Raw genomic sequence first — 219,902 nt, 5'->3', positions numbered from 1 at the left:
TTTTTAGTAAATGGAGAAAAAAAGAATCTCTGTTCCAATGGATCCAATTTTTTGTCACAGGCTGTAATGTCTTTTATAAAACCCAAAGACAGACTTAAGCACTTTCACTTTCACTTAAAAGGAAAGATTTTTAGTCAACATGTGCCGTCACAGGTACCCAGTCAAAATTTGGACATTTGGATTTGGTCAAATCCGTGACCGTCTCATCACCCGTTTGCCATCTTGGGAATGACAATGTGTTGCATTTCTAAGTCCCCAGACCTATAGGTGCAGATCCACAATCATCTGGCAATGTGAGACTAGTTTAGGCAGGGCTTATCATCGGTGCTTATGGACCACACACAGTAGTAGTTATAAGCAGGAAGGTTCTTAAACCCCCTGAAGGACTGCAAGCCTCCTCCTATAGCCATGTTACTCTGCTACACATTGATGACAGGGCTTTCCTCAGTTCCTCCATGCTGCTTTCAACGTGAAGACTATTGCACAAGTGCTCACTCACATGTGGGCATAAAGCGCTACGGGGAAACGCTGACCGACAACCACCCACAGAGGTACGTTTTTCACTTTGCAATACAAGCACATTTATTTGCTGAAGTTTAACAAAAGTGGTGTCACGGTCCGTGACATGTGTTATGGTTTGTTATGTTCCTTGTGCTAGGTTTTGGTTTTACTTTACACTTGTGTGCTTTTATTTTGCAGTCTGTTAGTGTTTCCTGTGTTGCTCTTGTTACCTGTGTTGTCTCACCAGTACCCTGATTACCCTAGTGTTTCCACCTTGTCTTGTTAGTCCTTTTAGCCAATCATTGTGCTAATTATCTGTTGAGTTCACCTGTGTCTTTGTGTATTTATGCTCCCCTGGTTTTGTCTTTTCCTTTGTCAGGTCATTGTTGTATGTGGCTAGTGTTTGCTCGTTTAGTGAACTCCCAGAGTATTTCCAAGTTCTTGTTTTCCTCGTGTTCCTGTACCTGGATTTTGGTAATAAACCTTCTGCCTAAAACCTACTTTGCCTCTCTGCCTCTGTCCTGCATTTGGGTCCTACCCCCCCCCTGCCTATCGTGACAGAATGACCTGACCAGTTGGACCCAGCGGACATAGGTTTGTTTTTTGTTTTTTGGATCTTTTGGATTTTTGAGCATTCTGCTGAGGTATGTCCACCATGGCTGAGCTGCCTTTTTCTGCCAAGGACTTTGGTGTTGCTAAGGACACCTTTAATGAAGATCCTCAGTTCCTTCACCAACTGGCTATTTATTGGAGGAGGGATCCAGTGTTTGCCCAGTATATGGGGTTTTTCAAATGGGAGAGTCGGGGAGCCATTTTTCCCCGGCTGCCTCCTCAGGAGGAAGTCCCATCGGCCTCCCCTGTTCTCCAGCCCAGCTCTCTGCCACCCAGCCTGCCCGGCCCTCCGCTGCCCAGCACTCCGCTGCCCGGACCTCCGCTGCCCGGCCCTCCGCTGCCCGGCCCTCCGCTGCCCGGCCCTCCGCTGCCCGGCCCTCCGCTGCCCGGCCCTCCGCTGCCCGGCCCTCCGCTGCCCGGCCCTCCGCTGCCCGGCCCTCCGCTGCCCGGCACTCCGCTGCCCGGCCCTCCGCTGCCCGGCCCTCCGCTGCCCGGCCCTCCGCTGCCCGGCACTCCGCTGCCCGGCACTCCGCTGCCCGGCCCTCCGCTGCCCGGCCCTCCGCTGCCCGGCCCTCCGCTGCCCGGCCCTCTGCTGCCCGGCCCTCTGCTGCCCGGCTCTCTGCTGCCCGGCCCTCAGCCTGCATCCCCGGTTCCTCAGCCTGCAGCCCCAGTTCCTCAGCCTGCAGCCCCAGTTCCTCAGACTGCAGCCCCAGTTCCTCAGACTGCAGCCCCAGTTCCTCAGACTGCAGCCCCAGTTCCTCAGACTGCAGCCCCAGTTCCTCAGACTGCAGCCCCGCCTCCCATGACTGCAGCCCCGCCTCCCATGTCTGCAGCCCTGCCTCCCATGTCTGCAGCCCCGCCTCCCATGACTGCAGCCCTGCCTCCCATGACTGCAGCCCTGTCTACTGTACCTGCAGCCCCGCCTGAAGCCCCGGCTCCACCTGCGGCTTCCCTGTCATTTCCTCCAGTGTCCTCTGCCTCGTCTGGTCCTCCTGGCCTACCACCAGACAACACCTCTGCCTCGCCTCGGCCTCCAGGCCTACCTCCAGGTGGCACCCCCTTCTCGTCTCGGCCTCCAAGCCGACCTCCAGACGGTGCCCCCCTCTCGTCCCGGCCTCCAGGCCGACCTCCGGACGTCACCTTTTCAGCCCTGGTCTATCCTCCAGGCCGTCCCCCTGAGGTTACCCCCGCCTCTGTCCATTATCCAGGCTGGCCCCCTGACGTCGCCTGGTCTGCCCCTCTTGCCCTCCTCCAGACCCCCACCACCCACCCTGCTCGATGCTCTGGACTATTTTGAGGCATGTCTGGAATCCATGCCTTAAGGGGGAGGTACTGTCACGGTCCGTGACATGTGTTATGGTTTGTTATGTTCCTTGTGCTAGGTTTTGGTTTTACTTTACACTTGTGTGCTTTTATTTTGCAGTCTGTTAGTGTTTCCTGTGTTGCTCTTGTTACCTGTGTTGTCTCACCAGTACCCTGATTACCCTAGTGTTTCCACCTTGTCTTGTTAGTCCTTTTAGCCAATCATTGTGCTAATTATCTGTTGAGTTCACCTGTGTCTTTGTGTATTTATGCTCCCCTGGTTTTGTCTTTTCCTTTGTCAGGTCATTGTTGTATGTGGCTAGTGTTTGCTCGTTTAGTGAACTCCCAGAGTATTTCCAAGTTCTTGTTTTCCTCGTGTTCCTGTACCTGGATTTTGGTAATAAACCTTCTGCCTAAAACCTACTTTGCCTCTCTGCCTCTGTCCTGCATTTGGGTCCTACCCCCCCCCCTGCCTATCGTGACAAGTGGGGAGGGAAAAGCAACCAACCAACAACATTTTTTCCCGGAGTCGGTTTTTCCCCAACAGGTAAGCTAATTTGAGTTCAAAGCACACACTGAGGAGAGACTATACAGTATTAGTAGCCCTGCAGGGCTGATCAGACCACGGCTGTCAGTGCTTTGCTAATTAGACCCCAATTTCCAAGCTGATAAAATAATAGATAACAGGCACATTATCTTCCTTAAATCAGCTGAACCAGGGGGCTCAGCGCTGTCCTTGGTGCTGAAATCTCTCCTCAACCTTCTGCTCACCTCAGTGGCTATGCTTGTACCAGGCCCAAATTGACCCTCCCCACGCACGCACGCACGCACTCACGCACGCACGCACGCACGCACGCACGCACGCACGCACGCACGCACGCACGCACGCACGCACGCACGCACGCACACACACACACACACACACACACACACACACACACACACACACACACACGACACTTCATTCGACCTTTTCATTACTATTCATTTACTGCACAGCTTGCTGTCACTACCCTACCCTATCATTGTGCCTACCAGTACCGTATGATTGATACATCTCATACTGTTCATATAAGCTCCTGCGATGAAGAGAGGTCATCCCATTCCATCTCAGGTAATATGAACAGGGAACATCCAATGAATATTGGACAGTTACATTCAGTAACATTATTCCCTTCAACAACATGAGGTTGAATTGTACATGCCGAAGCCCTGCCTGAATCTGCCATGAATCTCTAATACGGTTTTGTGGGATCTGCCGAGAGCAGTGTGCAGATATTTTCGGTTCCTTCTGAACAGTTTTTTTTATCCTGCAGCCGTCAAATCTCCAGATGTGTGTGCATTACCTTGAACTGACTTCAATAACACAAACATCCCTCAGGCGCTGGCAAAACAAATCAACGTGCACACTGAACACACCCACACATACACAGACGGGTGGACGGGTGTGGACAAAAAAGCCAAAAAGATAAAATTCTGCTAAACTTCCTTCTCTTGCCTTCCTTTGTCTTTGTTAGATTATTTTTGTTCTTTCTTTTTTCAGGATTATTTAAGGAACATACATATAGGCTTTTATTCTCTACCACAGTGGAAGTGGGACCATACATTCTTTTTCAGAGTAAGAATTGTAAGATGAGAGAAAGAGTAATGTGTGACGTGGCCAATGTTCCTTAAAGTAGTAGCCGGGGATGGGGATCGAATGTTTCCTCGCAGTCAGAGCCAAGTTTCCAAGGAGGCTGATTTAGTATGTATTGGCAGCTGTGAATCAATGCTTTATGCTTGCTTATAAATTAGCCCTGTGGTACCGTGCATGGCTCCTTACCCCTGCGTCGTAACAGGCAGGTGAAGGATGGAGCTAATTGCAATCACTCAGCAGGCCCTGAGTCAGAGGCAGCAAGCACTGATAGAACTCTTCCTTTTCCTATACTACATTTCACTACACTGTTAACATTCACTCATTGGCATGAATGTTATTATAACTACATGTATATATATGGAGAACGAATTTAATCAACACCATTTTGGTTATGACTGTGGCCGGTTCAGAATGATTACTTTGAGTTGTGTGGTGTGTAATTGCTGACATCTTAATTGCGTGGCAGGCTGGCAGCAGAGAGCATCTTGGGAAACTAGACAGACTAGAACTAGACAAGTTGGATGTAGTCAAGAGGCCGGATGATGGCGGATCTTGCTCTTGCCACATCAGCAAACTCAGCAGACACCACAAATTTCTGCAGAACACAAAATCAAAAATCTTCAAAATCTTCTTTTCTGACGTGGGGATGGGTTGGGGGAAGGCCTCTGAGCCTAGGTGAGTCTTTGGTGAATCTTTGGTAAAAACAAATGATGTATCCCCCCCCTATACCACTGCATAAAAGAGCTGATATTCTGCCGGATCAGCTGTCTCCTTAGTGTTGATATCAAAGGGTTAATGTATCAGTTCTAACTTCCCAGAGGATTGAAGCTAATCTCAAATGGTGGATTATGTAATGGGACCCTTAGCCCAGGCTAATCCTTCTTTCCTGCCATACTGTTCTTTGATGACAGCCTTAGCATAATTTATATTTATTTTCATCGTATGACTGGGAAAAGCCAGTTATTTTCAGTATATAAATTAGGTGGGATAAATATGGTGTCAAGGTGAATGTTGCTACCAGATTTCTCCTGTGAGAAACTGGAATAATTGTGGACAATTTCATTATCAGAAGATGTGACAAATCGCTGGCCAAAAGGACAGATGCAGCAGAGTGCTTGTATAATTAGACAGTCTTTATCCATTATCCGCTATGGATCTGAAATTGCATGTCTGACCATGAAATCATTCATGCTTACCCACTCATGCATGCTGACCCATGTCACACACACGTCCGCTATTCATTTCAGTGGAAGTTGCTCATGGCGTTTTGAAGCACCCGGAAGAACCGTCTACTTCCGCAAAGTGCAAACGAGCGCTCAATGTTAAGCCCATATACATATATAAAGGCTAGATGGCTCAAGGCGGGACTACAGTACAATATGTTCGATGGCAGCTCAAACAAAAACAGTCATAACTCGCTCAAATCTTGCCGGATTTACAAACGGGTTGGTTTATTACAAACGTTGTCAACGTGGCTATGATTCAGGACGCTTATCTGCTTAATTTTGTTTTTTATATGAACGTCGTATGAAAGCATATAAGTGTGCGGACGTCTCTGAAGTTTATAACAAACCAAACTGTTTGAAAATCGGTTGAAATTTAGCAAGTTATGGTTATTTAAAAGTACATGCCCCATAGACACAATGTTATGCTGCCCCGAGGTAAGATGGCCGCCACGTAGCAACGTCGCTCTCCATTGGCCAGAGCACGGGTGAGCCATCTAGCTTTCTTATATATCTATATATATATCTGTTAAAGCCCAGTTGCACAGGATTTTCCGGTCATGAATTCATGGGTCCGCCCGCAGTTCAGGCTCTAACCACTAACTCTGGAGAGCCTCACTGGGGGCTTGGGGGGGGGGGGGGGGGGGGGGGTCTAATGCCAGGAAGAGAGGAGAAAGGAATGGGAGGGAGCGGACTCCGATTATCTCATTATCAGACTCAGCCAGGCGATTAAACTGGAAATCCCACCACAATAAACTCAACAGACGCACAGCCACACGCACACACGCACGCACGCACGCACGCACGCACGCACGCACGCACGCACGCACGCACACACACACACACACACACACACACACACACACACACACGTGTATTCAATAAACAGTACTATCCTTGGAATAGCTTCACTATCTTTTCCTCTTCATTCTCTTTAATCTCACTCTCACACTCTCATACACATCTATCTACACTAGTATGCACCAAGTCTCTGTCTGTCTGTGTGTGTAACTGTAATCCACGTAACTCGAGAACCGTTCGCCCCACCGACTTCAAATTCGACACACGCGTTCCACGCCTCCGCAGTGGCCGGTGTCAAGTAGGTCGGACCCATGGTTGTCCAGAACTGGATCTGGACAGGGCCCCTGCCCATGGTCCATATATGGATCTGGCCTGTTCTGACATTATTCTGACGTCTGCATAGACTCCATATTTGGGCATGCCTGACAAAGAACTCCATATATGGGTATAAAAGGGACACAGACATAATATCTGGGCCGGGCATGAATTTCCAACTTGCATCGTTCCAAGTAGGCCAGTGGCCATGCGGGCACCGCTGTAGAGACCCCACTGGCACCGCTCTAGTAATCCTAAATGCACATATGTTGAACAATGATAACATGTACTGCCCATTTTAGTAAATCATGAACATTCAGACAGACATAACCAACACACACACACACACACACACGTGACACACGTGACACACACACACACACACACACACACACACACACACACACACACACACACACACACACACACACACACACACACACACACATGCTGAGAACAAGCCTTATGAGAGAAAAACCCTCTCTGATTCTCCCCCTCACATTTATATGTGTGTGTGTGTGTGTGTGTGTGTGTGTGTGTGTGTGTGTGTGTGTGTGTGTGTGTGTGTGTGTGTGTGTGTGTGTGTGTGTGTGTGCGTGCGTGTAACCCTTCCCTGCTGCTGGTGAGTTGTTGGCTTTTCCCCTCATCTCCAGTTAACTGATGTCTGTGGGCGGAATACACTGCTTCACTGATCCACAACTCATGGAATACTATACTCATCTCTCTGAATCACTCTCTGTGTCTGTGTCTGTTTCTGTCTCTCTCTCTCTCTATTTCTTTCTATTTTCTCTTTCTGTTGACTTCTTTGTTCCTCTTTCCATTTATTTTCTCTATGCATGTATGTGCATTTATCTCATTCATTCACTCTCTCTATCTCCAAGAGGTTTGGAGATCTGTTTCCCTGTGAGTGTGAGTGTGTGTGTGTGTGTGTGTGTGTGTGTGTGTGTACTGTAGGGCGGCTACATCTGTCACTCCCCCAAAGAACATGTGTCTAGAGGAACCACTGCAGCACTGCGTATACTATGCACAATAGATGTCCTGCACACTGATGGGTCTCTTTCCCACAGTTTACCTCTCTCCTGCTTTGGATGGTTTCACCCAGCAACACTCAGAACTGAAGACGTCGTTCACACCGCCTTCCGTAACACTTTTTTTCTAAACTAATTTTCATTTACGAGCTGTGGCCCCGTGCCAGGATTTCTTGGATTTATATGCCTCTCTTTATAGCTCCATTTGTCACTTACGGAAACTTACCTAGCAACTCTAGTGTGCGACTGTGCATGCCTGAATGACTATGCATGTGTGTGCCTATATAACTGTGTGTGTGCACAAATGGTAAATGGTAAATGGTGCATTTATATAGCGCCTTTATCCAAGGCACACTATTGATAATTTGATATCGACATGCAAACTACTGCTGGTATACTGCGTGAACAGACAGCAAGAGTGCGGACAATGTGACATGATGCATTAGACTAGCTAAGTTAACTGGTCTGGTTTCCCCAGAGCAGAAGACCACAGGGTACATCCCGCTGTGCAGATTCATGCCAAGGATTTCCTCGGCAGGCAGCAACACTGGTAACTAAGTACATGTACTCAAGTACTGTACTTAAATTGAGTTTTTTTTACTGTGTTCAGAATTTACCAATTTCAAACGAAAATATTCTACTTTTATTCCACTACAATTATATGAAAAACTTTAGTTATAGTTATTAGTTACTTAGATTAGACTGTAGACTTTTGATTACCGTATTATTACAAAACACACTAACCACTTAAGCCGTATATATTTTGAAGCTTTTTGAAATTAGCAGAGCTACAAGGTCAGTGTCGCATTTTGATGCAGATACTTTTACTCAAGTACATTTTGAATATGGGACTTCTACTTGTAAAAGTGTATATCTACATTGCAGTATTGATACTTAAGTAAAACATGTGAGTAAAACATGTGAGTACTTCTTCCATCACTGCTCAGCTGTCCTGCAAACTCACAAGAAAAGCAGAGAGCTATACTCTAGCAGACGGCAAACTGCAGCCAGGAGATCATTTGTTTGATACTGAAAGAGAGGAGATGGGGGGAAATGGAGGAGGAGAGGGCAGGGAGAAGACAGAAAGCTTGACAGAAGGAGAGAGAAGGGGCCAAATTATGATGACCTCGATATAGCTGAAGCCCCTGTCCTTCTCATCACTCCTGACAGACCGCTCAAAACGTTTACGCATCTGTCAGATCAGTAGCCGGGGTTCAAAAGGTCTGCTGTATACCCACTGCCATACAAGGATGAGACGACTTCTGAGAGACGGAGGGGGCTGTCAGTCTTCTGAGAGACGGAGGGGGCTGTCAGTCTTCTGAGAGACGGAGGGGGCTGTCAGTCTTCTGAGAGACGCAGGGGGCTGTCAGTCTTCTGAGAGACGGAGGGGGCTGTCAGTCTTCTGAGAGACGGAGGGGGCTGTCAGTCTTCTGAGAGACGGAGGGGGCTGTCAGTCTTCTGAGAGACGGAGGGGGCTGTCAGTCTATGGACTTTGAATGTTTATTTAGAGCCTAATTATAAATTCCCCATCACCTGGCAAGTCTAGGAACTTTAATGTTTGTTCAGGGCAGTAAAAGACGCCGCAAGACGTCATCTTGCCGATATACTGTAAATACATCTTGTACATTTATTTCATTTTTCATTGACATGAGAACATCAACCTGCCCCAAACAATCTGGGCGCCACTCACTTCACATGAGTGTGATTTTTTGTATTTGTCCAAGTGTAACCAAATGTACCCTACATACAGACCCAATTGGTTACATTTGTTCAGTATGCTTTCAGAGTTAAATTAACACTCAGTATTTCACAGTGTAGATAGGCTAAGGGCGGGACTGCATTGAGAGATGCAGTTAATCCAGCCATTGAGAGAGAGAGAGCGAGATAGAGAGGAGAGAGAGAGAAGAGAGGAGAGAGAGAGAGAGAGAGAGAGTGAGAGAGAGAGCGAGAGAGAGGGAGTAGGGTAGATAGAGCAACAGAGAGAGAGAGAGAGAGAGAGAGAGAGAGAGAGAGAGAGAGAGGGGGGGAGTAGGGTAGATAGAGCAACAGAGAGAGGGGGTATAGACATACAGAGTATCTGTAGGAGTATAATTAACTCTGTGGTCTGCCTCTCTGCAGGCCTGCGGCACAATGCTTGGAACTGCTGAATCAGTACACAGAGAGAAGGGGATAGGAGGAGTGAGGAGAGGGATGCAGTGAGTGTGTGTGTGTGTGTGTGTGTGTGTGTGTGTGTGTGTGTGTGTGTGTGTGTGTGCACGCTTGAGTGAGAGTTAGGAATGGGGGGAGAGAGAGAGAGAGACAGATGGATCTAAAATGAAAAGTAAAGGGGTGCAGCCATTCAGTATATCCCATTCGGCCACAATGGGATAATCCTGCAGTTAAAACCTTATGAGAGAGGTTTCCACCGAGTGGAAATGAGGGAATGTTGCTAGAAATAGGATTTGAAAGTCATTTTAATACAAGGTAATGGGAGCTCAAACTGATATTTAAACAGCTGCAGCACTTAGTGCCAGCGAGAATAAATAGTATGCACTTTCTAGTTTCTAGTGTATATGTCTTGTGTATTACATACAGTATGTACTATAGGCTACTAGATTCAGATTCACTATACAACTGATAAGGAAGCTAAGAGGTAGACGTCTGGCTGCATAATAGCTGACTTATGTCTTCCATGAGTGTTGAACATTTGCAGACCTTTGAAGGACAGCAGTGCAAGTCACTAACATCAGGAGAACAGTGACATCTAGAGGCAATGCAATGAATGTGAACGCTATTGAAGTTTTAATGCAGAACTACTGGTGAGGCAGTGAGAACCCCCATCAGCCCGGCCCCAACCTCTGGAATAGAGCGTCACAGTCCCGCTAGGACCAGAAGTGAATTCATTCATTTTTCCCATAGACATTTCCAAAAGTATTTATTTAAAGACGATTACATTACACCATGGAAAAAGCCAACTCAAGTTGTGACAAATCATGACAACAAACACAACATTTTGGGCCGAACAAATAATTACAAAGAAGAAAACCAACAAAAAAAGTGTTGTATCCTGCCGTTTTCTGCGTCTTTCTAATTATTTTCTTCTTCTTTCTAATCACAACTCGAGTTGGCTTTGTACGAGGCTTAAAAGGTCTTTAAATATATACTTTTTGAAATGAGGAAAATGAACGTGGAATCAGTGGACGCTCTATAGCAGCAAAATGTAAGGGGAATTCTTACTGAACCAAGCTCTGAATATGGTAAATAGACACATTTTAATGTATGTATGAATGATACCCTGTAGGTCAATATCTAGCTTGTTTTTAAATAATGAATTGCGTTTAATAGGGGTTTACCCACCTAACTCGGGTAGCCATACAGTAAAAGTATCAGTTACTTACAGCATAGCCAGAAGAGGGTCATATATGATGGGTCAGAAGGTTGAACTGTGGGTCGCTGACCCAGTGTAAAAAGACCTTAGTCACAGTTGAGGCCTGCATGGCCTCTCTTATGCTGGGAGGCAGAGACAGTGTCACATGTATAATGCATCACTGTGGGTGTCGGGTAGGCAGCAGACAGATGGAGAACAATGGGACTGTGTCTATAGTGAGGTATGTTGAACTAAAGGCTACTGGGGATACACAAGAGGCAAACAGACATGATGTGTCTAGTGAGGTATATTGAAGTATGTATGGAGTCACATCTGACATCTGTAGACTGTCATTGTTGTATTTGTTGGTGTAAGCCTAGTTTAGTTTTATTCCTTTGTTTTGGAGGTTTGACCTTGGCCACCCTGGTAGTTATACCCTTTCCCCATTTATAAATTTTTATTCAGTTTCTGTAACTTCAATTTGTCAGTAAATGTACTTTTTCCATTACCTGTGTTTTGTTGTGTGGTATGTTGTGTTTTTTACTAGGAATCATTGCTTTATTTTATTTTCCATCGTGTCCAAACTTTTTCCAAGTTGTGTCTGTAGTCTGTACATGCACTGATATATGTATGATAACCTATCGATACACATGGGCCTATATTAATTTATAACAGTAGGAAAGTTTTCACTTTTCAATTACCAAAGAGCTAGCAAAGGGGATAGTAGCTTCCAGGGTTTGTGGCTCTGTCTAACTGTAGCTTTTAGCAAGAATGTAATGATTATTTAATACTTTTTAGAGAAGATGACTGCTGCCATGCGGGAAGAGACATGAGGTTCACACTGCATGTTTTCATTTTGATCAAAATCAACATATTAAGGACTGGAGTAATCTCCAAGTCAAAAACTTCAAATTAATGTATCGATTTTATTCAGTGCTTAACACAGGATAAAATACAAATCTTACCTATACCAACATAAATATTATTTATCTTACAAACAGAGACTTAACTTTTAAATAAATAAAATGATGCATTTTAAAGAAGCACATCCACAATTGTAATAGCCTGGCATGGCCAGACTAATATCACTGCGTAGATGTGGCAGATTTGTCTAGTTTCAAGGCTACAATGCAGTCCCTACACCACAGAACACTCACTGAAGGCTTTACAATGTAAAGCCATGATTTATGTAGAGTCTACATCAATATTGGATTTTCAAATGCGCAGTTAAGCTATTTGATGACATCAATCTCCAACATTAAGCGTAGCTAGTCAGTCAGGTCATTATTTATGTATAAGAGAGATACACAGCCCAGAGGACCTATACTCCCTTGGGAGATTCATTCTCCATGGACATCCAGGTAGCAAACTATTCACAAACGCAAAGAACAGACTTGTGTTCTAGGAAGCCAACTAGTTACCTTGGGAGTACTGTATGTATTATTCTTATGTACCATTATGAAATTAAAAGATATTAGTTAGAAATGCACCGACTTGGGGCGCCCGCTGGCCTAGCGGTCCGGTCACATACCACATAGGCGCATGCCTGTGACAGCATGTCACAGGCATTGAGTCTCGATCCCGACGACCTTTGCTGCGTGTCATTCCCAGTCTCGGTCTCCCTGTTTCCTGTCTCTCTCCACTGTGTCCTCTCAATAAAAGCAAAAAATATGAAAAGAAGAAATGCACAGATTTGTCTGATCGCGAGGAGGCCATCGATTTCATCCCATGTGTCCATAGAGTCTCCTATAACTTCCATTGTGAGTTTCCATCACCCATGTCCGTTCACCAAGAGCTGTGGCTCACAGAGGGTGTCTAGTACTAGTTGACTGTCTTTCCCTTGTAGGAAGCCCCAGGACCTGAGGAGAGCGGATCGCTGTGGAGGAGGAGTGCCAAAGTAGTCCATCTGTTTCTGGGAGTATGTCCTGGTTGGGGGAACGATGTTTCTGTAGGTCCAGTCCTTAAGAAACAAATGAAGCAGTAGTTTAGGTTACATGTTGATTCTGACCAATTCATTACAGTCAGGTACCTCAAATAATCTGGGGTTGTATGCTGCTTACAGTATGTGTAGTAGTAGCCAATGGAACAATAACAATCCCAGTTTTCACCATTGAAACATTTTCAAACATCAGTCTCATAATTTGAGGCATAATTTATAACAACACCTTGTTTCATATTCGTATACTTAGTATGTGACAACATAATCTATAAACCATGTCAGGTGTCAGCCCTTGGAATCTTCCAAATCTTTCACCCCAGTATCTGTACCTGCCAGCGGAGATTAAAGTCCTCTAGTAGCTGTATCCTGGCTTTTCTGGAAGGCACACAGTCAGGAGGACCAGGCTGTACCAGTTCAGAGCCCATCGCCACACCTCCAAACACCAGCAGAGATCTGATGGCAAACCAGCCACCAAATTGAGGATGAACACACACTCCAAACATCTTCTGTGGAAGGGAGACAAAGACAGTGTGTGAAGATACGGTTTAATACAAATACAAGCAGAATAGAAAACAAAACATGAACCCACAAATGTCATAGTAAACACTAAGTCTATAGAATATTGAATACTTTATTAGACAGAAATGCAAACAGCAACAGAGTAGTCAAACACTTGGTCTAAATTAAGGATAGCACCAAAAATGGTCCTTGCGGTTTTATATGAAGTGATGTAATTCCCAAATTGATGTGTATGTGTATGTGTATGTGTATGTGTGTGTGTGTGTGTGTGTGTGTGTGTGTGTGTGTGTGTGTGTGTGTGTGTGTGTGTGTGTGTACACTTGCATGCAATTATCAATTTGGGTGTGTGTAAAGAAAATATAATAAGCAACTGTAGAATTCTAACAGTTGGAATGAACAGAAATCTCCCTTTTTGTTTTGTGTTCGTTAATTCTTTCATGACATACATTTATTTAGATTTTTGAAGTCACTGATACAAATCTTTATAAGGTATTCTCTGAATGGCAACATATAACCTCAATTCACAGTTCACACATAGAAATATCATAAGAACAACAAAGATACAATAATGTTGACAACAATCAGTTAAAACGGTTGCATTTGCACAGCAAAACAGTTGCATAACCGTTAATAAACGTAGTCACTAATAATAAATAGTTAAACTTAACTGTTGCATAAACTTTAGATTTAGAAGGCATTTGTAGACTAGTCGGCGTCAGTCCTAGGACAGTACACTACAAGAGAAATGCCGCATGGGGCATCTCACTGAGTAGCTCTTCTTACCTTTTTCCCCCATGGGTGGTCAGTAACATCAGTCTGTTGGTAGTAGAAGGCACCTCCAGATACATGGGCAGCGGTCTGGGCTAAGAACTTAGGTTTTCTACTGGGCAGCATCTCATAGTCATAACTCACATCCACCTTCTGATCTGGAAAACACTACAAATGAGGAAAAGGTTAAACACATTACTCACTAGGTCAAAGCGTGCACGCGCACACACACGCACACACACACACACACACACGCACGCACGCACCTGCAAGACAGCCGAGTTGATGTAGTGTTTGACACATTGGTCTATGGGGTCAGACACGCCATGGCAACCGACGCTTTCCATGAAGGGCAGAAAGGCTTGTTCAAACATGTCCGGGGAGCTGAGCACCACCACAGCCAAAGTGTCATCTGAGTAGGGAAGTTGGAGAGATGGGGGCAGGACTGTGTTGTACCAGCCTATCTGTGGAAAACACGCGGAAAAAAAAGTGAGACATAGGAATGATTATTTTTCTAAGTGTTGGAGTTTGGAAGTGCTCGTCGGAAATCACTCAACGGGCCTGCGTAGTGTGTACCACCTGTTTGGGCATAATGCAGGAGGCGACAGGAGGTTACGTTATTGAAAACGAGCGCTTCTAATCTCCATCACATATTATTTTATAAATAATCACCTGCACATAATTTCTTGACAGAAAGTAGCTCATAACATGTCTACAGTGGATTTTTATGAAACAAACACTTTGCTGATAGAAAGAGGATAATTCAAGCTTTTCTTACAGGTGCAATGTTGTTGAGTTAGGTTTAATGTTGTTTAATACAGTTAGAGCCAGGATTTTTCTGTTTGTATGTATGGGCTGTCAAGTGTTTCAACTCTAGGTTCAATATAGCCCAAAACCTCTACGAGAATCTAAAATGTTGGGCTAGGTTCAATATATTAAAACAAATCTAGTGTTGCAAATTGTAGCTAGGGACCCGGTCCCACAGGTTGAGAAGCACTGCACTAGTCCAACACTGGTATTGTCATCAATTGAGTCTGACATTTGTGTATCTCTGTCAGTCTTGAACAACACCTCCAAATGCAAAGGTTCGAGTTTACCCCAAAGCAATGGAAGTTGCCCTTGACACTGGGCCCTTGTGTTGTATGTTCCATCAATAAAAGGTGTTTAAATTTGAATCCCATCTGCGCCAATACCACTGTATTCCTCAACGTGGCACTGTTGTGTGAATGAAACGAGGAAATAGTTATATTTAGGCACAAGTAGGATGAACAATACAGAATATTACAGAATATATTTTAACATCTCATCTGTGGCTTTAGGGTAATTACCTAATATTTTGAATGTGTACACATGCATGGACTAATATTTGGGGGAGTGGTCCACGGCTACACACGTGTTACACACGTGTCTGAATCGATCAAAACAAAACAGTCTCATCACGGTCAATTAAGAAGAGTTAAAGACTAGTGCATGCGTTCATTGTGCATCTTCTCACTATCGATAAAAAAAACACATCAGATGTAGTTAAAAGTGCACAACCATACCTTAAGAGGATACATTTCAAATCCAAGCTTTGCTAGAAAGTCTTTTAACAACCTCGTCGTACTTTCCACATTGCCACTGGACGACGCCATTGTTGAACGTCAACACAACACAGTGTTGGATTGTGGGAAATTGAGTCTTGTACGGCATCGGTGCATACATTTTCTTCAGTAATAATAATTTTAACCCAATGCGTTAACTTATTATACCTGAGAATACAATATAGTATATTAGACGTATTGTGTAAATAGTAGACAGGCTGAGGCAATTGCATCTACAGTTTCACTGAGAACCAGAGATAACGGACCACCATTAATTAACTACATTTCCCAAACTACCATGCATGAGCAGTGCACGCCGGCCGGGTAATCTTACGCGTCTCGCGTAATGCCGTTGTTGGATTTAAAAGCAGTACGGCGAGTATGTTATTATTATATCCATTATTATCCCTGCATTTATGAAATACAAACATTTACTACATTAGCAGTAGCAACCTAGTGACTCACCATTCCACGTATTGTACAACTTTTGCCTCTGCTAGCCGTGCAGAGCAGTTTGCAGATTATTAAAGAAACAGAAGCTGTTCATGTCACGTTAGCTCATTAGCTATTTTAAAATCAGTGTGTTTGTAGTTGTACAGATGATTGATTGATTGATTGATTGATTGATTGATTGATTACTATTAACTATAATAGTAAAAAAGAAATCATCATAGGAGGTAAAAAGGGAAAAGAAACATATACAGTGAGTGAGGGGAAACGGGTGGGGGATTCAGATTTTACGGGGGAAGTTTTGAAGGAGTCAAGGGATTTGCATGTCTTAATGACTGTTGGTAGGGCGTTCCACATTTTGGTGGCATATAGAGCGAAATGAATTGAATCCCTTGTTTGTGCCGAATCTGGGTTGCTGAACTCCCTCTGGTGTTGTGGGTGTGGACTTCGTTGACATTAAGGAAGTATTTAGACAGGTACATCATGGGTATCTTGGTGGTGTAGTGTAGCGGATCTTGTGGACCAGACCCATTGCAAGGTGCTGTACTCTGTCGTCAACCCTAAGCCATTCCAGCCTGTCAAAGTGGGCAGGGGTGAGGTGGGTTCGGGGAGTGAGGCCAAGTAGTAGCCTGACCAGTTTGTTTTGGGAAGTCTGGAGCCTTCTTTTAAGGGCCTTAGAGGTGCTGTGGTACCAAGAGGTGCATGCATAGTCGAAGAAACCTTGTACGAGGGCTGTCTGACTAGTGAAAGCTCATGAAAATAAATGTAGACGACCTAGTCATAGTCACCACCTAGTCATACTGAATGCCTAGTCCTGATTGGCTGCCACACACGCTGCCTAAGCCAATGGGAGTGTAGTATGATTGCCTGCCTCCTAGACTTGGTGAATTTATAGTTGGATTGCTACATGGACATTGAACATTCCCTCGTTTAAAACCTTTGACTTTGAAATGTTAACAAAATGAAACAAGAATGTTGACTCTGGCTTTATCCAATATTCTGAGTTTGATTCTGGAAAGTTAGGCAAAATCAGGCATATTTTCCTATATAATGCCTAATTTGCACATTTAAATATAGAATTTCAGAAAACTTGTAATACAATAAATCATTGTTTTCATGTAATTAATCAACTAGGAAAGTTTCATGGTGATCACTACTTCTTATGTTTTTTCATCCAATTCACCCATACAGTACAGTACAGTACAGTATATAGGTGAAAATAACAAAATGTGTGATAAATATGAAAAAGCTGCTCTTGTGGAAGTTTTATCATATATTAATTTACTTATTACCTTATTATTATTTACTTACTTACCTTATAAACAATTTAATATACGTATGGTTTTGCCCACTCATTTCGTAATGAAAACTTGTCTGGCTCATGGACTAATGCCACACGCACCGACCGTGAAAGGGCTGATGACAGTATCAGACAGTATGTCTTGTATCATGGCTGATATGATAACATAAAACATGTGACGTAGCTTTATAATGATGCCATATTCACATTCGGGTCAATAGATAGATGTCCCCTGGTGTAACTGCAATTGGTTCTCTCTCTGGCACAGCTCAAGTGTCCCTGACTTCCTGAGACAAGAAAAACACTTTAGAACAGCTGTTCAGTGCCAAGCCCACTACTGCTGCTCCTCATAGGATGGGTTAGAAATAATCTTGGCATCGATCTAACTGGACGAATTTCTACTTCGCCACTTCCCTTCCACTGTTTTCATTCTGCTGATAAGTATTAAAGTGATAATATAGCAGCAGCTTTGTTAAAATTTAATCTGTCACTCAAGTAGTGTCAAAGATCTCAACTGGTTTGTTTCTTCACCTGACGCGCGCAAACACCTCTCAAGTTACTGTATCGGTTTTCCAATGATTCCTAGTGCAAGGTCGATGCTAGAGGCAGCGCAGGTGATCCTGTTTTAAAGTACAGAGCAAGGTCAAACTCAAACATTGGGCTATACTTTGGGCTAACAAATAACTCTGCTCTACATGTTCTGTCTGTCTTTTTGTTATTCAGCTCTAGAATGAACTGGGACACTCAGCTGAGCTCTTTTCTGTCATCAACAGATGGCAGTGTGGCCAAAATGAAGGTGAGTTTGGAATCCTTGTGTCTGATCATGTGCTACAGTATAGGGAGCGCCAACAGCATGCTATGAACTAAGGCTTTCTTTGCAACCAGACATACCTTGGAGGAACACCGTACATAGAAAGGACTCCAGTAGGTCCTGCCTGGAATCATGTTTTATGTTTTGTGCATCAGCAGATGCTAATTAAATCTTAATTGTCTTTACTCTTTGACTTGTTTTTAGACTATACATTCCCATCCCCACAAGACATCACTTGACCAAGCGACAATTGCCAGTGGCACCTTGGGGGGAGTGATGCTTCAGACACTGTGGACATGTTAACATTAAAAACACCATTAGATTACAAATATATTGAAAACAGGTTAAAAACAATTTTCACAAGGCATGTGTCCTGTCAGAAGCAGGCTAGAGACAGAATGCTGACTGACTGTAAGCAGTCATCACACTTTCTCTCAGTAGATGGCACTATAACACCACTAAACCTCAACAAGGAAAAGTTTGTGTCTCAGAATATAGAAACTCTTTCATTGAAATGTCCTTTTGACAAGAAGCTAAAGTTCAGAAATCCCCAGACCAGGGTTTTTTATTTTATTTTCATCTTCCCACAGGAGAGACTGACCTCACCAGGGAAATTCTCCAGAGGAAGAGAAGGTGGGCTAATCAGAATATTTCAGTTTTTCTGAGATTATGTGAAATGAGAAAAATGACCTATTTGTGACATATCTTTGTGTCTGACTACCCTTCCGGACATTGCCTAGAGATCACAGTAGGCCGGGACCATGTTTGGGTCGCGGACCAATTTGTATGGGTTCCTTCCTACATTTAAAAACAATGTCATTTCAATATATAAAATAAAAAAATTGAATAATTTCCATAAATAAATAATGAGGTAGTGAAAACACACGTCGCAAAGTGACGTGTTGAGAGAGTAGATCTGCTATTTTCACTAGTTTGGGTCGCCGGGCAAACATCTAATTATCTTTCTTTTGGGTCTTGAGCTAGAACGTTTTGGAACCACTGGGCCCTAGACCCTAGATAAGCATGGCAGTGAAGCCCTTTGTCTTTCCTTTTATGCTCATCACCTCCTCTTGCTGATAGATCTGTTCCATGTGAGGGAGGTGGTTGCTGCTTCCAGCCTGGACCCTCCTCATCCTCTCCCCCCACGTGCCCAGCAGCCTTCCTCATCTCTCGGCCTTGCTGTGCAGTGGGAAGACCTAACTGCTATCCAGTCACAGGTCCAGATACAGAGTCAGGTGTGTGTGTGTGTGTGTGTGTCTCAATAGTCTACTGTTAAGATGTCAAAGACAACATTTCAAACCTCTCCCGATGTCCTTATCTAAGGTGATTGAGTCCCTTACCCAGAAACTCCATGACGTTGACATTGAAAGACAGTCACAGCAACGTCTCATCCAGATACTACAAGGTAACTAGGGCTGTGGCGATTATGACATTTTACATGACGATTAATTGTCTCACAAATAATTGCGATTAACATTTTAATTGTATTTTTGTCATGGAACATTGCAACATTATTATGAATACAAATTACATTTCTGTTTGGCTTTTAGGCGTTGCAGTTGCACAGGGCAGATATGACAAATAACGAAAATGTTTAAAAAATGTTCAATGATTATAACAAGTATGCAAAATAATTGCGATTAGGAGATTATGTAATAATCATGACAGGCGTAAAGGTAACTTGTCTTGCCCTACGGTGGTGGTTAGATTTCTTATCCCAGTCATTACTGGGTGTGCTCGATGAAAGGAATTTCATCAATCTTCAATCTGATCACTGAGTCATCAGATTCCACCTGGTTCCAAGTACAACCCATTTAATATCATGAATCACACTGATTGCAGTATTTGTAGTGTTGTCTTTATTTTTAAATTCAAGACATGTAAATCGAAGGCTAAAGTTAAAAAAAAAAAGTCTTAACCAGCAACAATGTATACTTTGTAAAACAAACCTGAGTTGCACTGTGCTAGGTGCGCTCTTTCCCCTTCTACACCAAATCTCTTCACAGAAAAAATGGCTGGTGTACAAACTAACAATGCATGAACCCAGAATACGGATGCTATAGGGATCAAGTTGTTTAAATGAATAATGCAAAATGATATCATCGATGTCAGATGGAAACCTTATATGTCCAAACTCCAAAGTAGTTACTTTTCAGAATTCAAATTAAAAAACGGCAAAAGTAGCAGATCGACGAGCTCAAAACCTTTGTAACTTTTGTGTGTCGCTGTAGTATGATCGAGTAGGGCTATTAATTTACGAAAAAAACACAAAAAGTTAGAATATGAAGGGCTGTCACAATTATGAAATTTTATTTGACAATTCAATGTCGCTTGAGTTGCGATTAATGATTGTCATAATTGTGACAGGCTTAAGAATATGGAGATAAGAGGTTTCTGCCCGACAGCGACGATATCAAACTCAGCCACAAAGTTAGTAATAGAACAATTTCCTGCCCCCTTCCCAGAGGAGGTTCACAGACTACGCGAGGAGTCAAAGGAGAGGCAGAGGGAAGAGGAGAGGAGCCGACAGGGTCCGGAAGCAGAGAGACAGATGGAGCGATGGAGGCAAGAGGTTGGACGCGAGCTGAGCAGCCTCCGGGGACACATCAGCAGGGCCACATCGCTAGGCAACCCGGAGGAGAGGTGAGTGGGCAGGGCGGAGCTGTGTGATGTGTTGATGATGAACATTTCCACATAATCCAAATAAGGTTGTCAAACCCATTTCTCAGAAGATAAGTAATCTACACGCGGTGCCATGTTTCATACTAAAATTTGGATGGGGCACCATGTTGATCAGGCCATATTAGAATTTTAGCAGCCACCTTCTAGGTGCAGGTTTTGTTTTGCACGTGCAGTAAAGTACATCACAATGAAATGTAGTCTGACACATGTGCCCACACACACACACACACACACACACACACACACACACACACACACAGTCGCTGTTATATGCAGCTTGTGACTTTACCTTCTTCATTACATGGATGCAAAAAAGGATGAGACGAAGGCACTCTTGTAGAAAAGTTAAAAAGCCTTCAATATAGTGGGTAATGCATTGCAAGAATATAAACGGCACCTACGCGTTCATCAGGGTGACTCATAGATGCAGTTTGAACTTTGGGGAATCTGAAAAAAATAAAAAAAATGAGGATATGGAATAGGTGCAACATTAATATAGATATTAATTATATGTATGCCAGGCCAGCCAATATTGCGGTTAATATTTTGAAGACGTTTTAATTAAATACGCTCTAAGCCAACAATGTAGTAACATTATGACAAGAGTCTATAATCAAGCTGCCAATGTTAATTAACTTTCTACTATAGTGAAGTTGGCAAGATACTTGAGTGAGCTGGAATTTGTTACAGGGAATGGCTTCTATCTTGTTGAGACAGTTACCTTATGCTACACATGACACTGTGGGTGATGCCAGGCATGAGGCAGACGGGTTCGGGCCCTACGGGCTAACATAGAAAATATGTATGACTTGGTAGGGTTTCTCCTCTACTGTCCCATGGCTAACTCCACCGCCACCAGTACATCTTGTTGAATCTATATTTCAACAATCTTCTTACTGTATTACTGTAAGCACCACCTTCATCTGGTAGGGCTGTGCTGTGCCCATCTGACATCAGTCACATCACCCCTGTTTTACACCAACTCCACTGGCTTCCCATAAAATCCCGCATTGACTATAAGATCCTTCTCCATACTTTCAAGGCCATCCATAACCTCGCCCCCCCATACCTGTCTGACCTTGTCCACGTCAACGTCCCCACCCGGTCTCTCAGGTCTGCCTCCTCCCTTACCCTGAAAGTCCTCCCAGCCCGTCTGTCCACCATGGGCTCAAGAGCCTTCAGCCGCTCTGCCCCTCACCTCTGGAACTCCCTCCCCCCTGACATCAGAAACATGGACTCTATCACCATATTTCAAACTCACCTCAAAACCCACCTGTTTAGGCATGACTCTGCGTGACCTCTAGTGTCTTCTGCTGCAAGCTGTGTTTTGTTCTGCTTTTAACTGTGTTTTTGTACTGTTTTAAACCTGTACGGCGACCTTGAGTGCCCTGAAAGGCGCCTTATAAATAAAATGTATTATTATTATTATTATTATATTATCTGAAAAGACACCTCTGGTCCAGAACAAGATCTCTCAAAATTGAATGGGTGGGTTGCTATGAAACATGCTGCCTTATTCACACACCCCAGATGATAATTTTGGTGATCCCGTGGCTCTCCTTCTGCTATGTTTGCCTATTATGACATGCCCACAATAGGGACGCTAGGGTTCATGTGGTTATATGGAGCAGCACAGCTTCTAGGGTCTGCTGGCGGGGCTTTTAGACTCTTGTTTCATAATGTATTTGCTTTTGCTCCCAGTTTCAGTTCAAAGCTCCGCAGAGAGGAGTTGGAGCAGCTACGACGTGAGGTGGACCAGCTTAAAACTCGGCTAAGTGCGTCACCAACACACACAGATATTGATTCTACAGGACTGTACATGTCCTAATGCCAACACTGTAGCAAGGACAAGCACAGTCCTGCTCATGACGTTGGTATTGAACATGTACAGCAACTATAAATCACCTGCTCCTACTTGGTTAAGAATGTTCCTCTTTTACAACATAACCACCATTGTTTTTTTCTTAGTTTTTAACTTTTTTTGTGCGTCAAATCGATATTTATTGTCACATCAAATTTCAAGTACTGAAATTCTTTATTGTGCAGGCTCATCAATGCAGTTAAACAATAAATAGAGAATTAGAGCATAGAAGAGGGAGTGCATACAAATGTGGCTAAGTGTGGTGTATACAAATTAGGTTCTTAACTTATTTATTGTCTCCACCAGGCTGAAGGAATGGGGAGAAAGTATGTTTTGCACTCCGTCCATGTGTGTGTGTGTGTGTGTGTGTGTGTGTGTGTGTGTGTGTGTGTGTGTGTGTGTGTGTGAGTCCGACGTGTCCATCCGTCCGTCTGTGTACAGCTAATCTCCGGCAAACCCGGTTGATGCCAAATTTTGCACACACACTCCCTGGATGTCAACTTGAACCTCTGCCCCACAATTTCCAGAACGGCCTGTTATAGTGCCACCATGAGGCCGACTCTTGAAAAACACACTTTTTGATATTACTTCTCCAGATTCTGTCCAAAAATCCCGCAAATGGTTACACACTATCTCCAAAGTCATGTGTTCAAGACAGATCTGTCCGATATTTCATATTCCATCCTAATTGGCTAACATTGGCTTTCAAAGTATGCAGGATTGGCCCGTTTTGAACCAAAAGCCTCAAATCATGAACACAGCGTGCAATTTACTGCTAGGCTGAGGAATATATCCCACCCTTTTCACATTGGCCTGTTATAGCACCACCAATAGGTGGATTTTTGCAAAACACATTTTTGGAACAAAATGCCTCAAATCATCCAATGGCCATCCAAGGCGTAAGAAGAAATGGCACCCTTTTCCCATTGGTCTATTATAGCGCCACCAGGACGTCACAACCTGACCTGTCCTGTTGGAGACCTGTGCCCTGAGGGGAACTTTATGTAGTTATTATTATAATCATTATTATTATTTTTTTTGTAAACTTTATTTTTACATTTCTTTATCGTTCATACATTTTGTCATTACATTACATTACATGTAAGCAAGTAAATACACAAAACACACAAACATATACGACCCCCCCCCCCCCTCCCCCTAGGCTAAAACAAAAATAAAATAAAATAAAAAGTGGTGGGACAAAGCAGTGGACAATCATAGATCAAAAAATAAATAAAAAATAGTCAAGACAGGGACATAGTCGGGCACAGTCGGACACAGTACGGATTACAGTTCACTGAAATGAAAAGTCTTCAACAAACTCCACAAAGGCACTCCAAGCTAGGACAAAGTTTTTTTGGGCTCTGTCTACTTTATATCTGAGTTTTTCCAGAGGCAGGAATGATAGAACTTCTTTCAGCCATTGTTGAAAGGAAGGCGCCTTATCGGACTTCCAATTAAGGAGGATTAGTCTACGGGCTAATAGGGATGCAAATATTATAATCATTATTATTATGTTAGACAAACTGTATGCCCAGGCAAATATCTTGATGCGGAAATTCCATAAGTGCTCTAAAGAAGTCAAGGTCTAACTTTGTAAAGCTTTCTGTACCCCGTACAGAAAGATTGAACATGGAATAAAGATTGAACATTAACCTCCCCTTTCCCTTTTCCCATGTGACAGGGCGACAGGAGGAGGATGTGTTTGTGCAGCAGTCGGAGGGGAGGGAGTCCAGGAGACAGTACGAACGCAGCTGTAAGGTAAACTGAACACATTGTTAGTTTACAGTCCTAATGTGGTATAATCCAGTGCTTTGTTGGCATCTGTCTGTCTGTATTCTACTTCTGGAAATACCCCACCATGCATAATGTCACTGTAAATGGCTTCTTAATTTACATATTTGTTCCTCTAGTCTACAGTAAATATTACTGTTTTTGAGCGGTGCCTCCACTCCATTACGGAGCTATGTGTGTCCGTATCAGGGGGGCAGTCAGACAGATATTTTGTGAAGCCACTAAGGAAATCGTAGTTCATATAATGGCCTGTTGTGGCGCTGTCATTGGACCCAGAAAAACCCATAGCCCCATAGAAGTCCATGTATTTGGGCCCAACTTCACCTAGACTGTATTACCTTAATAAACATGGTCATGAATACTTTCTGCTTCCAGTCACTAGTTTAAAGTCTCATTTCTAATGTCATAATATTCTTTTTGGAAAATTATGGTCCCATTAATTAAAAAAATGACCATAAAGTCGCGTATGTTCTGAGGGATGTGGCTACCGTTACAGTCTATGATCGGGATTCCCCTCCCACTCGAGTCAAAATAAAAACCAACGGAGAAGAAGGGGGGAAGTCCCGCCTCGTTGTCTGGGCCAGCCAATGGCCAGCTGGGCCAAAACGGAGCCAGCCAATGGCCAGCTGGGCCAAAACGGATCTAGAAATATGGCGATTTACATCAGGAATTACCATAGAATTACAGGCTTCATTTTACGTCCATGTTAGACCCGGGGAACGCTTTGTCCATATCTTTTACAGTCTATGGTCCGTATGTATGTCTGAGCACCGAAAGCTGCAACACCTAAAGTGGCCAGTAGAGTACAGCACAGATTAAAGTGGCACAGAGTACACAACAGCAGGGGTTCCCAAACCTTTTTGGCCCAGGTATCCCTTGGGAAGAAGATTTTTTTCCAGGAACCCCCTCATCCTCTTAACACAGATAAACATATTTGCAACCTTACATTTAGATGCCATTGGAACTATTTGTATTACAACTTTTCAATCAAAGTCACAACACATTTTCACAACATTTATTAACAGTCTTTGACACTCTTTGTGTACATACATGTGTCTAAGACTCGAAGCTAAACTTGCAAACTGCTGGACTAATTCACGTCAAATGTTTTGTGCACACTGCCTTCACTCCCTTTCTCTCATTGATGGAGCTCTGGTCTGGAGACAGAGGGAGCTCTGTCTCTCTCTTGCTAAACAAGCTCTGGTCTAACGTTGTACATATCACAATTGAAATCTTTGCCTAACAACGCTGTTTTGTACTGTTTTATGGCATGCCCATATTTGGGCACACAGACAAACACACAGTCAGCCAACTTCAATATGTATTACAGCGTGGCTTTTTACAGACTATCTAGAGTACAATTGTGTGCCTGTCTTTTTTTCCCAGTCTGAACTAACATGAGCAACTTGTGAAAAGATACACTCCAATAAATTGAATCTCTTTCTGATTTAACTTTTTCACGTCGGCCCAGATGCTAGAGGAGCTCACAGACGGTTACAGAACACATTGCTTGGACGTGGCCAAGACTGTATCACAGTACACTCACACACAACAAGAGGTCCACCAGATCAGGTATGTTACTGTGTATACTCAATTACTCATGGGTTTATTGAAAAATGGTGTCCTAATGCGCAATTTGTGACCAAATTATAGGATTTTATGGCAATCGCTTCTGCACATATTGCTAGTTTGACCACTTTCAAATGCTACTGAAAGTAGCCTAGCTACAAGTTCTCAATGTGTTGCAGACGCATTGAGAGCTTGTAGATAGTCTACTTTAGGTGTGCAATATGCTTCCATATAATAGGAGACATGCTGGCTTCTTGTGTGTGTTTGAACCTGTGTCTGTTCTTGGGTGTGTTTGTGTGTCAATGTCTGCCTAATAATGGTTATTGCCTCTGTCAACAGAGCGACTGTGGCACAACTCAAAGCTGAGGTCAGGGATCTGGTTCTCAGAGACCAACACCAGCCCACACCTTTAATTTCCCAACGCACATCAGGTTAGAACAAGCGGCTGCTCTCCTGCTCTTTAGGATTCTTCCTTCCCAACCTGTTGGCCCGGGGACCACTAGTGGGTATTGCAAGTCGGCCACCAAATAATTAAATGATAATACAACATGAAAAAGAAATATGTAAAAAAATAAAATATATAAAAATCTTCCAAAAATCATTATGATAAATAGGAATACTTTGTTATTATTCCCAAACAAGAACACATTCGTTTGATTGATGGTTAAAATGAACATGCTCTGAAAATGCACATCGAACCACCTTCGGCTGCCGCCTTAAGTGGGGGTGGTATTGGTTTAGAACCACTGGTAATGGACTACAATGACCCCCACACGCTGATGCTCTGACTCTCTCCCGCTCTTTATTAACACCCTGAGCGGCAAGGACGGAGTTCTCCGTTCAATCAATTAATAACGACCAGCGATCAGGACGGAGATTGATAAAAAAGTATGGAGATTATTGATATCAAAACCGATCGCATCGCTCCACAGGCTGGGAGCGTCTCTTGCTCCCAGCTTATTATTTTCCGGTGGGACGTCATCGAAAATGTTCCACCCCATTTTAGCCGACGAGATCGAAAATCTTAATACGTGAATAACTCTTGTTATTCTCTTGTTAAATGATTCCGTCTAATTCTAAGAAAAGATTATGTGTTAAACGGCACATTGCGGACCCGTCGAGTCGCGTTAGAATTAATCATACCTCCCATTGTTGTCGATCGCCTCGGGAGTGTTTTGGCTACATCAAACTCCTTCAGCTACATCCGGGATAGCATCCGGTCCGTTGCTAAATGTGCTCCGCTGCTATAAATCGCTGGGCGCTCTGATTAATTCGATTAAATAACCCCGGGCGTTTGGTGTATTAACATATCCTTGTTGTCGGTCAGAAAGAAACCTCTTATCTCCATATTCTAGTTTTTCCGTGCCCGACTTAATGCCTTAATGCCCACAAAAACATAGAAAATTGCAGATCTACAAGCTCAAAATAACAGTAGTGGGTCACACACCAAAACTTAATTCAGTTCAACATATTTATTGCATTTTTGAACAGGGACAAACGTTTCGGCTATCCAGCCTTCATCAGTGTGGAGAGTGACTTCCTTTTAAAGGAGTGGTGACACAGTGCAGGTGCACAAAATCACCGCTAATCACCTCACATCACACCCGGTGGGTAATCACAGATTGGGACTGTGTAATAAAGTCTCTTGTTAGCAATAAACAATGTGACTAGCAAAATTAGTACGGGATTGTTTAAACACAGCTAATGTAGGTCGCTGGGGGATTTTTTTGCCGTTCATAGATCAGTTACATACATTAGAATAGAGCATTGTTTAAACACAGCTAATGTAGGTCGCAGGGGAATGTTTTTGCCGTTCGTAGATCAGTTACATACATTAGAATAGAGCATTATTCTTTAATAGCATCCACCCAATACATCATGTGCGCGGCATGTGGGAAGCGGCTATGCCCAGATATCCCTATTGTCTTGGTGTGTGCGACCCACTACCGTTATTTTGATATGTTTTGAACGGGTAGCACACCTACAGTCGGTACGCCGTACGTGGTCACATGAAGAGATCTACAAGCTCAAAATGCTGAAAAATAACAGTTTTGGACAAATTATGTTTCCTGACAGACAATATACATTACATGATAAAGTACTTAACCCAGTGTTTTCTTTACCCTACTGTAGCAATGTTTCCAGCGGCCGATCCGGTCCAAATTCCCAGCAGCCACAATAAAGAGGTCAGAGTTCAAGAGGAGGAGCCAGACTCTGACTCAGAGGACTTTAGCCCCACCCCTAGCTTGGCGGAGGTCAGTTCAGATGACCTGTCATGGCTGGAGGATGTCCTAGACACTGGTGAGCACTGAAGTAAATCGTGGTAAAGCATGTTATGTAGTTTACGGTAGTCATTTACATAAGACTTGCTTAGTCACGTTGTCTAGTGGCGAGCCAATGGGAGACTAGCCCTATACGGCCAATGGGACACTAAGCGCCACGGCCAATGGGACAGCCCGCTCTCCTCTCCCCCACCGCACCATGACTAGACTGCAAACGCGACTACAGAAAGCCCTACAATATGCAAGAGAATGGAATGCAAGCTGATATACCTGTAATATACTGACTTGAGTAATTTCTTGTTTTTGGGGAGCGCTAGCCCCTCTCTCTTGAGAACAGCATTGTTTTATCCGATGGGTTCCCAGATTGAACTAGAAAAAGTGCCCTTCTGGGCACAGGTCTCCACCAGGATAAGTGGCATTTCTTCCTCAGCCTAGTGGGAATATGCGTGCACAGTTTCATCGCAATCGGACGCTGCGTTGAGTTGTGGCGATTTGTACAAAGCGGGCTACTCCTGAAAACTGTAGGAGCCAATCGTGGCCAATCAGGATGGAATATGATAAATCAAACAAACCTGTCTTGATCACATGACTATGGAGATGATGTGTACCGATTTGCGTGAATTTTGGATAAAATCTGAAGGAGTAATAATAGAAAATGTGTTTTACATATGTCGGCCTCCTGGTGGCGCTATAAAAAGCAGATGTGAAAAATTCCAGGCAAAGGTTTTTCCTTGGCCTCTAGGGAGTTGGCATACAAAGTTATCCACAGATCCGTGCAGTTAGAGGTAAAAACACTTTTCGGCCAGTTATAGCGCCACCTTGAGGCTGAGTTGAAATTGTTCATGTGGCATTTCGTCCTCGGCCTAGTGGGAATGTGGGTGCACAATTTCACGGAAATCACGCAATGTGTTCATGATTTGCAGCATTTTGTTTGAAACTGAGCACTCCTGTGAACTTTGGAAGCCAATCTTAACCAATCAGGATGGAGTCTGAGAAATCTGAAAGACCTGTTTCGTTGAATGGCTCTAGAGAGACTGTGTACCAATTTGCGTGATGTTTGGACAGAATCTGTAGGTGTACTGTGCAAAAACTTGTTTTGCACAAAGCGGCCTCCTGGTGGCGCTATAACAGGCCGTTCTGGAAAGTTTGGGGCAGAGGTTCATCGTTGGCATCCAGGGAGTGTGTGTGCAAAATTTGGCATCGACCGGGTTAACGGTGGCCGAGATTAGCTGCTCACGGACGGACGGACACACACACACACACGGACGGACGGACGGACGGACGGACGGAGTGCAAAACATACTCTCCCCCCATGCCTTCGGCCTGGTGGAGACAATAATGAGTCGGTTACCTTTTTTTTTTTACTACCCCTCTGTATGGTCCCTACCCCCACTTTTACATGACAATCATAGCGCACATAAAACACACACATTAAACACCAGACCAGGCACTCGGTTCTTTAGATGGGCAGGTCACCAGATGGGCTCAGAATGAGGGAGGATTTATTCCTTTTTTTAAAGCGGGATTGAACATGTTACTTTGGTGCCCCTCCCTCCCTCCCCCTCACACATCTGTGCCCAACGTTCTCTGTGTGACTCATCCCAACAACGTATGAGTCACTGGGGACTGGAGCAGCACCAGGCTGGGTGTTTAACCGACATGAGTGTAGAGGTTGATGTGGCCTTATCGGAACGATACAAGAAGACGAGCGTACACGTTGGCGGCAGAGAGGAAGAGCTAAATGGATTAAGGATGAAAAGAAGGACAACGATTGGAGCAGTGGTTCCCAACCTTTTCTGGATCAGGGCCCACTTGAATATCTGTTCAAGTCCACCCATCTGACCACTTAACGGCAGCCGGTACTGGGTATTCACAAAAGCCCAAGTAGATGTTAAAATGACCTAAAAACTGTTTGAAAGTGAAATATCCCTTTAAGTTAATATTTATCGGTATATATGGATTTATATTAGCATAAACCAGTGGTCCCTGCCCCACAGGTTGAAAAACGGATGAAGGTGAGGAGTCTGACTTGGCAGATGCACGGTTAGACATATAGAAGCTGCGGTTTATAGTCTTGATGTGTTTCCCCGCCCGGGGACAGAACACAGAAGCTCTCATTTCCTCTGCACCAATCTCTGCAAAGCCAACCTCTTCCTTCCAGACTTCGCACGTAGTACATACTTGCAAATGTGTGTGTGCGCAATGAATGCATGTGTGTGCACCGAGTAAAATCCTTTGTGTTCGTTTAACTCCAAAGAGAGTACAAATGGAACCGAGACCTATGGGTCCCTGTGGTTCCATTTGTACACTACCGTTTAGGTCAACATTCACATTAGAGATTGAGATCTGTGTTCTAAATGTTTCCTCGAGCCATCTGTACAGCCTGCCTAATTTGATGATCTTATCGCGCGTGCACACACACAAACACATACACATACACACACACACACACACAGTCACAGTCACAGTCACACACTAACTGCTTCTTCTCTGTTCTTCGTCGCTGCCAGCTCCTCATCAAAAAGATGTCCTGCATGTACGCCTGAGCACGAAGTCTAGGCAAAGTGGTATTGCAGGTCCAAGCAGTGACCTGGATGACGATGATCATGACGACGACGATGATGATGATGACGACGATGACCTTCTGGATGAGGGAAACCAACAATTGGGACCTGACCTTAGCTTTAATGACCTATGACCTTTTTAAAAGAAGGTTTTCTGAATCTGATTGGACTGAGGTTAACCACTTACACATACCTATCTGATCCTGCTCGGCAGGCACGGTATTTCCTTTCCCCTGCTTAACGGTCAATCACAAGACGCTGAAAGAGATCAGGCCACAGAAACCGCTGAGAACTACTCTGATATCAGCGAGTTCTCTTTGAATAAACTCCTGTAACTGTCTCCACATGTTCAGACTGCATGGCATTCTGGGAATTATCTGTCAGAGGATGCAGGCAACCACTAAACTTACACATTCGGACGTGTTGTGAGCATGTAGATCTGCTATTTGTGAAAAGGTTTGAAGGTTTTTGAAACAAAATATTTTCTTATGGGGGTCCGTGGCCAAATACATATTAATTTGGAGGTCCATGACATGAAAACATTTGAGAACCACTGGTTTATGTACATAATCTTGTTCGGGTCTAATGGGTTGAAATTATTTTATTAGGATGGGAATGATCGCTTCAGATGTACCATCTCACTTTCAAGGGGGTCCAAAGACTGTTTTGTCAGCACCATATTATATACAGTATATGCTTCAACAAAATTGGAAACAGATGGATCTATTTTAATTTGTTGCAATTCACACATGATGTTCGGTGTCCTCTGAGATCAGAGTGACCACAGGTTCTCCTTAGCTCAGCGAAAGAGAATGACTAATTGACAATATACAAAATCTTTAGTGTTCATTGAACTATGAGAAAGTAAAAACGGTTGGGTTTCCCAAATGGCCACACTCTACCTCCTGAACGGCAGTTGTATTCTGACAAACTTTGTGCTAAGTCTGCTAACACAATTTCCTTTACAGAAATAGAACAACAGTATTGTGGTTGAAAACAGTCATTTATTTGCGTTTGTGCCCAGATAGTGAGTAGTGACTAATGACTGTTGGGGAGATGAATTGAGCCTTTCTACGGCAGTAGTATGATATTTGCCAACTGTTGCACTAAGCTGCTGCTCGCAAAGTAGTACATTGATTCACTGTACAGTCTGTAAAAGAAATGCGCTGTATTTAGGCTCTGACAATAAAGGTCTGTAAAAGTTTAAATAAAAGAGCTTGGTTTTCTAAGTTCTGTTTGTGTGATTGTATCTTTGTTCTTCTGTCTGGTGTCAAAGAGCAATTCACAAGAATTTAACAACAAACTATGAAAGGAAAGGCTTGTAATGTGAATCAGAAAGCCCAGAGGACATTTTTAAAAATATCTTTAATCATAAAACATCATGAGATCACTCCATGATCCACAACAGAGAGCAAAACCTCTCGGGACAAATATGGCACTTCATAAAAGAGAATATCAAATGCAGGGCAGCTTTGGGACCTTTCTGTAATGACACAAATCTAAAACTATAGTTTATAGCCAGATAGTTAGTTATTGTATAAAGAGCAAATAACCACAGGTATTAGTTCCACTCCCTACGCTTGATTCAAATAAACAGTAGCCAATGTATCTGTGTTTATATACAGTCAACAACAGCACTAAAGGCGTAATCTTTCCTGTTCAAAGTGAATAGATGAGGGTTATTGTATTGCCCTAAAAAAGGGACACATGGCTTGCAAATAGTGATAATATTACAAGGCTTTCAAGACAATACAGAGATACAAATTGTTTTGTAAGAGCCAACCCATATACCACTATTATTTTCTACCTATGTGCACAGCAAATATGTACAACTGATGACTGATTTAATCACTGTGGTTTTTTTTGTGGCTTTACTACAGTGCTTTCTGTAAAGTAAAGTGATGCTGTAGTACCGTAGAACATAACGATGAGCATTTGTTGCAATTACAATACATTGGACAATGCTTGCATTGTGTGGAAAGGAGTCTGGGCAATTCTGGTCTACGGCTGTCATCTCATGACTGACAGCCTCTGCTTAGAAGTGCAAACTGAGGCAAGTCCAAACAGCACTCCTGCCCTGGGCATTTGTTTGTATATGGGAATCAAACCACTAGTGGAAACGACTGGTAAAAAAGGGTTTGTGTATGAATGTAATGAAGATTGAAGATGAATATAGAGTATATACAGTAAAGAGAGCCGTTCCTACCCTGCGCAAGGCACTCTCCTGGGCTTAAGACCTCAGGAAAGAAAAAACATGTCCACACTAAAGTGTCCGACATCCAAACTTTTCTTCGGAAAGGGAGGGGATGCAACTACAAATTTACGTCATTCTGAGTTTCGGAAGGGTGGTCCCAGAACCTTTCCTCTGAACGCATGCAACAACACATGTCTTCCTGACTCTCCAAACTATTATAGCTCGGAAAGCCTTTTCGAACCGGAAGAATTTCCGATGTCAGAAGGATTATTTATTGGCGTTTATATTCTGCTGCACGGCAGTGTTGCTCGTCATAAATAACATATTTATTTTCTCTGACACCACTGTGCGACTGAGTATAAATGAGGCTTAAGGCCCAAAGACAGCAGGACCTTAATTATAGCAATAAAAACAATTAAATAACCCCCTTGAATGCACATTTAGAAATATGCAAATCCTTATACTGTACAGTACATACACGCAAACACACAGACAAACAAAACACATACTCTCATGCACAGACGTGCACACACACACGCACCCACACACACACACACACACACACACACACACATACCTGTATATTCTTTTACTCAAACACACAATTAAGTTTTCCTTTTTCTTCCACACTTTTAAACATAAAGTGCAAACTTAATAACACTCGAATCAGGCCTTTTGCCGTACTACCTCGTCTCAACACGTTACTCTGGCCCCTCGAATTCACCAGCATGTATAGGGCTTTGTGTACAAATACGCTGCGGTCTCTGGTGCATTTCAGCCCAATCCCTTCCATCCATCAGTATATGGAAAATACAACACTGCTCTCAGACCAGTGCCTTGCAGGGCTAGTTTTGTCCCAGTGGTGCCGTAAGCATCTTTTGATTCTGCTAATTCAGTGATGTCACTGCTAATGAGAGCATCCTCCAATGGATGACGATGCATGCATTATAAGCAATAAGCATGGATCTGGGTCAACTTGTCAAGGCAAACATGTTATAGAATCTTCCTGTGTAGAATATGGTCGATTGTTGGCCTAATTATCATACAGAGACCAAATTGGGTGCAGCTTTTGGCAGCTGTTGACCTTAAAAGTCTCCATCATTCCCTTTCCTACATCTCTATTCTAGAAACACTGGATAAATGGAAGCAAGCAGAGGGATCCTTCTAGGAAATTGCTTACACCTACCCAGTGCTTTTTATTCTGTTGTAGAGAAGAAGGAAAGGAGACTTGGTTAGAATACTGAGGCATGCCCCGGTGGCATTTGGGTTCTTCAGTTGGTTGAGTCTTGCCTCCTCCGTTAGTAGCTGTACATGGACAATGGTGTGTCTTCCATCATGTCATCCTACACAAGAAACACATACATAGGTTGAGGTTTATCGTAAAGCCAAAGAACAATGCATTTTCCTCTAGGCCTCATCAGGTTCGCCATACAAACATACATATCATCGCTGTCAGGCCGAAACCAGCTAACTCAAATTTTTTTGTTATATATATTTTTTCACAAATCACTGCTATTGATCACCCTTTACGTCTGTGTGTTCAGTGTTGGTTAAAAATAAATATTGCACAAATGAAAAGTATTAAAAGGCGCTTCTGACAAAACCAGCTAACTCCATTGGTCTGCGAAACGGTGAGAACCGGTGATGAAAGTGCTTTATGGCATCATAGAAGGGATGTATGTATGTATGTATTCACCATAGGTAAGTCCTGGAGCCTGCGGAACTCAGGGCGGTTGTCTCTTCGGCGTAGTTTGAGGAAGAGGAGCAGGGTGACGATGACAGCAGTGATGATAAAGGCTGACACCAGACCTGCTAGGAGGGGGTCCGGCGTGGCAGACTCATGGACTACTGTGGTTGGAGAAAACACAGGAGGTACAGTCAGCAGAGCTTAGCCAATCAGGATGTGGGGCAGAGGTTCAGCTAGGGAACCTCTGCCCCACATCAAAACATACTCTCGCCATGCCTTCGGCCTGGTGGAGACAAAAAGTAAATTTCCCAGGGATCGGGTAGTTAAAGTAGTGACTAGTGAGTAAGGTTAGTCTGATTTAAAGAGGTGTGAAACCTAATAGGCGCATCATGTATATCTGTATTGAATCTTGGAACAGCATGTGTATCTGGAATCGTCTTGATGTAGCTCAGGACCAAGTTTATTTTTTCTAGCATGAAACGTCTGTATCTTGAACCTGCCTCTACTTGCATTCATTGTGCTGGGGGAGATCAATGAAGCAGCTTTTCACTGGGAGTGCTGTTGATATAATCACAGTGAAACTTTTTACCAAATATGTGTGTTTGGCATGCACATGAGTGAGCAGGCACAAGTATATGTGTATTTATCTGCAGATTTGTGTATGTACAGTATGTCTGGACAGACGTTGCTATGAGACACTGTTTTGTATACACTCAGTTAGTTTTGTGCCAGAATAACGAAGAAGCACCACAAAATTGTAAAACTGTAAATACTGCAGAGGCAAATCACCAAGCCTAAACTAGAACTAATACAACCTCAGAGGGAGAGAAGCAAAGAGAGATTATGTATGTGTTTATTTAAACTTTATTCAACTAGACAAAATGAACTCTAATTAGGAATGATGGCCTGGTGAAAAGGCAGAACAAAAGCTTAAGCCAAAATAAACAATTCCCAAGACAGACAAAGTGTGTGAAGAAGATGAGAGGAAGAGAGAAAGAAAAGAGGGGGAAAAGAGGAGTGACGAGAACAGATAATGCTCGCGGCTCTAGTCCCATGACTGTCTCTGTCCCTTGACCCAAACAGAGCACTGATTGTGGAGTGGTTGGTGGTGATGGCACTTCTATAAGTTGTGGATGGGAAGTGCACATGTTCGCTTGTGAATGTTGTGTGCTGTGTATAGATAGTAGTAGTAGTAGTAGTTGTTGTTGTGTGTAGTAGTTGTTGTGTGTGTTTGTGTTTGTGCGTGCACGTGCGTGCGTGTGTTAAGGGCAAGAACTGGCTTGTGTTGGAAAACAAAGAACAGCATTTTCTTTGTTGTTCAATTCAATTCTGTTTGTGTCATAATATAGTGGTAAATAGACTGTATACACAGACTAAAAGAAAGACATAAGCACCAAGATACAAAACTAGATCCACTTACCATCACCCCCCATGTTGAGTTGGGATGGGGAATCAACGTGAGGTTTCGCCTGGCCAGAGGTGCTGCTTGGTGGACTGAAGGTAGACTTGGGGTGCGTTGGACTGGAGGTCTCAGGGTGTGAGTCAGACTGGGGAGTGGGGAGCGAGGTGACAGGGGGAATGGGGATCTCTTGGTGGGTGCTACTGGTTGAACTGGACTGGATGCTGATAGCAGTGGTGATGTCGGCCTCTATACTAGGGTGCAGTTTGCCCGGTGATTCAGTGGTGGGTGCAGAAGTGGGTATGGTTGTTTTTGGGTGATGGGCGATGGGATGAGGGGGCGGGCTAGAGGCAGAGGTCTGGTGGGTGGGCGTGTGTGAGCTTGCGAGGTGTGGTGAAGTGGTTGGAGGGGGCGGCGTGCTGTATGTTTGTTTTGAGGCAGGAAGGACTGTGTGTGTGATGGTGGTGCTGCTATGGGAAATGTGTGTGGTGGTGGCAGTTGGGTTCTCAGAGGGGGCAAGTGTGGGATGTGGTTGTGACTGCTCCGTAAGGCTTGTATCATTTCCTGGAAATGACGGAATTTCAGACAGGTCCATAGAGGCTAGAAAGAGAGGGAGAGAGAGAGAGAGAGAAGGGGAGGGGCATAATTATGATGATACCTACTTATTGTACAAATTGAAAGAGACCATTTACATTGCATAATCACCTAAAAGAAAGTGACTGACATGGTCTACTTTATAACAAAACTCTCACCCACACATAAAGAGATACCGCCTCAGCCAGCTGGTTCTGGGACAAAGCCACCAGGCAGAAACCCCATTGGACTAAATCAAATGATAAGACAACAATAAGAAAACTAGAAAGGGGCATGCAGTCATGGTGGACATTCCAATTCAAATTTCCAATTCACATTATTGGACTTTTAAGTGTAATTTAAGTTAATTGTACCAACACAGCTCTGTTCATATGTGGCAGTTCAGCCTGCCACTGAGACTGAATGCCTAAAGTTTGAATTATTATTTGTGTATGTTGCAGAGAATTATATTATTTCGGGCTGTGTGTGTATATTGGATGACTCTTGGTTGTTAATTGCTTGTTGTCTCCATGGTAGGGAGCAACTATCAGCTGTGGGGTGTGGGGAACCTACCAACAGTATGAGGGTTTGTTTAGAGTACCCTGCTTTCTCATTGTTTGGATGATATGGTTAATTGATTGAATAATAAGTGATGTATAATAATAATGTGATGAATAATATGTGTTGTCACTGGACATTATGAAGTACTGGTTTAATTGTGGAATCAATGCAGGGTGGTATGTTCCAGTGGGAGGGGCTTAGCCTTTATATGTAGGGAGGCCTCCCACTGTCTGGCAGTCTAAGTAGGACTGTGGAGGTGGAAGGAGCTAACCTGCCACCTGTCCAGTATCAATGTAAATACTTTTGTTTTGGGTGAATAAAGACCCTCTGCATCAAGGACTGCCTGGAGGTTATTTATATATATTTTCATGGTTTTTCACACTACCCACACCAGGCAAGTGTGACATCATACATTCCTTTATTCTATAGGCCTAGATCTTTAACTAGATTATCAGATCACTGTTGTATGCAACCTGAAGATTTAGTCCTATTTTCAAGCTGAATCTGATCATCAAAATTGTCACTGAAGCAGCTGCGTCGAGTCCGGGGGTGCTTGAGGGCTGAAGCACCAACTGACACAATGGGCGCGTTCGGAAATAGCGCGCTGAGCGTACTGTGCAATGCAAACTAATAGGCGAGTGCGCTCCCGCACTGGGGCACCCACTGCCGTTATAAGAACTTTCCGCGCCTGCACTGAAGTATGGCCATTTGAAATGTTAAACCCTGCTGTAACACTGCTCTAGCATCATCATGGCATATGACCATGCTAGACCCCTGAACAATGTTTGTGCAAAGTTTGGTGATCGGAGCAACAGTGCGTCTTGACAACCTGTGGCCCCTGGTAGCAATACGCTAGGTTGTACAACATGGACCCTGTCAGCTGTAAACTGGGCTGTACAATGAGTGATGTCCACCGTCAGTCGACCGTAAGTCCACTGTCAGTCCTCACACCATAAGCAATTTTAATATTCTTTCCCCAATTGTTTTAGCATGTTTCCCTTGCCTAAAGAGATAGAAAGCTAAAATGAAGCACCATTGAATTTCAATTTAATTTAATTGAGAAACGGAGGGAGAGGCGAGAGTTAATGGCTTTATTTGTTGATTTTGTGTAAGTTTATATCCCAAGTCCTTACAACATTACTGAACTTGAATAACTGACTCGATGTTGGCTAAACGTCACTATGTGGTTATTTTTTATACCGTACTGAAATGAATGTAATCCAGTGGCTTCCTGGAAATCATACAACCATCGCTTTGGAAATGGGTGGCAGTAACGTCAAGCAAACGTGCGTCTAGGTCAATGGACTGAGCATGCCAGACCAATAGTATGGTCCTTTAAGCCAGTGGTTTTCAACCTTTTTCACATCAAGGTCCATTATTTATTCGCCATCTGAGCCACGGACCACCATTTGATGACATTTAACGAAAGAATATATTATGGTTAACATTGATCAAAATAACAATTCTTCTACATTCTCTAATTGTTGTACTTTACTGTAAATAAAGTAATGCAGATGTTTAACAATAATGTAACTCTTGAGAGCGTAAAATGAAACCAAATGGACCCAGTTTCATTTTACGCTCTCAAGAGTTAAAGATCTATAAGGGTCCATTTGGTCACCAACTCTCCATCATTTAGCTGGGGACCACTGGTTGAAAACCACTGCTTTAAGCCATGCTCAATGGTTGAATAATACTGTGTTTTTTCAAATAAAGTTGCTCGAATACCTACTATAGGCCTATGTGTGAGCGTTAGCTGTCTAACTAACGCATTAACTGGAGTTTTGTGAGCCTGTGTGTGCGCATGTACATGAGAGTAAGAATAGGGTGAGATAGCAGTGAGTGTGTGTTTGTGCTTCCTAACTTTCTCACCTCCTCGTGACAAGTCACACTGCATTTAATCATGCAGCTTCACTTGTCAACATTCAACTCCATTCTCCTGGTTCTTGCTGCAGTACATTTCCCTCTACAGAACACACCATCCATGTCTTTTCATGTACTGTCTTCAAACTGAACACACACCATCATATGTATTTTATTTCACTGTCCTCTATGAAAAAAACACAACGTCTTTTTATTTAACTGACTGCTGGATGTCCGGTCCTGTACTTGACTGTGTGTGTGTGTGTGTGTGTGTGTGTGTGTGTGTGTGTGTGTGTGTGTGTGTGTGTGTGTGTGTGTGTGTGTGTGTGTGTGTGTGTGTGTGTGTGTGTGTGTGTGTGTGTGTGTGTGTGTGTGTGTGTGTGTGTGTGTGTGTGTGTGTGTGTGTGTGTGTGTGTGTGTGTGTGTGTGTGTGTGTGTGTGTGTGTGTGTGTGTGTGTCACTCAACACCTGACCCCTGCCACAGCACTTCAGTCAGACTGGTTTCTCTCTCTGGACCAGGAGAACACAGTAGAGATAACGAAACCTGTTAAAAATAGCTTCCGACCTCTGAACCTCCCTCTACGGGGTTTCCTTCTAAATTCCTCTGAACTACCACAATGCTCCACTAATGACAATGCTCACAAGCACACAAGAACAATGACAAGAAAACTCTGTTGTACACGTGTACTGTGTACACGCATGTACACAGCAACACCCTCAGTTATTTGAACTCTTGAGTGTTTTTTTTACACTTTGGACCACAAAAGTGACAATAGGTGGTCTGCTAAAGATATCGTATATTGCAGGGGTTCTCAAACCTGTGGGTTGCGACCCCTCGGGGGGTCACCAAATTACTGTACAATATACTACATTGCACAGTGCCCATGAATCATCACTGTGCGTATAATGTATCTTGCAAAGAAGACGCAAAGTTGAGTCTTTAGGGTGTTAAGGGAAATGTGTGTAGTGGCAGTTTGTTTCTTGAGGGACGGATATGTGGGTGATATTTCAGGTCAGGTTTGCATCCTGTTGTGTTGGGTAGCACAAGGGTAAAGTTCCTGCCCGCCTCTGCAGAGATTATGTACATCCAGACAGAGACTATACACGTGTGTTTGAAACAACAAAATAGGCTTAAAGGGGAAAAAACGTTTCCATCCTGCTCGGCAGAAACCCACTGAAATGCATCTAAGCGGCTGCATAGTTACTTACCACTGGTATCGTTCCCGTTCAGTGTGTTCGGTGGGGATGACGTACTGGGGTAATGGTCAGCGTGGTTGGGAATGGTCGGTGGAACTGGTTCTGCCTCTGTATTTGAGTGGTTGCTAGAGCTGCTTGCATTGTTGCTTTCACTGGAACTGATGCCTGTGTTGGTGGCTTGAGGTTTGAGTGAGACTCCTAGGCTAATACCAGGCATGGATCCCGCAGCCTCAAATTCAGAAGATGATGGAGGTCGCCCAGGATCGGGGTCCGATTTTTCGGAATCCGTGCTTTCTGATGGCAACGGGGGAGTCATGGAATCCTGGCCTGGTGAAAACAGAAATATGCAGAGTTTAGTTAAATGAAACTTAACAATCACATGACAGGTAATGGTCAAAGTTGGACAATGTTGATGTCCATGGAATCATTAGATTAATTTAGATAGATACATATATCATTTATATATAAGGAGTAAACTCTTTTCCACAGTAGGTGCACACAACACGAACCAGTAAAACAGTATATTATACAGTATTGAGAATGATGAGAGGCAACATAAGTACTGGTGAAGGAAACATATTGTACTAGGACCTCACATTTTAACAATGATTAGGTAAACAACAGAAAAAGACTGAGCCAAATGAAGACAAAGTTAAATCAACAGATATTAAAACAAAACAAACTAATTTTAATCCTATCTATCCTCACAATTTAACCCACTACTTTTCCTAATTTTCCACAAGACAATTAACACAAGATAAAGACACAAAACTTAAACCACTCAAGCTCACTAAAAACAGAAATGCAGTGTATTGATCAAAGAAGTTCTATAGAAAACAATTTATTTGACACAATCAATTAAAGGCACTCAATGAGCCTAATCTCAGTCTTTACCATCCCCACCCTCCTTACACACACACACACACACACACACACACACACACACACACACACACACACACACACACACACACAGACGCAGACGCGGACACACACATGTGCGAGCGCACACGCACAACATAATATGGATAGCTATGGCTGTGGCAAAAGCTAGATGGGAGGGCAGCTATAGCTGAATGGGTAGAAAGGACTTCTGGGGAAATCCCTGGTCCTAATCTGATCTGTCAAAGTGTCCCTTGAGCAAGCCACTTAACCCCTAACTGCTCCGGTAGCAGTTTAATGCAGTTCAACACCAAAAAATACCCAAAGGGAGTGGGAACCATATTAAATTAAATATGCACATAGTACTAACACACAGGACGTGACGCAACCCTTAGTGATTGTGGTCTGTTGGAGAGGAAGTGGAGGAGGAGAGGAAATTACCAGCTGCATTGCACCTTACACAGAGCTTTAGTAAGCTTACATAACAGAGAGCATCAAATGAGCTTTAGTTATACATTTAATTTACACATACTGAGATGAATGGCAGTTCATCTCAGTACAGTATGTACAACCCAATTGAATTACAGTACATTATTTTGCTGAATTAACACTTTATTCGTGCTTTTTGTCAGTAAATATTTTCATTTCCAATATTAAATCAAGACATCATCTAAGAAACACTCAAAAGACAAGTTCAAGAGGACGTAGTGTTAGTACAGAGATAGATAGTCAAATATTCAGATTTATTTTTGCATGTTATCGACCACAGCACACTCATCAACATTATATATTGGCAAGGTAATTCAATGGGCTTTAGAGGCAATGTCACTTTTAATTAAGGCCTTCATAATCTTCCCTGATGGAGACCAGAGCACCACTGACATAATGCATAATGTAATTACTGTTTGGTAATACAGTGACGTGGTGCCTTTCATTTGCTTCACAATCACTCACCCAGGGTGCGTGCGTGCGCATGTGGTGATGAGCAGGAGGGTGCTTATCACCCCCCCCCACACACACACACACACACACACACACACACACACACACACACACACACACACACAAAGGCTGATTTGAACCCTAAAAGACACAAAAACAGCCAACACTTAATAGACAAAGGTGTTCTCTTCACAATACTGGCATTGTTTCCTGGCTGCAGCTCTATTAAAGTTTCTTAGATTAAGTGCTGTGGTTGTGAGTTTATTTTGTATGTGTAAGCAAGTTTAAGTGTGTGAGTGAATTACAGAAGCACCCACAGGGAGAGGGGATTGGGGGTGTGGGGGGTTAGTAGATGTACAAAGGTAACCACTGTTCCAAGTTTGCACACCTACAAAATCTTCAGTCTTAGTTGAACTCTAAGAGCATACAAATGGACCCAAATGGAACCATACATACATGCACACACCATCATCTCTTCACACACATTACACATCAGTTTTCTTTTGTTTTTCCTGGCCAATACAACATATACCTGGGGAAATAGCTGTGGTTGACCTCTTGACCCTGAGGTCTGAGGGAACAGCCAGCCACTTCTCTGCAAGCAGCTGCACAGGAGCCTACTTAAAGCCGGATCATCTTTGCCAGACGAAGACTATGTTTTCACCCCTGTGCGTGTATCACTGTCCGTAATCTCATCTGGAGTCATGTGATAAACATGTATAAGTCAGGTTTTTCACTCTGTTTACACCAGGCTAAAAGTAGTTGTCAGCATGAATTCCATTTGTTCCTAAAGCTGCCTAAAAATCTTTAGCAAATGTCCCTGTTAGCATTATTATTCATACTGTACAGAACTTTTGTTCCCCATAAGGCTGCAGTATTCTTTGTAGAGAAATCAGCCTTAGATATTACCAAAAATATACAGTATAGGCCCGTATTAAAGCTGTAATCCATAACTTCATGTCCCCTGCGAAAGTGCTGAGATGTTTACCGTCCACTGGGAAGTGAAGTTATTTATTTTAGAATTTAATGCATTATGCAGTGGTTCTCAAAGTGGGTGCTGTGGAACCCTAGGGTGATGTGCTGTAAGTCCGGGGCCAGGGTGCCGTAGAATACTTTGATATTATCACTTCAGTTTAACCACTTAAATCCTCTATAGTTAATCAAAACGGTCCACCAAAACTACTCGCATGTTCCCCCAAGAATAGGGATGCTGGGGTTAGAGTTAGGGTTCAAGTGGTTGAATGTCAAGTAATTATTTTCAATATGTCGCTATGGAAGTTTTCATTGTGACTCATACTGTATCTTAGGGTGATTTACATATTAATGTAAGGTTCTATAAAGTAACAATGTAATTGGATGAAAAAGTTATTTACAGGGGTGACCTGGGACAAAAACATTTGAGAACCACTGCATTCTGGTAGACTACAGGATGTAAATGTCTCAACAGAAGAGAAGGGAGACCATCTCCAACCAGTACATTTATGCTAGTTGTGTTGTATTAACATACTACTCTACCATATTGATACAGTAGGTTAAAATAAGGTTATGGATTTCAGATTTAAACTAACAGTTTTCTCTAAGGTAAAGGTCAACGTTCAAACAGCAGACAAGGAGTGTTGTGCTGCCCTTTCATCTCCACTCAGTCCATATGTCTGTATGGAGTGAGTGGAGATGACCAGTGATCTTTCTAGCCACACACACACACACACACACACGGTCGTGCATGCAGTCAGACAATCAATTGATTGATTTTGTGTGCATGAGTATGAAATCTTTCTTTAAACTCAGATCTTGTGGGATTGATTCCCTGCACCACAGAGGAGGAAAGCGGCCTGCATTTTACCTTCTATTAAAAATGTTACACATTGTCATTCTATACCATAAATACCTACAAATAGGCAGACACACAAGGGTGCAAACACATGCACTACCAAATGGCTATATAATCAAATCAACCTGTCAAATCTGTCATCAACCAAAGTGCTGTATAGGTCCAAAAGAATAAAACAATACAATCAAATATAATACAATCAGATACAATCAAATACAGTCAGAGAAGCAAACAATAAGACAGGAGGTGATCAAATCAAAAGTTAAAATTTAAGCTCGGCAGTGATTAAAAGCCAAGTCGAAAAAATGGCTCTTAAGCAAGGACTTAAACATCTTGATGGCCTGGGCAGATCTAATGTGAAGAGGAAGGCCATTCCAATGCCTATAGGGGAAGCCACAGCACAGTCGCCCCTGGTTTACTTTTGAGTTGGGCAGTTTGCTCGCACCACAAATGTCAAATCTACAAGATCACACTTATTATTATGCGTGGCAATGTGACTGTAGTTATTAATAGCCTTGGGCTTAACTAGTATATGTTACCATATTGTCAAATGATGGAAACAGGCTAATTAAAATGAAACCATCAAATGACAGTGTGCTCTGCTAATTTACAACCTGCGCAATAGTCTACTGGACTATTTTCGCTGCTCATTTAAATTTCAGCTGGAAAGCCTGGAAGTGTGACATTGCAGCATGATATGATACTTTCAAACGCCAGCAGTCAGTCACAGTGTTCATTCCTTAAATCTGAGCTATAGTGATGGAAAGCAAGGAAGGGGCTTGGTGAAAGAGGGTGCGAGAAAGTGCAAAGAGATGTGGTTAGGGAGGAACTGAGGAAAGGGATTAGAGGTGAGAATGAAAACAGTGGGATGCAGAAAGTGAGAGGAAGAAGGTGGGGGTGAGAGAAGCGATGCAAAAGGAGTCTGTTCAAATGACAAGCTCGAAGGAATAAATTAAAATACACACAGAGGTGTGATTTGACTCATTTGAGATAGTGTGAGCTGACCAATTTATAGGTTGGAGGCTTTGTTTATATGATGTTTTTGCATAGTAGGCTATTGTAACCTAATACCTAACAGCTCTAGGATGTATTAAAAAACATACAAGACCATTGCAGATAATAATCAATAATTCTGGTAGACTTGATTCATCTCTATCAGTTCAAACAAGTCATCATGGAAATGTGTGTGTGTGTGTGTGTGTGTGTGTGTGTGTGTGTGTGTGTGTGTGTGTGTGTGTGCGCGCGCGCGCGTGCTCTGTGTGTGAAAGAAAATGTAGAAACCAAAACATCCGAGCGAGTTGTTAACACATTAATTAAGTCAAATAAAAAACTATAACGCATTATGAAATAGTATATGTGGAGACAGATATCCAGTTTACAAACAAACTGTCCGATGAAAAAGAAGACAAAACCAAAAAGGATCACCTACCCTGTACAATCGAGCCCAAGTTAGTGAACAGGAGCGCACACAGCGCAATCTGGATCTTCTTTTCCATCTCACTCTGTCGTTTGGTGGTTTGGTCACACACTCACACAGTTAAAGAGATAGCCTACAAATCTATCAATCTAGGCCCTTTTCTTTTCTTCAGATGGGTCCTCACTTAATCGCCAAGTTTAAACTCCCCACACAGTCCTGCTGTCCTGTCCCCCTGTTCCAGAAGAGTGCAAAACAATCGTATCCTATGACATGCGTGGCTCGGGCACTAGTATGAAGGCGAGCTCAAATCGTACAGCGCAGTGTCCTAAGTGCGCTCCCTCTGGTCTCTCAGATATAGTGCCACGTGTTCCCGACGCTCTACGGGTTGCCAAGAAGTATAGGCTACTGTACTGCTGTCCCTCCCTCTAGTCTAGTCTGTATAGGCTGGCTAAAAGTGGCTATCCCAGCGACTGCGAACAACGAACATCGGACTGACTGGCACCACAGACTTCACAGAGTGGCACATTTTAAAAACCTTAAATAAATACAAAATAATCATACAAATCATAGTAAATCATAGCTGGCTACATTGTCTGAAGAGGATGATAACGGGAACCAAATAGACATTATATAGGCTATACTATGGCTACAAATTAATGGAAACAACTCCAGGCTACCCTTTTTTATCCTTTTAGCCTAAATGTCTTACTGTGTAGGCCAACTCGTGCTGTTTACATTTCTAATTAAGTTTCCAAGTTCTAACTAATAAAATGATTCAATCAATCAATCAATCAATCAATCAATCAATCAATCAATCAATCAATCAACCAATCAATCAATCAAAGAGTGTCAAATTAAATGAAGTCATGCGGTGCCTATTAGTCAGCAAATATTTTATTATAGACTAAAGTTATGCGTATAGGCTAAGTAAGGTATATAATTAACGCACCAGGAAGATATATTTGTCTCATCAATCGAATGACGTAACAGGGCGTTTTACCAGACCAAGTGTAATATTTCCATTGAAACACATGGAGACGCTGTTGCTTTATATAGGTCTATCCTGCGCGGTATATGGAGATGGATGCATGGATGGATGCATGGATGGATGGGACAGTCGTCACAACAATAACATGACATTGACTCGTGTAGGCTAGTCTGTTTGTTTGTGTATCGTACTTTTTTTTTTTTTTTTAGGTCTTTGAAGATGTACCTATTGACTAATAATACTATTATTATTATTATTATTATTATTACATTGCAGAGCAGTGGTGGAAAGTACTGCACTTAAGCCAATAAATACACTTTTGAGTAAAGCCTATTTCCAATTTTCAGTACTTAATTAATTTACTTCTACTCCACTACATCTCAGAGGCAAATATTGTACTTTTTACTCCACTTTATAGGTTTTGATTAATGGTTATTATTACAAAAATACTTTAATAAATCCAGCCCTATTTAAACTTTGGCTATTTAAAAAAAAATGCAGCTCTACAAGCTCACAACATGCGACTCATTGTGAGCGCGTAGATCAACTATTTTTTAATAGGCCTACAATTTATACATGATGATTGATGAATGATAACTTGTAAAACGGGACATTTACAATTTACAATGTAGGCATTTAAATAAAACTTCTGGGAACTCAGATTAGCATTTAGCAGACACTCTTAGTCTTAATCCAGAGCGATTTACAATAAGCAAGAACAAAAAACATAGTAATACATCAAAACATAAAAAATCATCATGAATCCTACATAAGCTTAAGAACCTAACAAGTGGAATATCTATATCTAAGGAAACTATGTGTACACTATAGAGTGCTATGTCTACATAAAGTGCTATTTAAGTTACATAAATTGAGCCTGTGTAGGAGGTCGAGGCCATGAGGCAAGTGCTATGGGCTGAAGAGGTGCGTTTTCAGACTGCGGCGGAAGATTGGGAGTGAATCTGCAGTTCTGATTGTAATGCATAGTGCATGCCGGTAGGCCAGAAAGGAGGGAGTTACAATAGTCAATTTTTGACATGACTGATGTCTGGATAAGGATTAAGGAGCTGGGCTGACTCCTGGGTGAGGAAGGGTCTGATTTGTCGAATGTTGTAGACAGAGTGTAAACCTACAGGATCGAGTGACAGCAGGATTTAGTGTACAGGGAGAAAAGGAGGGACCAAGTACAGATCCCTGTGGGACGTCCCCAGTAAGGAGGGTTCGGGGGGATGATAGCAAACCTTTCCAAGAAACCTGGTAGGGGTCTGGTCGGTTAGGTAGGAGGAAAACCACTTTAGTGCCGTCCCGCTGATGCCTATCGATCAGCTAGGGTGTCTAGGAGCAGCTGGTGGTTCACTGTGTCAAATGCTGCTGATATGTCTAGAAGAATCAGAAGGGGAGTGGGCCTTTTTGAATCCTGACTGGTTGGGATCCAGCAGGTTGTTCTGTGAGAGATGGAGAGAGAGCTGGTTAGAGACAACACGTTCAATGGTTTTGGAAAGAAAGGGAAGGAGTGATACCGGTCTGTAGTTCTTGACATCAAGAGTGGGTTTCTTGAGGAGTGGCATTACTCTGGCTGACTTGAAGGCAGATGGGACCCAGCCTGAGGTTACTGAGGTGTTGATGATGGAGGTGATGAAGGGGAGCAGATCAGGTGTGATGGTCTGGAAGATAGGAGACGGGACAGGGTCGAGAGGACAGGTGGTAGGTCTAGTGAAGGTGACTAGTTTTAGGACCTCGTCTGGGGAAAGAGGAGAGAAAATTACAGGAAAATTACCCAGCAAGGCTTTAAGTATGGATGCCAATAATACGTAGTATTTTCTGAATACCAGACGGAGTATTTCTACATTGTGGTGGTATTGTATTGGTACTTTTACTTAGGTAAGTACAAAATAAATGCAATTACTTCTGTCTTCTTCTTTCATCACCGGCTATGAGGCTTGTGATTGGAGGAGAGCCTTGTAGGTCCCAGAGCCATAGAGTAAGACAGAGTTACGACAACTCCGTTCATTTCATGGGCCAGGCTCTAAGGCTCTTCTACATAGACTTCTATTGAATGAACCGGAAGTTTACGAAATGCATTGGAGTCTATGGGCTCGTTCTCGAAGTACATGAACCACGTGACCGTGCTGTTGTCTGCCCCCTCAATGTCGTAACTCTGTCTTTCGCTATGGCTCTGGGTCCTGGTGGTGGTGACGCCGTGTCACAGAGAGAGCAGAGGCTGGATTCTGAGAGCGGCAGGGAGCTCGAGCTGACAGCATCCTCACTACCGTCGCAGAAGAACTGAGGTGACAAATTATTATTGGACGTTTATAGAGAACCAAAACATGTAGGCAAAAAAAACAAACAAAAAAAACAAACATATATGAAACATTTTAAGAAAAACGAACACGTTCTGACACCCATGTTAAAACAGATAGCTAGGTTAAATCACTGGGATGTACTTGGACGCTAGAATAACGTTATTAACACCGTCTGCTAGCTAGCTGACGCTAGCATGTTTAGTGCTAGCAGTTGCCACAGAATGTGAGTTATAGCTAGGCTAGGTTGTTAGCTTGCCGGGGGGTTAGCTCGCTCTGCTACTATGATCATCAGACGTTGAAGACAAAACTACAACACTGCCAAGCTCAGAACGTTATATAATGCTTAATAACACTGTATATTAGTAGAGGGTGCATACTGGAAGCAGTTGAACGTCATCGAGCGAGGTGCTGAATGCGTTGTTTCATTTGTGATGGTTTGACAGCTCCGTGTCAGTCAGCGCTATAGCGGAGACATGGAGACACCGGGACGGATAGCATCATCACAGGACGCCCTGGACTTCACCGTGGAAAACGTAGAGAAGGTTAGTCCTTTTTCACCAGTCAGAGTCGGCTATTAAAAGTTAACTTCAAAACAGTATAAAGTAGGCTACTGTCAGGGCTTTGTGGTATAAAGCCAACAAGAAAATGAACTTTTCCATTTAATATTATGCAAAAGCAACATCATGCTATGTTTTATCTAAACGTCATACTTGGGCAGGGCTCTCTCTTGTGAACGTTGAACGTTGTGCAAATGGTTATTCAAGTTGTCTTCCCCCATAGTAGCATGTTTCTACCTTTTGTTGCCTTCAAATCATTACTGGCCATTGGATATCAAGGATGGTTGATATGATTAAATGAGAAAGAGGGGGGTGGGTGGGGGGGGTACCAAAACAAACTACAAAGTCTATAGGCTACTATTTAGATGCTGTAGTAGGTCATATATAGCCCACATGTTGTGGACGTGCTCCATCTTTCTCACTGAGAACGCTTTCCTGGGTCTTGTTCGTTTGGGTGGTTCGACTGTGTGACTGTGCACTGTGCACGCATGATGTGCTGGTTGTCTGTCTGCGTCTGCCAGGTCGCTGTGTGATGAATCTTCCTGTGGCTTGGTGGCCCGTGGTTTGGGACAGAGGAGAGAGAAGACAATAGGGGGATGGGTAGACTAGACAGACTGTGTGTGTGTGTGAGTGAGAGAGATTGTGTTTGAGGGGTGGCTAGGTGTTTCTGCAGAAGAGCAGAGCTGAAATGTGATGAGATTGATGGAGGGGGAGAGAGAGAGAGAGAGGAGAGGGGTGATGTCTGTGACAGTGGAAGAGGAGGAGGAGGAGGGGGGGGGGGTGGTGTTGATGCGACATTCATGATTAGAAGCTGAGCTGGAAAGGGGAGGAAGCACATTCTTGCACAGGGAAAATGGCATGCCTGGCTGGTAGGTTCTAGTGTGAGAGAGGTCAACTCATTCAGTTTTGGATCTAATTTCTTCAGTACAGTGTGATATTTGTGTCTATCCAGGATTCCAGACTCATCGTCAGTCTACAAGCAAACAGTTCTGTCTCATTTTGCGTGCACTAGCCTGAGAAAGAAAACATCAGACCGTACACTGTTTGAGAAAATCAATAACTCGTTTCTAAATGGGGGCCTCTCCTCTTGGTCAGTTTTTGAGAAAATAAATGACAGCCAACCAGTAGCGCTGAGCATTGCATCTTCCTCAAATAAAGTGATTTTCTTTGGTTTTGGGGTGATAAAGGAGATTATCTACACTGTAATCTGAGTAGCCCATTGGCATTGTGAACAAACATGAAACAAAGACATACTGATGATCCTAAAACACATTGACATGTTTAGGATATTGATACATTTGACGCTTTTCCAAATGAATCATGTAGGCTTACTAGGCTAGTCTGTTTCATCAGGATGGCCGGGGGACTCATATTTTAGAGCTTAGTACACTGTAGTGATGGTACCTTTCAACACCATGGATGGTGGTTAGCATAATTAGTGGAAAACTAATTATGAGTTGTTATGAACTAATTAACTTAAGTTTGACCAGATGAAGAGCCTTGGCTCGAAACGCTGTCAATAAAGTAATATTTGGAGCAGATGAGTGTGTGGGTTCTTTCTTCTTTTTCTGATAGCATAATTTGTGGGACACAATGTAGATCAAGGTGGAATTGGTGTTTCGGATCTATCTGGGATCTGCTTTGGATCAGCTATTCTAGGTTTATAACAGTATTACATATTCGTCCCGAAACATTTTGGTACAGGGCATTCGGTATGGTGCAGATGTGTACCGATCCGAAGGCAAAGGAGACTTGACGTTAGATTAACGATGATACCACTAACCACTTTCAGATTTAGCTACTAGCATTGTTGAGGGGCGCTAGCCCCTCCTATGCCCAGCTTTCCGGGTTTGTGTAAACACAATCGCATTGGCTTGTGATTGGCTGATCACCCCATACTCCCATAGCAATGATTTGATTGGCTGAGCAAAGTACATAATGACGATATAAGTGAGGGCAGAAACTTGAAGACTGAAAAGTGAGGATGCAAATTGTGATTGGCCGGAATGAGATGATGATAAGAGCGCCCCTCACTTCCCATGGGTGTCATTTTTTTTCTTATCGTATTGTTTTACCCAGCGTATACAACAGCTTCTCTCCTGAAATTTTAGTAAGGGTAGCAAGCTTGTGCTTCATTAGTTTTCGCGAATCTGTGAAAAATCTACTGAAGCAGACGATAAATTACCCTGGAAGCTGGGTGTGTGAACTGGGCACATTAGCATCAGCACCAGACCACTGGCTTTAGAAGAAGAAGTCTGGGAGTCTGCCACTAATATTATTATCTTCACTACCTGACAACCTCAGCAGCTGCTAACTGGAAGCACGCCACACACACACACACACACACACACACACACACACACACACACACACACACACACACACACACACACACACACACACACACACACACACACACACACACACACACACACACACACACACACACACACACACAAACAATCAGACATCTCTGGAGCATCAATCTGGAAATCAATAGTGCTTCCTGTAAGTGGATCAGCAGCAGCAGTTGAATTAAAACTTGAGACCAGCAGTGAGCTTATTATTTTAAATAAAACTTATGATAACATGCTTTCAGACCATGTCTACACAAATGTCTATAGCATGGAGATGTTTGAGTATGTGCTCTATATTGATGCTCATTGATGGGAGATGATGGTTCCTGGTTGTGTGTGCGTGCGTGCGTGCACGCGTAGTTTTTATACAAAGTCTTTTGTTCAGTGTTTGGGTCTGTGGAAGACAGTAGCACATTGTCTTTATCTTTGCGTGTATAAAGAATGCATGCATACATATACTGCCTTATATTTCCACTACACTACACAATCATTTGCCTGGTCCAGAATCAGAAATGCCTCTACCAAGCAACAGGACATTTGGGGAAATTCAGAACAGTACGTTGTTAATTCTTTGTAGTATCATACGCTCAGGAGACGCATGGATAGAGAAGAGTCGATGCACAAAGTCGCCTAGGTTCACCGAATTGCTCAAGGGCACCGCAATGTATTGTACGGTCACTGTTGCTTGCATTGAATCGGTGTCTTCAGGCAAAGCAATGGTCCGTATTAAAGCAAGCATCCAGCCATATCAGGACACTAAGCACAGCGGTACCTTCTCTAAGGCCATTCTGAACTAGAGGTGGACGAACAGCTCACTGACTCCTCTATTCTTTTATACATCTCTCTTTTCTTAACCCATTAAGACCTTCAAATGTCTTCTAAATCTTCTAAATTAAGTTTTCTGAAAAGTGAAAACCTTATGTTGCTATATCAGTGGTAAGGCCTAAAAAAAACAACTTTGGTTTCCGGTTGCCGACCGACTCTATTAAATATGCGCGACCCGTATTATTTTATTGGCATTTGGTGGGGGAAAAAAAAGAAGAAGCTCAGAATACGACCGAGTCAAGACCAAAAAGGTCTTTGATCATTAAAATTCTCTTTGATGAGACCATCGGGACAAGCAACCTCATCCTACGTTATAAAAAATAAAATCCACGTAGGAACCACTATCGTTTGTAACAACACTGTCAACACAGCGCTCTGTGCGCCGCCATGTTGCTCAGCTCTGACCGCGGAGCGGAGCGCAGCCTCTAGACTAGAGCTGTTTAAAGACAGAGAGTGACGACAATGGACTGATCAATGACGCATGCAGCCCCACGAATAAGCAGTGAACGGAGATGTCGCAACTCTCTCAACTAAACCGCGCTGCCTCCGACAGAAATATTTAGGGGAACATGTTTTAACGTGACATGCAGACCCGGTTCAATGGGAAACACAAACACACATTGAATAACACACGCCGATATTGTTGTGTTTCTGTTGCGTGTGTGTTGTGGTGCCAGTGCCACCGCACATTAAAATGCCACCAAAAAAATTGCCAAAGCCAACCGCAGGGCAGCAGAAAATATCAGCAACCCTATTTTCTAAACCTGCTGCCTCTAGGCTACTCCAGGTATGTCACTGTGTAATGAAAACAATGTAAAATTGTATTAACCATTAAAACTGCCACAGTTATTTCACATAGCCAAAATATGAAATATGTAGAAGCCTATCCATCATTGCCGTAGATTTTTTTTTTTTATCCTTGCTACCCATCCTTCCCACGAAAAAATAAATAAATAAAATAAAATAAATTCCTTGCTACCCATCCTTCCCACGAAAAAATAAAATAAAATAAATTCCCTACCTACTCAGCCCAAAAATGACAGCCAATCGGAAACCAAAGTTGTTTTTTTTTAGGCCTAATCAAACTTTCTCATGTCAAGGAGTGGACCCCCCAAAATGTATTTGGCCACAGGAGCGGGCCTATATCCAAAATATTTTGTCCCATGCACCCCCCCAGAAGCAAAGATTTGAGTAAGGTGATATAGAAAGATAACTCATGTCATGGCAGTTATAATGTAAGGGTCATACAATAGAGCAGAACAGAGAAATAGAAGTGGACTCTAAAATATGATCCATGCCGTATCGAGTGGAGCTGTGAAGGAGGAGATGCTCTTTCATTCGGAGATGAGGGAATGATTAATCGACTGCGTTGCAATCCCACTTATTGACAGATTTAAACATGATGCTGGAGGTGGAGTGCCAGAGTCTTATAGGTTATACGATACACAGCCAGGCTAATTTGAGCATGTTCTCCAGCTTCCTGCCTATTGATTCAGTATTATTTATTTTAGTCAAAGAGGTACAGCAAGATGTATTATGTACATTGATTCGGTGGCTTTATCAGTCTATGTGCTGGAATGTCAAATTAGGCTGTATCCCCGCCACAGACAGACACGTTTTTGCTGTTCACTTCGCTTTCCTTGTTCTGTTCAACTTTCAGCTTCCAGTGCCCTTAACCCAGTACAGGTATTCAACCTCTTTTCAGCGCCCAGCAATTTGGGCGCTGGCCTGCTTTCCGAGTTGAAGGAATGTGCACATTGGCTCGAAGTGTGCAGCACGTCAATGGGACTTTTAGTACTATCACCCAATTAGGTTCATATGTGTCCAAATGACAGCGGCTAAACGATGCAACAGCGTTGCAACCAACAAAGCACACTGAAGAAAAATGGAACGGCCAACTTTGTATCATGGATTTGCATATCATGAAAGGGCAGCGTGCTGTGAAGTAATAATAATTTAGTTAGTGTTTTATGTTAACAAACACACTGCTTTGTGGTCATCATAGCAACAGGCAAAAGCACGGCTCCTCCCAAGGCTCAGCACCTGTGCGCAGCAGGCAGGCAGCACCAGGCAGGCATTTCACAAGCCCTCACCTCCAGCTCTCCTGCCAGAACAACAAGTCTGGCAGCCAGAGACACAGCCAAACCCAAAGCTGTGGCTTGTTAGGAAAGTGAGGTTAAGATACTTTGAGTTTTGTGTGGGTGTCTCAGACTTGTATCTACCATCCATGAGTTGCTGGGTAAGGTTATTATCACCATTGGCAACATGTTGTTCTGTTTATTTCCCTCTGCCGCTGTCTGCATGAACGATCAACCATCTGTACATGCAAACTTGTGCATTTCACACAACACGTGACAACAAGTGAGTCACGACGCACGCATGCACTTGCACGTTTTTTCCTTTGTTCCACCCATTAAGCTTCCCTTCTGATGTTCTTTCTTTTGTTATTGTAAAGGAGATAAGATGCTGGTTTTTCTTAGCAACATGTACTCCCCCCCCCCCCCCCCCCCCACACACACACACACACACACACACAGATCAGGTAGGTAGTGTCACAGAAGAATATAATGGGACAGGTAGTACTGATATTAGCCGAACATTGGTATCGGTCTATCGGACAATACAATACTACCTTGTTGCTTGTCATCGGTGCATCAGCAAATAAGATTACATTCACTGATGCCAGCGGCTGATGTTTCATAAAGACTGGAACACTTTAAAACTGTTCTTTTGTATATTGAGTATTTATTTCCCTGGCACTAAATGGGGATTGAAGAATAGCAACAAAACAAACTAACAACAAACGAGTATCGGACATGTTATTTTTAGACATCTTGTCAGTATTTTCCAATCGGTGCATCCCAATTTAATAGGCATTTGTTTCCAATCCTTCTATCCTGACATCCTACACCCCTCAAATATTAGTTAGCTGTAAAAAGAAAATCAACCAGGACTCGATGGAGATGCAAAAAAATATAATGTAAAGTAGGCTGGTGCTTCAAGGATCAGTGGGACTGGAATACTAAAGAAAAGGCGGCGATCCGAGAACTCAAAAGGTTAAAAAATAAGGAGAGGGTGGATAAAAATAAATGTACTTTATTTAGAAAAGTTAAAATAAGCCAACATGTTTCGACTCAGAGTCTTCAAACTTGCCCTGATGAAGACTCTGTTTGAGTCAAAACATGTTGGTTTATTTAAACTTTTCTAAATAAAGTACATTTATTTTTATCCACCCTCTCCTCATTTTTTAACCTTTTTAGTGCTCGGATTGCCGCCTTTTCTTTAGAATTAGGTTGAGGCAGTGTCCCGACCACCAGCATCCCCTCCTATATACAGCTTTAATGTTTGTTTTTGGTTAAGAAAACGCTATAGACAATAAAGATATATATTTTTTCACTTAATTTGTATTGATGAAAAGACAAAGACAAAACAAAACAAAAAGACAATACGAAAAAAGAAAAGGAAGAAATACAACAAGGCTGCATTTTTCACATTACAAGATACATTCATTGAAATCCTCATACATTATTGCTAGGCTGAAAGAAGAGATCCCACTTTTCCCACTTTTTATTGAACTTATCCTCTTGTAGTCTAAGTATGAATGTTTTTTTCCATATCGTACAGTTCCTCAGTAATGTCCATCCAATGTTCTTTCGTTGGTGGGTCCTGTTGGTACCAGCGTCGTGTGATCGCTTTCTTACTTCTTGCTAAGAGGATTTTGGTTAAATATTTATCATGTATTAGAAACTCTTCAGGGATATTTCCCAGCAATAAAAAGGAACAAGTCTGAGGTATCTTAAAACACAGAATGGTCTCCAAGGTGGAGTGGATATCCTGCCAGTATTTCTGAATTCAGAATATACTGTGGCCTCCTTGTGGCCACACTGTCTCCAGCATGGCTGTTCTGTTTTCAATTGTCTTGACTTAATTTTAGGTGTTATAAAAAATCTCATTAGGTTCTTTCAACAGAATTCTCTCTACATTCTTGAGTTGGTAGACGTAATTTGTGTTTTGCATATTTACCCATTCCTCTGTAGTGATGGTAATCTCCAACTATTTCACCAACTAATCATTTTTAATGTACTCGGTGGAGTTAGTCCTAGCTGAAACCAAGGCATTGTATACACTAGACACTGCTCTTTTGGACTCATGCTTATATATATGCCTGTATAAAAACCTGTATGAATAAAGAGAAATGTAATGTTTGTGTTGAGGACTAAAACAAACATTAGCACCCGTTGCTTAACCCATTCTGAACGGGCACCCATTTTGGTGTCAGCATCATGTTATGCTTTAGCTATTGAAAAATAGCAGATCTACAAGCTCATATCGCGCCACCGAGTGGCGCGATACGAGCTTGTAGGTCTGCTATTTTTGAAAAATCGAAGAGCGACTGACATTTCTAGAATCTGATCTCAGGTCAGAATGGGTTAATCAGACCAGTGTGTGTCCAGTGGAAACCTCGTATGAATCTGATCTCAGGTCAGAATGGGTTAAACAAACATTATGTTGTAATTGAGAGCGCCCCTCACTTCACACGGGTGTGATTTTTGGAGTAGAGAAGTATCTGATTTATTAAGAGTAAACATCAAGCAGGCTGTCGTCTAAAGGTTGTTTTTACTGAAGGGATGCAGTGCCTGTCTTATGTGCATGTTTCTGTATGAGTATCCGGCGACAGTATTGCAACTAAAGGAGACTGCCTCGCCCGAGGAGTTGTTTATTGTAATCGATCGCACAAAATAAACACCACCGGTGTGTATGGACATTAATGATGTAATGACATGTCTCTTGTATTCTATTGCTTTTTTCTATTACAAATATACTTTTAGGGCAACCAAATGGTCAGCGACGTCCCTGTTCCCCAGACAGACGGAAAGGTAGCAGCATAGATTTGTACTCCACCGAGCGGCGAGCGCCCCTTACTAGTTAATGTACTGTAACTGGGCAGGGCCACAGTATAGATGAAATGTGAACTGTGTTCTCTCCTGATACTGGAATGACTTTGTGCTGTAGTGGACAGATGGCTCAGGGAAAATGTCACGCCTAGCGTGCGCCCACTGCAGAGACTAAGTCACCTGCTGTCCAGAGATGCCCATGTATGTACAGTGTGCAGATGGTAAGAGTTTCTGTGCAGCCTTTCTTATTCTCGTTGAATTTCATTCCTCTTTAAAGCCCATCTGCATCTGGTAGTTCTTTCAGTTTTTTCAGATATTAAATGTGTTCCTGGCCAACCTGTAGTGGTTATTATCTATTGATTACATTCCAGAGGCACCATGGACCATTTTAGTTTTTAAGTACACCATTTCCTCTTAACCACTTTCAACCTGGCATCCCCAGTTTGGGCATGTCATTATAGGCAAAAACTTACAAAAACAATTACTATTTTTCCCTAAAACATATCGTGGAATGGGGGATGACGACTAAAAGTAACGGTTGCTGGAAAACTTCTACCTGAATAATAAATAAATAAAATCAAATGCTTGAATCAGTTTAGACTAGAGTGATGACTATCTCAATTTGTTTCCTGCAATATTTTCTGCTGAAAATAGTAATATTCATCACAATCACGAAATCTACCAAAAACAAATCTGGCATGCTCATTACACAACACTGATTTGTGCTAGTTTTGATGTTAGTCTACTGGCAAATACTTACTATATACTTATTTACTTATTTGATCCACAGAATGTATTTACAAGCTATTGTGACTTTTGGATATTTGTTTTGTAATGTTTGGAATGTCACAAGTTAGTCCTCCATCTTTATTGCACTGTTGAGTAAACACATGATCTACTGCCATGAAACAGCCTTTTCACAGCGTCTGGAGTACCACCGGTATTTCCCTTGGGAATCTGTGCAAAACAGCACATATGCACAGCACACATATGCACACATATGCACACACACACACACACACACACACACACACACACACACACGCACACACACACACGCACACACACATTGTGTGTTAGTTGGAACAGATGGTGTCTCTGCCTTGCGGAGTGATGCTTTTTCCACCAGCAGCTCTCCTCCCTTTTAAAAGAGGAGTTTAAATGATTGTTGACAGGACCTTCCCAGAGCAACTTTTCCTCGGGTCAGGTTGTGTGTCCATCTATAGACATGATAGTACGGTAGCTTAGCAAAATAATGTGGACACGGCTTACAAAAGCGCCACATTTTTTCCACATGTTCTCCATAACCATACATTTCATTTTGGAAGGGGGGCCACGTCATCAAGATGTCAGAAGGCGGCCATCTTGGCGTTCAAAGATGGCCGCCACCTTTTGTGGTGGTTCTGGACAACCGTGGGTCCGACCGACTCGACACCGGCACTGCACTCCCTGTGGGGGTGTGGAATGTGTGTGTCGAATTTGAAGTCGGTGGGGCAAACGGTTCTCGAGTTACGTGGATTACAGATGTACAGACACACACAGACTTGAATATATGTCAATGGGCAATGCCCATTGGGTTTTCTTTAGATGATGGGTAAGAAGAGAGAGATGTGATGTCAGGTGGTGTGGGCTAAGAAGTGGTCAGGGCTAAGATAAAGTATATGAGATGTACAGTAAGTGCAAAGAGAGATGGTGAGGGAGGGAGAAAATGATTTGTACCAATTGACCAGACAGTAGACAGTAGTGTAACAGGTTACGGTGAGTATAGAGATGGAAATGTTCTAGCAAGCGAAGCCAGTGTATTGAGAATATGGGACATATGTGTCAGGAGTTATTTGTGAGAGGGAAGATGTATACGATGGTAGTGAGACCAGCCATGCCGTACGGTTGGAAACGGTGGCACTAATGAAAAGGAGGCACAGCTGGAGGTGGCAGAATTAAGGATGCTATGGTTGTGAAAAGGAGTGAAAAGGAAGGACATTATCAGAAATGACTAAATTAGAGGATCAGCCCAGGTTAGAAGGTTTGGGGATAAAGCAAGAGAGGTGAGGTTGAGATGGTTTAGACATGTGAAAAGGAGGGATGAGGGTACATTGGGAGAAGGATGCTGAAGATGTAGCTGCCAGGTAAGAGGATGGCCAAAGACGAGGTTTAAGGATGCTGTGAGAGATGACATGAAGGTGGCAGGTCACAGAGGAAGATGCAGAAAACAAAACCAAATGGAGTCCATGTGTGGTCCAGCCCTATGGAATGTAAAATTCAAGCATGTGCTAATGAAAAGTATTTAAAATATATAGTTTTGATGCTCATCCTAGATCCTACTACTATAGGGGATGCAAAGCAATATGTCTGTTTATCCGTCCGACTTCTCCTACCAAATCACTCCGTTAGCACACATCTCTCTATGCACAAAAAATGATGCATGCCACAGAAAACCATCTGCACTACATTGCATCCATGTCATATTTACTGTACAAATATTGCTTTTGTATGACATACTGTTATTGCGCAACATTTCACTGTGACGCAAATTACATTACAATTTCCACATTAACCGACCCCTCCCTTTTCCCTGCGTGTGCACACACACACACACACACACGCGGTACTGTACAGTACACTACAGTATGGTAAAGTACAGCACAGTATGGTACAGTAACGTGCGGTACGGCACTGTACAGTACAGTAGAGTATGGTACAGTATGATACCATAAAGTATGGTACAGTACGATGCAGTACAGTACGGTACAGTGCAGTACAGTGTGGTACAGTACGGTACAGTATGGTACTGTGCAGTACGGTACGGTACGGTACAGTACGGTACAGTATGGTACAGTATGGTACAGTATGATACCGTACAGTACAGTACAGTACAGTACAGTACAGTACAGTACAGTACAGTACAGTACAGTATGGTACAGTATGATACCGTACAGTACAGTACAGTACAGTACAGTACAGTATGATACCATACAGTAAGGTACAGTACAGTACAGTACAGTATGGTACAGTATGATACAGTACAGTACAGTATAGTACAGTATGATACAGTACAGTACAGTACAGTACGATACCGTACAGTACAGTACAGTACGATACCGTACAGTAAGGTACAGTACAGTACAGTACAGTACAGTACAGTATGATACCATACAGTAAGGTACAGTATGGTACAGTATGATGCCCTGCAGTGCTGTACAGTATTATACAGTATGGTACAGTACATCACAAAGGTATAGCCAAATATATGCTGAAATGCAAAATCAGTCTAATATTGGTGGCCATCTTGAAATTAATGGCCGCCATCTTCTCTCACAATATGGCTGTTAGCCACTGTAGTAATATGAGTATTGTGAGACAGAAGGAAGCTTCTTAGAAATTACAAAGTTCCTAATTCAAATTCTGCACAAGAATACTGTATAATTCTGAAAAATGGCGGCCATTTTGAATTTTCATTGAAAATGTTATATTATCCAAAAGAAACATTTACCAAGTACTATGCATGGAAATATGTCCAAATATGTCTCGAATATCATATTATATCCATCACTCATAAGAAAACGGTTGTTGCTGGTGGCCATTTTGAAAAATGGCTGCTATGGGCGCCATGTTGAAAATTCAAGTTGGGTCCACATCCAAATCTTTTTAGAATGCCTTTGGCTATAAGTGTACCAAATTTCATGCTTTTATCACAAACTGAACGATTCATTGATATAGTGGAGCTAAGCTGCTGTACTAATAGTGTTATACCGATGAAGTCTAGACTGTGTCGGAGTTAACATGCTCTTCTCCTGGTTGATTTGAGACCCGAGAGAGGTTGGTGGCAGACGCAGGTCCCTCTTTAATCTGTCCACCATCACTTACATGAGCACCAAAACCAAACAGAATAGGAATACATCAAAGTAAAGTCCAAAAACGAACCATAATTGTGTACATATATTGCCAGAATGAACGAAATTATCTATTATTGGCAGATTTAGTCACTTATTGATATTCCCTATAGTTATATTGCATTCCTTGACAAGGAAAATGTATATATTGACACCAAGTTTGACCTTTTAGGTGGCTTAGAAGCTGAGATAGCTGCACTTATAGATATTACATGGCGGCCATCTTTGAACGCCAAGATGGCCGCCTTCTGACATCTTGATGACGTGGCCCCCCTTCCAAAATGAAACGTATGGTTATGGAGAACATGTGGAAAAAATTTGGCGCTTTTGTAAGCCGTGTCCACATTTCTCTAAAATATGGCCCTAAGCTACCGTACTATGAGGGATGCTACAGTTCACTGCATGCATGTCAAAACCACTCATTCACTTTTTGCTAAACTGTTTCCACAAGTCACTAGCCAACAACTGATCATTAATGGCCTATTGCAGACAGTTTGTCTAGGAATCAGATTATCTAAATTAAAATACTTGCATATTTGCATTATTAAGTGCTTAGTGTTCATAATTAAAACACAATCAGTGCCTGGGATTCTTTCAAAATAGAAGCTTGGGGTGCCGGGAAGATATGGCCGCTTTTACTCTAAAACATTTATTCCGCTCTTTTGACTGCATTAATTGCATACACTATTCTGTGATATATTATCTGCCTATTTGGGCCGAAACCGAATAGACCGAAAATGCGTTTTTAGCCATTTTCTGCCGAATATTTTCTGCGGCCGAATATTCGGTGCATCACTATGCTGTACCTATATAACATTGAGCTACACTATGAATCTGACGTGGAGGAGGAGAGAAGCACGTGTTGTGCTTTCAGAGATGCTCTTCTAAATCCCTCTGTTGTAGCGAGTAGTTATTTTAAATCCTTTCTTCCCCTTTCTGATGCTGGGCTTTAACTGCAGCAGATCGTCTTTCTTGGCCATGTGAGAGTTTCTGCCATGTATTTGACTCAGTAGGAATTAGGAAATGTACAATTATGTACAGTTGGGACAGGTGTACCTAATAAAGTGGTGTGCGCATGTGTGTGCCTATATGGCTTGTTGAAAGCTGAAGAGAGTGCCAGTGGTTCTTTGCAGATCCTGAGATGAAAGTGACAAAGTGCCCAGACAGATCTTTTTGTCATTTGTTTTGATATAAGCCTGTGTGTCTTTTGTCACTGAGTTGTGAAATGGATTACACGTTGCTCCATTCAATTGGCATTTATATAACCTTGCAACTCCAAAACCGTTCCATTTTGCGTGTTGTGAGCTTTTACATCTGCTATTTTCACTACTTTTTTGTGACACTCTCGTCGTGTGAGGAAGTAGGCTAGGGCATTCATTTACAAACAAAACATAAAAAGGTTTCTGCCCAACAGCGATGCTATCATGGCCTCGTTTAGAGAGGGGGGGAAAGGTGAATATTTGAAAAAGCCACATGGTATTGATTTGAGGTGTAAAAATGACCCCTTCCCTTACCCAAAAGATGAAATAAGACCACAATAAAATAATTATAATCTGGTTGTTATTGTCTGGCTTAACGTCATGGTTTTTGGTCAAAACAAAAATAACAGCAATAATTGGGACCAAAGGTTGCATTTACTATGAAATCCTGCGTCCTGCGTCCGTCACACCACCATATGGTTTCCAATCCATTGTGACATCACATGACATCATGGAGACCCTTAGATCTCTGTATGGATCTGACCTCATGACATGATCACGTGACATCATAGAGACCCTTAACGCCTCCATATATGGTCACGCCTCGTGACACATGATGCCACCATATATGGCTATCTATGAAGATCTCGATACTGAACATCTAACCCTGGATAACCATACATGGAGAAGACTGGATCATCACCTAGATCTGCATATATGGAGCCGGCCCACAACTCTTTTTGATCTGACTTCATCAAACCCTGTACACTCAAGACACGCTCAGGGCTCGACAGTGCGACTAGGTACTCGCATATGTGACTAAAAATAGCATTGAGTTGTGAAATGAAACTTGTAGCACGTGTGCGACTACAACATTTGACCGTGCAAATACTATGGGCACGTTCGAAAATACCACACCGGAGCACACTTGCCTATTAGTTTGCATTGCAGTGCGCTCATTGCGTTATTTCCGAATGCGCCCATAATGTTGTGTTGCAGTGTTGCTTAATATAATGCTGCCATTGAATGCAGCTCCACTCAGTGGATCACGTGATTTGTTTTCAGCCGATGCCATTGGTTGAACCAATGGCATCAGCTGAAAACAAATCACGTGATTCACCGGTGAGCGGAAGCCGGGTGGAAACACAAACTTTTAGCAGTGCGAGGCATAGAGCCTTAGCATAGAGCGTGTGATAGATTAGCACTCTGTGCTGTGTGTCTGTTGTTCCCTCGCAGACAGCACAGAGCGTCAGAGTGAACGCAGCTGTGTGTCAGATGTTCTGTCTGAAGCAGTCAAAGCTATATACCGTAATTTCCGGACTATAAGCCGCGGCTTTTTACCCATGATTTGAACCCTGCGGCTTATACAACGGTGCGGCTAATCTATGGATTTTTACAGCTAACGCAGAGCCATCTCAGGCTCTGAGCTAACGTAGCTGCGGTTTATAGTCCGGTGCGGCTTATAGTCCGGTGCGGCTTGTATATGGGATTTTCCCTAAATTTGGCTGGTGCGGCTTATATTCAGGTGCGGCTTATAGTCCGGAAATTACGGTAGATAATAATTTTATTAATCTATCTATCTGCATAAAAAACAAATAGTCTATCAGCATAAAAACAAATTGGTTATATAGATTATATAAAAATAAACATAAAAATGATATCCTGATGAATATCAATATTTTGATAATTGCTGAAAAGATATTGTGATATAATATTTTGCCATATTGCCCGTCCCTACATCATATCACTTTTTTTTTTTTTTTAAGATATTTTTTTGCGGCTTACGCCTTTTATTGTTTTTTTTTTTTGAAGGGACAGACAGTAGGCTGACAGGAAACGGGAGAGAGATGGGGGGATGACATGCAGTAAAGGCCGTGTCGAGCTTGGGAGTCGAACCCGCGGCACACTGCGACTGGATTACCAGTCGGGTGCCCAGACGGTTACGCCACCGCCTGGGCCCATATCACTTTATTAAAGAAAAATCACACCTGGGTGAAGTGAGGGACACTCTTATCATCATACATCATCGTACATCAGAATACCTAGCTGTGATTGGTTTAATAGCTGATATTATGGCCAGTACAGAATTCATTCCATATCTTGATCTGATCCCCATGCCAAAGCATCAGCACTCGCCCAGCCGTCTGCCGTCACCCAGGCGGATGCGTGCGTGCGACCTCGCCCTTTAGGGCGTCTTACTGGTAAACACACACAAGTGGTTCATTTCTAGAGATTGGTGTCCGTCAGTCAATTAATCATTGTGTTTAGCTCTGTCCCACCCTGACAATGTGGAGCTACCATGTATAAATGTCTACTCTAGTCTAAACGGCATTAGCAGGAGAGTTTGATGTTAGTGGAGCAGGGACGCATCTGTTAAGATCTAATTGAGATACACACGTCACGCATACATGCACACACACCTGCTGCTGTTTTCGAGCGTGGCTCAGTCTCAATACGCACTACACCGTCACAGACAGACACAGAGTCGGGCTGCACGTCAACAATGGTTTGTCTCATTAACACAAAGCCAGCCGTGTTCACACGTACAAGTGCGAGAGGAGACATAATTGTGCTGTAGGATTGTAGACAGGCAGAGATGGAGGCCACCTGAGACTCCCTGCCTCCAGTGAGTGTATTGACGTTGTATTGATCTACAAACAGCAGTTATATCAATTTCTCTGTATGCCATATGTAGTTTTGCTCAAAGCATTCTTCTCTGCCCCTGGTTAGTCAGCTGAAAACCTGAGGCCTACATGTTGGAGGATAGACAGTACTAGGCGGTGAGAAGAGGGATAAGAAAAGGTAGGTGGGTGGGTGGTGGTGGGGATGGTGTGGAAGAATTGGAGCTAGCGGGCTGCAGTGGTGAAGACAAGGATCAGAGGCTGGATGAGTGAACAGATTCTCTGCGTTTGTCATAGTTGGTGCTTGACAGGCAGCATAGAGTTGGTTCGTCTGAGGGCAAGAGAGATACAGGAGGAAAAGATTGTCATTTGGCAGAGTGGTGTCTAAATCTCTGTGCTGGCAGGATTAGAGGGAGCTAATGAATTAATGTTCCCTGTCTGTCTTTTTCCCCTGTCTGTCCTACACTTGCCTTTTTGTCTGCAGAATGACATTGTGTTATCGACTTTAAACCCGGCGTCCCTATTTTGGGCATGTCTAAATATAGCTACGCTGAACATTTCTAAAAGTGTTCAAAAATAGTTAAAATGGCAGATCTACAAGATCGTAGCTAGTAGATCAGCTGTACCCGCAAACACAGCCAGGGTCCATTATCCTTTTTTGTAGGAGAGGGCATGTTCCCTCGCTTCGACCAGACTTGATGTAAGGTCACTGCACTGCTTGCCCATTACGTTGTTGCCCATCTCAAGCTAGTTTTAACCTCTCTGAGTTGACTTTCATACCATACTGAAATGAATGCAATCCAATACGCTATAGGAATTGTTAAAGGTAACCGTTAAGGAATCGGACAGTTAAGAGAGAATCGTTAAGGAACCGGAATCACTTAAAGGAAGTGGATATAGGCTAGGCTCTTGATTGATTCTTTCCAACCAATCAGCTTTTGCTATATTTTATGAAGCCTTTTTTTTCTTCCAGGTGTACTTGGCTGACCTCGATTAGTCGAATAGTCGACTAATCGATCGGAACGGGTCTCAGTCGACTGACTACCTCTTAGTCAATGTTCATAAAAAAAAAAAAATCCCCAAAAAATTGTATATAAAAATACAATATTTACAAAAATATACAAAAATATTGTATTATTCCACTAGGTCTGTGGGGGACATAAACACATTTGAACATTCTGACTGTTCAAATCTCCAATGTGCATGTGGAGTGTGTCTGCCTGTGTGGCAATGTGCCACTACCTGTGACTTGAATCGCACAGTGCGCTGGCCTGATAGACTCCAGAATCTCAATCTCACCTGCTGTGTTACATCTGGCTAATGACAAGCCTCTCAGTTGTTAAAAAAAAAGATTTGAACAGTCAGAATGTTCAAATGTGTTTATGTCCCCCACAGACCTGGAATAATACAATATTTTTGTATATTTTTGTAAATATTGTATTTTTATATACCCTTTTTTGGGGCAATTTTTTGCTCAGTCGACTATTAGTCGACTAACAGCAATTTTATTCATCTATCAGTCGACTATACAAATCCTTAGTCGGGGACAGCCCTAACTGGAAGAAACCAAAGCCGACAGCTTTGGTTCAAAGCTGTCGGCTTTGAACCAAAGCGGAACTGTTAAATGAATGAGCAATTTGTCACATGGCTAGATAGATCTCTGGACATGTCTGCTAGTATGTTGGGCCTTATCCCCCATCCAACCCTTGATGCTGTTGTGCCAAGCAGGAAAGCATTGGTTACCAATTATTTGAATGGGCTTTGTTATGATTCAGCCGGGGATTGAACCTCGACCTCCCAAATCACAGGGCAGACACTCTTTAACGACAAGGCCACTGAGCTGAGCTGTCAGTAATAATGTGCAGATAGTAGATCTATTTGTACAGATAATCAACAGTAATGTGTCTCAATTATGTGAAGACAATTAGTGTTTCACACTCACAGATATTTGTCAGGAACTCGGTAGGGCTCGAAATTAACATTTTTTACTTTGTAGCTACCAATTTCAAAATGAACCCATTTTGGGGCGAGAACTTCTTTTGGTGTTTTAAGCAAATAAGCGTTATGTTATACTTTAGCTATTGAAAAATAGCAGATCTACAAGCTCGTAGTGTGGCGCCGAGTGCCGCGCTACAAGCTTGTAGGTCTGCTATTTATTTAATTTCTATTAATATTTTGAACAAAAAAAAACAGAAAACAATAGCAACACACATACAGTACAAACATGAAAATAAATAAATAAAATAAAGTCGACATTGCGTATAAAAATCTGCATGTTACATCACATATTCCTAGGTATTTACTGTTCCTCATTCCCCCATACCCTTATTCTTTCTGTTCAGTCTTAAATGTTGTCCATTTGGACCATTTGTCCATTAGTTATTCCTGCAGTCTCAGACGGTGTGTCAGTTTCTCCATGAGATGAGGTCTGCTATTTTTGAAAAATCTTGAAAATGTGGCGCAAATCTTTGAATATCTATTCTTTCACAGTGAACTCAAATCTTTGCCTCTGGGAGGTACCTGGAACTACTGTACATATTTTCAGATGGGGGTCGGCGGCCAATTACATATAATCTTGGGGGTCCTTGACATGAAAGTGTTTGAGAACCACTGATATAGAAACATAGGGTATTTCAGAAAACTGTCAGGATTTAGAAGACTTGCACTGTGTGTGTGTGTGTGTGTGTGTGTGCGCGCGTGCGTGCGTGCATATGTGCTGTTTTGCACAGATTCCCAAGGGAAATACCGGTGGTACTCCAGACGCTGTGAAAAGGCTGTTTCATGGCAGTAGATCATGTGTTTACTCAACAGTGCAATAAGAATCGTTCCCAGGTCAAAATGGGTTAAAGAGGAATCCCAAACTCCTTATTGATAGAAGACCATTCATTTGGAATCTATGGGTAGAAAGAGGTATTCTGGCTCTGAAAGATTTGTATGAGGGAGATACATTTAAAAGTTTCACAGAACTTGCTGATCAATATGGTCTTCCACGTAATCACTTCTGGAAATATCTTCAAATTCGGCATTTACTATTGACAAATGTAAGAGCTCACCCCAATATGCCGACAGAGTTTGACCTTTTGAAAACAGTGTTATCAATATTTGGAACTGGGCATGAGGCGTCAACATATTCAATTATGATAGCACACCAAGGTCAGCCCTCAAGTGTAAAGAGTTTGGGAGGTCGATTTAAATCAATCCTTTACTGACGGTGAATGGAAGATGATTCTACGGAACTCAAAGAATATGTCCCGTGAACTTAGAACCAGATTAGTTCAATTTAAAATAATGAATAGAGTCTACTGGACTCCGAGAAGATTGTTCAAGGCTAAGCTCAGAGATAGCCCGGTTTGCTGGAGGTGTGATGAGGACCGTGGTACACTTATTCATGTATTATGGGAGTGCCCTAGGGTACAGACGCTATGGTGTGCTATTCATGAGAATATAATGCAAATCACAAACCAGGATATTACTTGTACACCGGCTCTCTTTATTCTGGGTGATCCATCGCCACTAAAACACCTCCCTGAACCTCTAGCTGACTGGATTCAAACGGCATTAATGGTGGGCAGGAAGATCATTGTTAAGGAATGGAAGTCTGAGGTTTTACCTCCAGCACATGTACAGTATGGTTCACTCAGCTCGGTACTGTGGCTGCTTTGGAGAGGTTATCCTTTAAGATGAATAATCAGTTGGATAAATATGATCTGAAGTGGGACGTGTTCCTCAGTCATGTTGCAGGTCCCTTGGTGTGATCCATGGTCAGGCAATGCCCTCTTGATTGTTTATTGTATTACTACACATTATGATACGGTTGATGATGCTGCGTTTGGTCGTGTAAATAATGTAAACTATTTTCACATTTTAATTTGATTTTTCCTTTTTTTTTTTCCTTTTTTTTGTTTATCTTATCTATCTTAATTGTCTATCCATGAATACGTACTCTGCTGTTGTTGCTTGTGTTTGTATTGTAGGTCTTATGTTTTATGTGTTTGTAAAAAAATCTAAAATAAAGTACTGATCATAAAAAAATGGGTTAAAGAGCACCAGAAAACATTTAGGAGCACCCACCAAAATCTAAGGAGCACCAATATGTAATCGATTTTTTTACATTAATAAAAACAATAATATAACGGTGCGCTTTACAAATAACGTAAAATTACGAAAGGAGTTAAAAATGCATGCCAGAATTTAAAATGTATTGTCCAGACTTTCTGTCCCTCATTCACTTCTCCATATGAGGACCCTCTATGGACCAGGGGTTCTCAACCTGGGGGTCACGACCCCTCAGGGGGTCCCGAAATTATTTTGGCTGGTCCCCAAATGTTATATATATATATAATAATATATAATAATATATAATAATATATATATATATATATATATATATATATATATATATATATATATGTATAAAATAATTCGTCCAATGGGGTCACCACTTTTCAACCTATCTTCATATAATTCAACACCGTCACCACGTGCACCACGTGCAACAAAAAGCGTGCAAAGGCGTGGCCTAAAACAGAAGCTATTGAGAAACGATATCAGTGCGGACGGGGCCCTGGCAACCGTGCATAGCAACCGGAGTGGTTTCAAAATTGAAATACATCGAGGCAATGTTATAGCGATATCAAATGCCTCAAGACGAGCCTGCTCGTCATCCGTACCCAGCGTCATTCATTTATAGGACCGGTATACTCGTCATACGGATCCAACGTGTTAAAGATATTTCGATTTTTATTATTGTGAGTTGTGAGAACGATGGCTTCCATTATCGCTTTGCAACTTTTCAGGAATAGAAAGCCTGCTGTTTCTATTAGCTTGGATTCCCTACAGCCCTCCTATGAGACACAGACCGAGTAGAACATATTTGTGCTATTTTATCATGATCATTAGTGAGGACCAATTATACGACGATAGGTTGAAAAGTGGTGAAGTGGTCCTTTAATGCTGCTTACTTGCCAAAGTGACTGGTAGCATATATTACCTTACCATCCACAGTAAAATATATATGTACCTAAATTTTACTTGTGTTAATTTCCCACCCATGTCCAAAGACTTGATGCAATTATGGTAAACCACGTTAGATAACTTCTGTTGTTATTTTTCTTCACCTTCTCCGTTTTATTTCGTTGTTCTCCTCTTAGGCCCTCCACCAGCTGTACTATGATCCCAATATAGAGAACAAGAACTTGGCCCAGAAATGGCTGATGCAGGCTCAGGTCTCGCCTCAGGCTTGGCAGTTCTGTTGGGCACTGCTCAGCCCAGATAAGGTACAGTACGACATGTACACACAAACACACATTCTTGAATGCAAAAAGCATCCCCCCCCTTGTCTGTGTCTAATACCTCAATTCCCATAGGTCCCAGAGATCCAGTACTTCGGCGCCAGTGCACTCCACACAAAGATCTCCCGCTACTGGTCGGACATCCCCACAGAGCAGTATGAGTCTCTGAAGACCCAGCTGTTTGCTCAGATTGCCTGCTTCTCCTCGGGCTCCAAGATGGTGCTGACTCGGCTGTGCGTGGCCCTGGCCTCGCTGGCGCTCAACACCATGCCCGAGTCCTGGCCTGGCGCCGTGACGGAGATGGTGCGAGTGTTCCAGGAGGAAGGGGGAGGGGCGGATGGCCGCGCACGCTGCCTGGCACTGCTGGAGCTGCTCACCGTTCTACCGGAGGAGTTCCAGACCAGCCGCCTGCCACAATATCGCAAGGGACAGGTGAGAGGGGTTTCTGGAGGGGGTACGAGGGACAGGTGAGAGGGGTTTCTGGAGGGGGTACGAGGGACAGGTGAGGGGGGTTTCTGGAGGGGGGACGAGGGACAGGTGAGAGGGGTTTATGGAGGGGGTACGAGGGACAGGTGAGAGGGGTTTCTTCCTGGAGGGGGTACGAGGGACAGGTGAGAGGGGTTTCTGGAGGGGGTACGAGGGACAGGTGAGAGGGGTTTCTGGAGGGGGTACGAGGGACAGGTGAGAGGGGTTTATGGAGGGGGTACGAGGGACAGGTGAGAGGGGTTTCTGGAGGGGGTACGAGGGACAGGTGAGAGGGGTTTCTGGAGGGGGTACTAGGGACAGGTGAGAGGGGTTTCTGGAGGGGGTACGAGGGACAGGTGAGAGGGGTTTCTGGAGGTGGTACGAGGGACAGGTGAGAGGGGTTTCTGGAGGGGGTACTAGGGACAGGTGAGAGGGGTTTATGGAGGGGGTACGAGGGACAGGTGAGAAGGGTTTCTGGAGGGGGTACAAGGGACAGGTGAGAGGGGTTTCTGGAGGGGGTACGAGGGACAGGTGAGAGGGGTTTCTGGAGGGGGTACGAGGGACAGGTGAGAGGGGTTTATGGAGGGGGTACGAGGGACAGGTGAGAGGGGTTTCTGGAGGGGGTACGAGGGACAGGTGAGAGGGGTTTCTGGAGGGGGTACTAGGGACAGGTGAGAGGGGTTTCTGGAGGGGGTACGAGGGACAGGTGAGAGGGGTTTCTGGAGGTGGTACGAGGGACAGGTGAGAGGGGTTTCTGGAGGGGGTACTAGGGACAGGTGAGAGGGGTTTATGGAGGGGGTACGAGGGACAGGTGAGAAGGGTTTCTGGAGGGGGTACAAGGGACAGGTGAGAGGGGTTTCTGGAGGGGGTACGAGGGACAGGTGAGAGGGGTTTATGGAGGGGGTACGAGGGACAGGTGAGAAGGGTTTCTGGAGGGGGTACGAGGGACAGGTGAGAGGGGTTTATGGAGGGGGTACGAGGGACAGGTGAGAAGGGTTTCTGGAGGGGGTACGAGGGACAGGTGAGAAGGGTTTCTGGAGGGGGTACGAGGGACAGGTGAGAAGGGTTTCTGGAGGGGGTACGAGGGACAGGTGAGAGGGGTTTCTGGAGGGGGTACGAGGGACAGGTGAGAAGGGTTTCTGGAGGGGGTACGAGGGACAGGTGAGAAGGGTTTCTGGAGGGGGTACGAGGGACAGGTGAGAGGGGTTTCTGGAGGGGGTACGAGGGACAGGTGAGAGGGGTTTATGGAGGGGGTACGAGGGACAGGTGAGGGGTTTCTGGAGGGGGTACGAGGGACAGGTGAGGGGTTTCTGGAGGGGGTACGAGGGGCATGAATCAATTCTACGTACGTCTCTAGACAGTCCTTGGTAATGCCCCGGCTGCCTCTGATTGGTCAGAGCTCGTTGTTGTCAATGTCAAAAACAGTCAAAGATGGCGACGCCCTGTGACTCCGCTGCCGGCAGCTTGTGTTTGTGTGTTGATTATCGTGTGTCCATCTCCATATTTATTTAGGCCCTCGTCGGGTGCTATTACAGTGATGGTCTGCATTTACGCTGGGGCTGTGAGTTTTTACTCTGTTAATAAAATACAGGCTAATTGGCAATTCTAAATTAGAACTATATGTACCAAAGTGTACTGTCTGCTAGTCTATGGATTCATAATATACCATCATCAGTAATACCCTGATGATGGTATATTAAATATATGAAATATATTCCAAACTATACTAATTATGGTAAACTAATACTATTATACTAAAAAGGATGAGGCCTTTTTACAGTACAATAATGTTTCAAGTTTATTTTGATCAAACATGTTGACTTTGTCATCAAGACTCATAACACATACAAATAATAAATTACATTAATCAGTGCTGCAGATCAAACTGTAGTGACAAATTAAGAACTTTGTGCAAAATATATCCGGTCTCTGAGACCTGATGACGACCCGGTTGGTTCAAAACAAGAGATTCTTACCAAGGGCGGGTCTCGGTCTAGAGACGGACATAGTATTGAATCATGCATACTAGGGACCCCCTCCTTCCTGGAGGGGGTACAAGGGACGGGTGAGAGGGGTTTCATTTTGTTGCAAATGAACCCTAGCCGTTTTAACTGAAATAGCACAATATATATATATTCTTTGGTTGTCACATGTTGGCTGTATTTAAAACAACGTTCATGCGTTTCCCTTGTGTTTGTTTCCACCCACCACAGCCGTCCACCATAGGTAATCTAACCCTGGTTTTGATGTCCCTCCCTTCCTGTGTTTAGGTGCGTGGAGCTCTGGGTCGTGAGTGGGGGTCAGTGTGTCCCTTGCTCCAACAGCTGCTGCGAAGGGCGGACAGCCCCGGGGCGGTGAAGGCCCGCGTGCTGCGCTGCCTGTCCTCCTGGGTGCTTCTGGACGTGCCCCTCAGTGAGAGCGAGGGCCTGGTGCAGGACTGTTTCAGTGCTCTGCCCGATCCCGAGCTATTTGACACCGCGGTGGAGGCCATAGTCAACGCCATCTCACAGCCTGACTCACAAAGGTGTGTGTGTGTGCTGGCCTTTGGCCGATACCGTTTGCAGTGATGCTTGTTTGTGTGTGAGAGTGTGTTTGTGTAAAATCTTCTGTGTTCTTGAGTGGGTATTGTTCGGTATTAATGAGTGTGAAAGTGTCTTGATTGCTTTGCATTTGTTTGTGTGCCCACACAACAGATAATAAGACGTCATGAAAGCTAGTACGAAGGATGAGAAGAATATTGGCAACAAAGACATAATTATAATAGAGAGAGAGAGAGAGAGAGAGAGAGAGAGAGAGAAACGAACTGCAAGGCACAGAGAGACAACAGACAGAGCGGGCATTGGAAGGGCATTGGAGGAAGAGAGGACTGAACAAGTGTGAGAGAGGGGGGAGGGAGGGATTGATACGGGGCGAGTTGACAGCCAGGGGGAAAGAGCAGAGCATTTCTCGGCTGACTGGCGTTTCCATGGCTACGTCGGAGGGTGAGGGGGTGGGGCTCCAAGTTGACTCACCCATTAACCCCAGGATGGGGGGGTGTTTAATGGTAATAACAGAAGACCGGGCAGGGCCACAGTGATGGAGAGGTGGAAAGGTGTGAAAGTGAGAGGAAGCTTACACACAATGCGTGAATTCCGTTTGTGTCCGAGCATAGGCATGGCTGAGGCATGGTAACGCCCCGCCTGCCTGTGATTGGTCTACTGACACTGCCCGTCTTGACTGTCCTCCGAGACGCGAGGTTACTCCGTGGTGAGATTGAGAAATAAATAATGGGCTACAAGAGAATGACAGCTTGACACGCGCAACATAATGCAGCCTTGTAACTAACTTGTACGTTTTATTTTTGTAGAAGAGGCAAACTAATATTGTTTATGCCGTTTGCTTTGATTGAATAACGCGTATGTTGTACTATGATTTGATTTGGGTGTGTTAGTGTTGATTATCGTGTATTAATCTAATTATAGTAAACTAATACTATTTCACTGTCTAAAATGGATAAAGATGAAGGGAAAATAGATCTTTTTTTAGTACAATAATGTTTCAAGTTTACACAATCAACACAAACACACCCAAATCATATTATGGCGTGCATGTTCAATCAATTATTCCATCAAAGCAAACGGCATAAACAATATTAGTTTGCCTCTTCTACAAAAATAAAACGCACTAAAACGCACAAGTTAGCGTTCTCTTGTATCATACCATACTACTTGTATCATTTTCCACCACGGAGTAACCTCGCATCAGACTGTCCAGCAGGACAGTCAAGACAGGCAGTGTCGGTAGGCCAATCACAGGCAGGCGGGGTGTCGCCAAAACTGAATTCACGCCACACAATCTTGCCACACTAATTAAAGCTGCGTGCCCCCGTATATACGTGCGCGTCTTCTCCTACCAAACCTCACCGGCACGATACGGTACGGTACAATATAGTACAGTACAGTGCAGTGAGGTACGGAACAAAACGGTACGGTACAGCCTGGTACAGTACAGCCTTCTACAGTACAGCCTGCTACAGTATACTGGCCACCTGGATGGTGTGGCATGGCGCTAGACTAGTGAGACCGGCCGCAGCCCGGCCAAATTCTAGTAGGAGTTAATGGGGCAGCAGGTCATCCACAGCTCCTGTAACTGTTCAGTGCATTCCTGGAGGAGAATGTCTACTAACGAGGGATGACATTTATCGGGAAACGCCTTCTCAATTCAACTGCATTTTTTTCCTGATCTATTGTGTGTGTCTGACTTTGTTTTTTACACATCCCCCATCACCACGTGTGTGTGTGTGTGTGTGTGTGTGTGTGTGTGTGTGTGTGTGTGTGTGTGTGTGTGTGCGTGTGCGTGTGCGTGCTTCCTATAAGCCATGACCCTTTCTTTAGTACAGAAACTGAGACATACAGTGTGTGTGCGTGTGTTTTTGACACAGTAGCCATGTTTGATTTATGAGCATATTATTAATGTGGCTGTAAGCTTTTGCTGTGCCTTTGAACAAGGAGAGAGTCTGAGTGAAGATACAGCAGGGGCGAGGATGTGTTTACCCTCAGGAATTGTTCGTTGGTCCTATTAAGAAAAACCTATACATTTTCTGTAATTTCATACAAATATTTCAACCTTTGTTTCATCTCTCTCTCTCTCTCTCTCTCTCTCTCTCTCTCTCCTGCTTCCCTATGAAAGCCCTCCTCCCCGTCTCTCTCCCCCCTCTGTTTAAACACATTACAGTCAAGTCATTTGGGAGGATGCTATTGGTCCAGCTGCATTCTGTTGCCAGGCAACGGATTTTCCCTGTCTGGGAGCATTGCAGTAATTGCAGAGGGGATCGGAGGAAGGGAGAGGGCAGACAAGGGGTGAAAGGGTTTGAAACAAGTGTGAAAAGGTGAAGGGGTGATTAGGATATAGGGAGAACATGAACAAGAAGGGAAAAATTAGTGGGGAAGCAAAAAATAGTGTAATCGAAATGATAATGTGGCTAGCAGAAGGAGAGGGGAGAAAGGAGGCTGCAGCAGACGGTCTCCATGGAATGTGTAGAATGCCAGCTCTTGTGAGAGGAAAATTAATGCATTACAAACCCAGCATGCCCTTTTAGTTTCACCAGAAACACACACACACGGCCACACAAAATCAAATGCATGACCTGCATCTCCAAAGCGGCACATAAAAAATGTAAAGGCTCTTGAGTGTGGCCTGCCGTATGAGCGCACAAAAACACAGTTGTCACTACATGCAATCATCCCCTCATCACACACACGCACACACACACACACACACACACACACACACCAGGTATGTTTGACGATGGAGGGTGCAGAGCTCTGTAAAGGTGGCTGAATCAGCACTGGCTGCTGAGTAGGGACTTTGTTTTATCACCCAAGACCTCAGACATGGCTGCTTGGCTCATAAAAGAGGGCCCATGGGAAATTAGAATAACAAAACTGCTGTCTGGGGCCACGGCGAGAGATGATTTTCACCTGCAAAACATATGGCACAATTAAATGGCTGAGGTTTTCTATCTTTTTCTTGTTGTTGTTGTCGGGCCTAAAGCCTGCAACACACCAACCCGAAGTCGGCGGCGGTAGGAGTTTGTCTTGTTGTGTAGTCTGTGTACACTGTTGTGACGGGTCGAACATTGTAGTGAGGTGTCGACTGTCGAAAGCCGACCAAGTGTCGTTTCCGATCGTCGAGAGGGGGGTAGAGCTCTCTTGTTGACTGCGGTATGCTATATTCTTTTCCGTGGAAGCGATCAGGATACATTTATATTGTCTGCATACAGCGCACAGACTATGGGCTATATAATATTGCTACAGCGCACCGCATATTTGCTCTCATTCAAACACCAGATAGAATGTATGGTGCCTGACGTGTAATGTGCACAGCCGTCAGATTTTCTCTGAAAAGCAAATAAATAAATTAACACTAAGCCTAAAGGTCCTTTCAAACAGGCAGTGATGTAATGTGCCTATAGTTCATTTTTAATGAGACCTGCATTTCTTTTCCTGTACGCGCGGAGAAGTCGAGGGGCAACAACGCAAGCGTATTTACGTGGGCGAGGTCCCGTAAAATTGTCGCGCGCGTGCTCGTTTCGTGCACACGCCCACGATTCACCTGGATTCTGTTTAGTTCTTTTTATGCTTGCGTTCATCGCAGCCCGTTTGAAAGGACCATTATGCTGTATGCCAGGGGGTGCCCAGTGCCCACGCGTTAGTCCGACATCCCGTTAGTCCAACTACATGGCCGATTTAGACTGGACCGTCACGTGGCTTCCGTGCGCGGTTTGGGGATAGGGTTAGTATGGGGCTTTATGGTTGGAATATTGCGTAGTCAGATTTATGGTTGTCGGATTATTGGGACGTCGGACTAACAATACGCACCGCCCAAAAGGAAGGCGTTGCAGGTAGTCCAAGCCGCTTCTTTTCACCTGACAAGGGGGTGTTTCCCTGGTTGGACGTAGGAACACGTAATTCCAACCAGATCCTTTCACCTCCATCAGGCTGACCAGGGGGAGGCAGTATAGAGACCAGGTACCGTAATTTCCGGACTATAAGCCACACCTGAATATAAGTCGCACCAGCCAAATTTAGGGAAAATCCCATATACAAGCCGCACCGGACTATAAGCCGCACCGGACTATAAGCCGCAGCTACGTTAGCTCAGAGCCTGAGATGGCTCTGCGTTAGCTGTAAAAATCCATAGATTAGCCGCACTGTTGTATAAGCCGCAGGGTTCAAATCATGGGTAAAAAGCTGCGGCTTATAGTCCGGAAATTACGGTACTACCCTAGGCCTAGGGGACATGGAGAGAACATGCAAACTCCAATCAGAACCCTTTTGCCAACCCCACCCAGTTTATGGGCGGGGTTCATGGCTTCTAAAGTATAGACAACCCCTCCCCCCCCCCCCTACCACCTACCACTTCCATACAGAATAGGATGAAGACTTTCCCCCCCACTATTTCCCATTCCACGTGTGTCTTATAATGTATATAACGCCAGTGCCGCTATTACAAAGCCCCCTCAGGTCAAATGTTTGGGTAGATAAAAAAAAGAAAATTGCTTCTAGTCCCTGTACCGATATTCAGACACTTATCCCTTTTATTATGAGGAACACAACCTTGAGGCATCGATGAATATTCATCAGCCAGGTCTGCTATCGACATCAGTATGATGGATGGCCACCTGCATAACGCATGGTCCCCTGGGACGGACACGCCCACACGCATGCATGCACATACAATAGCCCATTCTGACCTGAGATCAGATTCATACGAGGTTTCCGCCGGACACACACTGGTCTGATGAACCCATTCTGACCTGAGATCAGATTCTAAAAATGTCAGTCGTTCTTCGATTTTTCAAAAAATAGCAGACCTACAAGCTCGTATCGCGCCACTCGGTGGCGCGATATGAGCTTGTAGATCTGCTATTTTTAAATAGCTAAAGCATAACATGATGCTGACACCAAAATGGGTGCCTGGTCAGAATGGGATAGTGGTTATATGCAGTGTAAACTTATTTTTCCAATTCAAGAACAAATGTGTACGTATGTCACACAAAGACTCCTAGTGGCATTCAGACATAACTATATGAAAACACTGTAAACTGCTAAATGCCACCCTTTGGTTTAGCCTTTATTAGGAATGACAGGGAAACTTCTCCTGAGTTGAGGTTAGTGCCGGGCAGTGTCAGGCACACGCACACACGCACGCACGCACGCGCGCACGCACACACACACACACACACACACACACACACACACACACACACACTCTCTAACTTTCTCTCTCTCTCTCTCTCTCTCTCTCTCTCTCTCTCTCTCTGTGTGCGCGCGCTGTAGTATTAACAGATGAGACAGTCCTGGAGAGGTGCAGTGGTTTAGGCAGCAGTCCTGGAGAGGTGCAGTGGTTTAGGCAGCAGTCCTGGAGAGGTGCAGTGGTTTAGGCAGCAGTCCTGGAGAGGTGCAGTGGTTTAGGCAGCAGTCCTGGAGAGGTGCAGTGGTTTAGGCAGCAGTCCTGGAGAGGTGCAGTGGTTTAGGCAGCAGTCCTGGAGAGGTGCAGTGGTTTAGGCAGCAGTCCTGGAGAGGTGCAGTGGTTTAGGCAGCAGTCCTGGAGAGGTGCAGTGGTTTAGGCAGCAGTCCTGGAGAGGTGCAGTGGTTTAGGCAGCAGTCCTGGAGAGGTGCAGTGGCACCCCCCCACGCCTCCGCCTCCCAGTTCTTGTGTGTGTGTGTGTGTGTGTGTGTGGAATGAACATAATATAATAATTAGGCATGCATCGCTTTGCCTAAAACACTGAATTATATAAGAACCGCAATTGGAAAAAGCCTACACCGGGCACCGGCTCCCATGCATTTTTTTGAAGAGACATCTATTCATTTTCAAATTATAATGTTATTATGCTGAATCCCGTGGATAAAGTAGGCTACCGTATGTACATAATGTAAGGCTCTGCATATAACTATGGAAAAAGGGGCAGAAGGGGAGGCGGAGGCGCTGCCCGGGACAATGTGTGTGTGTGTGTGTGTGTGTGTGTGTGTGTGTGTGTGTGTGTGTGTGTGTGTGTGCGCAGATTCAATTTGAAGGAGGCGAGAAATAAAGCTGATGGTGTCATAAGAGAATACAATACATGTGCCGCCGCTGTGCTTCACATCGCTCCTCTGCTTTCTTGTAAAACACTGTTTAGGTGGCACGGTCCATTTGAAATGAATGAACCTCTCTGAACAGCCAGTTCTGTGTGTATATTTACATAATTGTGTGTGTGCCTCTTGTGTAGGTACGTGAACACCCTGCTAAAGCTGGTGCCCCAGGTCTTGGCCCTGCAGGAGCAGCTCAGAGAGGCAGTGCAGAGTGGAGACATGGAGACCTGCCATGGAATCTGTCGCATCACTGTCACACTGGGAGAGAACCACTCCAGGTGTGTAGGCCTGTCACAGTTAGTACGCAATCGCCTAATCACAATTACTTTGCATAATCGGTTTAATCGTTTCCATGTTATGTGCATATATTTTCAAATATTTTCATTGTGAGCTTGTAGATCGGCTATTTCCACTATTAATGTTATTTTTTTTTATATATGAAGTTATCTACCTATAATTTTAGAGATGTCTGTATGTCTGAGGCACATGTTACTGCTAATGGCTTTAAATGTACACACAGGCATTGACCATTAGCTCCTTTGTTCAATTTAACACATTTTCGCCAAATCTGTTTAACTCTAGCACCAACGTTTTCGCTGTCACTGCGCATGGGCGCCGTTGACGACACACATCCGGGTATGTCGAGTTACAGCACAGTTGCCTATCGAATTCAGTTACCTCCCGTCGCCTCCATAACGCAGGTCACAAAATCGCACGACTTCACACGCAGAGCTGTGCGCAATAAATCGTAAATTACAATTATTTGTGTGACAATTAATCGTTGTGTAAAATGACATAGTCGTGACAGCCCTACAGGTGTGTTTAAATATACTTCACATCAGATCTGTGTATGGATTGATGTCTGTCTGCAATGCTCCATTTCAAAAGCTGTCTATCTCACCCTGAGGGTCAATACGCCTGCCATAACCCCCTCCCCTCTTGATCTATATTAGTTCTAACTTGCTCTGTCTTTCTCATTCTAGGACTCTGTTGGAGCAGGTAGAACACTGGCAGGGTTTCCTGGCATTGGTCAACATGATCATGTTCTGTACAGGCATCCCTGGACACTACCCGGTCAACGAGACCACCAGCTCCCTCACACTCACCTTCTGGTACACACTACAAGTACGTACTCTACTCACCGACTGTACGCACACAGCTAGTAGTGCTACAGCTGGTTTGATTGTTTTGGACTGTCTGTTAGCATGTGAAGATTGTCACTCATACCATTTTAATTTACAAGATATTTATTGACAGTACAGACCATTTACAATTTCTCAACATTTTCTCAACTATAGTCAACCAATTGTAGGAAGGGCAAGTACAAAACATTCATTTAAATATGTTTAACTAACTAGGATCCCAGATAAACATACAAACTATTATGTCTGTCAAAATAGACACTAAAAAGGGGGAATCATTAACAAATCCTAAGAAGATAAACACCCACTAGTATAACTGATGTAACAAGCGATGATTATGCCACATTTTCGATTCTCTCGATATACAGTACCTAAATTGGATGAAACCTTAGAACATCCCTTGACTCTCCGTATTCCCATAGCGAGCTCTCTGAGACAATTAAAAGCTTCCCTTCGGGCAAAGCAGCTGGCCCGGATGGATTTGGAGGTAAATCCTACAAGGCATTTCATATAATTCTAGTTCCGCTTAGAATCCGCTTGGAATAATAACCCACTCTATTCCAAATAATTAGCTCCCCAAATGCCTCTATGAGGCACGCATACATGTTCTGTAATATGTCCTCATTATCTAATATAATGCAAGGAAGTTGGTTTGACTTAAAGGAGAATTCCATACTAAAAGGCTTTCTTACCTTTCTTTGTAGTTGTTACGTCCCCACCAAAGAGGTCCAGGTGTTATTTTGTACAAAAGCTCCTTATTGGCTATTTCCTCTACCATAAGCCCTAAATGAATTGCATTGAATTGAATTGAATGGGAATTGAATGGGGCTATGGGGTGTTAATTCGCTTATTTCCATCGCTCAAAATTACAATTTCTTTGTATATATCCTCTCTTCATAATGTAAATAATATCCCAAGCGGCACACTTTACTACTTCTTTCGATGGAAATAAGCGAATTAGCATAACACCCCATAGCCCCATTCAATTCCCATTCAATGCAATGCAATTCATTGAGGGCTTATGGTAGGGAAAATAGCCAATAAGGAGTTTTTGCACAAAAAAACACCTGGACCTCTTTGGTGGGGACGTAACAACTACGAAGAAAGGTAAGAAAGATAAGAAAGCATTCTAGCATGGAATTCTCCTTTAATGCATGTCATGAAACCACTTTGTTTTTCTGTCCTGAACGCTCACGTCTTTCTTCTTGTTGTTGTTGTTCAGGATGAAATCATGTCGTTTGAGTCAGAGAGGCAGGCGGTGTACCTGCAGGTCTACAGGCCCGTCTACTTCCAGTTGGTAGATGTACTGCTGCATAAAGCCCAGTTCCCCTCCGACCAGGAATACGCGTCCTGGTCATCGGACGAGAAGGAGCAGTTCAGGATCTACAGGTGTGTGTGTGTGTGTGTGTGTGTGTGTGTCAGTGTTGATTTTGACAGCAAAATTTGATTTTAGTTTTAGTCATAGTCTCTTGAATAGTTTTCATTTAGTTTTAGTCACATTTTAGTCACCTGGAATGTCTTGGTGTTAGTCTAGTTTTAGTCGACGAAATATCATACAATTTTAGTCTACTAAATCGGCAGTTGATTTTGGCGGGCCTCGATGCCGTCGTAATGACTTATCTTACTCTTGCTGAAAATACAGTGAAACAAGCTCACTGTATATCTGTTATTTTCAGCATGCAACAATGTGTAAAATGACTTATACTGGATCTCTTGTCCACTACTAACATTTTAGTCTTAGTCTTAATTTTAGTCATCAGAGCTTAGTTTTCATTTAGTTTTCGTCAGTGAAAAAAAGGTAGTCGACGGAATTCTTGTCATAGTATTAGTCGACTAAATCAACACTGGTGTGTGTCTGTGTTCATATTCTGGGGGTTCTATATGGATACGACGCTACGTACTTGTACAAACGACACCACTGTCGTGATCGCTGATGTTACTGTATATAGCCATATCCATGGTATAACGGCAAGCCCTCCGTCTTCATTCACTTTCTCACATCGCCACTTTTTACGGACGTTTCTACTAGTACTCTGCCACAGTGTTATTCTGCGTTCACATGGGCAGATCGCAAAAGATGCAAAGCTACACTAGTACACAGAGTCACAGACAGTGTATTTGTAGTCGTTAAGCAGCAGGAGGACGTTTAGCAGCAGGAGGTTTGTTAGCAGCTCGCCTCAACCACTCTAACCACAACCACTACAAAACACAGATATACAATGAATTACTCACCTAATGCTGCAAGTTAAAAATGTTTAAGTAATACATGTGTGTTGAATCAAGTGACAGATGCATGCTTTTCATATTTTAAATAATGGTCGCTAACTTGGTTTAGAGGCTAGCACTTTGACAGCTAAATAATGGTAGCTTGTTTACAACTGAAACGGACATCCTGTGCTCTGACTTCCTCTTCAAAGTAAGAGCCACTTGTAATGATTAGTCAACTTTAGTTTTATTTCTAAGTTTACTTACAGGATGTTAACGTCTCTTTTGAGTACCTGGCTGTACACACCAGAATGTTGTGTGTGTCAGGATTCTCTAAATTCCTGTCAGCTGTTGGTACGCATCTCGCATGCCTTTGATCTACCGCGCAGCAAACGTTTTGACGACTCATGCGCATGTGTGTGTGTGTGTGTGTGTGTGTGTGTGTGTGTGTGTGTGTGTGTGTACTCATGCAAATGTCTCAGGATGAGTGCTGACAGGGTGACTGGTCGGCAGAAGAGTGTTTTTCCTCTAATACACTGAATGAACTGGAAGCTGAGAGTGCACATACTGCTGTGCAGTTCTTTGTCCCTGTCATCCCAATTTTGTTTTTGTCTTTGTTTGTTTCAGAGTGGACATCTCAGATACACTTATGTACGTGTACGAGATGCTTGGGGCGGAGCTGCTCAGCAACCTTTATGAAAAACTGGGAAGATTGCTGACCAATACAGAGCAGCCCACATCGTGGCAGGTTAGAGACGCACACATTTTGCACGCACACTCAACTCGATTAAGAGAGAATGATGATGATTAATAGCAACCAGTTGAATGTGTTCTGTCTGCTTCCTGCTACAGCATTTGACCATGTTCTCCCTTTACAGCACACAGAAGCTCTGCTGTACGGATTCCAGTCCATAGCGGAGACGATAGACGTGAATTACTCTGACGTGATCCCTGGCCTGATAGGACTCATTCCCAGAATCACCATTAACAATGTCCAGCTGGCTGACACTGTCATGTTCACTATAGGTCAGTGGTGGAAAAAGTACTCCAATGTTTTACTTCGTTAAAAGTTTTAATACTGCAATGTCTGGAATTTAAAGTTTACTTGAATAAATGTACAAAGGTATGGATATAAAATAGTAGTTAAAGTACTGAAAGTTGTACTCATTATGCAGAAGGTCCCTGTTACAGGTACAGTTTTCAAATGTTGAAAGTGTATAAAAATCTGATCTACAAGCCAACAATGCATCGCATCAGTATGCCAATTAGTTCCTCCCCACACACATTTCTGTGTAGTCACTGCTGTTGTATCCTACTGACTCACCTGCCAGTGAGGAGTCCAAACACTCCCTGCCGCCCCAGCCTGTAGGAGTGTGCAATCACCAATGTCCTCCATTTACATTTTGTTTCCACCAACATGTTGTCCATATCGAGACTGTTAACATGACAACTGACAAAATGTAATCTTGTGTTCCATTTTAGGAGCTAAAACAGATTAATATTGTTGACATTGACAAATGTATTGTAATCTTGAGTCTAGAACCTTTCCACCCAAAAGTGGATTATCTCTTCTGGGCAGCCTACTGGTCATTTCTGACCAGTAGGCCTCTCGGCCTACGGTACCTTGGCCGTTTAACTTTTAAAGACCAAAAATCTTGGGACAGCCTGTTGATCATTCCCACCAACATTCATGACATTTGCCCATCCATTACTCAACTTATTTTGTTCACAAACGGGCACAAGCAGGAGCGATTAACATGCCCTGCCATGCATTTCTGTGGGCAGTCTTGTTATTCTTTATAGCAAGAAGCACTGAAAAGACATTCTGCATTAATTAACCCATCAAAACCACGATAGCATTCTGTGTCATTTTGGATTTTAGCTATATATAGTAACGTAAGTTCACAAAACTGTTTTTAATGCATTTGTAGCATTGGCCTCAGGTCTTAATAAAATTCTTGTGTATTGTCTGAATAGATTCTTTCCACATATTGTATGACTTTTCATGGGGAAAAGTGACAGGGTTGCAGAATGATACTAGTCTGATGACACAGATATGTCTATTATAATGAAGTGTAATATTTGTGTTTTAGCATCATGTCCATGGAGCCAAAGATGAAGAAACTAAAAACCAAACACTGGCGCTAGTCCTAAATGCTTAACAGCAAAAAAAAACCCTAAGACGTTCTCTGTGTAATGTCAACCATGAAAAGATCATCAGCCATTTCACCGCTCATTCTCAACATTTAAGATACTAGATACTCATTCCATCGGCCGGTTAATTTCCGACATTTCGGTCCTTTTCTTCTCGGTCTTGGTCTGCTTTATACTGCGTGACGTGACGTCTCCTCATATTATGTGAACTGTTGTAACCCCCGCTAGGCGCTCTAGCAGAGTGGCTGGCAGATCACCCGGTGATGCTGAGCAGTGTGCTGCCTCTGGTGCTCCAGGCCTTAGGGAACCCAGACCTCTCCGTTTCCTCCGTCTCCACGCTCAAGAAAATCTGCAGGGAGTGTAAATACGACCTGCCGCCCTATGCAAACAACATAGTAGCTGTCTCTCAGGTGCGTGTGTGTGTTGGGATGTTTGCTGCCGGTCACCCAAAAAAAATAACAAAAAACTAAAACTATTGGTTTTCGTCTTTTTTTGTGTCTAAACATCAAAGCTAATGGAAATGTGATCAAGGCAGTTGCTGTATTTTTAAGCCCTAGATCTGAATCCTGTTATTTTTGTGGCTAAATCAAAGTTTATTATTCCAGGTTCTTAAAAATGTACTCACGCATCGCTTGTCTCTCTCCCTCTCTCCAGGAGGTGCTTATAAAACAGATCCACAAGGTCGGTGTTCCCTCTCTCTATCTCTCTGTGTTGGCATTGATTCAGCTCAGTTTGTCATTTAATATTACAAATAAACATTGCTTCTAGGTAAAGGATGCTTATTCAGAGATTAAAATAGGGTGCATTTTGCATCCCAAAACGCAGTTTATAGTTAAGGGACGCAATAAAACAATGACCTCTGCATCCACGGGATGCACTACTGTACTGTTTTTTATTCTAGTTTATTTTGCTAGCTTTAGTTATAATAATCATTTCTTCTTCTGTTTTCTACATGAATATAACCATATATATATATATATATATATATATATATATATATATATATATATATATATATATAATATATATATATATATATATATATATAATATATATAACCATATAAAATGTAATTGGAGTTAAAAGAATGTCCCTGGGACTCATCTAAAAGACCATCCCTGCATCCCGGGACTCATTACATTGAAATCCTATTTACATCACTGCTTATTATTGGTATATATATATATATATATATATATATAGTTAATTTTATATATTATTAAAAAAAATATATATATATTTTTGGCTGAAATGTATGTAAAGCTGCTTGGCAAATTGCATTCACCGTCAGGTCTGCATGAGTGAGTGGAAAACAGCAGTACTCTGCATTCCCAGGACAAGAGTTGAGAACCGCCAGTGAAGAAAGATTTCACGTCAGTGGAAGGTTCCATTTTTTGCCGTCTTATTGTCCCCGCAGACCAGCCAATGTATGTGGCTGATGCAGGCTCTTGGGTTCCTGCTCTCTGCTCTCCCCGTTGAAGAGATCCTGAGAAACCTCCACGCGCTCATCACACCCTACATACAGCAACTGGAGAAGCTAGCCGATGAGACAGTGAGTACACGCTCACACACACCTACGCTGTCACACGTACATGCACGCAGAGTAGGTGCACTTGAACTGTAGCCATGAGAGAGGCCTTAGAGAGACAGTGACACACACGTCACGCACGCACGCACGCACGCACGCACGCACACACGCACACACACGCACACACACACACACACACACACAGTGGTAGCAATACCTGGACTGCGGCCATCAGAGCAGGCTTTGTCTGTGTGGAGTCACCGCAGTGGAAGATTTCTCTGTGGGAACAGATTGTAATTGACCCTGTATGATGGGCCCTCGCAAGCACGCACGCACGCGCGCATGCATATTGCATGCATAATACATGCATGCATGCATGTAAACGACACACATGGGCAAGCAGGTGTGGGAATATACCCAATCGAAGAAAAGTGCACTAATGCTATTAAAATGTCAGGTCTAATGAAGCCTGTGTGAGCTTGTAACAATCGGCCTAATCAGACCCATTACCTCCCACATGAATTGGAAGGACACATATCATCGGGTTTCGCATGTATTCATATCACACGTATACAATCACACATTGGAAAAGCAGATCATATTTATAGTCTTATAGAAGCCATTATATTATTGAGTTGACTTTATCTGAAAATACAGAGGCTGACATTATATCTGTGTGAAACAAAAGAGGGACTCACTTCCCTTATCCATTGTTCTGACATCAGCAAAGACCTCTACTGAGGTGAATAGAAATGTCAGTTTAGATCAAGCTTTTTATCTCTCCGTCTCTTCCTTTCTTTTCTTTTCCGTCTCTTTCAATATATCGCTCCCTTTCTCCCTCTCTCTAGTATACTCCTATCTTCTTTCTCCTCCCTGTCTCATTGTTTTTCTGTCTGGATTCTTGATCTATGGCCATTACATCAGACTATGTAATCAGGTCCTGTGACTGGAGGCTGACAAATGGTGGCACCTAGCGGGGACACTTGTTACAGTAGGTCACCTTCCATCAGGGACGGGCAGCCACAATGGTGGACTTGCATATACTATGAGCATGTACCAAATGTCATATGATGCCAGTATATAGAAAGTGTCTATATACTGGCATGATGTGTCATGCGGAAGAGATGTGCGTTGGTAGTAAATCAGGAACACTGCTCCTAAGATCGGTACTCCCGTGGACAGGCACAGTCGGAGACTAAATGTTTTTATAATCGCCATGGGGGCCCGCCCAAATGCCATGATTGCAGGCTAGTCCTGTCCGCCTCGGCAGGTTCTGTAGAACTGTCGCTGGGACGGTGGAAGGTTCCAACGGCAGGCTGGCATCGCTGTTGCCAGCCAGGGTGTTCTTGCTGGTGGTGGTTTCATATTGTGAACAAGTAGCCTAAGCAGAGTACAGTACTGTATGCAATGCATGCATACCCATACCTGGCAGGTGAAAACAAGCACCCAGATTAGCATGTGTACAAGGGACAGGCAACACGGTCCACCCCCCACCACCCCCCGTCCCGGACAGTGAGGAAAAAAGAGGTGTTAAGGTGCAAGACTTGGATGGTTAGAGCAGCGCGATTACATACAGTACAAAGTCAATGCAAGATGAGAATTGCGCGAACAGGCGTGGCGCGACCTGGTGCGGTACAAACGGGACGAACCGAGGAGAATATATATATATTCAGGTCCAATTCCTCATGGGGGCCAAGATCCCTGGTCCAATTCCTCATGAGGGCCCTGGCCCCTCTGGCCCCCACAGACTCTACGTCACTGGGCACAGTACATTTGTGCTCCTGGATCTATTCTACGATGGGAATCCATTGTCCTTGACCCAAGCCAAGGGCTGCATAACACCCGTGGACACGCGGAAAAATAGAGCAAGCGCAAAAGAAGATTCACGTGCGGAGCGTACGCACAACCTGCGCACCGCAGCCATGTTCCATTGATTATAGTGGCAGCGTACCGCTGCGAAGCCAATTCCGTCCCCAGTCGCACTGTCACCTCATTGAAATGAGATGTGAGACCCTGGAACTCAGCCAGGGAATTGACTCTGACCGCATAGCAGCGACATCCTGCATGTGCGTGCGTAGTGAGAGAGATGCTGTGTGTGATAGTGTAAGGCAGACATGACTTCTCTTTTCAAGGTTGCCATGGAGACCGAGCACTGATTAACTGCTTACCCTGCTAATGAAGCCTTAATTACTGTTGTTACCCAGGGGAGGATTCAATATACGTGTGTGTCTATCCATGTATGCTCGTGCCATGTGTAAGTGTGTGTGTGTGTTTGAAACTTGTGCATGTATGCCTGTGTTCTGTATGTGTAATTATACAACAGGTCGTTTTTCGAGGAAGCAATCTGATTGGTTGAAACGACTATCTGTGCTTAAACGAGAATGATGGAACCAATGGCCTAATCAAAACATATCTGTTCTGTTCACCCAGAGCGGAGCCGACTGCTACGCTAGTGATTCTCTTGGGACATTTGTGGCCGTAGTGGCTACATATGTCATTAAATAATTATGATTTATTTAGTTTGTGTGTGTACACTTGTGAGTGTGTGTATGTTAGAAAGACAGAATGAGTATATAAAGGAGGCATTGGATAATTAAATATGCTCTGCAACTCTGCATTTGATACAGCACCTTTTCCAAAGTACAGTATGTTTCACATTTACCTTCATTCCAAGGTACCACCATTCTTGCAACTAAGGATTAGTTAGTGCACTGGTTCTCAAACGTGGGTGCAGGGACCCCCAGGGGTCCTTGAGGGCGTTCCAAGGGGTCTTCACCAAAACGAGGAACAGTCTAATTACTTCAAACCTATGTTATAACTAGTTAGGCTATTAGAAAATAGCTTCAGTTCACAGTTCACACCGCCTTGTGACACGTGAGCTTATGTAGATCCACTATTTTTTGGATACATTTTGAAACATCTTGCAAAATTGCATCACATTTGGAATAACTTTCTCTTACGGCACAACATATTTTCAGAGATTTACATGCATATTAATATTAATTATTCCTTGACAGGAAAATGTTTGAGAACCACTGAGTTAGGGGAATTCAGTGTCTTATTCATGGCAACCTTTGACATGATGCCAGGAGGTGTGGCCATTGAAATGGGAACCATCCGATTCCCAGTAAACCTCTGTCCTTCTGAGAACTCTGCCGTCTCATTTAACATCATACCTTACTTCTGCCACTTCTTGGATTCCTTCTGTTATATCCACTTAAAGGAAATGGGGCCTAAGTTGTTCATTCTTATTATGTCTAATGAATTATGGTACCCCTTTTCATTACACAATTGTAGGTTTAGTATTATCCTACAGCAGGCTAAACTCATGTTTTGGTATCATTTTATCATTTTTATCACCAGATGGCACATGACACACACTAATGTGGCGAATGCAGGGGTAGCAAATCATGGTTTCAATTCAAGCCATCACTAAATATCCATTCCATCTTGTGTGTTCATTTCCTTCTCCTCTCGTCTCCCTTCAGCCTAATCCGTCCAATAAGCTAGCAATCATCCACATCCTGGGCCTGCTGTCCAATCTGTTCACAACGCTTGACATCAGCAAGCAGGAGGACGAATCTGGGGAGGGCTCCGCACCGCCTGTTAAAACAACACCGCCCCCACCCGGACCAAACCCGGTCAGTCAGACAAACCAGCACCTTGATCACCCTTAACAATCACAATCATCGTCATCATTAGAATTACGAGGCACACCAGTGTTATTGCCAACAACGTGTTTCCTTAAATTGTGTGTGTGTGTGTGTGTGTGTGTGTGTGTGTGTGTGTGTGTGTGTGTGTGTGCGCACACATTCCCTTGTCAGGTGGTGGTGGTGTTGCAGCAGGTGTTTGCTCTCATACAGACCGTGCTCAGCAAATGGCTCAATGACTCGCAGGTGGTAGAGGTATGTTTTACACGCACGAACACACACACACACACATTCTCTCTCATTCATTCATTCAAGGCCTGCCTGTACTTCAGTCAGTGTGTTTCTAATGGAATATTATGACCTTTCACTACTACTATAGTACTGCATACGTATGTCTGCTTGTCCCTCAAGGCGGTGTGTGCCATCTTTGAGAAGTCTGTGAAGACTCTGCTACACGACTTTGCTCCCATGCTGACTCAGCTGAGTGAGATGCTGGGACAGATGTACAGCACTATACCACAGGCCTCGTCTCTGGACCTCACACGACAGGTACACACACACACACACACACACACACACACACAAAACATGTATCCTATAAGCTGTGACAATGTTTTGATTGACAGTCTTGACGTTTCAGATGGTGCATATCTTTGCCAGCGAGACAGCTCACTTCCCACCCATCAAGGCTCTGTTTGAGCTGGTTACCTCGATTACGCTCTCCATCTTCCAGCAAGGTATGGGATCCAGCAGGGGAGAGGGCTGTGAACAGTGTGGGAAAGGTTTGGGGCTACTTGTAGATATGCGACAACTTCAGTTTCCTTTTTTGGTGGTGGTGGTGGTGGTGTATTTTGTTTATATTATATTGCTAGATGTTTCTCTCTCTCTCTCTCTCTTTGGAGGAAGTTACAGTATGTCAAATGTAGCAGCAGGGTGTGGGGAGGAGAAAACACAAGCAAGTTCCTCCTGCTGTCCCCCTAGGACTTCTCACTGTGTGTCTGCTGCGGTCCACATGAGATTGACATTCTGCTTCTACAAAACAAAACCAGGGGATATTAGTTATAGCTCATAGCCGGGGCCACGTTTGACATTGACAAGCAGTCAGGCGACCGGCTGCATTTGTTAACACAGTCAGCCCTTCAATGTCTGCAAGTATTACATTACTCATTATTCTGAGTGAGATGGCAGTGCAGGCTGGTCTTTATGACATTGATTTGCTGAAGTGAGTAAAATGCAAATTGCTTCCATTTTCCATTACTTCTGCACCATTCTAGCGAGTAGTGATTTTCATGCCATAAATGTCTTATTTGAGATTATTAACAAACCACAATGTGTATTTCCATTGATGTTTGACTGATGGCATTATACAAGATGAAGATAAACACTTAGATTTTACAGTGCGTTGCAGACACATTTCTTACAATGTTTCCAAGAGCCAATCAGAAGACTTTCCTTGGCTTTAAGTGCCCACCGGGCCAGTGATATTACATTCAGCATGAACAGAAGTGTAATCGTACCAAATGATTTGGCTCAAGAAGTAGATGTTTGCCTGGGTCCCAAAATAGTGAAAATAGCATATCTAAAAGCGCACAATGCGTTGCAAGCTTGTACATTGGCTATTTTCACCACTACTTAAACATTTGTTTTCTAATTTATGGAATTTCTTCTTCATGAAATTACTGACAATCATTGAATTTGTTTTTAATTCACGAATAAGTTCTAAAAATATTATAATTATTATAATTATTTTTGAAACATTATAATAATTAAAAACATTAAGGGACCCATAAACATGTGTCCACGCCCCACAGATGGGTCCTAGTTTTGGGGAACCAGTGTTCTAGAGAACTCTAGGCCTGCTCCTCTCCCCTTTTGGTCGTCTCCCTCATCTATTCCCCCTCCTTTAAATGTTTTAAATGGTTGAGTAATAGCAGCTCGGCTTTAACCCTTTATTATATTGACTGAGCAGCTACATTTTAACCGGTGCAACCAGTTCAGTATCGCTGTAACCAGTAGCCTTTTTTCAGTTGCCACAGTCCAGTCGGTACTGTGTTGGGACCAGAGTCGGCCACTCCGTTGCAATCCTCTGAATAAGCCCTGTGTCAGAATTGTTTTTAATGCTTTCCTGGTGTTTATGCGTTAAAGGGGAACAATGGAACTTTCTTAACAGTTTCCGTGCCGCGAATGGATTACTCCAGGTTAATGTCGCTGCCGTATCGGACATACCCGCCTTTTGTTTTATGTGTTTAATCCGCCGTAATGTAATGAATCAAAAGAAAATCCGTCTTCGTCGCGGAGTATGAGACTGGATGGCTTCGCTGTGATGACGAAACCGGAAATCGTCACATGCTGTGGGCTGCTAGGGCTTCTGGGAAATTGAGGCCAATGGAAATGCATTGGTTGCAACGCCTCATTGAAACCAATCTTGTGTGCGTCTTCCGGGTGCACCAAGATGGTGGATGCTACACACAGATCATAACAAACCACGGGAGCTTTTTTTGATGGATTTTCGCGGATTAAAAGCCCAAATAATTCAGCGTATGCTCTAAAGGTAATACAACAATCTCGGCAGTGAAGGGGGGTTGATTAAAATGCGGGTTAATCGTAAAAAACAGTCAAACTGTTAATAGACAAACATGCTTTGTGTACAAAAGTGCAGTTAATTGAGCACTGCATGTGCTTGAACCCCAATAAATGTTGAAGTAATGTTTATGGACGGATTTCAGTTCAGGCCCCTTGGCCTTGGCCTGCGGTGCTTCCCCACCCCTTGATTGATTCACTGTATCTCAGGTAAACGGACTCCCAGGCAATCATGCAACCATCTCTGGGCATTCCAGCAAGTACACATTGACAAGCACATGCAGTGCTTTTAGGATTTCTAAGAGACGTACTGTAGGCTGGCTGTTCCTAAATTTGTGTTCTATGTCATCCCTTGTGCGCTGCGTATGCTGGGTAATACAGAATGTGACACACAACTAACTCTGTTGGACCTGACTTTGCTCCGTAGCACACTTTTGTTTAAAAAAGGAAATGCTATCCAAAAGTTTCATTGTTCACCTTTTTTAAATGGAGCCCGTGTGTGGAAGAGTTTCAGAGGGGACAATGTGCAGGTTTTGTTCATTGTTATTCTGAATGCACTGCTCATCTTCCAATGTGGCTTCTTCATTGCAAAGGAAAAGTGCCAGTGGTTTCCACAGGAGGAATCTTTGGTTTAAAGCTGCTATAAGCAATTATAGCAAGCACGCTTTGTCATTGGTCTATTTCCTGATTGGTTAGTCATTTCGACCGGGTTTTTTTCGACCAATGACAAAGCTTCTAGGAACATCTTTGAATGCAGATTGTGGCCCCTAGATGTGTCACAGAGACTAAATTATTTTTGGGAGTGTTTTACTCATTGCTTGCTGTCTGAATACCAAAAATAAACAAAAAAATAAAGTCATTAAAATTTGGACATATTATTGCTTATAGCAGCTTTAAATGTTGTTTACTGTAAGTGTGCATTCCTCATATCTGTTTGATGTTTAATGTGTCTTATAGTCTGTGTCCAGTAAGGGAGGGTTGTGTGTACAAGGTTGGTCTTCCTCACACTGGGACAGAGAGAAGGGGGTTCAGAACTGAGTACTGACCCTTCACTGTAACCATATTTCCCTTGAGGCACTTGATTTTACATCTGAAATAGGAACTGTGTGTATGGAGGGGGGGGGGGATATGTAATTCTGGGGGGAATGGGAATTATTTGGGTATTAATACCCCTACCTTTCTACCAAACTGTCGCAGTAACAGAGGTGCCTCCTGGGTTCCCACTCCAAACCCACTTTTATTTATTTATTTTCTTAGGTTTTTATTTTCTCCTCTCGTTAATTATTTTATTTTAATCAAAATGACCCATGTCTTCGTCCTCTGCCTGTTTTCTGTTTGTTCTCTGTTTTGTTTTTACCGAGACTCTGCCAAGCTTCATATGCCCCCCACCCCACCCACCCCCACCCCTCTTCTCCTATTTGTTCCCTTACTCACGTGTGGAATTATTTCAATGAGATATTTTTTGTTCTCTTTATTTCTACATGACTGTTGAATCTATTCAGTTGCTGTTTGTATCTTATTCTTATATTCTTATGATTTCTTAAGTTTCATCTTTATTATATTTTAGGACCCAGGGATCATCCTGATATTGTTGATTCATTTATGCAACTCCAAGCTCAGGTGTGTTTTTGGTTTCTTATTTCATCCACTTTGGGTTTCTCTTCTCTATTTCATCTCTCCCCCTCTCTCTTTCTCTCTCAATTTCTCTTTTTTTCTACCTCTCTCTACCTCTGTCCTTTTGTTACCGGGTCTGAGGGTGGCCCATCATGTAGGCAAGGCTGTGGAATGAAGCATCAAGGGAAATGTTTGAACTAGAGACCAAGTCTCTCCTCAAACGCTCTTCATTCTAACCAAGTCACCTTAACGTGCATGTTCAAATTGTGGATTTAACTAATATTGGTGGGTCATTGGGATCATACTAGGTTCGTTAAGGATTTTCGTTTACCCACAAATTGGTATCAGCAATCCCCCCCCCCCCCAAAAAAAGAAATCAGCATGCCCTCCCGTGACGTCATGTGGCAGCCACACTGGGCGCCCCTCACTTCACACAAGTGTGATTCTCGTAATTCGTATGCCGTTTCAGTTTATAGGTCAGTGTAGAGAGACAGGAAGAGTGGAGAGACATACTGTAGGAGACAAGAAGCGGGGTCGGATTGAAATCCCCGGGTCCTGTGCTTAATGGTCTCATGGTCTGTGTGCGGTGTAACTGTACCCCAAGGTCAGGGTCAAATGATTGTATCCAAAGCTACATTTAGAGTTTCACTTAAAAAGTGCCTAATGGTGCAGAGAGATGAAGAGCTGTCCACACCAAGCACCATCTACAACACAAGTTGTAGTGCTGCTCAGTATGGAATGAACACAGGAATCACAACAAAAATCTACGGTTCCGTTCTTAAATATCTTCGATAGCACATTTGAGAAATGTTTACTCAGAGCCATGATTAAATTGTTTAACCTTAATCTAAATCCTCCAGTTTTCTGAAATAAATATTTTCACGATTAAAAAGAAATAGCAGACCTTCAAGCTCATAGCGCACACTATGAGCTTGTAGATCTGCTATTTTTCAATAGCTAAATTATGACAATGTTTAAAACACCAAAAGGGGTTCCCGCCCAAACTGGGTTAAATTGATGCTAGCCTGTCAGGAACTTAAAGAAATAGAAGGTAGGGCTGCATAATATAGAAATACTGTTTTCACAATGTTGTTATTGATTGCAATATTAACTCGGATGCTCTGAACACAGAAAAAGTAATATGTACATTGTTTTTTATGAGGACTTTGAACATCACACAGCTATAGTAGGGGGTACATTTTCTGATTGATGAGCAAAATCCTGGTGACTGGTTAGAACCTCAGAGCCCAGGCCTCCTCGGTAATCATTCCAGCCCAGAGCCAATCAAAGCCCAAATTAATTAATATTCAACTAATATTAATCAATTAAGACGAATTGGCCGTTTTATGTTTTATATTTTTGTCTCCCTTCTTCATTGTTCCTCCTTTTGTTTTCTATCTTTGGATAGATCTGACCTTCATCTCTCTCCCTCTCCCTCTCCCTCTTTCCACTCCATGCTGAATGAGTTCATTATTATGAGATGAGTTGTTATTTCTCTTTATCTGCACATGTTAATTACTTACAGACTTATGTTGCATATTCAATCCAGACAACCAAGAGTCAGAAAGAAAGTACAAAATATAGATTTTTCAAAACAAAACCATCATTACCTTTAGTTTGACTTAAGTTTCCAATGATTTTGAATGTTTTCAATTTTTTGCAGTTTGTTTGTTATACCCGCTGAGCTCTGCAATGGAGGATCTCTGTATATGAGTTTGGATATAGTATCTATTGTCTTAAGACAAAGTGGAGAGAGTAGAGCAGCCTGGTACGCAGATCTGCTCTCAGTCTCCTTATTGTCTTCAGATCTGGTTACCAGGCTTATCGGGTTTGGTGGAAAACTGTGTTTTGAAGGAAGATATGAGTTGCATTGTTGTTTGGGGGAGCAAGGAGCACCCCTGGGTTTGGGCAACAACAACATACTTTGTTTCATGTTTTTGTCTGCCCTCTAGGCTCTCAAAAGGAAGCCTGATTTGTACTTGTCTGAGAATCTAGACGTGAAAGCAGTGTTCCACTGCGGTAAGTTTTATACTCGCACTGAATCGATGTGTTGTGTTTCTCCCATGCCTATAAAACCAGCACCTCATCCTAATTACAGCTCAAGTTGAAAAATATTTGGAATAATCTACTGATTGCTGCCCACCATGTCCCGTTTCTAGGAATCCTGTCACTCAAATTTCCTGAGGCGCCGACAGTGAAGTCCACGTGCTTGTTTTTTGTGAGCATACACGCTATCTTTCTATCACATCACACATGGCAAAATGACACCTACTATGCCAATATTATTTGATAGTTGATATAGTATAATTAATAGAGGTGTAATGTGATACATTTTAACAATGATGCAATACGTATCACGATACATAGTTGATATGATACATGGACGATGTTGGTTCATTCATGGCAATTAAATTAGATGTCTTTATTATCCACAAGGGACAATTGTTTAGCTGAGGTCAATACATACATTCTGGACAACACATAAATAATACAAATACAATAAAACACGATACGATTCAATGATTTAAAATCTATACAGTAACTATTTAACAAAGAAGTAAAGACATTATATTTGAACACATACAGTATGGACAAACCAGCACCTTGACATGAACACAGAATACACACATTTATATCCATAGACAAAGTGTAGCGATATTGAATGGAAGGGTAATTAAACCCCCTCTTCTTTTTTTCTTCGTAAAATTGCAAAATTCCATGCTATATTGATGTGCCATATAGGAGAGATAACAGGCAAACATTGATCAAAATAACAATTCTGCATACTCTTACTTGTGATCAAAATAACAATTCTTCTACATTCTCTAACTGTGAGAAGAACCACTGTACTCTATAATCCATAGACTGCTGTATGCTGATTGTACCCTTTGCGTGGTCCCTTAGACGGAGTTGCTGCCCCGCTGCTCAGATGTGCCCCCAGTGGCCAGGGTGGTGCAGGAAGACGGCAAGCTGTTGGTGCAGGCCGTGTTAGAGGTGAAAAGCAGAGGGTTCTAACTCGCATCATGGCACTACTTATCTCTACCCACACTTTTATTTATACCTCCCGTGCACTTGTCCCCATTCTTCCCCTCTAATTATCACGTCCCTGATGCAAAATGTCCGCCTCACTATCTTCCCTCTCCAGGGGATTGGGGGAGGAGCCTCCAGGAGTCTGATGGACCAGTTTGCAGAGGTGCTCTTCAGCCTGAACAAGCACTGCTTTGCTCTGCTCTCCGTGTGGCTAAAGGAGGCACTGCAGCCTCCAGGGTTCCCCTCCGCACGTCTGACCACTGAACAGAAAGACACCTTCTCACAGCAGATACTAAGGTAGTGCACGCGGCACGCTCGTTGTGGGAGGTGCGTGGGTGGTATCTATATAAAGACTGAGTTATACTTGGGTGTTTGCGTGCATCACACACTGAAAATAGCCAGTCCACAAGCTCACAGCGGAGCGCAGAGTGGCGCGTCTTGTACTGTAGATCTGCTACTTTCAGTGCGCGACATCTGTGTGTAACTACTGTAAGTAAACATCAGACCTGTTACTATTTACACTTGATTTATTTAACCCATTCTGACCTGAGATCAGATTCATACGAGGTTTCCGCCGGACACACACTGGTCTGATGAACCCATTCTGACCTGAGATCAGATTCTAAAAATGTCAGTCGTTCTTCGATTTTTTCCAAAAATAGCAGACCTACAAGCTCGTATCGCGCCACTCGGTGGCGCGATATGAGCTTGTAGATCTGCTATTTTTAAATAGCTAAAGCATAACATGATGCTGACACCAAAATGGGTGCCTGGTCAGAATGGGTTAATTTAGTATGATGTTTACTCTTGATGACAGGGTTGGTAGCTAATTAGTTCATTTCAGTTGGCCAACCGCATGTTCATAGCTGCAGGCCTGTCAATCATTTCTATGTGACATATTTCCTCTGTCTCCATCTCTTCTACAGAGAGCGAGTCAATAAACGGAGAGTGAAGGACATAGTGAAGGAGTTTACTCTTGTGTGCAGAGGGCTCCACGGCACGGAGTACGCAGCGGAATACTGAAACCTGACCCTTGAACTTTGACCTAACCGTGACCTCTGCTCTCAGTGCGAAACAGCTGGATGCCCCAACAATACAGTTCCCACAAACCCACAAACGGTGAACATTTCATTTCACGATTGTAACAATAATGTAGCTGCCCCCCCTCGCCACACGACTAGAGATGGAACCATTTCCAGTACAAGCCTGCCATTGGATGAACGGATGAAGAGTGCTATCAACTCCACAGTGGATTTAGGGAGGCTGCTCTCTATGCTCTGGCTCTGCTTACTTTACATTCTTCGTCTTTCTTTCTTTCTTTCTTCCCATTTTCTGTTTCTCCCTCCATCTCTTACTTTTGAGTATTCATTTTGAGTATTCATTTGTGTGTTGAAGAGCGCCGAGCAGAACTCCCAGCATGCTCTCTGTTCATGCCTCGTCATCCCCCCCCCTCTCGTTCTGCCTTTTCTAGATCTTCTGTGGCTCTATGGCTGTTAACTGGTGTTTAGCATTCTTCTGAAATGGGTTTTCGTACCGTACATAGCTAGTTGATCTCTTATTTATTCAGATGAAATATATTATGTACTGTATATGTATGCATATATAGAAACATGGGGTTGTGTCGTTCCTGCAGCTGCTAATGTGAAGAAAGGATGAATGACAGGAGGGTACTCTGCAGAAACACAAACATCTATACATACCATACACCATATCCTGCCCCCCATTGCTCCTTGCATTTGCCAAATTATGCCATGTGAACTTGTTATTTTATTTTATTATTTTTAGATTTGCCTTTTGAGGGGCTAGCTGTCTACAAGTGAACATAAAATGAAGACCACTTCATCACTAGGCAGGCAGTCCGTCTGCTCTCTCCTTCCCAGCCTTTATATCCATGGGCCAGTACCTCATGTACATGCCACACAGTCCTACTGTAGTCCAGTGGTTCTCAAAGTGGGTGTCGTGATGCCAAGTCCAGGGTTGTCATGGAATATATGAATATCACTTCAGTTTAACCACTTAAACTCTCTATACTTAGTAAGCCGGACCACCACACCTCGCAAAAATAGCCGATCTACAAGCTCGCAGCGCAATCCGTTGTGAGCTTGTAGGTCTGCTATTTCTGTGTGTTCCCCACCAGAATGGGGATGCTGGGGTTCAAGTGGTTAAATGTAAAGTATGAAGTTATTTTCAATCTGCCGTAATGGAAACTTGTGACACATACTGTATCTTAGGGGGAAATATTTTACATATTTACATACCGTAATACGACATAAAGGTTCTATAAAGTAAATGAAATTCAGGGGTGCCTTGGATGAAAAAAAAGTTATTTAGAATGGTGACCTGAGCCAAAAACGTTTTGAGAACCACTGCTGTAGTCAACCCCTGGATGTAGAATGTGGACTTCATGTATTGGTCCCTTGGGGAAAACGGTGCTGCTTTGGGAGGTGGTGTTGAAGTGAGAAGGCAGGGAGAGGGTCAACAAAGGGGAGCAAGATGGAAAGAAGGGAATTGAGTGATCAGAGGAATTAAATAGTCATGACTTTGGACTGTATAGTCACTGTAATAGAAGATTATTAATTGAGTTGATGGAGTGCATATTAACAAACACTTCTCGTGTGTGTGTGTGTGTGTGTGTGTGTGTGTGTGTGTGTGTGTGTGTGTGTGTGTGTGCACCTGTACATGTATGAGTGGATTTGTGCGCACAAATGTATTGTTTTCCACTTGTTCAGTCAGTGCACTTATATTGGACCTTAACGTGCATCACTTCCTCCTGTATTTGTAAAAGGAGGGCCGCTCATCCATTTCAATTTCACCACTCTTCATCGTTTTGTTAAAGAGGACTGACCTGGCATGCCCAGTATATCACTAGCATTCACACATACCTTGTCGCCCATAAGGTTTCCTGTCATTTGGAATGACTGACCAGTAACCAATGACCACCAGTGACTAGACTAATTACGATATGTCAAACTGCACACCTCACTGCTCTTAACAGACGCTCGTGAACAAGCTACCTGAATCCCTTTCACTCGTCTTTGTGGCCGCCTTGGCCAGGAAGGATTAGATCGTAATGTGAAAGCAGCAACAACAACAGTATGTAAATAGAAAGAAACGTTGGAACAGGAACCAAAGCAAAACGGTCTGAAACCCTCCGTATTGTAGAAACCTGTCGATACATTGATGTGACTGCAGCAGCTTACAGCTTACAGCTATACTGTGGCGTGTACTTACTGTACTTACTATACCAGCAGAAGTGTGGTGAACATTTTGCCTCAATAATGTGCATTGTGGTCTGGTCTCTGACTGCTATCTCAGTCTAAACCTCCTGGCATCATATCCAAGGTACCTGCAGACATGTAGCATGTATGTGTTTTGTGGGGCTGGGGGTTGCAGGGTGTTAGAGAAATTCACAGAGTGTTGTAACACTGTAGGATGGATTTGTTTTATGTTGAAACTACTCGAGGCAACATACATGCAGCTCTAGAATTGGCTGTCCTCTGTTTTGTCTGGATTTTAATCGATATCATTGTTGGAAAAGGTTCATAAAATTGATCCTATAGGTTTGACTATATGGGCAGTCTTATGAAAACTGGGAAAATGTTATGTCACTCTTGAGAAGAGGATGTTGAGGGGAGGGAGATACAAAATGTATATTGTTTCCTTTTTTGTACCTTGCTTTAATTTATTAAATATATCTAAGACTGCAGCTATTTGTGTGGGAGTTGATTATTCCATTCAGTTGATTAGGTCAACTAAAACGGATGTTTATTCAACATGTTTGCAGGGCCTGAAAGTTTCACTTCTGTGGAATCGTACATTACACCTAGCTACATGTTTAAGCATTTATTTCATATTTACATGACTATTTCAGCACTGACATTTATTTCAGAGTCTGAAATAAATTCATACATGCTCTAGTATGTGAAGAGTCTGCCTGTGCTTTTAACTCATTTTGGAAAAAATTAAAGTGCAGTTTTTCTTGTGAAAATGGTGAAATGCTAGAGTCTGCACGATGGTAGCCCATCAGTCAAGCTGGGTCACCAATATTATACTTGCACTCCACTACAATTATTTGAACACTATTAGTTACTTTGTATATTTAATTAATTTAAAACCTTTACCACTTAAGCCCTATATATTTGGCCATTTGAAAATAGCTGATCTAGAAGCTCTCGATGCGACACATTGTGAGTTTAAAGAGCAGATATTTTCAAAAGATTTATTTTTAATATAGGCCTACATTTCATATTTGAAAACTTGTGAAATGGAACATTCTGCATAATGAGTACTTTCCTACTTTTGATACTTTAAGTACATTTTTATACCAATACTTTGTACTTTCAAGTTGAATTCTGGACTTTTACTTGTAACTAACAGTCATTAGAGTATTTATATATTCCAGTAGGCTATTGATATATTTTTACTTTTCCAAAATCTCCATCACTGACACAGGGAGGGATCGGTGCACACGCATGCGCATCCTCCATCCTTGAGCTCACGCACACACGTGGGTGACTTTGAGGACTAAACAGAGAGAACTTGGAGAAGCCCTGCCTGCGAACCGTAAAGTCCATTCAAAACTTCACTTCTGTAAACTGGGTGAGTTGTTTTCAGCATTTCTACAGGCAACATGTTGCCGCATTTATAATCTGATTATCTGAAGATACTTTTAAAACAGTTACCACGTCAAATACTAGCTCGCTATATTGCTAAAGTTTTACATTGTAGCCAATCATCAGAAACAAAAACAACGTGTGAACTGTGAAAACAACTTGTCAACAAATCGCCACGGTAGCAACAGTCAGCCATATTAGCCGCCACATGTTACTGTATCTATTCTAAAACATAGCTCTGATTCTATAAATCAATGTAAGAACAAAGGGAGTATGTTCGTTGCTCCAGATAGTTAATTTCATGTCGGTCTGTAAGACTGTAGACATTAGGCTGCTATGTCAGATGCTAAACAGTGTTGCCAGATTTTGTGAGTGAATTCAGCGAAATTCACTTTCAGAAAAGCGACCAATTTGACCACTTGAGCCGTAGTACTAGTATAAATATATCATTGATCAACTATTTATAAATAGCCAGTTCTACAAGCTCAGCTGTGAGGAGTGTGAGCTTGTAGATATTCTATTTTCAAAATAAATAAATGTAACACCTTACACCTATTTTGATTGGGATCCCTGGCGGTCCGCACTCTGCAGTCGCAGACATGCATATTAATTTGGGCGTCCTTGACATAAACATATTTGAGAACCAATGGTTTAAAACATCAAAAATAATCAACTACACTTCAGAAACAAGCTAAAAATAAATAAACAAAACGATAATAAAAAATTACTAGCTACTTTACAGAAAAAACAAGCCCAATGGCGCTTATAATAAGCAGACTTGGCAACACTGATGCCAAGCATTGGTCTTCAAAGCCAAGCTAGCCCATTGAGTTGAGTGTCTGCATTATGTGTGTTGTTAACCAATAAAAAAAATCTGCTGATAGCTATAATTGACCATGCGGTATGTGTGCCTTGTGAGGCAACATGCACACAATCAGGATGACCCATGTCCCTCTGGCTATGGAGGCAATAGAATGAACTATGGAGGCAATAGAATGAACTACTATAGTATGAAGTCTTCTACTCCATGCCATAGACAAAATTAATATAGTAAATCGGTAAGAAATAAAGTTGCTACACTTGGGTTGTACATTTTGTACATACCCGCATATCGGCCAATGTAACAAACGCTATTTAGAAAATCGTATGAACAGACAATTATTTTGTGTAATTTAAATACCATATGTGAAACATTAGGGATGTATTTTTTTTTATGTATTTGCATTTTTGCACATTACATCATAAACACCTACTTTATAACACTATACTGGATAAATAAAGGTGCATAATGCATTTTATGTGGTGTAAACCCAAATCCATACCACTATGAAAGTAACTTTACTTTCTTAGATGTCTGGTGTTTCTAGTATGCATCCATCATCCACACATCATGTCTAGTTTACCACTTTGTGGTCTGAAGGTCAACTGCCGAGATCTCTTTGAGGCGAGACACACACACACACACACACACACACACACTGAGTCCACGAGTGTGTCTGTTGCAATTTGTATAGATCTGTCCTAACAAACCTAGATATAACCCCAGGCTTTTACACAATGTGATGAATGCTTGCTAGTTGCTATATGATTGATGCACTCAACCTGGATTGGAAGCTAGCACCATAGGGACCATTTCTGAGATCAATTATTCATTGTTTATCAACACAACAATAGACTACCGATATGTGGCTGCACTGGCCAGTTTGTCCACTGATTTACTTTAGCCTGAATGGGCTGCTGTTTGTTTAGTCAGACAGACGGGTGTTAACCATGAGCCCTAGCATGCATTCGCCAGTAATGGCAAATCTACGTGAGCTTGTAGATCGTCTATTTTTGGCAAATTTATTTAGTGTAGACTAGGGATGCCAGAAAGTGACCATCAGCCCATGCCATGGTCACATAACCATTATATGTTGAGTGCATGCTTTGATGGTTACAGTTTTATAATCAGTTTTGATGAGTAAACCTTTGTGGAGATCTTCTCAGTTCTCATTGTATGCTAGTTACTGCCATTCAGGATGGAAAATGAAATCCATTTGGATTTGGGGAGAAGTAGTTTCATAAGGGGCTGGTATGAAGTATATAAACATAATATAATATTATGATATAATATAGATATAAACAGAAAACGTTCAGTTCACTAGTCTACACTTAACAAGCGATCGTTAACTGTGTCTGTTAGAGAGAGGGGCAGAGAAGAGTGGCTTTGCTCAACATGATTTATACTTATATTCTCCACTCTGCTGAAGGTACATGTTCGATATATCATGCAGCCTTTACTTATTAGCCTATATTTTGGCTATTCAAATCGGAATCAGAATCGGAAAATCGATTAATCGGCGGCATCCCTAGTGTAGACAGGGTAAAAAGAGCGGACCAAGTATAGAGCTGACACCGGTAAACAAAGTATTGGTTTACTAAAGTATAGAGCGTCACTTTAAATCCATCATCATGTTGTTACCAAATCAAGGCCAAATTCAGAAAGTTCTATTATGTTTAGTTGTGTAAGAAATAAGAATTCGTTGCTGTTTTTTGGTGTAAATTAACGCCCTAAGCCTAGTTGCTGCAAGCGTCGCTCAAAAGCTAAAAACGGCGAAACGAGTAAGCGACACGTTTTGAGCTTGTAGATCTGCTACTTTTGATGCTTTTTAATTTGAATCGAATTGAAAAAGTAACAGTTTTCGACATATGAGGTTTCCACCTGACAGAGACATATGAGGTTTCCACCTGACAGAGACACATGAGGTTTCCACCTGACAGAGACATGAGGTTTCCACCTGACAGAGACATATGAGGTTTCCACCTGACAGAGACATGAGGTTTCCACCTGACAGAGACATGAGGTTTCCACCTGACAGAGACATATGAGGTTTCCACCTGACAGAGACATGAGGTTTCCACCTGACAGAGACATATGAGGTTTCCACCTGACAGAGACATATGAGGTTTCCACCTGACAGAGACATATGAGGTTTCCACCTGACAGAGACATATGAGGTTTCCACCTGACAGAGACATATGAGGTTTCCACCTGACAGAGACATATGAGGTTTCCACCTGACAGAGACATGAGGTTTCCACCTGACAGAGACAAATGGAAGTCTACCTGCCTGCTGAACACGACCCCCTTCTCATTCTACTCCCTCTCCAAAGCTTCCTGCCTCAGTTAGCCCATTCTGACCTGAGATCAGATTCATACGAGGTTTCCACTGGACACACGCTGGTCTGACGAACCCATTCTGACCTGAGATCAGATTCTAAAAATGTCAGTCGTTCTTCGATTTTTTTCAAAAATAGCAGACCTACAAGCTCGTATCGCGCCACTCGGTGGCGCGATATGAGCTTGTAGATCTGCTATTTTTCAATAGCTAAAGCATAACATGATGCCAACACCAAAATGGGTGCCCGGTCAGAATGAGTAAATAGGAAAGTAATATCATGGAAGGTCCTCAGATCTTGTTGATATTATATTGATATTGTGATGATGATATGAGTCTAGATATCGCCTGGAATTTGGGGTATTTATTGTAATATTGTTTTATGGCACATCATGTATTGTTTATGTCTGGCTTTAATTGCTTGTGCTATATTTTTATGCTTTTTAAATACATTTTCTATAGACGATCTACAAGCTCACAGCGCATTGCATCGTGATGCACTGTGAGCTGATAGATCTGCTATTAAAAAAAGAAAAAAATATATATATATTGAGGTATTTGGTCAAAAACCTTGTGATTTGATTTCGTCCATATCTCCCATCCTACTTTTTATTCTAATAGTTGTCTGTGTCTCGGCTCTCTGTCAGCCATGCCTGTGGTGAGATTGTACTGTAGGGAGCCTGCGAAGGGGAGGGCATTACAGCGGGCAGCTCAGCTCTACCCCCAGCTGTCCATCACCACGGAACAGTGTTACAATGTCGAGCTGACTGGTGAGTAGCTCACGTACAACGTGGCACATTTCACTTGACATGAAGGAGTGTATATAATAGATTTAAACACTCTTTTGTTCCCCTGTCAACTAAAATGCTCAATCAGGGATTGCCGAATGCACTTTAATGACTATAGTTGCACTTTATCAAGGGAATGTGTGCAATATCTCTGTTTTGTGTATGTGGGTGCTTTATGGTGTTTTTTCTTTTTCGTATGTGAACAAATGTCTGTTATTTGTATGCAGCTGTGACTCTGTCTCCAAGACAAATTTCTCCCAAGGAAGACAAATAAAGATAACCTTGAACCTTGAGCTGGATCAATGCACCATTGTAAATAGAAGTCTTTGACTTCACACATGTTTGTTTATTTATATACATATATATGTGTAAATGAATGCCTTACTTGATCATCTCTCCATCCTACAGTGTCACAAAAAAGCGTTTTTTGCTACTGTACTTTTGCTATTTTTTTTATTTTAATCCTGAAAATTAACAGTTTTGGACATAATGAGGTTTCCTCCCGACTCTCCCACAACTCTTTGCTCTTCACCAAACCCATCTTTTCTTAATCTCCGCATGACCTCTTTTCTGATATAATTTGTATAATGGTGCCACTGCCGTCATGCTTTTGTTTTGGTTTTGGAAGCCATGTTTTTAAAACAGTGCTATTCACCCAGATTATAATCATCGTCTGCCAGCACTAAACAGTAAAATCCTCTGCATTCATTTAATCATAAGAGTGTGAAATGAGATCTCTTTGTGATCCTATTATTATGTACATCCTCTGTTACATTAAAGGAGTAGTTCACCCCAAAAAATACTTATTTTCTATTAATTATTGTCTCCACCAGGCCGAAGGCATGTGGGGAGAGTATGTTTTGCACTCCGTCCGTCCGTGTGTCCGTCCGTGTGTGTGTGTGTGTGTGTGTGTGTGTGTGTGTGTGTGTCCGTCCGTTAGTAGCTAATCTCGGCCACCGTTAACCCGGTCGATGCCAAATTTTGCACACACACTCCCTGGATGCCAACGATGAACCTCTGCCCCAAACTTTCCAGAACGGCCTGTTATAGCGCCACCAGGAGGCCGCTTTGTGCAAAACAACTTTTTGCACAGTACACCTACAGATTTTGTCCAAACATCACGCAAATTGGTACACAGTCTCTCTACAGCCATTCAACGAAACCGGTCTTTCAGATTTCTCAGACTCCATCCTGATTGGTTAAGATTGGCTTCCAAAGTTCACAGGAGTGCTCAGTTTCAAACAAAATGCTGCAAATCATGAACACATCGCGTGATTTCCTTGAAATTGTGCACCCACATTCCCACTAGGCCGAGGACGAAATGCCACATGAACAATTTCAACTCAGCCTCAAGGTGGCGCTATAACTGGCCGAAAAGTGTTTTTACCTCTAACTGCACGAATCTGTGGATCACTTTGTATGCCAACTCCCTAGAGGCCAAGGAAAAACCTTTGTCTGGAATTTTTCACATCTGCTCTTTATAGCGCCACCAGGAGGCCCACATATGTAAAACACATTTTCTATTATTACTCCTTCAGATTTTATCCAAATTTCACGCAAATCGGTACACATGATCTCCATAGTCATGTGATCAACACAGGTTTGTTTGATTTCTCATATTCCATCCTGATTGGCCACGATTGGCTCCTACAGTTTTCAGGAGTAGCAAATGGCCACAACTCGGCAGCGTCCGATTGCGATGAAACTGTGCACGCATATTCCCACTAGGCTGAGGAAGAATCCTGGTGGAGACCTGTGCCGATTGGCACTTTATCTAGTTATTATTATTACACACCCCGTGAAGCCTTGAGTTCATGGAGATGTCTTTCTCGCATTCCTGAGACAATAATTTGATGACCGGTGGAGTCGATTCTTTGAGTCTCCTACTGAGTAAGAGTTATTGGCAAATGATTGGCCTAGAAATGCGACAAAAGGCCCAGGCCGTGGCGTAACGGTCTGGGCACCTGACTGGTAATCCAGTCGCAGTGTGCCGCGGGTTCGACTCCCGAGCCCGACACGGCCTTTACTGCATGTCATCCCCCCCATCTCTCTCCCGTTTCCTGTCAGCCTACTGTCTGTCCCTTCAAAAAATCAATAAAAGGCGTAAGCCGCCAAAAAATATCTTAAAAAAAAAAAAAAAAAAATGCGACAAAACAAAAACATCCATGAATTCAAGGCTCCGTGGGGTGTGTACTGTTAAATGTTTTGGGTGAAATGCAGGATTCTGCTGTGTACTAATGGGTCTGTTGTCTCTCTGCTCCTGTGCAGGATGTGAGAGTCTGACTACAGAGCAGAGGGAGGTCCTCCTCTGGCTCCTCCGTCCTCCCATGCAGACAGAGCCGCTGTCTGACAAACCATCCCTGACAGAGAGCGCTGGGGAGAGGCTGGTGGAGATTGGACCCAGGTACCAAACACACACGCACAGACAAAATAAGTCTAGACGCTTCCTTCCCTAGTGGTTTAAAGGAACACACGCCAGCATTTCTGCAAATATGCCATTTGATATACGTACCAAGAGTCAGACCAGAAGATCGATACAGCTTTCAGACGGGAAAGTGGTATAGATCTTCTCGTCTGACTGGGGGGTAAGTAGTAAGTACATCAGTGGGAATAATTTGTAGAAATGTTGCCGTGTCGCTTAAACGATTTAGCCCTGAAGGTACAAGGTTTTACCTGGCTAAGGCACCATGTCGTCCTTCCTGTTTTGGCTCTCCATCCTGTCTCTGCTGTTTATGGTTTATTTGTGGCTATATACCAGGGGGGCAGTCAGCCAGATATTTCGTGAAGCCTCATTTGAAATCGGTAGTTCATATAATGGCCTGTTGTGGCGCTGGACCGGACCCAAAAAGCCCCATAGCTCCATAGAGGCCCATGTATTTTGGCCCAACTTCACCTAGACTGTATTACCTTAATAAACATGGTCATGAATACTTTCTTCTTCCAGTCACTAGTTTAAAGTCTCATTTCTAATGTCATAATATTCTTTTTGGAAAATTATGGTCCCATTAATTAAAAAAATGACCATAAAGAAAAAAAAACATCGCGTATGTTCTGAGGGGCGTGGCTACCGTTACAGTCTATGATCGGGATTCCCCTCCCACTCGAGTCAAAATAAAAAACAACGGAGAAGAAGGGGGGAAGTGCCGCCTCGTTGTCTGGGCAGCCAATGGCCAGCTGGTCCAAAACGGAGCCAGCCAATGGCCAGCTGGTACCAAACGGATCTAGAAAGATGGCGACTTACAGTGCAGGAATAACAGGCTTCATTTTACGTCCATGTTAGACCCGGCGAACGCTTTGTCCATATTTTTTACAGTCTATGCTATATACACAGTACACTGTAAAAATCTCAGTGTCCATTCAACTTTGAGTGTACAAATGTAACGTCTGGTAAATGCAGAGCTGTAAGGATTGGGAACAGCATATATATTGTAATCTGTATAGTTAAAAGCAAAAACACAAATAGAGTAGTCTGGCTATACTTTGCCTGTACACATTGACTCAATGAAGAGATTATAAATGACAGGGATAGATTAACCCATTTTGGGCGGGAACCCCTTTTGGTGTTAGCATTATGTTATGCTTTAGCTATTGAAAAATAGCAGATCTACAAGCTCATAGTGCGCCACAGAGTGGCGCACTACGAGCTTGTAGGTCCGCTATTTTTGAAAAATCGAAGAACGACTGACACAACAAAGCTTTTTCAGAAAACTGTCAGGATGTAGAAGACATTTTTAGACGGCATATTATGTGTCTGGCCCGCCCTATTGTAGAGGTTAGAGAGCAGTGTTTTTTGCCCCAGGTACTAGAGCTTTAATCAGGCCTAATAATTTGAGCCGACTCGGCCCAGCCCGTGAAATGATTGACAAACTGGGCCCGGCCCAGCCCGAGATCCCGTTGTTGCAACAGCACATTGTTCTGACTCGCCCCATTACTAACCCTCCCTATTCCCTAACCCTAACCAGTGGCGTGCACAGATAGACACTAGGGGGTGCTAAAGCACCCCTGCCCTTTTGGCAATGTGCCCTTTTTTCTTTACAGTGTACACTGTACACTGTACACTGTACGTGTACAGTATGTGGACCATGGTGACATTGATCAATTCTTGATAAAAAAAAAGCTTCTAATATTTTATTTAGGCCCAAAAATCTATAAATCTCACACCAATAAGGCAACTGGACGGTTCCACGCGCTGCACAAGGTGTCCTTTTTTCACTTGAGTACCTGCCCCTCTAAATGTCTGTGCACGCCACAGACCCTAACTGCACACAAAGCCACATAATCGGAATAACAAAGGCTGTTAACTTTATCTACTGTAAATGCTCTGTCTCATCAGAGGCTGTCTGTGTGTGTAATGTGTCTATCTGCTGCTCTTCAGTTGTTCCTTCAGTTAGTTTCCATACATACAGCGTGGTTAATGATTAGGTGTTAAGACGGGTCACTATATTTTCTTTTACACAATCCATATTTAACGTGAAAAAAAATGTTGGGTGTCTGACAGGCACAAAGTACGCAAACAAGCAGTGAGTAACAGTTGATCTTTCATTTCTGTGAAGTACTGTAGCTCTATTGGATGGAAAGCTAGCTACTGACATCCAATAGGACAATCGGTCAGACTCAGGAGATGCAGCTAACAAGAAATATGGAGTTAAAAAGTTAGGTTATCCAACTGATGGCCCGTGTGGGACACCCTGGCCTGGAATAACAAATGTTTTAAGTTGCTGCTACTTCCCATTTTCAAATGGCCTCATAATGTGATTCCTACTATACAGTACGTATGACTTGGGTCTTTGCTGTGTTCTATTGCAGATTGAACTTCTCTACTGCATGGTCCACTAACGCCGTGTCCATCTGCCACAGCACTGGCCTCACTAACGTTACACGAGTTGAGCTCTCCCGAAGGCTTCTCATTAAGGTCTGAGAACACACCACGCACACACTACTGAAGTTATTATTAATTCCATATATTAAGCACTCGCCTCCTGTTCCTTTCTTTCAATCATGTCTGTAGTGTTTCTCTTACATTCTCTGTACTCTTTTCCATCTTCCCTCTGCCCACGCGTCTAATAGTACTGTTTATATGACCTATATCAGCGCTTCTGATGTAAGCTAAAGTAGGTCCGGTTCACCAACTCAGCTGTTGGCTCTTCAAAATAAGGGCTTACGGCTGAAAAGCGTGTCATGTGAGAGCTAAACTTGACATTAAACGGGGCACATTAATACAACATTAATTCGAGCTCCCGCTAACCATATCAATGAATCTATCACCAGAACACGGCCACGACCTTTAGTAGAACTGCTTCACTGGCATTTCACTGGCACTGGCCCCCTATGGTAACCGGCGTTCAAGGAGTTAATAATGCAACACAGGAACTACCGTACAAATAATGCTAGAATGAGTCATCGCTCTCCTTTTATCCTGGTTGCAGTTGGAGTAGTTTCCATGGCTTAAGCTGTATTCAGCATTCATGTGGAAACATTCATAGAGTAGTAGTCATTATTTTGTCATATGCATTTTCCAACAGCCACCAGCTTTACAGTAGGTTGGTAAATCCTTCCCTAATAGTCATTATTCACACCAGTTTGGCAGTGCCCACTACCAGCATGCACTGTACTTGGATGAATTGACCTGAACTCCCCCAATACACACGATTTTTGAAAATGTATGCCTTACAAAAGTCAGCTTGATTAATTGTATTTGAGAAATGAAGTGTGTGTTTCTGATTAAATCCTCTCGTCTCCTTCAGCCACAGGGTGGATTGAATGTGAAGGAGCTCAATGGAGACGTAGAGAAGCTGATCGATTGCCTGTATGACAGTATGACAGAGTGCATCTATCAACGTCCCATAGACTCATTCACCGTGGAATCCAAGCCACAAGAGGTCTTTGAAGTGGACATCCTGGGGAAGGGCCGAGTTGCCTTGGAGACAGCAAATGATGATCTGGGTAACGAAAGGCACTAATATACTGTACAGATCTTCAGTTGTGTCTTCTTCTGCATAACCATTAAGACCTGGAAGTGGAATGCGTCTGTGTCGTCTTAGCTTTTGACCACATTAACCATAATTTAAAACTTTAGCGTTGGAAAGAAAGCAGATATACAAGCTCATATCTTTACAAGCTTGTAGATCTGCTATTCTTTTTTTAAAACATGAAAATGTGTGCATTCTGGGGGGTCCTTGAGATGAAATAGTTTGAGCACCACTGACATAGAATATGTTTTCAGAAAACATATTCTATGTCAGAAAAAATACATTTGTAGAATCGGGTCCTCAGGTCTCAATGGGTCAAAACAAAACACACTATTTCTTGATATCTAATTAAAATGACTGATGAGAGAGAAGCTAATAAACATACAAGTAAGACGCGCAAACGCGGGAAGCGAACGCAGCTCGTGTGTGTGTGGTTGTGTGTGTGTGTGTGCTACAGCTGCGCCCTGTGTGTGTGTGTGTGTGTGTGCTACAGCTGCGCCCTCTGGTGGCGGGCGGGTGGTGTAACAGCGTGACACACACACACACACACAGACATTCAGCCCTTGCTGTCATAGTAAGTGGCTAACTGCGTTCGCAATAAAAGTCAAACCGTATATTAGAATAAATATCCACACCAGCTTTGCTGCTCCCAAATGCAACTCTAAAAAGTAGAGTTAAGACCTAGATATTTTCATTCTTATTTACTGTATTGAAATGCCCACCTATAATTTTGGCCATGTTGACTATGGATCCTGTCTTATGATTGTCTCTTTCTTCATGGTCCTGTCCTGCTGCTGTCAGTGAGTACATTGAGTTGAGGAGGGAAAGGCGAGTAGTGACCAGACCAGTCACATGATGCATAACATTACTATGCTATTGCTGGCTGAAGTCACAGGATTGGGATGGTGTTGCTGATTATCGTGTGTGTGTGTGTGTGTGTGTGTGTGTGTGTGGGGGGGGGGGGGGTGCATGTGTTTCTAAATTGAATGGCATGTGCCCAAGAGTTCTGTCTCCTGATCAAATGTAGTATTCAGATTACTTTTTAGTTCACACCTGATCACCCCTAGATCTCCATATGGAGCTGGCCTGTTCTGACATCTGCATAGACTATATTTGGGCATGCCTTACACAGAACTCCATATATGGGCATAAAAGGGACACAGACATACCGGTAATAACTGGGTGGGGCATACATTTCCAACTTGCATAGTTCCAAGTAGGCCAGTGCCCAACAGGCACCGCTCTAGTTTATTCAGACTAGCCACATACCTATATCAATTTCCATAACATGCATGACCACTGGCAGATTTTGGATATTTAAAACCCACTTTTTTTAAAGAATACAAGGGCACTTGTCTTAATAGACACAGGAATCATCATAGATCTACAGATTATTAGTGGACTATTGGACATACAAGCTGAGTGCACAACATGTACTGTATAACTGTACTCATAATGTCCATGGTCTATCTACTGCCCTACATAATAAATATTCCTCATTAGTTTTTCAAAGTGTGTATTTACATAATTTCAAGAAGTGATTCCATATTCAAGTGTTGAATTGTATCCAAATGGGCCCTGGTGCTTTCTATAGTGCAATGCTTTTTGCGTTTTGGCAGTCTTTGTAAAGTGATTGAGTTTGGCTGAAATTCCCACGTTGTTTTGCTGTTTCTGTTCCAGGCTGTGATAGCAAGCAGAATATGTGCCATGCTTTGTTCTACAACACTGAAATACGTTTTAGTGTATTGGTTTGAATGTGTGTGAATTGCACTACAGTACATTGAATTTAGCAGATTGCCATTGCAATTCTTAATTAAGAACAGTTGTTCTATCTTTTATATTCTAAATCAAAGTGCTGCGGATCCTCCTAACTTTAAATATATTGTGCAATGGGCATGTTGAATGTTGTATCCCTCCACCCTTAATAAAGCCTAATTTATACTTATTAATTAATTATTTATTAATTATTTATACACAGGTGTTGCAAGTTGGTTATCTTTGCCATGCGACACCATCATGCATTAGACTTAACGTTGAAGAAATACAAAGTAATGTTTGTACATGGTGTGTGTCTAATGCAGGCCTGGCGTTCGACTCTTGGGATCTGGACTATTACACATCACTGTTCCAGAGAGTCAATAGGAACCCCACCAGCGTTGAGTGCTTTGACTTGGCTCAGTCCAACAGGTGGGTCCTTTTAGTAGGATCAGCAGGGAAGCTATTGTAAAGTATTCCCTGGCGGTCGCCTGCACTCTACTCGCAGTGGCCTGTAGGTGTTTTATTTTGGTCCCATTCCTTTCCCAGTGAACACAGCCGCCACTGGTTCTTCCGAGGTCGCATGGTGATTGATGGACAGGAGCAGAAGGAGACGCTTTTCAGCCTCATAATGGACACTCAGCACCATAGCAACCCAAACAACGTCATCAAATTCTGTGACAACAGCAGGTACAATGTGCGACAGCCTGAGTTATTTTCTGATGGGCGCTAGCCCCTCCTATATACATCTTTTTGTCCTTGTGTCACATTTGCCAATGGCAAATGTGACAAATGTGTTTGTGTGTGTGTGTGTGTGTGTGTGTGTGTGTGTGTGTGTGTGTGTGTGTGACACTGTATCTATCTATCACATGAATTAAGTTGTCATCTTACATGATCAAGGTGAAAAGATTAGTTTTTTTAAAACATTGTATCATGGTTAAAAGATAATAACATAAGTTGACAAATTAATTCATGAAGTATATACAGTTTTTTATTGGAGCGCCCCTCACTTCACACGGGTGCGATTATTTATTTTTTATACAGATGCTGTTATTCTCTGTTTAATATTTCAATCTTGAATGCTTGTGTATTAAGTGGTATCAAAGGGTTGGAGGTCAAGTGCGTTTACCCACGAGATCCATCCAAGGCCAGCTGTTATGAGACACGACACTCACTGAGACACGTCATCTTCACCGCTGAGACACACAACTTCCCCACTGGTCAGTGTACACACACACACACACACACACACACACACACACACACACACACACGTAGGCCTGTCGCAATTATTACATAATTGCCTAATTGCAATTATTTGAGATAATCGCAAATTATTTTGCATAATTGTCATCATGTTGAGAAAGTTTAATAGATTGTTTTTAAAGGTTCCAAAAATTTATCTACAAGCTTGCCGCGTTATAGGCTTGTAGATTAGCTAATTCTGCTGTACATAACTATTCAATATTTCATTTCAATGTGTACTGTATAAGTTTCCCTTTTGAATCATTTCCTTCCCCTCATCCCATGCCCTCTAGGCGTAGCTCCGTTCAGCGGGGCCACCACAGGCACTGGGGGTCGGATCAGAGACGTGCAGAGCGCTGGACAGGGAGGTCATGTCATCGCTGGCACCGCAGGCTACTGCTTTGGCAACCTACACATACCAGGTTATTATGATGGGACTCCAAAGACACCATGCCTCCCTCTCTTATGTGAACTAACCTTGTTTGAATCTTAATTTAGCCAATGTTCACATAGTTTTCCTGCTTTTTACCCATCTCTTTCTCTGGCCAGGCTACAGTCTGCCATGGGAGTGTGAAGGGGAGGGCTGGGAGTACCCGTCCAGCTTCGCCTCTCCTCTGCAGGTGGCCATCGAGGCCAGCAATGGAGCTTCAGACTACGGCAACAAGTTTGGAGAGCCTGTCCTCTCAGGTAAATGGAATAGTCACCGAAACATTTGATAAATCAGGTTATAGTATGAATTGTTACATTACGGTGTATAAAACCAGAGCAACCTAATGGTGTGCATATAGTTGAGTTGTGTGGCTCATTGGCAGATGACCTCAGTGTGTTTTACCGTTGGCCACAAAATTGTACCAAACTGTATCTCAGATGGTTTTATGGCCTTGTGGTTCCAATAGGAGGATGACACAATGAGTGATTGTGTCCAGACCTGCAGACAGAGTGACATATGTACCGTACAGTACATTCCTGCATGCATGGCATGCATGCATACATGCATATATAATAGTACACAGACAAACAACCTGATGAATCAACTTTCTCTCCTGTCTCCACTCAAGGCTTTGCCCGATCCTTTGGCATGCGATTGGCTAACGGAGAGAGGCGAGAGTGGATTAAACCAATCATGTTCAGCGGTGGGCTGGGTTCCATTGAAGACGCACACGTCAAGAAGGAAGAGGCACAGCCAGGTAAAGTGAAGCATGTCATCAGAAGTTCAATCAATCGTAAAGTGGTGTACTTTAGTTTGTATTGTGTTTATTATTGAATTCAATATATTCCTCTGCTCATCCATTGTGTCTCGTCAGAAATGGAGGTGGTAAAGATCGGAGGGCCAGTGTACAGGATTGGCGTGGGAGGAGGAGCGGCCTCTTCTATACAAGTACGGGCACTATGGCTTTGTCCTCTGATAAATAAACCACGTCTGCTGCTGTGCAGAAGGTTACAGTAACGTGTTGTACGTGTATTTACGTAGGTCTCCAGTGATGGGGACCTGTGTGTACAGAACGTCAGAGTAAATGGGTTGTGTGTGTAGGTCCAGGGGGATAACTCCAGTGACGGGGACCTGTGTGTACAGAACGTCAGAGTAAATGGGTTGTGTGTGTGTAGGTCCAGGGGGATAACTCCAGTGATGGGGACCTGTGTGTACAGAACGTCAGAGTAAATGGGTTGTGTGTGTGTAGGTCCAGGGGGATAACTCCAGTGATGGGGACCTGTGTGTACAGAACGTCAGAGTAAAGGGGTTGTGTGTGTAGGTCCAGGGGGATAACTCCAGTGATGGGGACCTGTGTGTACAGAACGTCAGAGTAAATGGGTTGTGTGTGTAGGTCCAGGGGGATAACTCCAGTGACGGGGACCTGTGTGTACAGAACGTCAGAGTAAATGGGTTGTGTGTGTAGGTCCAGGGGGATAACTCCAGTGATGGGGACCTGTGTGTACAGAACGTCAGAGTAAATGGGTTGTGTGTGTAGGTCCAGGGGGATAACTCCAGTGCCAGGGACCTAGGTGCGGTCCAGAGAGGAGATGCTGAGATGGAGCAGAAGATGAACAGGGCTCTCAGGGCCTGCCTGGAGAGAGCTGGAGGAAACCCCATCTGTAGCATACATGATCAGGGAGCAGGCGGAAACGGTACGCTTTGGTTTTACCCATTAATGGGTTGAGAGATGAGACGGAAGATGTTGTGACTGATAGCATCTATCTAGCCTATCAATATGCCCATCACTCAATCCAGTACACACATGCAAATAAAAACCATTTGGCTCCTACAGTAGACCATTTGATCTTCTAATATTCTACCCTACCCCATTTTGACCTGAGATCAGATTCTAAAAATGTCTTCTACATCCCGACAGTTTTCTGAAAAAGCTATGTTTCTATGTCAGTCCTTCTTCGATTTTTCAAAAATAGCAGACCTACAAGCTCTATTTTTCAATAGCTAAAGCATAACATAATGCTAACCAAAAGGGGTTCCCGCCCCAAAATGGGTTAAGAACCTACTCAGCTGTGCATAAGACTTTGATAGTTTTCTTCCCCCTTTTATTATCATACCAGGCACTGAATAATCACACTAAAGAATCATTCTGCTTTGCACGAGACCTTTTCATGTGAGAGTATATTAATACTCTAACAAGCTAACAAGAACAGACGAGTAGAATTAGTTCACAGCTAAAAATATATATTTAAATGCACACTCGTAGAAATAGTCTGGTCCGTAATTAGTGATGACCTGAGTGACACAAATATGTTACTGTGTTAATGTATGAATCAGGAAAATAGAAGACTTATTTAGTATTTGACCATTATGTAAACTGGACAGGCTGTAGCACCCCCTGGTCACGCGGTTATTTTCTTATCATTGATATTGAATGCTGTGTTTTTTAGAGGATTGTAGGTGAGATGCTGACGGTGTTGTTGTTTTCAGGCAATGTGCTGAAGGAGTTGGTTGAGCCAGCAGGAGCTGTTATCTACTGCAGTAGATTTAAGGTAATTCACACACACACACACACACACACACACACACACACACACACACACACACAAACTTACAGCTTGCACGTATACATACATACATACAGTATTTTCTGCCTTGGTGAGAATCCTCCATAGACCTTTTGAAGATAAATGCAGGCTTATTATTATGCTAATGTACTGATAATTGCTGATAGTTTCAGGTTTATTATTAATATGCTGTCTCACTCTCTCCACAGAAAGGAGACCCCACACTGAGTGTGTTAGAGCTCTGGGGTGCAGAGTACCAGGAGAGCAATGCCCTCCTGCTGCGCCCGGCAGACCGGCCCTACCTGGAGAGGGTGTGTCAGAGGGAGAAGTGCCCCGTCGACTTCGTAGGAAACATCACTGGAGACGGAAAGGCACGTGTTTAACCTGTACCATCACCAGTTCAACATATAACCTGTACCATCACGAGTTCAACATATAACCTGTACCATCACCAGTTCAACATATAACCTGTACCATCACCAGTTCAACATATAACCTGTACCATCACCAGTTCAATATATAACCTGTACCATCACCAGTTCAACATATAACCTGTACCATCACCAGTTCAACATATAACCTGTACCATCACCAGTTCAACATATAACCTGTACCATCACCAGTTTAACATATAACCTGTACCATCACCAGTTCAACATATAACCTGTACCATCACCAGTTCAACATATAACCTGTACCATCACCAGTTCAACATATAACCTGTACCATCACCAGTTCAACATATAACCTGTACCATCACCAGTTCAACATATAACCTGTACCATCACCAGTTCAACATATAACCTGTACCATCACCAGTTCAACATATAACCTGTACCATCACCAGTTCAACATATAACCTGTAGTCCTGTACCATCACCAGTTCAACATATAACCTGTACCATCACCAGTTCAACATATAACCTGTACCATCACCAGTTCAATATATAACCTGTACCATCACCAGTTCAATATATAACCTGTACCCAGTCAGCAGTTCAACTAACCTGTACCCGATCACCAGTTCAACGCCTGTCCTCTAAACAGATGAGCCACGATTATACTTCTGTCTGTCAGATTTGGATTCTATGAGGGGTGATCAAGAAAGATCATCAAAGTTACTATTGTGATATTTAAAACGTGTGTTTATAATACTTTTATAGATTGTGCTGGTGGACGATGAGGGAGGAAGTGGAGATCGGAACAGCAGGGGGCGCTCTCCTGTTGACCTGCAGCTGGAGTGGGTTTTGGGGAAAATGCCCCAGAAGGAGTTTGTTATGGAGCGCTCTGCCCCAGTCCTCCAGCCCCTCTCCCTCCCTGTGGGCCTGAATGTTAGAGACGCCCTGGACAGAGTCCTACGTCTGCCTGCCGTGGCCTCAAAACGCTACCTAACCAACAAGGTGAGAGTGTGGGTTACATACCTTTTCATAGGACATTAGGTACTCTAATAGCAAGTCATGCTGTCTCTGGTTTACTTCCCGTATCGTGTTCTTAGTAGAATAATAACACAATGCTGTGTAGTGTGTGTTTCAATTCACATTCATATATCTGACCTGAGATCAGATTCATACGAGGTTTCCGCTGGACACACACTGGTCTGATGAACCCATTCTGACCTGAGATCAGATTCTAGAAATGTCAGTCGCTCTTCGATTTTTCAAAAATAGCAGACCTACAAGCTCGTATCGCGCCACTCGGTGGCGCGATATGTGCTTGTAGATCTGCTATTTTTAAATAGCTAAAGCATAACATGATGCTGACACCAAAATGGGTGCCCGGTCAGAATGGGTTAAAGCTGTGCTTTAAACATCCAAGAGTTCTTTACTTGTACTTTTTGCCGACTGCTGCTGTGTGACATTCATGCTCCCTCTGTCTCCTCTCTCTCTCACACCCTCAGGTGGACCGCTCTGTGACCGGTCTTGTTGCCCAGCAACAGTGCGTCGGCCCTCTTCACACCCCATTGGCCGATGTGGCTGTTGTTGCCCTGTCTCCGTTCGGCCTGGAGGGAGCGGCGACCGCAGTCGGAGAGCAGCCAATCAAAGGCCTGGTCTCCCCCGAGGCCGGCGCTCGCATGGCTGTGGGAGAAGCTCTGACCAATCTGGTGTTTGCCAAAGTAACAGCCCTGAAGGTAAGGCTAATGGAATCGTATAGGTGAGTTCACAACATCATTCTTTGGGCAAAGTGGAACCAGACTCTCATCATTTTTTTCATTAAAAACTAGATAAGAGTAAAAAGAAAAAAGAGAGAGAGAGGAAAAAAAAGAAAAGAAAAAAGGTTGAATAATTGAAAATTAAGTTTGAGGGCCCCTAGTGGCTCCACCAGTTAGTGCATGTACAAAATAATTGTGGTGCCCCGTGTTTGCGTTGTCTTTCCCTAAGCTATTCCATGTACATCTCAGGTCTGAAATGCGTATTTTTTTAATGATCACTTAGTTATAATATAAGATAGCCCTGCAAATATCTGCATGCTTGTGTGTGACTGTACATGGCTGCGTGCATATCTAATTATGCATTACACTTGTTTACAAGAGGGTCCACCATGTTCAATTCATCAAAACATTTAGAGACGTACAAATAGTACGTATGGGTATGGCAGAGGACCTGCGATACACGCATGCAGACTGCAGAGGACCTGCCAAACATGCGGTTCGTCTGTTGTCTAGAACTGTGTATCCAACCAACTGCCTTCTCGGTGGCAGGCTCTGAATTTGAAGCATGACGCCAATCAAATGGGACACTTTACACTCGATTATTAGAACACACTCCTCATCGACCCAGGCAACTTCCCTGTCCTCCTCGTTTCATTTTTACCAGGCATTTCAGGCTTCCTTGGCCTGAGGCGCTTCTGTTTTGTGATTACATGCACGTAGAGGCATGAGCTGTGAGTCAGAGTGTGATGGGTCTGCTTTTGGTTGGAAATATAGTACAATGCATAGACTTGGAAACGAATCCTGTTCTAGATGGCTTGGCCTACGGCCATCGTGCTGGAGTGACGTTGAAGCAACATCGTAAAAGTTGCGTCTGTGTGTTTCAGGATGTGAAGTGTAGTGGTAACTGGATGTGGGCTGCCAAGCTTCCTGGTGAGGGGGCAACTCTGTGGGATGCCTGCAAGGCCATGTGTGAAGTCATGGGTCGTCTGGGAGTGGCCATCGACGGTGGAAAGGACTCTCTGAGTATGGCTGCAAGAGTGGGGAAGGAGACTGTGAAAGCACCAGGTACTGTCTCGTAATTTACAATACATTTCTGAGGGGCGCTAGCCCTCCTATGCCCAGATTTGTGTGTTTGTGTGAACACAAACATTGGCGTGTGATTGGCTGATCACCCCATAACAATGATTTGATTGGCTGAGCAAACATATTGAAGGTAAAAGTGAGGGCAGGGAAGTAAAGACGCCAAAAGTGATTGGCTGTAATGACTTTTGTGATGATTTGATTGGCTGAGCACGGAATGTGATGTATGATGATAAGAGCGCCCCTCACTTCACACATTTTTTTACAATGTAGACATTAACAGACTCTTGCCTTCGGGGGTATCATTGTCTATTTATGTGAATGTGTGTAAATGGTCTTCATTTTTGTGTGTTTGTACTGTATATCAATGTCAAGTAGACGGTGGGTATGCTGCGCCTGTGGTGAGAGTGTGTGTGAGTCAGTGTGTTGTTCATGAGCATATGCTTTGCGTCTGTGTTACAGGTGCCCTAGTTATCTCTGCATATGCAGTGTGTCCTGACATCACAGCCACTGTCACACCAGATCTCGAGAATCCAGATGGAAAAGGTTTTTCTCTCTCTCTCTCTCTCTCTCTGTCTGTCTGTCTCAAGAGATGTAAAATACATTTGCATTCAATTATAACGTCCAGCTCAATTGCAACCGAAGGCATCATCTCCATATATGGAGCTGACCTGTTCTGACATTCCATATGTTGATCCTTCCCCACCCGTCCTTCCTCTTCGATGTCTCCCTTTTGACTGTTACCGGTCCATTCAAACTATAGACAGGCCGCCCCAAAGTTATTAGTGCAGCCACTCCCAGCAGCCGGCAAAAACTAGAGTTCTCAACAAGCCCAAAACTTAAGGCCCTACCTGGACCCTCATCAAACCCTGTACACTCAAGACACTGCCACTGCTGTCACCCTTAGATCTCCATATATGGAGCTGACTTGTTCTGACATTCCATATGTTGATCTGACCTCATCAAACCCTGTACACTCAAGACACGCTCCATATGCCAGTACAGACTTCATTTCATATGACGATCTGAACCCCCCCCATGCCAAAGTGCCAGCAATCTACCGTCACCCAGGAGGATGCGTGCATGCGACCTCGCCCTTCAGGGCATCTTACCGGTGATTCGTAATTTGTTGTTGTGTTCTCAATTCATCACTGCAGACAATGGATAGCATTCTCGGTAACATGGGATACTGAACATGGCCTGGTTGGAGGCAGTCTGTACCTGTTCCAGCCAGTATTTTAATGAGCTGCTGTAGCAGAATAGCAGAGACATGCAAGAATAAGTGCAGAAGTGTTCCCCCATTATATATTACAGCAGTTTTAGGTGAGGCAATGTACTGGTGCAAAAACAATTTCTGTACTACACAATGTATTGAGCTATAAAATCCTTCCCCGCTATGAATATTGGGCCTCAGGAGGTCTACTGCTTAATAGTTTTCTAGAAGCCTGCTGGGAGAGTGTGACTCATACAGTACACACACTTTATTTTATTTTGTTAACCCATTCTGACCTGAGATCAGATTCATACGAGGTTTCCGCCGGACACACGCTGGTCTGACGAACCCATTCTGACCTGAGATCAGATTCTAAAAATGTCAGTCGCTCTTCGATTTTTCAAAAATAGCAGACCTACAAGCTCGTATCGCGCCACTCGGTGGCGCGATATGAGCTTGTAGATCTGCTATTTTTAAATAGCTAAAGCATAACATGATGCTGACACCAAAATGGGTGCCCGTTCAGAATGGGTTAAACAAGGATGCTAATGAGTCATGTAATGACTCAACATAATTGTAATGTTGAGTAAAATAGGCCAAGTGTGGACATAATATGATTATATGTATGATATATGATGTGAGTATTTTATGATTAATACGATATCTGCTTTTGATCTTATGATAATGGCAACTTCTTGAATATAATTATTCTAGTGAAGATACCTTATGGACACTGTATCTTTTGGTATTGGACGGATAGAAGTGCCGTGGTATAATTTTGAAACTTCACTACACTGCAGTGCATAATTATACTGTAGCACATGCACATTCATCATTTGCTCACCTATATGTCGTATTCCCCAGGTGTGTTGCTGTGGGTTCCTGTGACTCCGGAGCGCCATCGCCTCGGGGGCTCTGCCCTGGCTCAGTGTTACGGTCAGCTGGGAGACCTCTGTGCTGACCTGGACCACCCAGAGGCACTGAGTGGCTGCTTCAATGCCACTCAGACACTCATACATGGTCAGTTTGCACATCCCTGTATACCGCTACACTTCCATCTCCCTACCTACAGCACTGGCTCTCAACCTGTGGGTCTTATTTTAGATAACAGTGAAGTGGCAATTTAAAGGTTTTATGACATTCATTTTAATTTCTTTTTCTTTTTCTTTTTTCTTTTAGGTTTTATGACCTCAATTACACCCAAAAAACCTGAACTTTGAACATTCAGTGGATTTTCTGTGGTCTGAAGTTTTCTTTGGGGTTTTTTGGGCCTTTTGAGCTACAATGAAAACAGGCAACACAGTGAAACAGTGACATCTGCTGGCAAATCCCATTGACATATATGGGATTTGCAGTAAGTGATGTCACTTACTGCTGGCAAATCAGAGCACCTGTTTGAGCCAGAAAACCCCAGATCACAGAAAATCTACTGAATGTTAAAAGTTCATGTTTTTTGGGTGGAATTGAGATTAGAAAACCTAAAAAAAACAAGAACAATTCCAAAACCTTTTTTTTTAATGTCACAATCCCTTTAAGGACTTTTAAGACCTTTTTGAGAGGTGCACACACCTCCAATGCCTGGCGTGGGTGTCCCTATGTGTCTCTGTGTCTGTCTGTTTGGGGTATGAACCTCAAGTGGGGTTACCTCAAGAGGCACTGTTGAGCAGCCTACAGGCACATTCACACTGACCACTATAACTAGAACAATACAAGTATAACTAACAATATAATTGTACAGTAACTATCACAATAAAAGTGTAGTTGCATCGCTGAGTTCACACGGGTGTGAGTTTTAATACAGAGAGAGAAAGAAAGTAATCAACAAACAACATTATAAAAACTAATAATTTAAGAAAGCAGTGTTTTGAACTGACTGACATTGCTACCTTTAAAGCCTGTAGCCCTCACGAGTGCAGCAATCTTGTCTATTACATTGTGAGATATCTTGTGTGCAACTGCAAAGTTTACATTTTGGCCTGAGGATGGTGCTAGAGTAAAAAACATGGGGTCACTCAGATTTGGATTTGACCTCCAGGAAGCATGCATGCATGCACTCTGCAAGTTTCATGGCAATCGGCGCATTTAGAGTTTGTCATATCTGCAATTGGACATTTTAGCTGAAGGGTGAGATATATTGTATGGTGATTTGTTTAATTATGACTATTTTAATTATTTTTTTGTTACATTTTGTTTTCTATTGCCAGACCGCCTGCTGAGTGCAGGGCATGACATCAGTGATGGAGGACTCATCACTTGTGTGCTTGAGATGGCATTTGCAGGAAATCGTGGAATTGAGGTGGAATTGTCATCACAAGGAGTTACAGGTTGGAGCAACAGTTTTCTCCTCTCCTCTTGTAGTCTATCAATTATAGATGTACTTATATATGTGTGTGTGTGTGTGTGTGTGTGTGTGTGTGTGTGTGTGTGTGTGTGTGTGTGTGTGTGTGTGTGTGTATATACACACACAAACACACACACACACACACACACACACACACACACACACACACTATAACTATTGTCCATTCTTCCTCCTTGTCTGTGCAGCCATTGAGCTCCTGTTCAACGAGGAGCTGGGCTTGGTTCTGGAGGTATCGGAGGCTGACGTGGAGACGGTGCACCAGAGGTACACCGATGCAGGGTTACAGTGTCACCGTATCGGCAGAACTTGTGGCTTTGGACCGGAGGCCATGGTGAGGCTCTCAAACTGTTCTACATTGGAGCATACTTTTTTTTTTTATATATTAATTTTATTCTGATTTTTTTAGCACAACTCTTCTCTTCTGGGGGTCCCTTGGCACAAAGCATTTTAAGATGGGAATTTCCATACGTATGTCATTGTGGGGATCCTTGGCACGAACATTTTGAGAACCACTGATTTAGAAGGCATTTGTAGAATCGGCCTCACTATGGGTCCGCTAAAGGACCATTTTCACTGCATCTTTAAAGACCTGCCATTTGCCTCCCGGTCTGCCAGGTCGTCGTTCGCGTGGACGGACAGGAAGTGTTGAGCGAGCGGCTTCCCGGCCTCAGGGCGCTGTGGGAAAGCACCAGCTTCCAGCTGGAGCGCCTCCAGGCCAATGAGGACTGTGTGAAACAGGAAGAGGAGGGGCTAAGCACGCGGACACAGCCCTGCTTCACCGTGTCCTTTGACCCCTCAGAGATGCCCGGCATCAGCCAGCTTGGTAAGACAAAATGGTGGCATGAATGGCGGACAGTAGTTTGATTTGTCTTTTCCCTTTTTGATTCTTTCCACAAAATCCTGGAAGTCAGCTTTTGTTGAGTGTATTTGTGTTATTTATGTGTTTTTAATGTGGTTCTTCTTTTTTGACTTCAGCTGCAGGACAGCCCCGTGTGGCTGTGGTCAGGGAAGAGGGCAGTAACGGAGACAGAGAGATGACTGTATCCCTTTATATGGCCGGATTTGAGGTGCACACACACACACACACACACACACACACACACACACACACACACACACACACACACACACACACTTTCACCAACAAATACTTGGACCTGCACTTCATCCATTCATTCATATTCATTCATTCTAATGTCTGCACCTCCTCTTCATATGTTTATCTCTGTTTTTCAAGGTCTGGGATGTGACCATGCAGGACCTGTGTTCTGGCTCCCTGACCCTGGATCCCTTCAAGGCAGTGGTGTTTGTCGGAGGATTCAGTTACGCAGATGTTCTGGGATCGGCTAAAGGCAAACGCACACACGCGCACACACACACACACACACACACACACAAACACATTAATCTGCAGAAGGACACACGCAGACACTTCTAACACTGTATGTCGTATGTATTCATTAAAGGCTGGGCTGCCACTGTAGCGTACAACCCCCAGGCCAAGGCAGAGTTTGAACGCTTCCGTCGTCGTAGCGACACGCTGAGCCTGGGCGTGTGCAACGGCTGCCAGCTGATGGCCCTGCTGGGCTGGGTTGGAGAGAGGCACGATGGAGGAGGTAGGAGACAGAGATGGAGAGAGGGAAGGAAACGTTCAAAGTGTTTGAGTAAAGGGCGATGTTGCACTGTTTCGCATGATAATACTCCTCATCAGTAAGATGAGATACATTTATAATGATCCCTGAGGGTGGGAATGTCATCTGTAGAACAACTGCTGATTATTTGGGTGGAATCGTAATGTGTGCATTTTCCTTTCCCAGAATCCGACGTGGTTCTAACTCATAACAAGTCTGGCAGGTTTGAATCTCGGTTCGTCTGCGTGGGGATCCAAGCCTCGCCGTCTGTCTGGCTCCAAGGCATGGAGGGCTCAGCCCTGGGAGTGTGGGTCGCACATGGAGAAGGTAGGGGAGTTCTGTCCTGGTGTTGGCACTTCATCTGCCTTGTATACAGTATTATGATTAGACATTATGCACCGATCACATACCATACAGTACAGTGGTTCCCAAACTAGGGGTCGGGACCCCCCTTAATGTGCTTAATGTGCAGTACACAAACCAACATACAGTACAGTATAAGTGTATACATTTCACATTTCTGAAGTTACAATGTAATGACCTTTTAAATTGATAAATATTACTGATGAGTGCCCACGATTTATCTTCGCCTTTACCGGCAATCGTGTGCACCCCCAGACCCCAGACTGCCATGTAAATGGCAGGAGAAATGCACAATGTTAGTCTCAGGTAAAATGCATGGGAGTCAGAGAGAAACTACTCACAAACTGTTTAAGTAGAGGTAACAGTTGTTTTAATATCCAAACGGTTCATTACAGAAAAAATAGTACAGAGGCTGAAGCCTCAAAAGTAAAAAGAGTATACAATACAGAAAATCTGTGTTGAGTTGTCAGCTCGGCCAAAAAAGGAAGAGAGCTCCTCTCCCCTTATCATAAGCATTTATACTGTGATCTGATGCAACTTTCTCCGCCCGCGAGGGCGTGCCGTTGCTATGGTTACATTCCAAAACACTTCTAAGCATAAGTTTTTGCTAAACATTACAGTTCCTATATATCGCCTTACATGGACATTTAGCATTGGTTAACACACAGTTACATTTCACGCTCTCTTTGTCTCAGAGAGGGCCCCTGGCTTCCTGGCAGTTCTAACCACTTTGCCCTTTCGACCCCTCTACCTCGGTTCATACCCTTACATGTCTACGCATCGGTTTCCTGTCTCATACAATACAGAAAGTTGCTATGACATTTCAAGTTAACCAATGTAGATCCACCCGGTCTTCGCAGAAGTGTCAACTGCTGTGTGAGAGGACCCCCGCACTCGGCTCGGCCACTCAGCCTGCAGGAGCGGTGGTCCCATCGACGGCGCCATTGGTGCTGGATGGGGTGGGGGGAGGTGATTTATTGATCCCCTCATCATAGGCCCACCTCGCCCCACCATGTTGACGGTATACTGCTCCGTCCATTGGCCCACGAGTCATCTCGTGAGCTGGGTAGCGAGGGGAAGCCTGTGCCCCTCGTCTCCCCCGATAAGCGCCTCTACGGCGATAGCTCGGTTCCCTGCTCCACTCCTGCTTCCTATAGGAGGGAGGTGTCAGAGGGGGCTCTTCTTGATGTGACACACGGGGCTACTTCTGAAGTCGGGGCCTGGCCCTGACTCTCAACAATTACATAAGAAAGAGGCAAACATTGTGAGAATGCCCAAACTACAAGCTCACTACCCTTCGCAGTACGAGGCGTTGTTGGGGGGGGGGGGGGGCAGTTGATATCAATCTGGTGGAAGTGATTAACTTCAATGGAGCGTGTTCCGTGCCCACCAGTTGCACTGACCTCTTTCCTTTCCTACAGGTCAGATGCAGTTCCGTTCCTCACATGCCCAGGAGCAGATGATCTCTGGAGGGCTGGCTCCTCTCCGCTACCTGGACGACCAGGGTGTTCCCACCGAGGAGTACCCGCTGAACCCCAACGGCTCTCCGTGTGGCCTGGCAGGCCTCTGCTCCCCGGACGGGAGGCACCTGGCCATGATGCCTCACCCGGAGCGCTGCACCCTGGGCTGGCAGTGGCCCTGGGCCCCCCGTGAGCTCCGTGCCTCTCTCAGCCCGTCGCCCTGGCTGCGTATGTTCAAGAATGCAGCCACCTGGTGCAGCAATGCCAAGTGATCTTCATAATGGTATGGACATGGTACGGTCAGTGTTGTGATGTTGTTACTGAGTATTTAGGATTTTTAACCCATTTTGACCTGGGAACTATTCTATAAATGTCTTCTAAATCCTGACAGTTTTCTGAAAAAGCTATGTTTCTATGTCAGTCGTTCTTCGAATTTTTCAAAAATAGCAGACCTACAAGCTCGTAGCGCGCCACTCGGTGGCGCGCTATGAGCTTGTAGATCTGCTATTTTTCAATAGCTAAAGCATAACATAATGCTAACACCAAAAGGGGTTCCCGCCCCAAAATGGGTTAATGATTCCGGTTCCTTAACGGTTCCCTTTAACAATTCCTATATATATATATATATATATATTCCATATGGAAACAAATTAATCCATAAAGTTTGAGAACATCACCATAATTATATATGATTATAATATATATAATTATAATCATAATGGCAGACGTGAAATCCACATACCAGCTCTGACAGTGTGATAACGTTTCCAGAAACGGTTGAATATTCGTTCGGTTATTAACTTGTTACATAATTATCGTACCTCAAAAGTTAGAACTTTGAGAAGATGATGGTTTCTTTGCTGACTTTATACATTCCATGAGTTTCTATTGCTGTTAACTGTATTTTCTAGAATAGTTTTGCCAATCAGGTCAGATGGAAATACACTATGTTTAAGATTAGATAACCTGATTGGTGCTCTGTATAACATTTGATGAATTTGATTGGTTGTCTGACTGCTGAACCCTGCCAAAACTTGAACCTGTGAAAGAATAAAATATTTCTACATATGGGGTTGTGTGTGTAACACATTTTAGGATATGATATGATATAAAAATATATATCATAGAATATTACATTATTATTACATATTACAGTACTGACATCAAATGTAGCATTTGTTTTTAGGACAATGCCCTTTATAGCAGCATTAAAGATTTGTTTTAGATTTTTTTACGAAAAAATTATTTTACAACCTACGGTTCAAGAGTTATGTGCCAAAACGTAAAGTGGGCTGTTATAGCGCCACCATGAGGCCGACCGATAACATTATAAGTTAATTAATTTTAGTAATTATTATGAACCTATCCTCCAAGTTTTCTAACTATAGTGCTTACAGTCTCCGAGGAAAAAATACTACTACAAATTTTTCACATTTTCCCATTCATGTCAATGGGGAAATTTTATTCACAAATAAATTAATATCAATTAAACTATACAACATTTCTCTTAGCAAAATACAAGCACACCATTCGGTCCATTCCCATTGAAGCCGGTCAATTTGACATATGGCTCAAGTGCATACAGTCAAAACTGTGGGAGGAGTAGCGAATCAAAAAAAAAGGTTAAACTTTAAAAACTTTAAAAAATAAAAGTGTTACAAGGGCAACCACACTAATGACTAATTTGTCAGAGGACTATAAATTAAAGCCACAGCATGCCAGGGTATTTCACTTTAGGGAAGAAAGATATAGTACTGTAGCTTCACAGAAATTACACAACATGGGAAGGAACAGGAAAATACTTGTCATTCTAGTGATAATAGAAAAGAGGAATAGAAGATTTACCAGTCTAGTACAGTAGCCGACTAGTTAGCTCAGGGGTTCGCAACATTTGGGGACCCCCGGAAATGCTTTGGCCACGTCTCGCAATTGGTGGTATGGTATCCTTTATGCTATTCTAATCGGGGAGTAGTTGGAACTGGGAAACAAGATGAATGCATTTAGATTCCTGGGTAAATGGAAAACCAGCACTTATGATTGTAGCTGTTCTGTTGGGATACAAAACCAGGAATACAAGGGGTCCTAGTTAGAAAACTAGCAGCACAATGGGTTTTGGTATAATAGAAACTCTACTTGGGGTTCCGGGAGGAACCAGTAGTATCCTTGTTCGATATAAACCCAACTGTACAAAGGCACTTGGTTATATAGAAAACCAGCAGTGCTACTAGGTGTCCTGGAAGAATAGGATAGTAGGATAGAAACCCAGCAGTTCAACTTTCAAGGGGTCCAGATGGAGTAAGAATTATGCTATTATAGCCTACATGTGGTACTGGTCCCCTTTACCAGATAGACCAACCAACCATGTAAGGCTTTGGTACAGTATGTAAATTGTAACTATTATATCAGTATTGTAATGTACGGTAGTTGTAAATACCATTTCTGTTTCTTACAGGATGTTTTGTAAACACTTTACACTTTACTTTGCCTGGACCAGACTTATAATGTGATGCAGATGCCCATGGTTGCATCTCCTAGCTGCATGCATGCTGTGGTACTGGCCATATGCCTTCATGCACTGACCAGTGTGGTGCACACTGCAGGTGCAACCATGTAGGAGAAATCCAATTTCCATATCAAGCAACCAACCAGTAGTAGGACCATTCATTCGACTACAGTGAGTTCCCCAGAACTCCACTGGCTGTAGCTTGCGCTGTCTCTGGCCCCATCTGCTGGGTGATATTGATAACGCAGATAAGGAGCAGAATGACCACCACTAGGTCATCTAGAACTCCCAGCAGCCCACAGAGAGAAGGGTCCGTCTCTTTGGATGTGTGTGCTGATGAGGATACCGGCTCCAGAGCAGAGGACGTCAAGGAGACCATGGTGCCCACACAGCACAGAGCCACCCTGAAGAAAAACAGCCACACCAGTCCTCCCATGGTGCCCAGACCACGGACCAGTAGCTGTAGGAACAAGGGTGTGTCACAGAGGTAGTCTGTTATCTAGGAGAGACACGGGAGAAAGGGCAGGTCAGGATGGGATAACATCCCTGATAAATGATCTGCATTTCTATGGCACCTTTTATTTAAAGCTCTCACCCCTCCATTCCCCCCTCATTTTCTATTGATTGAGTACTTACTAACAATTTGCAAACAGGATTTGCAATCCTCTTTGAGGATGGGAAGTCACAAAGTTTGATGGGTAGGACTTTCTGCTACTAGTGACGGTAGTAGAATGGAAAATACCGGCTGTTCATTATTAACGATGGCAACAGTCCGTATAATTATTTTACATTTTGTATGGATTTGAATGTTTTCTTCCAAACCGTAGAGTGAATAGTTAAGCAAACATTTAGCAAAAGCATATTCAAGGCAAGGAGACGCCACCCCAGTTAGGTGTCAGCTTTAGGTAGTGGGTGTGGCACTTTATGAAGTTTCGTATTGCCGAGGACAATACTGCTTCTGTGTTATTGGTACTACAAAGGCTCTACTCCATGAACAAAACCATTGTCAGGGCCGGGGGATGGTGAGGGAATTCTCACCTACTTTTGGTACTCCAATATGTAACATTCAAGGGCTGGTTAGGGAACCACACCACCTGATACTTTTGCACAAAAAGACATGGTGAGTGGACTGCATGAGCTTGGCTGGGGAGTGAAATATGTACTGTGAACTAAGAGAAGAGAATGGTGTCCCTCCAGCCCAGCGGTTGTGAGCTCTGACCCCATCATTCCACCATGTATTCCTAATCGTAACTGATTAGATGGCTGGGTGTTTAGCTAAAAAGACAACCAGCAGTGCTCTGGGTCCCCAGCACTGGAGTTGAACAGCACTAGTCTAACTGGTGCAAGTAAAGGTTGTCTGTCTCATTAGCCTTAAATAGATGACTATTGCTCACTGAAAGTTTTCAGCAAACAACTTCATGGTGTGACAAAATATACATTTGGCTAGAGATGTATAATTACTGACCCTTCTTGGCGCTCCAGAATAGCGTTTGTTGTAGTCTGTGATTTCACCCAGAACTTCTTTCGACTGTCTGTCTGACCGACTGAAGAGATGGCATATCACACTGACCTAAACGACAGAAACCTTCCATTTTTAATGTTCTCAAACATTTTGGTTGTTGTTGTTGTTAAAGTCTGTATTCTGATAGTACTCATTGCTATAGAGTGTTTGTTCAGTAATAACAGGAGTCTCCATGTCTCTAGTCTACAGTCTAATCTTTTCAGGCCAGGATACCAATTTTATCCAATCAGAAGAGAGAACTCGCACAGGACAGGACAGATTAAACGGGTGATATTGGAAGTGATTACGCAAACAAATGGGCAGACAGAATTGGAAATAGAAAACGATTCTATATATTACAATTGGCTTTAGGGAGGACCGGCCGGTGCACCACGTCATCACGATATCACAGTCATGTCACCATGACTCAGCCAGTGTTGTCTTGTCTTTGCATCAGGTGCAAACAAATCAAGTTATTAAAGAGCTGGAGAGACAGAGACAGACCCCTGTTCCCAAACGCTAATTATATCACTTACCCTGGCTACCTTTAAATGAATCTCATGTTTAAATTACAGTTGGATGTAATGTTATAGTTATATAATGTAGTGAATAGTGATATCTCTGTGCTATAGTTGTGATTATATAAAGTCTGTCATGCATACCTTCTGTCTACAGAGAGGGCAACTGATGGCGTCCAACCAGGACCCATATCTCCAGTAGGCAATCAGACAGGGAGCTGCAAGAATGAAATCATTCACAGACAAATATTCTATTTGTTTTGGGTGTCTTTTGGCTTTATTTTACAGTGATTAGAGAGGAATGGAAGGAGACTGGACAGTTCTAAAAGGTAAAAAAATGCAATGTGTTGAATTTTGAAACCAAACTGTATTTTCTATAAATTATGAATTACTTGACGACGCAAAAACGGTGAGCCCTGGATATTTGAGAGCCGGATTCTGTTTTATTTTTATGGTTCACACTTCACTGTATTTACAGTATGTCCTCAGGGTAAGGCAGGGGTAGGCTAAGTAGGACAGGCCAAAGGGTTCATTGTGTTTGGTTCCCAGCAAGCCAAATGACGCCATGATGACGTTATGAATAACGTCCTCCGGTGACGTTCAGCCCATATGGGGATGATCTTTACGTCATTTCCAGGACGTCTTCACAAGTTGAAATAATATAGCTTATTCCGGGCTAGATCTGACTAGTTATGATATGACTTAAGTTGATCTGGCCTCGATCGGACTCTCTGATTCATCCAGGGACGTCCGTCATAGTGGGTACATTTTGTGTTGGTTGAAATCAGGTGATATTCTGGGCCAGATCTGACTAGTCTTGGTTTGACTTGATCTGCCCCCAATCGAGACGTCACTAATTCGTCCAGGTCCTGGCCGTGCTTGCTGGGTTAGTATGAAAGGTTAAGGTAAGTGGAGCAAGTTAGTAACAGAATCACTGACTGAAGATATCTGGTTGAAAAATGGTTGTGTCTCTCCATATAAATGTGTAATTTCTCCAAAGAGGCTCAACTTTTGAAATACAGTAAGAATATCATGACATAAATAATAATAAGATATTTAAATTCATTATATGAGTATATGAGAACCAATTTAAGCAATTGATATGAGGGTTTGCCCTCCTTAAACTGCACCTTCATACCTGTGTTAAATGTTGATGTGAAGGCTAATGTTTTTCGGGGAGTGGAGGGGAAGCATACTTTGCCTATAAACTCCATCCGGTGAGAGCTTGAGTTGAGAATCCTGTAGCAGTTAATTATTAAAAACCCAAAACACAAGACCTCAGGTCACATTTCACCGGCATGTTTGATGCACCATTCAGTGATGAGTGACCAGTACAACTGACAGTCTGACTAATCTTATAAATGAATGGGTATTAATCAAAAGAAGGAATTATTGTTTACCCCCACAAGAAAGTGTATGACGGGTTGTGTGAACGAAAGTCTAAATAATCTGTTCCTCAGTGTGTGATGCACGTGTGTGTGTGTGCGTGTGTGCGTGCTTGCATGTGGTCTTACCACAGAACAGATGGCCACAGTTTGTCTGGACAGGAAAGCTAGCAGTCTGCAGGCACACCGGACAGTGCCAGTCTCTGTGGCTCATCGTGGCTGGACAGAGCTGTGAGGATTCCTGAACAGACGGAGAGGAAAACACAGAGGTGAAAAGGGCAAAGGATTGTGAAAAAGAGGATAAAACAACAAGTACATGACTTGCAAGTAAAGTTCAATAAATCAATACCTTGTGGTCAGATTAACTATTATTATAGGCCCTTTGTCCTCATAAGTATAAATATGTGATAAATAAGCAGAATGGGACCCCAATAAAAGTAGTGATCGACAATTTTACTCAAGCAAACGGTGCACGGATGCTTGCTTCATCAGATACCATTTCTAGTGCGTTATATCATCTTTTCTGGATGAATGATATTATCATTCATCCAGAAAAGATGATAAAACCCACATCCTCCGGTCTTGGTGCTGAGCCAAACGGTTACTAACATAACATAAAACTTGAGAAAGACCGACGCGGGTCGAAACGCTGTATGCACTGTTGCCGTATTCATGAATACATTTACCTGGAGCATTACAAAGTGAGTTGTGAGCCCTTGCTTTTGTTCAGAATATCATTCATATCATACTGTCAGACACAGGTATTCTCCCTGCAATCAAACAATAGATAATGACATGACGTCAAAATATTTTCAGTTGGTGGGTCCCCAGATGATTAGCCTCGATACCCAGGCTTTCATTTCGCGAAAAACCAGATGATTAGCATAATGTGCGACATTGTTTTCTCACTCAAACAGTAAACAAACCATTAGTGTATACAGGGTATCTGCACATTTCAAAATTTACAAAACTTTTAAGACACTGTGAGACATTATGAGCTTGTAGTTTGGCTATTACACAATATTTATCTGTGGAACAGAGGGAAACTAAATGCCCACCCTAATTTTAAAATGGTACTTGAACTTGTGAGTGGAGTGTGAATTGTGGCTGCTGGTGACGTTGGGTGCTGATTGGTCTGCTGTGCATACCAAGGTTGTTGCTGTATGCATACATGCAGGTTGTGCGTAGGTTGTTGGTAGCCCGAGATAGCCATGATCCATTGGACCCTCAGAGAGCTGGCTTTGTCTGTAGAATGACACACACACACACACACACACACACACACACACACACACACACACACACACACACACACACACACACACACACACACACACACACAGAGTACTACAGGTATGGACCCCTGTAAAAGTTTACCACTAGTTATTTGTCTAGAGATAAGATTGTCTTGATGAGCTGTAATTGGACGATTGTCACACCTTCTGCAGTTTTAACTAAAGCATTTTCTGACACATTTGTCATAACTGATGTAATGATACTGATGAATATGAGATTCCATAATTCTGCAATATTATACTCATCACAATAATGCATGTCTGTTCAACATAGAAAACTGACTTCAATTTGACTATCGATCCATCTTCAACCGCTTATCCAATGATAATTGCGGCACTGGAAATGGAACTGAAAATGTCTCATCATGTAACAATATATTTGCAGATGGTCATACTTGGTTTAGCATTATAAAATGTTAATCTGGTAATGTATACATTCATTATTTTGTGGCATTTCAAGGCGAAGTTATATTTAAAAAAATCACACCCGTGTGAAGTGAGTGGTGCAACTCTATGTGGGGGTCCCCGGGTGGTCCCCGGAACATCCAGATCACCAGGAACGTGCCCAGGGGGCTGGCCCTGTTCCGGCGAGCCGCCCGCGTTCAAAACGGTTGAGTAATGACAGAGTTACCGTGTGGGGGTCCCCGGGGGTCCCTGGAACATCCAGACCCCCAGAAATGCGACCAGGGGACCGGGCCGTTTCCGGCGAGCCGCCCCAAGTCCGAAACGGTCGAGTAATGACAGTTACCATGTCGGGATCCCCGGGGGGTCCCTGGGGGTCCCCAGAACATCCAGACCACCAGGAACGTGCCCAGGAGGCTGGCCCGGTTCTGGTGAGCCGCCCCGCGTCCGAATCGAGAAATGACAGAGTTACTGTGTGGGGGTCCCTGGGGGGTCCCTGTAACATCCAGACCCCCAGGAATGCACCCAGGCCGTTTCCGTCAAGTTTCTCCACGTCCGAACCGGTTGAGGAATGGTGAAAACCAACCAAGCTATTTTCGTGCTCGGACAGACAGACCCAGTGTAATGGAGTGGTTGCACCACTCAAAAGAGAAACAACTAGCACTACCATACATTTTGTTGTAATGTAACATAGTTGAGTTTAAGTAATATACTCGAATAATGAAGTTACAGAAAATGTCAGAAATCATGTAAGGTCATGCTGAGGTTTTTAATGTCTAACGTGCCATCAAACCACATCATTTGATACTGTTTTTCTTTCTAATACTATAAAAGGCCATCATTGGATATTCTTAAAATGTCATGAAAAACGCATGGTATCATTCTCCCAGCATTTCATCAACATCAAACTTCCTAAAGTTCCTATAGTACTAATTAAACAACTATACTCTATCCCCAAGATGCCCCAATGACCCTGATACACTTACATCACCCCATTTGTCCAAATCTCTACCAGTGGTAGAGATGAGATGAGATCAAAGCATTGATATCTCCACTACTTTAAATTGGACTCACCTGGGTAAAGAGCTGTGACAGACTGTGACTGAACTGGAAACCAGGAGAGCTCTGGAGAGAACTGAGAGAATTCCTGGAAGGAAGTGAAATGCTGCCTGCCAGCATCACTGCAAAATAACAACTGGCCGGTTAATGATCAACCAGGACCTCCTATATATAGCCTATCAGCTGGTCTCCGAGTCTCACTGCCTGAAGAGTGCAGTAATGCACCAATAAAACAAATAATCCAGCTGGGCTTTGTGAATACAGACAGTGATCCAAAATGAAATTAACTCTTGCACTTCAACATGAAGTGATACATTTACTGTGTGAATGCTTTCATACTGCACATCTTAAAGGGCATAGAGTTTGGGGGTCATTTCCTGTGTCAGGTGTGATTAAGGTGATTTTCCACACAAGGTCAGAGACACATCAAAGAGGTTAAAGCTGGCTCTGCCAATCATTGACCCAAGGTTTACTCTGTGTTGCATTGTCTAATTTCCCTGGTTTTGCATAAGAATATATTTGTTTGTATGTTGGTTGTGAAATGTTGTGTGGGATGGCTTTGCCTTTTTATTGTATCACTGCTCTCACTGAGGAAGAGCCACTATGTCATGAAACTGTTCGCCCGCGGGAACTCACTTCCTGTTCACATTTCCTGGCCATCTGTCACTGTTCTCTGCTTCCTGATGCTGTGGAAAGTAGTGTTTGAACACTTAATTGATAGGTGAGTTTATTTGGAGTAAAAAAATAATCAGTGATTGATAAGAAGAGTAGCGGGTAGAGTGCCTTTTTCTATAACGATAAATTGAAGGCATGCAATTGAACTGTGATTTGCATCCACGTAGTGATGTGCCATGGCTAGTCTTTATAGCATATATTGCAGTCACACCAATTCTAATTTTAAGTGCTGGCTTGGTCTGGCCAGTGGCCACATACAGTACAGTACAGTACAGTACTGTACACTTGGCCGCAAGGGCATTTGATTTGAGCATATACATTTTAATCATAATCTAGAGTCAGCTCTTGACATAGTGGCTCCTATTTGCCAAAACAAATGGCAACAAAAAAATACGGTGAAGCAGCTTTTTGCTTCTACGGGCCGACGGCGTGGAACAAACTCCCACTGTACCTTCGACAGGCAGCCTCTGTAGACATTTTTAAAGCACAGCTCAAGACCCACTTCTACACTCTTGCTTTTAATTGATCTTAAAAAAGAATTGTTATTCATGTCCTCACTGTATTGCATTACTGCTATTATTTTTAATGTTTTATGCCTTGCTTTTCTTTTCTTTCTTTCTCCATTGCTCTGTAAAGCACTTTGAGCTGCATTTCATGTCATGAAAGGTGCTATACAAATAAAGTTGTATTATTATTATTAACCCCTTTCCCTCACATGTGCAAAACCAAAAGAGTAGTGATTAGGGGGCCTAAAATAGCAGCCATCGATTTGTCAGCTCCAGTCAGTGTGACATAGCTCAGGAGAGCATATCGGGCCAACGGGTGCTGTTTGATCTAATGACTCTGAGAGAAGGCCACTCTTCTTCACCCCTTCAACCCTCCCTCGTGGCCAGCTGTGGCCATGAGGGTGGGGTGAAGTCCAGTCTCATGTGAGTATGCAAGTTCACTTGCATACATATGTATGCTTTGTGTGCACACGCATAAACGTAAACATACTGTGACACACAGGCAATAACCAAAGTTTGACCCACATTTTTACAAAGGTGTCATCACAAACACACACACACACACACACACACACGCACACGCACGCACACACACACACTGCACACACACACACACGTGCGCTTGGCTTGCACACCTTCACGTGAGACAGATTAATGGATAACGTGGATGTTTTATGGCCATGGGAGGATACAATTGCTTTAAAATTGTATCAGGAAGACTGTGAAGACTGTCAGTACTGAGGCTTCAAGAAATAGTAATAGAATTCACAGGTGTTGTCCCTCTTCTGTTGTAGCAACTGATTGTATTAAACTGTATGAATCTTTTAATCCTTATCGAAGTTTTCAAATTTTAAAAGGACAGACAATGGATACATAACAAAACAAACACAGAACAGATGCAAAACAAAACAACAAACACCAGTACATAGTACTCAACATTCATGGTATAACATTTTGAAATAACAAAACCGTTCTAGGTGAAGGCGTGCTCTACTCAGGGAATCAAGTTGATATAGTCGTCTGGTATTCGATAGTCTCGATCTGCTGATGGGTGCAGATTCTTGAAGATCAATGGAAAAAGGGAATATCCGCACTCACTTGCATAAAGTTTGAGTTTCTTTATTTCATGAAAACACAATCAGCAGCAGTCCACCTAGAGAAACGAACGCGTTTCTGCACGCAGGCCTAACACTGAGGAAGGCCTGCGTGCCGAAACGCGTTTGTCTAATCCATGTATGCATATTGAGGATGAATGTACCAGTGAGACTGCCAACTGACAGGTTAAATCTGGTAAGTCCATACCTAGCTCCTCCTCCCATGCCCTTTTCACACGCTCAAGTGATGGAGAAGCCACCCTCTGAATGGTGTCATATAGCCTAGAAACTATGCCCCTGTCAACCGGATCCCAACTCAAACACTCGTCTACCCAAGTACTTGCTATTTCCGTTCAGTCCTATAACACTGATGCTGTGATGCGGCCGACGGCCAGCCCGTAACCTGATGAATTTTCTATTGTTACCCGTGAGTGGGGAGTGTTGGCTGATGAATGAATATCAATAACCTAATACATCCTGACCCCCCAGTCAAAAAACACTTTGTTTGAAATAGACACTCATGCTTTCCAAGGTGTGATTTGGGCTGGGAGGAGGAGTAGGACTAAGGCCCTATACGTCCTCTCTGGGGGGGGGGGGGGGGGTTCAGAGGACACTTCAACACCAACTCTGGGGGCACCCAGGTTTGAACTGGGAACCTGGCGGTTGCCATCCGGTCACTCTGCCCCTGAGACACTGCCGGATGGAAAATAATTGGCCTCCTGGCTTCTGTCCATCTTCCATTTCATATCTACATAGAGCAGTGGTTTTCAACCAGTGGTCCTTGAGGGGGTTCCAGGTGGTTCCCAGAGCATTTCATAAACATCTGCATTACTTAATTTACAAGTCTACACAATTGGAGAATGTGCATGGAAGAATTGTTATTTTGATTGTTTGCCTGTTGTCTGACTCTCTCCTATGGTACCAACAGCATGGAATTGTGGACAACCTTATCCAACGATAACAAATTTGTTTTGGGTCTGAGAGGCTAAACCCCATCAGCTTGTGACCAAGTTCAGCTCTGAACTTGGTAGAATCTGCACCTGGCTCGCTGATAACAAACTATCTTTACACCTGGGAAAAACTAAATCCATTCTATTTGGATCAAATAGTAATCTCAGCAAGGCAGATGGCTTCTTGGTTAGAGTGGGTGACAATATTATCACACAAAAAGATGAAATTACCTAACTAGGTTCCATCCTGGAGGCAAATCTTTCCGGTGATAAAATGGCCACCAACGTAATCAAAAAGGTCAACCAAAGAACAAGATTCCTATACAGGATCTCCTCACTGGTCAACAAAAACACCTTGAAGACCCTAACAGGAGCCCTCGTACAAGGTTTATTCGACTACGCTTGCACCTCCTGGTACCACAGCACCTTTAAGGCCCTTAAAACAAGGATCCAGACTTCCCAAAACAAACTGGTCAGGCTACTACTTGGCCTCACTCCCCGAACCCACCTCACCCCTGCTCACTTTGACAGGCTGGAATGGCTTAGGGTTGACGACAGAGTACAGCACCTTGCAATGGGTCTGGTCCACAAGATTCGCTACACCACCAAGATACCCATGTACCTGTCTAAATACTTCCTTAATGTCAACGAAGTCCACACCCACAACACCAGAGGGAGTTCAACAAACCATGTGCAACCCAGATTCGGCACAAACAAGGGATTAAATTAATTTCGCTCCTATGCCACCAAAATGTGGAACACCCTACCAACAGTCATAAAGACATGCAAATCCCTTGACTCCTTCAAAACTGCTATCAAAGGCCACCTACGGACGGCTGCAATTCGAAACTGGCCCCCGTAAAATCTGAATCCCCCACCCCTGTTTCCCCTCACTGTATGTTTCTTTTCCCTTTTTACCTCCTATGATGATTTCTTTTTTTTACTATATAGTTGTGTATATTCGTACATCTCTAAATGTTTTGATGAATTGAAAATGGTGGGCCCTATTGTAAAAAAGTGTAATGCTTTATGGTGTCGTCCACTCACTGTTAACAGTTTTTGTATTGAGTTGTACTTGAAATGTACTGTAATTCTACAAACTGTTAATAAATCAATCAATCAATCAATCAAGCAATGGTGGTCTGTGGCTCAAATTCCCAATAAATAAATGGGCCTTGATGAAATGGGCTGATAACCACTTATAACATCAAACAACACAAACATAACATCTACATAGCCAAGACCAAATTAAATCTGAAAATAGGGACACCCATAAAATATTTTTGTTTTCAAAATTTGTATAAAAATAAGATTGTTTGATTGTTTGCACTCACCAATGATGCGCTGTGAACTTTTAGATTGGCTGTCAAGGTCATCACATGTGACGTGAGTGAGTGGCAGAAGGCTGTCAGACTCATAACAGGAGGTAGGGCACAAGTTGGGCAAATTGATATGTATTTGGCCATGAACTCCCATCTGAAAATGTTTTGTGACAGGGATCCACAGTCAGAAGAGAAGATTTTTGTGTAAAAAATAATAATAAAAAGATTGAAATAATATAAACTCAATTAAAGTCATGTTATGGGGGGAGGTAGCCATGGTTCATGACTCGTATTCATACGAGAGTCATGAAGAAAGTGCACCCTGTTTTTGGCGCTCGCTACATTTACAACTTTTCCGTATATATAAACATTCGGAATTCAAATATAAAGTACTCACAATTTGTCCCACGGGTGTTAGTTAGTAATACAGCACCAGCGATTATAATTTCTGCATCCCGCGTTGTTTAATAAAAAGCATTTTTATCCGAGCTGTTATTTTGCCATTGGCTTTCAACTACGCGCCCCTATCGGTCGGGAGGAGGGTGGCACTCGGTGTGTTCGATATAGGTACGCTGACCGCCCTGCTAATACATTAATAGGCGAGTGCGCTCCCGGTGTGAAACTGTGTATTTCCCAAACGAACCCCGTTTGAGAAAAGTAACCGGGGCGCTCGGACAAAAATGCTTTTTATTAAACAACGCGGGATGCAGCAGTGCTAATCGCTGGCGCTGCTACTAACTAACACCCGTGGGACAAATTGTGAGTACTTTATATTTGAAATCTGAATGTTTATATATACGGAAATCTTGTAAATGCAGCGAGCGCCAAAAACAGGGTGCAGTTACTGCATGACTGTCATGATAATCATCATGGCAGTCATGTTCCAGGGCTAGGGGGGAGGGAGGGAGGGGGGGCGAAGAAATAAGAAATGTCTACATACTACAAGCAAATCGGATCAGTAGGGCGTGTACGAATCTCTGATTGGCTGCTCAACCTCTTGGAGCGCCATCAATCTCCATGGATCTCAACGTCCATTGGTCCTGCTGGTTCACTCGACGCACGATATCATTGGCTTTTCATCCCTCTGTCCTGCGTCTTTCTCCCGTCGGGTCGGTGCCCTAGCCCGGCGGAGGAAGGTGTAATTCACGTAGTCTTTTTGCGTTGTTTTCCGCGCGGAGCGACCTCGACATATCGTTACATTTACGCATTTGACGTTACGTTAGGGAGCTATACCTCTCGGCAGGTGAACTCACATAAATACTGATTACTGAATTTGTCTGAAATGCAGCGGAGCTTTGTTGACAGCAGGTGGACCAAATAATACTTCATTATTCACTTCACACACGGGTGGGGGGTGAGCAATGGACACAAACAAAACGGCCCTGTGTGACAGTCTTGTAATATGGGTGAGTATTATTATCTCTCAAGTCGTGTGATTAAGGCTACGGATTCACCTGATCGTATTCTGTCAGCAAATACTCCATGGAACTGATCCTATACCAATGAGGACATATGATGACTGACCCATGGTTGTATTATTGTTATACCTTTTCGTTTTCGACCCCTTGTGTGTTTACATTATTCATTAATCATGCATTAGAATTGCGCAACGTAACATATAGTAAAGTACTATAGACTATGCTTCCTGTGCATTGTGCGTATTAGGCTAAATAACGTTATACATTTACCATAAAAACAAAGACGGCACATATCCTTATAATTCAGTTGATCCTCATCCGATTTAGAGCTAATCTAATTAACCCGGGGGAGACATTTGTGGAATGTCACTCCATTGGATCTTGTAATATATCAACTGTGAGTTCACTCATTAGCAACAGTAAGCAATCTGCACTCGGCAAATCATTGATTTAAACCAAACCTTTAGCAGGGTGAAGTCTATCATAGACTTCACGTCTATGGTTCCCCTGCTAGTATTCTGTGCATTTGACAACACCACCACTCATAGGTTGTTGTTGTTTTTGTAGTTTATATGAATGAAGGTGAGGTGTCTGTGACATTATTTTGACGTTTACTTGAACTTTAACCACGCTTTGGAGTTGAGAGGGGAACCTTATATTTAGTAACCCTCACTCACACGCTCTCTCTCTCTCTCTCTCTCTCTCTCTCTCACACACACACACACACACACACACAATAACTGCTAGTTGAATTATTTAGACCTTCTCTTGGATACATCTGTGGCTTTAGTATCATCACATTCATAGCACAGTTCTGGTGACTTATAGTCCATGCACCCACACCCACCTAGGCTATATCCATCCATCCTAACATCCACATAATAATGCATCCATCTGCCTGGTCAGTCCATCCATTCTTTAATTCCACCTATCCATACCTCTACTACCTGCAGTACAGTATCATCTATCCCTCATGCATGATCCATCCATCTATGCATACACATCCATACATTCTTAAATCTGCCTTTCCACCAATTATTAAACCTCCATTGTCTTTACACCCCTGCTTTTCCCCCAAAGGGAATATCTGATTGTTGTGGTGAAAACTCCCCAGGGATGCACTGGCTGCTGTGCGACACTTATCTTTCTGCATGTATAGGCTAATAATTGGCCCTGTGATATTCCCCTATCCAATCTCACATGCTCTGGTACATTTCACCTAATTCTTCTGCATGCACATTCATACAGTAGATGGCCATGCATCGCCATGCAATTTTACACTGGGCCTGTAATTAGTCTTAAGTTGCAGCGTTCTACCCAGTGGTTCAGCACCCATAACTGGACAGTACCCGACCATTTCTTTTTAATGTATGAATATGAATGCAGTGTTAATTTGTTAGTGCTTAATTGAACAGAAAACAGGGTCGGTCGCATACACCCAAAGTCGGAGATTGCAGGCTAGTGGAATGTAGCCTAAACATGTACAAATTGACAAATAGGAATACAAACATAACCATTAGGGGTGGGGGGGGGGGGGGGGGGGTGTGTGTGTGTGTGTGTGTGTGTGTGTGTGTGTGTGTGTGTGTGTTGCCTAAAGTGGCCAGTAGAGCGTACACACAGAGCATGAAGTGGGGGGTCCTTGCATCTCTCTCAGCTAAATGGTCCTTCCTTGTCCTGAACAATGTTGAAGACCCCTGCTTTAGTCTCCAGAAGTGTCCTCTCTCTCTCTCTCTCTGTCTCTGTCTCTCTCTCTGTGTCTCCTTCCTAATCAACTCTGTCCATCCTGCAGCTCCAGACTTTCAACACCCTCGCACCCTGCACAGCAGCAGAGGAACTGACCACTGGAGCAGCAATGTCGGAGGCACTGCATCAGATGTGAGAGAACGCACCCACAAACACTATCTCTCTCTCACTCCATTAATCATAATATACTACTGCTATACTGCAGGTGCATTATAAACATGTTTTACTCTCATCTTGCCTATGATGGAAACCTTGTATGTTCGAAACTGCTACTTTTCAGGAAGTAAAAACAAAACAACCCTGTGTTCCTAATGGATCAAATGTAGTTGTTATTTAGTCACGATCTCTCGTTAATGTTACATTGGTTACATATTTATCAAACGCACAGACAAATTGAATCGCTATCACTTTAAGAAAAACTAAAATGCGCCTTGTAAATAGGCTATTTTGTGTGACTGTAGTATAACAAAGTAATGCATTCATTTTACGAAAAAACAGGAAAACTTGAAATACGGAGAGAAGTTGAATTATGAAGAGTTGCAAGGTTTCTGCCTGACGGCAACTATACACTGCAGCCGGGTATTTTAGTCCAGTCAGGGAAATGTGTCTTGGGGCGGGGGCCAATATGTCTCTCTGCCAACACATAAAGTCACTCTTACTCTCAACACAGGGTCTTCTGCTTCTTAATGACATGCATATGCTGTGATAAATGTTATTTTTATTGATTTGTGTGTGTGCGTGTGTGTGTGTGTTGCAGAGACCCAGCATGGTTCACTGACGCATGGCTGAGCCGTATCAAAACGGATACAGGGGACAATTGGAGACTGAAGGTACAGAACAGTGCTGTCTCATCATATACTGTAGTAGTCCATCTGTCATCACAATCTTTATATGCAGACTCCTTGTGGCATCTGAGCTTTATTTTGCCGCTACAGGCTTTAGTTCCGACATACTATAGACTAGAGGGTATGCGCAAGCTTAAAGTGAATGGCACATCGAGTGGCAAAGCAACAGGCAAAGTGAGTTTAACATTGTCTAATGATGTTTAATGCAATCAGATAGGACTTTTCTGTTTGGATGTATGGGCTGTCAAGGCCAGAAAGTAGTTTTTTGCCACTCGGTAGGCATTCCTGCATAATTTCCGGGTTTGATGATGATGTCACATGCATACCCTCTATAGGTCCGACTGTCATTAGACTGACAACCTTACCCAATCCCCTAGCCATAACCGCAAGCACGGAGCAGCGCATATCGGAGCAACGCATGTTCGAGAGCGACGGGTGATTTCCGCACGTCGGACCTTTGGTGTGTCGGATCTGCGTGTGCATAGCTTATTCCACAGTACAAAGAGACAGAATAATGGTGACGATATTGAGTGCAGGTGACATGGGTCATCAGGCGCATTCTTACCCAGGTTGTCGTGTGGTACACACAACTTGTTGAACCACAACGAAGTTTAACTGAATCTAGACCAGACCTAGACTAGACCAGACTACGATCTACAATCTATTGTGATACTCAAGTCACATGGGCAATACAATTTCCTACATGTATACAATATATGATTTAAAAATAAACACAGTCAAGAAGCATGAGAACGTAAGCACACTAATCAGCTGAAAAAGGTTTAGATTCTTCTGTCGTCACTGATGTTGATACAATGGAGATCATTATATATATTCTCAAGGAAACTACTTCATTCACAAAATTATTATTGCAGCATTAAAGACTATAAAGTACTACATGCTCCAGGGTCACATGCTGGCTACGACCGCAAGGTCAGCTGCCCGGTCCTGTTTTTCTACCACTGGTACTCTTGTTAAGTTCGATGGTGTCTGTGAAAAAATTATATATATATATATATATATATATATATATATATATTAAGGCTGTCAAAAATAACGCGTTAACGGCGTTAATTAATTGCGTTAAAATATTTAACGCAATTAACGCATGTTGGTGTTCCCCCTAACATGCACCCGTGCATGCGGCTCAGGAACGTCCAGACTAGCATAACAAATCTGTCACTGTAGCACACAGTCATGATTGAACAACACCAGAGAGATAGCTTGTGTATTGTAGTTGGGTTGACAACGACAAGTGGTTTGATTCTGTAGCTACACTGCACAGTCACACACACACACGCCTCGTCCAGTTTTCCTCCCTCCTCTGCACGCATGCACACACACACACACACACACACACACTACTAGTGTGTAGCTATCAGCTCGCTGCAAGAATCACGCATGTTCTACCGTCGGGTCCGTCGCAACTTGTGGACAGTTGCGGGTCCTACAGTACGTGCATTAATCCATTAACGTTGGTCCGGCTGGTTTCATTTTGTCCTACGTGATTACGTGAATCAGCATGGCTGCGCCTGCAGTAGGCTATTACCAAAACAAACACATGGTACTTTTGTGTCGCACATGGAAAGCAACTGAAAACGACCATGGATATAAAGACAGTTCTGCTGTGCACAGCGGAGATAATGCACAACTCCAGGTACGAACCAAAACACTGAAGGAGAGACAATCTCGAGAGACAATCTCGCCTCTCACTACAGTCCACTACAATGTCATTCTAGCCTTAAAACCTACATTTAAATGTTATTCAATAATTACTTTAGCGCAAAATATAGGCTTTTCTAAACCAAGCCCTGTTTCAAAAATGCTTATGTGCCATTATTGTATTTTCTGAATTAACTATAGTCTACAGTTTAACCCATTGATTCTCAGCTATTTTAATTTCAAGGACCCCCAAATTAAATTGATAGAAAGTAGCCTAGGCCATTTCATTATGATTTTCATCTCTGGACTGGGAGTCTGGGACCCCAGTCTCCATTCATCCATCCATCTTCAACTGCTTATCCGTAGTTGGGGTCGCAGGGGCAACAGCACCACCAGAGTGTTCCAGACTTCCCACTCCAGTGACTTCCTCCTGGGGGACTGCAGTCTACATGGCCAAAAGCCAGTGTTCGTTTAACTCAAAGTGTAGGCTAGGCCTACAAATGCTCACATCACATCATGGCTATACTAAATGCATTAGAAAACAAAAAACATTCCAAAACTAATATACTAGTATATCCGCTTTCTGTCATTTATATTTCCATTTCCACAACAATAAACAGGAAAACATATATATATGAGAGACAAGGGACTTTTATTTTGCAATTACTGTTCCATTAACTTGAACGTATGAAAACTTGTAATTCCCTGGTTTTGATTCCTACTCGTCTACAAACTTTTATCTCCTCAGATGAACAACCTGAAGAAGATCCTGCAGATGATTTTAAATTATTATAACGAGGTAACTAGTGAACTGTGTTGTATTTATCACCGTCAGATGGAAACCTTGTAGCCTAATATTTAGTCAGACTGTTGCCTCCTGCAATTTTCAAATGCTTCCGTCATACAGTCTGGAGCAACGGAAGCTCTATCATGAGTAAAATATAAAGCGGCAGTGGAGACTCCTCCCCACTTCCGTTTAGTCTTTATAGTCGCGCACATTTATCCTAATGTAAATTTAAATCACCTAAACATATATAGGTTGTTGCTTAGCAGAAAATGAAATAAAAAAATATAATTTAAAGATATTTACAATATATTTTTGTGAACGGAAATGGCAGCTTCCTTACTCAGATTTCGGGAGGTGTAGTTCCAGACTTGTCTGGCTACACTTTTTTTTGTTTTTTTAAGTGAAAAGAGCTAATGTACAAGCTCACAACACGTTGAGCATGTGGATCGGCTATTTTCACTATTTCTGTGTGACCAGGGCTGCCAACTTTCAGAAAAAGCCAAGAGTGAGACTTTAGTGTTTTAATGCGCTCGACGCAAAAAAGTGGCCTTTTTTTAATGTTGATTTGGCCTTTTTTAACATTGATTTAGAGGAATACAGACATCCAACCCTAGAAAAAAAAGTGAGTGATGCAACTCTGTGTGGGGGTCCCCGGGGGTCTCCCCAGAACATCCAGACCCCCATGAACACACGCGCCCGGGGGGCCGGGCCGGTTCCGGTGTGCTGTTTTCATGCTCAGACCCAGCCAGCCAGCCACACACATAGCTCCGAAAGGGAGTGGTTGCACCACTCAAAAAAATCCTAAAATAGGCCTATATGAACATATATTTGTATATGCCACATCAACATATTTGTGGATATATTGTTTTTGTTTAAACTGCAAAAGAAAATGATATCTGCATATGATGCTGAATAATACATACATTTTGAATAATAGCATTTAACAAAATGAGTGAAAGACTTGCACTAGGTGAAGAGATGGTCAGTCTCCTATTGGTCATATGGTGCACCTTCTCCATGTGTGCCTATGTCTTCTATTAAATATCCATATTGGTTTACATAAAAACGTATTCTGATGTGATAAAACAGACTACATCACAAATTAATCACCCACCTCAGTGGAACATTCTCAGTCAGTCAGTCAGTCAGTTGTGGTCTCTCTCTCTCTCTCTGAACAGAACTAACGAGTCGCGATGCGGCCCCTCCCCCTACACACACACACACACACACACACACACACACACACTATAATGTGCGTCTGGCACCGTTCCTCATCTCGCGCAAGAGACGCCACACACCAAATATATATATAGAAGAGAGATAGTCACTTGTTGTGGAGGCTATATTGTCTTCCATGAAAAATATTTCGAAGCGATGTTAAACTCTGCATGGCTCATTTCCATGCGTCACAGTCAGGGACCCTGCTGACGAGTTGGAGGTTACACTACTGCATATAACAGCACTGCATTATCTCATGCAGAACGGCTACTCTGCCGTTTGTGAGGACGCACACATGGGCGCGCGGAGCCGCGGAGAAAACTGTTATTATGAGAGCCGGCTTGGCTTTTTTGGCACATTATATGCCCCCCTCGGGGTGCGTATTGTGCGTGCGTGAGAAATGGTGGGTGTGGCGTGAGTGCGTGTGAAAGACGTCTCATGCGTGAGTCTCACGCTGAATGCGTGAGAGTTGGTAGGCCTGTGTGTGACACATCACTTGTATGATGAAGTAGGAGAGCATTAATTTACAAAAGAAAATATTTTAACAGTTGAACTATGGAGATAAGATGTTTCTGCCCGACGGCAACGATAAATGAACATTTAAAAATAAATTAGTTATCATGATTTCGTATGACTTCAAATAAGAATAATTCTCCTGTTTCCACAAGATCCTTGCCCAGCAGACCTCAGACTTCCGCCTGCCAGACCTGGCCAAGGTGGCCGAGCACTCAGACCCAGTGGAGCTGGGCAGGCTGCTACAGCTCATACTGGGCTGTGCCGTGAGTAGTGAACGCAAACAAGGTTCGTTTGATTGAATACTTTTATTAGTCAGCAATGTAACCAGCATGTGTTACAGTAAGTAAAGCTAAAGGGATAACAAAGTCCTGGGGACCATCAACATGGCATATACAACACTAATGCATGTCATCAACAAAATGCAAACACTAGGCTCTATTTGTGTGCATGCTAAACCCCCTTATCCCTAAACTACTTTGCCTTTTTTACTCATTTGAAAAACATTTTCGAATAGTTAAAATAGCCAATCTACAAGCTTACAACGTGTCGATGTAGATTGGCTCTTAATTACCAATCCAGTGATATTTGCTTAACCCGGCGGTACAAGGCTCACACACACACACACACACACACACACACTTATACGTGTGAGGAGAAAACGTACAGTAGGATGCTGATTTCATTATTGGCATTTTGTACCATTAGTTCCCTTTTTTTATTTGGAGTAGCCAATTATTTTTACCCCCTTTTTTTAAATCCTCCCCACAGCACACATTTCTGTGTTGTCACTGATCTATCCTACTGACTCACCTGCCAGTGAGGAGCCCCATCGGGAGGATGTATGCCTTTGCCCTACTCCTCCCGTCCAACACTCCCTGCTGACAGGTGCCGTCCAGCCAGTAGGAGTATATGCAATAACCATGACAAAATCACCCACCCCGGCCGGTTTCCCTTCCCCGAACGCGGGCCGATTGTGTTCGCATAGATGCCCGACAAAGCCGGATGCACCACGTGGATTCTAAGGTTTCGAACCAACAATCTCTGTGGTGGTGGGCAAGGACTTTACCACTGCGCTACCACCTCCGTTACCATTTTTAAGTAACTCTGAAACACTGAAAATGGCCTATAATCTTTTTCTAAACAACAATTTCTATTCACAACAGACGGACATGCACAATTAACATGCTTGAAGCATGCATACAGAAAATGCATATATGGATATTCACACATCTGTACATGCACTGTACATAATTGAATAAAGGAGACATGTGGTCATCAAAATCCCAGCCAGGCTTCTTGAATTTCTCAGTCCAACAATGCCTCATTATTGCCCTGCCAAGCCAGTGACAAAGACAGACCCAGATTGGTGCCCTCACTGGAGACTACAGAGGACACAGTGTCACATGTTTAGTCATTAGTAGAGCCCGGCGACCAGCGCCACATTTTTGGGCCACTGGTGGTCGGTCGACTCCCCTTATTACTGATGTTTGATTTAGTCAAAAAGTACAAAGTGTTATCAATTTGAAAAACCTAGAATTGATTAAATCGTGTCACAACTGTTATATCGGTCTGGCTCAAGTCATTCAATCTGGGAACCCATCGGCAAAAAAGGAAAAACTGTTTTCAAATTCAATTTCCTTTGAATTTGCCTCTGGGGGCAGCCCTCAATAGAATGTGTATAACAGGATGTTGGCCTGCCCTCAGCTCTCCACTTCCTGTGGTGTGCCTGTGTTTTCATTCCCACTGTCAACAATGTGTACACGTTCTGAATGGCCCTGCGGACAGATTCAGTAGTGTAGCTCAGAATCTGTTCTTGAGAGAATTCATTAGGTCAGTGGAGGTCGAGGATGGACATGATGATGACCAATCATCTGAATTGTTAATGCCTTCTAAATCCTGACAGTTATTTTGTATTATTTATGGTGTGTGTTATATGAAGTGTGAGATTATCAAAACAGTAATCCCTAATCATTCAAAGGCTTTTGGAGAGAAACGAGACAGACACCAGTCACTTTAGATTAGAATACTGCTGGCGTGTGTGTGTGTGTGCGTGCAGCCCCCCACACACAATCATTCTACAGTTGTGGCCCCCGGCCTAATCTAGTTGAATACCCCTGGTATACATTATAGCTAAAGTCTATCGTGTGGACATATAAAGTGTTTGTCTGTCTACTCTGAACCTCTCTTTGACCCCCAGAATACATCCAGATCATTATGACCCTGGAGGAGTCTGTGCAGCATGTTGTCATGACAGCCATTCAAGAGGTCAGTAAAGCTTTGAAGTGGAAATGTGTGTCCCAAACACTAGGTCGCAGGGACATTTTATAGGTCATGAGTAAATATGTTTTTCTCTATCTATTATGATTCTTTGAATTATTATTTCAAATGTTTTTGAGGCAGATTCCACCAATTCCTCCAAATTGATATGAAAAGGTTTTTCAAACACTTTCAAAATTTCAATTTATTTCATAACATAGCAGGTGTACAAGCTCACAGCATATACCAGTACGAGCTGTGAGCTTGTATATCTTCTATTTTTGAGAACCACTGTTCTAAACCAATGTGTTAAATCCATTGCCATGTCTGAAGTGTATCTATGCGTTTGTGAAAAGTAAATGGAGGACTTTTAGTTTGAAATGTGTCCATGTAGTTAATCCAGTGCCATGTTTCCTCCTCAGCTCATGAGTAACGAGAACATGGCCCAGTTTGGGGCGGAGCAGCCTGGGGACGCGGAGCTGCAGGTTGGTGTTATTAACCCATTTACACCTTAGTTCGATTCTACAAATCCTGACAGTTTTCTGAAAAACCTCATGTTTCTATGTCAGTCGTTCTCAAACAATTGCGTAATTGGCCGCCGACCCCCATCTGAAAATATGTTGTTCCAGGGAGCTCGATTTGAAGCAAAGAAGCAAAGATTTGAGTTAAAAACGTTTTTCAATAGCTAAAGTAGAACAGAATTCTTAAAACACCAAAAGGGGTTCCCGCCCATCACACCCTGAAGAAGTCGCAAACTGACACGCATTGGTGTTTTTAAATTTCTGTAGCCAAAATGTAATAAAGGCCTTTTACCTAGAAAATCCACCTCGAGTACCTGGACCTGGAAAAAAATAATTACGCCTTTTCTTTTGCCATATTTTCTTCTCTCGAACATTATCCCTTCCATGAGGTGGTCTGAGGGATACCAGTAGCACTCCTGTAACTTATTTTCTCCACAATGAGTGTGAACTGAATGACTGAACTCGTTGTAATGAATACATGGTCCTTGTTCTGGTTGTAATTCAATTCCTCAAATCCTTTTCATTGCATGTTGTAAACATATAATCAGTGCAATAGGCATGTTCATTAATGGTTAAAGCCCCCTTTGTTTTGGTCTAGTTTATTCTCAACATGTGGGTCATGACCAGGCCTGGGTGTATTTTCATGTTTTTTTGGGGCAAGGCCACTTAGCCTTTGCTCTTATCAATTTGTTTTAGATAAGACGAATGCCAGCGCAGCAAGGCCATCAACTAAATACTAAAACAATTATAGAAAGGATTAATTAAATGTAAATGTTACAGATGATTACATTTTTGATATAAAGTATAACTATTGAAGAAAATTATATATCTTGATATTTACAAATGACCAGTTATTTGTGCAAACTCCGAGTCATAAGTTCATGCACGTTCAGCCCTGGGCTATTCAGTGTAACTAGACTTGTTTGAACATGGGTATGGGGAGTCAGGGGAACCTATAATTCAGAATCTCAACAAAAGTGTCTTAAAAAAAAAACCTTATTGACGGGAAAGAAGGCACGCTGGGAATCAAGGACACTAGCCACACTGGGTTTTGAGCTTATAGATCTGCTAATTCCACTATTAAATATATGAAACATTTTCAACATGGAAATTATTATGGCAATTAGGCAATCAATAATCGAGCTTATGTCAATTGCGATTAGATAATTATGTAATAATTGTGACAGGTCTAGCAGTGGCTATGGCCTTCATGGCCTCCATGAAAGGCCTGGCCTGGTTGTGACTTAAAATTGAGTCGTGAACTAAAAACATGTTGGATTGGAGGACATTGCTTTATATTATCTTGGGTCATGACCTCATACTGTAGCGAAGGTCCCGAGTGAGAGAACCTTTGAACCACTGCTGCTCTATTAGTAATGTGAGATCACGTTTTGCTCTGTCTACAGCTGAAAAAGGCACTAGAGGAACTCTCAGAGGTTTCATCAGAAAAGGAGATGCTGGCACAGCGCTGTCGGGAGCTGGATGTTCAGGTGAATACCAAGATGATACACACACGCTTTCTGTACCTCATGGCTGTTTGTTCTTTTATTTATTGTTTGCACATGCCTAATTCAGAATACAGTAGGTGTTGAACTTGTCCCCATATGTTCCTGTCAAGACAAATTGTTACAGTCTCTCTCTTTCTCTCTCTTTCTCTCTCACACACACACACACACACACACACTCTCTCTCTGTGGTACCGTACAGTATAAACCGGAGCTGTGTAATACACTGATGCTGAGTCCATTGTTTGAAGTTGGTGTGGCAGAAGAGCTGTCATTTTACAGATCAGGCTAAGCTCCGAGCCCTCCACTCTGCCCTGCGCAGTGAGTGAGTGTCCCCACAGCCTTGAGGGGAATTGGAGAGCACGAGCGTTAGCCCTCTGTTCTCATGCCTCTGTGCAGTGCAGACAAACTAAAGGTAAAGACGCAGGCACATTCTGATGCTATCTTGCCCTGGACTCTCGACAGATTAATGTGTTTTGTCTCCGGTCTTGCGCTCCTGTGGTCGCGGTGAGGTAAGTTCAACATGGCCGACCGTCAAGCCAAACTACTTAACTCGGTGCCGGGCTAGTGGTCAGCCCAACTCACTGACCTTCAACTAACTAACCCACCTAACCGAAGGCTCTCTTGGGATCTTGCTCAAACATAACACACTCTGTATGTAATTAAAATGCTCTGCTCTTCTAATATGTACCTACTGGATTTGTGGTGGATCTAATGGTGACAAGTAGTGCTTTTTGGACCCCTGGCACTGTATGGTTCACATTTAAAGAGGCTAGCCGCAAGGAAGGCATTCCTTTTGAATTGAATTTCTTAAGCTTTAATGACTGCATCTATTTTATGCACATGTTTTACATTCATTTGTATTAAAAATCTCCAGACGATGTAAGTGACAATGTAGTGAACAGTGGGCGAGAGGTGGAACTAACCAGCCATGTGTATTAATGTTTGCTTAAGATGCTTGTGTTCGGCTTCCAGGCTGTAATAACTACATTGTTTGTTTAACAGCTATGGAGAGGAGAGTCATCTGTAATTGATGTCTGCAGTCTGCAGTCTTTCAATGCTGACCTGCTGCACATGTGTTGCTTTGCATGAAATAATTGGCCAAGAAAGGAGAAGGAACTTAATAACAATGCATCCTCACTGACTTGAGACAATGGTGTTATTTTTACACTGCAGTGGTTCTCAACCTGTGGGTCGACCCCATATGATTTTGGGGTGGTCCCCAGATGATAGTGAAAAGCCAATAAGGACTTTTAAGACTTTTTTTTTTTTAAACCTCAAAAGAAAAAGACCATTACTGCATCAAATGTAACCAAAAAACTATACTAAAACTTGACAAACATTGGCCAAATTGTCTAATATAAGAAAGAAGCAAAAATTGTGAAAATAGCCGATCTACTAGTTTTCACTATTTATCAGTGGAATCGAGTCAACAAAATATAATGCCTCAACTCCTACAATTCCATGTTCGGGTGGCCCAGTTCAAATTTGAGTGTTTTAGGGAGTCATGGCCTGAAAAGGTTGAGAACCAGTACAATGTAGTTTGAATCCAAAACGTGACTGCAAGTCAAAAAGAAAATGACTCAAACATTTTCGTACCTCGGCAGGTCACCGGCCTCCAAGAGGAACGGAACAGCCTGCTGGCTGAGAACGACGTTCTAACGGACCGCGCCAATCAGCTGGACTCATTGGACGACCCAAGCACACCCTCTGGAAGGAAACACAGCCAGCTCCAGCTACAACTGGAGGCCATGCAGGAAGAGAACTTCAAGTGGGTTCCAGTGACGGGCTTCCTGGGCGTCCCCAGCTAAATAATATAGCATCGGCATCAGTTTTACACATCAAACCCTATGTCAGCTATTTGAAAATAGATGATCATTAAGCTTGCAATCCGTCACGATGCTTGTAGCTTGTAGATCTAAATGCATATTAATTAATTGGTCCTTGACATGAAAACATCATAGTGGCCACATGGCGTAGCCTACAGACAAAGTAACTAGGGATGTCCCGATTTTTCCTGATCCGATAAAATGACGTGATCGGCACTAAAAGTAACTATAGGACTATGGCTCTCAAGGCCCCTGACTAGGTGTGTACACTATATACTGAATCTCTAAAGCCTGATTTATACTTGGTTGTGCTCCAATATGTCTAATATATTATAACACCCCTCAAAGAGACTTAAGTGTGTGCATGCTTGTATGTGTCTCTTAGGCTTGAAGCTTCTAAGGATGACTATCGTATCCATTGTGAACAGTTAGAGAAGGAGTTGGTTGAGGTTCAGCACCGCAACGACGATCTCACCATCCTGGCAGAGGAATCCCGAACACTCAAAGACGAACTGGACATCCTCAGGTGTGTTTGTCCACTGTCTTCTGCATTCTCATGATCGCACATTTTTGGGGTTGAGGGGGTGAAGTGTGTCAGCATAATGACAAAACTAAATGTTTCTGTGTGCCCGTGAAATAGCCTGTAAAATAAATAAAAACTAAGCTATGATGACTAAATATATTGACAATTTCATCAACAAATACAAATTTGACAAATGTTGAGGAGGGACTAGTGGAGAAGAGATGCAGTAGAACAAAAGGAAAAGTCATTTTATGTTACGCTCTGGTGTCTGCGACACATTATTGATTGATAAATAGCCGATCTACAAGCTCACAAAGTGTAAAATCAGCCATTATCGAGGTCCGTCAAAATCAATTTAGTCGACTAAAATCTTACATTAAGACAAACTTTTCAGATGACTAAAATATGACTATAACACTAAATCAAAGATTTCTGTCGAAATTAACACCGACAGGAGCTGTTCGGACCGGGCGGTGAAACTGGAGACGTCGGTGGAAATCTACAGACGAAAGCTGGAGGATCTGGGTGACCTGAGGAGGCAGGTTAAACTCCTGGAGGAGAGGAACATGACCTACATGCACAACACGGTCAGCTTGGAGGAGGAGCTGCGCAAGGCCAATGCTGCCCGCACGCAGCTGGAGACATACAAGAAACAGGTAGAATGTACACACACACACAGACGCACTCTTTTTTTTTTTTTTTTTTAAGATATTTTTTTTGCGGCTTACGCCTTTTATTGATTTTTGAAGGGACAGACAGTAGGCTGACAGGAAACGGGAGAGAGATGGGGGGATGACATGCAGTAAAGGCCGTGTCGGGTCCGGGAGTCGAACCCGCGGCACACTGCGACTGGATTACCAGTCCGGTGCCCAGACCGTTACGCTACGGCCTGGGCCACAGACGCACTCTTAACATCTTTATTTGCGTTCACATTTAACAAGAAATTCTTGAACACAAACGATAGTAGTTTGGAAAACTCGACAACAAAACGAAAATTTTAACCATGCTGTATAATGGCATCCTTAAGATGTTGCTACTTAAGCACCTTGGTAAAGGAATGCCTCTTCTGGACTGTGGACAAATGTACATGTCAAAGTCACATTGCTTTAGCCATGCAGTAACAGAATGTAATCTTATATGCATTCATTGTCCATTGTAGCAGGTTTTCACCATCGATCACACAAAAGTGATGACGTTTCAGAAAAAGAGGCTGTGGGTGATTTTATTTGACCCAGCCAAGAGCTCTGTCATCTGCTGTGTAGCACAGTGGTTTTGAACCGGGGACCACCAGTAGTCCTTGAGTCCTTGAATGGGTTCCAGGTGGTCCCCAGCTACAAGATGGATAGTTGGGGATTCCAAATGGACCCTACAGATCATAACTGATGAGATTGTAAACTTTCGTTAAGAGTCTCAAGAGTTTATTATTGTTAAACATCTGCATTACTTTAGAAGTTTATACAATTGGAGAATATAGAATAATTGTGACTTATCCAACAGTAACAAAATATTCTAAATTTTGGGTCTGAAAGGCTAAATCTCATCAATTGGTGGTCCGTGGCTCAAATGGAACGCTCCCAGGGGGCCAGGCCGAATCCGGTGAGCCGCCCCACGTCCGAAATGGTTGAGAAATGACAGTTACCATGTGGGCGTCCCTTTACTGTACTGTCACTGTACTGTACTGGCACACCCGAAATCATCATATCTATATATACTTCTCACTATACAAGTGAGAAGTTGTCAAGTGGCGCAAAAGATGTGGCACTAGCCAATGAAAAGTTGTCACGTGGCGCAAAAGATGTGGCACTAGCCAATTAAAAGATGTGCCCATAGCCAATGAAAAGATGTGCCCCCCATACCAACATCTGCGCAGCCGTCACTAGCTCTCAGCCCCCCCCTCACTCTTTGGCTGCTGTAATGTGATCTCCCCTATGGATCTCCGCACTCCGCAGAGAAACCTTACCTCGCGGAAGGGGGAATAGTGCCTCTTTCGCTTATTCCTTCTAAATCTCTGTATTTAAAATATAGGTCGCTCAGCGAATGTCTTAGTTACATCAACATTGTTCTTAGAAAGTACTTAATTTGTGCCTAACTACTACGATTAGACAGATCGCGTTTGTTATTTCGCTACTGCCAGTACTTCTGATTGCACACACACACACACACACACAACACTACCCCGTGTCCCCCACACACACAACACTGCCGCGTGGATTTAAGCTGTCAAACCTATTTTGTTAAAGTTACATATGCCACAGACACTTGCCTGAACTGTGCAGCTGATATATATATACAGCATTGTCATATTTAAAAGGCGCTTTATAGCTTCTCTCAGCTCAAAGCGTGTATGAATAAGGAGATAAATGAACAGTTGACGTCGGTGGGAGAGGACGTCAGCTGTGTGTGTGTGTGTGTGCGCGCGTGTGAGAGGGAGGTAAACTGTCAGCAACACGTTACATTTCTACTTCTACTAAAGAAAGAGGCAGCGATGGAGCCATAAGTCCATATCCATAAATTCGGGGACATAAATTGCGCAAAATACTGTTAAACATGACGGCATCAGCCTGCTGCATCCTCCTAGCTGTTGTGTGCTAAGCTAAATCATCATACAGAACCACAACAGTCAACACGGCATTGACCAGGGTTGCCACATTGACTGAGAGGGAAACAAGCAACCAGGTCTATGAAAATGTTAACAGGCCAGATCAAGTCAGAAAATCCGAAAAAGTCAGAAAATAAATCTAGAATAAGCAACAATATTGCTGACTGTCAAACACCATTGTCCAATGTTGTTTTAGAGCAGTGGTTCTCAAACATTTTCATGTCATGGACCACTAATATTCTATATATATATATTTATATATATTCTATATATATAATATATATATTCCATAAATTCCATTTATATCCATAAATTCGGGGACATAAATTGCGCAAAATACTGTTAAACATGACGGCATCAGCCTGCTGCATCCTCCTAGCTGTTGTGTGCTAAGCTAAATCATCATACAGAACCACAACAGTCAACACGGCATTGACCAGGGTTGCCACATTGACTGAGAGGGAAACAAGCAACCAGGTCTATGAAAATGTTAACAGGCCAGATCAAGTCAGAAAATCCGAAAAAGTCAGAAAATAAATCTAGAATAAGCAACAATATTGCTGACTGTCAAACACCATTGTCCAATGTTGTTTTAGAGCAGTGGTTCTCAAACATTTTCATGTCATGGACCACTAATATTCTATATATTTATATATATTCTATATATATAATATATATATTTACTATATATATTTACTATATATACACACCGGTATATATACAGTGTACACAAACCGTATATCTAGGTGTGCCCCGAGATTTTTAGGCTATGAAAAGTGTGCCCTGGGACAAGAAAGGTTGAGTTAAGCGTGGCCAAAAGGTAGATCACGATCTATTTTGGACCATTTTCTTTTGAAACACTTGGACAATAACAAAGCCTATGCACGCCTTCTTCTTGTAGATTTCAGCTCAGCGTTTAACACAATACAGCCACACTTATTAATTAAGCGGTTGAGGGACCTAAGTGTCCATCCGCTTATTATTAGATGGTACCATTCATTCCTAACTAAACGCACACAAAGGGTCAGTGTCAATGGCACTATGTCAGAGAGCAGAACCATGAGTACTGGAGCACCCCAGGGCTGCGTTAGCTCACCTGTCCTTTTTACCCTGTACACTAATGAGTGTAGAAGTGGCAACCCGAACAATTACATCATAAAATTCTCGGATGATACTGCCATCTTAGCCCTTCTGGATAAGGATAGGGATGTAGCTGACTACTTTTCAGAGGTACAGAACTTTGTTAAGTGGTGTGATGACAACCACCTAACTCTTAATGTTAAGAAGACACAGGAGATGGTATTTGACCCCAAGAGTATTGGTGACCACAGGCCTGTGGTCATCCATGACTCGACCATCTCACAGGTCTCCTCATATAAATACCTGGGGATCTGTATTGACAACTCAATGACTTGGAATACACATGTTGACAGTCTCTGTAGTAAACTACAGCAAAGACTGCACTTCCTTCGGCGTCTCAGGGTTCATGGTGTTGACCAAAGATTTATGTTAGTGTTCTATCGAGCAGTCTTGGAAAGCCTGGTCAGGTTTGGCATCACAGTTTGGTTCGGTAATCTCTCAGTGCAACTGAGGTCCAAATTGTTCAGATTGGTGCAGACTGCAGGGAAGATCATAGGGGTAAGACAACTCCCCTCTCTTCAGTCTATTTATGAGCAGGCTACATTAAAACAGGCTCAAAAAATTGTCAGTGATGTTACCCATGTTCTATATGGCGAGTTTGTACTTCTGCCCTCTGGGAGAAGATACAAAGAACCAAAGTGGAAGTACATTAGATTTAAAAAATCGTTTGTATCAGCATCAACTAAGATGCTGAACGAGGCTCTGAAACAGCGGTAACTATGTGAGGCCTGATTATCCACATCATGTGTGCAATTGTGTAATGTTGTGTCTTCCTCTGTAATGTATTTTTGTTGTCATTGATGTTTTATGTGTGGCTGTAGCTGGGGTGAAAGCCCAAGACAAATTTCCCTTGTGGACAATAAAGTTTACCTTGACCTTGACCTTGACCTTACCAGTAACGTCAGATCAGGGGTTTTGTCGGCCAGCGCCAAAAATGCTCCCCGACAGCATAATCGGAGCAAATACCGGGCAGTGTGTATGAGCCATAACGTGTTGACTACACTACACTACACTAATAAGGACACATAATAATAACTAATAACCCATCCGTTACTACATGTGGAGTCAACTCCCGCAATTTCCTTCTTCCCATAGTGCGCGGCAAAGTAACTCTGGGATGAGCGAAATTCTAGTATATATACAGTTAATATATGTGTGTGTTAGGTTGTGGTGAAAAACATAATTTGTGTGTATATTTTAATATCAAAAGTCCATCAAAATCGAATTTTAATCACTTCCGGGAAACGAAAACGTACTGCGTGATGACGTGTCGAGGCCCACATAAAAAAAGCGAATAAAAATGAACCTCATCCGTTTGATTCCCATATCTGTGCGTCCGTCCAAAATAAACACAGCCAATGGTTATCCAACTACAGTGGATCCTCAAAACTGTTGGTCAAACCACCTAACTCAACTTGTGGAGTTGGGTGGTTTGTCCCCCATTCATTAGAATGATGAAGTCTGATGGAAAAAGACCCCCACATTAATGGTCAAAAACCTCCCAACTCCACTTGAGCTGTTTTGGGGTAAAGTGATGATAATATAAGGACACATTCAAGTACAGTATCTGACAATGTATACTAGAGTCACCATACCAACTATCGCTGATGAGGCAGTATTGTGTTCTAAAACCATGTTTCTTTTTCCCTTTTCTTTTTCTCCCCATTTGTTGAAAAGTAACTGTATTGGAATTAGCTGATTTCTTCCCGACAGCAGAGATATACTCTATTTCTTACATAAGGTTAATGGCACAAATAAAATAAAACTAGAAATGCACTCTGTCGAGCTGCCAACTTGCGCTTTACACACAAGTTGGCCATGAATGGCCTACTTGTGCGCGAGCAGAGTGCGCAACTTATGTGCAGTGCTTAACCGTTCAGTTCGCGCCCCGGCTCTCCACCGTCAACTACTGCGCTATAAGCAGAACCCAATCAAGTTATTGAAACATATACTATAAACTTAAATTGATTATGTCATCCACATACGTAAACATGTTTTTACATAAACACACATAGTAGTTTACGTCATCAGCCAATCCCTGATTGGCCGAGCAACGCCACCACCACAAGGAGGCAATACAAAGGTCAAAGGGGCCAACTCACGCTCTGATTGGCCGAGCGACGTACGCACGCAGTGCCCTGATTGGCCGAGGGTGTCACCGATGTTTTAGTTTGGACTTGATTTTTTTCCCCTCCTGATTTATTCATTAATGTGTTTCATTTTAAATGTTATGCATGCACTCCAGATCCAGGAGATACACAAAAAGTTGTCTGAGGAGACTCGGCGGGCGGACAACCTCGCCTTCGAGATGAAGAAGTTTGTGGAGAAACACGAAACTATGATGAAGGAGAAAGAGGTGAGACCAGGTTTTGAATGACAACGGGGAGAATATTCTATCTCTGTCTCTGACTCTTTACTGCACACAGCAGACTACAGTACAGTGTATAAACATTGACCGTGTCGGTCTTCTCTCTCTCCCCCTCCTCCCCTGGTCTCACCTATATATCAATATCAATAGAGGATCATCGTTGAGCGAGATTCCCTGAAGGAGACCAACGAGGAGCTCCGATGCACACAGGCCCAGCAGGACCAGCTCAAACACGCCGGTACCTCAATCATTCAACTTTATTTACAGTGCCACATAGCGTAGAGTAGGGCAGGTCAATGTCATACTTTACACTACAGAGACCAAACAGACAGTACTACTTGCCCAAGCCTCGACGACCTCGCAGGCTTATGCAAAGGCAAAAATGTAACTAGAACCTTGCGCGGCGTACATCTAACGCCACGCGTCTGTCACAGTGAATATTGTGTGTCCGAGTGATACACACACACACACGTGCGCAAAGCGTACGTTTTGAACGAGGGCAGGCAGCGATGTCTTTGGCCACTGACCGTGTTTTCTCCGTGCTGGGCAAGTTGTGTGGGCGCTCTGTAATCGAGGTAAGGAAAGTACAAGGAGAGCGAGCGTCCCATGCTCAGTGCAGTTCTCAGAAAGCTGTGATTGGCCAGTAGTCGAAGACCCACAAAGCTGGGTTGAAAACGCAGAGGTGAAGTCGGTGACTTCAGCCACAAAGCAGGCATGAACGGCACTTGCGCATACGTCTGACTTGGCCACCAGAACTGCGCACAAAGCTGTGATAAAAGTAGCATTGTGCTTATTTGGAATTCGTGGAATTCTCTAAAATGTAATAGCATGTTATGTGGCCAGGTCATTTGTAGACCTGGTCCTGGCATCCTAGAGTGTGTGTGTGTAGTTTCAATGTACAGATTATTGATCTTTTGATGTTGGACAGTTTAGGCTGATGATAGGTTCTTGCTTTACCTATGATCCTAGATTACTATTTCTATGCATTTGATGTATTCCCTCGTGTTTTCCTTGTTTACTGTCAATTGCTCTGGATTAAGAGTGTCTGCTAAATGCCTCCTAAAGTGATAAGAATCTATACTAAACTTGTATCCTTGTTTTTTTTCCCTCTCATAAATCTCTCCTAGGGATGCTTCCTTCCAGCAGTCCCAGCCATGATACCTTGGCAGCTGAGCTCCTCCCCACTGTGTTCAGGTAATGGATGCTTCATGTGACATCACATTTGCACTCTGTACCAGGGCTGAGACAAATGATCCTCTTCACACACACTTTCACATCTTGGCACCACCTATTTGTCATGCTGTGAAGCCCCAAATCACCTTTTCTTTTTTTTTTGTGATTTATTTTATGCATTGCGGCAGTGAGTAGTTCAGTTGTAGAAGTAGACACAAAGTTTGATCTTGAGTGCAATGCACTGCAGGGAACTGCCATTAGGACGTGAATACTAGCACATGTGATGTACATGTACTGTATAACATGTACAGCCCGTGTTGTGTATACTACTTCCATAAAGAAAATCCTCTTCATTTACTTGTATTGGTATTGTAAGCTTGTAAAGTTGGTGGAGCAGCACGGACATTTAGAGCCGACCGTGCTGCTCCAGTCTCTTCTCCTTGTGCAACTCATGATGTCCTTGCACCTGTGAAGCACCGGCTCAGCCGCTTTAGGCTTGAGGCGCGTTGGTAGACTCCCTTTGTTCTTGTAAAGATGGTATGTTTGCCCTAGCTATAATGGGGACGCTTTGGTTCATGTGGTTGAAGGGGTAATACAAAAATCACACTTGTGTGAAGTGAGTGGCGCTCCTATCATCAGCACCCCTCAAAACAACATTTAAATGGAAACATGACGGCCACCTCATGCATTAGAAGGACAATATCAGTCAGCAGACAATCTAACGTGGTTAACAGAGTTTTAAGTTGACTGGGCTTATAGGAGGGGGGTGTGTCTGATCAATGAATGTTGCAACGCTTTGTGAGCTTGGATATCGGCAGTTTTCAGCGAGGATATTATGTTGTGTGAAAACGGGAAAGACTCCAGTATAGAGCCCTGAGGGATTGCACAACTACTACACAGACATAGCACAGATTCTGCTGCTACAGGTGCTGTGCATATAGACATTGCGCTTGGACGGTGCATGAGTGCAAATGGAAAGAACAAGGCGTGTGCTGTGCTTAACAGTCCAATGTTATAATCCAGTATTGGTATGTGGCTCAGCTGTTGAATAGAGCAAATGCACAGGGGGAAACTGTTTGTTCTTAAGGTCCCCAAAGGGGAGAGCTTCAAAGAGATGATGGCCAGGGAGAGTTGTCAGAAGAAATGGATCTCACCTGCTTACTCCCTGCCCCTGGCCCTGCAAATGTACAGTTCATGATCAGCTGTTTTTCTCGGCTGACCAGGTCATGCACTGCAACCTGTTCATGTCCCACTTGGTGATGGCTGGGCAAAACCAGACAATTTAACCTGAATTATACTTTGTTTTACTACGGTGTTGCATACCACTTCTACAAGCTCACAACGTGTCCCAATGGATGAGGTGAGGATAGCCTCTATGATGGCAGTGTATAAATGGAACATTGTGGCCTGAATGCGGCAGATTGTGTTTCTTCAGCTGCCACAATAACTACATCATCTGTTAAGTATGCCTGGTGGGTGGTGATGGGTAGTGATCTACCTGAACTGAAGCCACATCCACACCTGTTGTATGATAAAGGGCCTAGGGGTTAGGGGAGGATGTTGTGGTGTCACTATATCACTGTTTACAACGTTGAAATGTTTTATTGTTGAGTTTTCCTGATTCCTGTCAGAATCTGCTTTTGTTGTGGTCGCTTATGTGCTAAAAGAGTGACTTTGAGAGCTGTTTCCCCGTTACAATGGAAGTCTATGAGAGCCTATTTTTGTTTCTAATATTGACTATTAAACTGCACAACGGAGTGAAATAATTCATGGAATGGACTATAGTTTGCTCATAACGTAAGAAATATGAGGTCCACACATGCTACAGCAAATATATTGATTGACACTGCTTAACCATTTTGACCAACATTGAAAGCTTGACCAGGATCCTTACTTAATAACCGTCGCTAACGTGGTATTGGCCATGAACGGGCTTGGGTGGGACTTAGCGAACGGCTAATTGGCTTGATTATCTACTCACCTGCTGGGGCAGTGCTGGCCTGTCCCAGGCCAGAACTGGACATTGTAACCTAGTGTCTTTGTGTGTGTGTTTCAATTCCAGAGAGAAGTTCATCAGGCTGCAGCATGAGAACAAGATGCTGAGGCTGCAACAGGAGGACTGTGTGAGAGTCAGCGAGCTGCAGGCTCAGCTTGAAGAGGCACACAGAACACGCAGCCAACTGGACACGGACAATAGGTACCAGCTTCTTTACATTTTATATCTTAAAAAAAGGAAAATAAAATGTATTTGCCTTTCCGATTAGACTGTTGTATGCGCTACCCCCGCCTATATTCAGCTATATTGTAGATTTACACCATAATGTGCCTCATTACGTCATATTGTCTCTTTATTGTTAATTTCTCAAAATTGCGACTTTTCTAGTTACATTAGTTGTATTCATGTTCAAAAACACAATTAATTGCAAGTACTTGTGTGGCAATTAAATCATCAACGTGCATTTGTTGTCGTGACAGTCCTAATTTATAACACTAATACCCAAGAATATTTATTCGGGAGGAAGGCCTGTGGCACACAATCTTTCTAGATGAACTCTAAACTGTACATCCTTGCAGGTTGAGCAGAGAGCGGATGACTGCTCTGCAGCAGCAGGTCGAAGACCTCCAGAAGGCTTTACAGAGTCAGGCGGCCAAACCTGATGATGTGAGTTCAATAAAAGGCTCATTACATTACTTGTTCCGTTTGACAAAAAGCCACGTGAAAATGGTTGTGATTGAGTGGATTGAAAATGATGTGCATGCGATTAAGTCGAAATTAGTGTTAACGTTCACATGGATGTAAAAGATAGATTATTGTAGCAGCATGCTGCTGTTGAGGTTGAATGACATTACAGTTTACCAAATAATATGTCCTTTACATTTTGGTTAGATGTGTGCGTGCGTGTGTGCGTGTGTGTGCCTGACACATACTTGCTGTATATATGCTATTGCCTTGATATTGAGCAAATTACTATGTAGAAGGATTTCAAATGTATGACTTTTTGGTTTTCAGTCTAACTTGAAGAGGAAACTTGACGCTCACATGTAAGTAGGAATCTACAGTAAATGGTAGGAATCTACAGTGATGTCGCTGTTGAAGAATAGTCTGAATCTAAAAGTAGTGTCAGTAATGGTTTCCATCTTCTCCAGTAGGGGGTGCTAAAGAGCTTATGGTTTGTATGCGTTTTCCCAGGGTTCAGCTGAATGAGGCTCAGGATGAGATCATGAAGAAGAAAGAGCTTCTGGAGGACCTTCAGCCAGACAACACGCAGACATGTGAGTGAAAATAACACCTTCACTTCATCACTTTAGAAAAATAACCCTTTACAAGTCTGTTTGGCACCATCACCAAATGCTGCTACCACAGTCGTAAACATGAATCAGGACTTGTCTGTTGAGAGAAGCACTGTTATTAGACAATATCCAACACAAAATGTTTTCACAAGCTTTATCATACATAGACCATGACACTGGTCTGCAATTAACAACTTAAAGAAATATTTACGTGATACTTTGGACATAATTTATGTATACTCTACATGCATACTTAAAGTTCTCAGTCGCCATGACTGATATCATAAGGATTCCATTGAAGCCGACTGAAAATGTTTCTATGATCCAATGTGTGATTTATGAATCTGTGTGAAAGGTCACACCGATTCATAAAATCACACATTGGGTCATAGAAACATTTTCAGTCGTGAGATTGCATTTAATTCATTGTATTTTAATGAATGTAAACTGTATGACACCCGTTTGTCTCACAGCCCTGAGAGTGGATGAGCTGATGGCTGCTCTAAAGAAGAAGGATGATGACATGAGAGCTATGGAGGAGAGGTACAAAATGTACCTGGAGAAAGCTCGCAATGTGAGTCAACGTCTCCAATAAGCTTTCGTGGATCTTGTGAATCCAGATACTGTTGCATTCTATTGTGTTAATGTTAGTGAGCTTTTATTGTTTCTTTATTTTTGCACTTGGTTGCATTGTTTGGGGCTAAAAGAGCCTGAGCCATATTTTCCTCTTGCTTAGTAGTTTTGCAATCAGTCGGATGGAGAAGTATTTTAGATGTGGTATTTCTCCTCTAGGTGATCAGGGCCTTGGACCCCAAGTTGAATCCAGCCACGGCTGAGATTCTTTCCCTGAAGACCCAGCTGGTAGACAGGGAAAAGAGGATCATCAGTCTAGAGGTAATTCCATTTCCTTTTGAACTTAGAACAAACTAGAACTGCACTCCGTTGAGTGCATACTTGCTTGTTGCACACTAGTAGGCCATAAATGGCCAACTAGTGCGCAAGCAGAGCGCGCAAGTATTTTCGACCGCTGTAAACTGTGGAATCTCAGTATCTTTGAAATGTCTGATTATTAGGTGTAACTATTTGCTACCGATCTACTTTATGCATGTAAACACCTAGTATTATTAATAGGGCTGTCAAATCGATTAAAATATTTAACTCGATTAATCGCATGATTGTCCATAGTTAACTGTGATTAATCGCAAATTAATCGCATATTTTGTATACGTTCTAAATATACCTTAAATCAGTGGTTTTCAAGATTTTTCATATCAAGGCCCATATATTAAAAACGTGGACTTTTTGAGTGCTCGGATCTTTTCTTTCTCTTCTTTCCCCCTTTTTCTTTCTTTCCCCCCTTTTCAGTCTTGGCTAATTGGTGTGTTCCTCTCCTCTCTGGTCCTAGCGGGAATGTGAACAGGCCAAGCTGAGAGAATACGAGGAGAAGCTGATAGTGACGGCTTGGAACAACAAGGTAAAGATTTATCAAGTTCTATTCTGAGCTTCACAAAACGACACCACAATAACATTTGAAATGTTTGTCAGTGTTCATTTTGACAGCAAACCTATTAATTTAGTTTTAGTCATATTTTAGTTGTCTAGTTGATTTTGTCAACAATTTTTAGCGTGCATATTGATGGCGGATATTCCACTTGGTTTCATGCTGAAAATAGCAGAACTACAAGCTCACGCGTTGTGAGCTTGTAGATCTGCTATTTTCAGAGCGCAACACCCGAGCACAACCAAACATAAAACAGCTTGTCTTTTAGTTCTACTGGATCTCTTCTCCACTACTCCTTCCCTATAACATTTTAGTCTTTAATTTTTTTAAGAAATTGTCAATATATGTAGTCGTTTTGTTTTTGTCAGTGAAAAAAGGTGGTCGACGAATAATTTTCTAGTCGACAAAATGAACTGGTTTGTCAGTAAGCAAATTCCATTCTCGGAAAAAAGAAAAAAACAACACACACTTTCTCTCTTTTTAGAGTCTGAACTTTCAGAAGCTGGCCATCGAGTCTCGGCTGGGAGGGCGTGCCACCTCCCTGGTGCCCCCCGGCCAGTCGTTCTTGTCGCAGCAGCGACAGGTCACTAACGCCACGCGTCGGCTCTCTGTCAACGCGCCAGCCACCAGCACCAAGTAGACTCCACACATTCCTTCAGCACCAAGTAGACTCCACACACTCCTTCAGCACCAAGTAGACTCCACACACTCCTTCAGCACCAAGTAGATCCCACACTCTCTTAGTCCTTGAACCTTGATCTCCATCTAGGGATACACCGATATATCCAAACTGGGTCATCTTTCCCCCCTCCACCCCACAAAAGAACACTCAAGTGACCTTAAGCACTCCTTTTCCTGGGATGAGCTGACCAATGAGCACTTACTGTTACGGTCTGTCTGTACACAATAGGTCGGCGGTTCTCAAACGTTTTGGGCTTCTGTATCCCCTATTACATTTTGCTTTGAGAATCAAACATCAAAAGTCCAGTTTATGGTGGCTTTTAATTGTTTTTGTAAATGTATAGCCCTGTTGAGTGAATAAAGGCTTTTTCATTTAATCCTTGCTCTAGAGTGTGCTTGAAGCCTGTCCCGATGGCACCCTTCTTCTCCAAGTCCACTTTATGTTCAAAAAGTAAAATGGGCCTGGCATAACAGAAAATAAGTATTGCTTTCTCTTCAGTAACAGTTGTGCTAGTCAAGTTTTTTTGTTTTGCATAACATAGATCAGCAGGTTCACATGAAGTTTGTTAAAAACAAATTCCCTCATTAAACAGTAAAATTTATTCTAGCTCATGTACAGTACCCCCTGTAGTACCTCGGCGTAACCCTAGGTGCACACGTACCCCCTCTCAATTTTATAGTGGCTATTATTTTGCAATGCTCTGGATGTAAGTTAACTATGAATATGAGGTTTCTGCCTGAGCTTATCTAAACTGTTTTCGTAAACCAGTGACCTACTTCCTCACCTTACAGCGTCACACAAAAGCATTAAAAGTATCAGATCCACAAGCTGCGTGTTGAGCTTGTAGATCAGCTACTTTTGTTATTTTTTTATCCTGAAAAGTAACCGCTTTCAAGTTTGCACATGAGGTTTCCACCCAACAGATCTTATCTCACTATCTGTTGAACTTATTAACTAAAGCCAGCCCAGACAACATTATCTCGATAATGAGCTAGATAAACAATGCATGTTTCCCGACCCCCACAATAATCTAGCTATCAGCAAGCTTAGATGAATACTTTTTATATGGATAATATTTAGCCTCAATCTTCTTATTTCTTCTTATGCTTCTGTGTACTTGATCAGGAATAACGGAATGGTACATGCCGGTTACTGAATTCTAATGCGAGTTACATGTAACTGCAAATGGTTTTTTTGCTATGTCTTCTACCTCGCACTGTGCATCAAAGTAGGTGGTACAGTAACACTGTCAATCAGAAGACTAAATATGAATGACCTTAGATACCGCTAGACCTTTTTTCTAGAGTTGGATTTGACTTGGTGCTGGACACCAAGGGTCCTTTTTCAGCAAAAAACAGATCATTACTAAATTCTTCCATAGAATGGAGCACGTCCCTACTGCTAAACCTGTGAAACTCCTGAAGAGGTCCTACCCAGAGCCTTCTATTAGGGATTTGGGTCACCTCTGTTCACTTCATCGGGCCAGTCTACATAGACTTCTATTGGCAAATAGTGACAAAGCCCTTAATCGGAAGTTTATGGAATACACTGGAGTCGATGAGCTTTTGTCACTATTTCGAGTAGCATGAACCACATGACTGACGCTGTTTTCTGCCCCCTCATTGACACAACTCTCTAATAAGAAGGTTATGGGTCCTACTAGCTGACTAAACCACTTAGGTGCTGCAACAACACATCTTTAATCAAAACGAGAAACCCAGAACAAGTGTTTAGCTTCCATCTTAATTTTCTACTCTCCTAGACTGTTTCATATACAGGCAGCATGTGTTCTCTGAATGTCTTTCTGAATGTACCTACGTAGATTAGTAGTGAGTAATCGGCAAATACAGCTAGAGTTTACCTAGCTTTCTCAAAGCATCCCGCTATTTTAACACCAGCTTTTTATCTAAATATCACTATAATGCTTACACACTGTACTTGCAAAGACAGCGTAATTTAAAGATGGCACTTATTTGATATCGGACATTTATTGATAGACATGCTTTGTATTATATGGGAGATTCTACTTTTCATGGTGTAGTTTCACATGTGTATTAATGGTGCTGTATAACTGAGTATAACTGGTTAAAATATTTATATTTAGAACCAAGAAAGCAGGATTTGGGTGAGTCTAATGAGGCTGTGGAAATGTTTGAATACTTAACTTCAGAGTCCATTTGGCTTATATGGTATGCATGATCCAGTCAAGAGTATCTTGCAGGCCTTTGGATCTGGTGGATGAATAATGCAATATTATTTTAGTTTTGTAGTCTTGGGTCCAAGTCTGAATGGCTGAAACCCTACTGTCTTCTGCAGCCGTTCCCATGCGGGTGTAACCTGACGCTGCCAGATCCAAGAAGCTTGCTACACAAATTTGTTTCACAGCTTATTGGGATCTGGGATCTCGGAAGCAAATTCGATGACGGGGCTGTTCCTTTTTTTTCAAGATACTTTGTAGATGATTGGATGGGACCGTCTGTCAATCACCGTGTGGGCGTGCAAACAAAACCAATCATATTGACGTGTCTATATAGCTTCACATCCGGTTTCGCACATATCCCGCCCTTAGCTCATGCTGATTGGTTCGGTACGGAACGGATCGGTGTTAGCTGAACTCCCTGAGAGATCCCAGATGGAAGCTGTGTTGGGGAACATGGTTACCCAATACCGCCCCCATCTGGCAGCGTCAGGTTAATGCGGGTGTCCTAAACGGTCAAAACCCTTAGCAGCTTTCATCTTCTAACATTGTGATGTTGTAAAGTTGTTGGTGGCCTGTTCAGCCTTATGGTGCGGCTTAAGTTGGAGTTTAAACTGCTAAACAAGCCTAGTGCTGTTCACCTATTGAGTTCGGAACCCAGCCGTGCATAATTGTCACGCAGGCATTAAATGGCAGTTTAGACTTTTAGAATTTCGTGTTGAAACTGGTTTTCCATTGCAGTGAATAATCGATCATTGTACACTAACTGATTTATTAGCAACACCATTTATGTAAAAAGAGGAAAAAAACAAGAGAGCTTGAAAGATACATAGAACTATGATTAAGTACAGTGCTAATTGTGTATAAATGGATAAAGTTTATTTTACATTTTATGATAATTATGGTGTTTGAAAAATAAATAAATGCATTGCTTTTTCAAACAAGTGTTATGCTGGTTTCAGTTTATTACTCTGAGCCGCCACTAGAGGAAGGTGTTTATATAGGTGCCTCAAAGGGGGCACACACAAAGTCCATAGACTTGGCTGCCTGACTGGACAACTGACTATCCGACGGACTCGACAGTCGACACTGCACTCCCGGCGATGGTGTGGATTGGAACCTGTATCAAAATTGAAGTCGGTGGGGTTCTCGAGTTACGTGGATTACAGACGTACGTAATTTATAGATACTGTATAGATAGAAGATACAAGATGGACTAGATCGGTGCCAGTTGGGCACTGGCCTACTTGGAACGATGAAATTAATTCCAGTTATGTCTGTGTCGCTTTTTTATGCCCATATATGGAGTTCTTTGTCAGGCATGCCCAAGTATGGAGTCTATGTGTGTGTGTGTATGTGTATATATATATATATATATAGTAGTGCGGCATGTCTATGTTCACAGGCTTCTTTCTGTGTGCGGCCTAGAGGGCATCTGAGCATGCGCTTCACCATGTGTCCTTTGGGAAACCGGGCCAATGTTTGTATGTAATCTGAAACCTATCTTAATTACGTCACCATCAATACCTACCAAGCATGCACGTGCATTTGTACCAGCACGACCACAATACTTGCGCGCTCTGCTTGCGCAAGTAACTATATTATTATATAGAATAGATATTAGACTTTTTGTTCATCAGGCTGAGTTTGTGAGCTACTCTGCTACATATACTTTATGCAGTGCAGTGTTGATTGGTCCAGCGGGTCATGTGATTAGCTACAGTCTGGACAAACGGACACACAGACCCATTTCCAGTCAAGAGCCATGTGGACCTCCATATTTGGGCAAGACTGATGATGAAATTTATGAGACGGCTATAAATATATGAGACAGCTATACTTGACACATTCTTGAAGATCTATGTGATCAGAACATTGGATTGGCAATCAGTGAATGAGCAGTCACTATCTCTCCTGCGCTTAGGTTATGCACAACATGGCCACCCTTCCCCGCTGCATTGACACGATGGTTAATGTAGTTAACGGTTCAGAAACGGAATTGGAGACTGTCAAGAACACATTATCCAATGAGCTGAAGATAAAAGCTCACCTTGTAAACCCAGATTTTGAGGAAGGTACAAATGGCCTCATCGATGAGGATGATGTTTTTGATGCAGTTGAACCTCCTCTTGACAGACGAGACAAAACGTGCCAGACTGAGCAGGCAGGGATGGAGAGAACCAGTCCAGTTCCCTCTGATAGCTCGATGTCGACCACATGCACGGCTTGCACGCCCAGTGTCTTTCACAGAACCCATAGTCGGTCCTCCCCTGCCCTGATGGCCTCCACACCTCCTCACCATGTCCACAGATTCAATGCAGAGGTGGAGGACATGGTGCAAAATCACATGACCTACTCCCTGCAGGATGTAGGTGGCGATGCCAACTGGAATTTGCTGTTGGAAGAGGGAGACATGAAGGTGTACAGGAGAAAGGTGGAGGAGAATGGCATTATAAAGGACCCAGTGAAGGCCACCCTCTTGGTGAAGGGAGTTACTGGCCATGAGGTTTGCCACTACTTTTGGAACACTAATTACCGCTTTGATTGGGAGACCACTATTGACAACCTCGATGTCATTGAAGCATTATCAGATGATGCGTTTATTCTCCATCAAATACATAAGCGGGTTTGGCCTGCTGCTCAAAGAGATATACTGTTCCTGTCTGCCATGAGAAAAGTCCTGGCCTGCGATGAAAATGGCCCAGATACGTGGCTAGTCTGCAATCTTTCTGTGGACCACGACAAGGCCCCACCTACCGCCAAGTGTGTCCGTGCCAAAATCAACATCGCTATGATCTGTCAGACCCTGGTTAGTCCACCAGAGGGAGACGATGCTTTAAGCAGAGAGAATGTGCAGTGTAAAATCACCTATGTTGCCAATGTGCATCCTGGAGGCTGGGTTCCTGCCACTATCTGCAGGGCATTGGCTAAGAGGGAGTACCCCAAGTTCCTCAGGCGCTTCACATCCTATGTCCAGGAGAAGACTGCCGGGAAGCCAATCATGTTCTGAGGATTAGAGGGCTGTCCTGATTGGTGGGTTTGGAAAAGCTAACTCAGGGCCCTCAGGTGTTTTCACAGAGAATTTGATGTATCGCTTGCTGCTGGAATGTGAGAGAATGTAAGGAGCTAGCCAGGTAATGGGACAAAGGCTCTAATGACATTTCCAACTTTCCTGTGTCAATTTCCCCTTTTCCATTAATATCATATGCACACCCAAAACAACAGATAATTTTCCAGTCTGTTTGCAGTTTTATTTTGATGTTTTTTGAAGCGGGTTTACAGATAAATGAATGTACCTGTTATTCCAATGCACATTTCTCTGTTGCTTGTCTGGTGAGAGCAGTTTGCTTACCCTTTTACCCGTGTCCATCTCATTACTATCACCTGTGCCTTATACAACCTGTGCATCTAATGGCCACCTCAATTGTTAAAAGATAATTAAAGATGGCCAAAATGTTATGACAAACAAAATCTGCCCCTAATTGTCTTAATATAACGACACAATGATTACAAATAAAACATTAAATGGAGCTATATTCAACCTTTTTTTTTTTCTTTATTACATTTTCAAAGACAAAACTACTGTATTGGCGTTTAATGTTTTGTTATTCTTCCATCTTTTTTGGAGGGGAGCTAGTGTAGCAGAGTGGCTCAGAGCCTCTGCCTGACGGCATCAAAAGTCTATTATCTCCCCCAGTCCAGAGGGATATCCCTTTGGTCTAGTGGTTAAGATGTTGGACTTTCACACTGGAGGCCTGAGCTCGAATAGCGGGCGTTACATTGGTGCCGTGACCCATATCGGGTCGGGTCGGAGGTCAATAGGGAGGTGAGTGTAGCGGAGTGGCTCAGAGCCTCTGCCTGATGGCCTCAAGTCTAATATCTCCCCCGGTCTAGATGGATATCCCTTTGGTCTAGTGGTTAAGATGTTGGACTGTCATGCGGGAGGCCCGAGTTAGAATCCCGGGCGTTACACTAGCCCCTGCAATGCATGGCTTTTTATGATTCCAACATATGACAGCCAATATGTTTTGAGCACTAAAGTAATCGTTTGCCAGCCAAGTCTATGGCCTTTCTTCCTCCATGACTGTTTAAGATGGGTCATGTCATGAGCTCTAAGATGGGTCATGTCATGAGCTCTAATGGTCCATGAGTTGTTTTCTTTGGTCTGACAAGTGACAACCCGTTGCTGGGATGAATGTTCTGCCATCATCACATCTCACTACCCTCTCACTACTGACCTCTATTGGTTGGTCTTGTGATTGTTGCTTATGGAACAAAACACAAAACCATAATGTTAGCGGCAGCCTGGAAACATAGTGTTGCTGTTACGCTGAAATTGGTAGTGCAGATTTGAGACTGACCTTTAAGGCCTAGTAGCTGTTCCAGTCATGCTTCCACTCAACTGGCACTTTCTGACTGGTGATACGAGGCAGCACTAATGTCTATGACAGTGAATAGCTAACAAATAATGCATAATGAGCTTTGGTTGATATTCATTTGTAATTTCTTAAATTGCACAGTAAAACTTGAGCGACCAAAAATTGGAATAATTCCAGACTAAAACCAGTGAATCATATCCGGTTATCAGCATGTATTTGACCATAATTACACAGATATATGCACAACTGAACCAAAGATTCATAATTATACTAGTCTGTGCCTCACATCATGCCTCGCAATTTTAGATAATTAAATGAAGTCTAATATGTCAACATGTGCACTTGAGTAAAGTGGCATAACAAGTCTGGGTCAGATGATGGATTTGGGGTTAGGTAGATGAGGGTTAGCTAGCACTTTTCACAAACTGATGGAGTATATTATAATACATTGTGGGATGTATATTGAGATGGCAGGTATGTGACATTGAAAAGGACAAATCAAACATATGGGACACTTTATTAGAACACAAAAAGAATTGCTACAGCCTCAGTAATGAACCATTTGGGGGGGCGTGAAATTTGTACTCCCTGTGTGTCTATAAAAAAGTGAGGACGCAAATTGTGATTGGCCGGAATGAGATGATGTATGATAAGAGCGCCCCTCACTGATTTTTATCATCATTATCGTTATCATTAATTATAGAACATAAAATGTATATATAACTTTTCTTCCAAATCGATTTACAAAACGGCAACAAAATAAAAAAAATACTTTATTAAACTAGTTAAAGATGGAGTGCCACCATTTTTTTCCACCCTAAAACATGATCATCAGGTATTATTACAATATAAGGGGTAAGAACTTTTTCCAAAAAGTGTACAGTATTTGTTAAAATCATGTTTTTATTTGGACACGCACACCAGTTCATTATGTATGCCTGGTTTGCCTGGTGGGTGGTGATGGGTGGTGATCCACCTGAACTGAAGCCACACCCACAGCTTTAGTTGTATGATAAAGGGGGAGGGGTTAGGGGAGGGGCTGATAGTGTGGTGTCACTATATTACTGTTTACTTCATTGGCCCGTTTGACTGTCAAGGGTTCAGCCTCCAGGAAGAAACCCTAAATACAAAGTGAATACACCATTGCACATAAAAACAACTCCAGGGTGTCTAATGAAGTACTGTCACCTCATAGACACATGAAAATCTGGAAAAATACAAAAATTGTGGCACTTAAAAGGTTAAAAAGCTATAGAACTTGGCAAACACCACCACAACAACGGCAACAACATTTAAAGCATGACCACTACATTATACAGTATAATGACAAACAACTTATGATTTATTCACAATAACTAAAAGTTAATGCACTGGGACTTTAAGGAAGCTCCAGACCTGAAGCAGATTTAAAAAATGCCTTCTAAAACCTAACCTAAGGTTTCTTCAAGTCCTTAAAAATAAATGCCTCAAATTTCTTCATGACATTCCCATCAGAACTGTACTGTCCTGTCCTGTAACATAAATGCCTTTTTAAATCACTGTTTCTCAGTGTCTGATCTTCATGGAGACCACCAGGAGTCCAAATGGACAAATTGGGGACCCGTCAGTGTGGAGGCCCCTTAGTGGAGGTCCTTGAAATGAGGTCAGAGAATCACTGCTTTACATGATTCAGCTGGCATTAGTAGAGTTTGTGCGGCGTGAGATTCAACGAGCTGTGGCATAAATCTTGAAGGGGTATGGCGTGCGTGTGGCTCCAACGATTCCCTCTGTACTGAGCTTAAGTCCGTCCAGAGTTGAGAAGCAGAACCTCTGTAGTAAACTTACAAAAAACAGGAAGAGCTCCATTCTTGCCAGTCCCTCTCCAAGACATGCACGCTTACCTGAGAGAGAACAGAAACAGAATTAAGACATAAAGGAAGTCGAATCATTTCTGTCAATGTCCCTTTTCAATACATTATAATCTGCATTTGCCTAATTTCCCCATCAATGACAGGATCTCTAAAGCCAAATTCCAATACCCAAAATCTTGGCCACTCGCTCACTTCAGCATGGTGGTGCTACGGTGAAATTGGTGAATACTGGACAACTCACCCTGGTGCTTGCCCGTTTTTCCTCCCGGAATTTTCACAAGTGAGGGGGATAACTTTGTAATATGCTATTGGCTGTTTGTATTCTTTTTGGAAAAATATAAAAAGATACTCCTGTGGAAAGGCTATATTATTTTACTCATATTGACCCTATAAACAATTTAGCATTCTGGGAGGAAAACGGAAACGGGGTGAGTTGTCTTGTTACCAAATTGGTGACCTGCTGAAATATGTGACAATCGTGTAGACATCACATAACGTCAGTGTCTGAATGTAAATAGTTGCAGTTTGTTCAACCTAGCTGTATTTAAAGACCTCCATTTAAGTTGTGAAGTCCACAAGATGGTCACATATTTCACCATAATTTGCCATGCTGGAGTGACCCGAGTGTGAGTGAGCGAGTGGCTGAGATTTGGGGTATTGGAATTTGGCCTAAGAGTTTGGCCCAACAATTGGGATCTTGATCAGGGGATTGACTTTCAATTTGATGTCCCTCTTACCTGCAGAGAAGGGCAAGAATGCATCCCTTCTCACAAACTTGCCATCAGCATTTAGGAAGTGTCCTGGGTTGAAGATGTTTGGTGTCTCCCATTCATTCTTGTCAAATAGCACAGAAGTCAGGTTGGGCATCAAGTTGGTTCCCTACAACCGGAAAATAATATGTCAGTTATTGTACTGGCTCTAATGTTTGAATTATTTCTGGCTTGTAGTTAAAGCAACATAAGTGCAGTACTGCAGTTATATGTGACCATATGTTGATTATGTGATTTTAACACAACCAAAATGCATTTGGCTATAATTCAAATATCATGCTTACCAAAGTGTTTATGAAATACTAAAGCAACAGGGAAACCGTTAAGGTTGATGACTGGCCCTAGCTTGAACTGTGAGTCAAGTCAACGCTGTTATTGACACAGATCTCAATTAAGTCACATGGCCAGAAGGATAGAGGCAGTATTGTGCTAACTCAGTATGTGGATTAGCTGTATATGTCTATTATTCTTCCATCTTCCTATACTGTTTTGTAGAGGATTATGTGTACTTCGGAATCTTAACCAACCACCACAACAATGGCAAATATGGATGGACACTTACATATTGCATACCTTTGGTATGAAATAACCGCCCAGTGTTGTGTCTTTGGCGGCCATCCTGAGTCCATTGAGAGGTACAATATTTCCCATCCTCTGGATCTCATGGATGACGGCATCAGTGTAGGGCATGTTGGGCCTGTCGGCCATGTTGGGTTGGCGGGACTGTCCAATCACTCTGTCTATCTCTGCCTGGACCTTCTCTGTGTGATGAAATAGAAGGTTTTTGTTTTAGAAAATAAACAATATTAGCAAAGACATACCTGTACAGATTCTAATGGGTGATTAAATATATATTTATTACAATGTATTATTTAACCTTTATCTATTTTGTACCCAAGATTGTATATATATATACATTAACAACACATTATGGGCTTTTGTGGATGTAGCCCAATCCCTGAAATCCTTTATCGCTGCTTCTGGTCAGACTATAGATTAAATATAGGCCATTCCTTTGGGTTGGTTAATGTCCGTCCTAAATTCCCATTGACAATGAATGGACAATTTTACATCATAGTGTCTGAGCAAATAGTCATGTTACGCCATGATGGTGTATCCATCCACTCTTACTTCTTAGTCATCTGTGTATGGTGTTCTCGGCAACACTCACCTTGGATATCAGGGTGGTTAATGAGATATATTGTTGCCCACTGCAGTGTGGTGGAGGTGGTTTCTGTACCAGCGAGGAACAGATCCAGAGAGCACATGACCAGGTTGACTTCATGGAATCCCTGCTCAGGGCTTCCCTTATTCTGAAGGGAGAGATACATTGATGAGGAGATGAGAGACTTCATTATTCTGAAGGGAGAGATACATTGATGAGGAGATGAGAGACTTAATTATTCTGAAGGGAGAGATACATTGATGAGGAGATGAGAGACTTCATTATTCTGAAGGGAGAGATACATTGATGAGGAGATAAGAGACTTAATTATTCTGAAGGCAGAGATACATTGATGAGGAGATGAGAGACTTCATTATTCTGAAGGGAGAGATACATTGATGAGGAGATGAGAGACTTCATTATTCTGAAGGGAGAGATACATTGATGAGGAGATGAGAGACTTAATTATTCTGAAGGGAGAGATACATTGATGAGGAGATGAGAGACTTCATTATTCTGAAGGGAGAGATACATTGATGAGGAGATAAGAGACTTAATTATTCTGAAGGGAGAGATACATTGATGAGGAGATGAGAGACTTAATTATTCTGAAGGGAGAGATACATTGATGAGGAGATAAGAGACTTAATTATTCTGAAGGGAGAGATACATTGATGAGGAGATAAGAGACTTAATTATTCTGAAGGGAGAGATACATTGATGAGGAGATAAGAGACTTAATTATTCTGAAGGGAGAGATACATTGATGAGGAGATGAGAGACTTCATTATTCTGAAGGGAGAGATACATTGATGAGGAGATGAGAGACTTAATTATTCTGAAGGGAGAGATACATTGATGAGGAGATGAGAGACTTAATTATTCTGAAGGGAGAGATACATTGATGAGGAAATGAGAGACTTAATTATTCTGAAGGGAGAGATACATTGATGAGGAGATGAGAGACTTAATTATTCTGAAGGGAGAGATACATTGATGAGGAGATGAGAGACTTAATTATTCTGAAGGGAGAGATACATTGATGAGGAGATGAGAGACTTAATTATTCTGAAGGGAGAGATACATTGATGAGGAGATAAGAGACTTAATTATTCTGAAGGCAGAGATACATTGATGAGGAAATGAGAGACTTAATTATTCTGAAGGGAGAGATACATTGATGAGGAGATGAGAGACTTAATTATTCTGAAGGGAGAGATACATTGATGAGGAGATGAGAGACTTAATTATTCTGAAGGGAGAGATACATTGATGAGGAGATGAGAGACTTCATTATTCTGAAGGGAGAGATACATTGATGAGGAGATGAGAGACTTAATTATTCTGAAGGCAGAGATACATTGATGAGGAGATGAGAGACTTAATTATTCTGAAGGCAGAGATACATTGATGAGGAGATGAGAGACTTCATTATTCTGAAGGGAGAGATACATTGATGAGGAGATGAGAGACTTAATTATTCTGAAGGGAGAGATACATTGATGAGGAGATGAGAGACTTAATTATTCTGAAGGGAGAGATACATTGATGAGGAGATAAGAGACTTCATTATTCTGAAGGGAGAGATACATTGATGAGGAGATGAGAGACTTAATTATTCTGAAGGCAGAGATACATTGATGAGGAGATGAGAGACTTAATTATTCTGAAGGGAGAGATACATTGATGAGGAGATGAGAGACTTAATTATTCTGAAGGGAGAGATACATTGATGAGGAGATGAGAGACTTCATTATTCTGAAGGGAGAGATACATTGATGAGGAAATGACTAAAGAGATGGAAATAGAGAGGCCAGACTGTAGACACATTTGAGGTATTTTTTTACTTTACTGGATTACTTCCAATAAAATAGCCGATCTACGCAAGCTCACAACTTGTAGATCCACCTTATTGGACCTTATTTTTTTACATTTGAAAACATTATGCCGGGATGGGACCTGCATAATCCATACCATTACTTTTGGTATTTAAAGTACATTTTGTTGTCAAAAGGGAGGTGTACAAATACTTTTGTACTTTTTCTCAAGTACATTTTGATTACCAGACTTTTACTTGTATTACAGTGTAGTACAGTACTACAGAGTGTTTCTACATTTCAGTATTGATATACTTCATCCAAAAAAATATGAGTAGGCTATACTTATTCCACCACTGACTGTAGATGAGGTGAGAAAAGAGGACTTGACCATATCTGAGAAAGTGCTCGTACTTTATCCAGCTCCATGAGGAAGGTGTCCATGTAGTCCCGTGGGTTGCTGGGGTCCAAGTCCAACTTGTGTCTCTCTAGCTCTTCAGCGATAAAGGCCTCCAAGGCTTTATAGTTGGTGAAGATGTTATTGTGAGGGCCTGGCAGGTGCTTCATCAGTCCAGGAAATGCCTCGTAGAACTGTTTGAAGAAAATATCCGAATAATAATTTAGTGAGGTCAGTTCTGTTCCTAAAGACGAACAAAGAAAACAGGCCTCTTCCCCAGCTAGCACTACATTTCTTTGCACCTGCATTTGTTCCCTACTTGGATACTATGTATTATTTAGATATATGTGACCAGATTTGAGAGCCTGCTATTGCGCAACCTCCAGCTTTTCACCAGAGAAAAACTTTATGTCCCCCCCAAAATGAGTCAATAGCACAGGCAGACTCTTCACACATAGCCTACTAGAGCTGCATGTCTGAAATAAGTGTCACTGACACTGTCAGAGCTGAAATCGACATGTAAATATGAAATCAATGCTTAAACATGTAGCTAGGTGTAATGTTAGAGACCACAGAAGTGAACCTTTCAAGCCTGTTTTCTCAACTCGCTGTTTTCTGCAAGACATTACTCTATAGCCATATCTCTTAGTGGGTCAAACTGAACAACCAATATGTCAATTTGAAGCTACAGTATAATTCCCTGCTTTCATATGATATGAAAAAATTAAAATTAAAAAAAAAAATCCAATGGTAGTCCCTCAGTCAAATTTGGACACATGTTTAGGTATGTGTTTGCTTCAAAGTTATTTAGATAGATGTTATGTTTATTATCTACCGGTTTTCTTATTATTGTTGGCTTGGCTTGCTGTCCGGTGTAAAGTAGGCCTACATTGAATTCCCTTGCCTTGTTGCAACTTGACCACTTCTGTTGTAGTGGACTACTGGACTAGGGCTCACTCTTCTTACTCTGGCCACTCTCAGCAGACATACAGTATATATATTGTGAATGGATGCAACCCTGCATGTTAGACCTACATGAGCCCATATGGTGCCCTGCAGATAGACCGTCTCGGACAGATTCTTCAGCATGGTCTGGAAGTTGTTGTCGCCGTAGTCAAACCTCTTCCCAAACACCAGCTGGCAGATGATGTTGGACGCAGCATTGTTGAAGAGGGGCACCGGGTCAAATGGTTCACCTGATCATAAAGACATCAAGAGTGAACATTATTTTATATAAACACCTTAAATAGCACACATTTTCAAGCGATTTAGGAGCGATTTGTTTGCCACTCATACACACATTTTCCTTTGCACTCTTTAGTCTTTTCTATTGTACCAACCTTTCTCCCTCTCCATCTCTTCTTGCAGATAGAGACTCTCCTCATAGATGCTCTCCTCTAAAGAGCTCTTTCCTAATCCAAATCTGCGTAGGGCAGAAAGGGCAAAGCGACGCTGTCTCTTCCATACATGTCCGTTACTGAAGAACAGACCCACTGAAATGGAAAAGGAAATCGCAATACATCGTTCATCATCTCTTTGCATTGTCTGTCTGTGTACAGTATATTTGCCTTTTGCGAGTCTTATAGTGGAATCGGAGGCATCGTAAAGCAGCAAATCAGTTTCATTGATTGACCTGAGTTCCCAGAATACAGTCTGGTCTGGATTGGGCTGTATGGCCGATCCACAAAGTTTTCTGCCTGGGTCACCAGGGCTTCCTTCACCATCTTGTACCCAGTTACAAACACTGTTTTGTCTCTTCCCAGACGCAGACAGAACACATTCCCGTAAAGGTCGCTTAGCTACGGAGGCAGGACAAGAAAATAAGTGCCTGTTGTTGTCCAACATGTGACTCTAATAAAATACACAATCATGCAATGTCAATGGAATATATATATATATATATATATATATATATATATATATACATGCATGCATACATACATACAGTGTATGAAATAGTGTTCGTAGTTGCTGATTAGTTTAGTCTAGTTTTGTGTTTTTTCTAACGGGTATCCTCTGTGTTTTCAAATTGCTGAGGAGTATTGCGGTTATTTCAGAAACATAGGGTGGCATGTCTTTTAACATGAAAATCCACACGGGCATGCGATTGCTTACCTTGGTGAGGTAAATGTGAGGCTGTTTGAGGTCAATGCTGAACACGTTTCCTACGAGAGGAAGCGCCAGGGGTCCCGGGGGGAAGTTGTGTGGATTCCTGTTCTTGAGGAAATCGGCTAGCAGGAGAATGACAAAACTCAATAGCAGCATTGCCCTGAGATCCAGCGCCAGAAACACACCATAGAGCCACCGCATGGTGACGGAAATGCAAGAATAAGCGAGCATGAGCAAGAAAGGAACTGATGGGTTGCAGTGTTTTGCAGCAGCTCGCTTCCTCTGCCACCCAGTTAGTTAGAGATGGGCTGGTCCTGTTCCTCTGCCACCCAGTTAGTTAGAGGGGGGCTGGTCCGGTATATGGCCCTGTGCTGCTGACTCACACCTTGTATATGCAGCTTTGCATGTAGAAAGTGGAGAGAGGAGGGGGTGTATACATCCCTCTGATGACCTGTCATTGACCTCTGACGAGTGAACAAAAAATATATAATATATAACTAAGATTGGTCACATCGTTATACGTCACACAGCCTGTGACATGCATTTAAATGTTTGCTCCACCTCTTTCACCCCACCTTACCCCGATGATGCATTAGAACATTGGAACAATGCAACAGACTGAGGATATAGCCCACTGAGCATTTTTTCAGACTATTTGACGTCAAATGGGTTAGAAATGGTCTAAAATGTAAGGTATTTTTAGCGTCGTTTCAACGTCTATATAGGCGGTCTATATATAGACGTTTAAAAAATAATCAACGTCTTAGACCACTAAAAACGTCTAATAGCCGACTATTGCTCAGTGGGAAGTTCAGGATGATCATGGGGGTTGCTAGTAAAGAGTGTCTATTTACTTATGTATGTAGGCCTAGAGAGAGAGAGTGAGATAGTGAGACAGACAGACCTAGAAAAAGGTTGCTAGTAAAGAGTCTCTATTTACTTATGTATGTAGGCCTAGAGAGAGAGAGATAGTATATACGTAAATGTGTTTAGATATGGAGTAAATCAAATGTAACTAGAAAAAGTGCCCCTCGGGGCACAGGTCTCAACCAGGATAATAGCGTTTGTGATGTTTGGACAAAATGTGTAGGAGTAATGTATGAAAAATCTGATCCGTGTTGAACACATGACTACAGAGATAGTGTATACCGCTTTGCGTGATGTATGTTATGTCACCTGTCCCTTTCACCTCGTCGAGTCTCCCCTGCAGTGTGGCTTCTTACCTCACACTTTGAAAATCCCTGCTGTATATATCATACGTTTCACTCAGGGACCACATGTAATTCCTTCACGGACCACCAGTTGTCCATGACCATGGACAACCAGTTGAAAACCCCAGCGCAGCCTCTAGGGCCAGCTACAGTAGCAATCAAATACGGAATACCAAACACTTTTGTGTAGGTACTGGCCAAAGGTGTTGGCTTTCAGTATTTCTGTGTTTTCAGCAGGGAATTTGCCTTCACTTCATTCTGTTCATCTGCTTTTCTGCACTACAGAAATGGTGTTATATGTAGATGTTATACAGGTAAATGATACACAGACCATGTGATATCCCATGTAAGCATATTAATGTGTTTATTACATAATATGTTTTTGATACAGTTTGTGGAATTGGAATTAGATGGAAAAGATGAATGGCTTCAGCGAGCCTTGGCATGAATATGGAATGGGAGTGGTATATGTGTCACCCCAACGAGTCCTTCTGTACTCAGCTCTACTCCATCCAGGGTGGAGAAACTGAACTTCTGGACTAAACTGACGAAAAACAGGAACAACTCCATTTTTGCGAGGCTTTCTCCCAGACATACACGTTTCCCTGAAAACACACGTAACATATTCATAACCTTAAACCAACCATAAACAAGACACAAGCATACACAAATCACTTACAGCAGTGGTTCCCAAACGGTTGCGTGCACCCCTTGTGGTGCGCGGGAGCCTTCTAGGGGGTGCGCGACATGAAAAGGCTAATGGTGGTGATATGTTTTTATTTTATGTCACTATATAGCTTATGCAATTTATATTTCCATGTGGGGGGTGCGTCAACTAGGTCCAGAGGACACAGGGGTGCATGGCCAAAAAGGTTTGGGAACCGCTGACTTACAGTAGAGTCCACACAGGAAAAATGTCAAGGCCAAACACATTCTAGATCCATACAGTAAGTGTGGTTTAATGGAGTAGTTATTTTCTACACACCCCATTGTATTTTGTCTCAGCAGCTTAACCATGTCATACTACAATTACAAAGATTAACATTTCACATTCAGCAATCTGACAAATACATTGCCCACAATTTGCATGAATTGCCAGTTCCAGCCTATATATATATATATATATATATATATATATATATATATACAGTCTTACCAGAGAATTTGCAAAGTTTTACCTGCAGAAAAAGGCATGAACGCTTCTCTCCTCATGAACTTGCCATCGGCATCTAAGAAGTGTCCAGGATTGAAAGTGTCTGGAGTTTCCCATTCGTTCTTGTCAAACAGTACGGAAGTCAGGCTGGGCATCAATGAGGTTCCCTACGCAACACACGGGAAGAAACAACCTACTGTATGCCTACTGACTCCCATATATTGTGAATAATGACTTGTAGTTACACATCTTCATACATATAATAGATGTGATAGAACATAGTGAGATGTTAATAAAGAAACTTAAAAAGGTCCACATAGGTGGACCTTTGGCAGTGATATAAAGTGACCCAAGTACATGTACTACATACTTCGACATTGGTATTGCTACTTTTAAGTAAAATGAGCTACCACTGCTGACCTTTGGTATGAAATAACCGCCCAGTGTTGTGTCTCTGGTGGCCATCCTGAGTCCATTGAGAGGTACAATATTTCCCATCCTCTGGATCTCATGGATGACGGCATCAGTGTAGGGCATGTTGGGTCTGTCGGCCATGTTGGGTTGGCGGGACTGTCCAATCACTCTGTCTATCTCTGCCTGGACCTTCTCTGGGTGATGAAATGGAAGGTTTTTAAGCATTCAATAATCAAATAAGGTAATACACACCATCTCTACAATGTTATTTTTGTGTGTAAATGAATGCAAGTCTGTCTCCTGAAACATACACCAATCATAGCTCATAATAGGCTGTTACGTAACGTGCTTATCTCTCTCAGGAAATCTCTTTGTTGCACCAGCATTGTTCCTGTGAACCTGAGCTGAGTGTCACTGTAGCGGCTGTAGCCTACTAGTTTTTTTTTCTTCCCCACAATACTGTATTTTGTGTCCAGGGATTACAGTTATCCAGTCCCGCACTGTGCTGAACTACTATATTTGTCTCTGTTTAGCTGTCGCTCAGCGACACCCTATGGGTTTACCTTAAAAAAACGTTTTGTCCCGACCTGACACTTTGGTGTGTTTTTGTAAATAATTCTCAGTTGGGAGCTGTTAGACTGGTAAGTGTCTTGCAGGAACACTTCGACATGTACAGTAGATGTGTAGGAATAAATGTTTTATACTGTATATCAACCAGTTTCCTGACTGAACAAAATTTGACTATGATCTTAGTGTAGGTGTTTGCATTTCACCAGACACCTTGAATATGTGGCCACTTGATGAGATAAACCAGTGCCCACTGCAAAGTGGTGGAGGTGGTCTCAGTTCCAGCCAGGAACAGGTCTAATGCACATAGAGCCAGGTTGCTCTCCTCAAAGCCCAGGTCCGCCTCTCCTTTGTGCTATTGAAACACAGGGAAAAGTATGTGTACTAGCAGTAGTGGAATGTAACATTTAAGTACTGTTCTTAAGTACAATTTTGAGGTATTGTACTTTTAATTTATTTTGCCAATTTCCAATACTCACTAATACACTACATCTCGGCTCCAAATATTGTACTTTTACGGCCCAACATTTATTTGACAACTTTAGTTACTACTTACTACTAGTTACTTTGCAGATTTTTATTATTACAAAATATATTAACCGTAGATATATTTCGTCCATTTGAAAATAGAAGATGTACAAGCTCGTAATTGTGAGCTTTATAGGTCTGCTATTTTCAAAAGTTTTGTATACATTTGGAAACTTGACATATGGGACATTCTACATAATACTTTTGGTACATTTAAGTACATTTTGATGCCAATACTTTTGTACTTTTACTCAAGTAAATGTTGAAATCCAAACTTACTTGTAACAGAGTATTTCTATATTGCAGTATTTTATACTTGAGATATGAGTATTTTTTCCCCCACCACTGTGTACATGGTAAATAAAATGGTAAATGGTGCATTTATATAGCGCCTTTATCCAAGGCGCTTTACAGAGATTGTGCATTACATTCACCCATTCATACACCGATGGCAGCGGAAACCATGCAAGGCACCAACTAGCACATCAGGAGCAATTAGCGGTTCAGTGTCTTGCTCAAGGACACTTCGACAGTAACTCTGGGGGAGCCCGGGTTCAAACTGGCAACCTTACGGTTACCATCCAGGCACTCTACCCCTGAGCCACCGCCGCCCCTACATGCAGCTTGCTCACGCACCTTCTCCATTTCTATGATGAAAACGTCAATGTAGTCTCGGGGATTGCTAGGATCCAATTCAAGCTTGTGTTGCTGCACCTCCTGACGAATGAAGGCCACCAAATCCCCATAGTGGGCAAACATTTTGTTGTGAGGACCTGGCATGTGCTTCATGACTGCGGGCATTGCCTCATACAGCTACAGTGAGAAAACGGTTTTAAGGTGACATTTCATTCATAAGACTTAATCTGAGTATACATGTTCTAGGGCAGGCCCTATATTTGAAGTGCCCACACTGCAACTTTATTTGTTCTTTATTCTATGACGTGACATCATAGACTGTTTACCGCCCACAGTCCAAAGTTTAAATATGTATCAAAAAAGGTCAAAATTCCCATTCCTGGTGTCTGTGTACTTTCTCTATACAGTATGCTACGTGACAAATCATATTACTTACACAGTATGAATCTGAATTTGTGATAGGAGTTATTCATCATTCATATACTCTTAGGCTACCCTGTGCTTACTATTTCAGATCAGCTCCTTCAGATCTTTCTCTACTGTTATGTAGGTCTTCGTTTAGTTATTCTATTGCAAAAAAACCTAAAGAGAGACAGAGGGAGTGGAGTGCCCTATATGCACATTTATGTATACAATGAGATTAATGAGTTGGATGGATATTTCCTCACTTGACCCCAGGCAGAGCCCTCCAGTTGAACGGCTTCGTTTATATTCTTGAGAAGGGTCTGAAAGTCGTGGTCACTATAGTCAAACCGTTTCCCAAACACCATCCGGCAAATGATGTTGGACACAGCGTTGTTCAGTAGGGATGCTGGGTTGAAAGGCTTTCCTGAAGAAAATGTTATTTGCATATCATTATTCGAGGAGTTATTAAGTCATCCTATTTATTCTATTAATCTTGTTGCCTTTTGATAAGATAAGAAAAACCTTTACTTATCCCAAGAGGGAAATGTACATAGCAGGAGTGGAGAACCACACATATAAATAATATAATGAGCTTGTAGTTTCTTTTTAACTGAACTTTCTTTATAACTGCTGCCGCCTACCTTTCTCATTCTCCATCTCTTCCTGGAGGTAGACACACTCCTCGTACATGCTCTCTTCCAATGAACTTTTGCCCATTCCAAACCTCCGCAGGGTGGACAAGGCAAAGCGCCTCTGTGCCTTCCACCGTTGGCCGTTGCTTGCGAAAATACCCTCTATGCCATCACCATGCATGAACAATACAGAGAGACAATACAGTGTTATGTTCATCTTTATACTGGCAGGTAATTAGCAGCACGGAGGATTTTCTTTAATTATCCTCCATGCAGTTTAAAGGTATATTCAGTGATTTCACTAAAAAAACCTTAGGTTTCGTTTTTGGCTGTGGGACCCAGCCTTTCGTCCAATCAGGATAGAGAGTCAAAAACGAAACCTAAGGTTTTTTGACCCCCAGGGGTTAACTGGGGACAGGGAGGAACTCCTTATATGGCCAGCACACTCTATAGTAGGGAGGATTATCACAACAAAACAAAAAAATAAGTGATATTTGAATTAAGTGAAATCACTGAATATACCTTTAAGATCCATATTATTCTCTAACGATGTTGAGTACAGTATGTCTTAAAGGACCACTTCACCACTTTTCAACCTATCTTCATATAATAGGTCCTCACTAATAATCATGATAAAATGGCACAATTTCTTTCTACTGAGTCTGTTGGGTAGATTTTGAAGGTGTGTTTTACCAATGGAAATACATAAATTGGCCTCGCTCTGCGCACATTCGTATTATGAAAGGCATATCGGCCCGTGTTGAACGCACTGGCCCGTGTTGAACGCACACACATTATGGCTTACCGCGTTGCTGAATATTTTAGCATTGTGGGAGTGTCCATATGTTAATTATTTTCGCTTTGCGCAATTTGCTATTAAGCCCCTTGACCTAAAGACACTCAGCGCATAACGATTAGACGTGGGTCTGACCACCTCATAAACGCAAAAAGCACTGTTTGATTTGACACTTGAGCGGCTCTGTGAGGCTGCTAGAGTGTTGCCATGTCTGTTTATTATAAGCGGCTTCTTTTTCTGTAAAGTTGCTTGTAAATATTGGTAGTTGTACTATTTGTGGTTGCTTTTCTTGTTTCTAAAGTGGTTATTTGGGCTTTTCTCCTAATGTTGTTTAAACCAGTGATCCTCACACAGCACATTCCCATGTCAAGGATATTATTTTTTTCCAAGATTACTTTTGAAAATAGCAGATCTATACCAGCTCACAATGTATCACATTCATTCATTAAAACTATGAACTCTGACTGCAGGGGGATATATATAATGATCATTATAACAATGTGCAAGAACATATTTAAAAAGAAGGAAGAACTTGTGGACAATCAATATGTTTTTTTATTTTAATGTGGTGTCATTAAAATTAATCTGGATATGGCAGACTCACTATCTAGAAAATAAAAACATAACCCCTGTTATATGCGCTTATTTTTATAGACCTATTTACTTGTTTCTATGAGACATGGCAACAGCCTCGTTTTGCGTCTTTTCTTTGTTAAAATATTGAGATTAGAAACGGCCATAATTCTTTCATTTCTCAACCTTAAAAATAAATAAAAACATCTCCATAATCCGTGGGAAGTCTGCTTTCATATGCTGTATCACACCCGATTCAAGTCTTTTTCAATAAAATGCTACGAGCGAACTCAGCGAAGACCATATACCATCGGGGCCACAGCATTACGCAGCACGCATTCAACTCATTCCTTCGTCGTGACTTGAATGAAATAAAATATAATAAACGTTATTTTACTGGTGTTTTTCAATAGAAACAAATAAAGAGCGTGTGTAGGCTACTGTGTGCAAGTGCAACAGTGCATATACATGCATGCACTAGGCTATATTTCTTCCGTGTCGGGATGGTGATTGAGCTCTTCAAGTTCACAGCCCGTTTGTCTTTCATAAAAAAACGTTGATATTAGCCTATAAACACTCATGGTTCTCTCATTTCTCAACCGTTTTATTAAATGTAAAAATCTCCATATTCCTTAGGAATCTTGCTTTCATTCGCTGTATGGTACATGGTTCTATATATATAGAGATATATATATATAGATATATATAGATATGCTGCTATCTACTCGCAGTTCCATTCCGATCTGAAAGGTATAGGTGGGTCTGTTCTTTTGAGGCATAAAGGTGATAGCATGCAGTGCAATAGGAATAATTAACCCAAATGTGACAAAGTCATGTCATGTCTTCTATGGTGCCAGCCTGAAGAAATGTAATACCACGATCCCCAAAGTGCGCATTCCGTATGTGACATCAGCTGACTGGTAAATAGAATAGTACGGACATGTTGATTGGGTACGTCTCAAACACGCCTTAAACACACCCATGACTAATTCAAGGCCGTTTTGCGCACTCCGCGGGGTGTCAAAAGCGCTTCTTAACATGCCCAAAATTGCAATATGACATACCACACGCCCCCAGATCATAATACTGTAATTAGATTAGTAATATAGAAGTAAGTAAAATAGAAGTCCTAAATCAACCCCTGTGTCTCATAGGAGGGCTGTGGGAAGTTTAGAAACCGTCTTCCAGTGACATCATCATTAAATTATTTTCATTATCGTGAGAACGATGGCTTCCATTTTCGCATTGCAACTTTTCAGCACTAGAAAGCCTGCCGTTTCTATTAGCTTGTATTCCCCATCGATGACGTCATTGGAAGACGGTTTCTGAACTGCCCACAGCCCTCCTATGAGACACAGACTGAGTAGAAAATTGGGCCATGTTTTCATGATTATTAGTGAGGACCTATTATATGAAGATAGGTTGAAAAGTGGTGAAGTGGTCCTTTAAGTCTACAGACATACTAAACATTGTTTTTGCATTGTGCCTAGCAGCATTTCTAGATGAATTGGGAGACATGCTTTTAGGTTCAAAACACTGTCAGACTGGAACCTCTCATTGTCACTTAATCAATTTCTTATCTAGCTGTTCCCATTTCTGATTGTACTGATCTCTCTCTCTCTATCTCTGATTGTTTTATTTCTTGTATTTAAAATTTTTAATGCATTTCAAGGATATAAGTATGTAGTGGGATTTGAGATGGTGGAAGAGGGAGTCAGAGAGAGATGTTTACCTAGGTCTCCTGAGTAAACTCTGCTTGCAACAGGACTGTATGGCCGATCTGCGAAGGTCTCTGCTTGTGTCACCAGTGCCTCCTTCACCATCTTGTATCCGGACACAACCACCCACTTATCAATGCCGAGACGCACGCTGAACACACTCCCATAGGTCTCGGATAGCTGTGGACATTATACAACATAAGAGCTGATATCATGGATCAAAATCATTGATTTTATTGTGTTAATATGTAGTGGTTGGTGTTCAAATGTAGAATATAGAAAAATATTAGTATATGTAAAAAATTGTATTTAGCCTACTTAATAATTATATAACACAAATTAGGCAATCTTTGTACAACAACTTTAACCATGATAAACAACTCCCCAAGTAGGCCTTCCAGAATTTCAAAATGTTCCAATACACTACAGACTGCACTGTGTGCAAAATGGATTCACAAATAAAATGTAGGCTATAATAAAACCGTGGCTCGTAAACCGTACCCTACCTTGGTAAAAGAAATGTGAGGCTTATCCATGTCGATACTGAACAAGCTCCCTACAAAGGGAAGAGCCAGCAGTGGTCCTGGTGGATAGTTGGCTGGGTTCTTGAACTTGAGGAAATCAAATATCAGGAGAGAAACAAAAATAAACAGCAGGATTCCCTTGAAATCCAGGCCTGTCAAAAAGGCATAAATCCACATTCTGAAGCTGAACCGGATATTGTGAAGCTGAATCGGATCAATTTAGACCATTGTATTCTCCCTCTCTAAGTTTAAAGCATAGAGTGGCGAAATGCTGCGTGTGTTTGTACTGCATGAGATAGGATCAAATGAAAACAAGCTACAGTGCGCTGAAGCTACAGCTCATAGTGACTATAGTGGTCATAAAGCTGTACTGTACCGAAGTAACCTCACCTCACCAGGCTTTCGAGCACTAAGCCACACCTCTTGAAAGACAGATCATGTTTCTTTTAAATATATTTTTCAGTATGAAATCAAACCCCAATGCTCAGTAGGCCTTTTGCATATTTTCATGATCAGTACTGTGCTCAGCACAGACATAGGCCTACTGTTAGGTACGATCATTATATTGATTTGGGTAGCTCCCAACAAACTACTTTGATGACTTGATGAGATAGCGTTTGCCTTTAGTCCACAGAGATTAGAGATGTTAATGAGTGGCCACTCGTGTAAACGGTGTAGGTGGGAAGAGAAAACTGTTTTAACTAATCCAATGGGATTATGTAAGTATATGGCTATCCAAGAAAGAAAAATCACACCCGTATGAAGTGAGTGGTGCAACTCCGTGTGTGTGTACAGTGTGTGTGTGTGTGTGTGTGTGTGTGTGTGTGTGTGTGTGTGTGTGTGTGTGTGTGTGTGGGGGGGAGAGTGAGTTCCAGTTTTGTGATTATGTATTTAGTTGAAAGTACACAGTATTCATGAGATAATGGGGGACTGTCATATGGGTGGAAAATGACAAACATGTCAAGTTCAAAGTCAGATTAAGTACTGTTCATGGTGTTGACCCTAAGGGCACCTATCACCAGGACACTTATCAGAATTCAACATTAATGGAAGCAAAGTATTATTTTCTAAAAAAAAATGTGGTTTAATTAAAGGTAATCTGATCTCATATCAAGTAGAAAAAGAAAATGTGTCAAGTGTGATCACAAAAACATCCTTAGTCTGCTCCAAATCTCCAAGGCAGAACATACAGTATGAGAAAACAGATGGTGTAATAGAAGAAAAGACAGTTTCAAGGTCTCTTAGGAAACCGGTCAGGACAAGAGACTCTTTGCTGTGCAGGACGGCTCTTGGCTGGGTTATAAATGGGACACTCAATTCAACTCATTCATTTCAGAAAAGGATGTATTACTGCTAACCAGATCTCTCGTAGCTGCAGCACGTATGGCTATATAACGGAATGAATTATAGATATAATGTCCCTGAGAGGAACTGCAGTGATTAAATGGACCACCAACAGACCTTTTTCATGGCAGTCATTGACAAAATAGTTTACGTTAAATATATATAGACATTAAAAACCAAAACAATAAATAATTTCATAGCTTGTTATTATCGGCTATTCATTTAGTTTAGTTTAGTTTAAAATACATAATTTTGCTGGTCCTAATGAGATGGGGCATTCCGTCAATCATCTTTAGATCTCAACCTTTTCGATTTGAACAAACTTACAGTATGAGAGTGTTAGAACATGGTAATGATCAACCCTTCAGGACTGTGACTAAGTTTACTCATGTTGGACCACACACCCTAACTAAACTAAATAGTATGGTTCTCTAACTAGCAACCCGTTTATAGAATATATATAAAAAAGAAGGAAATAAGCAATATTAAATACAGAATGAACGCATTAAAATGAACCAGATTAAGTTCCTGTGCTTCCATGTTATAATATTGTTGATAACTAAATAAAGAGAATAATAACTAAATAAAGAGAATACATACACAACCACACACAAAATTTAGGAGCCCAGGGACAGCCTACAGTTCATAATAAACTCAATGTAGTGGACAAATATATAGAAAAACGCAAGCATTAGCGTCATCCAAACCGTGGTCTCTTCATTAATGTTGCTACTGTAAAATACACACTGCAGTTCGCCCAGGTACATTAACACTATGCACTAAAATGTAATTAGAGATTAGATTAGATTAGAAACTAAAGTATAATCTTGATTTATTATGTTTACATACAGATTGGTGGCCATGGAACAAAGCTCAAAGCCATTTGAAAGTAGTGGTGCATGCCAGGAGGGAATTAGGGACGTGTAATATTCAGTTAGATTCAGATTAATATTTTACATGGTGTTATTGGCACTCCTGCATCATTAATGGAGGCAATGTTCACATCATAATATGTCCACGTGTACAGGTCCATCTCAATGAATTAGAATATTGTGTAAAAGTAATTTTTCTTCCGTAATAAAATTCTTTCATATATTCTCAATTCATTGTGCATAAAGTGAAGTATTTAAAACATTTTTTTGTTTTAATCTTGATGATTATGGCATCTCAATGAATTTGAATATTTTACGAGACCACTAAAAAAAATAATTTTTTAAACGAGAAATGTCGACCATCTGAAAAGTATATTAATGTATGCAGTCAATACTTGGTCTGGGCTACTCTTGAACAAATTATTTCATCAATGGGGCGTGGCATGGAGGTGATCAGTCTGTGGCCCTGTTGAGGTGTTATGGAAGCCCAGATTTGCTTTGATAACAGCAGTGAATTAATTTGTATTGTTCAGCCTTATGTCTCACACCTTCCTCTTGACAATACAACCTAGATTCTCTGTGGGGTTCAGGTTCAGGCCAGTTGGCTGGTCAGTTAAACACCGTAATACCATGGTCAGTACACCAGTTACTAGTAGTTTTGGCACTGTGGGCAGGTGCCAAATCGAGCTGGAAAGGAAAATTAGCATCTCCATGTTATGTCCCATTTGTCAAGCAATAGGCGGTTGAGGATGAGGTCATCAGCGAGGTACCGCCAGTATCCTGAACTCGTCGGGGCCATTGGTGAAGCCCTCCACACCCTCCATGCTGGGCATCTCTCCAGGGACTGGGGAGAAGGTGAAGCGCTGGAGCAGGGATGCCAAAAAAATGAATAGTTCCATTTTAGCCAACTGCTCCCCTATGCACACACGTTTACCTGCAGAGAATGAATGATGCCAACAGTAAATTAATTATATTAATATTATGAAAATAATAAATATTAGTGTTTTAGACATCATGTAATGGTATAAAATGCACTGCTGAAAGCTGAATTGTAGAGAAGGATGGACCTGCTGAGAATGGCAGAAAAGCTTCTCTTCTGTGGAACCGGCCCTCTGAATCCAAGAAGTGTTCTGGGTTGAAGGTTTCTGGAGTCGCCCACTCATTCTTATCGAACAGCACAGATGCAAGATTTGTAACAATAGCTGTGCCCTAGAGAGAGTCAGGAGATGTTGATGATATGATTATTGATTTTATGTTTTGCTCATATGTTTTTCTCCTGTTTTACTAAAAAATGGTTTTACCTTGGGTATGAAATATCCTGCAAGCATACTGTCCTTACTGGCCATTTTTGGGAAACCCAGAGGCACAATGTTTCCCATCCTCTGGGTTTCGTGGATGACGGCATCGATGTAGGGCATATTGGGTCTGTCAGCCACAGTGGGATGGCGGGACTGTCCGATTACTCTGTCAATCTCTTCCTGGACCTTGTCTGGGTGATAATGGTCAGAACAATGCAGATTTCATTGAAAGTAGTACACATACAGCAGGGTACTTTACAATTTACAATTTACAATTTAGGCATTTAGCAGACGCTCTTAATCCAGAGCGACTTACATTTAAGCAAGAACAAAAGCATGGGAATACATCACATAAAAGCATTTATCATGAAACATGCGTAAGCTAAGAAAGTAACAGTGGAATATCTATATAATGAAACTATACATACACTATACATATAAACTATACATATTTACTACTATGCTATACATATGTACTATGGCGTGCTATGACTATATACAATACAATTATAGTGCTGTCTACTTTTGTGTGTGCAGTGGTGGTGGTGGTGAGTGTTGTTGTGTGTGCAGTGGTGGTGGTGGTGAGTGTTGTGTGTGCGGTGGTGGTGGTGGTGGTGAGTGTTCCACAGACCTTGTACCTCTGGATGGTGCATCATGTAAACCAGAGCCCAGCGTATGGTGGTGGCAGCGGTCTCTGTCCCAGCCTCAATCAGGTCTAGGGTGCATACGCTCAGTGACTCAATGTTAAAGCCAGCCTGGGGATCCTCCTTCCTCTGGTAGTGTCAAATAAGATCATACATTCATGTGGTAAATAAATGGTAAATGGTGCATTTATATAGTGCCTTTATCCAAGGCGCTTTACATAGATTGTGCATTACATTCACCCATTCACACACACATTCATACACCGATTGCGGCGGAAGCCATGCAAGGTACGAACCAGCACATCGGCAGCAATTTGGGGTTCAGTGTCCTGCCCAAGGACACTTCGACATGTAGACAGGAGGAGCCGGGATTCGAACCGCCGACCCATGGATCATTGGACGACCTGCTCTACCTCCTGAGCCACAGCCGCCCCGTGTGGATGATGTATCTGACTGTATTACTGTTGCAATATACTGTAGCCTTTTATGTTGCTATTTTGAAAAGCAGAAAATACAATCTGTATGCCTGGAGCCAGCAGGAGAATGTGCCCTAGGGTATGTCAAATCCCATGACTCACCTTGGAGGTCACATCAGACCACAAAGGTAAATACATTATTATAAAGCAGGTTTCTCTTACTACATTTCTTCTCATCTCAAATGGTTTCAGAAACATATTTAAATGTTTGTAATGATTGCTTGCAAGTTACAACATCATCATGCCATCATGTTTGTTTACGTTCAACATCCAGCACCGCCCTCCAATGGTATTATTGATTGAAATTGGTTGCTGGCATAATCACACATGAGATCAGAAGTTTGACATAAGAATTCACCGAAATGTAATAATTTTGAATATTCTTTCTGGAGTATATATTGTTATGCTCTAAAAGGGTGAAAAACATGTTTTTTATCAAAATGTAAAGTCCCTCGTCGCCATTAGAGTAGAATGAGTCTTTTAAGCCTATACTTTGTATAACAAGATGCATTGCTAGTTTGAAAATCAGTTCAATCTTTGTGCAAGCAAGTGACAAACTATAAATGAAACTTTAAAATAATCCAAGCTATTAACTAAGAGAGAGCACTGCAAAGCAGAATGCCCGCAAGCACAACAAAAGTGTCAAGGTGCCATGCTTATAACCATGTTCCAGCACACAGTAAATGTCCTTTACACATTTATTTACCTCGGTGTTGACAGCACAAAGGAAGAAGGTTGAAATGTATCCATTGCTTTGTTCGTGGAGAGGTACAGTAAATGTGAAAAGGACCTACATTTTACTGTGTGCTGGCTGTTTTCTCAGTTTCATGCTATTGACTAAGACCAAGATCCACAGATGTGGCTTACAGTATGTTCAAGTGTATTCCTCATGCATGGGCATTTGTCATCTCAAAAACATTGTCCTTTATTTGTTTTGAGATACAATACTTGCCTTCTCTATCTCTGTCAGGTATGTGTCTACATAATCACGGGGGTCCTCGGGGTCCCAGTTCTCCTGGTGCTTCTCTATCTCTCTCTTCAAGAAGACCATAATCTGTGCGTAGTTGCCGTGGATGGTCTGATGAGGTCCTGGCAGGTGCTTCAGTAGACTTGGAAAGGCATTGTACAGCTAAAGGTAATCAAGCAAGAACACATGTCATACTGATATGATTGAACAAGATGCTGAGGAAGACTAGCTCTGTAGTTGGAGGTGAACGGAACAGGACAATCTGGAGGTGGAGGATGGACGGACAGACAGATAAAGTGAAAACATAATCTCCACCTCCCAGCCTTTTGGTCTGGCAGAGTTAATTAGAATTAAGGTGGTACACTATTGTCAACGATCTACACTTTTTATCACTGGCACCTAAATGTTAGGGCTAAATGTCATCGACTATGTTTTGTGACTGTAGTAGTAAATAATATGATGTGTTTGCCCTTGATGTTTACATGGCATTCATTGTAAGTTTGAGTTATTGCTAATAATAAATAAATGAGTCACCTGAGCTCTAGCTGAGCCAGCGAGCAATACAGCTTCATTGTCCAATCGCAGTAGGTTCTGAAATCCTTCATCATTGTAGTCAAAGCGATGTCCAAAGACCATGGAGGCGACCACATTGCCCACAGCATTGTTTAATATGTAGTGTGGGTTGAACGGTTTTCCTGTAAATAGTTCAGCACTATGAAAGTGATAACATAAATGTCCTAAGCAATTACCAATGACAGATTTGTTGAAGTTAGACAAGTCAAATGGTCAGATTATGGGATGAATTCATCAGTGTTATTTCTGGATATGTTATTTCTGGATAATGATCGCTGAGCTCAATAACAAGCCTCTGTCTAATCCCAAGGCTCAGATCACCTGGCTGCGCTGCTGTTATGCTGTACCAACCAAGCAGACATGTAAACAAACTATGTCATTTACAGCTAAACATTACTCTCAATCAGTGCCGTTATAGCAGTGCAAAAATGAAAAAACTTCATGTGGCATATATAATGAAGCTTTTCGAATTTTCCTGAAACTCCCAAGATGGCCCAGTGCAAGTGAAATGTGTTGAGTGAGAATTGTTACATAGGCTATCTCTGTGTTTTTATTGTCTGTCTTGTTTCGTTGTTTTCTATATGGACCCACTGTGTCTGAAACAAAGTTTAATAAAGGTTATCTATCAAGAATGTTTTTGAAGAAACATTTGAAGCGAGAAATTGACAATGCAATAACCATTGCGGTGCCTCCGCTCCAATACGCAGCTCTGTCTGTCTGTCTGTCTGTTAAAGGGTAAGACCACTTTTTTTGAGGTTTGGGTTGTGTAGTTACTTTGCCATGATGCAACTCCAAATGTGGACAAAAAATAAAACATAACTGCTCCAGTGATTAGAAATTGATAATTCAAAATATGCTCCTCATTGACTTACATTGTAGCTAAAACAGCTCTCAAAGTCACTCTTTTAGTATGTAAACAAACACAAACAATGTTGATTCAGACAATATAGAGCAGGGTTCCCCAATAGGCGGCCCGCGGGCCATTTGCGGCCCACAGAGCGCCCCCTTGTGGCCCATGAAAGAATTTCGAAAATAAAAAAGATGTTTATTATTATTATTCTTTTTTTTTAAGGGTCCCAGATATAAATGGCATTAAATGGGGGTCAGTAGCATAGGCATGTCAAACTGGGCATCCTTTTCAAATGGGGTCTTGCCCTGAAAATGAATTTTCAGGGCAAGACCTCGACCTCGCGCGTGCAGACTCGGCCCCCAGCCTGGGCCCCCAGCCTGGTACGCTAGTCAAAATATGGCCCTTGAGGAAAATTAATTGGGGAACCCTGATATAGAGCATCACCAAAACTCATGTGGTTTTATTTTTTCATAAAAATGTTATCTTCCTGTTGATTTGTCCATTTTATTGGGAAGAAAACCCGGACTGGATCCGTGGATCCGGATCCAGATCTTCAAATAGTAAAATCAACAGGAATCTAACATTTTTATGAAACAATAAAACCACATGAGTTTTGGTGATGCTCTATATTGTCTGAATCAACTTTGTTTGTGTTTGTTTACGTACCAAAAGAGTGACTTTGAGAGCTGTTTTAGCTACAATGTAAGTCAATGAGGAGCATATTTTGAATTATCAATTTCTAATCACTGGAGCAGTATTTTTTTTATTTCTTGTCCACATTTGGAGTTGCATCATGGCAAAGTAACTACACAACCCAAACCTCAAAAAAAGTGGTCTTACCCTTTAACTCTGTCACTTCTCGACCGTTTCGGATGCGGGGCGGCTCGCCGGAACCAGGCCACCCCCCCCGGTCTGGATGTTGCGGGGACCCCCACACGGCTCTTTTCACACAGGTGTTATTTTTATTTGTAGATGAAATTGTCAATATATTTAGTCATAGTTTTAGTCATAGCTTAGTTTTTATTTGTTTTTTTGTCATTGAAAAAGGGCAGTTGACAAAATGTTTTTGTCATAGTTTTAGTGGGCGAAATGAACACTGCTGCAGGTCAGCAGTCCTTATGATCAGTACTTACCTTGTTCCTCTAGGAAAGCTTCACACAGGAAGGTGCTTTCCAGTTCAGTTTGCTTCTCCAGTGTCTTCTTTCCTCCTCCAAAGTAGCGAAGGTGGGTGTTGGCAAACTTCCTCTGCATTTTCCATAAGTAACCGTTGCTTAAAGCTATACCTGTTAACGTGAGCAAGCAGAGTAGTATTATGAGTTTTTTGGGTCTACTCACCGCCGTTCACGTCTACTATGTTATTACTGTTACAGGTATAAGTAACACGCCCTGAGAGCGAGAAGCGTGTACACATCGGCCTGGGTGACGGCAGACTGCTGGGTGAGTGCTGGCACTTTGGCATGGGGGGGTCAGATTAACATAATGGAATGAGTTTTCTACTGGCCATATATGGAGCGTGTTGAGTGTACAGAGTTTGATGAGGTCAGATCAACATAATTGGAATGTCAGAACAGAAGGACGGGTGGGGAAGGATCAACATATGGAATGTGAGAACAGGTCAGCTCCATATATGGAGATCTAAGGGTTTGAGGTTTGAGGTCATATATGCCAACGGGTTGTATTAGGGAATCTGGTAATGACCATATATGGACCTTTTTTCCCCTTTTGTATTGACGTTTTCAGGCCTGAAACAACAGAGCTTCTTAATACGGCACAGTTGAGAAGCACAAGTTAAACTATTAATCTGGTGTCAGTGAGGTCAGATGTAGATTTGCTGGGTTTGATGAGATCAGTGTGATCTTCATATTATGGAGATCCAGGTGATGTCAGGGTTTGATGATGTCAGATTGACATATGGAGCGTGTCACGAGGTGTGATGTCACGCGGCGTGATGGACTGACAACCATATTTGGAGATCTAAGGGTCTCCATGATGTCACGTGATGTCACGAGATGTCACAAGGTCAGATCCATATATGGAGATCTAAGTGTGTCCATGATGTCACGAGATGTCACAAGGTCAGATCCATATATGGAGATCTAAGTGTGTCCATGATGTCACGAGATGTCACAAAAAGCGATGCCATATATGGAGACGTGGGTGACTAACTAACGGACGGGAGATGCAGGTATTCATAGTAAACACGACCTTCAGTCGCAATTAATTGTTATATTGTATTACTTGACAAGAATCAAGAGAGAAGATGATGTTTCAAGATGATCAACCTTGACCTCATTTAGCGTTCAAGCATCAAACAGTAAATCTCTCACTCATCTTTCACAACATCTTCTCTGAATGGGTGTATTTGCACAATTCTTCCCATTCACTTGCTCACTTGTACTTTGTCTTTGACCCTTACTTTTTCACTCACTCACTCACTCACTCACTCACTCACTCACTCACTCACTCACCAATGCCTTTAAAGACAACATGAAACAGAGGGACAGCAGGGCGATCAGCAAAGTCGTCCAGCTGGTGGACGAGAGCCTCTTTCACCATCTTGAACCCGTTGATAAATACCGTCCACTCGCTGCCTATCCTCATGCTGAACACTGGGCCATACTCCTCAGAAAGCTGAAATGGAAGGTCATTAATTGCAATGGGATTCACACAGACTTTTCTCACTCTGAACATACTTCATGGCTTATGATAGTGTTTTTTTGTTAGTATCCCTCGTGAGATTCCAACTAGGGATCTTCTGCACATAACAGGTAGTATAGTAAGTATACTATGTAGTAGTGAAAAATGAAAATAGCAGATCATTGCACCGCACAACTATTTTCACTACTTCTTAATTATTACATTTCTTATTTATGGAATTACCGTTTATCCACCTCTGGGTGGCTTTTCAACCTTCTCCACACCTACATACCCCAGCCTTTTATCCACCTCTGGGTGGCTTTTCAACCTTCTCCACACCTACATACCCCAGCCTTTTATCCACCTCTGGGTGGCTTTTCAACCTTCTCCACACCTACATACCCCAGCCTTTTATCCACCTCTGGGTGGCTTTTCAACCTTCTCCACACCTACATACCCCAGCCTTTTATCCACCTCTGGGTGGCTTTTCAACCTTCTCCACACCTACATACCACAGCCTTTTTAAAATGAGCAACAACAGGATTACATTCATCACCAGTTCTTATAGACTGACACCACAGGAACGCCCACAAATGTCACATCCGGGTTTTTGCCCGGGTTAAGAATTTTCTATGGCAACTTGGTCCAATCCTTAATCACATACGGACAAACATCTATGCCGATAATATCTAACTTGCGGAGGTAGCGTGCCTTGTCCACGGGCAACAGATCTTGTCTGTGTATAGCCTACTACTACTATAGTCCAGGATGTCTTGCCCACATACCGGTATGCCAAGTTGCCAACCCACAGGGGCACTAGAATAGATACAGTTCTTGATGTCCAATAACTATGCATGTCTAGAACTATCAACTATCATCTTTAAAAATTATAGTGAGTAAAACTGAGTAAAATTATTTTAGTGTTTATTGAGAGAGAAATAAAACCTTTTCGATTGCTTTGAAGTCTAGTGCGGTAAAAATATTCCCCAGGATTGGTACAGCCCAGGGTCCAGGCGGGAAGTTGACAGGGCTCCTGTTTTTCACAAGATCAGTCACCAGCAGAAACACAAAAATGAACACCAGCCAACATTTAAGGTCCATACACTCAAAAAGAGTGTGCACAATCATGGTGAGAATCTTGCAAAACACTGGAAAGATTCTGGTGTATTTTGAGAGAGGAGTGGAGTGGAGTGGAGTGGAAGTGAGTGAATAACAGCACCAGAGGTTCTTGCAGGTCATGCAGTTATGTAACAATGTCGTATTGCATAACACAGTGGCCTCTAGGAAATACTCTAGGGGAAAGGGGAATTCACACACACCAGAGCAGAGCTTGACTCAAGCATTGACCTCTTCATCATGGGGCCCAGACCAGTTTAGTGACATCCTCCCACCCTTTCAAGAGTAACAGGGCGGTAAGAGGGTAGCTAAACTACACCACCTAGGGGAAATCAAAAACAGCATGGCCGCTCTCTTCATGAGGTCAAGTTTAGATCCCGCCCTTTCAAGTGTAAAAATAGGGCAGTGGTGGAAAAAGTATTCACATGTTTTACTTTAAGTAAAAGTATTCAATAGTGCAATGTATGATCCCCACAAACGGTCAGGGCGCCTGTTCAGATATGTATAAAAAATACATATGTATAACTACTCCGTTACAAGTAAAAGTCCGGAATTCAAAATGTACTTCAGTAAACATACAAAAGTATTGATATTTAAATGTACTAAGTTACAAAAGTAGAAAGTACTCATTGTGCAGAATGTCCTATTTCAAGTTTTCAAATGTATGAACATCTTTTGAAAAAAGCAGATCTACAAGCTCACAATGCATTGTGAGCTTGTAGATTCACTATTTTCAAATCGCCAAAATACTCAAGTAAACCTACAAATAGGCTACCTCAAAATTGTACTCAAGTACTGTACTTAAGTAAACTTACTGTACTTAGTTACTTCACAGTTTACACCACTGGAATAGGGTATAGCCAAACTATGCCACCAAAGGGATTTCTACCCAGGGAATTAGTTTTAGGCCTGACTCACACCTTCGCAACAGATTGAGGTATGCTTGTTGTATGGGATGTATAGCTGATGCAAGCTCGCAATGCATTTCCAAAGGGAGTCACATGGTTTGACACAACATTTGTGTTGTACGGCTTTCGGCTGTGTTTCGACTGCCCCCCACCCCCTCATACAATACAAATGTTGTGTTCAATTATTTTAAAAGTTCTTGACGTCAGAGTAAAGCTTAGTAGCCCAGTAATTATGGTCATAATTCTGTAGGAATGAATATGTTCTTAATTGCGGACAAAGTGGAAGACAAAGTATGTACTCAAGCAAAATTTCGCGCATTTTCAGAAGGTTTCAGAAATATGTAGTTACTGCCTACTCCTTGATAACAGTTCACACGCACTCGGCACATTGCATATTTAGAGTTGATGGAGTGTTTGTGGTGAATAGGTGGTTGCCTATAAGTGGAACACCCAACTGGTTCAAGCAAGTTTGATGATGTTTCTGCACATAGAAATGCCTCCAAAGTAGGTCAGTGCCCTGCTTAAGAGGTTTCAAAGTAAACGAAAAGGTTTGACAGTTCAGACAAAAACACCTTGCGAGGCTGTCTGAATGTTAGTCATGGATGATAAGTTTGATGATGAGTTTGTGATATACAGTACGGTTTGTGATAAAACTTGTTAGCATATCATTTGTTACATAATTTAATTTCATTCAACATGTGTAGGAGACCTCTCACAGTGTGAGCTGATTGACTTGACTTGACCTGTCAAAGATTATACGCTGCACTCTTCTAAACACCAGTACATTTCCATCGAATTGACATGTCTAACAAGTAACAACATAAGCTTGTGCTTCAACTCACACTATACTTCTCCTTTCAAGCAGATGCAGACTTTGATGGCTGAGGTATGAGTTTTTGTTTGTATGTACTTTAAACACTATACTGATTGATCAAGATATTTTTTGCAGATGGTATAGCCTAATTATCTGATTATTTGTCATTAACAGGAACAATATGAATTTCTACCAAACTGTTTGGAGGTGTACAGTTATATTCCTCCTCAATTTCAAATGTGAGTTGTAGTTGCAAAAACATGGCCGTGTTTTGCCTTGTTATTACACGTGTTGTCTTGAATGTTGCTGTTAAATATCCAGCTGTTTTTATTTACGTTTTCCAAGTAAAATGTTGTAGTCGAGTCCTGCTTTTACAGGTCTGAAGCACTTACAATTTGGCAGGTGTTCATATCCAGATTGACTTACAAAATGTGAGATTGGTTTAAAAGGCATAAACACTAGTCAACCAACAGCAGGGTACACAGTCATGTAAATAGCAAGAAAACAAATAAGCACAATGTAACGTTTTCATATATTGAGACAGATATTGAGGTAGCGTGTGACGGTCCTGACCTGAACTATACTGAACCCACTCAACTCCGACAGTCAAACATGGGTTTGTTCTATGGAAAAAGTTGTTTGAGTTGTGCGACGTTTAACTTCAACCTGAGCTGAACCCATGACATATTGAGTATTAATGCACATGTATCTCGGTCCACTGAGCCACGTAAAGTTCCAGACTTACAGTACAGTACAGTATCTCTCTTATAGCAGGCATGCTCTACTTGTGTCAAATACAAATTTATTAAACTGGACCAGATTAATAATGTTATACCGTCTGTAAATCCCTTTAGAAGTTACGGTATAGAATGAATCAATCACTGCTGTGAAAACCTATGGTCATCGTTCTGTCATGTACAGGCTCTCTGCTCCTTCCTGAATTTGAATGCCAGGGGAATCTGACAGTGGAGCCAGCACCACTCTTCCGCATGGGCACAGACCTGACCCTGTACTGCCATACCATATGTACCAGGAGGTGGGTACTGTTACTGTGTAGAATTATACAAATAAATGTACGGTATCTGCTTTCAAGCAAGTAGTTATTATATATATCTCAACTCTCAAGAAAGTAAAACTGTATTCTCTCAGTCACATTCTAGTGTAGCGGCTTCAGAAACACCCTGCCTTATATATTGCACCGCAGTTGTATTGTCGGTTTTATATTACTGGTGGATTTGTCTGCTGTTTCCTTTGATTGTGTTTTATGCTTAACACTATCAACAGATGCAAGTGTAAAATGTGTTAAATAACAACAATTTAAAAAAAATCCCTTTTCTTTCAGTTCTCAATTGTATCTGGAGGTGGAAAATCTGAAGGTGAAGCCAGAGAGGGGAGGTAACTGCACCACGGCAAGATTCAGATTGGTCAACGTCCGCAGGCCGAAGTTTTCCCTGTTGTGCAAACGGGAGAGGAACGGAGAAGTAGACTGGATTTGTGGACTGGATCTCCAAAGTGGATGTATGTACAGTACAGTACACTACAGATTATTTAATAGAGTAGTGGTTTCCAAATAGTGTGGTGCGGCGCACTGGTTTCCCGTGAGATAAATCCATAATGTCAAGGTGTGCCTTGGGACTTTGTGACAACGAACCATGTACACTATCCCATTAAGACCTGAGGCCGATTCTATAAAAAATGCCTTCTAAATCAGTAGTTTTGTAATTCAACTTTATTTATTTTTTTATTTTTTGTAAATACACCCACGTACTGTTCCAGAGATAATTTGCAAAGTTTCTGTCATTACTTGCTTGATAAGCCATGTACTGATTGTGATGATGAATTGGCGGAACACAGTGTTATATCATTTGTCTCTTTGCCTCTTGCCTGTAGTGTTGGAAGATGTACTAAAACGGAATGTCCTTAATTACCGTATTACTTAAATTGTCCTGCAAAATGTATAATCGACAAGTCAAATGATATCCAATTATGTTTTGTTTTGCTGTGCCTCTACAGTCCCTCCTAACAAACCTACAGAGATCAGTTGTCAGACATTACAGAGTTCCAGTTTTATAGACTGCTTCTGGACGAGAGGGCAGGAGACACACCTTCACACTACCTACAACATCTCCATCACCAGGTAGGCCTACTATACTGTTGTACTGCACCCATTGAGACCTGGAAAGCATCTGTGTCATTTTATTTCTTTATTTCTTTATATGAAAAAAAAGAAAATATCGGCCTATATATATATATATGTAGGTAAACATAGGTTTTCAGAAAACTGTTGAGGCGTTTTGTTGCTGTACGTCAGGCAGAATAAACGCTGTTTTTTTGCTCTTCATAAATTAACGCCCCATTTGATCACATTACTGCGTCACACAAAAGTAAAATACAGTAGCCTAAAATACATGTGCTTGTGTGAGTGTATTTATTTTTTCATTTTTGTGTGTGTATATTTTCACGTACGTAAAGTTTTAACAAAGAAAATGGGACCCAGATACACTACAATGGAGTGCAAAGCACAGATAATTTCTCTCTGCCAAAGACACTGCTTGATGAAAATGAGATGTACCAGTTGACTGTCACCGCTGCCAACGCCTTGGGAACATCAAATTCAGAGCCCTTCATCCTCCGTGTGAGGGATGTTGTGGGTAAGCTGTCTTTCACACAACATTCTGTAGGGTTAGCAGTTTATCAGTCAACTCTGAAACAACTTCATCTCAAGAAGTAAGTCATCCTGTGTGCTGTCCCTTTCAAGATGCTTATACTACTCTACATGTTATCACAGTTTGACTAGTCTGACCCAGTTATTAGCGGACATCATCTGTTATGCTGTATTTGTGACACCTCTCTTTTATGCTGAATAGTTTGTGTCACATTATTTCACTAAATTTGTAGATTATGCCATCTGTTGGACTATGAAAGGACTATGCCTTTTAAGTTTAGCAATCAAATGCTGTTTATTTTTGAGAGGCGCTATAGCCCCTCTTATGTCCAGCTTTGAGTGTAAACACAAACATTGAAGACAAAAGTGAGGACGCAAATTATATTGGCCAGAATGAGATGATGTATGACTATGATCTGTATGATGATAAGAGCGCCCCTCAATTTTTGTATCATGATTGCCTTTCAATGTGATAACCTTCCTTAATTACACACCTTCTCACTTACTGTCTGAAGGCCTAAGTTAAGGGACTCATATCTCATGAAGTCCCTGCTTTTCTTTTTCCTTTCCCAGTGTTACCAGATGCACCAGTGATTCAGAATGTGCAGATTGAGATCATGAATAATTCCATCACAGCCGTGTTGCACTGGAAACCCTTAGAACCCTCAGAGCATCCAGAGAATCTCATGTCCCACACCAGGCTCAGGACACTGCCTAAAAATGGATCCTGGGTAAACGTCTACACACACTTTCATTCAACTATGTCTTTTGGCACTTTTCCAATGCATGGTACAGACTGAACTCATCTTCATTATACTCACTTTTTGGGTGCAGTAGCCTACTTAGTTTAGACTAGTCAAACCTTAATCAACCTTAATCTGGTCGTTTTAATGCACCCCTCACCAACCTTAATCCGTCGTTTTAACGCACCCCTCACCAACCTTATGTCTAACCAATGACTAGTCTAAACTAAGTATGCACCCCACTTTTTTGAGTGGTGCAACCACTCCTACAACCAGCAATGTCCGTGACATGTATGTGTGTGAGCACCAGTATGAGTACCAGTAGGGGCAGTAGGGGCGCCAGAAACAGAGAGAGAGACAGTGCTGTTGTTGCTTGCTAATGAAAGAGAGAGAGAGAGAGAGAGAGAGGGGAGAGGGGGGGGGGGAGAGGGAGAGGGGAGTTGCACCACTCGGTTCACACAGGTGTGATTTTTAGTTTTTCCTTCAGTACTTTTTTGGTTGAGGTTCCAAGTGACATATGAGACAATACCTGAAGGTGACGTGAAAAAACTGCAGATTGTCTGATTAGTCAGAGAGAATCGTAGCGTCATTGCGTCATAAGATTTCACATTGCTGTTCTTTTGTGCAGGCACTGAGAGAACAAACTGAGCTCATCCGTACGGGCCTGATCAGACTGAGGGGCTTAGACCCTCTGGCAGAATATGAATTCCAGATAAGAGTGTGTAAAGGAACACTAGAACTCATCCCTCCCATGAGGCCCACCTCCACACCCAAGCCCAGCAAGAGACCTCTCTGCAGCACATGGAGTCTTCCTGTTTGTGCAAAAAGCCCTGCAAAAGGCAAGCCTGTTTATTTTTTTATAATCTCCTGTTCGGGCGAAAAGCCCTGCAAAAGGCAAGCCTGTTTTTTTAATTTTTACAATCTATATATTGGAGCTAATACAGCAACAACAAATAACATTTATTTGACTGTGTGTTTAGGTCCCTTACATGTCTGGAGGATTTTAGGTAACAAGGAGACAAACATGCTTCAGGAAGTGACTATTTTGTGGAAGGTATATGGTGCATGACTATGATTAAAACTCACACATTATTTTAATTTTATACTTTTATTTGGGAGGGACAGCACATAATGAACACCACATACCTGATACCACTGTTCCTTTGATGAATGAGACGGGAGTACTATTTCAGTGGTGGGCTGTAAAGTGAAATGCTTTACCCATACAGACCCTGTCTCCAGAGGATTACAGTGGAGAGGTCCGACACTATGACATCTTCCTGGATAACCGTCAGAGACATCCCATCACATCCTGTCCTGCTAACACGACCCACTGTTCAGTTCAGGTGTCCCACGAGGTCCAGACACTGAGTGTCAGCGCTGTGACCTCATATGGAGAGTCTCCACCTGCTGCTGTGCACCTCAGATGCTCAGGTACAGTACGGTTATTCAGTAGACCAGTGGTTCTCAACCTTTTCAGGCTGTGAGCCCCAAAAACAATCCTCTTTGAACTGGGGACCCCCCACCCTGGCCTGACAAGCACTTGTGACTCTTGTGGAAACAAACTTTTGTTTGCACAGATACATTGTGCCCAAAGCCTTTAGCCTCTTATATTATTTTGCACTGTTTGACCAGGTTTGTAGTTTGTTGATTGCAGTATAATGATATTTCTTATTTTATTTTAAGAAAAATAACATGCAACTCCAGTAGGGTCGGCAGTATGAGGGGACATATAGCAAAAATCTAAATTTGACTATTCAATTTCAATGAATCATGGCTAAAACTTGATTGGACTCTGGTTCCAGCCAGGCATTTACTTAATCTTTATTCTTCCTTCTTACCTGATGTTCTAGTAGTAGGTTTGCTCTTAGCATGGCTCTGACCTTGAACTTAATTTGACTTCTTTAATTACTTGAATTGTTGATTTTCTTTTGGTGTATAATTGTGTATAGGTGTCTCTGGACCTGCTCTGACAGAGCTGGCTCCTGCAGGAAATGGCAGTGCTGTGCTCGTCTCCTGGTCACTGCTTGGGGCTGAACTCCAGTCTGGCTCCGGTGGTGAACTGCTGAGCCACGTGGTGGAATGGAGTAGTGGAGCTGAAGAGCTATGCTGGCAAAGGGTTTCCAAGGATGTCAGCACAACACTCCTCACAAGTAAAGACACCATTCATGCTGATCACTGGATGTTTGTGGCTTAGACTGCTATTGATAGCCATGAAAGAAATCAAATAGTGTCCTCTTGTGGGCATGTGAGGTATAACATCTGAGGAGTCCAGATTAAACATTGTACAACCAAAACCAAAGTTCATAAAACATCAAAACATGAAAATTACAGTTACCATGTTGGAGAGTATTTTTGATTAAACTGTGTGTTTTTCCCCATATACTGTCTCAGGTCTGACTGCAGGTGTGAGATATAATGTATCTTTGTATACTGTGACCACCAGTGGCGTAAGTGATCCATCAACTGGCACAGTCTATTCCAAAGAAGAGAGTAAGGCTCACAAGTCAGCTGTTCACACCAACAGTTTTAATTTCTCCATACCCCCTGATGTTTACTCTTGGCCCTCGATTGAGTTTACACAATTTAAATTAATCTAAAAGCAGTATAAACACCAAGAAACTGTTACACATGCTGTTAAGTACAGAGTATACATGACATGAGCCAATCTAACAACACTGTGTTTCAGGACCACGGTCTGGTCCTGTGGTGTCAGTACTGGTCCATGATGAGACCAGACACCTTCTAATCCAGTGGGAGGAGCTAGCTGTAGACCAGCTGAGAGGCTTCCTAGTCCACTATAGTATCTACCTGAGGAGCCAAGACACCCAGCACCAGAGTGAGCATCTCTACTGCAGTAGTCTCTCTCTCTCTCTCTGCGCATCCGTGCGTGCATGCGAGCACGTGCGTGTGTGTGTGTGTGCGTGCACGTGTGTGTCTGTGGTGGAAAAAGTGCTTACATTTTTTACTTAGGCCTAAGTAAAAGTCCAGAATTCAATATGTACTTCATTACGAAAGTATTGGCATCAAAATGTAAGTACCAAAAGTAAAAAGTACTCATTATGCAGTGTTAAATTGGCCATGCAGAATGGCCAATTCAACACATTGAGTGCCGCCTATTGGACAAAAGTGGTGGTGCTTCATGGGTGCCGGGTGATTTTAGGGTGGCTATTCCACTGTGACGCATGTCCGCTTTTGGCTTACATCTTGAATGCTAAAGCATAGCATCAATGTCACCGAGCTAGAAAAGGGCAATGTTCCCATCGCGCTCACGGATGATCAGATAGACGGTTCCAAAAATGAAATACATTGAGGCAATGTTATAGTGATATTAAATGCCTTAAGACGAGCCTGCTCGTCATCCGTACCCAGCGTCATTAATTTATAGGACTGTATACTCGTATACGGATCCAAGTTTAAAATAATCACACCTGTGTGAACTGAGCGGTGCAACAGTACTACTCTAATATACTGTAGTTCTCGTACTGTACTGTACCTGGCGTCTGTGTGTGTGAGATGCTACGTAACAGTGCCATCCAGTGGTATTGTTGAGGTGTTTCAGCTGTCTGTGCTCGGACAGACACAGGGACACGTATATATAGGGAGGGACACACATATATAGGGAGTGACACATAGATGCGTAATGGAGTGGTAGGAACCACTCAAAAATGTATAATAAGCCTTTTGAAAATAGCCGAGCCCGAGCAACAAGCTCAAAATGCGTCGCAAATGGCCAAAATGTATATAGGGTTGAAGTGGTTAATGTAATAATAATCAAAATCTACAAGATAACTAGTAACTAAAAAGTAGAAGTAAAATACTGAAAACTGGAAATACTCAACATTAAGTACAGTAGTTAGGCTACTTTACACCACTGGTGTGTGTCCTTGATAAAAAGCCTTACGCATGAAATACGTATGAGCGTGGGAACTTACTTTGCGGTGGATTGTATGCATATGTTGTCTATACACTATACAGTACTATAATCCTTTGATACTCGATCCACCCACGAACCCACAGAGCATCAGCAGGGTTTTTCAGATCTTGGTTCCAGTAATCCAGTGAAATGTGAATGGTAGACTATAGTTATTCACTATAGTACTGTTTCTCAAACACTGCATGGGTTGGGACCCATTTGTAGGTCGCTGACACATTTTTATGGGTCTCTTTAGATTTGTTTCCAAAATTTAGTTTTTAATTATTATTTAAAAGAAATTTAAAAAAACATTCCCAAAAACATTTTCATGACTTAAAAACTAAATTCAATGATTTCTTTCAGTACTGTCATGACAAACAGCTCATGGTCACAAACATCATCCAGGCAATACAGGCAAGCTAGTCAGGTATCCGGTTCAGTCAGGGGTACGAGTGTAAGGCGGTCAACATGTGATAGAAATGGCTGCCATACTTTACTGATCTTATGCATCTTGAGATGGTCGGACGGAGTAAGTCTCCTCGAGGAAGGCTATTTTAGTATCTCTAAATTACGTAAGTGGCAAAGCACCTTATTACGCTTTAGCGCCAAATTCAACCCCCTGACATTCCAACTGGTAAAGGTTAAAGTCCTCCTGGGAACCTGTGATGGACCAACACTAGCCATATGTTCATAGTCAGAGCAGATCATCAGTAAAGAGAGATGAGTTTCTATCAACATTGCTATCACATGACTAGACATGACACAACCAATTGAACATTAGTAAATATATAAATGCAAAAAAAAGTAATGGTTCACACACAGAGTAAAAGACAAAAATACAAAGACACTGTAGTATGCTTATATGATACAGGCCTGCTATTTTTATTCTCGGTCTTCAGTTTATCATTGTCTATTCTAGAACTTAAGTTGACCACAAACAGGAAGTTTTGTGCATTTGAAACCATGCATGCACACAATGCACCCCTAAAGCTGTTACAACCAGCATATTTCACTCACCCATTCCAGGAACTTAAGTAGCCGTCCAAACTGCCTGAAAGATTTTCTATTTGTCATGCGTTGTGGTGCAACAACTTTTATATAATTTGGATGCCATCATTCTGTTTAACTGAATGTCCCAAATAATACATCTACACAGCACTTACAAAAGTCATAATGACTTGTGTTGTCCAAAACTGTTACTTTTCAAAATTCTATTTCAGAAAGAAGAATAGCTGATCTAAAAGCTCAAAACGGGTCCCAATGCGACATTTTCTTAGATTGTAGCAATTTTTTCTCCTTTTGTGTGACACTGTAGTATGACTGTACGTAGGGCATTCATTGCATAAAAAGTTAAAATATGTTCTCTTATTTTACCCCCCTTTTAAGTTGTTTATTAATTATTTCTGTGAACATAACCATGTGATCCCTTTCTTTGTATCTTAGTTATGTACTCAACCTATTGCATGGTTTTATACCTGTATATATGTTGTTTGTATGTCTGGCCTCGTGGGGAAAGATGGTGGGTGGGTGGGTGGGTGGGGAGGATTGGGAAAGGAGTTGTGGGAGAAAGTATAAAAACAAAGAATTGTATTTTCTTACTGTGAAACTTGCATAATTATGATGTCATGCTCATACTCTTTGAATAAAGTTTATTTTAAAAGAATATATGGAGATAGGAGGTTTCTATTTGACAGAAACAATATATTGTTTTTGGTATATCTTCAGTACATTAAGAGCATTCTCCAGATGCTCTTTGGAACACTTTAACATGTGTTTGGAAAAGAAAAGCAGTAACAATAAGGATGCTGTAGTCATATTTTGTTTTAGATTTAAATAACAGTAACAACTTGCTTTCTCTCCAGTGACAGTAGCTGGCTCTGAACGCAGGCAGAGATGGCTCGACTGTCCAGAAGGCGCTCTGGATCTCTTTATGTCTGCATCCACCTCAGCAGGCGAGGGTCCTCCAGGGAACGTGATCTCCTTCTCCTTACAACCTGTAGACTCTGAAGGTCAGTCATTCGCTAACATATTAAAAGTATTTCATACTTTGTCGAATGACATGAAGTAAAGATAAGTATTTTGTTCCATCCATCTCACATCTGCATTTTGAAATTTAAGTATTTGGTAGTCTGTTATAAAGTATGTTACTGCCTAGTTCCAGTAGACACAACAGAGAAATATGAAAAATATAACATATCTGTGTTGAACACGTGACTACCGTACTATAGAGAGATAGTGTGCATACAAAGTTGTACACAGATCAGTGCAGTGTTACATCAGCTCACATGCCTGTGCCATCTACATCTTCCTAATCTCCCTGCAGCCCTTTAGCAATCGGGTGGAGTCCTATTTAAGGTCTCCTCCGCTGCACTTTTTTCAGACATCTTTCAACATGCTGTGTACAGTGTTTCTCCTGCTCCAGAAGCTGTGCCTTGTCCTGGACTTTGCCTCGTGGCCTCTACCAGCAGGCCTATGCCTCAAGTTTGGCTATAACCTTGTTTTGCCTTAATTAAATTCTTGCCTGCTTTTGCATTTTTGATTTTTGTTGTGCTCTGGGCACAATAAACCTTGGATTTTTTTTGCCTGCATTTTTGTCTGCATTTGAGTTCACCTAGACTTTCATGCTTAATATGCAGTTATAGGTAAAACAGGAATTAGGCTGTTATAGCGCCACCATGAGGCTGATTTGAAAATAAATGTTTAAGTGGCATTTCTTAATCTGTCTAGTAGTGGGAATGTGCGTGCATAATTGCACGTAAATTGCAAGATTTGAGGCATTTTGTTCAAAATGGTGGCGCTATAACAGGCCGTTGTGGAAAAATTGGGGCAGAGGTTCATCGTTGGCATCCAGGGAGTGTGTGTGTGTGTGTGTACAGTGTGGCATAGGCCGGGCCAACGGTGCCGTGTGCCGGAGATTAGACCATAGGGGATTAGACGAATGGACACAAGGACACACGGACAGAGTGCAAAACATGGTGGAGATGAAATCTGACTAGTGATTGAGTTGTTTCTCCTGGTACCTTCTAGTTGGCTGGTGGCTGGCTGGCTTGGTTGTCACTGGAGCCCTCTTCATGGTGCTTGTTGCCAACTTAATGTGCTGGAGTTGTCTGAGGAACAGGTAATAGTTGATTTCATTTCAAGCTCATTCCCTGTCTTCTTCAATTTTAACTCACTTTTCTTGTGAACATTTTGGTGCAAGGACCTTCATCAGGCCGTACGTCCCACTCTTAAGTCTTAACTGTGATTCTTATAATGATTTTGTGATGTCTGTGGAAAACATAATTGTATTTCGCCCAAAAAACAAAATATGCACATGATAATTAGATAAAATTATTGCACCATTGTCAAATGCAGGTGTAACTTCCTTCTCATACAGGGTCAAGAAGATGTGTATATCCATGGGACCTGCCTGGCTTGTTGAAAACTTACCAAAACTGGGAAACAGTAATGCCATCAAACTACTTGAGGTATCCGTTTATGTTTCCGGGTTTCCCTCATTCTACACAGCACATTCATCCCCAGCACCAATCAAACATACCAAAAGCAACTGCAACATCTTACTGCATCAGATATCTGAAGTAAAATAAGTCATAGTTGCTATTTTTGCTGTTCACTGTTGTATATGGATGAGAACCTGAGTTTAACTGAAAACAGTACTAACTAATCAGTTCTGTACCTGGAAGTTGAATCAGTTGTCTATTCCTTGCTGCTTTCACTCTGACATCTGACAACTACTTGGTTTTACTATCATATTGCATCAAATTTCATGAATATTGCATAGAATTTTGCCTATATTCTTCAATCAATTGTTAAAATGTGAAAGTGAGAGGTTGTCCTTTTAGATTCGATTATTAACGGTCTAGCACTCGCAATGACTCACTCTGGGAAGAAACAAAGTTGTTTGTTAAGAAGTAGGCAGTGGGCCCAGGCCGTAGCGTAACGGTCTGGGCACCGGACTGGTAATCCAGTCGCAGTGTGCCGCGGGTTCGACTCCCGGACCCGACACGGCCTTTACTGCATGTCATCCCCCCATCTCTCTCCCGTTTCCTGTCAGCCTACTGTCTGTCCCTTCAAAAATCAATAAAAGGCGTAAGCCGCAAAAAAATATCTTAAAAAAAAAAAAAAAAAGTAGGCAGTGCAGCCCATTTTTCTCCACTGGGATATACGTAGGTATCAGGAACGCTTTAGGATGACAAGAGAAACTCTCACACAAGCACCTCATCCATAACTTCACACAACAGGCACCACCCAGCTGGCCTTATTTGCTCTGACATGCATGTTCTCTTGATCTCCAGCAGGAGCAACTGAACACAGAACCATTCTGGTCGTCGTTGACGTTCACCTACAGTGACCCTGTCCTGTCGCCCATCGAGGAGGTCTCCCAGGAAGAGCAAGAGGTAGCCCACATGGGCTACAAACTCCAAGTAACCACCTCCGATCTACAGGACTATAAGGGAGACAAAGGATTGAGAGGGGTTACAGCAGCCTATGAGCAGGGAGAGGGGTGCCCAGCACTCCCTGGGGGATTACTGGGAGGCCGTCTCTCCGGTGTTGAGGCAGATTTCTCTAGTTGCTCTCTGGGACTTACTCTTGGCTTTATGAGTGGATGTTTAGGCTCCAACGCTCCCCGGACATCAGGTCTCCTCTTTAGTGACAGAGAGGACAGGCTCGGGAAGAGTGGGTCTGAAAGCGAAGTGAAGATGGACACTGTATGTCTGGATGTACAAGAGAGTGAGACGTCGCTTCATGAGACACAAAGCTGTCTGTCTCAGGGTATGGCGGAGACAACACTGACTAATGGTTATTTCCCTCAGGGGTACTGTCAGCAGCACCAATGCATATAGAGGGGTGATGCACGGTGCTCTAGAAAGAGTGTAAGAATGTAAGGGTTAAGTTGACACTCAATTTTGCTGCAATGATTGGGAACTGGGAAATCATCTGCACTACTAAGAACAGCAAGGACAAGGACTTTCAAAAGCATTATCTGAAAAAACATGGAATGGGCTGACATTGTGTTGTATTTGGCCCTTACAGTGTAAACTCACTCTATAGGTGAACTAAGGATTGTGCAGGTTAAAATTATCCATGATAGATAATTTCTATCTGTTTATATTTTATGCTTGATTGACCATTTCCTTTGACCTTTTGACCCTTTTGGCCCTGTGTAGTGACTTTGCGCTGTTAGTGTGAATCACTGTCTCACTGTCTCCCTACATGAATTTGGCCTTGCTGCATAGCTGTCTTATCAGCCGGGTGCCATAGCAACCGGGCCGGCACCCCCTTCCCTGACAAATTTATCCTTTGAGGCCTAGATAGACTTCTGTGTTTTGTATTTTTCCATTCCAGTACTTTTCCATACTTTGAGTACGATACTCATCGGTCGTGCCACGTCGGCTTTGTACCATTCTCCATTTTGTATTGTAGAGTATAAATACTGTCTGCCATTTTGGAGGCAGTAGAGAGAAACCTGCAACCATTCTACTAGACCCCCCCTACGGGGGTCTAGGCTCTGTATTTGATTATCATGCTGTGTTTTGTGAATCCATGTTCTATTTCTCTCTGAAACGATATAAAACGACTAAAAACCTCCCTCTGCTATGGACGTCTCTCTTTCTGGGGAAATAAGGTAATGTTTTTGCTATATGGAGTAATCCCTCTGTTCATGTTTGCTAATTTACTTAAAGTATTTTGGTAAAAGCTAAAGTTAAGTATAAGTATTGTAATGGGATTGCTCCTAAAGTAAATGTACTCTGTGAGCATCCGGGGCAGTTTGGGCTTTTGCTTCGGAGACTCACAGCTTATAGCTCTTCGGCTAACGAGAGCTGTTATCATAATTCATAGTCTTTGCAGGGTTTTTTTACAGTCCTCCCCTGCCTGTTATTTATCTTATGATGGGATAAAATTCCTATCAACTTGGTCCCGTTCGAGTCTCCTTTGAAGTGCGTAAGTCTAATTTATTTAATTAGCTGTTACCGAAAAGGCACAAAGAATCAGATAAGGAAAAAAATCCTTCTTCCTTTTTTCCCCGAGAGCTCCGCTGTTTTATCTTCAGAGGGGGTTGTTTTAAATCGGCATTATCGATTCAGGAACATTGGATTATCCTTTTGGACACTACCAGCTATGGGGTTCGTGAATGCCTTCACGAACTGGACCTGTGGACCACGCGTGTCCATAAAGTCTGCACCATAAATCTGAATCCTGCTTGCCTCTCCTACACATTCAGTTAAGTAAATCAATGCTTGATTTCTTTCTCTGTCCTACTGTTTTGATTTATCTGTTTTATCTCCAGTTGTTTTTGTCTCCCATTTCACCCCCGTTAGTTAGTTAGTGTGTGTGCGTGCGTGCTTCCTTTGGAATGTATGCGTACGTGTGCCTCTGTGTGTATGTGCGTGCTGGGTTTTCTGCGTGCATGTCTCTGTTTGTGGCGCTTACGAGGTTTCCATTGTGAACGCCTGTCAAATTAGTTCATTTTTTTTAATAGTTATTATCTGGCATTTTCCCTTGCCATACATCGTATCATAATAATCTACTTTTCTGGTGAATCTTCACCAATTTCCAGTGCACATAGCGAGTCATCGTAATGTTTTAACCTGATCAGAATCAGTGTCTTGAAACATAACATGTCAAGCCGGTGTGCACATAGTTCGGTAATGTTCTCTCTGCGTTCAGTGTCTTGCCATGTGGTAACCTGTTCTTCTTATGAAACATAACATGTGTAGTTTAGGATTCAACGGTCTGTCTGTATTCCATGTGCGATGTTGCCCTGTAGTGGCCCACATGTCAATCTATCTGTATCTGTTGAAAATCTGAAATACGCATACTTTTTCTCTCTATCTAGATCTGTCTGTTTGATACGATGTTATTTTTGTTTCATGACATTCACCAGTTCGTTCTTTGTTTGTTTTTTCTGTTATTTACAGATAAAAGGACTGCTGCAGGTGGGAGTCGGTCGGTGGACAGGCCGAGAATTTCAAAGCCCACAAATGCGATGGAGTAGAGTCTCTGAAAAGTTTGTGGTTGATTGTGGACTTCGAAATTCCATTCTTGTATACAAGGTTTGGCCCCAGACCCGACCCCCCAGCAGATCCCTCTAAATTCACTGGTTAGGCCCAACCCCAGAACAGTCTAACTAGTTGCCCATAGATTTCCCATTGGGAACAAATTTATTAAATTTTTTGTTTTCATGTTTAGGTGGTTTATGTTGTTGTTATTTTTTTCCTTTCCTGTTTGCTGATTTACGCTTTCCAAGCTACGTTTAATCACCTCCAATTGTATTACATTATTGTTGATTTCATTTGATTTTATAAAAAAAAAAAGAAGGTTTTAGTCA

At 42.5% G+C, this 219,902-nt stretch overlaps 11 protein-coding genes across 14 annotated transcripts; 6 read left to right on the top strand and 5 right to left on the bottom strand.

Annotated features, from left to right (window-relative positions):
* Positions 1–11,838: 11,838 nt before the first annotated feature.
* mmachc (metabolism of cobalamin associated C) lies at positions 11,839–15,626 on the bottom strand. Its single transcript, XM_083767828.1, has 5 exons — positions 15,535–15,626; positions 14,257–14,454; positions 14,006–14,158; positions 13,033–13,209; positions 11,839–12,724 (listed from the first exon to the last, which is right to left on the bottom strand). The coding sequence occupies exons 1-5, from the start codon at positions 15,622–15,624 to the stop codon at positions 12,536–12,538; spliced, it is 807 nt and encodes a 268-aa protein (XP_083623954.1). The 5' UTR covers positions 15,625–15,626; the 3' UTR covers positions 11,839–12,535.
* Positions 15,627–18,052: 2,426 nt separating this feature from the next.
* Positions 18,053–32,456, top strand: LOC310860375 (uncharacterized protein). 2 transcript variants are annotated; one of them, XM_083767244.1, is made up of 11 exons: positions 18,053–18,119; positions 18,725–18,767; positions 19,215–19,369; positions 19,458–19,539; positions 20,600–20,777; positions 22,518–22,591; positions 24,362–24,438; positions 25,943–26,043; positions 26,380–26,471; positions 28,186–28,341; positions 30,833–32,456. In XM_083767244.1, the coding sequence occupies exons 1-11, from the start codon at positions 18,054–18,056 to the stop codon at positions 31,018–31,020; spliced, it is 1,212 nt and encodes a 403-aa protein (XP_083623370.1). In that variant the 5' UTR covers position 18,053; the 3' UTR covers positions 31,021–32,456. The 2 variants fall into 2 exon arrangements, with proteins under 2 accessions (XP_083623370.1, XP_083623369.1); XM_083767243.1 differs by having other exon boundaries at positions 28,174–28,341.
* Positions 32,457–33,161: 705 nt separating this feature from the next.
* Positions 33,162–45,772, bottom strand: LOC310859634 (uncharacterized protein). 2 transcript variants are annotated; one of them, XM_083766287.1, is made up of 5 exons: positions 45,445–45,772; positions 40,373–40,687; positions 36,188–36,766; positions 34,777–34,934; positions 33,162–34,423 (listed from the first exon to the last, which is right to left on the bottom strand). In XM_083766287.1, exons 1-5 carry the CDS (start codon positions 45,509–45,511, stop codon positions 34,379–34,381), a joined length of 1,164 nt encoding a protein of 387 aa, XP_083622413.1. In that variant the 5' UTR covers positions 45,512–45,772; the 3' UTR covers positions 33,162–34,378. The 2 variants fall into 2 exon arrangements, with proteins under 2 accessions (XP_083622413.1, XP_083622414.1); XM_083766288.1 differs by having other exon boundaries at positions 34,777–34,928.
* Positions 45,773–48,633: 2,861 nt separating this feature from the next.
* LOC310859783 (importin-13-like) lies at positions 48,634–101,041 on the top strand. 2 transcript variants are annotated; one of them, XM_083766520.1, is made up of 23 exons: positions 48,634–48,708; positions 49,167–49,265; positions 70,218–70,343; positions 70,434–70,790; positions 73,094–73,347; positions 79,576–79,716; positions 80,422–80,563; positions 81,803–81,969; positions 83,413–83,533; positions 83,664–83,811; positions 85,168–85,349; positions 85,594–85,620; positions 86,357–86,491; positions 89,956–90,108; positions 90,292–90,372; positions 90,529–90,666; positions 90,758–90,854; positions 94,265–94,317; positions 96,264–96,330; positions 96,471–96,529; positions 97,216–97,305; positions 97,457–97,638; positions 98,268–101,041. In XM_083766520.1, the coding sequence occupies exons 2-23, from the start codon at positions 49,197–49,199 to the stop codon at positions 98,362–98,364; spliced, it is 2,886 nt and encodes a 961-aa protein (XP_083622646.1). In that variant the 5' UTR covers positions 48,634–48,708; positions 49,167–49,196; the 3' UTR covers positions 98,365–101,041. The 2 variants fall into 2 exon arrangements, with proteins under 2 accessions (XP_083622646.1, XP_083622647.1); XM_083766521.1 differs by having other exon boundaries at positions 48,673–48,749.
* Positions 101,042–101,859: 818 nt separating this feature from the next.
* Positions 101,860–128,750, top strand: pfas (phosphoribosylformylglycinamidine synthase). The gene is made up of 28 exons (XM_083768163.1): positions 101,860–101,940; positions 105,734–105,882; positions 108,169–108,304; positions 110,707–110,812; positions 111,645–111,843; positions 113,951–114,056; positions 114,174–114,314; positions 114,720–114,844; positions 115,163–115,291; positions 115,419–115,556; positions 115,928–116,056; positions 116,174–116,247; positions 116,837–116,993; positions 117,787–117,848; positions 118,073–118,234; positions 119,027–119,263; positions 119,761–119,991; positions 120,897–121,077; positions 121,555–121,638; positions 123,170–123,325; positions 124,510–124,629; positions 124,853–124,998; positions 125,283–125,490; positions 125,643–125,734; positions 125,905–126,019; positions 126,134–126,283; positions 126,485–126,625; positions 128,083–128,750. The coding sequence occupies exons 2-28, from the start codon at positions 105,762–105,764 to the stop codon at positions 128,391–128,393; spliced, it is 3,957 nt and encodes a 1,318-aa protein (XP_083624289.1). The 5' UTR covers positions 101,860–101,940; positions 105,734–105,761; the 3' UTR covers positions 128,394–128,750.
* A 2,040-nt stretch (positions 128,751–130,790) lies between these two features.
* On the bottom strand, positions 130,791–135,241 carry LOC310860883 (E3 ubiquitin-protein ligase RNF170; the record flags this gene model as incomplete). Its single annotated transcript, XM_083768072.1, has 5 exons — positions 130,791–131,123; positions 132,090–132,194; positions 132,788–132,861; positions 134,158–134,269; positions 135,200–135,241. 5 exons carry the CDS (start codon positions 135,239–135,241, stop codon positions 130,791–130,793), a joined length of 666 nt encoding a protein of 221 aa, XP_083624198.1.
* Positions 135,242–142,646: 7,405 nt separating this feature from the next.
* On the top strand, positions 142,647–169,284 carry hook1 (hook microtubule-tethering protein 1). The gene is made up of 22 exons (XM_083766588.1): positions 142,647–142,737; positions 144,539–144,624; positions 145,250–145,322; positions 147,748–147,798; positions 149,673–149,805; positions 151,718–151,785; positions 152,199–152,261; positions 153,704–153,787; positions 155,410–155,573; positions 156,017–156,157; positions 156,609–156,810; positions 162,139–162,249; positions 162,412–162,499; positions 163,389–163,455; positions 165,497–165,631; positions 166,009–166,096; positions 166,445–166,476; positions 166,625–166,707; positions 167,199–167,299; positions 167,518–167,619; positions 168,131–168,199; positions 168,711–169,284. The coding sequence occupies exons 1-22, from the start codon at positions 142,693–142,695 to the stop codon at positions 168,864–168,866; spliced, it is 2,142 nt and encodes a 713-aa protein (XP_083622714.1). The 5' UTR covers positions 142,647–142,692; the 3' UTR covers positions 168,867–169,284.
* A 3,787-nt stretch (positions 169,285–173,071) lies between these two features.
* Positions 173,072–174,115, top strand: LOC310860882 (ceramide transfer protein-like; the record flags this gene model as incomplete). Its single annotated transcript, XM_083768071.1, has 1 exon — positions 173,072–174,115. One exon carries the CDS (start codon positions 173,072–173,074, stop codon positions 174,113–174,115), a length of 1,044 nt encoding a protein of 347 aa, XP_083624197.1.
* Positions 174,116–177,188: 3,073 nt separating this feature from the next.
* Positions 177,189–193,027, bottom strand: LOC310860881 (uncharacterized protein; the record flags this gene model as incomplete). The annotated part of the gene is made up of 18 exons (XM_083768070.1): positions 192,732–193,027; positions 192,240–192,405; positions 189,148–189,300; positions 188,770–188,930; positions 188,102–188,278; positions 187,151–187,292; positions 186,377–186,564; positions 185,982–186,123; positions 185,242–185,408; positions 183,599–183,874; positions 183,117–183,282; positions 182,824–182,976; positions 182,519–182,679; positions 181,501–181,677; positions 179,276–179,417; positions 178,678–178,865; positions 178,072–178,213; positions 177,189–177,364 (listed from the first exon to the last, which is right to left on the bottom strand). Exons 1-18 carry the CDS (start codon positions 192,924–192,926, stop codon positions 177,189–177,191), a joined length of 3,072 nt encoding a protein of 1,023 aa, XP_083624196.1. The 5' UTR covers positions 192,927–193,027.
* Positions 193,028–195,723: 2,696 nt separating this feature from the next.
* LOC310860880 (cytochrome P450 2J2-like) lies at positions 195,724–203,538 on the bottom strand (the record flags this gene model as incomplete). Its single annotated transcript, XM_083768069.1, has 9 exons — positions 195,724–195,899; positions 196,033–196,174; positions 196,267–196,454; positions 196,895–197,036; positions 198,336–198,512; positions 198,885–199,045; positions 200,907–201,056; positions 202,242–202,404; positions 203,356–203,538. 9 exons carry the CDS (start codon positions 203,536–203,538, stop codon positions 195,724–195,726), a joined length of 1,482 nt encoding a protein of 493 aa, XP_083624195.1.
* A 2,606-nt stretch (positions 203,539–206,144) lies between these two features.
* il23r (interleukin 23 receptor) lies at positions 206,145–217,638 on the top strand (the record flags this gene model as incomplete). The annotated part of the gene is made up of 15 exons (XM_083768068.1): positions 206,145–206,284; positions 206,591–206,766; positions 207,262–207,385; positions 207,721–207,899; positions 208,487–208,644; positions 209,285–209,495; positions 209,637–209,710; positions 209,886–210,090; positions 210,609–210,809; positions 211,051–211,149; positions 211,346–211,495; positions 214,435–214,581; positions 215,600–215,690; positions 215,949–216,039; positions 216,868–217,638. The coding sequence occupies 15 exons, from the start codon at positions 206,145–206,147 to the stop codon at positions 217,414–217,416; spliced, it is 2,595 nt and encodes an 864-aa protein (XP_083624194.1). The 3' UTR covers positions 217,417–217,638.
* Positions 217,639–219,902: the final 2,264 nt, after the last annotated feature.

Source organism: Protomyctophum parallelum (assembly GCF_964188405.1).
Source record: "Protomyctophum parallelum genome assembly, chromosome: 6".
NCBI classification, from domain to species: Eukaryota; Metazoa; Chordata; class Actinopteri; order Myctophiformes; family Myctophidae; genus Protomyctophum; species Protomyctophum parallelum.
Note: the sequence above shows the minus strand (reverse complement) of the source record. Positions and strands in the feature narration are given on the sequence as shown.

What these genes read in the sequence shown, in the direction of transcription:
- hook1 (XM_083766588.1), top strand. Translation starts at nt 142,693, where the DNA reads ATGGACACAAACAAAACGGCCCTGTGTGACAGTCTTGTAATATGG. An exon ending in CTATGATGAAGGAGAAAGAG is followed by an intron (nt 162,250 to 162,411) that starts GTGAGACCAGGT and finishes CAATATCAATAG; the next exon opens with AGGATCATCGTTGAGCGAGA. An exon ending in AGAGGATCATCAGTCTAGAG is followed by an intron (nt 167,620 to 168,130) that starts GTAATTCCATTT and finishes CTCTGGTCCTAG; the next exon opens with CGGGAATGTGAACAGGCCAA.
- LOC310859634 (XM_083766287.1), bottom strand. Translation starts at nt 45,511, where the DNA reads ATGGAAAAGAAGATCCAGATTGCGCTGTGTGCGCTCCTGTTCACTAAC. An exon ending in CTTGGGCTCGATTGTACAGG is followed by an intron (nt 40,688 to 45,444) that starts GTAGGTGATCCT and finishes TGTTTTCACCAG; the next exon opens with GCCAGGATTCCATGACTCCC. An exon ending in GGCTCCAGGACTTACCTATG is followed by an intron (nt 34,424 to 34,776) that starts GTGAATACATAC and finishes TTTCTTGTGTAG; the next exon opens with GATGACATGATGGAAGACAC.
- LOC310859783 (XM_083766520.1), top strand. Translation starts at nt 49,197, where the DNA reads ATGGAGACACCGGGACGGATAGCATCATCACAGGACGCCCTGGACTTC. An exon ending in TCACAGCCTGACTCACAAAG is followed by an intron (nt 73,348 to 79,575) that starts GTGTGTGTGTGT and finishes CCTCTTGTGTAG; the next exon opens with GTACGTGAACACCCTGCTAA. An exon ending in CTCTGGACCTCACACGACAG is followed by an intron (nt 90,667 to 90,757) that starts GTACACACACAC and finishes TTGACGTTTCAG; the next exon opens with ATGGTGCATATCTTTGCCAG.
- mmachc (XM_083767828.1), bottom strand. Translation starts at nt 15,624, where the DNA reads ATGGCGTCGTCCAGTGGCAATGTGGAAAGTACGACGAGGTTGTTAAAA. An exon ending in TTGAAATGTATCCTCTTAAG is followed by an intron (nt 14,455 to 15,534) that starts GTATGGTTGTGC and finishes TGTTTTCCACAG; the next exon opens with ATAGGCTGGTACAACACAGT. An exon ending in ACCACCCATGGGGGAAAAAG is followed by an intron (nt 13,210 to 14,005) that starts GTAAGAAGAGCT and finishes TCCCTTCCACAG; the next exon opens with AAGATGTTTGGAGTGTGTGT.
- pfas (XM_083768163.1), top strand. Translation starts at nt 105,762, where the DNA reads ATGCCTGTGGTGAGATTGTACTGTAGGGAGCCTGCGAAGGGGAGGGCA. An exon ending in TGGCAACCTACACATACCAG is followed by an intron (nt 115,292 to 115,418) that starts GTTATTATGATG and finishes TTCTCTGGCCAG; the next exon opens with GCTACAGTCTGCCATGGGAG. An exon ending in GGAGACTGTGAAAGCACCAG is followed by an intron (nt 121,078 to 121,554) that starts GTACTGTCTCGT and finishes TCTGTGTTACAG; the next exon opens with GTGCCCTAGTTATCTCTGCA.
- LOC310860375 (XM_083767243.1), top strand. Translation starts at nt 18,054, where the DNA reads ATGAACTGGGACACTCAGCTGAGCTCTTTTCTGTCATCAACAGATGGC. An exon ending in GCAGTGTGGCCAAAATGAAG is followed by an intron (nt 18,120 to 18,724) that starts GTGAGTTTGGAA and finishes ATCTTCCCACAG; the next exon opens with GAGAGACTGACCTCACCAGG. An exon ending in ATTCTCCAGAGGAAGAGAAG is followed by an intron (nt 18,768 to 19,214) that starts GTGGGCTAATCA and finishes TCTTGCTGATAG; the next exon opens with ATCTGTTCCATGTGAGGGAG.